This window comes from Hippoglossus stenolepis, chromosome 5 (assembly GCF_022539355.2).
Source record: "Hippoglossus stenolepis isolate QCI-W04-F060 chromosome 5, HSTE1.2, whole genome shotgun sequence".
Classification (NCBI taxonomy): domain Eukaryota; kingdom Metazoa; phylum Chordata; class Actinopteri; order Pleuronectiformes; family Pleuronectidae; genus Hippoglossus; species Hippoglossus stenolepis.
Window position 1 is genome coordinate 17,705,882 of NC_061487.1, and position 212,986 is coordinate 17,918,867.

Here is a 212,986-nt window from a genome sequence, read left to right on the forward strand (position 1 = left end):
CATGCATTGAAGAATTTAATTGGTTCTGCAAGAAAACTGAAGCACTGCATTAGCCTTGCAGAGCACACGTCATGCTGCTTCATTCATTCCCAGCCACTTGGCTAATGGCTAACCTGCTACTTTTCACCATTATTTTAAGATAAATACCCATTCCTATGGTGTTTGGTGCTGCAGCTCCCTCTACCACTACAACCACCTTATATTTTGGTATTGACATTTTTTGTTTATGCCTTTTTATTGAATACATGCATTTTCTCTCATGTAGAATTGTGTATGCACGGTGGAGAAACATTACAGTAGAATTGGCCAGACACTAAGGGGAATAAACTTTACTCAGTGGAAGTTGAACATAAAAGGACTCCATTTACACGGCGCTTTTCAACATTCACAGCACAAAATATCTGTCATTCACCCATTTGGAAAAACATTCATACACAATTCCACAATGATGACACCACATCAGGAGCAATTATGGGTTCAGTGTCTTGCTCAAGGACACTTAGTGGAGGAGAGTTTTCTGTAAACAAGCCTAACTTACTAAAGTAAGGCTGCTTTAACTTTGTGAAATAGCATACATTTTCACTCCTGTTTCTATATATACTATATATATATCAACAAACACTCAACAAAATCAAACCTATATGTATTTGTCTGGTGTCTATTCATAGTTTTAAAATGCCACTTTTTGACTTAGTGAGTGAGAGCATGCTCCATACACATGGGGCCACATTTAGATAGCTACATCATGTCATGTGTGCTACTGAGGTATTACCATGTGTGGCAGTGAATAAAAACTCATAGTTTTCACATTTCACATGTCAGATGTTGTTTACATCTGTGATTAACAATGTTACTGTGGCACCCCGTCTCCAGGCCACAGACAACAGGTTTAAGCGCTTTAAAAGCAAAGGACCAAGAAGCAATTTACAATGTATACAAATTATTTCATTTTATTTATCAACAAAATGGTTGTGACACTAAACCAACTCCGAGCTTACATACAGGTTGATTACCTTAAGATACACGCAAGAAACTATCCTAGTCACGGAGCCCCCTTACAGCTGCATGGGTGAAAAAAACAAAACCTACAAGGCAGTTTCTCACTAGCAACTACGCCGCAGCTCCCTGGTCGAATTTCCCCTACACTATACATCCAAGCTCCCACAGGATACTGGTAATAGCAGTCCACCAGCACATGTGGCTATATGTTAAGGCAAGACGCCTCCCCCGACACTTGGCTCTCCCCCAACACAGCAAGAGCGTCTGAAGCAACAGTCGGCTCGCCACTGGCAACTCTGTCCACCTGCCGCAGCAAATCCAGAGACAGATGCTGGAATAAATGCAGCCAAACTTCACACACAACGCCAAAACGACCACACTGCATACAGCGTCTCAGCCCCCCCGGCAGGAAGACAAAGCCCAGGAAAAAGTCACCACAAATGCCAGCAGGTACCTTTTTATCATCCAATCACCGCCCGTGCAATCACTTTCTCATCCAGCGAGATCATCACAGCATCAGTTCCACCTGTCTACATTACAACAGCCAACTTTGCCGAGAAATACCATCGAATTCTAAGTAATATAAATTCAGTCTTCCCTACACATGGTCATTGCTGGACAAATTAAACAACCAAAGCAGTTACACAGGAATATTATCATAACTAACATTTCAAATAAAGCTTGTGCTCCATCATATCATCATGCTTACTGCTATTGCACTAGAACTTAAACGGGAACTAGTAAGATAGACATAAAAATGCTTACCTTGCAAAAGAGCTAATCACATTTTACAACCAATGCTACTACTTCCAAATTCAATCCCCTACAGACACATTTCTTATCACATCGAAGCTCCATTAAAGAACAGCTAAGGTGGAGAAGCATAAACTGTCAACAGATGAAGCGGTGTATCTGTGGCAGCCTAGCAGACCAAATCACAGCAATGCGCCTGCCTCTGCAGAGCCAGGCAGAGCAGGTCTGGAACACAGGGCAGAGGAGGAGAATGCATCGCATACATATTCTGTTTGTGAGAAAACCTTAAGTTTGAATTGCTTTATCCATGAGATAAAGTATCAGAACAAATCGTCATTATGGAATCAGAATGACCACAGATGCACACTTATGTGGATGCACTTTATAAACAAGAGGATGTGTCCCCCAGCATACACATTATCTTCGAGATTAGCACTGGTTTAGTGACGTAAATAAATCATAGTTCACAGGCGCATGTGCTGAGTTGAGATTTAATAAGTGATGTAATCTGCCCTCTGTCAAACGCTGGCTTAGGGTGCTTTTACAATCCAGCTGTGCTGGACATTTCCTCTTGGTTCCCATTAACAAGCCTAAAATATCACACTGCTGTAACATCTGTGATCATGATCCTAAACAGAAAGGCCAGGCTCCAAGGAATATTTAAATATACTCACTTAAATTCATATATTTTATACCTACAACTAAAATTGTGTTGCATATATCTACTGAAAATGCAATATGATTGAAAATATATAGGCTCATTTCCTACACTGAGACTGTTGACAGTAGCATGCTAGAAAACCATCAATGATTTGCTGCATTGCTGTATATATATATATATATATATGTGTGTGTATGTGTGTGTGTGTGTGTGTGTGTGTGTGTGTGTGTGTGTGTGTGTGTTTCTGCTTGACTTAAGAAATCTGATGCTTGCAGTTTGACTGATAAGACGCTTTTTAGTCAGTTGTGGTTCAGTCAGGAATATAATAATCCTGTTTGTTCCCCACAGTAGTAAACAACGCCTCACCAGCATAGTGCATGGTGCTGATAAGCGTGTAAACCAATTAACCATTTAACCCTCCATTCCCTGTGATCTGATGCAAGCTCAGCCCCAAGCTCAGTTTTATAAGTTACATGGTTTTACAGTAAAGCTAAATCTCCAAGAGGGTCATTTATTTTTCTCTGTAAAAATGTAATGATGCCTCTGTTCATTACAGAATAGAATTCTGAAAATAGTTTATATAATGGTGCAGATTATTCTGTCCCAGAATTCAGCTTTTAACATTTGTCAAAGTTATTAAATCCCACACATCCTTCCACTTCTCTACCTCTGCCATGCTTGCAGGATGTAATCCCAGCTAACAAGGGGCTCCTGTGCATACAAATGATAATCTGCAAAATCAAGTCACTACCAAGGCCACTGACAAATGCTTATCACGTGTTATATTAGTAATCACATACTCCAGCGCTCGGTCCTTTTTCTAATCATCTCATATGCCCAGTGCAGCGGCCTTATCAGAGGCATCTCAAATGAAGTGATGCTATCTTTATAACTGTTAAAAGGAAAATAAATTAAATGTAAAAAAGATTGCCATATTGTAGGAAAGGGTGTTTAAAAATATATCCTTTCTTTGCATATAAAAATCCAAAGCTGGCATTACCATAACGTTTGGACAAAATGAAAACGGCACACATTTAAGATTATAATTCTTCAAAGTGATTGATGTTTAAACAAACATAACTCCAGTAGCATGTTTTAACATGTGCCATAAACCTTACTTTCCAAAACAGATTTTCAGCCATTGAAGATGGCACACGGAAATTAACATATAAAATATTCATGTTTACTTAAGTCATTAAACTGTGTGCTGCACTCCCCACTCTAATTCTGCTTTCCTCTGAGTGTTCAAGAGAATAAAGACTGATAGAGAACGATCAAACGACATTGTTCACAGATTGATGAGCCGTCCCAGTATATTCCTGAATGTTTTTACTGGTCTATTATACTCCCCCTCTCCTGCAATCTCATTATGGCCCTGCCCCTCACACCGCTCCAGTGGCTGGTAGAGCACAGGTCCTTGTCTCTGCAGGATAGCTGACCTTATTTCAACCCCAGCTATGAACAGATGGACAGAGGCAAAGTAGTATGGAAATGCATGTTGCATTTACAACTTTGTATCTGATAACTCATTCAATTTCTTCATTCTAAACCAAACTGTAGAAAGAAAAATCCCAGTCATCAAAAAGACCTAATCGCATCACAGTCTCTTTCAGCACTACCTCACAGCCACACAGTCCCAGAGCCATGCATCAGAGCCACAGGGTTTGGAGAATGGCCATCAACCTTTTGTCTAATTAAATCTGTTTTATGACTACAGAGCAGGAGTTCCAAGCAGAGAGCTGTGGGAGCGGCTGCTCCCCACGATTAGCCTGTGAGCTGGTTACTAGACCTTCACAATGACAGCAGTCATGAAAACGATGCTCTTGACACAGTCATTCTGCTTCTGCTAAGCTTCATGACAAAAAAATCCATGTTCTCTTTGGTCTTTGTTCACAGCTAAAGACATTCTTTAATTCATGCATCATTTATGCATTTGTGCAGGAAAGGAACCAACGCAGGGCACAGATTTCATTAAAACTTTTTATGATACCATAGTTCTTTTTTTTTTATTACTTCCATCGAAATTACACAAATGTGTATATTAGCATTTGTGTCCCACATTTGTTACACCTCACCATGCATTATGGATGACCGGTATGTGGTTCCAGAAATGGATCGATCCAGTAATTTGTCAAGTATTATTTGTACAGAACTTTGTGTTTTTAATGTGTTTTGACACCAGTCTCTGGGTTTCTGACTGGTCCTGTAATTTACATTTTATGATAGCTAGACTGAAGGGCTGACCTTTTGTCTGGGGCCTGCATCACAGTTTCTCAGCCCTTCTTCGTTGCTTCCCTGCTGTTGATACTGGAGCTAGTAAGTTTCTTATTGATTTTCTGGCAGATGCTTTTGGCACAAGCTGTAGCTGGCTAATCTACTTGGCTTTCAGCAGCCCCCACAGTGCAGAACCCTTCATAAATCAAGCCCCCTGATAATAGAGAATGTTGACCTACTAATTTGTAATAAGCAGAGTGCTCGGTTCTAAAGACAAGGAAATACAGCCCCTGCTTTTTCCAGTCTGACAAATGGTGCATCAGCAAACTTTCATTCGATGGCAGGGTGCTATGGGCAAAGATTGGGTAAGAAGAGAGAGTGGAGGGTGTGGTATTAATGGAAAGCAGACAGAATATGGAAAGACACAGGGAGGTACATAAACAAAGCTGAACCTCTTAAGGGAGGTCCTATTCCTTCTCCTCTGACAACAAACCACGCAATGTATTAAATAGCTACGTGGATCATTTTCTCATAAAGAGGGAGATCATTGGAGCTTGGAGGATAAGTGTCGTAGCCTTCAAAATGTCATGACACATGAAAACATCCTATATCCCATCAAGAGCTAAGTCGAGTAATGCAATAATATGTGCTGAGTAAGAACTGAGAGCAATGGAAATAAAAAAAATACAGGGATAATTCAATTATTCAGTCTGGTATGAGCATTTCAATATGTTTTAAACACAGCATCAAGACCAGAGCACATCATCAGTTTTACCACTGTTAGCCCATTAAATGAGGCTGTGAGAAGACGCAGCAGGCAAAGTGTGCTTGGTCTCAGAATGAGTATGTTTTACTGAACTAGGTGCACTAAGGGGTGTCTTCCTTAATCATGGATCAACAGTTCGTAGTCTCCTGATCTGCAGCAGAAAAGAGATGGAAACATCAAGGCTGATTACAATGTTTGAAATGAGTCATGTTGCTAGTTTAAGGAGAGTTTCTGCTTGTGATTCAGACATAATGCATCTTGTTAAGCATCAGTCTCTTGTGGAAGCTTTGCAAAATATCTTCAGTAGTTTGTTTCCTTTGATTGGTTTGCACAATGTATCCAATGGGGCTTACAACAGTCTAATATTCTAGGGCAAAATATGAGGAAATATAAACACACGATTATTGCTTTGTCACCGAAAGAGTAAGCAAAAAAAACTGAGGCAACGTCATTCATACTGTCTCGGAGGTCACACACAAAGCTTTAGCTGGCAAAGCACAAAACACGTGTGGCCTAGTTATCAGACAACAGTCACTCCCAGGCTTTTGATGGCATCAGCTGAAGCGGAGCAGGCAAAAGGAAAAATGGATAGAATTGCTGCAAGCAGTCACTTTGCCTAAAGTGGCCTCCTCTCCTTTCAAACCTTACAAGTCCTTTTAATATTTGAAAAGGAGTCATTTCTGCCATTTTGCAAAAAAATCTAAAAAACCCACATGCATTCATGGTAGAGAACTGGCAACCCACGGAAAATGAATGTTGTAGGACAGCAATAAGCAGAGTGGCTCATCCTATCCGGTTGCGCTAAGGCCGAGCTATTTCTGTTTGCTTCAGTTATTATGAGAAATGAATCCATGTTGTACACACAGCAGCAATCATCCATGTTTGTCCCTTCCCCCATCTAACATCTACCCTCGGGCTCTTCGCCTGTGTGGTGTCCACGAAAAGAAGAAAAATGTGAGAAGTGTCAATTACGTAAGTGTGACTGGGAAACTGGCATAAATAAGAAATGGGTGGTGGGGGAATAGTGCTCACATTCCCTTTCTAACAGTCAACTGAAATGCAAAAACGTTGTCCTCCATTATCATAAAAACAACTGTCAGGCACAAATACTTAGTCTTTCCCAGAATGCAAGACTTAAACACACGCATCTGTTGTGTCTTCCACTGATTAACAAAATAACTCTCTCTAGTGATAGGAAAGCATGGCCATCAAAATAACGTTATTTAAAGACATCAAGTGAAATGACTGACACTGTTGTCGGACATGATCCAATTACAATTGCATTTTAAATACTTGCAGCTCAGTGTTTGAAATAATTCTCTACTGATCTAAGAAAAAACTGTTAATATGACCCAAATGCAAATGTGAGCTGTTTGGGCAAAAGGCTGTTGGACGTATCAGTGCACCATACATACAGGATCTTAAATGACACACAGCTATTTCACCAATGACTCACGTAGGTAAAGCAAGTACACATGTGTTTTACTAACACCCACATAATATGTAGGGGAAATTGTTGAAGTACATGAAGCTGCACTGTTAGTTAGCAGATGGATTGGAAGGCAATGTCTGCTGCTCTAATGTTCTCCGACGTGTTGTGTTGGACATAATCCATTTCCCCTCCACTGTATTGGCATATCAAAGGGCTTTGCCATCTAAGACCTCTCACGGGGACTAGAGATTCCCTGGTCCCTGGCCTGCTACGGCAGCAGATCCCATTCCACTAATGCTGTTGCACAACGCTCAATCACTTTAATACATTTCCAGTGCTGCTGGTCGGCTGGAGCACCCCTCTAATGAGCTGTTATGTAACAATTCTGGCCATTTGAGTGGATAGATAGTCACAACAGTCAGCCACCATGTAGCCTGCATTGTATTATGTTTTTATTTCTTTTTATTTTAAACCCCTCAACGTAGGCCAATAATTAAAATACAGTACATTAACTAAAAACACACTAAACACTGTTTAAAGTCAAGGTCAAAGAAAAATCAATCAAGGTCTCCCATTCTGCGACACCATCATCTGGCATTCAACAACGAATATAATTCATATTCTTTTATCAAGAAAATCAAATCAACAACGGAACAACATTTTGCCTATTGAGAGCTGTGTTTTAAGTCAGAACAACAAGCTCAGTTTCACGTCCTTTACACTGCAGAGGAATATTCCAAAGTATTAAAAAGACAAGCAAAAAAGACAAAGAACTAAAAACAAATACTGAAGCCTGTATACTCCAGCTGAAAAGATGGTGTGTTTGATTGCATTGGAATTTTACAATTAACAGCTAGAATAATGACATTGCTCTTGATCTTGACCAGTTAAATGATCTTTTCCTCTAATGACCAAAACTAAATCTCCACACTTTCCATGTCAAAATGCTGCTGTATGCTCCCTGCATTGTAAACCTGAATATATTTGCCATATGATGTATAGTACAATGTAAATACCGTTATCCTCAATCTCTGGATGAAGTTGAAACACAAGCAGGACAGAAAGTATATGAAACTGACAGTTGCTCTTACCGCTGCTGTATGAGGCATGGGGTTAAATCCACAGAGGTTGCACACCGAGTTCTTGCATTCGGTGCAGGTGTTGTAATTCGGGGGATTGTTGGATCCTATGTTGAGTTCAACCTTACAGAGTGGACAGGTAGACGGTTCTTTCTTAGGAGCAACTTGGGTCACTTCCGTAGACTTTACCGGCGTTGGTGGAGCTTTTTCTACTTTAGGCTGTGCTGGTTGAGTGGGCTTGGTCTGCTGAGGTGGCTCTGATTTCTGTGCAGCAGGTGGCTTGGTCTCCTTTGCAGGGGGCATCTTCGGAGAAACTGGAGGTGTAGCCTTAGGAGTGACAGGCGCTGTAGTGGACATCTTACGTGGAGTAGGTGGTGTAGTTTTAGATTCCTCCTGACCAGCTGAGGTTATCAGTGTAGATGCAGAGCTGAAGATAGAGGAGCCAAAGCCAAACATCTTCCCAGTGACTGACTCAGCAGACTTTGCAGCAGCAGGTTGTGTCTTAGGACCGCCAAAGCCAAAGAAACCTCCTGACTCCTGTTTAGCAGGCGGGGCCGGTGGTGCTGCAGATTTCACAGGAGGCTTCACAGACTTTGATGGCTGTTGTGGTGGTTTCACAACTTCTTGCTTTGCAGAACCTGCCTTTGCTTCTGGTTTTGTAATTTGAGAAAGCTCTACTTGTGGGGCTTTCTCAACAGGCGGCTGTTGAACAGCTAAATCCTTGCCCCGTCCTTGTTCAGTACCTGAAACCACCTGTGGTTTTTGTATAGCACCTCGCTGTGATGCGTTTGTTTGGACTGCAGTTTGCAGGGGGGGCTCAGCTTTCGGGGCTTCTGTCTTGTGTGGAGTTGCTTGAGTGACCTCTTTTTTGACTGTTGTAGATTCTGTGGATTTATCCTTCTGGTCTAATGTTGGCACAGTCTTCTGTTCAGACAAAGGAGGTGTAGAAACCTTGCTTGGGGAGGGCTGTGGTTTAGCTACAGGAGGTCCAGTGGGCTCGGATATTGTTAGGGCCCTCTGCATCTGGCAGTTCAGACAAAGCCATTCCTTTACCTAAAAAGAAATGTATAGAAAACTGATGAAAAACACGTGACAACACACAGTTTTGATATACAAATCAAGGAGCAAATATCTTACAGGACAGAATTACAGTGATTTAATCACTGACAACTTTGAGTGTATGCTCACATAATATATTATCAAGCCTACTTTAAAAAATATTGTGAAATGTTATGATTTCAGATAGAAATACAGAATAAAACTGCTGTATGAAAACTATGGATTCTGTCAATATTACTGTTTTTGTTGTGAGAATGGTGCATTACCTCTGCCACATTTGGCATTGGATTGAATCCACATTGGTTGCAGGCTATCGTCTTGCATTCTGTGCAAGTGTTGTAGTTGGAAGGATCTTTGGAGCCCATGTTGAGTTCGACTTTACACAGTGGACATAAGGACTTATCTGCTTTTGGAGCACCTTGGGTGTCGGCTGGTGCCTTGGGGGGCACAGATTGAGCTTTATCCACTTTGACTTGAACCGTCTTGTCCTGCAGTGGTTTCTCTGGTTTCTTCTCATCAGTTTTCTGGACAGCAGGTGGCTTGGTGTCTTTTGCAGGTGGCATTTTAGGAGAAGGTGGTGGTGTAATTTTAGGAGAGACATGAGCTGCAGTCGACAACCTACGTGGAGTCGGTGGTGTAGTTTTAGGTTCATCCTGGACGGCCGATGTTATTAAAGTGGATGCAGAGCTTAAGAAAGATGACCCAAAACCAAACATTTTTCCTGTTACTGACTCAGCAGGTTTTGCTGCAGCAGGCTGTGTTTTAGGACCACCAAACCCAAAGAAGCCTCCTGACTCCTGTTTTGCAGGCTGAGGTGTTGGGGGTACAGATTTGGCTGGAGAGGTCCCGGCTTTTGGAGGCTGCTGTGGAGGTGGCTTTCCCGACCTTATATCTGGTGGAGGAGCAGATTTAGTGGTAGAAGTCACAGCCTTTGCAGGCTGCAGCTGGGGTTTACCAGGCTGCTCTGTTGGTGTCTCCCCAGTCTTTGTTATAGTTGGAGCAGCTTCAGGGGCAATTTTCTTTGCTGGACCACCAAGAGCCGGAGATTCAGTTTCTTTGGTGGTGACAACAGTAACAAGCTCACTTTTGGTTGTGGGAGGTTTAGGGATGTCTTCATGAGGAGCTGGCGTTGGGATTTCTGTCTTCTGGATGGTAGCAGGGAGATTTTTGCTTGGTGGAGGTTGTGGTTTTACCATGGGAAGCCCTGGAGGTTCAGAAGCTCCAAGTGCTCTCTGCATCTGGCAGTTGAGACAAAGCCATTCCTTCCCCTAGAACAAAGCAAAAAACATGAGCGATAATCATTGTATTTGTTGATGACATATTCCTTAACTATTGGTTCACAATAGATACTGGAAGTGACAACAACCGATATTATAAAGAAATAACTAGATTCCAACAAAGGACACCAGAACAAGGAAAATTAGTTCACAAATAAGCGAAATGATTGCAATGAATTATACATGAAGTAAAGTATTTAGTCAATTTACTTGCCTCTGTTACATTTGTCATAGGACTAAATCCACATTTGTTGCAAACATTGCTTTTGCATCCAGTGCAGATGTTGTAGTTGAGTAGATCCTTGGAGCCAATGTTAAGTTCTGCTTTACAGAGTGGACAGAACTGGCCCACGTTAGTGGAAGCTTGGGAGGCTTCTGGTTTTACAGGCTCTGATGGACCTTTGTCCACTTTGGTCGGTCCTGATGGTGGAGTCTTGGTCTGCTGAGCCTGCTCTGGTGTCTTTTCCAGAGGTTGTTCGGGAGCAACAGGAGGTTGGGCCTCTTTTTTTGAAGTCATCCTCGGAGAAACTGGCGGGCTGGACTTCGGAGATCCTGACATTTTGTCAGAGACTTGCCCAGGGACAGACATTTTGCGGGAAGTTTGCTGTGTTGTGTGGGAGTCCTCCTTAACTGCAGATGTTATCAAAGAGGATGCTGAGCTGAAAAGGGATGAACCAAATCCCATCACCTTCCCAGTCACTGCCTCAGTAGGTTTTGAGTCAGCACGCTGAGATTTAGGACTACCAAAGCCGAAGAACCGCCCTGATTCTTGCTGTGTTGGCTGTGCTGCTGCTGCTTGAGCAGCTTTGGCATGAGATGTTTCAACAAGGTTTGATTCTTTGTTTAGGGCTCGAAGGGACTGTGCTTCCTCAGATGACTTTAATATTTGATCACTTGATTTCTGAACTGTTTCAGCTTTCTCCTCTTTCTTTTCTGACTCGTCTTTAGTTACAGACGTTGCTAGAGTGAGTTCTTTTTTCTTCTGGGCACTAATTTCATCATCTGTGCTGACAGGGGACGCTTGAGCAGGCAGTGGTTTCTTGAGGTCTGAAACGACAGCATCTGTCACTTTGGTGGGAGGTGCAGATGTTGAATCAGGTTTCTCCTCTTTCTTTGGAGCTGAAACAGTACCTTCAGTCTCTTTTGCAACTGATGAGGCAGTGGTTGGTGTTTGGTCTATGTCCATTTTAATCAGGGGTTTGGTTTCTTCTTTTTGTGGTGCAGCCGGTGTTGGGATGTCTTTCTGTTTCTTGTCTAGCACTTCTGCTTTTTGTGTGGAAATACCATCAGTCTTTAGCTGAGCAATGGTGTCTGTTTGGGCAGCAGCAGGCATGGACACTTTGTTAGGTGATGCCTGGAGTTTCATCGGTGGAAGCTCAGCTGTTTCTGCTGCTGTGAGAGCTCTTTGCATCTGGCAAGTTAGACACAACCACTCTTTCATCTGTGAAGAAAAAACACATATTTATGAGTATGTATGTTAAACATTTATTGTACATTTGTTTGATAACATTTAAGTATAGTCCATACAACTGACAGCATGTTGTACTGTTTGTACGGAGTGAATTTCTATATTTGTATATGATGGAATACCATATGATCAGCTTATAAATGTATGTAATATATTTGTGTGGAAAGTAAATACAATACAAATGTGTATATATGGAATACACATTGTTGACAGAAATATCTTGAGTGAATCTCACTTACCTCTGAGACATTTGGCATAGGGTTGAATCCACACTGGTTGCAGACAGTATTCTTGCACTGGGTACAGTTGCTGTAGTTTGGCAGATCCTTAGACCCAATGTTGAGTTCAACCTTACAGAGTGGACAGGTAGACTGGCCTGGTTTGACAGTTACTTGGGAACCTGCTCCAGCCTTTGGAAGCTCTGATGGTGCTTTGTCCACTTTGGCCTGTGTTGATGGGGGTGTCATGGTCTGCTGGGGTTGTTCTGGCTTGTTCTGATCTTCTTTCCTCAGGGCAGCAGGGGATTTGAGCTCTTTTGAAGTCATCCTTGGAGAAACTGGCGGGCTGGACTTCGGAGATCCTGACATTTTGTCAGAGACTTGCCCAGGGACAGACATTTTGCGGGAAGTTTGCTGTGTTGTGTGGGAGTCCTCCTTAACTGCAGATGTTATCAAAGAGGATGCTGAGCTGAAAAGGGATGAACCAAATCCCATCACCTTCCCAGTCACTGCCTCAGCAGGTTTTGAGTCAGCACGCTGAGATTTAGGACTACCAAAGCCGAAGAACCGCCCTGATTCTTGCTGTGTTGGCTGTGCTGCTGCTGCTTGAGCAGCTTTGGCATGAGATGTTTCAACAAGGTTTGATTCTTTGTTTAGGGCTCGAAGGGACTGTGCTTCCTCAGATGACTTTAATATTTGATCACTTGATTTCTGAACTGTTTCAGCTTTCTCCTCTTTCTTTTCTGACACATCTTTAGTTACAGAAGTTGCAAGAGTGAGTTCTTTTTTCTTCTGGGCACTAATTTCATCATCTGTGCTGACAGGGGACGCTTGAGCAGGCAGTGGTTTCTTGAGGTCTGAAACGACAGCATCTGTCACTTTGGTGGGAGGTGCAGATGTTGAATCAGGTTTCTCCTCTTTCTTTGGAGCTGAAACAGTACCTTCAGTCTCTTTTGCAACTGATGAGGCAGTGGTTGATGTTTGGTCTATGTCCATTTTAATCAGGAGTTTGGTTTCTTCTTTTTGTGGTGCAGCCGGCGTTGGGCTGTCTTTCTGTTTCTTGTCTAGCACTTCTGCTTTTTGTGTGGAAATACCATCAGTCTTTAGCTGAGCAGTGCTGTCTGTTTGGGCAGCAGCAGCTGTGGACACTTTGTTAGGTGATGCCTGGAGTTTCATCGGTGGAAGTTCAGCGGTTTCTGCTGCTGTGAGAGCTCTTTGCATCTGGCAAGTTAGACACAACCACTCTTTCATCTGTGAAAAAAAAAACACATATGTATGAGTATGTCTGTAAACCTTTTACTGTAAATTTGTTTGATGAAATGTAAGTATAGCCCATACAACTGACAGCATGTTGTACTGTTTGTACAGAGTGCATTTCTATATTTTTATATGATGGAAAACCATATGATCAGCTTATAAATGTTTGCAATATATTTGTGTGTCAAGTAAATACAATAAAAATGTGTATATATGGAATACACATTGTTGACAGAAATATCTTGAGTGAATATCACTTACCTCTGAGACATTTGGCGTAGGGTTAAATCCACACTGGTTGCAGACAGTATTCTTGCACTGGGTACAGTTGCTGTAGTTTGGCAGATCCTTAGACCCGATGTTGAGTTCAACCTTACAGAGTGGACAGGTAGACTGGCCTGGTTTGACAGCTACTTGGGAACCTGCTCCAGCCTTTGGAAGCTCTGATGGTGCTTTGTCCACTTTGGCCTGTGTTGATGGGGGTGTCATGGTCTGCTGGGGTTGTTCTGGCTTGTTCTGATCTTCTTTCCTCAGGGCAGCAGGGGATTTGAGTTGTTTGGCTGGAGACATCTTTGGGGAAACTGGTGGAGTAGTCTTGGGCTGGTCCTGAACAGCTGACGTCATTAAAGTAGATGCAGAGCTGAAGATCGAAGAGCCAAAGCCAAACATCTTCCCACTTCCTGATTCTGCAGGCTTTGCAGCACTGACTTGAGTTTTCCCACCACCAAAACCAAAGAAGCCTCCTGATTCTTGTTTCACTGCTGTGGCATCACTCTGCTTACGTTCAGTTCGTCTTGCAGGGTCTGGTGATTTACTAAGACCTGTCGTTTTCTGGGGCTCCTGTGGCATTTTCTGAGAAGGAACTGGACTTGCCTGTTTCTGATTCTCTCTCTTGTTGGCACCCTCAGCTGCAGCTGGCTGTGCTGTTGCAGACGCTTTCCTTTGGGGTGACTGTGGTGCTGATGACTCTTTCTTTTCCCGTTCAGGTGGACTGATGCTATCTTTCTTTTGAGGTTTTGCAAGCATCTGACTGTTGACAGAACCATCTCCAGGGGGCTGTGCTGCTCCAAGAGCTCGTTTCATCTGACAAGTGAGACACAACCATTCCTTCACCTAACAAATGAAAAAAAAAGGTTCCATTAATAGGTAGTTTGTGTTCAGGTAACTATTGAGTAGGATTATTGTTTTATTGCAACAGCTGGTATAAAGTACCTCTTGCAGTGGAGATTAAATAGGATTTAAATGTTAAATATTCAAAGAAAATAACAAAAACATGCATAATTTAAACATGATAAATGATTCTAGTAAATGTTGTGTAACTCTCTACATCTTGTCAGCACTAAAATGATAAAGCTATAAAAATATGAATATTTGTTTCTATTCTTACCCCAGTTTCGTTTGGCGTAGGGTTAAATCCACACTGGTTGCAGACAGTATTCTTGCACTGGGTACAGTTGCTGTAGTTTGGCAGATCTTTAGACCCGATGTTCAGTTCAACCTTACAGAGTGGACAGGTAGACTGGCCTGGTTTGACAGCTACTTGGGAACCTGCTCCAGCCTTTGGAAGCTCTGATGGTGCTTTGTCCACTTTGGCCTGTGTTGATGGGGGTGTCATGGTCTGCTGGGGTTGTTCTGGCTTGTTCTGATCTTCTTTCCTCAGGGCAGCAGGGGATTTGAGTTGTTTGGCTGGAGACATCTTTGGGGAAACTGGTGGAGTAGTCTTCGGCTGGTCCTGAACAGCTGACGTCATCAAAGTAGATGCAGAGCTGAAGATTGAAGAGCCAAAGCCAAACATCTTCCCACTTGATGATTCTGCAGGCTTTGCAGCACTGACTTGAGTTTTCCCACCACCAAAACCAAAGAAGCCTCCTGATTCTTGTTTCACTGCTGTGGCATCACTCTGCTTACGTTCAGTTCGTCTTGCAGGGTCTGGTGATTTACTAAGACCTGTCATTTTCTGGGGCTCCTGTGGCATTTTCTGAGAAGGAACTGGGCTTGCCTGTTTCTGAATCTCTCTCTTGTTGGCACCCTCAGCTGCAGCTGGCTGTGCTGTTGCAGACGCTTTCCTTTGGGGTGACTGTGGTGCTGATGACTCTTTCTTTTCCCGTTCAGGTGGACTGATTATATCTTTCTTTTGAGGTTTTGCAAGCATCTGACTGTTGACAGAACCATCTCCAGGGGGCTGTGCTGCTCCAAGAGCTCGTTTCATCTGACAAGTGAGACACAACCATTCCTTCACCTAACAAATAAAATAAAAAAGGTTCCATTAATAGGTGGTTTGTGTTCAGGTGACTATGGAGTAGGATTAATGTTTTATTTCAACATCTGGAATAAAGTAACTCTTGCAATGGAGAGTAAATTGGATTTAAATGTTAAATATTCAAAGAAAATAACAAAAACATGCATAATAAATGATTTTAGTAAATGTATTGTAACTCTCTACATCTTGTCAGCACTAAAATAAAAAAGAAATACAAATATGTACAAAAAATAATATTCTTACCCCAGTTTCATTTGGCGTAGGGTTAAATCCACACTGGTTGCAGACATTATTCTTGCATTCAGTACAGTTGCTGTAGTTTGGCAGATCCTTAGACCCGATGTTGAGTTCAACCTTACAGAGTGGACAGGTTGACTGGCCTGGTTTGACAGCTACTTGGGAACCTGCTCCAGCCTTTGGAAGCTCTGATGGTGCTTTGTCCACTTTGGCCTGTACCGGTGGGGGTGCCTTTGTCTGCTGGGGTTGTTCTGTATTTTTCTGATCTTCTTTCCTCTGGGCAGCAGGGGATTTGATCCCCTTTGCAGGGGACATCTTTGGGGAAATTGGTGGAGTAGTCTTGGGCTGGTCGTGAACAGCTGACGTTATCAATGTAGATGCAGAGCTGAAGATTGAAGAACCAAAGCCAAACATCTTCCCACTTGATGACTCTGCAGGCTTTGCAGGATCAGGTTGAGATTTAGAACCGCCAAAGCCAAAGAAACCTCCTGACTCTTGCTGTGTTTCTGCAGTAACATTACTCTGCTTTCTTCCAGGTTGGCCTGTCTGATTTTGTGGCTTCTCTGGACCTTTATTTTGTCTTTCCTGTGTTGTTTTAGCCTGAGGTGCTGGGCTGGCTTGTTTTGACTGTGAAGTATGAGTTTCAGGTTTTCCTGACTGTGCTGATGGTGTCGATTCTTTCCTCTGTGGTGAGACTGATTCTGAGGTCTCTCTCTTTTGCACAGCAGGGCCTGGACTGTCCATCTGTGTAGGTGGATTGGAGGAATCCTTCAACTGGACTGCAGCAGGTGAAGGAGCTTTACCGGGTGAAGATTGGGATTTCATTGTTGGAAGCCCTGGGGGCTCAGATCCTCCAACTGCTCTCTTCATCTGACAGTTGAGACATAACCACTCTTTTCCCTGAAAATAACAGTAGACAGTTGGCTATGGATTAATTTACAATATTTACTTATAACACAAGTATTACATAGTAAATACAAATTTATATCATTCACTACGGGTTAATTATATCATTGTGAAAGCGTCACAGATCATACATCAATTGACAAATATCAATAGCATTTAAATGTGCTAACAGAAAATATATTTTACATGCATGTGAATAACTTTTTTTGTCCCAGAGGATGTCGATGTTTTCATTTGCTTACCTCACTTACAGGCATGGTGCTGAATCCACATTGGTTACAGACTGTGGTTTTGCACTCAGTGCAGGTGTTATAGTTTGGAGGATCCTTTGAGCTGATATTAAGCTCCGCCTTACACAGTGGACAGGTGGCCTTGTCTGCATTTGGAGGCATTTGTGGCACTGTTGCTGCCTTTCCTGGCTGTGATGAAGCTTTGTCCTCTTTGCCTGGGTGGGATACCTCTGGTTTCTTCTCCTGCTCTGGCTTCGGAGTAACAGTTTTAGCCTCTCTTGCTGGCGACATCTTGGGAGAAACTGCTGGTGTGCCTTTTGGAGAAATCTTGGGGAGAGCAGACATCTTGGGAGAGACTTGTGCTGGTGCAGACATCTTGCGTGAGCCTGGTGGTGTAGTCCGCGATTCTTCCTGAACAGATGATATCAAAGTGGATGCTGAGCTGAAAATGGAGGAGCCAAAGCCGAACATCTTCCCAGTCACGGACTCTGTTGTTTTTGAAGTATCGGGGCCTTTAACAGGACCACTTGCGCCAAACAGGCTTCCTGCTTTCTGCTGTGTATCAGGGGCCACTGTCGTCTGCTTTAGCACAGGTTGACTTGCCTGGTCACTTGATTTCTGAGAACCGGGTTTCTGGTCAGCGGTTGGACGAGCCTTTGTGTCACTCTCTGGTCCTTTAGTAGCCTTATCTGCCGGTGTTCCTGCTGTAGTTGGTGTCTTCTGAAGAGAACCTGGTGTGAACCCCTCCTTTTGAACTGTAACAGGCGTTGGAGGTTTGTCAGATTTCAATAATTCCTTCTTTGAAGTTTCCACTGGTATTTTTGGATGGTCAGCAGATGGAGGAATTTTGTTAGCTGCAGTGTGAGATTTCATAGGAGGTCCAGTGAGCTCAGATGCACTGAGAGCTCTCTGCATCTGACAGTTCAGGCAAAGCCATTCTTTAACCTGCAACAAGAAAAAACAAGTCAAATTAAAATGTGCATCAAAATATTGATTTATAGAGTTCATGATGTAATTTTGTTCATTGGTTGGTCATGTTTGACCATTTACAGTTTTGTGTTATGGTGTAAATGATATGTGTGGAATCCGTGCTATTATTACCTCTGTAACATTTGGCATTGGATTAAATCCACATTGGTTACAGACAGTGTTTTTGCATTCTGTGCATTTATTGTAGTTGGGAGGTTCCTTGGAGCCAAAGTTGAGTTCCACCTTACAGAGAGGACAGGTCGATTTCCCTACTCTGGGAATAGCTGGGGAAGCGGCTGAGCCCTTTGGAGGCTCAGGTGGAGCTTTCTCTACTTTGGCCTGTAGTGATGGAGAGGCCTTGGGCTGTTGGACTTGCTCAGATTTCTTCTCCTGCCCTTGTCTCTGAGCAAGAGGGGATTTGGTTGCCGACGCAGCAGGCATCTTGGGAGAAACTGGTGGTGTTGTTTTGGATTCATCAGCTGAGTTTATCAACGTTGATGCAGAACTGAAGATGGAAGAACCGAAGCCAAACATTTTCCCACCCAGTGATTCAGCAGGCTTCGCAGCATCGGGTTGAGCTTTAGAACCACCAAATCCAAAGAACCCCCCAGATTCCTCTTGTGTAGTTGACGCACTGCTACTCTGCTTACGACCAGCTTGGCTTGTCTGTTGTGACGGTTTCTGAGGACCTGTCTTCTGGCCATCTTGTGGAGTTTTCTGACCTGGAGCTGGGCTGACCGGTTTCTGACTTACTGGTCCTTTCACAACTTCCACCTTTGCTGCCTGCTCTGCTGGAGTTGATGGTTTCCTCTGAGGAGAGACTTGTGCAGAGACCTCATTTATTTTAGTTTCGGCAGGTTTTGGAATGTCTGTCTTCTGAGATTTGTCTACTTGGTGACTCTCCTTCTTTGGAGAATTGGCAGATGCAATAACTTTGTTTGGTGTGGTCTGATGTTTCATCATGGGGGTTCCTGGAGGCTCTGATGCTCCTAGTGCTCTTTGCATCTGACAGTTGAGACATAGCCACTCCTTCACCTATATCAGGGCAAACAATAAATAAGAAAAATGCAGATCAGTTGATTGAAACATATGATTCAAAATTATTAATAATATAAAAAATTATGTTTTAAGTCATTTCTACAGTATTCGTATAGTCTTACCTCCTTAACATTTAGCATGGGGTTGAATCCACATTGGTTGCATACAGCGTTTTTGCACTCTGTGCAGGTGTTATAGTTGGGAGGGTCTTTAGAGCCCACATTGAGTTCCAGTTTACAGAGAGGACAGGTAGACTGGTCTGCTTTGGAAATGAGTGGGGATGCTGATAATTGCTTTGATGGAGCTTTGTCGTCTTTCGGTTGTACTGATGGAGGAATCTTGGCCTGCTGGGGTTCTTTCTGTTTCTCTTGGTGATCTGGTTTCCTGGGGGATTTGGGGTCCTTTGAGGGTGTAATTTTGGGAGAGACTGGTGGTGTAAACTTGGGCTCATCTTGAACAGTTGTGGAAATCAAAGTGGATGCAGAACTAAAGATGGAGGATCCAAAACCAAACATCTTTCCGCCCACTGACTCGCCAGGTTTTGCAGCATCAGTTTGACTCTTTGAACCACCAAAACCAAAGAAGCCTCCTGAATCTTGTTGTTTAACTGCAGTGGCATTTCCTTGCTTTTGTGCAGTTTGGCCTGTCTGTTCTGGGGGTTTCTGAGGACCAGTTTTCCTGCTCTCCTGAGGTGTTTTCTGACCAGGAGCTGGGTTGGCCTCTTTACGGACATCTGGTACTTTAGCAACCTCAGCCTTGGCTGATTGTGTTGCTGGTGTCGACCCTTTTCTCTGAGGACTGCCTGGTGCTGACTTATTAAGAAGTGTTGGCTGTGTAGTTGTCTTTTTTAAAGATGAAGTGACCAAAGATGCGTCTTTCTGGGGTTCACTTGATCCAGTAGCTCGTTTGACCTGGCAGTTTAAACACAGCCACTCCTTCCCCTTTAAAAAACAAGAAATACACAAATTATACATATGCATGTTTTAGTTACCATACTTATAATCATAGCTAAAAAGCTAAAAAATGATGATACTTTTTTAGGGGTTTAGGTGCCCTGTTCTGAACAGAATAACACACCTACATATATACAGCAAAAACCACATGGTAATAGTGCATCATGCATATGGAAGACAGGGAGCACACTCTGTAAGCAGCGATACACAGCAATTTAGATTGGCAGGAATATTTACTTGCAGTAATGGGGCTGGTGGGACACATCTAATGTTGTCAATTTGTATGAAGACAAACACAACGCAAAAACACAACACAGCCTGGTCCTTGTTTTTGTTTTGGTTAGAATCAACTGTTTAGCACAGCATTTAAGAAAACTGCACATCAGATATCCGTATTTAATGGAATGTATTTCAATTTAAATTTAGTCAACTAATTGTCCAAATACAAAACTGTGAGAGTAAACACAACACCCCTGCACCCCCGCCACTTGTTTAACCTACAAATTATAAAGCCAACGTGACAGTAATGACAGTGTTTTAGTGGTTTATATCAAAACATCCACTCTCACAGAGAGTTTGCTAAAAGCACAGAATGATCCCATTATCCTGATCTTGGTTCACCACTGTTTTAGCCATAGGTTGCAGCAATATCAGCAGTAGCCTTGGGCTGCCCTTGGCCCCTAGCCTACTAACTGTAGTAACTAAGTGTGCATTGAATTTCAGAGTCAAGTGTCAAGTCCTTTGTGCATCAGATAACCTGGAAGATGCCATGTCCAGTTACCCTATATATGTGTGTGTGTGTGTGTGTGTGTGTGTGTGTGTGTGTGTGTGTGTGTGTGTGTGTGTGTGTGTGTGTTTCATAAAGCTTTATTAGCAAGTCTCTTTGACTAAACTCCTGAAACAGTGTTTAACAGTGTGTGTAGATCGAAAAATAAAGCTAAAACTATTTTCAATGCACCAATTGTCTCTTTGAGTTCTATAAAAACACTAATCTTATTTCAAAACAATAATCTCCTTTCATAGCGTATTTTAAGACTAAAGGGAAAGACACAAGTGCCACTCGAGATGTGCAGAGTTTCTTCTTTGTGTGAGTGCAGTGCTCATCTTCCAGGGTTTTGTCAAAGGGTTTGACACACAGTCTCCTCACTATTTAGAGACTAGAGGCTGTGTGAGTAGGATATGGAGTGAAGATGTCTTTGCGATTCTGCAAATTTAGCCCAAGGACTGGATGTCGTGATGGCTTGCACAGAAAAAAAAGGCAAACACCACTCTAATTTTGATGGAGATTAAATTGGCATGGTGCAATTTATTAGCTCCACTGAAGGGTTTAGGTTTTCACATGTGGGGATTTGTTTGTTTATTTTTTAGCAGGATTATGCAAAATGTACAGGATTGATTTGCATCATATTTAAAGCAGATCTGGTTAAAGTGGCAGATCCAGGTGTTTTAATCACTTTCCTCAACATTGCAAAATAGAAATTGCAAAGTAAATTAGAAATTTATCCGGCTATTTTCTTCTTATATTACTATATATTAGGATTATTTGGCCTTGGCGTAGGTAAATGCCATGTCATACTATTTTGGTCATACAATTTTATGAGAAAAAATGTTTCTAAATTATGCCACTGATATACAAACTGTAGTGGAACTCTGTCAATCCAGCTAATTGAACACATATTACCAGTCTTACCTCTTTAACATTTGGCATGGGGTTAAATCCACACTGGTTGCAGACACAGCTTTTGCAGTCAGTGCAGGTGTTGTAGTTGGGAAGATCCTTTGAGCCCACGTTGAGCACAACCTTACAGAGTGGACAAGTGGACTGGCCTGCTTTAGGAGCATTGTGGGAAGCCTGTGGAGTCTGAGATGGAACCTTTTCCACTTTGCCCTGCCCTGCTGGATTCGCCTTTTGCTGCTGGGCTGGCACTTTTCTCTTGTCTTGGTCTGACATTTGGACAGACGTTGGTTTGGTCTCCTTCGCAGGCTGCATTTTAGGAGAAACCGGTGGTGTGGATTTGGGCTCAGCTTGAACAGATGAGGCCATCAGAGTAGAAGCAGAACTGAAAATGGAACCAAAACCAAACATTTTCCCAGTCACTGACTCTTGAGTCTTTGCAGGTTCGGTTTTAGCACCACCAAAGCCAAATAAAGTTCCTGACTCCTGCTTGGGAGCCGGGGTGGCACTGCTTTGCTTACGTCCAGTTTGACTAGTCAGGTCCGGTTTTTGAGACCCAGCTGCTCTCTGGATCTCAGGTGTCATTTTCTGAGCAGGTGCTGGACTGGCCTGTTTTTGACTCTCTGGTCCCTTAGCAGCTTGAGCCTTGGCCGGAACATTAGACTGCATTTTCTGAGGTGAACCAGGTGAGGACATCTCTTTTTTGACAGGTGCAGCAGGAGATGGCATCTGCTTCTGAGCAGGAGGAACTTTGCTGGGTGTGGGCTTTTTCATGGGAGGTCCTGGTGGTTCAGAAGTCCCTTGAGCTCTCTGTATCTGGCAGGTAAGACAAAGCCACTCACGACCCTATAAAAAGGAAGAAATACATCGATTTTGACATTGAAAAACTGATGTCAATAAATTTCAAGAAAATGATAAATACATTTAATAATAACATTGCATCTCAAATAACATAAAATGCTTAATTTTAAATTTCTTTAAGACAGCCTAAGAGCAGTGTTGGAAGGTTTGCATAGAATTGTAGTGACTAATACTGTAGGTGTAGTGTGTAACAGTAAATCTAAATCATATTAGATAAGCAACGCTTCACATTGAATGACCTTTCACCAATTAGTCTGCACTGAATCGTTGTCAATCAAATAGATTACATCACGTTAGTAGCATAGGATTTGTGCTGTACTATCACATCACAGACATGAAATACATGCACATTTAGTTATCATAGTCACATGAAAATGTTAAAGTTATTTTATAAAAGCAAAATTTCAAACCACTACTTACATCGGAGTCTGGAGGGCTGAAGCCACAAAAGCTACACACTTGAGTTTTACACTGTGTGCAGGTTTTATGGTTAGGGGGTTCCTTGGTATGCATATTAAGTTCTGTTGTTTTACACACTGGGCAAAGGGACCTAGCTACTCCTTTTGACTGAGATCCGGCTTTGGTTGTTGCAGGTGATGAAGACCCTGCCCGGGACTGGCCAGGTGTACCAGGTCCCTTGGGGCCCTGTTGCTGAGGCCCAGGTTTATCAGAGGACGGCTGCTGGGTTGTAGTCCTGAGGCCCTGCTGCAGCTGTCCTGCCCTCGATGAGCCCTGTTGTTGCTGTGCAACTTTTGGGGAGCCCTGCTGTTGCTGTGAAAGTTTAGGTGAGCCCTGTGGTTGTGGTCCAGTTTTTAGTGACACCTGCTGTTGCTGTCCTACTTTAGGTGACCCTTGCTGCGAGCCAGGTTGTTGTGGCCCAACCTTTGAGGGGCCTTGCAGCCCAGTCTTTGCTGGTTCTTGCTGCTGTGCACCAGACTTTGCCGGCCCTTGTTGTTGCATCCCTGTCTTCAGTGGAACCTGTTGTTGAGATGGTGCCTTTGGAGATTCTGGTTGTGCTCCACTCTTAGGCAGAATCTGTTGATGAGCTCCAGGCTTAGGTGACCCTTGCTGCATTGGGCCCTTAGGTAGACCTTTTTGTGGCTCCCCTTTAAGCTGGCTTTCAGGCTGTCCCCCTGCCTTCGGAGCAGCTTGTTGCCCACCAGGCTTGTTTGGGAGTCCAGCCTTTCCATTCCCGTGCAGCTGTGGTGACCCTTGTTTAGGAATTTGCTGGTTCTTTTGCATAGGGGGCCCCTGGCCTGACTTTTGGGGTCCCTGCTGCTGTTGAGGGACTTTGCCAGGGCCTGCTCCTGGCTGCTGTTCTCCAGATGGCTTCACTCCCTGTTGGGGAGGTGCTTTCTTATTTTTATCCCCCTCCCCATCATCTCCAAATAGGCCAAACTTATTTACAGCGGAGGACACAGCATTGAGGGGATTGGCCCCACTGAGGAACTTTGAAGAGAACATAGTTGGGTCTTCCTCCTCCTCCTCCTCCTCCTCTTCTTCCTCCTCCTCGTTGTCCTCCTCCTCCTCCTCGCTGGAGCTGGACTCTACGGGACTGTCAGAGTCAGAGCAGGAGCTGTCTCCTCTCTGTCCTGGCTCTCCCACAGAGGCCTGTGGGGGGACTTGGGCAGGGGCTGTTGAGAGGGCATCTACAGCCCCTGTGCTGCTGCTGCTGCTGCTGCTCCCTGGGCTCTCCTCCGGCTCAGCATCTACACCAGACTTCCTGAATGCACGAGAAACACAGAGAGAGGAAGTGTGAGATAAGAGGGAACAAGACAAAAGAGTGTGATCATTTGTGAAGCACATTTACAGTACTGCGTGAGCCAGGGCTGTTAACTAAATGGCCTGTTTTTTGGATGAAGGAAAACAATACATGAAATCACGTACCCTCTGATTCACTATTTAAGTTTAGAATTGAGGTTTGATCATCCCTACCCAAAATAAGACAGATTATAATCAACTTAGGAGCATCAGTGTGTTACATAATGCCATGCTGCTGTTAGATGGTGCATCTGTATCTAAATCCGTAAACAGCGCATTTTACGATATAATTAACATGCGAATGCAGCGCAAATGTAAAGAAACGTCGTCTGAGCCACAGCACAGTGTCTGATAAATAGAATTGACTCTCATTCCAGCTGAAACGATCATCATTTGCATAGCAATGGTCGCCTTTGTACAGAGAAAGCCATTAATGATTCAGCCTCCTTCTGATTTACTCTGCTCCAGCTGTTGCTTTCAGGACCATGGACAGAGTCAGAGCATCGCAGCCTTTACAAACGTCTGTTCCTCTCAGAAAGCAACAACATGGACCAATGTGCAACAGACCTGGGTACTACACACACAATTAATAAAAAAAAGACTATTTAAGGTGGAATCACAGGTTTGAAATACTATATATTTGTTCTTCCACTGTGAAAGAATTTGACTCATCACACCCCCTGGTTTCCCTCACGTCCGTGCACTTAAATGGTGGACTGTCGGGGGGGGGGAGTGAGGGATCTCATGCAGGACATGTTTTACAGCAGCAAGAGGACGAGTAAACACAGGAAATCTAGCGCTCTCTCTGCAGAAACTGCAGGCACATCCGGGTAGGGGCCCATCGAAAACATGCAAGTTAATATGTTACTGATACCAAAAAATTTTTTAAAGCAGCATCAAGGGCAGAACCGGTCTGTGATGAGTATTTTTTCCTAGCCTATGCAGCCTTGTGTATGACAGCTGGATTTAAGGTTTTACTACGCTCAGTCCACCAGCGGTAATCGCTCATCCATCGCTGAATGAGTGGATGTGATGTATCCACAGCGTTTTATCCAAATGAAAAAGCAGCTCGACCCGACAACATCAGTCTGCAGAGGGTCGGAGGTGTTGACAGCTCTTAGCGCACGGGTGAGCGGAGCTTTAAAACACATTATCACCCATTTGTGTGTCCTTGACCTGCTCAGTTTTCGGGATAGTCTGCATAGTACAGGTTACAATGCTGACTTATTTCAAATCAGCTTAAATCAACGAGGAAACCCGGATAAAAAAAAATCTCTGCCATCGGTGGCATTTCCCGAAATACCATCTATAATCCCCTCCGTGTCCCCCCCGCTCCTCTCGAAGCATCCTGCAGCCGAGCATCCGTCACCCTCCACGGTCACAATGTCAAACACTGACATGGACTGTGCCAGTGGCACCGACGCAGCGCGTACCTTCATCCGCGGCGGATCTGCGTCCCCATACTCGCCACATATAAACCTCCTCGGATGTCCTCTCCCCCCCGGTTCGTGTGTGTCTGATCGCCCAAAGGATGGAGGGCACAAGGCAGCGGATAGAAAGCGATCAGCATCCACTCCGCCTCCCACACCCCAGTGCGCAGGCGCCGCGTCTGACAGGTGATCACAATATATATCACGCACGGAAATTGAAATTAAAGGGGACAAGGCGATTTATTTCCCCGGGAGCCACGCGTTATCAGCGACAAACGACTGGAGATTTACCCACATGCGGACATGTGCTGCACATTTTCTCTGCTAGCGTTGACATATATGAAATGTCACCGTGGTGATCAGAGAGGGATAATGTGCTAATGCTCCCAGTGTGCTGAGAAATGGGAACTACATCATATTAAGTATAAGCTCAGATCACCTTCACTTTCCTTTGTATTTTATTTGTGAGTTGTTTGTTATATGTTATGTTTACAAGTTATTTTGTATTATACCTGAAATGATGAAACAGTAAATATTGTTCATCATTCAATCCTAATCTTAAATCGTATATGTAAAGGGCCTATACAGCTCAACAGCTTGGTTCCGGAACGTAAAATACGCTTCATTTTCTGAATAGAGATTTTGATAATAACAGCCATAATATTGCAACCATCCAAGGTACTACACTACCCACAATCCTCGAGTGTAATAGCTGAATCCCTGATTAGTGGAACTCATGGTTACCGTTCAACGATGAAAATAATTTCGGCTATGATCGGCTAAAAAACACTATATACGTACATTCACGACACAAACTGTCATGCATTCCAACACTGTATCAACAACAACATTAAGGAAGCTCGCTGGAAGTAGTTGAAAATGAATAATTTGCAATGTTCTATGGGATGCATAGCTCCTTCACTCTTAAGATATTAAAATACATCGTCTTGTACCTTTGCCTTCTGACCTCGTAGTTGGTCGGCCTGGTCTCAGGCTTAAAACATAAAAGGGTTTTATGAAACATCAATGGATAAAATGAATGTGAAATTTACCTCCACAACCAGAGCCGTTCCAAAAGTGGGCGGTCACTGTTTCGCTCTATAGCACTCAGAGTTACACAACTTATTTTAGCAAAACATCACAGATCCACCATTAAAATTGCCTTTTCCTATTTCTTACTTTCTGTCAACCTAGCAAACTGTTCCATCCATACAGACATTCCTCCTACAGCGTGCACAAAATGCCAGAAGTAACACACACAGCTCCTGGTTTTGGAGTTCATAAGTTTATGTGTAAAGACAAAATGTCTGGACACAAAGGTAATGACATATAAGATAATTCATTGCGGAATTCTATGCTTCCATGGTCCATACACTGTCTAGACAATTCCTCTCGGGCCTGAATTAAAAAGTTGTTGCTGCTGTTTGCATTTTAGTTTTACAGAAAGCCTAATGGAGATGTATGTTACAGGAAGTGAACACCCACAGGCACAAAGCACCACTTCAGCCTGAGCAACCTGTCTTTTCTTTTGGCACAGGCCCTCTCAGTCTGGCATTACTCTGCAGAACAGATGTGATATGTGAAGAGACAATCCGGGCGATCTCATCCCGTGTCAGACTGATAAACAAAACGGGCTGCTGTTTTATTTTCTCCTTCCTGCTCAGGCCAGATGAATTGACATCCTAATGATTACCATAAACCTCCTCGAGAAGCATCAGTATCTTAATACAACTCTTTAAAATGTAAAATTCTATTGTAAGAACTCGCATATTACATAAGTAGCATGAATAGCAATTCCTGTGAATTGGTTTACAGATTATAATCTGGGTTTAGCAAACTTGATATAAAAGCAACAGGAGATTCCACCAGTAAAATTAGAAGAAAAAAAGCTCCTCACCTCTACGGATCACCCCTCTGCCAGAAAAACGACAATTCCCTCGCTATGATTATTTATCATCAGTCATTCACCACATTTGCATATTAATTTCCACACAATATACAGCGGACCAACTCCTCTTCGGTGCGTGGCAAGCTGGAATGTGATGTGTGGGAAGGATGGAGAGCAAGTGGTGTGTGGGCGTGTGGAACAGTTACGTCATGCGTGATGCGTGAGCGGCAGAATAGCTCCGGTCTCGGTTTGGAAAGCGGCGGATTTGGCTTGCAGACACACAGGAAACATTCATCAGCACAATCTCCATCTGGGGAAAGAGGCTGTAGCTCTGCACTCGGAAGGAAATCCTTTAAGTAGTCTCTGACTGCTGATGACTACCTCATCTGGTCATCAAACATCCACGTCCTGTTTTTTCCGAATAGAACTTGTCAATCAAGGATGATGTCCCGACATGTCATTGCTAATTATCTGTTGGGGAGATGTAACCGATGTTTTGTGTAAGCCGTGGACCACTTCATATTTTGAGAGGGATCCGTGACTGTTGTTTTTTTACGGTTGTCATTTTAAACAAAAAAAATCTGTTAATCATTGACGTTTCTGTGATGTTGTTAAACTGCTTTCATCCTGCTGTACGAGTGAGTGGTGTTTGTCAAGCTACACTGTTGCGTACGACTGTGGGACGGGCGGCAGTCACCAGATGCGGCACCATCATGTTCTTTTCTTTTGATCTCCCTCCGCTTGTCAGTTTAAATGCAATAAGGACACAATACCCACTGTCACAAATCGTGTTTTCTCCCACACACCCTCTGATAACGCCAGACCAGACGTAGACCCCGCAGTCGCACGTCAGCCGAAGCATCACAGAGTTAAACAGCATCACTCGGTCGTTCAGAGAGAAGAACCCCCGAAGTGATCATTTGCTCCTGTGTGCCGAGCAGTGAAATGAATTCAAGTCATGGGGAACAATTTGAAAAGGTTGGATGCTAAAACACGTTTCGCCTGCAGGTTTCTTTGTCTGCCTCACCACATGTGTTCGGAGTGAATTAACATGCGGGACAGAGATATCATTTCTCTCAAAGGCCTTTTTAGTATCATTTTATTTTTTTCATTTAAGCAGTTTCCTTGAGAAAACACCCAGAATTAAGGAGTTTCGGGAGATGGATATCGTCACTAACTCTGCTTCTTTGTCTGTAGTGCAATTTAGCAGTATACTAGTAAGAGACAGAAGGTAACCAGATGTAGCTTGTTTGGATTTATTTGATTAAGAGTCTTCTAGAACATATAAAATGTTTGACCTCTCCTCCCAAAACAATATCAGCGATACTTTTGGGTGTTCTAGGTTGGGACGAAAATTTTGGCTAATCTCTATAAACAGCTCTCTGCATATGAATGCAGATCAATTAAAAAAAGGCAGAGTTTCGCATCCTTTGCTCTACAAATGGACTGTTTATCTATGAGCAACCACAGCCTGCTCAAATGTGAATATGCACCCATATTCACCTACAGAATCTGTTCATAGAGATGAGGCACATACTGACAAATACATAAATACCTACAGGCCTTTAAATAGATGAATTTGCAGTGCAGCTAACCTGCACCATCGACTGTGGGAGGAAACCCACATGGGTTTGAACCCATCAGGAGCTTTTTGCTAAGAGGCATCAGCGCACGCCATCAAGCCCACCTTGCTGCCCTGGGACAAATCCAGATGCCATCGATGCTAACTGTGTGTGTACATCTCCCCGATTTCCATTTTCCAAACATCAATATAGACAGGAGGGCACGGCCCGTCTGACAGCTCACCAGACGCCTCTGTGGTGCTGCTCTCTGCAGCACTGTCTTTCTGCTCACTCAGGCATTCACCATTAGAAAGACATCGCATTCATACACTATCGGTATTCTTCTATGCACAGTTGAGCCTGAACCCAGCACCCACACACCCATCTCTCTCTCTCTCTCTCTCTCTCTCTCTCTCTCTCTCTCTCCTTTTTTCTAATCCAGCTCTATCATACACAAACACTCTCAAACAAACAGTGCTCAGAAGCAGTACTTATCTCACTCTCATTTTAATTAAGCCGACACACTGGAGCATAATGCTGCCGAGCAGTTTTCTAACTCCCGCAGCTGTAATTCTCAGGGTTGAGGTTACACTTTCCACCACAGTATAATCCAGACAGCTACTTCCAATCGTCTTTTTTCAAAAGTATCTTGGTACAGGAACTTTTTTTGCAAAAGCACACACCTCTGACGCTGGCCCTTGAGGAAGGCAAAGCAGTTTTTCCCCGGCATGGTTTTCTCTGGAGTGGAGCCGGAGCAGTGTCGTGCGGTAGCCTGCATGGAGGTGCAGTGCGGTTCTCTCTCTAGGTCTCTAGGTCTGTGTGCCTGTGTGTTTGGCAGGGTCACCATGTAATCTATACAGTAACCCGATCACACACACTTTGCCAGTGTCATTAAATTTACATATCTGCCCAGAGGAGGGGAAAAAATTGACTCACGAAACTCTCTAGATGGAACCAAAAGACCGGTGAGATGCGCCAACTAGAAAACGACAAATAGGAAATTCACATCAACAGTAGCAAAATGTATAGAATTTAAGATGAGCTTTAATTTATGTCACATAATACATCATATTGTTTTTACTATATTTGTTGCCAGAATATATTGGCTCACTGTCTGAGTGAGTGGCTCTTAAATTAAATTAAGTAAAGTGCACAGAAAATAACACCCCTTGAAACACCTGGTTATTCATGTGCAGATTCAAGCCAGTACTTTGTCACACATTCCAAGTGTTCCAACGATGTAATTGACTGATAACTTGATTGTATTAGAATGTGCATGACACACAGGTGGGGTAACCAGGCCTTGGCAGTCTGCTGTGTGTCACCTGGGAGCATGATTTGTGCTTTCCCTTCTCCCGCTCTCACTCAGCATCATGCAAGGGCCACTGCTCTAGTCTCCAAAGCCACCCAGTCTTTTTTTTTTATTCCTGACGAGTGACCACAGCTATCTGCCACACTAAAAATACTCTTAAAGAAACAGCGTCCAAGAGGCACAGGGTGCATCCTCATCGCGACATCTCCTATTCTTATTCCGCTTTTCCCAGCAGCCCCTCCCTCTGCTGCCGTGTCGTGGGAGAATTCTGAGGATAACTCAGCTCACGCCCCCCAAATCCTACAAATCAGTGAGCAGAAAATCACTGCTGATCAGTGTCAGACCGGCAAAGGAGAGAAGCATAGGAGGGAATGAAAATGAGACTGGACGGAATAAAAAAAATACATCTAGCCCAATAGAAATGAGGACACTTGATTGATAAAAATAGTGCAGATGGGATAAATAAGCCACTGGCAGATGTGAGGAAAGGGATGGAGAGGGAGGGTGAATTAATAATGTTTCAAATAGAAAAGGAGGGTGAACACATTCCGAATGTCCTTCACTGGTAGTATCAAGGTCATGAGTTAGACATTCTTACATCTCTTGCATCAGTCGCACTGTATCTCGTTGTCATTAGTGGCCTGTAGTATCGGAAGGTGATGGAAAGAGCGCAGACAAAATGTGTTCACGCTGCTGTTCGCCTGTTCTGCAGATAGATGGACATCATAATGTTTGCAGAGGTGCTGTGATAAGGTCTAGACAGCAGGCTGTTTATAATTGAAGAGGTGTAAAAGAAGATGGGGTTTTCCGAGTACCCGAGGACTGCGGCGTTGCCAGTGTACAGTGTCAGAGGAGGACGGTCCTGCACCCATAAAGCATGTGTTCCTTTCAAATGCATTCAATAGCATTGTTATTAAAGGTTCACAGTGTTGCAGTTTTGGAATATTCCAATGATATGATGAGTTAATCAATTTATTAATATCTAAAAGTCAATATACCATCAGGGTTTACTTATCATACACAATTGATAGCACTGTAAACCATTTTAAATAGAAACTATAGTGTTTCAGTGTTTATATTTATCTATCACCTTCGGCCTGGTTTACATTTATATTCACCACAGTCTGAAAAACAAGTTGCAGAGGCTTGAAATTGGCTGTAATCAATCAACACAAACATCGGGTCTGATTGTTTTGTAACGACAGATGTGTAAGCGGCGCTATGCTAAATTATGCTAATGCAGCTATAAGTGCGCATTCATTTAAAAAGTCTGCACTCCAGTCACATACAGCACAAAAAAGACTCGTTATGAAAGTGCTTCAATACTAAAAAACTCTGGTGTGATCCTCTTAGTGTTGAATGCCAGTGGTTAGAGCTGGATATGAACGAACGGTTCAGTGCATTTGTAACCGCTCAATCCCTCGACATCTTTGTTCTTCCCCCTTTTCTCTTAGTATTCCTCTCTTACCACTTGAAAGCTGCTAGTGAAAAAACAGAAGATCGACTTCTGTGTTTTGTAGAGTGTGTGTGTGTGTGTCATTAGTTTCTAAGTTGTGAACCATATAGAGTATAGAGGCATTCCTTTCTGATGTGTTTTTCACAGGGGAGTTAATGAAATATATTCTAATATCACTGTACCTGGCACCTGCCTGCCTGGCATAAGACCGTGGAACAACAGACTGAGTGTACCACCTGGTGTGTGTGTGTACATATGTGTGTGTCTGTGTGTGTGTTTGTGTGTGCGATTGAGTATGCACGCTGTACTCAACCTGCCTGGGGTGAGGATCCATTCTCTCATCAAATATTCACCAGCAACCACAGGCCCCCAGCTGCCTGCTGCTATAATGCACACACATTACAGTGTTATTGGCGCCTGATACATTCCCTGCAAGAAAAAAGATGTCTCATATAATCCTTGAACAGCCCTATTCGAGGATAGTTTGTTTCACGTTCATGCAGCTCAACTTGAAGTGTAAGTGCCATAAAAATACACCTGTTTCAGCAAATCTCCTGTTTCTCCAACACAGAAGGGCTGGGCTGCTAAATTATGAGTAAGAAATCAATTCCCAGGTTTAGCTCAACTCAAACACGTGTTCTCCGCTCGGGCACTTCCTGAGTATCATGCAGCTGTTTGTGTAACATCCCATTTTTTTTTCTCCTTTCCTACGCTCGAACATGAGAATAAATAACTGAAACCTGGGTTGGTGTGCTGGTATTGATCAACCCTCTTCTGATGTAGCGCCGAGTTTGATTTACGGACCTATAGAGGATAAAGAATTCATGCTCATCCAGGCATTTATACTCTGCCTCCCCCTCCACTCCACTGTCTTATGTATTTCCAGTGCTGGTAGCCAGTCAGACATCTAATGCATGCTTGCCACTGCCTTTGACAAAGAAATGAATGTGATTTGAAGCTGATGTGAAAAATGTATGAATCCATTAAATTGTGAATACCCAGAAGTCCATGAATCAAAATGGAACTTTGGGCTGAAGTGTAGCGATGGAACAAACGCGGCGTGACGGATCACAGAAAATCCGAAGTAACAAGTGACAGTAACAAACAATAGGTTAATAGATCATCTTACCTGCTGTACATGTTGCATAAACCTACACATGAAAGTACGGGTGTCAGCCATGCCTATGTGAACCAATCATAGATTATGTTTTAACTTGAAAATCATGAGGATATCCTCAAAATAAATGAGACAAAAAATGAAAAGTGTTAACCTTCCTTTCACATGCGTAATTGTGTGAGATGGCACGGACAAAGACACACAGTATAACAGTATCTGACACCTTTTGTAAAAGTGATACTCCGCTGGAAGAATTAATTTCATAGCTGACTTGTTTCGTGTTTTCATGTCTGCTCCAACCGGTGCTGTAAATTCAGTTCCTTTTTTAAGGGCCAGTGAGATAAATGAATTCGAGCAAATCTCCAACAAACGAATGAATACAAGCTGTTTTAAAGGACGGAATGTGAATATATGACGAAGGTTTTTGTGAAACAGCATTTGATGGACACTCATACCTGCTGTACGGCTCCATGTGGGATTAATCAGGGAGGTTTCACTCATGAGGCCACTCATTTTAAGTCATTTACAAAGTATTAGTGTTTTACAAGATGCTTTGGAGGATGTTTCTGAAAATGTCACAGAGGGTGAACAATCTGCTTAATACTTTTAATTAGCTCCGTCATATTCAGTAAATCCTCACCTTGCCCGTGTTGTCTTGGCAGCTGCAACATCTGTTGGTGCCTCGCCGCCTCGAGCAGCGTCTGTAAAAGCAGCTTTGAGTCTGGAGCCCCTGACTGATTCGCCGGTAGGCTGCCATGTGCATCTCTTATCTCATACTGTGGCGGGGAGGTTACACATGTTGTCTTAATCAAAATATTCCAGTTTAATAAAGGTTCTACTTTCCACATTCAAATAAAAACATTAGGTCCAATGCAGCTTATTAGACAGAGCCAGAGAGAGACAGATTAATTATCAGGGTGGGAATATTGATCTGACAAAGAGATGAGTTTCAGCTCAGCCTCCTCAGTCCAGTGGAATATAGATGATTTTACTGGTTGCTTACTTCATTAAATACAAGTCCTTGAATTCGGTATATCCATTTCTCTCAGCTATAAAAATCTCCCGGGATCTCCTGCATTACAACTGGTATAAAGGAATCCACGCTACTACCCCTGACACTGGAGCTCCATGCATTCATATTTCATCCTCCTCTATTTATAGTGAATCTGATCCTCGAGTGAAACCGCAGCCTCTCGCATGTATTCAGATACAGCTATTTGTGTCTAATGCCACTCTTTATGATTCCCGCTCCTCCTGGTTTCCCCGGCCTGGCAGAGCCAGGGCACTGCACCGGATGTGTTGCTCCTCCGCTAAGCGAGCCGCTTGTTGTTTCCCAGCCCCGGCCAGCTGCTGAGGCTGCCACTGCAGTGCAAAGGTCAGAGAGTGATGTAATGAGAGAGAGACGCAGGGATGTAGAAATGGATTAGAGGCGAGCGCAGCCCCCTCATGCAGGAACATAAATGTAGTGATTACACCCAGATTAATGACACAGCACTCGCTGCGTCACGCGCACGCTCACACGCCCGTGGCCTGTGCATCCCTTTAACTGGACATGAAGTTTTGAGCTAAATTGCATAGATTTTTAGACCCAGTTCAAAAAAGTGAAAATTCACGACACCTCATTACTCATTTAAACCTTTCGGACACGTTCGCTCTCATCATATCTTAGGGCATCTGTCTCGCTTGCATCGGGCACCTGCCTGTCCCACTTCTCCTGGGAGACTTTGCTGGATTATGCAGCAGCAACAGAATTCAAAGACCTGTCTGTCCCAAAGGAGGCAAAACGCACATCACACACACACACACACACACACACACACACACACACACACACACACACACACACACACACACACACACACACACACACACACCTCCTGTTCCTCTGTTCTTTCTCTCGTTCTTTCTCCTTTTTCAAATCACCTCACACATCCTTCTCTCTCTCTCTCTCTCTCTCTCTCTCTCTCTCTCTCTCTCACCGCCTCCCTCTGCCTCCCTTGCCTGTCAGTGGTGAGGGAAGCCAGACGATCTACGCCTCCCATCTTTCTCACCGTCCTCTCTAATCCTCTTGTGTGTTGTGAGGTATAAGCTTTGGAGAACCACATGGGATGATGGGTAGTCTGCGTCTTTTGTGCAGTGCAAACACCTCCCATCGATCATGGAGTGACACTCACTCCAGAATCATATCGAGTGAATTGATTTATTTCTAGTAGCTTCAGTCGGTGTCACACATGCTTTTGTTAACCATGCATAAGACCAAAAAGTGAAGCTCTTGCACGCTAACACATGGCTTAATAGACACATGCACACAAAATTACATTTCGCAGGGTTCAGTCCAACCTCTCCCGGTGCTGCTTATTTAATGTGCTGACTGCTGAGGGTGAATACTGTACCTCAGCCACAGCTGTGTCAGCGAGATAACACATAATACATGTTGACACGCCGCTTGTGTGAACAGTTTATTGACGTCTATATTATTCCGGGTTCCTTTATTTATTCAGGGTTTCATCTCTATCTGTGTACGTTGTCTTCATGTTTATTGGTGACGAATATACTGTTGACTTCCAAACTGCAGTCCCCTTTTGTCCTAACCTGCATGCGGGGCCGGTTTAGTGCCTGTGTCCGTACTGATAGTGCTTCCTCTGTGCTTATCGGGGCAGTTATCAGGTGGAAGGGATCATTTCTGATGTTTAACCTTCACATGGAGCACCTTTTTCTTTTTTTCTTTTTACAAAATCTAAAGATAAAAACAAAGATATTCTCTGTCTGACCATAAATAATAAATGAAATGAAATAATAGATTGAGCAAATCCAACAAAGTAATTGTTATTGAAAATGTTAGAGACGTGGCAGTGCAAACAGAGCTCTGTAATGAGGACCTAAATGAAGGCTGAGGAGCTGAATCCAGAATAATTCACTTCATAGGGGCTTTAATCTCCAGTTTACAGGTCAGGATGACGGAATATTAAAGAAGGTGTTCATATGGTGAATCTGAAATTAACAGTATGAAAGCGGGAGACATTTTGCCACGGGGCCGTGTATGAGGTGAGCTTTGCATTCCATTGATTACACTTAATTTAAAAAATGAGACAGTGACTGAAAGAGAGACGGGAGAGGAATCTTTTCAAACCTAATGGGCGTTCATCCCTCTTTACATAGACTTAGCCATTAATGCAAACACAAAGAAAAGTCGTAAAAAACATGTATACACACACACACACACACACTGTGCACACTAACATGGTGGAGTGTGAGTCTCTGTAGAAGCTTGCCTGTCCTCTAACGTTCATTTCCCTCTGCCTCTCTTCATCCCTCTCTGACATTCTCACTTGTTGTAATAAAGCGTTCTGGTGCACTGGCTCCTGATGGAAACGCCGCTGTATGGGGACAACAAAGGCGGCAGAGAAAAGGGAACTGGTGCAAATGGAGGGGAAGGATAAGCACTGTCATGTTCTGACAATTACAGAAGCGTGTAGAGCAGGCTATTTACTGCCGTGCCCTTTGACCTTTTGATCCCTTTGAAGAATGATGGGTTTTGAGGATCAAGCTCCGTTTCTGCGTCTGTTCCCGAAGCTGCTCAGATGGAATCTGTTGGTGGGGTCGGAAACTCAACCCAGCAGGCAAATGCCAGACTTCAGACCCAGAAGAAAACTCTTTTTGAGCATAAGTAAGAGGACAGTGTGTTAGCATACATTAGAGTGTGATATATGAGTGTCCACGGGGACCGAGGGCCGGAGAGTCCCAGGGGCCACGGTGACAGTGTTCAAACTTGACTGAGAGAGAGAGAGAGGGAGGGAGGGAGAGAGAGCTTTGATGAAGATGAAGCTGAGCTGGTTCAGAGCCTGTTGCTATGGTAGCCATGTGGAATAAATCAGCAGCGTGAATCCCATTCTCAAATGCCTTCAGCACCCCACTGACTCAGGTAGACCTCGACAGAATGTGAATGAGTGTGGCGTCCCCGTGAGCAGCTCACTGTGAGAAAAAAATATCTTCACAGGTTTTTATTCTGTATCTCAGTAACACCTCATTTAACATTTATATAAACACTGGATAAATGCCTTCTTACATATTATAATGTAATCTCTATGCTGATGGACCATGTGTTTGTTCAGGTATTTGTCAATTCCTCTAGTCGGCAACTGATTATGTGCTAGTTATCTGACCAGACAATCAGTTTGTTCAGACAGGGACAGACTGTATTTACCATTAACTCCTGTCTGACAATGTGCTACATCTCTTTAGTTTAACCTTTTATTTCTTTACTTCAGAAAGTCCTTAAATGCATATTTGCCCCATTTAGAGAACTGTAATGACTGTCCCAGATTACCCAAAGTCTGCTGTCCCACATTATAAATCATATTTGATAAAGTGGGACACCTAAACATTTTTTAAAAAAGAACAAAACTAAAACATATTTTAAACAGCTCAATGCATATTGAGTTGCTTGAATACATCACAAACATAATTTGATAACAATTAGGATCTTTGTCTTAGTTCTGACAGATTTGTATCCTTAACGTTAACCTTGTCATGCATTTCCAAGGGAGAGCTTCTGATCAGCGTTGCCGGATGGGAAATGTTGAAGTATCGTACCAGAAGCTAAAGATTATCGTATTTTGAGGAAAATTATCGTAGCCGACCAGAGTAGGGGTGGGATGCTCAATACCGACATTTTTAAGCTGTGTCGAGATTCGGAAGTGATTTAGTTTACAGAAACGATCCTTTTCAAGACACGTTAATCATCTCAACCATAACTGGCTGAAAAGACGTCATGTGAGAAGAGATGCGTAAAAACAGACGTTGAGGTTCATCTTCACGTCCATCATCATAACATGCATGATTTTCTGGAAAGACGTCATGTGAGAAGAGATACGTAAAAACACACATGATCCATTATTTACTATCTAGATTACAATTGATAATTCGTTATTCGTTATTGATCGTACATCGTACAGAGGACAAAGTGATCGAACAAATACGATAATTACAACACTGCTTCTGATTGACACTTACCCCACCCCTTTTCTGTGACATCACCCCCATGAAGTCATGTGATTTCAGTCACATGATATCCATGCTAACCTCTAGTAAAAGTCCTTTCACTAGATTTTGTTAGAACAGTAAATAAACAGACTGAGGCTTGGGCATCCCACATTACCCAAATGTGAAACATGAATAAAGAAACTTGGATTTACATATAAAGGTGACTTGACCAATACTCAAAGTGTCGCACACGCTCACTCTTTCCACACCCAACTGAAAATCTATAGCAAGGTGTGGAATGATAATGAGCTATAAATGTCAGACTCTTCCATAAAAGCTTATAAATGCCCAAAAAAAGGACACAATGGTCATGTTATCTGTATTTCATCAGCACGTGTCTCATTCCAAGACTTGAAGATCCAAACCTTTTTATTGTTTTCTCACCTGGAGTGAAAAAAAGAAAGTATGGAACACATCTCACTTTATATTTTTAAGTGACTTCTACATACTGCATATTATTGTTAGGTTGGGTTCTCGGGATCCAAAATGCAGAAATGACAGGCAGGCAGGTTCAGTGGAGAATATTTGATTTTAATTAACAGGCTTACTGAATCTCTGCGGCAGACTGGCAGGCAAACAGAAAGTCTGAATTCTAATAGTACAAAAATGGAAAAACTGCAGAAACGAGAAAGAAGACGATCAAAAGCACAACATAGTAAACATAGAGACAAACCAACAGAGGAAATCACAGCAAGGCAAAACATGTAAAGTAAAACATCCAGACACACAAGGTAAGAAATATCAAAATAAAAGAGAAATAATAATTTAAGTTTGGGGGGAAATGAAGGAAAAAGTCCCATTTAAAGTCCTGTGTAGGGGCAGATCATGACTTATAATGGTCCCTCTCTTTTTTACCCTACTCCACTTTATTGGCTCAGTCTCTTAATGTGTCTGTGTGTGTGCATTTACATGTGTGTGTGTGTGTGTGTGTCTGTAGGTGTGGTGTTCTATGTTATTATGTCAAGAGTATATGTTGCCGTTAGTTATGGCTAAACCACCGAGGTGACACCAGGAGAAGATGGTCCATCCTTTTTACTGCCATGTCAGACACAACAAGTCAATTCAGATCTTTGACATTCAAGGACATTGATGAGGGACGATACAAGGTCAAAAACCAAGCAGTTATTTTTTTACCATATAAGAATACAGTAAAGTCAATGTAATATAAAGTGACACAATTAAGAGATAAATAAGGCACAAAAACATGACAAGACGTGATCCTCCAGGTTATTATCGGCATAACCACAACTGCGTCATCATCTTGTCTGACGTTTTTTTCTGTCATCTCGACGTTGACTGAACGTTCGTGAGGCTGACTCATCAGTTTCGCTGATGACATGCTTCGATGGTCACCCTGGCATTTACTTCTCCTTCTTCCTCCGAGGGAAATGTGCTGTTCGCGGTGGTCATTATGAATCCCATCTGCAACACTGGTCCACACAAACAAAAGGGGGGCGGGAACGAAGGGAGAGCAAAGGGTGATGGATGGAAGAAGGAAGAGCCAGTGTGGAGAGATGACTTTCTGAACCCAGTTATTAGTCACCAGATGCGCAGGCAAAAACAACCCCTGAATTTTAGATAAATACAATATACAATACGCAAAGAAGTGTTTGGTACATTTGATCACAATTGTAGATGTAAATAAAATAGACCCAAAAAAATAAAAATAACAACAATATTATACACTTTTCATCTACTGTAACAGGTTTTACAAGTGCTTAAATAGTCATTATTTTTCATCGAAGGCATAATTATAAGTAAAACATGCCTATCACTTAATAGTGGCATTGCGACATCTTTCTGTGTGCATAGTTTACACACACCACACACGTTGCAGTATCATAAAGCTCAAAGCATTTTTCACTGTACAAAAAAAACCCAACACTATATTTTCCAGTTTATGACATTTAAACAGCTACAGAACTCAGTAAAAACAAAGAGAAATAAGTTATACCAAAATAAAAATAAAAAGATTAAAAGGCAATTGTTTTCAATACAGTTTTTCTCTCATAATAGATACAGTAAGAGTTTGTCATATTTCGCTGTTGACTGAGAGGTGGAGCGGGGGTGGAGCGGGGGTGGAGCGGAGGTGGAGCGGAGGTTTGGCGGAGCGATGTCGGGGGTTGGGACAGTCCACTGGAGCCGATGCATTATGTTCTGTCTCTTCAGATCAGACGCAACGCAGCTTTAACATTCATCCATAGCTGATGTCCATCTGTTTTTACTGAGCGAGTCAGTTCCCACCAAACAAAAAAGGCAATATTTTGTTTTAAATAAGTGGAAACAACCCACTCGAAGTATTGAAAGATAAATGAGGCCACGCGAGCTTGACAATGTGCTACTGTTGTTTTTTGTTTTTGCTTTTGTTGAAGCAAAGTGAAAATCTTTTACACGGTGTAAACAATGTGAGTCTGACCTTTAGACTGAGTGTGTGTTTGTGTGTGTGTGTGTGTGTATGCTTGTGTGTTTGTGTGTTTGTGTGTGTGTGTGTGTGTGTGTGTGTGCAGCCAGTCTCTGTTCTCCTCAGTTGTCCAAAGTGTGCCTGGGCGCTCGGTTGGAGTTCTCCTCCCCCCTCTCTTTCCGTCTCTTCTCGCCACCTGGAGCAGCATACTTCTTTTTGGTCTTTTTACGTTTTTTATCGGTGCACCACACTTTCTCACAGTACTCTGCGACTCTCTGGGCATCCCCGTAGCCAATCAGCTGGAGAAACTCCTTGTACCACTGCCTGGAGTGGCGGCCTGGAGCAGAGGCTGTAACCAGCACCTTGGGGCCGATGCTGGGGTCCAGTGGGGGGTCAGGGGAGGAGTGGCACGGTGCTGCAGCTTTCTCCCCCTCCTCGCCGCTCGCCCTGTGGATCGTCTGCTCGACCCTCTCCCCTCTGAGCACGTGCAGAGTGACACGTAATAAAGTGTTCACGTATCCGTGCTCCACGGTCTGGCAAACGTACACGCCGGCATCGGAGCTTCTCACGTGTAAGAACAGCAGCCCGTGGGAGATCACGATAACCCGCTCATCACCCCGAACCTACGTGGAGGAAAAATGAAAGTACGTTTTTTTTCCTACTCAATGATTGGAGCCATTTTTCAAGTCTAGTGATTCAGGCGGCCGCTGCATTTACTCTTCTCTCAGGAAGGAATTTTAATTAAAAAACCTGCAGAACTAGTTAAGGATAAATCAATGGACATGGTTGTCCATGAAGAGTGCACTCAATATATTGGCTTAAAGTTTGGCCGGGGTTTGTCTACGTGGATGCTGGATGTTCTCCCTGTGTCTGTGTGGGTAGATGATGGATGGATGGAACGATATCTCTTTCCAGAGACATTTTCCCCATATTAGTCACAAAAATGTCATTATGTAATTTAATTTTACTAATTAATTTGTGCATTGATCTTATTTTTCGAGTGATACAAATGAAATTTCCTTCAGCTCAATTGCACTGAGGTGTTGAAGATGAACCACAACACCGTATACACAGCTAAACATCAACAAGCGTTTTATACTCGTACCTATATTTCGTCATTAATATTTATTGTGATTGTCTTGTCTGTAAGTCTATTCTTGGCTGGAGCAACTAATGAATCCCAATTTCCCCCCCGGATCAATTAGCAATTTGTAATTTGTAATTTCTGATCACCTCACCTCTATTGTGTTGCTTTCTTTTACTGGTGTATTGTATCTTAACATGTCTGTTTATTGTGTAATGTAAATATATTTACTATGTTTACATGTGTTATTTGTGTTGCATGCATTGCTGCGTCTAACTCACCTCACGTCTCTCTTCTCCATTCTGGAAGAACCAGAGCACTTTGGCCTGAAGTGATCGAGGGACACACTCCAGTAAAGTGCTGTTGCTCTGGACACCATACACCAGCTTCTCCTCAGATCCTTCTCCTACACACACACACACACACACACACACACACACACACACACACACACACACACACACACACACACACACACACACACACACACACACACACACACACACACACACACACACACATTATATAAGGTAGGAAATGCCATGTGCTTCTATTAAACACAGTGCATTGTTGTACTGCCACAGTCGAGGGGTGCTAACCTCCATCCCCTGCAACAATCTTCACAGGCTATTAGGTCTAGTGCCTCTGGAGAATAGCATCATTTTGTTGCTTTTATACAGTATTCCTTTGACAATTTTGTGATACTAGTAAACACACAAGTGTACACCTGCACACACACACGCAAATACACACACACACACCGCACAGTCATTTTATACCCTCACCATCAATTTGCAGCCCATTGCACAGCTGGACGGCGTTTCCATGGCGAACATCCTGCCGCCTGAATCGTCTGCTGAGATGGGAGAGAGGGAGGCAAAGGGAGAGTGATTTTGAACACGTGATGAAAGAGATGGCTGAAAGGAAAGAGAGGAAGAAAGCAAATAGGGAGAAAGAGGATAAATACAGGAGGGGAAGGTGATCAAGTGCATACTGATACACAGCACTTGGCAGCCATGGCTACCAGGGCCGGTGATAATGACTTGATTAAGCAGCCTCAGAGCACCGTGACATCCGTCGGGGGGCGAGATGATGTGATGGAACTGCACCGTTTAACAGCTGATCGTCTCACACACACACACACACACACACACACACACACACACACACACACACACACACACACACACACACACACACACACACACACACACACACCACACACACACATCTGCAGGAAAAAAAAAAACTGTGTACTGTTACCTCTTGGTGTGGACTCCAGCGGGGTACAACCGGGAACAGGTGAGACCATCCCAGGCACAGTAGGGGTCTCTGGCCAGACAGCAGTCAGCACACTCAGAGCCATAGAGGTCACACTGATGCAGTCTGACCTGGGCCACACCGACCTCCGACCCCACGTACAGCTGTTGCTGTTAGTTATTGAATAAAAAGCGTCAGAAATGTATATATATTACAGTCACATGTAGGCTACAGTGCATCTAAATGAATTATAGATTAAAATAATGCAATATGCTGCAATGTTATCATCTTGTGGCTGAACAACAGAACTGCAGGAGTGAACAGTGGAGATTCAGACGCTCCTCTTACCCTTTTAGATGATATTATGATCTCTCGTATTGCTGCCGACTCCTGCGAATAGGAACGATTTTATGTCGTTAAAAAATGAAGTTTAATCAGTGGTTTTTCATACGGTATAAGAACACAGTTCTTTGTCTTTTCCAGCTTCCTCTCATGCTCCTATTCATCCCAAACCAGTACTTAATTAAAACGCAGATAAATGCAGCCACTGCGTGCAGACTAATTTTCAAAAGTGACTGATCTGTGAAGCATTGATATGTTCAAATCACGCTGAAGATCTCTCAGCAAGCCTGGCTGCACAATCACCCTCTGATGCTTGAACGGAAGCAAATCAGCAATCAGTATTCTGCAAAAGAGTCACTCAGGCTGTGTAGAACCAGCAGCAATGAATGTAATATGCATGCAATGAAATGCAGGGCTTGCTTGGCTGCAAAGTCGACTTTCCTTTCACAGTCGGTACCTAAAAATAGAGTTGCCTACCTTGAAAACTTGCAGCTCCTCCAGCAGCACCTCCTCCATAGTGTCTGTGTCTTTGTTGTAGATGGTGATAACTTTCAACACCACTGAGTCGTCTAACGGAAATAAGGCAGTAATGTCACGCTGATGCTTTCGACAAAAGTTTTACAGGGAAATCTGAAGAAGTATTCTTTATTTTCAACATAATCTATAAATTTCAAGTTCAAAAACTGACGTAGACGTGTTTCTCTGACACTCTTCTCTGTGTGGATCTTAGTGCAACATTGTGTAACATTCAGGTAAGTTTTAATATCTCATTTTGCAAAGAATTATCTACGGCATTCTTGTGTGTACCGGTGCCGATGTACAGAACGTGGTAGTTTCCATCCTGGGCCTGGACTCTGTCCACGGCGATCTGGGTCAGTTTCCTCCTGCCCGGCTCCGTCTGTAGCAGCACAGGCTGATGGTGCTGGGGCAGGACGGGACGATACATCACAGGATGAGAACGCACAAACCGCAAAACCTCATCAGGAAACTCCTTGGAGCTGGAGAAGCCACCGCCATTGACTTTACTGGCACACTGGTAAAAAGAGGGTATTGGAAGAGATAGAGAGGAAAAGGAGGAGTGGGGACAGAGACAGAGGTGGGTCATAAATTGTGTCAGCCTTATGTAGAGTGTAGAAAAAGATGCTTGGTCTGGCTCACAGATTCTGCACTAGCTGAAGTAGTAACAGTCCTGTCACTCTCCACAGCTGCTCTACATGCTCTCAGCTATGGCTGGAAAATGAGGCCAAAAATGTATATCAAGATTTTAATAAATTCACAAGAATCAATATCGATAATTATCAAGATAAATGTCACATTATCATTTCTTTTAAGTTTAAAGACTGATTCCTACTCCTGAGTGAAGGTCAAAAATGATATTGCCGTAATTATTGATATTGTTTTATTGCCCAGTCCCTTTGAAAGGTCATCTATTATCGACACAATGTAGTTTGCTGTGTTGCCTAATGCTGGTCCATCAGGGAATGAAGTCCCATATTAAAAGTAGCAAACTCACAGATCCAGGTCGAGGGTAGGGGACTCTGTCCTCGTAAGGGCTCCAGCGATGCTCAGGTCTCTCTCTGTAGGCGAAGGGGCCGTTGAAGGCTGCTCTGATGTCGTCCATGCTGTACACGCACACAGCGTAGCCCTTGAACACCGCACTGCAAGATAAGGTTTCATTTGGGATTTGATGGATGACAAAGTTGTGGCTGTGAAATGAAAAAACACTGATGTCATCTGCAGCTCACCTTGTTGTGCTGAAGAGGCCAAAGATTTCTGGGTTTTTCCCGTCCTTGTTCTTGAGAACAAACACGTCCTCTGAAAACACAACATGCGGAATTTAGCCTCATGTTATTACACGTTTTTTCACTCTAATCGTACTGGCTGTCCCGCTTGAGGAAACAACTTTTGAAATGAAAAATGTTTTGCTTTAACACAGGCTGCCACTGCTGCAGGTTCAGACACACAATGCAACGAAAAGCCTTAATGCCATATGTTGAGCATAACAAATTGAAAATTCAACATTCACTAAATACAAAAAACGTCCTCGTGGCCATACCGAGATCATCAAAGTGCGTGTCGATGCCATTTGGTCCAGCCACAGAGCAGATGAGACGTGTTTTCAGGAAGGAGCTCCATCTATTCACCAGCATCCTCTGTCCTCCCACGTCGTTCTGAGAGATGAAGGCAGAACCAGATTATGAGTGTTCTGTCAGTCCCTCGGCCGCATTATACCCTGAGATGTTTCTACAGCATCTGCACTCTCACCGCACAGACTCGCCCCACTCGGGTGTAAACCGCCTTGTTGTGTCCCTCGGCATCCGCCTCTCGCTCGGTGAAGAAGAAGTAAACTTTGTCATCGTTGCTGTCGTCGTTGTCGGGAATAACTGCTGAGCCCACAAATTTAGGTTCTGTAGCAGGAGCAAATTCAAACAAAAGGCCTGAGGTCAAACATCAAGTCAGTTTGAATGTACTCTCTTTGTATTTGTTTCATAGCAGGGATTTCTTGAGGAGAATTGAATGTGTGACAAAAATAAATAGATTAAATAGATTCGATTTATTCATGTGAACAAATTTTTGATCAAACTATGATTAAACTACTAGATTTGAACAAATGTAAAAAAAAATTGAAAGTGAACGGCACCACTATTTTGATGTTTGTCACCAGATCTACTGTATCTGTTTGCACTCCCTTGCATTTAAAGCGAGATGTGATCATTTGTCGTGTAATGCACACCGACCGCTGAGCTGCTGCCTGTCGTCCCTCTCAGTGCGTGTGTAGGTCTGGTTGTTCAGTCGACACAAGGCTCCATCGTTCTCCCAGTAGTCTGTGTACAGGCCAATATACAGCTCCCCTCCTAATGCACACACACACACAGACACACAACACAAACACAATCAAGAATAGACAAACAATCAAAAGTACAACCTACTTTATTTGTGATTAAAATACTACTATTAGAGATGGCCACAAGAGGGCAGTGCTGACTCGTTAGAGGTCAACAAAGTCTGCAAACCTCTTCATTGTTGGCAATCAGGTGTTTTTAGAGGAATGAAAACAGCTGTGAGGCATTTCAGCCTCACAGCTGTGCTTCTAGCTCTTACTGGAGAGTGTGGACGTGCAGGGACTTTTGGGGTCGTACGGGCAGCGTCCTCTGCCGCTCGTAACACTGTCCTCTTCAAGAGCAAACCGCCTGTCCTGAGAACAACACAGACACGCACAAGGTTATTGCATGCAAGTATGCATTAACATTATCTAAATGGCTTTTAACAATATCCGAACGAACCTGCAGGATGTGATTTGTGGGAAAGAGAGACAGGGAAATTAAAGAGGATCAGACAAGTGATGGATGAGAGGGAGGACAGGAGACAAATGAGAGGAGGAGGAGTGATAGATTACCGAAGGAGTCTGAGTGTGTTTTAACAGCTCCGCTCCGCTCTCATATCATACTGAGTTCACTACGTCCTCTGATCTCGCTGGCCCACAGCAATTGGCACAACAGACACCCACACACACACCCACACACACACACACACACTGTAGAACCACAACTCTTGTTGTGGGCCACCACAGTGTTTTTAACTGTCAGAGGATCAGAGAGGAGGTTGTGTGTTGATTTATGAGAAGCCATGGAACCATGCTGTGCTTTAACGGCAGCAGCTCGGTGTATGACTGCAGCAGACGTCTGTTTCTGGGTTAAACTCATCCATCATAAAATGCGGTCTATCAAAACTAAATGAAAAATAGGTCAAATTGACCAAATCATTTATTGTTGTAAACTGATATGTGGAATTTTCAGCGTATCACATAAAATCGAATAGTTCCTGTCATTCACTGATCTGGAGAAGGTTACGCACACATTTATCTCATCACGTCTTGGTGACTGCAACTTCCTGTATATAAAGTCTCTTTGTTCACTGCAACTCATACAAAATGCTGCAGCTGGATGGCAAACTGGTGCCAAAAAAAGAGACTCACTTCATTGGCAGTCTGTCCTTTAGTAAGGGTTTTTAGAATTAAGGCTCTGTCTGGTTTAGGCCCCTCCTTACATCCCACAACTGCTCAGACGTGTTGCCTGAGATCATGAGGCAAAACTCCAAAGTGACTGTGCAAGTCATCTTAAAGCCCCCAGACGTTGGAACGCCCTACCCATGGAGATAACATATGTTAAATCACTACCCCGGTTCAAATACCTGAAAATGTTCACAACATAAAGCTGCTTTTATTTTTATAATACTTTTATAATTGGCTTCTTTATTATATATATATATATATATATATATTAAGGACAATTAAAAAAGTGCTCCATTATTGTTTCTATTACTAAAATGTCTGGGCCATTGGTGCATAAATATTTGATCTGTTAGTCATTGGTGGCTGGGTAATGACATTAATATTGTATCACTGTGTAAATATTGTGAAGCTCAGGTTTCGTGGTAATTATAGGTTAGATGTAATCTCCTAACTAAGTATGAAAATTACGTGAGGAAATCTATTAGAGAGATTAGGCTGCATAAACATAATGCAAACAGCCACAGTATTGATCCAGCTTCTCTCACTCTATGAGCATTCCAATGATGTGAGTGATGGCTGAGTGTGGTTCTTGTTTGGAAGGTGTGACCGGCCTGGTCGCTCTACTGGACAAGTGTTGGAATGTGGAGTGGAAACCCTCTCTCCCCTGCTCTCACTGAGAAGGACACGCCCCCCAGACCCGACCAGGGGCCTGCAGCTCCGTGTGGCCGCTCCCTGGCCCCAGACAACTCCCTAGGTTTGTCAAAAAATATGAAAATGAATAAATGTGTAGTTTGCTTATCCTTTTAAAGGCAAGGGGGGCTGGAACCCATCTCAGCTGACACTTGCAGTGCTGAAATATGGAGACAAACCATTCACGCTCACACTCACACCTATGGGGGAGTGACGCCAATTAACGCGAATGAGTTTGGTCTGTGGGAGGAAGTACCCTAAGAAATCCCACCCAGACACAATGAGAACATGCAAACTCCACATAGAATGACTCCAGCCGTGGGATGTGAGGCGACAGTGCTACCCACTGCACCACCGTGCCACCCGCCCCCCAAAACTGAAATAGTGGAGAAAATGTATAAAATGTCTCGTAAAGACGGCCACAAACAACAAATTGAAGACAAACTCAACTCCAGTATAATCGACTGCCCAAAATGAGACATGGGATGTGAACAATAATGAGCAAACAATCCTGCTATAGGTCATTGGAATGGAAATACCAAGTGATAATAAATAGTTTACCTGCCGTAAGTTATGAACGCTCATTTGCTACGTTGTGTACGCATCTAGTGCTGTGGCTCAGCAGGTAGAGCTCAAGAGTTGCATCAGGAACAACACCTGGCGTGAAATACCTTTGCAATATCAAATATGCACATTGTCATTGGTCGCTAACCATCAAGGAGCAGCAGAGAAACAACAAGAGTAAAGTTGACAGGCTAAGTTAGACTAATAAGCACACACATTTTTTTTTTCTGGCCATAAAATGCACTTGAGATAGTAAAGGTTGCCGACCCCAGCCCCAGACACACAAACACCACACAAACACCTCGACAGTTCCGTATAAACCGCATTCCGAAGCACCCACAGCCAGCTGACACACACATTTGACTTGACCCCATGAAGCCCATTAGTCTTCACTGACATCACACTCCCCCCCCTGCACAGGAAGCAGCCCCTGGCCTGTTCCCTACCTGTTCACTAGTCAAGTCATGGATACAATTGTGTGTAACCATTCTTTCATCTGAGGAAAACAAAAACTCAGTGCTTTCTTTTTCACTTTCTGTCAGTATCTCCTCCTCACTTCAGTCCTTTTTGGTGTTTTACAAGGAGTCAAAGCTGTACTAACATGTCCAGGTCTTTATGACCAAAACGTCAAGAAAGCGTGAAGAAGGTTCTCGCTCTTTAAAAAGAGTGGAAGAGCACGATGTGAAATTTGGCTGACTGTGTATTTTTTGCATTTTAATATTTGTACAAGATAAACAAAAGTGACAGACAACCACCACAACATTAACACACACAGACGGGTACAGTAAATAAAGAGGAAGGTGGATTTCTCCCGTAGTTATTTGAGTTATTTATTCTATTATCAGTTGACCATAATTTCACAAAACTTGATCCCAGTTCATTTCAGAGTTGTATTTATCATCACGGATCAAATCAGCTATTCTTGTCTGTTTTTCAGTCCTTGATGCTCACAGAAAGAGCCACAAAACGTCTTTAAAGAAGGTAAAGTTGAAGGTAAAGAAAGAAACAAAAATGAGAATTCACCCCCAAAAGTACCACCTGCATATTTTGGTTATTGTTAAACTTTATTTCAGTCCTTGGGACGTACCTGTCCTGAGTGTCCCACCCTGACCAGGGTGCAGACGGGGTTAAACGCTCCTGTTCCGCAGACCAGCAGGTGGGTGTGGTTGTACCGCTGCAGGACCTTGATGTAGTTTGCACACTCGAGCTGTTGGAGGCGATGCAAGGATAAAACAGGGGGAGGGTAAAGTTGGGTGAGTAAAAGGCCGTGAGAGAGGATTTGAGGCTACACAGGGACAGACATCGGGCGGTTATTGCACCATTAATAACAATATTTCAGGTTAAAGAGAGGTTAATGTGTAGTCAGATATATAAATCAATCCATATTGACAGTATCTATCTTTACAATCTATAGTCTATGTATGACAAATGAATTATACAGTTTATACAAGTTCTAAGTCAATGGATATTATCATCTGGGAATTGTTGCCTTACCCTGCAGCCAAACTCACAATGCTCTATTGAAGTCAAATATAGAATATTAATAAAAAGTCTCTTACCTTTTCTCTGCCCTTCATCAAACACTCCTCTATCTGAGAGTCTGTGCTGGCCCACTGGATCTGAAAGACAAAACATGTTCACAATAACGTTTCAATCTAAATAAAGAAGTATTTTGGACGTGCTTAGTTAAAAGTTTGTGTCAAAGATTTGAGGAGAATATGAGGGAAATGACTGCATAGCTCAAATAATCTCACAGGGTTCTTATGCCACTACAAAACTGCTTTATACTCAGCACAGGCCCATAAACAAACACAAGCACGTCACGGGCCTACCTCTCTGTGCTGTGTGTTAACCTGGTCCAGACTGAGGGAGAACAGAGTATTCTTGGCCCCGACATACAGCCTCTCGTGGCCCTCGTCCAGCATCATGGTGTGGGGCTGAAGAGACGCCCCATGTGCCTGGAACACCCAGGTCCTGTTCAGCTGCCAGAGCTCTGCACAGACGACAACGACACACACACAGATATAAGATCACATATAAAGCAACACAAAGGCAGTTCTTGTTTGAGTATAGATAGACGGCCAAAAAGATAGATAGATAGATAGATAGATAGATAGATAGATAGATAGGTAGATAGATAGATAGATAGATAGGTAGATAGGTGGGTGAATGGATGGATGGATGGATGGATAGAGAGATCATTTAGACAGTCAACTTCTATTTTGCTGCATAAAGAAAGATTGTTATTGTTATTATTGAAAGTTGACAGCCAGATAACAAGAACAGAAAAATGCTTGGTCAGTGCTTAACTTAGATTTATCTGGCTCTCATTTCACATGCTGAATCTGAGTTTGCCTCTCGGCTGTACCGACCAGCAACGATCAAACCTGAACCAAACCCCTCCCTCAAGGGATTTCCGACTGCTCCAGGCAGTAACCTGTGTCTGCTTCCCGATTGCTTCCATTGCCAAGGGCACATTGCAACATGTTTTTGATCCCGAGCTTTCCCAAGAGAACAGAGAGGAACGACAGGTTATCCTTCCATCTCACCTCATGTGGCACCTACACCTCCTCTCCCCCGCTTCAGAGCTGCTTCTGTACGTCATTGGCTTCATCATAGACCCAGAATGCATCCTTTTTTCATCATCACTCAGAGTTTGTATTGTACAAAAGCTTGCTATCCCAGCTACCAGTACCAGTAAGCTGCTTGTCTGCTAACCCTGACCCAGCTTAACTGGGAAGACAATGACAAACCATGAAGGTTTTAGCAGATAGAAGAAGAAGGATACGAGTAACTAGGTACCACTTTCAGCTGTGAGGAAACAGAACAAGTCTCTTTATCAGCCATTAGTGTGAGATCAGCAGCCGCACCCTGTCAGTCTTGCTTTAGGTGATTTTACTTTTAAAAGAAAGCAGTGGACTGTGACAGAGCTGTCATTTTTAATATAAACTCCAACTCATCGATGCAATCACACGGCTTTGAAATTATCTTGTTCAAATCCACCGTAAAATCCATGATTTGCTCGCTCGCTCGCGCACACACACACACACACACACACACACACACACACACACACACACACACACACACACACACACACACACACACACACGTACAAACACCCCAAGTTTCACCCGCCTGATTGAACCTGACAGGCTGCTCCTCTGTACCTGCGCTCTGCGAGCTTCTGGGGAGCAGGGTTGAGGGTGAATGATTTAAGTGCAGCAACCCCAGCAGCGTGCACTTCCTCTGGGCTGCATCGGGCTAAAAGGCCTTCCATTAACACATGGCCGGGTCGGAGCCGGTGTCCTTGTAAAATAACAAAGGGGGCTCTGGTGTGTGTTCTTGAAACCTTTTGAAAGAGAGATTTAAACAGACAAGTCCCGGGGTTCATGATCAAATTTATAGCGCGGGCGGCACACGGGCTGTCTCCACTTTAGCCCGTACATGCACAAATCTTCAGAGAACCCCCTTTCTTCAGATTAATAGGGGGGGAAAACTGGTAACTCTCATCTATGTAATACTATGTCATCCTAACCTCAGATCGTGTTGAGGTGTCTCTTCATGCTGGGGGTTGCGAGGGGTAATCATGCGGTTTGTTTTTTCTAGATTCTGTGTATTCTTAGTGATACTTGAGCTCCCAAAGTGAAAGAGTTCGTCCCATTTTCCGAGATTACTCATAGCAACAGCATGCGCTGTGCGGAAGGTTTTATTTGTTTAAAATGGGATTAGGTATCCACAGAGGAGTGGGTGACATGTGTACATTTAGCTGCTATTAAGGTTTCTTTGCCGGGAGACAAGCGACTGTTTGTTTGAGAAGTGTTGGCTCACGAGCTGGTTTTGGGTGGCAGAGAGGGGATGTGGCACTGGTGCTCTGCCAGGGCTCAGACATACTTCCTGCAATTATCTAATCCACACACTCAACACGCTCTCTCTCTCTCACACACACACACACATACACTGTCTCGCTGCCTCCCCACAGTTCCCTCTGAGTTAAGCCGACATTAGATCAAGAACAGTCCTTTCAAACATTCCTTCTCCACATTTTCATCAAGTTGCTCCCGAACAATCAGTCAAATCTGCTCCCACTTATTTAAATGACAGACTCAGACGTCTTCTTAGAGTGGCCGAGTAACGAGCTTTTCACTCGTCTCTGTAAAAATGATGAGAGGCAGCTGATTTACTGTGGTGTGTTGTATGTACACACACACACACACGCTCCGTCACACACAAACACAGCTGTGTGTAGAAAACTCTACCATAATTAGCAATGGAGGAAGTGCACAAACATTTTACTGAAGTAAAAGTACAAATAAATACTCAAGTACATGTATTTAAGTACTGTATTAACTTTTCTACTTGAGTAAAATTAAGTACTTGCTTTTAAATATACTTAAAGTATTGAAAGTAAAAGTACTTAGTGAAAGCTGAGTGTAGCCTATTCCTCTAATGCATTGCTCTACTACATCATTATGGCTGAGTCTCCTCTGGATCCATTTTAGGAGTTTCTTCTTCACCAGTTATGATTAATGGACCAATTATTGCGATTGATTGATTGATTGACTTTAAAAAATATTAAAACAATGTGAACATGCAACACAATGCACTGTATCAATGTAGTACAGTAGAAAGTACAGATATCTGTTGATATATGTATAGGGGAGTAAAAGCGAAAGTATACCAGATACCCGATACATGGAAAATATACTTAAGTACAGTAACTGTAAGTAAAGGTACTTTAGTACATCCCACCACTGACCATAAACACCAGAAAGAAAGAAAGAAAGAAAGAAAGAAAGAAAGAAAGAAAGACAAACAGAAAGAAGTGATGAGAAACAATAATCAGGTTCATAATAAGGAACGTGTTGATTGCAGAGTTGGTGAGAAACACAGTTGGTGGATCTCCTGATAACACTGACACTCTGACAGATGCTTCAATGCTCTTTAAAAGGTTTGTCCTCTGTCATTACCAGTACCAGACAGATCCAACCACTGCTCAGACTGAAGAGGGGAAAGAGGGGATTTCCTTATTTCCCCTTCTCTCTCCAAGTTTTTTCCCCCCATCTGCAGCCAGCGAGGGATCCTTAGCCCCCAGCTACAGGGGGGTTTCTCCACCAGCCGACTGAGCCAGGGAGACACTCAGCCCTACTGTGATCCCACTTCAAATGGAAACTGGGAGGAAAAGGACTCCCTCTAGACAGACTTTTCATCGTCTGTCTGAGTTGTGATGAGATGCCTGAGATGATTTGGTGAAGTGAAATCCAAATGGACTTTGTGATCTCCTCTTTATGCACATATGGAAACACATTTTTTCTTATCCCAGGGAGAACAGTATGTGTTTATGGCATGTGTGTGTGTGTTTGTGCGTGTGAAGTAGCAAGCTACTTTTGATTATAGGTCTCTTTTCAGCGTGGGGGGGGGGTGTTCATGTTTAGTCAAAGAAACGGAGATGAATGCACCTTGGAGATCATAAAAACAATCCTCAGGAAACTGAAAAACACAAATTAAACTTGCTCCCATCATTTGAACTGCTGCCAGTTCCAAGCATGCATTTTATGTTAGGAATGAAACCCATGCCATACAGGCAGGCTCGTATTTCCAGAGACATAAGCCTTCACGTTCATTTGTTGAGTAATGGAATTTGTGTTGGAGCCGAAAGAAAGAATTATTGGAGTGAGTTAAAGAGGACAAGAAGAAGGAGGGAGGTTGTTCTTCCTCCCCGTGCTGCCGGGGCACTTAGTGCAGACCGGGGAGCTCTTGGGGGTGGGGTCGGGAGCTGGAGAATTGGGGTGTTATCCCATTGTCGGTGTATGGCCTTGTGGATTTGAGCCTTCTTGTGTGAGGGGGTATGATGTCACTGAGCAAAATGAAAGCCACATGGTGTATTTGAGGAGGATTAACGGAGAGAGAGGGAGAAACAGAGCAACAGAGAAAGCAAAGTGTGTTTCTCTGTTAGTATAAATCAGGAAGATACCCGAAAGGGGACAGCTTATGTTTTCTGTTCAAATCCGGTGATACACGGAGGACATAGTGCCCATGAGCAATTGCCACTATGTTCTCAGCCCTGGCTTTTAATTAAAAATGATATGAATTCTATTATACTCTATATCCTTTATTGTCATTGTTATTATTATTTGTTGTAGTTGTTGTATAGGGATTTTAATTTTTGATCAAATGTTTCTTTTTCGATTATTATGAGGAGCGACGTTAGTTTTGAGGGAGTTCAGGACTCACAGCTAAAACTTTCAATAAATGACACCTGAAACATACCCCAAACATTTGATACATTTCCCTACATTACATTTGGAATATTTGAATATGCTTTCCAAACATAACTGTGTATATAATCCTGATATTAAATCAAGGTCTGTCCCCATCAGTTCCAACATATACTCCCTCAACATCATATGAAAATCATATATGACACTGGAGCCTAAAATCATTGATGAGGCTCATTGTGTATCAATGCATAGCTTTACGTCTGGATGTCATGATTTCCCCTTGCACTTATATGTTATTTGGATGGAATATCTATAACAACTTCAGAAATTGAAATATAATGCTCGAAAAAGTTAACAAATAAACTTAATACTACATAACAATTTTATATACTTTTTGTAAATGTGTTATTCCATCTATTTCCTCTGAAGATTTATTCCAGATGAACGGATATCCTCCGAGTTCATTCTCTGTCCCCTATAGTGGAATAAAGGAAGACAAGCTTTGCTTTTAACTGCCAGCCCACAATAAACAAAATCCCCTTGGTATTTTTGTGTTTTGAAGTGCTCACTGCACTTGTCATCCTTCATCCTTCTCTTTCTCTCCCCCTCTTGTAATATCTTTTTGCGACATAGTCTCTAAAGACTGGAACAATCTTTTTTTTTTCCTTGGTGCCTGCTCTCCTTTTCCCGTCATGAAGTGAACTCATCTCCTCTCCCCGGTCTCTTTACTGGGAAAAGGTCAGAGAGGATATTAGACTTTCACCAGCTGCCTTCCCCTCTGGACATCTCATTAATGAACTCGAGAGCACAATCATAACACAATGGGAGAGAAAAGAACGCTGGGATGTACACGGATAAAATGAGAGAGAGAGAGAGAGAGAGAGAGAGAGAGAGAGAGAGAGAGGTGAGCGTAGCAGGAGGGGAGGGGGTTGAAATAATAATATTTATCTTTCCTTCGCTGGCCTAAAAGGTGTGATTTACCCAATCATCACCATAACAGTCCATTTTGCAGTGATTTAATAAAAGGCATACAAACCATCCTATGACCAGTGTGGTAAATGTTAATCATACGTCTCTGTACATGAAGACAGAGACGGAAACGTTTTTGTGACTCTTCACTTGGTGCATCAGCTTTAAAAAATCCTCTCATTTGATCCCAGACTGGCTCAACTTCAGGTCACAGCGGCCTCCCCGTCCCAACACTCAGAATAAAGTCTCCTACAGCCACATCGTTTCAAAGCTGTAAAATATATAGAGGGTTTCTTCCTGTCTGTAAAGGCAGGTCTGAAATTACAGCTCAAAAGGGGGGTTTCATACAACTCTAATTACTACCTGAGTAATCCCTGTGTTAACACGTGCATATACCTCACCTCCTTTTTTGCTTGAATCTCACAATTTCCCAGTGTGTGCTGAAAGAAAAGAAATGTCGACAGAATTGATCGACCGGTGTGTTTGCACAGCTTCATGTGGACACGTGTGTTCTCATTCATTAAGTCTTAGCGGAGGGTATGTGGCACATCAATAAGTAATGTATTTTGGCTCTTTTCTAAATGAGTACGGCTTTTAAGTAAACACGTCCTGGTCAGACGCAGAAAAAAAAGAAATTTCAATTTAAAGTCAATTTAATTACTGTGAAAGGGTCAAGTTATCTTCCAGCTGTTTGCACAATTTTAACACCTTTACTTCAATCGGACATGTCACGCCAATAATGACACGGACATGTCACGGCAATAATGACACGCCAACACGTGTAATTTACCAGGAATGTGAGAAACAGTTTTAGGACAGTTTTAAGAAAATGTTTTGCAAACAGAAGCAGAAGCACTTTAACTCTTAGATCTGTAAAGTCTTAAAAATGTTATGTGGCTGTTTTCTTCCCCTTTGGCGCAACTCTGCCAGGGCAGCTCTGAACAGGTTTTATGAGGGCAGGGTCAAAGTGTCCAAAACCAGAGTTGCTGAATTGAAATTAATTGACATGAACTGGAAGTCCCAGCGCATCCTCACCTTCAGAAATATCCACAAAGACAACTGAATTATCTCGGACTGTGCAGACATGCATGATGAAAGTGCCGCAGAGGAGTCAAAATAAGCCTAAGCCTGGCCACCTACCTGCAGCCTGCCGTGACTCTGACGCACACTCACAGCGCAACAGCTTCATTAGCAAGAGACTTGATGGTTGTCTTAAATGAAGTAGTGATTTCCCTCCACAGGCCTGAAGGTCTGAAAGAAGCTGCTGCCAAGAGCCCTGGACCATGCAGATCCAAATCTCACGGATCTGTTTCCTAGGGTACGGAACATTTCTGTGGTGAAATCATCTCCCTGCAGGACACTACTGCCTACAATAATCAAGGATTTAGGGATTGGCTCAAAGTCCAAGAAACTGAGGTGTATTATGGGCTGTGCATAGGCTTTGTGTCATTGGAAGCTGTTCAGGCAAAGATTAGCGTCATTTCTCTCCAAAGACGGTCGATTTAAGCAAAAAAAACTAAAACATTTTGGAACTGAGTTAATTGAGGGTTTAAGAAAAAGGATGACTGGGATGAAAGTGAGTCAAATGAGGAAAAAATATTCAGTGGTCCAGAAGTCTAGACAAGAAGATGGGGAATAGATGAAAGACCGAGTGAATGATAATTTCACACCATGTGTGGCTCACTTCAAAGCCTGCAGTGATCTATACTGCACTAAGGTCTTCATCGAACACATGACGTTGTGCCCAGAGGAATTCATTCCCAGAAACCAGGAGAAAGGTGATCTGTCTTTTTTTTTCTTTCTGTTTTGAGACCTTTATTGATCCCACACTTGGAATCTTCCCATCTGAGCAGAAGCAGGTTAAAAATACGTCAGGGCTGATATTATTTTCAGCCCCGCATTATCAATCTCTCGCTCAGATTAGAGGATCCAGTTTTTCCAACCTGTTTTGATACCAGATGTTATGGTAATATTTTTGTAGTCCTCAGGGTGAATAGTAGAAACCACATCCCACTCCACTCCAGCTCCCTGAACTGCATCCAAGTCATCGGCACGTGAAGAATTCACACGATTCCACCTGTGCATGCGTGTGCGTGTGTGTGTGTGTGTGTGTGTGTGTGTGTGTGTGTGTGTGTGTGTGTGTGTGTGTGTGTGTGTGTGTGTGTGTGTGTGTGTGTGTGTGTGTGTGTGTGTGTGTGTGTGTGTGTGTGTGTGTGTGTGTGTGCGTACTGTATGCATGACTCTGTGTGAATTTCAAGGAGTGTGCAAAAATCACTGGCAGAGCCCATGAGGCTTGTATTAGGAGCTAGATGGTTTTCATTCCATAATGATAGGATCCAACTGCAGTCTTTTCACAGTGCCGTGTGCTAGCCATAACATGTATCAGAGGAGAGAGAGCGAGAGAGCAAGAGAGACGTGGGATGTCAATCACAGCAACAGCTTCGCCCTCAGGCTCTAACTGAATTGCGTGATGTGTGGAAGTTTCGATCATGACAGATATTTTATGACAAAGCACATTAACACTGACCTGCTCATTTTAGCTGATGTGTGAGGTTTGATTTTTTATTACAGCCAGTAGTCCCCGTTCTTTTTGTTTTTCCTGAGCTCAACATTCAATTTCATTTGTTTTCCACTTCCCATTACTTTTCACTGGAGGCACATTTCTGTCTGACTGACAAATTTGACTGGCATAAATGGGACATTCATTAAAGCAGCAAACCTCCCTCGCAGATGCAACAGATGAACCAGACCTGTCAGCTCTCATAACAGACTCACACCTATTTATGAGTTATTGACCATCCAAATTCCACACCTATATTCAACCATGGCTAACAGGCTTATAAGGAATCGTTGCTGTAAGGACCAAAGAAACTGTGTAAGAATAAGAGTTTCACCTCCAAAGATAAAACCCTCATTATTGTCCGAGAGATACGCAGCATACCAGTGCCATCCATATCACACACTCCCACACATGTAAACAGGCATATTTTTATTTTCTCACGCAGACACATGCACAGTCTTTTTTAGGCCTCCATCATTCCACCACTATGGCCTGACAGTAAGCTGCATTGTGAAATCTCAGCCACCGTAGCCGGGGGACCAAAACAAACTACGAGGATGCTCCCTGGACGACAGCCAGTAAAAAAAAGACCTGACAAGCAGAAGTCGTGCCTCCTGAATTCCACCCTGCATGGTGACTTTTCTTGTTTTTATCTTATTTACATTATCTTATTGTATTATCTTTATTACATGGTGATGATGACCCACAACTTTATTTTACTCACTCATAGAGGATGCTTCTACCCTGACTTCACTAAATTTACAGATTGCCCATTTTTCATCACTGTGGATTTCCTTCTGCGCCGTTAAACCTCTGTTATTCTCAATCTGCACTGAAGCCACTCAACAGATTGTTTTGACTGAGGCTGCACTGATGGTTCCAGTCAGCTCAACAGAGCGTGCTGCATCAGCTGAAGGCTTCTTCGCCCCGGTGTAACACAATAGAGCATTTGGGTTGGTGCAACACAACCATCTGTTGCCAAAGTGGATTAAAGGTGATTACAAAAACACATTCTTACCTCTGTGGGAGAGCCGTATCCTTGGGTAGATGCTGTGGGCTGTGTGAGCCGTGCCCGGCAGAGCGACACACAGCAGCATCAGTGTCAGACACACGGTCCTTACGCACTCTTCCATCATTAGTGAGACACACACTCCACGCTCATCTACAGAGAAAACATGTAGGTCCACTCAGCGGGAGGCGCAAAGTCTATAGGAGGAGACAATCCCACAGGTCTATGTGAGTTCTTTGATGAGAGAGAGAGTCTCATGAGTCTACTTCGAGGCAACAATCCATTTGCTGATGATCACAACAGTGTGGCTCAACTATAGACGTGGCTCTGCAGCTCCTATACAGCCTCTGCCTTCCCCTATAGCAGTCTGCTGAGAGCTGCATCCACCCACCACCTCAGTGGACAGGCTACTGCTCTGGCTACTCTCCTTGTTTGGTCTCAGTAACCAGGGAGAAGAGAAGTCCAGTTGCTACATTCACGCCGCAGTGCCCACTGCTCTCTGTCCATATGTCAGTCCGTCTGCCTGACTGTCCGTCTGTATGCCCGAGCTCAGACGTAATAAAATATGAATAAAAAATTTAAAAAAGGAACTCAATGAATCCAGTAAAAATGTTGGAGGAGCTGATTTTCAAAACCTCAGTGTGGTTTGGTTATCGCAGGCAGGGCTGGAGCTGCTGTGTTCTTCAGGCTGCGTTCCTCCTCTTGTGTCCACTGGAACCAGTCACCCTCTGGACAGGAGCCCAGGAGAAGGCAGGAGGAGCGGGGAGAGGGGAGGAGCGGGGGGAGCCTCGTGCCTGGCGTGCAGTCTCTCTGCTCTGAGGAAGAAAGTGAAGCTCAGGCTCCCAAACTCTGCTCACGCTCCAACAGTCAGGGAGGATCCTAACCTCAGCTCAGACCTCAGTGAGTCAGTTAAGATGGTTTCTACCACAGCTACTGATCTGGGCAGAGGCCAACTGCCACAGTGTGTGTGTGTGTGTGTGTGTGTGTGTGTGTGTGTGTGTGTGTGTGTGTGTGTGAGGAAACGCCTGTGTGTGAGTGGTTGGTTAGTGTGGGGAGTGTGTATGAGCTTGATGAAAATTGCCTGCTCCTTCCTCTCAGATTGTCTTGAGGTGTCTCTCGCCCTCCCAGGCAGCTCGATTAGAGTGCTGCGTCTCTCAGACAGGCTCCGTGAGACTCTCCCTGGCTCTCCTCTAAGAAATACTGCCGCTCCTGTCACTCCACAGACCACCCCTCACTTCTCCTCCTCTCCCTTCACCCTCCTCCGTTTTTTTTCTCTTCTCTTTGCTCCTACCTCTGCTGCATTAACGTGGACCCCAGCCAAGGTTTTCAGCCTCTTCCACTTCTTTCATTTTCGGTCATTGCCCTCTCTTTATGTGTGTGTCTGTCTCCATGTGGATAGTCATTATCACTGTTACCATGGATTTTCACACAAGGTTTCTTTCATGGTGATTTTCTTCCCTCTGCTCATATAATCTCTCCTCCTATTTATCTGTCTCACCATCTTTCACACCTCAGCTCTGTAAAACCCAGTTATTAACTTGTCCTTGTCCGGCAATTTATCCTTTGAAGGTTCACGCCTGGCTTTTTGTCTGTCGGAGCAATGAGTTTGTATCTGGTCTATTTTTCCCAGTAGTTTACCTGCATTAGCATTAGCACACTTATTCAGGTATTACATTGTGTAACATGTTGCGCTCTTTGACACACACTCTTGTGCCGTGTCCCTGCAGTCCTTTGATCCGTCTCAAGGTCTGCAGCCTTCTGAATGTGACTGACAAACACACGTTCACATGGACACATTAGAATAAAATGTCATGCAACAGGATTCGTTATTGAATTTGCACGTATCCCTCAGGAAAGTCCCACAGGCATCCAGTTACTGATGCGCGGCTCTTTGCACGGCTCTTTGAAATACATCTGTTTCTCAGTCTCCTTCTCCTGGCAGTGTGGTGACACCAACATTATGTCACACTGAGAGAATTCCAAACAATTGGATTTTTATTGTTCTCCAAATTTGTGTCTGCGCAATGGAATATTTATATTTTAAATTTGTAATTTGTAATTAATAAGAATGTTACATATTGGTCCCTATATTGTGATCAACAGCAAAAATAAAAAAACATATTCCAACATGACTAACTCATCCAAAGGCGAGGCAAACAAGTAGAGCAGAATAAAAAGGATGAACAAATGAAGGTGGGACTAAAACAAGTGAAAGGGATATGCATAGTGTGAATATCAATCTAAATATATACCCATCGACAAATGTCAAGCCTATGAATTAAGATATATTCAGAATTGGAAAGTGATTGCATTAAGCTGTAGCAGCTGCATCCCCCCCCATCCCCCTGCACCACCCCGGCATCTGATGACTCCAACTCCCACGTTGCACCTGTTCCCCCGCCTGAACAGAAGGACTTTGTGTGTGCGGAGGTCTCGTAACATACACTATCTGTGTTATCCCAGCGCCACGGTGCAATTATAGACCCTCATCTGTTGTTGAGAGTGAAACAACTGTCAGCTTCCTGGGCGCTGACGCTATCTGGTTTGACGGTGACACACATTTCCATCAGTCTGAACCTCGGCAATTAATGTGAGAGCGGATGCTGGAAGATTTTCTTAATCCACCGGCTCAGATTAATAGGTGTTTAAAAAGAGGCTAATGCACTCGGGCCTGTGGGGGCGCGGCATCCACTCACTCACGCTGGCTCCTCTGTGACCGACAGCAACTCCACTTCCTTCACCCGCTTTTAATGGCAGTAATCAGTCAGAAATCTGCCTCATACCACAAACAGCAAGAGGAACAACTCTCCACCTCTCCACTCCTCCCTCCCCGACAACCCCCTCTCTCACTCTGTCACCGCTTCCCTCCCCTTGTCTTGATTTGTGTTACACTCTCAGCCCCTGATGTCTCCATTAGTATGATTCCCCTTTGTGCTCTGGCTCGTGCCAAGGCCCCTCCCATGCAGCATTTCTTCACACGGCAACTCCAGCAGCCGTCCAGCCACCGTTCCTGCCCTTCCATTTAAATTCTGCCATCTTACGTGCGTTCCTGGGATTCCACCTATTCCCTGGAATTTTTATTCGACACGAAGAGCACTGAGAAGAAACAAGCACAATATCGTGCTCGGATTTCAAGGCAACACTCATGGTCACATTGCCTGTCATACAATCCTAAATGGCTCCTTTCTTCAGCAGCTGCTTGAGGAAGCCGAGAAAAGACCGTTTGATTGAGTGCTGATGTCTCGTGTTTGTTTGAATAGGCCATGTCCAAACGTCTGGCGGCATATCGTCCATGCTCTCTGAACACCGAAAATATTTTCATTCATGTTAATGCTGTGTCAATATTGGCAGGAGCCTCTCTCTCCTTCCTGCTCGACCCGCACACTCCTCCTCCCCCAATACACACACTGTTTATGTCCATGCAAGTATCTGGAACTGTGTGCATTCAACTGCATTGTGTTACTGTGTAAAAGACAGAAGGAAGAAAAGGGGATAAAGACTTTAAGACAAACTGTGCTGTATGTGTTAATATGCATGGAAGTGTGTGTATGTTAGTGTGTATATGCACCTCTGACTGCCTGCAGGGTTTCCCTCTGCTAGAGAGAGAGGTCAGGCCTCTGGTGTCCCGCGGCAACAGAAACGGTGCTCTGAGGATCCAGTGTTTCGGAGCCATGAGATACTCCAACCGTTTACACAGGTGGCTATCATATGGCGACTGAAGATTGTCCCCCCGGCACACACTCACACACACAGACACACACACACACACAGAGAGACATCAGTCAGAATTTGAAGGCAGGTAGCAGTACTTGTGTCCTTGCTATTGACCCGTGATTATAGTTCATCACATGTGTTTTTGCAAAAAAACTCACCAAGACACATAGAATGATCCTATTTCTGAAATTCACAGCCTCTGTCAGACAGCTCATGTTGCATTGTGTGGGATAGCACGCAGCGAGAGATTGGATGATTACCACAGATAAACAAACCAGGAGAGAGGCAGGCGGCGGCGTCGGCGGCGGCGGAGATGTAGACCTGCTCTGACCGAGATGCCAGGTGTGTTATGGTTGGCTTAGCTGCGTCTGCTGAGTGTGAACATTATGGTATAAACCCACTGTGCTCACCTTAGCACATAAGAATTCATACTTAACGCAGCGACTTCTCACATATGTCTGCAGTTGCTGTAAGTGTAAAGCCGTCTGTATATATTCAGTTGCGCTCCATTTGCTGGCATCTCTCCTATCGAGTGCTGCGAACCCTCAGGTGAGACCCTAAGTGGGTGAACGTCTCACATGAGTGTCCGGGGCACCAAAGCGTGGTAAATACATTTTCCCTCCGCCGAATACAAAAGACCACGATGTGTCATTCAATCTCGGTCGGCCTCAGAACGGCTATGTGGTCACCATTTTGGCTTCCTGTGATGGAGCTTCCAGGACATATTTCTTAGTTATAGGGTAAGTAATGGGAAACCCAGGCTCTGCAGTCACAGATGGTGAAGAGGAGGAATGGGTTACACCTCTGGGGTGATATGTGGAGGTGACCATCTGGCCTCCTGTGTTCCTGTCCATCATCATGGCAACCATCACACAATCTACAGGTGTGTGTTCGTGGGGGCGTATCCTGCATGATGCATGTCCTGTTTTAGCTTACAGGTGAATACTGGCATGTGTTCGCACATGTGCAGAAGAAGAAAAAAGCGCGCTGAGGTGGAATCCCCCAAAGCGTTGTCATTTGTCATGTTCACTCAGTGACATGTCCGACTTTACGTTGCAAAAACAAGACCACCTGAAAAAGCTTTTTCTTTCTTTTAAATGCAGTGTGTGACTCTGTCTCCACCATTTTGTCTCAATGCTCGTTGATCAATGTTAACAGAAAAAATTGAGAGAACGTTGACAAACAAAGACTAAACATCTGCCTATATCATCATTACTGCTTATCCTAACTGCCACCCTGTGATTTACGTTGGGTAAGATACATTTCGTTTAGCAGTAAAACTTAGACATGAGGATGGATATTCGGAAAAGCTGAGTTTAAAGCACTGAGGGGAAAAAGCGAAGCTGAAGATTTTATCAGTTTATACGATACTTTTAGTTACAAGTAAAATTTCTCCCAGTTAAAAAATACATTTTCTCTGTGTCATTGTGGATGTAAAAGTATCCGGTGCTCCTCAGTGTGTGTGACTGTATGAAGTTCACATGTTTCTCACGGCACCTCTGTGTTTATAAAATATGAAGAGTATGAATACCAAATGTAAATTGAATCAGATTACTGCTGTGCTACTTCAAGGTAGGCCCACCATGAGCTGCAAGTCCTCTGGGATCAGATTAACAAAATGGTTCTGGTTTGAATCTTGACATTGATTTGCTCAAATAATCACGGAGCCACCATAAAGAAACCTGAGGGACACTTATACCTCCACCAAGGCAGATTGGCTACTTAACCACCTTATTGCATATACATGTGTTGCATCAGACATAGGCCACCACGCACAGAAATGTTCTGCAAACTGTTTACATTAAACACAGGCAAAATATCCATTCCCTGATACAGTTAAATAGAATGTTTGTTACCGTACAGTAACTTAATAAAGATCAACTTTAAGAGTTGTAAGTTATCTACAGATGTCTGATTATTTGGGGGATAAAATTCCCTATTTTGTTTCTTGGGAAATTCACAAAAATATTTTAGTAAGTAATAAGTACATTTTTATTCCCTTCTGGCCCATCCTTCCACCAGGTTCTGTGGTAATCTGTTCAGAAATATAACCTCTTCGATAGAGGTAAAGACGAGATGTGTAGGGAAGTCATAAACTAGAAAAAAGATGTACATGCACATCCATCAATTAAGACTGTGAGTCATACGATGGGTGTGTCTGTAGCCTGGTACATGTGTCTCTGAGGAAATTACAGGTTATGATATAGTGCATGTTGTTTCCCACACTCCTCAAATCAATAGCATGTCTTTGTCTGAACTCAGTGTTTGTTTATCAAGAGGACAGAGGAGTGGGACGACATTTCAGCACCAACCAACCCAGTCTCACTGCTGCAGTGGCAGAATGTCTTCGACGTTGTCAAGGGGATGAGGGTGAGTGGGAAGTTGAGAATCGGGTGGAAGGTATATGAAGGCTGATGCCTGCACCAGATGTTTTGTTCCTTCTGGCACAGCTATCAGTTGACCTGTTAACCTAGACTGCATCACACTCACTGCTCTGCATGGTGTTATCAGTGACCCGCGTTAACACTCCTTCTAATTCATCTGCAGAGGTCACTAAGTTTACGTTTCTCCCCCCGGGCTCTGATTAATTACCTCTCAGTCTTCTAAATGAGAATGAGAGGTGTTCCAGAGGTTTCCTAACACAAGCTCCCTGACATGCTGTACATGCACACGCATGCTGTATGCCCAAGAATGTTGTAAGTAATACCATAACCTTTAAAAAACAAAGATAGCCTTTACATATTTGCCCAGCAAGGCCAAATACATTATACCTTGGAGGACATATCTTTGATCTGGAAATGTTCTTTGACTCTAACATAGAACAAATATATACAAACTTAAGAGAGTGTGTTTTTTTTTTACATTAAACTAGTGTTTTATTTTGTAGCTGGATTATAGGAATTCATAATTATCAGCAACACATTGCGACAGACACACTGGTTGGTCCAAAATGCTGCAACATGATGTCCAATGTTAGTCTCTCTGATTTGGCTCCCTGTACAGTCCAGAACAGCAGGAATCCCTTTTGTGTTCTGATGTTTTTCCATCAAATTATGAATTTCTTGCAACGTTTTTCTCAATATCTTGTGTCATATCGGTCATAACCTCTGTGACGAATCTTTGAGACACTTGGGAATTTCACATTCCTACTTGACAGTCACCATGATGCTTCTCAGTGGTTTTACTTCTCCCTGCCCGTGAGCTGACAGACATTCCAGCAGAATTTTCTTTTATTACAGAATTATCATTTTTTTATATTTTGGAGTTTCGTTTCTCATGGTGTGGATGCAGTTGTGTCACAGGGGGGCTGGACATTCCCCAACCCTGCCTCTATAACTTTTTTAATAATGTTTAGAGTTAGGGCTGGTTCATGCTTGTCTGAACCATCCCCTAGTTATGCTGCTATGGCGTGGGATGCTGGGGGACTTCCCATGATGCATCTGTATGCATTCATATCCTATAAGCGCATAACTTGGCATCGTTAATCATTTGTGCGTCTTTTGTGCTTTTGCGTCTCTCCCACCTCTCATCCTGTTGCTGTCTGCAGGTATTTCTGCCTCCACAGCTGCAGAGTCTGGATCTTTGACGTCACACTTCCACACCTACTGTTCAATTCCATGTGCTGTCATTGTCTTCTTCTCATTATTATTTAAATCATTCGTATAATACCTCCTTCGTTGTGGAATGGTCTCCTCCCTCCTCGTTTCTTTGTCTTTGTATTTAAAGTAAAAACATCAGAGTGAATCAATATGCTACTATAAGAGTTTGAATAAGACTATTTCACATAATGTCACACTATGTCTGTTAATTTCATCATGTGCCCCAACCCCAACTTTTTCGCAGTGCCATAAAATGTTCCGCACAAATTAATTCTTACGAATAAAAATGAATCTTACATAAGACAAAACCCTGGTAATAAGTTACAGTTTCAGACTGACGCCAGTGTGGCAGCAATGGAAGCAGCGCCAGTTCGGCATCTGCCTTGTCTGACTCTTTCATGCCTCCATAAACTCCACCGGCTTTGTTTGTGACTTCATGCATCCATAATTACTGGACTTGCAATTCCACAAAAGCCACGCCAAGATCCACTTTGACTCTCTGTGGAGAGCTGGGGCAAAACACTGGGCTTTTCTCTAAAGTCAATAAAATCAACACTTCATTTCAACCGACAAAACACTTTTCCTGGAACAAAACACACTTGTTTTGGGTCGCACGTTTTGAGTCACCATGTGTGCACTCGTCAGCGCAAACCAGCGTGAACTGCAAAATGTGGACTGTGTGGTAACTGAGAGAATTTCTCTCCTGGACCACTAATTGGATAATGTGGCGACAGCACAAAACAGATGCAGTGTTTTCATGTGTTCGCCTCATTGAAGGGTTAGTTAATGGCTAAATTTAGACCAGAAAACACCTTGAAACTAGCACCTGCAATTAAAGCTGCAGTAAAGCAGGTGAAAAAAACATTTGTGTTCTCACAGCTGTCAATAAATAAAAAATTTCCCAGTTTCCCATATGTCTATCTATCTATCAATCTATCTATCTATCTATCTATCTAATCTATCTATCTATCTATCTATCTATCTATCTATCTTTTTGGCCGTCTATCTGTCCATTCGTCCATCTAAAGAACGTGTGGATGTGAATATAAACATGCATTTATTTGTGTGCACTTCCAGATTCTTGCAAAGTTTTCACAATTTTAAAAAATGTGATTAAGTTACGCCAAGCCTTTGCCCATTAAACCAACCAAAAAGGAATTTGAATCAGATCTCTCCGATGAAGTTTGGCCATGCTCTGTTGCTTTCGAGTCAAGGATTCCTTATATCCTCTAACGTTCAGCGAGCAGAGGGCTGAGCCAGAACGTCACAGAGCTAAGCCTTCCACTGGGTGATGAGTTCCAGGAGCTGCAGCTCCAGCCTCACTTTAACAATCAGTTACAGAGGATGTAAGGGAGCAGCCAGGCTACATGACACGTCTCTGTGATAAACCGACCTCCGCTCTTTGGTGTCCCGACCTTTGACCCCTCTGAGGGTCACACCTGAGGCCAGATCCATCCATTGTCTGATCCTATCTCACCAGCTCCTTTCAGCAGTGATGCTTGTTATCTTTGACCCCCCACCCTCCCCCTGTGTCTTTTGTCTAATTAGCCAAAAGTGTTTCTGTTGAAGGCTTATGTGCCATCTTCTTTTCTCCTCCTCTTTCTTTCATTCTACTTGGTTTCTTTGTCACCGTTCTACATCAGTCTGATCCTAATGTGTTGGATAAACATGCACTTTTAAACTCACCCACACTCAGAATCTTGCCAGGTCCAATATTGGACTGTCTAGACGACACCATTATTTGTGAAGGTGCTTACAAACACACTTAAAAATAATGGGACCAATCATGGCAAAGTTTATTCAGATGTAATTGAATGTTTTTAGCTGCATGAGATGAGTCAAGTGTGAAAGCTAAAGCGAGAATAAGACTTCACTTGTCTTTTTGTAGATTGGATCTGTAATCCGTTCCAAAACAAACTGAAATTATCAAATTACTGCAGGGAGAAAAACAGATTTATACTATACCAGTTTGTATTCAGAAACCAATAAGTCTCTTATAATTCATGCATATATTCACAGTTATATGATATGTCACATAGAGTGCTGAAATTCTTCTTATTATTATATCAGGGCTAGCTTAGCCGCTACAAGTGCTCAGCTTGTTTCTCTTTAGGAAAAGAAGAATTCCCCATTTATTTAGCATTAATACAAAAAAATGCTAATCATCCATCCACCCATTATATATAACATGCTTATCCTTGGTGGGTCGCAGGAGGAGATGTTGGAGCGAATCATAGGGACATACCTGGTCACCAGCATATCATGTGGGCCACATACAAACTACCATTCACACTTATAATCACACCTACAGACAATTAACCTAACCCCATGTCTTTGGACTGTGGGAGGAAGCCAGAGTAGCCACGCAGACACAGGGAGACCGTGCAAACTCCACAGAGAGACACCCCGGCCAAGAGGGGATTCAAACAGGTACCTTACTGCTGTGATAGTGCTAACCACTGCACCACAGATTATATTGTGTAATGAGTTGTAATACTATGTGGTAAAACGTATGTAAACACAACATCAACCCATGTTTGTTCTGTAACAATAACAACATTGGATCATGTCTGCTCCACAGAGGAAATGAGCTCAAGGTCTTGTCATACCTCGAGTCTAAACCTCTTGTGTTATGCTGTCAGTCAGAGCGGAGAGGCATGTGAGGCTCCTGCCAACAGTGCAAAACAAGCACGACCACTGCCAAGCTGCCACGGCTAAACACTCAGGCCTCTGTTCTTACCCCAGGAGAGGAGAGTGTCCCTGCATACAAACACAAAACGCCAACAACGTCCGATGGAGAGCAGAAAACACAGATACACGCAAACTGAGCTTGAAAGCATTATCCATCGATAATTTATAGTAAACCAACGCCCAGTTTCTAAAATTAGATTTTCAAGGGAATGATTTTATATCCTCCCACTCAGACTCAACTGTACATACACACACCTCCACCAGCAGTTTTTAACTTCATGACGCAGGCACAGACACTGCCAGAAATCTGCAAGCCTTTCATAAGTGACAGCTGGGGAGGAGAGAATAGACCGTTCCCTCTCTGTAGACAGTGCTGTGATATACCATACTCTGCTATAAGGTGGCAGGGCTGAGGTCTGACGTGCACATGTTACTCCTCGCCTGGTTAATGGACTGGATGCTGTCAGGGGTCACGTCAGACACGTTGTGGCTGAGTGAGTCATGCCGGCCTCTCAGGGTGATGCATTTCTCTCCACTTCTCACTTCTTCTTACTGTCTTACTGAATTTCTGTGGTTTGCGTCAGGATCCAGACTTCAACGATTATGTGGATGTGTATATACTGAACTAAAACTCTGCGCGGATTCTTCTACTTTTGGAATTTCAACATCCATCTTGCACATAAAACCAGCGTGTTGTCTCACCGCGTGACCCGGAACAGACCGGTTAGCAGGCACCGGTGATGTGTGCTTGTGTCTCCAGCAGAACCCCGCTGTGACTGGTGAAGCATCGACCGCAGTGTATTATCACTGGTGTAAAATAAATGACTCTATCTCTGCTCCATTTCACTTTTTCCACGTCTCCCAATAGGAGGGAGTACACTCATGCCTCTTCCTCGCCGCTGCAGTAAAAAGATGATGAGTGTCTGAGGAGCAGAGTTTGACACACGGCTCAGGCCAAACTTGTGTTCTTATGAATCCACTCAGCTGCAAGCCAGATGACTCTGTATCGCTGAGACTCCCCACAGTATGAGTTTAACATGGTGAAAAAGACACTGTGACTTATCACACTTATCTCACTCCATTTCTACATTGTTCAGTCTTTTATTAAAGCTTTTTTTTTTTAAATCTAAAGAAACACACAAATACATATTAATAGGCTACACATGTGCACAAAACATAGAAATTATACAAAAGACAAAAACATTGCTAAAGGGAAATAAAGGGGGACCCCTCCCAGCCCATCCCTGTCTCCAGTCCACCGGTCTCTACAGAGCAGCACTGCAAAAGGTCCTTGAGGTCATCTAAAGTGAATGCTGAGCCTCGAGGAGAATACAATGTCCACAACATGCGTCAGAACCCAAGCATGAAAAGTAAGGGAGTTTCGGGGGTTTTGGTGGGGCTGCTGTAAATAAAAGCTCTAATCTAATTGGTCATTGAGAAGTTTGTGGTCTACTATATGAAGGTCATTTAAAGTCTCATATGTCACAATTTTAGGTTTTGGGCCTTTTTCAACATTTAAGTTCAAAATTGAAAATTGAATTGAACATGAATTACTGACAGAGGAAAGCACGAAGCTGAACTTATGATGAAAGTAACTCGCCTAACCATTAATTCTAAACTTGACTCAAAGTAGCAGAGCAGTTTCAGTGCAATGAAAACAGCAGCAAAAAAAGCCATTCGCCCTCCCTGATTTCTGGATTCTCGCCCTCTCTCGCTCTGTCACTCATGTGTCAGTTTTTCCACTGTGTGTAGTGGCCCTTTGTGCGTGTCAGGGCGGTCCTCCTCACTCACCCATGGCCTTGGCTGGGAGTCACAGGGGGGAGCTGTTTTTTTTTCCATCAGGCTGAGTGGCATGTTGGAGCTGAACCGTAGTGATGAGGTCCTCTCAGCCACTGGAGGGCAGTCACACTCTGCTGCAGAGAACAAAGTGTGTAACAGTCGTTTGTCTCTTATTGTGGTTTAAACTGGGTTTAAACTGCTACTTCTGAAATCTGATTTATTGTCAGAATTTAATATTGTAATAATTCTACACTATACTTGTAAACCAAAGTTTAGTAATGTCAGACAATTGTCAAGAGAAGGGTCAGAAATCCAGGTTATGACCCTGAGACTTGAGATTATTTTGTAAATCTGGACTTTTTCCATCTGAGCCAAACACAGATACCAACAAACGCAGTCAGCTAGTGAACATAGTGAATAACAACAGTGACACACACAGTGTGAGGGTCTTCATACAAACATATCTATCACATTACATTACTCACCACAATGTGTCCCTTTGTCCATGGTCCGAAGGTATTCTCAAAGTGTGTGGCTTTGATTTACAGTAATATCTAATATACCGCTATATATATACTGTATATGAAAGTGTGTTGCCTTAATTCCATATATTCTTGACTACTTTAATCTATACTTGCGGGGTCTGACAACTTTGTCCGGGCCAAAATGTTGGACTCCACATGTTTAATTTACTGTTTAAAAGACGATACTTGGTATTATGGTTTGGGATAGAATTGGTGTGTGTGTGTGTGTGTGTGTGTGTGTGTGTGTGTGTGTGTGTGTGTGTGTGTGTGCGCGCGCGTGTGTGTGCGTGTGTGTGCGTGTGCGTGTGTATATATACTCTCTACGCTGAAATGAAGCCTGCAGGAAACACTAAGTAATGTTCTCTTTGAAGCTCCTGGACTGAAATTAATGATCTCCCACAGCAGCAGTTGAACTGACTACAGAGGTCAAGGTCAAAACCCAGGTGAGACATGTGCTGACTGACCTTTGACCTCAGATCAAAAGCGTCCACAAATAAAGTTATTTTGTAAAGCAATATGTCTGGTGTGTTACAAAGCTTCATGGTTGTAATGTATATAGCTGTCATAGGCCCTAGTGATAATAAATGCTTTCTTTGGTATACATATGTGTTTATGTATTGAAACCACCAGATGGCAGTAGTAGAACAAAATACAACACAATTCATATTAAAGTTCTGTCAAATCCTTGAGAACTGATTGTTTTGATTGGTGTTTTGTTTTCTTCTTGAGTTGCAGAGACTAAAAACCAAAGCTGTAGTGCATGTTTCACTCAACAACTCCTGTCGATATGCAAATAGAACAGTTGGGTTTCAGTTGAAAAACTGTGGAGAACCTCATGCATCATTCACAATCTACATTAACGTCCTAATAACAACTTACAGTAATTTCTCTGCTGCCTGAGGCACGCTCACAATCATGCTCTTTTCAATTCACATTACAGAAATATGACACACTTGAGCTGCTAAGCCACAGATTTCCGATATATAATTATAGTACTTACATTAACTACCTATACTAATTAAATCATTAATCTGCCATTTTGTCTATAATAGTATACTGTACTTGTAATCAAATTATATAATTTAATAATTAGGAGGTAAATTATACTAGGATGGCACTCACACCTCTGCCAATGGCCCTGTCTTACAATGTAAAAGAAAGTGATAAAAGAAAATTACTGGATTTGCTCCTTTGTCCAGATCCATGTCAAAATGTATTATAGTGCGGCAGCTTCAATAACCCTGCCCCCTATGAAACCACATTCAAATCCACTTGATTCTCATAGATATATATTGGTCCATGCCTTATGTCTTGGGAAACTTGTGAAATCGTCAAAAAAGGCAATGTTAAAGAAAGTGAAAATTAACTGCTAGATCTGAATCTGCACCAAAATTGAATGGGTTCTTTCCTGACCCATATCCCATCCTTCCACCAAGTTTTGTGATGGTCCAGTAGTTTTTTGTGCAATGCTGCTAACTAACAGACACGCTATATATATATATATACATACAATATAAAGGCTAAATCACATTAGTTTATGTGTTTTATGAGTTTTTCTCATCAGTCTTGGAAATGTACGCAAGATGTTCTGACACACAATCTGATCCTCTTTGCTAAAAGAACACAACACCGACCACTTTGAAAAAGATAAAATGAGACCAGGACTTTATGAAGAGACATTTATTAGTTCAGTAGAATACATCACCATCATAATCATCACCACCATCATCATGCCTAAAAGCAGCAGCAGCAGCAGCAGCACTTCATTTCCTCACCTCCGCTGTAAGTCAGATGCAGTGAGGCGCCCTATAGTTTCTCTTAATAATGATGACCTTATCTTGTCAAACTCATCTCCACTGAAAAGTTCCTCAGCTCCGGTTCCACAGCCTGGAAACCTCTCCCTGGCTCCGGCTGTTTCTTAAGTCCAAAGGTCACAGCTCCCAAAAGCAGATGAAGTGTTGCAAACGCTCACAAGACGAGGTCACGTGACGCATCGACGTGCTGCTGCAACGCTCCACCGGCATTGTTCATTGTTAGGAACTGGTCTGTGGACAATGCGATCCACAGCGAGGATCCTGTTCCGATCTCGTGAATACCTTTACCTCGGGAACTATCAGTTATACAGAGTCCTAACAGAATCTAGTATTTACATCTTTGAAATAGTTAATATTGTGTACTGCATTAGCAAACAAGAGAAGAACGATGACAACATCAGACTAGTATACAAATAGTACTACAATAGTATTCACATGCACTAGTACACAGTGTCATACTTGTCAAACATAGACCATAGAATTTATATTTACAAAATGTTCACAGCTACATTCTAGTTTTGTGTGTGTGTATATGTGTATTGTGTAATGGATAGATGATTGTTATATCCAGAAAAGTATTTTTTATGGTACATACAGTAAAATGAAGTTGACACTGCACAACCTGTGAGGATTATGGATATGAAACCATAAAAGTGGAGGAAAAAAATACATTATGGATACTGGGTTATTGCTCAGTGCATTTGATGTATAATGCCTGTAATATTGATCAGCATTGATAAATAACCAGTCAGTCTTTACTTACTCTTTGATAACACAGTAACTTAAAGTGATTGGTCCAGTAAATCAAATCCATCAAATCAAATGATAAATTGCGAAAAAATAAAAGCCCGGAAATCAAAAAACAATATTTTCCCAATGTACATTATTGTATATCAATAAATACACATGTAGTGGAAACAAAGTGTGTACAAATCATACTTAAACAAACATGTTGTGCATTGACACGATGCAGTTGGCGGACGATGGCGGTCTGTAAATGACACTGGAAGAAGTTTCGATGGTTCAAAAAACAGAACAGAATCACGAACACCCGTCTCGTTCGGTGAAGCTTATCTCGGGTGTACACACGCAGACTGGTACAAAATCTCCCTGCTTACAACTGCTGCTGAAAGAAAAGACTTTCTCTTAAATACATTTCTATCTGGGGAAACGATACGAAGAGTCACAACAACCGCAAGCCATTCCCTTTAGTTTGAGGAGACGTAATAGATTACAGTATTTACACATCTTAGCTACATAATAATATTCGTCAACAAACAGTGACGGTTGCTCCCAGTTCCTTTGCAGTGCTCGGGCAAATGTCTTCTCTTGTGTCGACTGATTTAACCATGAATAATACCAGAAATGACCAAGTATCCCATCTTGTGCTTTTTTTCTTTTTTTTTTGTCCGTTCACTCTCCAGACCCGTCTTTAATACAATCCCGTTTTCCTCTTCGTTCATATTTGTGAAGTAGAAAAGCAGTTATCGGGGTATGTGTGGGTATCTATTTAGTTTTCACACCCACAAAGACACCTATAGCATGCCATGCGACGGTGCCATCGACACAGCCACCTGGACGTGGAGTCAGTCGTGCCTATACTGTGTGTACCCAGTTTGTGTTGCAGGTTGACACCGACCCTCTGCAGTGCTCGGTCCACAGAGGCCAGCTGAGATAATATGCTCCAACGGTTCTGATGTGATATAACATCCTGTTTCCTGCAGTCCTCTGTCCAGGCACACCATAAATATGGCTGCCCACGCATTAAAACACACCAGCCAGCACATGGGGGAATTACATTACCTTTTTTTTCCAGTTTAACTTTTCTATCCAGTCTTTGTGGGAAAAGTCTGTATCTTAATATGAAGATAGAAGCTGGGTAAGTTAATCGGGGTTACAGAATGAGAACTGGGTGCGGTTTCAGGTTTTGGGCGTTAAAAGTTAAGGTTTATGGGTCAGACACTGCGGGGGGCCCTCTCCAGTTCATGGGTCCTGCGGTTACGGCCCTTCTGCCTCTCTTGCAGGTGTTTCCACTTGGCTGCCAGCCCCTGGGCGTGCATGTGGGTGTGAGGGTTCACCAGCACCTTCTGCTGCTGCTGCTGCTGCTGGTGCATTTGTCCCTGCTGCACCAGTTGGGCTTTCTGCCTCCTGTGCTTCCTCTCCCTCTTCCAAACCTGCTCGCAGAACTCGTCCACGGTGTTCAGGGTTGGGTGATTCACCAAAGATAAGAAGTCTCGGTACCACAGCTTTTGATTTGGAGTTTCTCGAGGTGAGGAAAATTCCAGGGCGGGGGCACTGGCTGCGGCCTCCTCGTCGCGATGCAGCAAATCCTCCAGGCGCTCGGTGTCAATGACCTCCAAGGTCACCTTCAGAAGTGTCTGCATGAAGCCGTGCTCCACTGCCTGGCACAGATAGATGCCGGAGTCCCTCTTGTTGAGTGTGCGAATCAGCAGCCCCTGGTCGGTGTGGACGAAGCGCTCCTCTGATTGGATCTGTAGAGTGATAAAATTGTGTGCGATAGAAACAGAGTGAAGGACAAGGAGATAAAAGAAATTGAATTAAACATTTCAAAATAAGCTCTCATGACACAATTCTTCATTAAACTCTAATCTGTTATGACTCATGCTGTTTTAATTTGACAAAATGTATTTCAGTTGAGTCATCTGTGGTATTAAATATTAATTAAATATTACTGTGTTTTCTATAATACTCCTACTTACATATATCATTATTCATTCAGATTGTATCTGAGCATATTTCAGTCACACAACTCATGGTTGAAATTTTTATTGCAGCAGAACATAGTCAGTGTTTGGTGTTTAGCCTCCGTCTTCATCACTCCCTCAGATGTGATTATATAGATATAATATTTTGACTAGATATCATTTTTTAATGCAAAAATGTATAATGTCCCAGTCAGAGGATGCTGGGGTGGTGGAGGGGCAGCTTAGCCAATGCAGTAGCAGCAGAGGCTAAGCAAGGGAGCGATGGGAAAGTTGTCGCACCATAAATGAAAATATTATAGAGGATTGTGAGGCAGATCACATGATTAAGGCAGCGCCGCTCAAGTTGGCTGCCTGAACTAGCAAGCGATGATTTTGTGACGTGATGGTTTTGTGATGTGATGGTTTTGTGATGTGATGATTTTGTGATGTGATGATTGTGTGATGTGATGATTGTGTGTGAGTTGAGGAGTTTACCAACCTCTTGTTTGCGGTCATCAGTTGAACGCTGATACTGCCAATAAGTCAGGGCTCTCTGAGACTTGGGACTGCATTCGAGAAAGGTGCTGCTGTTCTCCACTCCATACACAGTTTTATTCAGAGTCGACTGCCCGCTCAGTTCATCTAGATAAAAAAAGAGAAAAGGGTTTGTTTGGGTAAAGGTTTCCTCTTGTTTCTTGCTGATATTGTTGGTTGTGGTCATGGCTGAGTGTCCTGTGTTTCCTTTTTTAAGCAAAAACAATGGAAACAGCTCTGAAGAGCCACATGTTGTGAGTTGTGAGTGTTTCTCTGATGGAAAAGTACTGTCTGTTCCTTCAACAATGACTGCATTTCACATCATTTCACATTACCCTGTCTCTTTTCTTATCACACGTCATCATGAGCACAGAGGCAGTCGCTGCAGGAAATGGGCTGAAACTATAATCTGGGTTTTATTCTGGGAGGTATTTAAAAGTATTCTATCCAGTCAGGGACGTTCTGCACTGTGAGGTCAGTGGTACTCTGATTGATCCGCTGCTGTAATTGTCCTGTGTCTTATGTCCTGTGGTAAATTCAACCATTCATATTCCACTGGCACATATTATTATCTCCTCATCATTTCGAATTACAACTTTTTTCATGTATCTGTTTCTTTATAGAACATTAACTCTGAGATTTTGACCACACAATCAGAAGTGTCGCTGGTTAGCAAATAAGTATTTTTTTGGGGGGGCTTTTGGGGGGCTTAACTCCTCCACCTCAACTTTCAATAGATTCTGATTTGTTTTTATTCTTCTCCAATTAAAGAAACGTGACGTTAAGAAAGAAAGACTGTGTATCGGACCACTGAGCCCATAAACGGCGCAGTAGAGTGGAGGGCTCGGCGACACAGAGGAGGCCCGGAGGAATTCTGACCATGTTAATTATAATCTTCACGCGGACCAACTCTAATCTTCAGAAACACATAAAACACACTCAGACACACCACAGCACATTCAGCTGGATTCATTCCCCAGCCGCTTCTTTGAAACCATTGCTACGATCAAAACACAACCTCAAGACAATGGCTCCTTTTGTTATTTGGCAAGAAAACTGGCCTGACACGTTGGGTTTGTTATCTGTTTCACTGGGTCATCTGGACTGTTTATTATGATTCTTATCAGAGTTTGTAAAAACACCTTTGTGTTCTTACAAAAATATCCATGAATATATTAACGAATATGGTATTCATGTACCGTTGTGTTGCAGATCCGAGCATTGTGTGAGTGGGTCTCCGTTCCTGATATCCTGTCTCCGTGTTCTCCTGCAGAAACACAAATATAAACACTGTCATGACTCAGCAGTTCTGTTGCGTGTATGGGTTTGTGGGAATATATGCGTGTGTGTGTGTGTGTGTAGGTGTTTATTTGAATGTGGTGTTGGATGTGCGGCAGCAGCGGAGGCCAACTCCAATAGATAAACTAACAGCAGCAACTCTTTGCGCCACCATAAGCATTTATAGAATAGCTTTAATTACAGGGTGTGTTCAACAGAGGAATTCAGATCTAATCAATCACTCCAGCCTCTGGTTGGCAGATGCAAAGGAGACAGAGTTTCATGTACAGTATCAAACACAAACCTCCAGGTATTTTCTGGAAACAACAATTGAAGAAACTATGGAAACACCAAAGCAAACAGGTAACTTCACCCTCCCTGTCTCCCATTGTTCTGACCGAGCGCTGGTGTGCTGGTAATTGGAGGACTGAGGAGTTTGCTGCTTGAATTCTTGAATGCAGGACTCTGGAGTCCAACTAACAGCCGGAACAGGATACTCTGCAGCGAGCACTCGAATCAATAAGCCCCATGGAGCTGTGAGTGGGAGGCTCCACACACATGTGCACATCCACAAAGATCAGTACGCTACTACAACCACACAAGCGCCGAACCTCTAACACCTACCTCACCCCAGGTTCACCCAGACAGCCTGCAGACATCGCTGACATGAATTCTCATTTACAGTAAACAAATGAGGTTATATTTCCAGCTTTCTGGTCGAAATACGACCTCATGCCTTTGGGGGATTTTGGCAAATATACAAAGCCTGCACTATAAGTGTATTCTAGCTCCAGTCCTGCATCACAGTCTGCACAGGCTGCACATGTCCTCAATCTGAACATGAAACCACTTCTATATATATAGTTTGGTTTTACTTCTATAAAGTTCAATCTATATCTTAAACAAATTCAACCCTTAAACAACTAAACAAGTACTCACACATGTGTTCTAAATTTGGCGTGTTTAAATCTAAAGCAGGTTGCTCTTATTCTCCGGTTACATGTGTCCACTGAACTTTTACAGTGAATTAATTGACTTTTTCTGATGAGACATAGAAAATCCTTACTGTGCTACTAGCAACTTGTTTTTAACTTCAACAATTCAAGGTCTTCACCTGAACACACGTTAAAATATCTGCGGTCGGATGCATCGTATTTTTAAAACATGCTCAGTGATTATAGAGCTCATTCTTCATGATGTACGAGGTGTCAAGCAGCTTATGAAATGCGACGGCAGGGTGGCAACATGATAATCATGAATGTGGAGTATGCATTCAGTACCTCTTGGCCATGGGAAAGTATCTGGAGCACTCAGTGCCGTCCCATGCACAGTACGGGTCCCTCGCCAGGCAGCATTCGGCACAGGCCTTCCCGTAAACCTCACACCGATGCAAAGGCATCTGGGAAACGCCGATGTCTGAGCCCAGGTACAGTTGTTGCTGTGCAGGCAGAAGAGACAAAGACTCAGACCGGCTTGGGTCATGGACGGCCCGTGTTCAGGAATGTGGAAAGATCGTCTCTGTGCGATGAGATTTGGTTTATCTCAAAGTGTTTAAAATCTGCAGACAGGAGTCTCCTTGCTCTGTCTTTCAGCGCCACAGCAAGATGCGTCAATACGAGGAAAAGCTTTTCACTCTCTAAGAGACAGGTTTTACAGACACATTGGTCACTTGCAACATTTTTCATATTTCATCATTTCCCGTGCAGCAACTCAGTGGAATTATCTATTACTTTCACTCAACTCATAACTGAGGAAATATTATCTTGCAGAATAACCCTCATGTTTTGTTCTACTAAACATGTCCCTATAGTTAGATATGATTTTATTTACATTTATTTTTCATTGAGTTTTAATTTAAAGATGACTTTAAATTTAATTTCATTTAATTTCAGAACTACGGTCAATACCTGTTTGGTTGAAAGTTCCATGGCTGTAATGGCTGTTGGCTCCTGTAAGAAATAAAAACATAATAGAAAATAATTATCAGGCAACATTCAATGATCATACAGTCATAATTAACCCTGGTACATCATGTATAGCATCTGACGTATGACTTACTCTAAACACAGTCATTTCCTCCAACAGCACCTCCTCCAGGTCATGCCAGGAGCCTCGGGGGATTGATACCACTTTCAGAATCGTCCCGATGTCTGGCACACAATGGAAGCACACAACCTGAGTTAATATCTGCTCTGTCGGGTATGTTTATCCATATACTTCTGTCAATCACTTGATGGTTGTGTACCTGTGCCTATGAACATAACATCATATTGGCCATCTTCAGCTTCTACTTTATCCACCACTATCTGGGTGAACTGGTAGTCCACATCCGTTTTGACTATGATTGGTCGGTTGTTAATGGGGTAGACGGGGTTGAACATGGCAGGGTGGCTCCTGGCAAAGGTCACCACCTCATCAGGGAGGTCCTTAGTTGTATCAAAGCCTCCGAATGTCTTGCTTGGACACTGTGGAAGGAGATCATTGTTAAAACACTTAGGATGTGAAGAAGAATCAGCTTTAAGATCCAGTTAAGAGCATAGGACTCACTGTGCCAGGCCGGGGGTAGGGAACACGTCCCTGGAAGGGCACCCACTGATAGTTGGGTCCGTCTCTGTGAGCGTAAGGACCCAGAAACACTCTCCTGATGTCTGTCATGCTGTACATACAGACAGCCGAACCTTTGAAGATGTTGCTAATGGGCAGAAAGAACGAGTCAAGAGAAAGAAAGGTGAGGTCTTTGTTCAAAACACAGATCATGCACTCGGCAAAAACTATTCCATTGTCAGCCAAAGTACCTGGAAGTGGTAAAAGCTGCGTAGATGATTGGGCTCTTGGGATCCTTTGTGCTCATGAGGAAAACGTCCTCTGAAAGAGAAGGTAATACACATTACAGATTTATCCTCCACTGAGAAGGTGGAAATTCATCTCCGTGAGATGATGTGTGAGACAAGTTTCCAGGTGCCGGAGCAATCACTCACGTAGTTCATCGAAGTGGGTGTCTATTCCGTTACTGCCAGGCACCGAGCAAATGAGCCGAGCTTTCAAGAAGGTGGTCCACTTGTTGACGAGACTCCTGTGACCTCCCAAGTCATTCTGTTGGACAGATCACAGGCACAGGTTCAGCAGGGAGGTTCAATTATCTGGAAGCTACAGGATTATCGTTCATTTTCAATCACTTTCCATTTCCTTTAACGGCCACATAAAAAACGATTCTCTTCAATTTTCACAGTTGCATTTCCTTTACAAAACTTTAGCTGTAGATGTTATATGTAGCTATGAAGACTTGTCATTCCATTACTGCTGAAGGGAGAGGATATACCTCATTAGCCTCTGGTTAAGTGAGGTGAGAGTCTGTCTTGTTGGCTGGATACAGAGCACGAGAACTGCCCATAACCTATAACACTGATGCTGTCGTTTAATTTAAAGTTTACTACTGACACAAGCTTGTCACTAATTCAACAGCAGATATGGAAAAAGTGAGGAAACCCGTCATACTCTGGTAAGGGTTTGAACGTGTAGTTTATGTAGAGACATGGATTATCAAAGCCTCTTGATAACTTCTTACATGTGCATACATTTTCTCGACAAGGGTAAAGTAGAGAGCTTTTAAGATCAGGTCATGAAGTATCTCATGGTTTCTATAGTAAATAAAACATTTGTTGATTCTATTACTTTTTACATTCAAATAATGGTCAATGGTCATTCTTTGCATTATATATACTTTAAACTTACATATTTAACAGCTCACTGTATAAAATATAGCTTGTGTAAAACACATAAGGCAAACTATTTTTTTTTTTGTTGAAGGTGATCTAAAAAAATTTGCACAGGAGTTATTTTCTCTCTATATATACTATATATATGTAGAAATAATTGATTTTAAGGTGGAGTGAACAAAAACAAAATACTCTGATGGACTAAAATCTTCAACCAAGCAGCCTAACAATCTGTGTCTGTGTACCTTACAGTGTAGTGGTTGTTTTCCAAATAGCACACAAACACAAGCACAAAATGCTAACTCATAAAAACTTGTCCCTCTTGGTGTTGATTTATGACTGCAAGTCCACAGGCCCCAATTAATACCACATCTTGCATAACGGATGGTTTGTCTTGTGATGAGGACAGCAGATTCCTGGCATTCTGGTTAATCAGGCCTTTATGAAGGAGGCATGATATGCAGCTACATAGATGGAGGGGCTGAGGTTCACTCTACAGATCTGAAGTCAGTTTGGTGTTTTCCAGCTCAATGGATACGAATGGGATTCGGAGCATAAAACCTGATACAGGTCCAGTGATTTGACAAACATCCCCAGGAGCTGGAGGGTGTGGAGGACCCAATCAGTGCCAAAGCTTGACATTAGGATAACAGTGCTGCCATTGACAGGTTCTTTTCCTCTCAGGTTCCAGTGACATTTAACGTTTCTCTCAGGTTTCTGTCTTTGGGGGTGATTGCACCGAGCACAACAAAGCCCACTCTTCTCCAGGCTAAAAATAATCCCAGATAACAGCCCCTGAAAGCTGCCATTATAAAAGCCACTCAGACACCGGTCAAGTGTTTTTCCAGATACAGCGGCTATTTGGCATAATGCTGGTGTGAAAGCGTCTGTGTGCCATTGTCTCTCTCCTTTTGTGTGTGTTCTTTTGTGGGAGCCAGCCTGTGTGACTGTGTGTTGGTGTTAGCGTGCGTGTCGTACTTTGCAGAGCTGTCCGATGCGAGCGTGTGTGGCCTTCCCAGCGTGCTCTCCATCCATGGCATTCTCCCTGAAGAACAGGTAGATTTTATCGTCTTCCGGGTTGTCACTCTCTGGAATCGGATGAATGCCCACAAACCTGGGATCTGCAACACATCCAGAGACACATATAAAGATACATAAATCAAGGTGGTAAGCAATTAAATGCAAACTTTTGAGTCGCGAGATAAGCTCTAGATGTTTTGACTGAATTAAGAGTAAAAAAGGAATTACAATAATGTATGTGGCTTAAAAATAGGGACTATCTCATCCTGATTTGAGAAAAGTTTGGGATACTATATATGGCAGACAAGCACAGAGTGTCATCTGCATAGAAGTAAAAAGTTGTCTTATAGCTACTGATAATATATCAAATGGTAGAAAATGAATATAAAACAAAGTCAGAGCAGATTCTTGAGTTAGTCTACTAAATACATTCTGTTTGATAAATATAATACATTTTCAATTTGATAAATAGGAAACATGCCAAACTAAGTCGACCCCGTCAAGTGTACGGAAAGCTAAGCTCAGATCCAACAAAAATAAAAGTGAGATTTGAGAGTCAACTTGCTATTTCAACTCTACAACAATATTTTTTTAAACCCATCATGAATATGGTCCAGATGAGCAATGATCTCCCTTGTTTTCTCTCACCATTGAGCCACCGGGAGTCGTGTTGCTCCGTCCTGATTGGGTGATGATTGCCAAGAGTGCGAAAAATGGCAAAGTCCCGCCCCATGAAGTCAGCTGACGTTCCAGCGTACAATTCCCCATCTGAGAGAACAAGGAATTAATAGTGTTAGCAAGAGAACACAGGTTGTGGGTAGTGATGCAGGAGTTAAACTCTTGGGCCTTGTTCAGGGGCTCAGCAGCACAGGTAAGAATTGGAGTCCTGAGAGACAACAGACAGTGACAGCCGTGATGAACATCAGGGGTGTGAAATTGACATTACCACAGTGGGCAGGGCCGAGAGGGAGAGGCGAGGGAAGGAGGAACGGCTGGAGGGACCGACGAGGAGGGAGAGGACAGAGGTGTGATAAAGGGGGAGTACATAATCATACTGTGAGGGGGGGAGAGAGAAAGCGGAGAGGAGATGAGGGGAGACAGGCTAGAAAATGGCCATCTGCTGGGTTAAATGGCGAGCTGTAACACAATGTGACTGGTGAGGATTGGGGGTAAAGAGGGAAGGCATGTTCACAAAGTCCTGCTTTATTTGGTGGGAAAAAAATCGAGGATTCAGTGTGAAGAAAACTCACAATATAAAGTTAAGTGTCATCGGCAATTCACACCCACCACTTGAAAGAGGTATATCCAGATTGGAAATAGAGTTTACAGGGCTGTCAATGAGGGGGTTCCCAGTGCGTAAATACAAACTACAGAGCATATCCGCTTGTAATGAATGACAGGAATCCCCCTGTTCTGTCATTCACATTTACTTTACACACGTTACATCAGCTGAAATGAAAGAGCGGAGGTGCAGAGGGGTGTTTCCGTGACTCCCAGGTTTTTATATGACCTTGCTGTAAGATGCACCGTGCATCTGTTCTTTAAACTCACCGAGCAGCATGGAGGCAGTGAGCAACTTGGGATCATAGGGACTCTTCCCCCGGCCATTTTCAACGTGAGGCTCCAGTCTGAACACACTGTCCTGAACATAGAAACAGAGGAGGAACATCAGGAGCTGGTTTCTCTGGGAAACCCCAGAACTTTGGCACATTCAGTTAGTGAGACAATTGCGGGGATTTAGCAAAATAAGCACAATTGTCCATAAAATAATTTCTAAACCATGATTGTTGCTAAATGCTTCACACATGAATCACAGAAAAAAAGTGCAGTTATCCCCCCCCAAAAAACAAGTAGCTGTTTTAACAACCATTTAAACAACAGACAAATAAAAGTTTTAACCCGCAGATAAATAACACTGTATAATTAAAAGCATTAGGAGAAATCTGAGAGACCAGTGCAGATGTTTACAATCATGTTTCCACCAGCACACACTGTAAACGAGTAAATTGCATTACTCACTTATGACTTGATGACCTCAACACTGATACGAAAACCCATCAGATGAATTACAACTCAAGGTTCTGATCTATATACAGCAAGTAGCTTTCCTCTGAGATACTTCCTGCCTCTAATTATCCGTAAATAGCCATCTAATGAATAGGAAATGCACATTTATGTGTCTGACTCAGTGACATTTGAAGGAGGAGAAGAGCAATTTCCTTCGCTCATACTCGAATGAACCCACACATAAGTTCCATGTTATGAGTGGTGCATTGGAAATCCTGCAGTCTGTGAAACCCTGAGTTTAATTTTCCACCTCAGTTTGCTAAATGGAACCATTTTTATGTACTTAGCACATTATTTGTTAGGAGGAGAATGAGCTCACACCCAAATTTCAAATGCTCGAACTTTCCAAAACCCAGTTTACTTTTTATAGCTCAAAACCAAAATGATGCATAATTGCTTTTTGACAGAAAGTGGAGGCAGTAATAGATACAGTTTGCAGCGTGTGTCTTTACCTCTGGTTTCTTGCCCACCTCCAGGTAGGAGCACACAGGGTGGAAGGCTCCGGTCCCACACACGTACAGGTGGGTTTGGTTGAACGGCTGCAACACTTTGACGAAATTTGAGCACTCCCTCTGAGACAGAAAAGAAAAAGCATCAGGATTGATTCACATTGATGCAAAACCCTTTTAAAGCCACAGTTTCACAGTCTACTCGTCACTTTGTACCAAACATGGCTCACACACGTGCTCGACTTGTTCTCTATGAACTCAGCGACATGGGCGATGTAATTTCCCATGGAGTTATGGGAAAATACGAATGACATCATAATAACAAACAACACAGTAAACAAAGCTTAACCATAATAATCCCATACCAGCCAGAATAATATTACCTTACATTGATTTAATGTTGGTCTGTCAGTGCAACAGTGATGTAACAGATTCTAGTTATGTTTCATAATGTTACAGTATATATAATGTGCTTTATTTAGTAGTTTTGTCTCTTCTTGTGTTTATGTGTGTGTGTGTATGTGTGTCTGAAGCACAACCGGCATCTTTATAAGTCGTATGCATTGCTCGGGGCCATATGGCGCATTTCCTTGTGCCCTGGCAGCACGTGTTTGAGCAAACCTGACCTCGAATAAAACTGGATATGTCATTGCATAGAGTTGGAAAAAAAAAAAAACGCTGAAAAAAATAAGAATACCGCCACAAATTATGCATGACTAAGTACATCTGGCTTTACTGGGTCATCGGCAGGCAGCAATCTCTCTTTGTGTAAGCCTCTGTTGTCATTTAGGCAGCTGTCTTTCCGAGGATTTACGTAAGTATTACATATTTATTGCAAGCTGTGTCCCAGTATATATATCTACCTATTGTCTTTGCACTGTGATACCTAAAGATTTAGCGTAGCAACCTATCTAACTTTTCCCTCCTTACATTTGTGTGTCATCACACCTTTCACACCATTTCTCTTTCTCTTTCCTCTCTGCTTCCCAGTCTCTCTGCACCTCCCTTTCATTCTCACTCTCCTCCAGCTCCACAGCGAAAAGGATCACCCCTCAGGGAATTATATTCATCCAATCCCATGATGTTTATAGGAAAACACAGCTCTTAAAATCAGCCATACAGAACGGTAAAAGGACAGAGCTCGCCCTGCTCTGGCCAATGTCCACGCTGTGAAGTCAAGGCATAAACAGTAGAGCCATGATTTGACATTCTAGCCTTTTGCCTTGGGCTGTATTGAAGATAGAATTCATAACACCGCTTTTTAGGGAGAAGAGACAGCCTCTCAGTGTGTTTACACAGAGTTTCACCACACCACACAGGCCGTCTCTAAAACTGCACTTGGCCAGATACAGGGAGATGTGATGCTTGGCTTGTCATGCAAGGGTTGAGTAAGGTAAGGAGGCTGAAAAGGCCCTGGATCCTAAAATGCAACCACACAAGATGTTTTGGATGAAATTTTAACTTCAACCCATCAAAGTTAATGAAATATTCTTACACTGAACAAATAAATACACTGCACAACTTTAGAAATCCCAGATGTGTCAGTACGTCTGGTTTGTTCTCATTTACATTACTGCAGGGATCAGTATAAGACTGATGGCTTTCATAATTGTAAAGCCACAAAAAAAAGTAGATTGACTCCTTTCCCATTGCCAGTAGAGGCCAGTAAGTCACGTTTGTGTCGGGAATTGAGAAGCTCCCTCATCTCGCTGACTTGCCAGTGTTGCATTTTGAACGATATGAATATAGTTCCGAAGATGTAAAAGACAATAAGTTCACAAACGTTGATGGCTATTTACGTGCAACAACCTGGGTGTTCAATGTGCGTCACAAGGTTGCATCGAAAAGGCTCATCAACGTCTGGACTGCAACAATGAAGAGGAAGAAGAAATGAACTTGTTCACCCAGGTGTCGTGTTTCTGTCACTGCTGATTGTAAAAACCTGTTTCTACTGAAGAGTCATTTGACCAAGGAGTGAATGTAGATTTAAGAGATTAACATAGAACAACTGAAGTCTAATTACATGGGAACACTGATCCCTGAATACCGTATATGTATTTTATTCCTGCAGTTCGGTTCTACCCTCAGGTCTGACAGAAAGCAGCATCATGATTTCCCTGGCTTCATTCTACAGAGTGCCCAGAGGCTTGATAAGTGATTAAGGTCACATGATGTTCAATCTTGGCTCTGAGATTACGATCAGACCTATGGTTCGCTACGTGATGTTTTGTCCATATGACAGATTAGATGTGTCAACACACTGGAATAAACGAGCTGAAACGTTGGAACAAATCTTATACTGTCTGTGATTAAAATGCCCTATAGATGTAGCACATACATCCAGTTTAATCCCAGTGAAACTACGACATGAGTTTTACTATTGGACCTGCAGAATTGAACATTGTTTATAATAGCGTTATAACATTTCCCAAACATCTGTGGGAGTGGAGGGGCAACCTGCTAACACCCACACTCGCAGGATGGATGGTTTTAGCTCTTACCGAGAGATCTTTTCCTGCCCATTTGCATTCGTCTCTTCTGGTGGGAGACGCTGGCCAGGGGATCTGCAACACAAACACATTCCCTGTGCATGTTAGAAAAGAATCACCTGCCTCGGAATGCATTTTTATCAGATGTGAGTCGATGCAGCCGCGGCTCGTGAGCATGCATGTGTAGACATGAGGGTTGAAGGGGTCACAGTGCGATTTGTTATCCACTTTGTTTCAGTTTGCTCCATTATTTATCCAGGTGTGCAGAGAGCAGCTAACATGCCTGGCACAGTGTGTGATCGTGTGCGGCAGCTCTGGTCTGAAATATTCATGGGGCACTTTTCTGTAGAAACAGAAAAGAGAGTCCCGAGACACCTGAGCCCCTGACCGGCACTCTGGGTGGAGACGCAAGCAGACCTGGAGCCGTGAAAGGATGAAGCTACCAGACTGAATCAAACAGTGATTTTTTACCTGTGCATAGTCTTTGCTGATATTGAGGAGGTTGAAGGAGAAGATGTGGTCCTTGGCCCCGACGATGAGTCTTCCTTTCTCCTCGTCCAAGAGGAAGGTGTGATAGGATGAACTGTTGGCCAGACCTTCAAACGTCACAAGGTTGTTCGACTCCAACATTTCTATAACGAAAAAAGGAAAGATCAGCACAATATAATCTTCACTTTACGAAAATCCCACGATGACAGCTGAAGAAAACCCATCAGGTTGGTATTTATTTAGATTATTTTATTGAATCCACAGAGTCTACTATGACATAGAAAACCTACAAGTTGAAAACTTTCAATATTTCCAACCATTTTTCCAACAGCCTACAATTCCTGCGACCACAGTTTCACCCCTATATTCACCAGTCTGCTTGTTCAGTGGTAATGTGCCACATACATTTGAGGATCACTGCTCTTTGCCTCCAGCACATGATAAATAAATCAAGGGACGTACATTTGGTTGTCTCGCCCCGACACACAGATGTTCCTCTTTTTACCCATTCCTCCTCCACATTTTTAATGTTTGCTGGAAATGGTACAGCTTGGCCAGGCGAGGCAACCGACAGATGACGAAGAGCCACTGCCAAGATCAAACTGGACTGGGCAGGTAATGCCAGCACTGGGAGCCAACGATCAAACTGCCTGCGAGGAGAAGCGACCTTCACCAGAGCAGCCGAGCAGACCTCGCTAACACTCACTGTGGAAAACTGGGAGAATAATGTCATATTGCTCCACTAACATTAGGATTACTCCACACCACATCGGCTATTAGGGAACGTTACTATGGGCTACAGCTCACATTTTGCAGTGTAATGCGACAGACGTCTGCCAAGTCTCACAAAACAGCGACATTTGCTTGCACAGCGGAAAGCCAAACATTTCATTGAGGCTCTCATTACCGTAATGACCTCTAAAGGGGGGCACTACGACTATGACATTATAACACCTTTTGTGGAACATGTGAAGACACACACACTTTCATAGCTTGTCCTCTCTCACATTTTGTTCTCACCCGCAAAAGTCTAACCACACAATGACCCCCCCCTCCCACGGACCACCCACACAAAAAGGGTGGAGCGCTATGGGACAGATAGCAACTGATTCCGCTGGTGTTGTCTTTCTCTGCCTCCTTTTATCTCTCTCTATCTCTCTCTCTCTCTGTCTATCTCTTTCTCAGCAAGTAAATAACAACAAAAGCTCATGAATGTTTTAGCAGGGAGAATGCCCCCCCTCTCTGAAGTGTGTCAGAGCCCGAGAGAGTGAGAAGACGAGCTGAGGCAAAACTGGTCTGAAAGAAGAGAAAGCTGGAGGAGAGAGGGCAGCGCACTGAAGGTTTTTACAGAAGAATCTCCAGGTTAAAACTGGGGTCATGACAAATGGTTCAAGGGCTACTGCTTCAACTCTGACAGCAAATGAAAAAAGTTAAAAAAGTTTGTAAATCTATGTATTTATTTTATGATATCCAGGCATAGCTAGCTGTAGTCTCTTATATGAAAGTCACAGCAAGCAGATAACAATACTTGAGAAGATCATTTATGGTTGTAGCATATACGCAAAACAGCAATAGTTGCATTGGACGTTTTTCTACCATTCACAGTTTACCATTAAACTATGATAAAAGCTTCATAATAAAAGCATAATGAGTAAATATGGTAAAGCCTTACTTTAAAAAGAAAATAGTTATGTATTAATTATACCATTAATACTTATTCTCCATATAACTTCTAGATTTTTTTTCTTACATTAAGTTCAAATCAATATTTGGTTTATCATAATTTATTTCAGTTGTTTTAAACATTTTAATTTGAGTTCATGGATATACTCTTATTGGATCCATGTTGGTAATAATAACAGGAAGTTTTAAATATAAAGAGTGATAAGTATAATAATAAAAAATACATATATTTGTTGAAAAGAAATGTATAAAGCTCAGAAAATACAGATGTGGAAGATAATGGAGAAAAAGAGAAACATCTTGGGTCTGGTTACAAACTTCTACACTTTCACGTAAACACTTTTACTTTTCAAGTAAATACACACGTGCCTCACTCTCATGTACACACACATGCACAGCCCTGTACACACAGGATGATGATGTACAACTGGTTGACACCCTGTCTTTATTGTTATTGTCTTGGTGATTTAGTTGGTTTCCTGTGGCTCAGTGCTGATGGGAGGAGGAGATTTAGACAGTCTCCTAAATATAAACTCCTGTCTCTGTGTGACCAAGACCTCAGGCTCCATGACTTCCCACTCCAAAGACTTCTGAGAACTTGACATATAAACCTGACTTAATAAGTCCACCACGATTTAAAAGGACTCTTGAAGTCGTAGATCTAGTCTGTAGTAGATCTAGTCTGTAGTCTGCCACTCTGATGCATAATGGACACACTCCCAAACCAAGAAAATCGACTTTCATTTCAATTCATTCATTGAATGCTTCTAGATAGTTAACTGCAATCAAGTCTTTATGTGATTTACAAACACATAAAGACTTTGATTTGGGTTGAATCATTTAATTCAGGGATTATTGGACCCCTCATAACACAATCACTGTCTTAAGAATAGAAAGAAGGTCTTAAAAAAACGAAAGTTGCTGTAAAATTATTGCTCAGCCGAGTCCGGAGCTGTGTCCCAGATTTATGTTCCACTGTATCCATGGTGATCAATCATTAGCGGATCCACTGTAAGCCCTTCACTGACAGCACAGTAACACATGCCTGCAACCTCTGACCCTCTTTCACCTGCGCCAAGGCTGCGTTTGTGTGTGGGAGAGGAAGACAGAAAGAGAGAGAGAGAGAGCGGAGGGATCATTTCTCCACATGGATTATTTTAATTTTTGGCTCCAAAGAACAAGCAGATGTGTTTATTTCTACGTATTGGACACGATTCCTTCCTATTACCTGACATTCAGCGAGGTAATAATACAAAAAACAGATGCAGGCTGATGATTGAAAGGAAAAATCCCTTCTTCTTTAAAGTAAACGACCAACAATGCAGAGTGAGTGCGTGTGCAATCTGCATATGATCCATTTATCTGAATGAAATGAGCAATTCATGACGGAATAAAAACACTTGTTCTATAAACAGGAAGGTGTCAAGGAGCCGTAGGGAAACTTGCTTCCTCTCAAACCACACCCCTGTATGAGAGCAGACACACACACACACACACACACACACACACACACACACACACACACACACACACACACACGCACACACAAAATTGTCTCTGGGAGTAGTGTCCATGGTAACAGGCCATTCAACAGAGACTACTGTAGAGACTAGTTATCAAAAGCTAATCACCTGGAGACTGATACTCTATGGGTGTTGTGTGTGTGTGTGTGTATGTGTGGCATGTTCTTATGTGTGTTATTGGAAAGAAACAGGAAGTTTCCAGGCCTGACCAGAGGTCTGTACATGTCTGAACTGGTGTCCCCTCTGGTTAAATATAACAGGTGTGTATGCTCGCATACATGAAGCACCACTTGTTTTTCCCCTGTATAATCTTCATCTTCCTACCAAAACTCCTCCCTCCAATAAACTGTCAAGCAGTTGACCATGTTTCATTGTGATAAATATATCATCTTTAAAGGCTGTTGCGATGTTCGTCTGAATTTGGGGTCCAGGGCATATACGGACACTTTGACACAGACAGATAGACAGAAGGGCAGACAGACAGACAGACAGACAGACAGACAGACAGACAGACAGACAGACAGACAGACAGACAGACAGGTGGATGGGCTAATGTGTGGCAGGTAACAGGTGTCAGCTGCTGTCCTGCCATCTTTGACCAATTTTCACTCTTTCCCCACAGTTGTTATGGTGCTAGCCTGTCAAGAGTCCTGCAAATGTCACTTTTTAACAGCTGCCTCCACTTTCTCTTTCACTGTCTCTCTTCACTCTCCCACTTGTTTTAATAAAAACTGTTTTACCGCCTGTCCTCCTTGTTCCGTTCTCTCTATTTCATCCCCTCTTTCATGTTGTAATGAATTTGCGAGCGGGAGACAGAGAGAGAAGAGTAGTGCGACGTGATGTAGAAATGGGAGAGAAAGAGAGAGAGAGATATAAGGGGGCAGATGGAATATGGATGCAAAGAATCAACAGTCCCTTGTGAGACTGATAAAAATAAACTCTTTTACCCTACATTCTCTCCGTCTTCCTCTCTTTGTCTTTCTCAACTGGAGGGCACAGAGAGCGATATCTAAGTGCTTCCGCAGAAAGAAGCAGAAACACATCTCAACAATAACCCGGGTGAGGTATATACTGTACATACAGGAACACTGACGCCCCGGCTCCTGCGTCAGTAGCTTCATCGTTCACATGGCTGACTTTATAATTGCACACTGACAAAACACTGCGTCACTGAGTGTACACAGACGTTGATTCAGTCAAGCTTGAGGGGGAATTGACTTCATGAGGCTGATAATTTGTTCAGTGTCAATCAGAAACACCTCCTTACGCTCTGTCACGTACTGTTTAACAAGTTGTTCTGCAAATAGGACTGATTTGCTGTGATTATTGCTGAGGTAAGACAGAGAATTAAATGGCATTCATGGATTTCCACTTCTTGGTTACATTCTTGGTTCCTGATCTCTCTCCCCCTCCCACTCTCCAAACCCCCACCCCCATCTCTCTCTCTTTTCTACTCCCTCTTTGCCACCCACCTCCTCTCTTCCCCATTTTCCTATGCTCACCCCAACCGGTCGAGGCAGATGGCCGCCCACACCGAGTCTGGTTCTGCCAAAGGTTTCTCCCAGTTATTGAGGGAGTTTTTTCTCTCCACAGTTGCTTCTCATTGTGGGAACTGTTGGGTTTTCTCTTTAAACTTAAGGTCTTGACCTTATTATGTTGTGATTTGGCTCTTGAGTTGAACTGAACTGAATATCTTTTATTACAATCCATTCTTCATTTTGCCATGGACTTTTGTGTGAAGCACTTTGTAACCCCGTTTAGATAAGTGCTATCCAAGTAAAGTTATTATTATTATTATTATTATTAATATTAACTTTGTGGTTTAACAGATGCCAAAAGTTGTTGGAGTAATAAAGTTTAATGTAATGCATCACTGTGACACACCACTTTGATCTTGCATATGTGATAAGTAATATTGATTCAACCATTTGGCACAACCCTACATGACACTATGTCTGTTTGTCCGCCAACAGCCATGAGCAGCGGAGATTACGTAGGCAGACGCACTGTGAATTTCTTCTTACCTTGCAGCTGGTACGGATGATGACTAAGTCAAATGACTACAAAGGTTCCTCTGAGAGAAACACCAGCAATACAACCCTGATCCAGCCTCCAGTCAAGGGTGGAGCAGACTATTCAGATTTCGACGAGGCCTTTGAACATCCAGCGCTCTGAGTTTACAGAAGTCCGTGCCCTGGCCATTCAGTGCCATTCAGGATTCACACTGTACACACCCCAAGAAACCCAACTCCGCTCTGAAGATTCTTCACGTTCTTATGGATTACAGGTCTTAAATAGAAGTTCTCCAACCTCCAACTCTGATTAAAAGTCTTTTCACATCATGCTTAACACAAGGAAATATGTGTGACTTCTAGAATGAATATTAGTAACTGGCAAACCATTTTTCCTATTGTATTTAAATTTTTAATTCTTTTCTCTTTTTAAGTATTCAAGAAATTAATGAATGCAAGTGTGTGGACATGTATGGACTTGTGTGTGTGTGCACGTCCCTGGCACTGCTCAGGAAAGGGGTGGACAGTTCAAAGAGAAAGAGTACTTTTGGCAGTACACCCGCATCCTATAAAACCGAAGTACCCTCTTTTTCCTTTTTGGGATGGTAAACAACATGTGTCATACCTCTTGTGGCCCATAAACTCACAAACCATATGGACCTCTTACTCACCAGAGCATCCACTCGGGGAGTGAATTAATCTCTTGTCAATTTATGTCAATATATATGTATATAGAGCTGCTGTCCACTGTAAATCCACGGCCGCCTACTACATCATCAACACCCCATCTTTAAGTTGTTGATACAGTTGGACCTTAGCTCGTGTTTGCGTAGCCATGGGGTACCATTGTTATCCTTCCCCCTACTCCACTGCCCTTCTGCCCCTCGACCCTCACTTTCAAAGATGTGGTGGAATCTCCTGGGGTTAAGCAAGGAGGCTGGGGGTGTGTGTGTTCGTGTGTGTGTGTGTGTGTTGGTTATCAAGGGAAGCTGGTATGTACGCTTCAGAGAGTTTAACGCCATCCATTGAGGAGATCACACTGCGGAGGAGCAGGCTGCTGCTCAGGTTCGTGCTTTCGGAATAAACACTTCCCCGCTGCGTTCAGTTGAGTCAAGTCTTCAATAGAGTTAAAAACATGTGTGTGGAGGCCTGCACCCACACACACACGTTGGTCTGGACACACAGATTTTTCAAGTATTCCCAGTGACCTGTAGGGGTCAGAGTTCCTTCACCTCCCTGATACCATGTGTCACTGATCAGACGTTACTTCCTCAGGACTGCGCAGCGTCTCAGGCTGTCTAGGTACTATTCTGTAATTCAGGACAATAGATCATCTGATTTCTTCCTCTCCAGGAGTAAATCTGAGTCAGCCTCACCTGTCAGCGGGGCAATAAATAATTTATACGACGATATAAATGATTCATGAAGCAATAATGCCGTGTCACTTACCTAATGGGTCCTACAGTGGATAATGTTTAATGAAATCCCCCAGTATGATGTGAATAATATCTCCACCACGTTGCTGCCATGAAAATTATACCTGCTCACTGGAAGCTCTCTGCCAAGGATGGTGCCAGATATTGTCCCCGCCAGCCAAAATGTAAATGATGATGTCTAATGGAAATATCGAATGTGGAGCCGTCAGCCAAATAACCAGGCTCGCGAGGCTGCTACCTGAAAGCCTGACTTGTAATAGAGATATCACTGAATGGGCGTGTTTCACCAAACTAACAGCATGTGGTTTTAAATGACTGATACGCTCACAGGTATCATTAGCTATCTACAGATGGCCATGTATTTGGGTGCATGTGAGTAAGTGTGTGTGTGTGTGTGTGTGTGTGCTCGCGCATGCTTGTGTGTATAATTATGGATCTCCCAGTGCTGAGCGAGAAGCATTTCTCTTTGGGAAAAGCCATCTGCTGAAACAGACCTGCACCATTCATCCTGAGTATAATTACCATGCAGGGAAGAACAGAGTGGAAAAATGACATCCAGGAGAAAAAAAGAAAGGGAGCGAGGGAAATGATTCTAAACTGCCAGGGAGTCTATGTCTGGCACCACTTTTCATCGCAAAACTGACAACAGCGCTTGATCAAAACTGGGACAGAGAGACAGGAAGAAAGAGTGAATCAGCGACTTGAGTAATAAACAGTCCAGTTGTGCCAACACAGAATTTCTTCTGATTTGGAAAGTGAAGTTGCTCTCAAACGTCACTGAGCTACTTTCCTAATGGGGTGACAGTAAATGTATTTAATTCCTCCAATTACATCCTTTTTACAACACCACACTATTTAAACACTGCCACAAGCTTTCCATGATAATTACACTTTTGGGCTTTTCTTAACAGCTAAATTAAATGTAGTTGGATATAGAAGCCGTGTTATCTGCATGAGCTTTGAATGCAAACTTTCTTTAGAGGTCTGCATGTAATGTTGAAAAGTGGACTTCGAGTATATCAGATGAAAATGTGTCACACAACCAGCACATACAAACTCAGGAAGCTTAAAAAGCCTTGTAAAAAATGTATTTACTTATTTCAACTTGGTTTACTTTGTTGGTATTTTTACAAGTAAAGAGAGCAGAAGCATCTCTCTGCCTCACAGGGACAAACAATGTCACAGCAACAACTTCACTCACTTCACCAGCTCAACATATGTGGATCAGGGATTTAAATCTACAAGAGTAAGACATAAGGTTCTACGACATAGCTGCATCATTTAGAGATTTGGCATGTATAACTCACCTTTATAGAAGAGTTTTAGCCGGGGGATGTTGTTCTTGGTCTTGGCCTGCTGGGCTCCGCTGCCCTCCATCCTGAGCAGAACCATCCCAAACAGCAGCATAATGCTGCCCCAGGGAAAGCCCATGGTCTTGGGGCAATAGAGGTCGGACAGGTCCTTTAAATACTCGACTCCAGTGTCGGTTTCAGATCTGGTGTAGCAGGATATATGCTGTTACTGTTGTCCTGTGGTTATGAATAAATGCTGGTGCATCAATCCAGACTTGTTCTCACCAGGTATCTCCCTCCTTGCAAAAGTGAGAAACTCTTTCCTGTTCCAGGGGTCAAAAGCTAAAATTAGAGTCCAACTCCAGGGGAGACGGAACCTGCGAAGCAGAGTTGGGGGTTATGGGTCAATGTCACTGCAAGAGAGACTCCCACAGCAGTCCACAAGTCCAAGGTAAACCGTACAAAACTAAGCACAAATAAGAGTTTGTCATTGTGCTAATACATTACACGACGGAGGAGAGAGTCTGGGTACATCTGCCATAGTTTTCTGTCCTGGTTCCTGACCAGCATGAAGCTCAGAGCGAACAGCGATCCACGTTAATGCTGAGCTTCTACCTTCAGCTAAAGAAAGAAAGACAGGTCCAGTGTGTTTCAGCTGTTAATCCCGTCTGCTTGGTGAGCAAAAGCTCCACTGACTCTGCCTCTGCTCCGCTTTCACCTATCTGTCTCTCTCTCTCTCTCTCTGTACTCAACATTGGTTTGGATTAGCACAGCACCACTCAGCGCAGATCTGGTCTGTCCCCACTGCACAAGGCACAGAGAGCAACTGAGAACAGCTGAGGCAGACAGCACAGTCAGAGAGAGAGAGAGAGAGAGAGAGAGAGAGAGAGAGAGAGAGAGAGAGAGAGAGAGAGAGAGAGACAGAGTGGAGGGGGGGTTGAGAAAGGAAGAAGAGTGCAGTGTAGGCGGGAGAAAGGGTGAGAGAGAGCATAGAAAGCATGAGAGAAAAGAAAACTGTGAAAGCAAAAGTAGTAGGAGAGGAAAGGTTAGGGCAAGGGAAGAGGTTAGGAAGAGAGTGAAAACAGGAAAAAAAACAGCGGTACATGAAAGTGGAACATTTGGAAGAAAGTGAGGATTTTATGATGTAGATGAGACTTCAAACAGCTGAAAGTTTGTTTATTCTCTCGCATTGTTCTGTTTCTTCTTCTGCATAATGAATGGTACCCCTTTTATAATGATCTCTAAATGTTATTATAAATATGCACTTGTGCTCAAATGTATTGTGCGGTGAAGTCAAGGGAGTCTGTGCTTTATGTGGTTAAAAGTCCATCACTTTGAGCGGTCTATTATTTAATGTATCACAAAAGAATATCAGTTATTCCATTACAAATTACACTAGATATAGTTTGTCTCCTCTGGGTGAAGAAGCCAGACAAAGAGACTATACCAAGTGCACACTATTTAAGTTTCTCCCTCTCAATGTAAAATACCTGAGTCTGATGGATTAGTGGCAAAGCTGCCGTAACAGCGTGGTAGCTCGTGGTTTATATACAGCGATATGCACCACGGACTAACGCGGCTTGTCAGACTCATCTGTCTGGTGATGGCGCCGCTTCACAATCTCATGGAAGAGCCCAGAAGTTCCGAGAATGAGGTTGATTTTAAGCTTAATTCAATTTTCATGCTAAACAATCTACGCCATCTGTTAAACTGTGACAAATGACATTTTGTGGGATAACAAGGACGTCGTTGACCAAAGGACGTCATTACCAGCTGGAAATTCTGTAAGTTTATCTAACTTGAGGTTGGACGTGAACAAGTGTAAAGCTTCTTACACCATGCACAAAACAACAGCACGTGTCCAGCTGACATAACCCGCATTTTACGTAGATACAGAGTCCCAAAAACATTACAAACCGGATGAATGATAATAGCAGCTTGAGTGGGCATTTATTGGCATCATAGTCTAAAGGGGAGTTCCCTGTATTTTCATCCCAAATGAGATGTCAATCTAACCCTAAACAGTGGACCCTCAGTGAGCTGATTCCTTCTCGTGGTGAATGATAATGACTTTGGTGGCAATGGTGTGGTTAAGACCTCTGACTGGCTATAGATGGATCTGGATAAAGAGCCGTCAGACAGAAGGAGGAGAGCTTAACTAATCTCGCAGTGAGAGGATGGGCCTCACGGTTATGCTAATGTAAACTGGCGCTGGGAGGTTCAAGGGAGAACACTGGAGACTACGGGGGAACAAGTGTCACGCCACAGTCTCTGCTTCCCAAACAGACTGGATTAGGGCCTGGAACAGACAGATCCTGTTGTTTGCGATGTGGAATTGGCAGTGTTGACGCACCAGTTCATTATTCGAGGGATCATGTAACACAATCTGCCATAACTAAAGCCAGACGGAGTGATTGTTTGAGGTGATTATTAGCAGTGAATGGCCCACTTGAGAATGTCACTTCATACTCCCTGCCATACTCCTTTGCATGTTGATAACTGCAGTGTTGTCATGCGTTTGATGTCCATGTGGACAAGTGGATAACAGGAACCGTAGCTTCCTGTACTCTATGCCACATCACTAATGCTGTCCAAACCCTGAAGTACTGTCACTTAGGACTCTGTTTGATGCTTATTAAAAGTGCTTATGCAGACTTTGACTGTTAAATCCTTTAGGCCCCTCTTCAAAATAGACAGTGGTGAGAATGCAGGAGGTTAATCAGAGCTTCCAACTCGAGTTTTCCATTTCTCCACTAAATCCCAATTTCCCTAACCCTTTTTTTTTTTATTTATCTACTTTAAGGGAAAGTTCACCCAAAAATTTTAATTCACTCATCATCTACTCGCCACTGTGCCGATGGAGGGGTGGGTGAAGTGTTTGAGTCCGCAAAACACTTTCGGAGTTTCAGGGGTAAACAGTGTTCCAGTCAAATCCAACTGGATACATTTTAGTAACTGGTGACCGATTCTTCAAACGTAAAAAAACTAAACATGAAATGCCTCCATACTGCTCCTGTGTTGTCAGCCAAGCCCCAATATTCAAATATGACTCGAAACAGCATCATTGACACCATGTTTTTAGTCTAAATGTCCGCTGATATCCTCCCCTTCCTTTTTAGTATCACGAGAACTGCAGCAGTAACTTATCTTCCCCGAGGAGTTTGTTTGTTTACAGGATTACAAAAAAGCTACTAAACTGATTGCCATGAATTTTTTGGAGAGGGACCCTTAGGCAAAAGACATTATATTTAGATTCGGATCTGCAACGAAATTTCATGGGTTCTTTCTTGACCCATATCACATCCTCAACCAATTTCTCATGGTAATCCGTCCAGTAATTTTTGCATAAACCTGCTAACTACCTAACCAGTTGACAGACAAACAAAATGAAAACAAAACCTTCTCGGCTGAGGTAATAATTCATGGATCTTGTATGTATACACTGAGTTTCATTTCTGATGATCTCAAGACTCTTTTTCTGCAGATAAATTGCAAATTCTGAACTTTCTTCCTTTTTACAGCCTTGTGAAATTGTTGAATCCTCTTCCGCCCCTCACCTCTCAGCCAAGCCAGGGTTCTGAAGTGGACTGATCAACATCGGCCCATTGAAAGGAGGGACACGTCCTTGACTGTTTTTACAGAGGCCAAAGGGACTTGTTTGTTTCAAGGAGAATGCCAGTTTTTGAAGCACCAATTCAGCCTCATGTTCTAACCTCCTCCATTCACTAAGACAGTGGGCCTGGAGTGCTCTGTCCATTTCAGACTTCATCAACTCATATGTGTGAATGCCGCAGGCGAGGGGGGGGGGGCTTCTTTACCTTGTGGAGCGCTGTGGTATGTTTGGAAGTGGGGTTGATAAGGGATGTGGAGTAGTGGCAGCAGCGGAGATCTGTCGTTACCCACTGAGAGTCGGGGGCCCCCCCCATCAGAGATCACTCAGGCCTCCTTAAACAATACCCTCCCCACCTCACCACACCTCCTGCCCACACAAGTACACCCCCAACCCTCTGATCTTCCCACAAGCGAGCTGCTTTCCTCTTCTGCCTCTCTGAGCATCACCTCCCCCCACTCCACACAGGCCCATACATTAACCCCCATCTGCTTCCACGCCGCCCCATCTCTCTGCACCTATACCCCCCGAAACCAAAAACTCTCTCCATCACTTTCTCCATTCCTCTGTCCATTCTCTGCCTCATCCTGTCTGACCTCCACCTACTCTCGACAAGCCTGGGAACATAATCCCCTAAATGAGAGGATTTGGCTCAGCAAAATGAACCACAAGCCAAAGACAAGCAAATTAACCACATTTGCCGCCCACCTACCATTTACAATACCAGCCTGCATAGTTGAGCCCCACATCCACCCACCCAGGCGTAGTTAAGATTAGCTTCATGACAGCCAGAAGTGAGTGATTAGAGCAGGCAGTGTGCAAGAAAAAAAGACAGCCTCAAACCAAAAGTGCATGAATAAAAACTATCAAGAGTAATATTACAGGTTCCAGCTTTCTAAATGGTTTTTAAAATGATTTGTCAAGGTATTCATATTCCATCTGCCTTTCAGTACCTCTTAGTGGAGTGGATAAGAAATTTAAGAATACCACTGCGTGAGATTTAATCCTCGTCCCTGAGAAAAGAAGAAATAAAGGATTCAGTGACGCAGTTTGCCCCGCTGCCATGGATATAAGGTTACTTCCTATGACAGGCATAAAAGACACACACACACACACACACACAAACATGCGGTGATGGGAGCCAGCTGGGTGAGATGCCAGGTCTCGGTATGAAGGGAAAAGGGAAGGCCATTCTTCACCGTAGGAGCTATAGAGATCAGCTGAAGTCCTCGACAACTTACCCCAGGGGCTTCTGGGACACAATGTAAAGGAAAAACACATCTAATCCAACCAATGCTAGACGATAGCAGCGCTATTAAGCACCCTAGCTGGGAGAGAGTAAAATCATAATTTGGCATATCTGTCATCGCTGTCATCAAAAGGAGTGTAGAAAAAACTCAGTTCCACTCTGACTGTTCTATGTAAGCAGACTCATGGGAGAGTGGCATAAATAGACAGAGTATGCCATGCAGTATTCATGACTGAATAAACCACATGCTGTTGGTGATTTACTCTTTCTAAATGAAAAATGGATGAAAAATACAGCAAAAACCTCAGAGCTACGAATAAATTACTGAGAACAGTGTATCGTCCTTATAAAACTGAAGGAACCACACCCTTATTGTGGCCTTGGCAAAAATCAAAAGTGTGCGTTTTACAAGTTCAAGTTCAGACATGTACACGCTGTAAATACGCCAAAGTCTGAATAGCCTAGCGTAGCCATACAACAATCGCGAATGTCATTACGTATTAACGAGTTTCTCTAGAGGACAATACCAGTCGGCCACAGATGGGCATTAACTCCGGGATCCGAAGCTGCAGCGTCTGTTTGGATGTGCTTCACTTTTTACAACACCTACATGAATTTATCATCATCCATCAATATTTCAACCTTCAGGCTACCTGCTTCTCACCTCCGCAGGGAACAACAAAAACACACTGCCTCTCTCTGACTCGCATGTAGCTGTGACAGCACCAGTGCTCATAAACTGGTCCCGGTTTACGGCTCATTTATACTCCGAACAAATACAGTCTCACAGTACGGACAATTCTGCAAGTCATCCAAGACGTACTGGTTCATCCATGTGATACACGAAGAGCCTTGTGACATTTCCGGGCAGAACTTTTGATGATTAATGAAAACCCTCCGAGCCAAACAGTGTTAATATGATACGTCGTCTTTGCCCTCCCTCTTGGAGGTGAGAGTGTGGGGTCAGCTGCAGTACACTGCCCCTGGAGCTGGTGGTGTTTCATGGTTTTGGTTAATACTCTGGCAGGATTGGTGCCCAAAGTTTCAGCCTTTCTCAGATATATTAATCACATTTCGAGATAGGAAGAGGTGCTCAAAACCAAAACTGTTCCACATTTGGTAGCAAGTTCCTCTGTGAGGTTGTGCAGCACCAGTGAGGAGACGCATTTAATCTCTTTGACAGTCTTTCCCATAATTGGGCTTCCACAGGCGTTCATTTGATAAAGATCTGCTATCACGGTGAATCAGCTTCTGTTATAAACTGTGTTTGTACCAACTGAGCTTTTATTGTGGGGAGATACAAACCAGACATTCAGTGCGGTGAAGTCAAAGTCATGCACCATTTCTGTCTGAGCTTTCTATCAATGAATTAACTTGAAAATAATAATATTTTTGTGTTTGCCTTCTCTGAAAGAAACAATCACACGCTCTGCGACCCTGGACGACTTCTCAGAATAAATAAAATATACATAAACTGAGTTTGGGAACTGTAAACTATTCCTCTTCTTTTATGTCTTGCTGATAATTATCTGCACTGACAGCACATTCTGATACATTGAAAACCCATGCAGACACATTTTAGACATGTGTGACTTTGGAATCAAAATAATCAGAAATTCAATGTTATTATTTAGTTTGTGGATTCCATTTTTCTCATTTTTATTTTTAAGAAGTTACAGAATTTCCCAATGCTCTTGCTTTACCCACAGCACTAAAGTACATTCTAGTTAAGGCTTTAGAAGGAAAAGCCTTATATTTTAACAGTAGTTTAATAGTTTGGTTAGAATTGTAGAACAAATATACTTTATGTCCACAAAGCAACAACACTTGCCTGCGCAACTTAATCTGAACTGTCTGTAAACTTTCTTACTGTGACTCATTGTGTTTAAGTTGTTTTAATCCATCATCTGCCACATAAATTGTATATTTCACATGGTTTTTAAAACTGCTGCAGTTTTGCACATTTTCTGTGCAAACGTAATAAATCACTGGAGAATAAAAGACCTCCGTTTGCAAAGCTGATGTGTCAGAGCTGAGTCTCGCTTTCCACTTTCCTTCAGCATGAGGAAGGCCAGGTATAATGAGAGGGTAGAGAGGGAACAGGAGAATGAGTTACAATGTGCTTCGGTCACTGGTAGTGTGTGTGTGTGTGTGTGTGTGTGTGTGTGTGTGTGTGTGTGTGTGTGTGTGTGTGTGTGTGTGTGTGTGTGTGTGTGTGTGTGCGCGCGCGGCACAGACAGACAAGCTGAAACTCATCACTGATGCTGTTTATTGACTCGGCTCAGAGTGACAGCAGTCTAGACATCATACAGCTCACTTGCTTCACACTATAACAAACTGAATCGACATAAATACACACTTCACTTTCTTTCCCTCCCGCCGCACTCCAGGTGGTTAACACAGCGAGCCCTGAGCGGCTCAAGGTGTGAAGAGAGGAAGAAAAGACTGGGAAAGAGTCAAACAGAGAAAGAACCATAAGGCATCAAAACCACAGCCCAGCATGTAATGGAATACCTTTTGGAAGTAGACATAACAATAACTTCTTATGGGCAAACATGTGACTGACTCAGACGTCTTTTTTCCCTCTTGTTGCGGGCAGTGCCAATGGCAAAGTGGTTAGCAAGACACACAGGGGCCACTGTTCCTACAGTTACAAAAAGTTCCAGCCTGCTGATACACTATTCTTAGATCAGAGGCATCAGTCCCTGCTTGCTCGACTCTGCCAACTCACACAGAGTCTTGCAATAATAATCAACATTTAATATTTTCTAATGGTTTTGCTCCATGAGGAACAGAAAACGTGAGGGAGCTGCATTCACTCTGTAATTTCACTCAAAAGCCAGCAGGACGGTCCAATTCAGCTGCTACTAAGTGACTATGGTCATGTTATTCTAGGGCTTATTGGGGGGCGGGGTCACAGGTTAGACTTCATTAAAAATCAATGCAGAAGTCTCAGGATTATACCCCTGCTGAGTCTTTGATCAGAAAACAAGAGGGTCAGTTTACAGCCTATGCCACTGTGGGTTAAGCCCAACCTCTTAGCACATAGCTCGGGTATAAAAACGACTTCTGTCATGAGCACAGTCAAAAACCGAACAGAAGGAGCAAAGTGGTCAAAATAAACCGCAGAAATGATTCTATGTCATCATGCCTGAACTATCAGACTAGTACAACAGACATTTATGTGTTTGTTCCCTGATAATCCCCATTTCAATCTGATTCAGGTTTGTTTCTGATTTCTAAAATGTGTTCAAATGTAGGCAACCATAAAATGTTCTATTTATATCAACACAAAATCAACTTTGATTGTTAAGCACTTTTTCAGAAATAAACTAAAAAATAGAAAATGTCTGCACAATTGGGTCCGGGACTTTCTGCGGAGTTTGCCTTTCACAGGTCAGTCATGTTCACAACAACATAAAAATCTGTGGAGCATTCAGGCGAGGGGGGGCGCAGGATGCAGGACGTAGATCACGGAGATCACGTTTTTTCATTTACAGTACATCGACACCGGCACCAGCCCCTGTTGCTGAAAGCTCTCGAGTCATGTAGTCTTTCCAAGTTGACAACTTTGTCAGGGTCTAACATGTGCATGGCACCTCTTTTTCATCATCATCAGTCTTTTTCTGTTTTGCGTCTGTCGTCTGCTCACGTGGGTTCACTGGGACATTACTCAGAGTTTATAGGGGACTGTCTGGAGAACGTCCACAGCAACTGACCTGGACATTTGTGTTCTCAAATACAGCCCCTTTAGATAATGTCATGTCTGAAAGCAGCTTTCGGGTCCAAATCAGATATCCTTGTGTCTGTAGTTATATCATTACACAAACTTAATAATCATGGGAGCAAGCATTTTATGCATATGACTACACATTTCCAACGTCCTTGTGATGTTCATTTCTGCTTTTTCATCAAATCTCTTGCCACATCTGACCCCTGAATGGGCACATCAGCAGTGTCAGGTGAGCCTATAAACATTGTGTGTTCTGACATTTACTATTGGATTAACTGACCTTGTCAATAGCAGGGGTGAGCGCGGCGGGGGGTGGCGGGGGGGGTCTTGATCGATCGAACCGGAGCGTCTCTTTTAATGGGGCCTCTGGTGTTAAGCTGAGGTCAAACAGAGAGGGATCCGTGAGCCTCCACCTTCAACCCAGATTTATACCATCGAGTTGAACCTTGACTCTGACACAAGCCCAATAATCCTTATTCAGCCTTGTACTGTTCTGTCCTTGGTGAATACAACCTATCCACTGTAAATCACTGAGATGAAGAGAGAGGCCGGGGGAAGCGTGAAGCGAGAGTAAGAAGGGAAAAAAAGGGGCAAAAAGTGAGAACTAGTTGGTACAACCATTTAGTTGATGGTTGTACCAACTAGTTGAAAAGACAAGAAAACACATTCATACTGGATATATTTGAAGCGAGAGGACAATCAGTGTCCACAGGTGAACGGCTGGTCAAAAAACTCTCTAAAAACCTCTAACATCTGTCTTTTGTCTGCAAAGGAAATGGAGACAATCAGCATTTAGTCCCAGGTCAAATGACTCTGCTATAAACACAAGTTTTTATCGGTTCTGGCTCCGATCGGCAGTGATAGAAACACAATACCCAGGTGAACGTGCTAATATCTTCCTCCTTATTTTGGCCGTCTAGACAATATGACAAGCATTGAACTTCGGGGCATTTGCACATAAAGAGCCATGATTTATTTTGTTCTAATTGTTTTTTACATCTTGGGAATAACTTGGGAATAACGTGCAGCAGTGATTTTATTCCTCGTGTCGCGGAAGATGCACCACTGGCAACACAGTGCGGTGCGTTTGTGACATTGAAGTTGACTCACAGAAGAATCAAAACCCAAAAAAGGAAAGCAAACTCCTCTACTGGCAATGGGAAAGGAGTCAACCTTTAAAACAACTCGTGCATAACAGCTAATTTGAGTGTAGAAGAGGTATCAGAGAGGGGTCACCATGGGTCTGCTGTATGGAACAGAAGGGGTTTGTGTTTCTGCCCCACATCACCCGACACAAAACCCACCAGATTCCACCTCTGGCCGGTGTCTTCTGTCATCCCTCCCTTTCTTGTTCACACTTCTCTTCCCCTGTCTTGTCTATGTCTGCCTCCACTCATCCTGACAACCTCCAGTGCTCAGTAGCTCCGGCTGTAGGAGCCCACTTCGCCGAGGCCCCGGGGAGGTTGATAAAACAGCAGCAATTCCACGCTAATTAGTCAAGAGGAAATTGCACCTCATTTTAGCTCATTGCTGGACACACAGCAGAAATGTGACCCAACTTGTCTTTCATCCTGCGCACTCAGCCAAGGTGTTCACTCCAAGTCTACCGTGGCATGTTCCCCTATACATTTTTTGTTGTTTAAGAATAAACAAATATGTACGATTAGAATTTATATGTTTCCTTTTTTTGCATGAACTGCTCCAACTGTCATTCCCTTTGCCGACATCCCATATTTACCCCCATCCACAGGTGTTTTAATGTGCACGTACTTGAATTTCTGCGGCCGTCTACCAGGTGCAGCCATATAATTTTAACAAGAGTTTTAACATCCCGGCTCATAAACTATCTTTATGATGGGGAGAGAAGCATTTTGGATTCATGTGCCATTCGTATAGTGGCTCACTACAATCACAGCCTTGCTTTGACCCTCGTCTTTCATTCATGTAAACACTACAAACATGTTTTCAACCGATCAAATTTCATGTCACATAAAAAAGCATTCATCAGAATGAGTGGCCCGGCAGACAAAAACAAGTCATCATGAAAGGACAGTGTGTTTCGTTTCACTTCTAAGCAGAAAGCCTGCATTCCTGTAAGTTAATACAGGGCGCTCACCGACGACCGAGAGTTTCTGCTCTAAATTAGGTGGAGAGAGAACCCCTACAACTCACAGAGAGAGAAGGGGGTATTATTGTATGACCCCCCTCAGCTCAAGTATCAATAACTACTGGGTTTGTCATGGTTGAGTAAAGAAAGACCTGGAGGAAAGAGTGAGACAACACATAACTATCTCTCAATCTGCGATCGCGGCTCCGATAGGAAGTACTCTCACTGCCAAAGAGAGGAGAGGAGAGAAGGGAAGAGAAGAGAAGAGAAGAGAAGAGAAGAGAAGAGAAGAGAAGAGAAGAGAAGAGAAGAGAAGAGAAGAGAAGCTTACAGAGCTTTGTCAATAATCCACCCCTCCTCTCCCTGTAATTCCTTTATCTCATCCTCTTCCAACCTTATGTTCTTCTGCTTGGTCCTCTCATTATGGTGCCCATGGCTGTATACACTTAAGTGACCCGTGGGTGAACGAGAATGAAGGCAACCACTGTTACCGTGAGCGAACACATTCTGGTTAATGCTGCTCGTTGCATACAACGACAAACAAAGGAACCCAGCAAACCACCCAGACGTGCACAGTCATTCTATTCCTGCCTGTGCCCCTTTAGCCTCTATGTTCAATAATGGCTCTGGCCGGCCGCCTGTGATCACAGCGCGCTAGAGTGTCCAACCTGTCATCTCCAATCACACCGCCGCGCTCCGCATCATTCATGTGTCTGTCCAAATGGGAAAATGCATAATTGTGTTTTCATCATTATGGCCATTGGGCATAGTGTAGTAAACATGAGTTTAATGAGGGCTTAGTTTTCTAATCTGGTCCTGTACAGTTCACTATAGCTGCTTTCAGACATGCGCTGGTCTCTGCAATGACCTCTCAGTATAAAGTCTGTAGAAATCCAGGAGAAGTCGACCTGCTGGATTCACTGCGAGCGAGTTGTGGGTTGATGACGCTTCTAACGCGCGAAAGAGGCAAAAATGACAAATAATGAAAACAAATCAAACATCTCCCGGTTCAAAAAGCGGTGGCACACAGGTAGAAGACACCGAGTCCTTACTTTGTGGTGATAAAGCCGACAACGGTGCCTGTGTGCTGTAAACAAAATCACGTGTTAATACGTCACTTCCTGTCTCTGTCTGCTGCACCCGGCTGCTCCGCCTCTCGTCTGGATAATGCAGAGGATTTGTTGCTGTTGTGAACGCATCTGAGCAGAGAACCTCCCGCTGTGTTGTGCACGTGTGAAAGGCAAATTCTGGGTAAACTCTGTCGCCAATTCTTCTTATTTTCCTAGGAGGTCATGTCTGAAAACGGTTTATTTTAAATTTTAAGCCAATTGTGTATTAAATAGGAGTCAATCTAGTGTTAATAATACACGTGACTTTGGAGATGCATTATAAAATAGCCCGGGGTCAAACCTCCTACCACGAAGTTATTATTTTGCCTTGTGCGTTGAGAATAATTGAATTCAAGGAAAAGGACACGCTGAACCTCCGCCCCTTCTAATTATGCAGCAAATCATAATTGAGAACACAATGTTAGCTACACAGTAAAATGGGTAATTAACTAAACCAGCAGCAGTATATTATTATACTTGGCTCCGTCTCTCTTTGGTATGTGCTCTGGGTGCTGCTGCAGAATATACTGTTGTGTTTGAGCGAGCAGTAAATGAAAAGAAGTGTCTCGACTCCGACTCTATATTATATCAAAGCTCACGGGACAGGCCTATATCAGCACAATAATAATGTTACGATCAAACTCGGATAGAAGCTTGTTTAAGATCTGGATTTATGATTTGCAATATTTTTGCCACCGCCTTCCCATGACGTTTCTATTATTATACTCATTTTATATTTCCCTCGTGACGACTGTTCCCTACCTGTCGTCTCCTAACACTTGCACTGACATGATCACAGCCCCGCCCCACCCCTGCACCCTGCAACTCCGAGGGAAGGAACTTCGGCACCACAACTGGGGGAAGCGAGAGTTAATGGCACGCTTAAAGAGTTTTCTCAAAACAAAGTGAAACTCACCTCAGGATAGCAGGGTCATTATAACACTCTGCTCCACAAAGTCTGCCACGCCCACTTCCCAAACAAGACAGGGGGAGAAGAATCATCCCTCAGGCTCTGGTTTCCACAGCGTTTATTTAAGGCATATTTACAATCTCTCACAGGCCGATGAATGTGATCATTTGATCATGTTATATTGCAAGGTAATTGCCACGATTTGGGCTGACTGCAGTTGTTCTGGGCAATAAATAGAAAGTAAACTTGCACATTTCACATATTCCATTCGTGGACTTATTGCCAATGACATTGTGCATTGTGTTGGAAAAACCAATTATCTTTTATTTTGGAGAACCAAAACCAAAATAATCAACTTAATAAGAAGGCTGTAGTTTTAAGTGCTGTTTGGTCTGAATTTGGCCTTTTATAACTGTAGCTACAGACTCTGCTCGGTAAGGGAAAGTTGTAAAAGTGCGACTGAGACAACAGGGATCCGCGCATTTGTTCTGACATCAGCAGTTTCTGCAGAATAGAGGCTGCGGTCAGTCTGTAACTGAGTGAAATGGCCTGGAAGTATCTCATTGGCAGTGTTTATAAGAGCTAATCCTCTAAATGCTAAGACAGGCTGCCTCTCTTACTGAGCTATCCTTTACAAAAGCTAAGGAGGTAAGGCTGTCACACAATAACTTGCAGCAGCTACATTAAGAGCAACGCACCAGTGTAGTTTCATCAGGGCAGACTCATGTAAATATAGAAACAACATAACCAGTTTCTTTTTGTGTGTGGCACAATCTGGAACATGGAAATGATTGACTGAGCTCAGAATCCATGAATATAGACATTATCTCTACATATCTATTCAGTTAGTAATCTTAAACAAGAAGCATTTTGAAGTTCTCGTTCATAATATCATCCTCGTAACAATTCCTACATAACCCCTAGCATTTTTTCTATGTATTTTCATCAATATTCAATTCAATTTTATTTGTATATGGCCAAATGAAAGCATACATTGTCTCACAGCACTTTACTGTACATGTAAGGTCAAGACCCTAATGAGTTTGTCACCGTACTTATTTTCCATTTGTTGTGAAAGCTGGTTTAAATGAGTCTTTTCTCCCATGAATCCTCCTTCACATCTTTTCCTCGCCTCATGGAGTTTTCCATCAAAGTCAAGGAAAAGTAATCAGAAAGGCAGATATTTTTGACTGTTCCACCGCAGCCTATTTTAGCTGCATAATGTGGCTAAAAGAAACTGCACACTAATATTTCTACAGGCCTGTAAGACATTGTATGAGAATAATGATGTTGATCTGTAAAAAGTACTGACGTATGCAAAAGAAAACTAACTTCCTGCTAATGTCACTCTCAAAGATAAACCAGTTGGGTGACACTTTAATGTCTAATTTCCAGGCGGCGTTCTGCAGTAAAGGCTGATAAGTGTGATAAGAGAGACGCAGTAGATAATGTGTTAATGGGTGTTACAGACAAGTCGATTCATCACGTCTTAATTAGTCTTACCTTCATTAACTTTATCTTAATAACGCTCTGCGAAAACTTAATGACTCGTTTAGCTAATTAAGATGTCTGTGTGTCTACAACAGGCCACGCTTTACAATCCTGTGCCTCAGAGCAGCTTTAGCTAATGCCAAATAATCATTTAAGTTAATTTAATAAGGTTTTTGTCCTTCAATGACATAAGCTGACTTTTATTCAGAGCAGAGCCGCAATCAAACCGCAAAGGGTTTCACTCCCCAGGTTCTCCCGGAATGTGTGTGTGCGTCTGCATGTGAGGGAGCACGGCGCAGGCGTGTCCGCATGTGTCAGTGAATGTGTGCGCTGGAGGGTGGGGTGGGGGTGTGAGGGATAATATGGAGGAACATGCCCAGATGCCCTGTTCCTCCACGCTGCCTGCACCTACAGAAAGGGGTGAATCTGATACTTTGTCACAGTTTGCAAACAGAAGCGTCCGGTGGAGCCGAGGGGTTCACCTAACGGGTCAGCTAGCATGAACGAGCAGAGCACCCAGCTGTGTCAGCAGCGGGGGGGGGGCTTCGGGTGGGGCTGATGGCAGAGATGAGATGAGGGAGAGTGAGAGCTGGAACGAGATGATGATGAGGGAATCTAATAATGAGTGTCTGGATTGAAGAAGGGAGCAAATAATTGTAGAAAGGTGGAGATGGCGTGGATGGATGGAGGAAATGAAGAGAACGAAAACACGTAATTGGGGTTCTAAGCAATTTTCCAGTTTCGTGAGGAATTGCACAAGAACTTGTTGACACAAAAACCTTCTGCCGTGATTTTCAACATGAAAGGCTGTTGTAAAAGAAACGACAATTTGAAGCAGATCCCTGAGTTGTGGAGGGACTTAAAGGAAATCTGAGCTCCTGTGAACGGGGGTTAGTTTTTCTAAGATAACCTTGGAGATAGCAGGTGACATTGGGTCAGAGATTTAGACACAGTTAAGATACATTAGCACTTTGATGTGAGCGAAAGGCGCATCAGGTTTCAACAGTAACTGAGAGATCCATCAATCAGTGTCAAGGAAACACATGGGATGTATTTGAATAAAGAAAATAGTAGAATTAAAACTTCTAGCTCCACTCATGCTGCTTTATGACCCTTATGGCTTTTTCAATATGAAGAGTGCTGACTCCCTGTGTTAAGACAGATAATTATTACCCTACAACACTATTTTCTCCATGGACACTGTCAAACAAGTGTAATAGGTCCCATTTGACCAATTTCCTTCCACTCAGTAAATCCCCTCGTTGCATTGCCAGCCTGTAATTGGTCCCCAATATGTATCAGGACAATTGTATTTTTGTGTCCTTGGAAATATTGCCAGCTGTGATATTTCCTAGAAAGTCTTCATCCCACCAAAGCCTCTAATGTCAGCCTTCATGACGACAGTATTCTATCATGTGAAAAACTTTGCCTGCTTACACAACAATGTTAAATCTGTTGTTTCTGCAACAGCTTACACTTCTCTGTATGGGATCCAAAACATCAAATTCCCACAGTTCCACCAATGAGTCGTAATGTTTGTCCAACCAAATGTAGAAGAAAATGTTCAACCACTTACAGCTGACCGTCAGGAAATGAATGGAATGAAATGTTATTCTGGGGACGTTTCTTCATACTTTATAGGCTATAACCACATACTGAAATATGTAACAATAAAATGCAGAGGGCATGTAATCGCCCTGGTGTTATTGAACTATCTGTTTTCAATCTCTGGGAATTATTAAGGATTTTTACTTACATTGTATGTAAAGTGTGGTAAAACCCCCAAAAGCATTCATTGGGAATTTCTCTGTTTATTTCATCTATAATGACTATTGACAGAGGAGTGATTCTGTCTTGATCCTTAACAAAGAGTCTCTGGTGAGAGAAGTTTTTAGCTGCCAGCAAACACTCAACAGGAATGTCTGTTTCATAACGAAACCATAACAGCTACTTAGGATTTGCAGTTGGTGCCAGTGACAGTCTGTGGTGTGAGTAAAGTACTTGCACATTTGGTGTGAGCTATCTTAAGGCTCAATTAGCCCTCTGCTCGCTGACCCTGTGTGAAGAGGTTGTAATGAGAGGAAATGGTATAAGTGACTCCATGCTTTCTGACACTATGTGATGACACTGGGGGGAGCACATATACCCTACCCACGTTTCCAATGGAGGTGTTATTAGCCATCGGACTTTTGTATTTGCACTGGGCTCTAATACATTTCACTGCCCTGACTTAATCCAAAGCTGTTTTTTTTTTCTCGCTGCAGTTGTGTTTTCACAAATTTCATATTCAAACATTCAGCTCCTGGAAACCAGTGGGATTTCGCAGGATCTGGCCGCAGCAGTAGCAGAAAGAGTTATGCTAACCCCTCTTGACCTCACTTCCATGTGTTAATGGTCAGCTCCACTTAATGCGAGGAATTCTGTTGCATTGTGCCCAGAGAAACAAAAACCATGTGCATGGTCCTGGGTTTTACAACAGCTGACCCAAGTGTGAGGGAGGGAATTTAGACTAAATGCCAGGAGACAATGCATTTTCAGTTCAAGCTGGTCCAAATTTAAGAGAGAGATTCAGGAAAGCAGGCTGCAACTTTGCACGAGGTGGGACACTGACAATTGGCATTTGCTCTGTTTGTTAAATAAAGTAATGCACATATAAAATCTGCCATTCTCTCTTTTCTTTCTTTCTTTTACTCTTGTTGTTAGTCTGTGCCTAAGGTGAGGGAGGGGTCTTGTATAGTGTAGAGTCTCTTCTGCCTCTCTCTCCTGAGACAGGGCAGCTGTGCGCTATCTATCTCGTCCTAATGCTTAATGCTGTGTGTTTGTGTGTGTGTGTGTGTGTGTGTGACAGTATTTGGACCAGCATGAGCCTCTGTCAGCACCTTTAACTAGTCCCCATGCTCAGTGCAGCAGCGTGGCAGTAAATAAGCCTTCACGCCTTTCAGCCGCTCACTTAGGAGAACACATCCCTGTACATAGCTTTTAATTAGAGACTTAAAAGATCAGTGCAAACACATGCAGACACAAGGAATTACAACACTTTTCACACAAATTATTCGTACCATCCTGTGGAGAAATTGTATTCCCCTGACTAACATTTGACGGCTCACGTTGCTCCACGAGAGCTGATTTTAATTAGTTTTGCAATCACATATCATGAAGTCTGTGTCTCAGAGAGGCAAATATTTAGGAGCCTGTGTAACCTATTCCATCATGCAGTCGCTAAAGAGAAACAGTATGTTGGGGAGTCGCAGATGTGTGTGTGTGTGTGTGGTTGGGTGGGGTGTACACATTAACTAACTAAGGCCAGATCCACTCGACTACGTTTTGTTCGATCTCTGTCCACACATGCATTTTTAATCCGAATCAGTTTTAATCTCTGTCCATACTAACACTCACATGATGTCACATGATCATTCAAGTACATTAGACACGCGTGTGCCGGTGTACACAGGAATTGTTGCAGATTGCTTGAATAATTGTTCATCTCAGTTTTCAGAATTTAACTGCAAAACAGCTGTTAGCAAAGACAACAGGGTCAGCAACGCTTGTAATTGATTATCCATGTTGCGTTCTACACTGGTAGCCGAGGCTAATGCAGGTTGTTTAGGTCTTCTTACAAAAAGGGGCAATGTGATAGGAGCCTCACCAATCAGCAGAGGCTACGTCATGACCGAACAGAGCCAATCAGAAAGCAGTTGTGAGTGTCTACGTCATCTTTTCCGAACATCTCCGTTTCTGCCCGTCCAGACAAAAAAGCAGCCCTAGAGTTTTCAAACTGAAACGGTGTCAGCAGCGTTTCTAAACTTCCATTCTCTGTTTTAGCTGCTTCTAAAACTCCAGAGTAGTGGGGGCGGCAGGCGTATCTGTTGCAGAGTTGAGGCAATTTCAAACAAAAACGTAGTAGCATGGATGTAGCCTTTGCGAAAACTTTAGAACGCAAATTTAAAACATAGCTCAACAGAAACTAGCAAAGAAGCAAATGGCACGTGAAACACAAAAGTTTCAGGCTGCGGAGATGAAATACAAAAGCTGCGAGCAGTTTTTCTTCTGCTGAAAATCTCTCTCAGACCAATATGCCATTTATGAGACTCTGCAGACATCATAAAAAGCCTTGAGTTTATTATTGAAGACTGAACACTTCACGATTCCATAAACCCGGCCGGCCGCCATAAATTACACACAAGCACATGCACCGAGTCGCTCTCCTGGTAACAATACTGATGTGATGTATACACGCATGCAAGAACATCAGGTTGTGTTATGAGATCACGTGACACGTTTGCTTCCCCCCGGGGGGGAATTTGCAGGCTCACTCTCCATATCTGTTATTCAGCCCGGCCCGAGCCAATCAGCTGTAAATGAGTACAATTGTATTGCTATGACAAAAATAAAACAGGTAGAGGAGGTACAGCATTCTATCAGCAAGGAAATGACAATACACCTCTCTATGGACGTAACACCTCTCCCCTTTCTTACCCAACACAGACATATTACATTTCCTGAAATAATCCCGGAAGAATGCAGCTGAAACAAACAAAAAGGTGTAGACTTACAATTATTCATCCAGATTGATGTTTGCAGAGTCCTGTGTGTCTGACATTGTGTGTGAGAGCGAGCGCCTCTGTGTGCATCAGAGCATGTGGTTGGTGTATTGAGTCCAGCCTGTGAGTAGTGTTAGGGGTTGGAGTAGCAACGGATGAGTTGAAGTGGGCAGTGATATCAGTCCTCGCTCCATCACTACCATCTGCCAGGGTCTGATTATCAGCATCTCTCCATCCTTATCCCTGCTTCTCTCTCCGTCTGTCTTCTAAACGTAAACACAGTTGTGTTTTTGTGTCCATACACACACACACACACACACACACACACAGCTCAACAACACTGGTGTATAAAAGTGTTGATGCCTCTCCCAGAGTCACCTGGGAGCCGAGCTGGTGACGTCAGCTGCTCTCCGAGGAGCGAGGCTGGCAGTGGGCATGCCCGCCCGATGCCTGCCTCTGTGGGGCACCTGGGAGGGTGCAGATGTAATTGGAAAACTGTGTGTAGAAAGCAAAGCCGGGGTACAAATAACACGCCAAGGACATCCAGCTAATGAAGAAAGTCTCATCCATGACCCATTCATGGAGAGTTTCTGATCGACTGTGTGTTCCAGATGCCACACACAAATAGAAAAAGCTACACTCTATACAGCCTGTGGTTTACAACTCTCCAAAGTGCTGTATGCAGTAGAAACAGCCAGAATATTCCAGCACAGAAGCAAATCTTTCCTTTACAAGAGTCCAACACATGATTCATATGATCCATTTTCTGTATTCCTCAATGAGAAAACACACACAAACACACACACACACACACACACATGGAATAACAGTGATTATCAAATTGGAGACACGGGTCATCACGTCAAATGAATGCAGTTTATAGCCAGAGCGTATTAATGGGACGTCCACTGAGATATGACCACAATCCACTTAGCTGCGATAAAACCACACACACACACACACAGGCACACGGAGACAGAGAACCACATACAGTCGTGGTATTGGATGTGGTTTTCATCAACACACACTGTCATCGCCGTGCGGCAATGGAACAGCCACATATCCAGCACCTACTGAGTAATTACTGTCAAAACTATACACACATCCCGACAAGGTCTCCCCGAGGCCCTATTTACCCCCATCATTTATTTATTGTCACATTAAGAATCATTAAGCAAAGTGCGGGGACCACGCCCTGTGAATCAGGAATATCTGTTCATATACAAATGTATGGTTTTTGTGTGTGTCACCCAAGTGCCTGCAAGCCCAGACATTCATATTCAACTCGAAACAAGGTCATTTACACCATGTTTTTAGCCTAAATGTCCACGGCTATCTTCCTATGAGGTGCATTCATGGATCCTCAGACACATTACGTCCACTAGTTTAGCCAGTGGACATTTAGGCTTAAAACATGGTGTAAATGACCTTGTTTCGTGTCGGGGCTTGGGTGAGTATGGAGGCATGTTGTGTTTTTTCTGTTGTTTTATTACAAAGCATCCAGAAGTGTTTTGTGGACTCAAACACTTCACCCGCCCCTCCATCGGTATAGCGGTAAGTAGATGATGAGTGCATTTTCATTTTTCTGCAAACTATCCCTTTAAGCTCACAGTCCCAAGGTCACACTGAGTACGGCCAAATGGGAGGCGGACGCTTGACAGCATGTCAATATTGTCAAACTCAGGACAGGCTTTATCCAATCATTAGTAAAGACACTAAGCCACAAGCTTCCACTGAGCAGAGACAGAGTCAGATCTGTTTCCATCACTCAGCAACTAGTAATGGAACTGTGGTAATCTGATCCGTCAGACGCTTCCTTAACCAGAAATTCTTCACATACATGTCTTCCCTTCATCAGGTTTGAAAAATGGTTCACAACGAGCCAACAATTGAATTAATGCAAAGTACCCAAGTCAAATACTGCAGTCAGCACTATGACTGGCAATCATTACAATGGCTGAGTGCCAACAAACACTGTACATACAACCACTCAGTATGTGTGTGGCTGGTATTAGACTGTACAGGAGAGTTGGTGGTTCTAAAGCAGGCAATTACACAAACACAGCATCCATCCCAACGAGGTACATTGTGTGTGTGTGTGTGTAACTGTTAATATTTTTTCATTCTTGACAATATTATCATTTACTACAGAAATGTTTTCATTACATGGTCAATGGCTGGATTGTGTCCTCAAATGAAATGATTGATCAAGTTGTGAACATCTGCAGTAGAAATTCACTTCCATTTGTGAAGTGTGTGTGTGTGTGTGTGTGTGTGTGTGTGTGTGTGTGTGTGGGGGGTTGGTGTATAAGTGGGTGTCTCTCCTGGTCCCTGTCCCAGGCTGGGCTCACCAGGGTCGTAAAGTTATCCAATGTCACCGCAGGACTATTGGATGGCTGTCAGCAAACTAAATTAAAAACCACAAGCACACACTGTTTTAATTTCTGTGTTTTTACCCCGTATGGAGCGAGACTGCCTGCAGCCTCAGTGCTAGGGATTTATGAATGTGCGTGTGTGTGTGTGTGTGTGTGTGTGTGTGTGTGTGTGTGTGTGTGTGTGTGTGTGTGTGTGTGTGTGTGTGTGTGTGTGTGTGTTTCTGGTTACCTTTACAAAGCCCATCTGTACCAAATGTTCTATGCTCCTCTCCCTCCTGTCTTTCTATGAGGAGAGAACCAGACAGACTGACCCAATCTAATAGCATTGCATAAACAACATGGTTGAATAATTTGTCTGTTATGAAAGGGATTTTTTTAATCATTGTAATAGAATAAAAGTATGCGATGAATGGTTGAACCGATGCATGACCCGGTCCATCAGCAAAACCTCATTTTAATTAAATTAGTCCAAATGACTAGAATATTTAGGCTGACCAAAAAAGTTGTGAATCCAATGAAATCCAGAGAACAGAAGAGCCAAGACACAGTGAAAAGTCTTTAGAGATAATTATGTGTCTGCACAGATTAACATACTGTTGGTGGACTTAGTAAACAACAATTATTCAAGGCTCCAGTGTGATTAGTGGCCCAACAACAGAAGAGCAGTAGACCAAGTTGTACTATTTACAAGCTTGAAATTAAACTTAATTGCCTTAATTGGACACTGTTGAGCAACCAAAGTTGTAAGTACAGTTTTCATTAAACCCACGATGAAAGAACCAGAACTTTTGTAAAGTCACATGTGATTGAACCAGCACATATAGGGATGTAAATATGAACTTCAGTGAACCCTGTGGTATCCACATTCATCAACCAGAACAGACCTTTCACCGCTAATCAAGCATATTAGAGTTCAGCCATCGCTGATACGTGACATTTCTCTGACCTCCACTGTACAGAGCACGGCACAATGGAGATGCTGCAGATGCCCTTTACCTGCCTGCACCATGGTAATACAGAGGTGAAGAGAGAAGTGGATGTGACCAGACAGAGGAAGAGCGAATTAAAGAAAGAGAGGGACTAAAAGTCTGATGACAAAAACCTTTAACCTCCTATGACAGAAGGAAAGAAAGAAAGAAAGAAAGAAAGAAGACTATAGTAAGTGTGCTTTACAGTGTAATAATGTTTACATTTTTCCATAATTATTCTGTTGTTGTGATGCTGTCATGCATATGCTTATTAGTCTATTGTTGTTGCCATAAGCTGTGTCTCAATTCGTGGGTCGCATCCTTTGGAGGATGCATTTGAAGACTGATTGCGTCACAGCGGAGCGACTAGACTGTCCCAATTCAAAGGCTCCGACAAATGTGTCCTTCCACCTCAAAGCAACGGAGGTTCAGACGAGTGGGGTGATAGAGACCCTTTGGCTTCACTTTTGGGGAGCCGTCTTGTTGTGCATCTTATCGTTCCATAAAGTTTTTATAGTTTTCAACTATCCTCCATATTGCACCTTGATCATAACGTCCAGCCATAGATTTTGACACAGTCTTTTTCGGATGTAACGTTAGATTGTTGGGGCACCAACATTAGAGGTCTGCATGAATAAAATAATCCAAAATGCTTAAAGGCTTCGGCATAGCTCTTAACTCACTTGGCTAAATACTTCCTGAGATGAACGGTTGGAAATAGGAACTGCTTCAATTTGTATGGATCACAAGTAAAAAGGTTCAGAACCACTGAGTATAATCGCTAATGCAGATGTTTTGAATTTATTCAAAGTAAATTGAGCTGGTTTTTGAATATTTTAATTTGGCCCTTTGGTCACAGAAATAACATCCGTTCCTAACATGAAGCTTATTTGATTGAAAAGTTGAGCTAAAACACAGTCTTATATATGAAAGAGCAGAGACTTCAGAACTCATAGACCTACAACTATTCTATACTTTCAAAGCTGCTAAATACTTTATCACCAAGGTGATGATAATATCTAAAAACAGTGAAGACTTTATAGAGATGGTTCCTTACATTGTCTATTAACAGTAGTTGTATCATCGTATACTATTCTGTAGAGACGACTGATGGTTTTAGCAGGAATGTTTGGATAGGTTTTGGACGTCCTCTCTTCATTTCCTGAAGGTCAAATGTTTTCAACCACCAGCAGCACTCGAAAGTCAAATATTGTAAACATACAGGAAAAACTCTGTTTATCTTTTCTTGGCCCATCATTTGGTTCCTCACATGGCTTAACATTGGATATAAGTGTTAGAAATACAAAACCAAGAGCAATTTGTAGTATTTATGTGCTTAAGTGTAAGCTGACTTGCAGTAGCAAGGTGGGTGGCAATTAAATCAAACTTGGCAATTTGCTTTTTTCTTACAGCTAGAGCCAGTGAGCACAGTGTGTGCACAGTGTAGACTATGACAGGCAGATTATTATTTGACACCGTAAATCCATGACGAATTTCTGTATAAAGTATCTTCTCCAAGAATGTGGACCCGACCAATACTGTCTCTTCAGGCTTCAGCGTATCAGATGGTCGAGATAGAGCAAATGTTCATACAATCGCAGGTCGTCCTGTTTAAATGGAAATCCAGCTCCAAACAGACTGGGCTCTTAACAATACTCCACTGCAGTATGAGACTTAATAATCATTTTTTTAGTTATGTGTTGGGTGTTTCTTCTGTAACTATATATGGTGCTGAACAATATGTCCCAACCTCCTCCATTCGCCTCTGCTTTATTTCACCTAATGATTTTCCACGTTTTCAAAAAAAAAATTTGGGGGGATAAATCCCACAAGAGAACCGGACTGGTTGCAGCTGTTGGTTTTACAGGAGCTTAGACGGCGCAGGTCATACTCATGGAACGAGAGGATGTTTATTTTGGATGGATTTCTGTCTCTGTGACTGTTGAGTGTCAACAGTCAGTCTGGAAAGAAAATCATTTTCTTGTCGCGTTTGCTTGCAATAATGATGTGTGTGACTCCTGGGTGACTTTTGTTGCCCGGAAAATATCTTGAGACCATTATTTTTTTTAATAACTCTGAACTTCTCATTGAACGTTACCCAACGAGGGTCAGCAGCTCAACAACCTGAGTGAGAAATGCCGATTTCGCGCTGCAGACTATGACAGGCAGATTATTATCTGACACGGTAAATCGCTGGCAAATTCCTGTACAGAGTCGATCCTCCCACTGAGTCTACACAGACATATCAAAGGTCCGGTCAAGCTTGAGCATATCAAATGGCCAGGATGCAGAGAGGGTACGTCCTGTAGTTGACTGCGGTGAGTGGAACCATCTGCGGAGCATTAGAGCTTTAGTGTGCAGCCCTTGTCTTCAGCTGTATGAAAATACAAACGGTCTCTCAAAATTGACCTGCCCAGGTCTGACTATTTATTATTTCAACCTGAGGCGGAAATGTTTGGTAACTGGACCTGCGCCGGACTGACGACTGTGTGGCTGACTGTAGAAGATGAGGAGCTTTGGATAGGTGTGTCCCTGAACGCTGTTAGCAATTATATGGATCCCTTGAAACCAGCGCATTTCGTTCCCCGAGCAGGCGTTCAGACAGAAAACAGCCGTGTGATGTTGCTTCAGCTACTGGCAAGAGAGGAAATGTGATCCAGGAAATCCAGAGTGAGAATCACATCCATGAGTCTGAGAATATGAAGGTTTATTAAATTCCAAAATACTTTGTACAAATTGATGTACAGTAGAATCATGATGAATTCATGTGATCAAAATCATCTGCTTTCTATGTTGGCATCTCCACCGTGTCAACAGGGGGGCTGTGTTTTTTAAAACAAGTTTTAAATAAGCCTGAATCCCTCAGTCAATAAGTGTTTCTCCCAATTTCTTTCCAGGAAATGATGTAGAGATGAACGCCGATGTGTCACTTCTGAAAAACTGTGATCCATAAAGACTAAATCCGTTTTAATACAGGAATTCTGGAAAATGTTCGGACTATGGGGTTCATACCTTGTTGGGACTTTGCCTTTCACATTTGAAAAACATAGGATATATACGTTTACAACAGAAAAATCTCTGGATCATTCAGGTGAGGGGAGGAGCAGGAGGCTGGAAACGATGTATTTATTCTACTGTGGAGATCAAGTGTTTTTTGGGGGTTTTTTTGCACATCACCAGCGTCGGCCTGTTTCAATAAAAGCTCTAATATTTGTATATAAGTTTTGCTTCCATCGCATCTTACGAACCTCATCAACGCCCCTACACCATCCTCCTGATTATCTCCTGCTGTATTCTCACATGGGAGTTTATACTGTGTGCGTTCTCACTTGCAGCCCCTCAGGATAATTTCAGGAGGAGTAGGTGCATTTCTGAAATAATCTTCAATGTGATTGATCAGGTGAGTGTGTGTGGCTGGCACATAAAGGAAAAACTGTCTGATAGATTGTCATTTGATTTCTCACATCGATTCCGAGGTCAAATCCACATCAAGCCTGTCACTTGTTTTCTTCTTCCGCATCAAACCTCAGCTTCTGAAAATCCTTCCAAACTTGATAACCTGAGAGCGCTGGTCCATCATTCCCACGTCAGGTTTTTTCAACCCTCTTCACTTTTGTTGTTTCATGGGTGGTGGAGTAGCAGCTGTTTGTGACGCCGCAGACACACACTTCGCAGACTAGTGTCTGCGAGGTGTGCGTTTGTCAGTACGTCTCAGGGATATGGAAAGTGTGTGAGTGGAAATTGTCTCCTGGTGCTGTTGTTGTTATTCAGTCGCTGATGAGTCACGTGAGGAGCGAACAACAAAAAGGAAGAACAAGGGAGATCCACAGACGTCTGTAGTCTCTCTCTCCCTCCCTCTCCTGCTTTCCTTACAGTTTTAATTTTACTCCACCAGCTCCTTTTCTCATTTTGTCACAGGTGGCTGTGTGTGTGTGTGTGTGAGACACAGTGTTGATTTACACACACAGCAGGAGCTCAATGTGGAAACCTGGACCAACCAAGACAGACCAATAAAAACAGCACCTTGTGAGCTGTGGAGAAAGTGAGGGAAAGAGAAGGGGAGGGTCATGAACTCAATAAAGATTGAAAGTTAAATAGCATAAACATTTTCTCATGACTTCTGGGGGAGTCAGTGGGAATCTTAGGGCAGACAAACACACTCTGGCACCTGTCTCGCCCTTTCATACACGGTGAAATATTAATGGCAAGTAAAGGTGTTGTTTTAATGCAATTCGACCACATTACCGCCATTATTACCAAAGTACTCTAGAAACTAAATAACTTCTGCTAACGTCTAACCTGTTAAGAGTAAAATGATTTTTAATGGTAAAAGGAACATGTGTGAAAGTGCCTACACACAACACACACACACGCACACAACACACACATGCACACGGAGTCATTCCAGGTCACGCCGGCTCCTGGTCGGTCATTTGTCCAGACTTAGCACCTGGTCAGTGAGAGGAAATAAGTGGACAGCTCCTCTCAGAACAATGGCCGCAGTGTTCGTCCAGCCCTGACCTCTCACACACGCTCACAGCCAGAACACGGAAAACACTCACCACGCCATGGGAGGCCTCCACCAGTTGCGTATAGTGCACGGGCCTCCGCGACACTGTCCATGCATCCTGTTGCTGTCAGCACTCTCTCTCCCTCTCTCGTTCACACTCTCTCTTTCTCTCTCCCTCTTTCTCTCTCCTCCACTCTTGGTCTCTCCCTCTCATTCCTCCATTCTGTCGAACCTCAACCCTCAAAATCTTTCTACTGTCTCTACTTTCTCTCCATTTAACTTCATTTGACCAACCAAACAAGCCAGAACAATGAAAATCCTTCCTGGAGTAATTCAGTCTGAGGCTCAGTCTTTGTTCACCGCAGCAGAACTCGCTTCATGGATGCAGAGATACGTGCAGCCACTTTATGATGGAATCAAAAAAAACATTCTGAGTTAAAGCTGACCTTGTGTGGGACTGCTATCGGCATCATTCAGTAAAGTTTCACAATAAAGTGTGTCTAGTATTTTGAGTTGTGGACCAGATATATGTAAATTATTACTGTATCCCCATATACCATAGTACAGGGGATAAAGTCACATGTGTTAACTGTAACCCTAACCCTCTAGTATACTGTTAAAACAATTTTAAGGTCTCAACGTTACTGTGTAAAGTCCCTGGAGATAATTTATGTTATAATTTGCTGCTATACAAATACAATTAAAATGAATTGAATTGAACTGTCAGTATTAAAATGTCTACTGTAGAATATCCAGTGCATGTGTGATTCTGATGTATGCTGGGTGTGAAAGTTTCTGCTAAAACTATAAATCACCACTACGAGGGAAATTGTACACTTGTGCACACATGAATACAAATTGAGGCAACAATCACGTCAGGGAGTGAACTGATATGTTACACAAGCAGCTCTCCCACTACACCGCTGTGTGATTTCTATATTTTATCCTGAACCGTACGGCTCTAATCTGCCAAACCACAAACTAAAAAACAATTGATGTAAAAGCAGGGAAAATGGTCAGAGGAGAGAAAAGCAGAAGTGGGGAGTTGGGTGTGAAAACAGGTCATGTAAGCTTTAGGATGTTTGCGTCTACAGTCCATTCACCTCCAGAGCAGGGCGGGGGTGAACACGCTCTATATATAACTGCAGTGAGGGCGCTTTGGTGTGGCTGCTCATCTCCCTGCCCTGTAACTGAGTGCGTCTATATACGACAAAGGAACTGAAGTCCGACCGCAGCTTTCATTAAAGCCCAACTTAAACATAGACAGAAAGCTCCTCTCAGTTTACAGATAATCATCAGTTGAATATTCTTTTTTCCTCTATAAGCAATCAAGATAGATTTAGATATATGACATTTTCTACTGAACTTAAAAGTCATATTAAGTGAACAATTCAAGCCCAAAACCTTATATATTCCATAGCTGCACCTTTATATTAAATGGACATAATTGTTGTGCAAAAATTAATGGCAGACTTCTGGCCTGGATGATATTGATCCTTGAAGGTTGAACCACAACCTCAGCTTGTCTGGATGGGGGAAAATGGCAGAGAAGCAGAGGCAGTGCTTCAACGTGGAGCCTTGCCTGTGATTAATGGGTGTGAATGTGACCCTAAGACTGATGGCGGACCTTTGTACACTGGGGGCCACATCCAGGAACCGGCACACACACCACACACACACACACTGTCTGGAATATTGAGCTAATGTATGCCGGTGACGAGTGTTTACAGCCTGTGCTGGAAAAACTTAAGACAAAATTTATAGAAAATTCATCATCACCAGTTCAGTTTAGGTTTTGTATTAAGGGCGATACTTCCTGTATCAGCAGTGGATACCAAAGTCCAATAGTCAGACTTCACCTGTTGATAAGCCCGTCTCTGAGCAGGAGCCACACTGGCTGCAGGGTTTACGTCATCATGTCCCACACCACAATCCCTGTCCCTGTCTTTACCTTTTTACCCTTGTCAAATTCTTTTTCCTCCCTATCTGTTATCAATGCATCACTCCTCCGTTCTTCAATCCTGCTAACTCTCCACCTATCCTTCCTCCAGCCTTATCTCGGCCTCACTCTGGGCTGCTGTACTTCTCTCCCCCCAGGCGCCATCACTCTTTCCCTCCCTCCCACAGGCTGGGCAGTAAAACAGGAGCGGGCTCATGGGAGGCCATTAACCACCAGAAACGTGGCATTAGACTTTGGCTGCAGAGTGAACGGCTGCAGACTCTTTTACACAACCACTGAACCAAAGTAACAGATCAGCACAGCGCCGCAAACTGAGCTTTTGGGTCTGCGGCTGTGAACTGTGATCAGCTATTGATTAAGTACATATTTGAAAAAAAATGTACTTTGTTGTTGATCTAGAATAAACCCAACACACATTGGTTTAACATTTGCAGTTAGTATAGTTGAGATAGAAAACAGGATATTCCAACATGTGAATAAGAGTAATCAATGAAAATAATGACAAGAAAATAAAACGGCTAAAATAACAGTAAATATCAATAATTAAAAACCATCCACTATGTCCTTCTGTTCCTGCTGAACACTGTCGAGTAATGAGCCACTGAATCTGCAAATCTGGGATGTTATTCACGCCCTGGGGTTTTTGGACGATACGAAGGAGGGGATCAGGAGATGGGTGGACAATCACAGCCCCTAATGTTGTAATCCAGTGCATCCTACATTACCAAACACCCAGGGAACTGGTTATTTCCTGGTGTTCTCCGGAGCAGTGACTTTGAAATCAGACCTCCAAAGGACAGTGCTGGTGTACGGTTAAATCTGCACAGATTTATTAGAAAAACCTTCCATAATTTACAAATACCTAATGGCCAGAGAAAGTCTGACTAGGCATTCTAGGCGATAAAATCCTCAGTGAAACCTTTGGCAAATCAGATTTGTCCCAGTTGCTCCCTCTGTAATAAAACACGAGCAAACCCCAACTAATGGGAAACTTAGATTTTCAGGTAAATACAGAAGTTGAGTTACAAATGATCAGTTCCTTTTAGATTCCTTTGATCTAACCGAGACAGTTTGAAAACTCTTTCATCCAGACCTGTGGCCCAGAAAGTCCAGTATTTGTGTCAGGGTGGTCATGTGTGTGAAGTTGTCTGGTTGGGTGCAGAACTGCTCGGCCCTCACCCCGTCCAGGACAGCTGCGTTGACGGCTAAAGCAGAACTCGTGTCCTCTCCCTGCCACAGACACATTGACGGGATTTTCTACCCTCAGCGAGGCTTTAGTTGGGGGCCGGCCCTGCGTGTGGTCTGTAAGGCAATGCCCTTGTTATGAAGTGCTACGTGCTCGAGACACTTACCTCGGGATTTACATGAGAGAGACGTCTCAACTGCTGTCTTGATGCAGCCGTGTGTACCCACACGCGCACTCCCACAACTGCCAGCGATAGTGCCAGGTGGTACGGTCTCACTAACTGACACAGCAAGGCTCATTCTCACGTTGTTTGTGATGGGACTAATACATTTGTCGTGGAAATATATTAGAGCCACACACATGGTGGCTAAAATCTGGATCGAGTTACCAGCAGTAAGCTATCGGGGGGGAGGCTCGAGTTATCATGACTGTAAGGAAGTTTTTATGTTAATGTGCCACAATGCAGTGATCAGTAACAAATGCTACTTGTAATGAAATAAACTGAAACTCTGAAATATTTCATTATCTACAAAAATATAGTCCTATATCTAATATTGCCACTAAGAATACTGAGTAATTCAAATAAAATGGTGGAGGGGCCCTCTAGAGCACATTCCTCTGCCAAGGACCCACAGTCTCTTGATAAAACCACTTTTAAATTTACTACAACCAGATTTTTATTTGGATCTGCAGCAAATTGCACACACTCACAAATATTAGTCCCTTAACATGTCTGATTGCTGATTGAGATCCATGAATTATTATCTGAGAAATTGAAATATATATACCATGTTTCACAGCAAATTTTTCCTTGGGTCATGACCTAACATTTCATGGAAATTGGTTCAGTAGACTTTGCGCAAAACAAACAAACAAAAAAACAGAACGCAGACAAAAATGTAACCGTCTTAGCGGAGGTTAAGACTGTCTGCGTCCCTGTATGGAAAATCATGCATGTGGGATTTAGAATAGAGTGAACAAACACAGTGCGTTTCTCTGGTTCGTATCGGGGGGGGGGGACTCAGCAGCAACATGTCAACTGCAGGCAACCCAATCTGCATGCAACTCAATTAATTGAGTTTTCACTTGCGGTGGAACATGATCTCATACTTAGAGGGCTGAACTTTAAATTGCTTTTAGAGTTTCAGCGCTTAATAGGGATCAAATAGAGATGTCTCAAGACACCTGTGTGTGTGTGTGTGTGTGTGTGTGTGTGTGTGTGTGTGTGTGTGTGTGTGTGTGTGTGTAACAAAGACCCCCCGACTGCTCCCCAGAGACAGGCTTGACACAGAAGCTAAGAATAGCCCTGGGTGTATTACCACCAGTTGGGGGGCTGAGGGGGAGTGACTGGGGCAGAAGAGGCAAGACGAGGGGGGCAGGTGACACTTTGCCACTCAGGAGATGACGAGTCGACACAGGAGCCTTTGTCCTTCGTTGGACATCTCTTTTACCTGGCATAGATATACACACATGACCTGACCGATGACCCCCTGCAACCTCCCAAAGTGAATCCACACACACACAAATACTCCGCTGCTGCTTCTTACACGTCAGGCATGCACGGGGTTATGGGCTTTGGAGCCTAACCTCTTATTTTTAGACAGGGTAAACACTGGTCTGTGCTTGAGATGTCCATCACCACTGGGTGTGATGCCACGAATTGTGGGAGGTGGGTGGAGGAGATGAAGAGGAGGGGAAGAGGAAGAGCAGGCGGCAGGAGGAGGGAATAGAAGGAGGAGACGGATAATCATCAGGAAGTAGGATTGCCGGAGTGCTTAGGCACATTCTTGGCTTTGGATTCATGGAGACCTGGGGCTATTGCCACTGATTAAAGGACACGGATGCAATCTGTAGAACTGTTTGGTTACTGCTGTCAATTGAAAAGGATTCTGATTCGTCGGACGGCCGAACAGAGCTCCATTCACTGAATCTGAGGACGTGTGCATGAAGAGTTAAAGAGGAGCTACAAAAACAACATATCGGTTGATGTGGAACAGCGTGACGTGCGCCCCACATATCCCACAGACACGCAGTCTTCTCACATAACAGGTGAGAGGTGGTGACCCCGCACTAACAGCTCCATTTCCTCTGCCATCCAACACGAGAGCCTCGTCCAGGATCCCTGAATGGTTCGGAAAAGAAAACACTGCGCTGAATAATCTGTCAGAATAACAGCAGGCCGGCCGCTAAGTGTGTGTGTGTGTGTGTTAGCGCGTGGTGCTTGAATAGCTATATTCAGGCCAGCGAAATAACCACCCTGGAGGTGACGCTGTACAGCAAGTATCGGTGATGATGTCTGATAATGACCTATCATTTGAGATAATTGGGTAATAGGGTTAATGGGTTTCACTGTGGTGCTCTGGGCTCATCATTTCAAACAGGTATAGACGGCTATATTTGTGCCATCAACACCAGCTGTCCAAACTCCCTAATAGGATGAGCGGTAGATAATGGGCTGCTGGCTGTATTTTTATTTTGGGTTTGAATACAAGACTAATGAAGGGAGTCAATCCTGTGGCACAACCAGGATATCGAAAAGACAATAAAAAATTAAAAAACGTATTGTGTTAGGAAAGTACTGTTGTAATATCAACATAAATTATTATCTTGTAATTATTTGTATACATCCACAAGTGTTATTGTTTGGTGACTAATCAATAACACTTATTATTGAGTGGATGTTTGTCAGTGCATGTCTGTGTCTTGTTTTGTTCTTTTAATTGCCAATAATCAAATGACGTCAGGATTACAGTAATACATTGTATTGTATTGAATTGTATAATATTGCGAGAATACAATTTGGAATATTATGAGAATAAAGTCATGATTGAAAGGGAGAGAGTCGTGAATTTATTGAGAATAAAGTCATAGTGTAACGAGAAAGTCAAAAAGTCATAATATTACTATGTGTGTATTTATGTATATATCTGTGTGTGTGTGTGTGTGTGTGTGTGTGTGTGTGTGTGTGTGTGTGTGTGTGTGTGTGTGTGTGTGTGTGTGTGTGTGTGTGTGTGTGTGTGCATAACAGAGTGACCAAGTGTACAATAGAAAGACGGAGCACATTACAATCGTAACAGCCCAACATTAAGGTCCCACTTCCATTATAGATTTAATGACATGCTGGGTGGTGTCCAACTACATTTAACCTGTTCATCTGCATAATAGTACTTCCCTTCCAGCCGCAGGGGAGTAATACATCTCTGTGATCAGTCTCTCTCTCTCTTATCTCTCTCCTGCACTGGCTCACACACACTCACACACTCATACACAAGAACAAATACGCATTAGCATACACTTTGCATAAATGAAGCTCACAGAAAAAGGGTACAGAGGACGTTTGTGTGTGTAAAATATGATCCAGCCAAATTACAGGTTGTTAAGAATTATCCCCCTCAACATTAAACAGTTTGTCTTTCATGGAGCACATTAATGTTATGGGCATTTATGCTATGATATTTCTTTACACTTTTGGTGACAATAATCGATAGCATCTTAATTTTAATTCTAAAATCATGCAAAATCTTTTAGACAATTGTCCACATAAATAGTACAAATTTGAATAGTACATGGTTTTGTATTGACGAGACAGAAAAGTACAGGGAAACAAGGTTCAAGTTCATGATCTTTGAAAGCGTCTATCACTCCCCAGATAGACATGAGACAACATTGACAGTGAGAGTTGAGTCTTCAATCCAGTGAGCCGACCCGAACAGCTGGAAGGGACTGAGCCCCGTGAATCTTACAAAATGACACTTTCCACTGCGATCGTCCAACCATTCATCAAGTTGATCGTGACTTTTATTTCATCTCTCTCTCTCCCTTTCTCCCTCAATAAAACACACACACACACATGCGCACACACTCATATACGCTGTGAGGTGGAATCCGAGCCACCATAAAATTCATTGCAGGTTGGATGTGACCTCCATGTCTGGTGTGAAATATATTCTCTGCTTATTCTGTCACATATTTCAACTTTAAGCATGGCTGAAGGAGCCATAAAATGGCATTCAGTGCGGTGATCTGTCACTTGCAGAAGGCTACCGAACATCCTCTGCCCTGATGACAGCGGTGCCCTTCATACTTGCCAAAACTGGTGTCTTCGTATTTCTCACTGCCAGCACCTCTGCTGCAGACAGTACAAATACAATAGTTGTGTATATTAAGTTAGAATCAGGATAAGCTTCGAGGTACTTTCTGCCGTCTGATTTTGTCTTGAGTGAAACACAATGAATGGTACTGGACTGAAATAGTTCAAACATTAATAAAGGTAGTAGTTAGGGTTGGGTACCGGTCACATTGGAATCGTTTCGGTACCCTTGCCGGAGTAAAACACGTATTGAAAAAACAGGTATGCACCTTACAGTAGTTTGCATCCCACCACTAAACCGAGACAAGAAGAAGAAGAAGTTGTCAAAGGAATTGTGATGCAGCAAGTGGCACAACTTACGCTTGTAAAAATGCAAATCAAAGAACAAGCGAATGAACCGTGAACAAAAACTTTTTCTCCGGCCATAACTTTCCCAACTGGCAAATTAACCACCTTTAATCTATGTTGATGAAGAAGTCGATGCCTCACGTAAAGTTTTATCATCCATGGAAGGTTCAACTGTGCTGCTACCTCAGCAGTAACATTAGCTGCGACTGCTGCGGGAGACTTGACTTTTAGACTGTGGAATTCAGTAAACTGTTCTGTTTATTGATATATGTTGTGTTTGATCAGGTGTCTATAAAACTTCTGAAAGGTGTAAGCACACTTGAGACCGCTCACTGTTGCCTCCACACCGTGACACATTCCCAGCGAGGTAGCGTAGCTTGTTACGCAGATGTGCACAAGTATAAATGCTCAAGCCACATGTAAATGGTCTGTATTTATATGGCGCTTTTCTAGTCTTGATGACTCAAAGCACTTTACAGAACAGCTTTACATTCACCCATTCACACAGACATTGCAGCACTTTTCTCTATGAGAAGGGGCAATAAGGGATCAGTATCTTGCCCAAGGACACTTCGGAATGGGGAAGACTGGGATAGAACTGCCAACCCTTTGGTTAGAGGATGACCTCTCTACCCCCTGACCGTGTGTAGGCTCTCTATAGATCATTGCTCTCTGACCCAGATGATTTAACTTGCTGGCTAACAGACTGATTTGTGCTTGGTTTCTCTTATGTAATTCATTTGGTAAACCCTTAAAAGTACAGAGTTCGGCACCCAACCCAACCTCATATTTTTTGCAAATCTCAAAAATCACTTATCTTATGAAGACATAATACTGTACCATGCATCTATCAAATACCATGTAAGTGACACATGGCACACTCCATTTTGATTTGAAACTGAGTGTGTCTGTGTGTCTGTGGGATGGGAGATCTTTACCCTGGAAGACAGGAATGTTCCTGCCATGAAACAACATGACAACCAACATGCACGTGGATTTTTTGGAAAGACATCAAAGCCTGAGCCATATGGGTAAAGTTACCTACACCACAGGGCGGACGAAGGAAGGACGACAGCAAGAAAGCAAGAAAGAAGCTGGATGAATATTAAAAATGGGGTAAAAACTGTCCATTTGACATTCTAGCATAAATACTATTCACAATAGACCGCCATGTGTCTGGTGACGATTAAGGAAAGTAATTAGTCGGCAATGGATGTAGAATGAGCTCATTAAGACACATGCGAGGAGATGGAGGCTTATCACAGTCAAAGAAGCACAGGCGGCTTCTCCTTTATTGAAAAGGACTGAATCATCCATCATGCAAATCTTGTTTAAAATACAAGGAAGCTATGTGAAGGCCTGCTGCGATCACCAGGCCATGACATCAGTTTGATGAAAGATGAAGCAACGTATGCGACGTAGAGCCGCGGATGTCATTTTTCATTTCCAGCTGTACACAACAACCGGACCGTTTCTCCTCTGGTGGCTGGTATTCATTACGGGGACGTATATGAATGGCCCCCAAATCTGAAAAAAAGGGATTTCACTCAATAGAAGCATGGCTGTTCCATTTATCCTCACAACCGAAGCTGATTAATACTGAGAGTGCCAACACTCACTGCTTTTGCGCTGTTGTGTCTTTCTGGGGGTGCCAGCGCCGAATCTCATTAGCAATCGTAAATAGAAATGTGACACGTCGAATGGACAGTCTATATATATCTCAGTGCGGTGATGATACTTTTCATGCAGTGCGGTTAGCAGCACTTAAGGTCACTACAAATCAGCCTGAGTTTTAACGGTCTGGGCTGTGTTGTTATTCACCCTGTCACTGGAGCTTCCCCTTTTATGGTTTCTTCTGGATTTAAAACTTTGTGCACATTTTGTAATGTTGTTGCGGATTTGGCCGGGCAACTGGGGGACTTCAATCAAACTCCCCTTGGTCTCAATAAAACAGTTTTGCTTGGAACTTGTCCACAGTGAAAACAGAGAGCCACATTATATGTGTTATTGCAAAAGAACAACAGCTTGTTTGCGAAACAGCTCGCGTGGACCTTGTAAAATGGAAGTGACGAACCAAACGAAGCATGCAGAAATGTCTTAACAAGTCCGCCCACGAATGTTTTCGGTTAAAGAAAACAAACTCTGGTAAATGCTCGTTCATGCAGCGGAGACGTGGGAATAGATGTGGCTGCAGCTGCAGGCGTGACAGTGTCTGAACAGTGTCGAGTTGGAATCCACAGCTCTGCAGCTGTTACAGTGACAAACTTTTCATCTAAGCTTTTGATCTCCCGATGCTGGCAACTCATCACCGTTCACACCTCTGGAAAATACTTAGAGTGCATCCAGCACGCACACACATGGTTACACACATACAGACTTAAAAGCACACACACACACACACACACATGAGTCTCTTCACCACCATGTTTGTTAATGTGTTAAACTGGTCTATGAAACCTTTCCTCAAGCTTATGAGATAAAGTCCCTGTTCTGTGAGCCAGCCGCTAACATTTGCTTTTTAGGCGATTTGTTATTTTCTCTCTATCTTATTACCACTGTCATAACTTGACATTTGTGAAGGTTAAATCAAAAATAGATTTAACTTAACGTTCTGTGAGCCAGCCGCTAACATTTGCTTTTTAGGCGATTCGTTATTTTCTCTCTATCTTATTACCACTGTCATAACTTGACATTTGTGAAGGTTAAATCAAAAATAGATTTAACTTGGACTGTTCAAAAAGGAAATATTTGCACTGGCCACAAGGCCCATCCAGGGTCATTCAACTGGAAGGGTGTTACACAAAACCAGTATCACAGTATCCATACACTTACATAAAACAACATTAGATCTAAAAAGAATGTGGACAAGTCAAAGGGAAAATGTACAACTGTGATGCACCAGAAATTAAATTATAAAATCGTGTTCTGGCTAAATGGCTGTATGAAACTTATTTGTATTATTGTTCCCAGCGCATCACTTCATTCATAACACTGCCGCCTGTATTGACGTGGTATCACACAGACTTTCATATTATGGACAAACACAGGAGTAGCTTATTAAGTGATATTCAAACATGTGTATGAAGTTGAAGAACTGCAATCAATCATATAGCTAGAACAGGAAAAACACAAAATTCCCACAGATAAGTTTCCCAAATGTCTCAGTGAACGAGTGAATTAGTGACCTCAACAGGTGGAAAACACAACTTTTGAAACTCCTGCTTTGGTTTCTCTTGAGTATGACCAACAGGAATCCAAAAGGACAAGGATTTGATTTCTTACCTTTGAGTTGAACATAAGGAGTCAGGACTGAAGCCAGTGTTGCACAGGGTTTGGTTTCAGCTGCCAAATCCTCCGTGGTATGACGAGATGTGATGTATGACTGAAGAAGGAGGAGATGCCACAGCATGCCATCAGGCTGGAGATGGATACTAATCCCATTCAAGTGTATAGTAACCTCTCTCTGCTGCTCTTCCGTCTGCTTCCTCACCCGCTCATCTGATAGCCGGAACGCTTGCCAAGTATCTAATTCAGTGTCTAAGCTGAATATGATGAAAACCTTTCACTCTTTATCTTCTTGTTCTGTTAGTGGCCCCTGCCATTGACAGACAGTGGCCCCAAAAATTACTTTAACACTGAAAATCACTGTAAATGTGGCTGGTAAAGGGGATGAGAGATGAGGGGACGGATTAATGCCATGATGGGTTCATCTCCTGACTCCCAACAGGTCCATCAGTGTTAAATTAAAAGTAAAAATGAAAATCAGATAGTGATAACAGGATGGTGCTCGTTTTAAACATTACAGTCTATAAATAGACTGAAACACTATGAGCACCAGCCTGCGCCTCCTTTGCTTACACCTGATATCCATCGCATAAATCAGGGGAATATTTTCCAAATGACATTAGCCAATATAGTCCATGTGTCCACAGACCAAGGCAAGGATAAAGTAAAGATATGTGACCAATTGGAAAAACCGATTGGAAGGCTAAAGGTCAATGAGGTGTGGCATCAAACTGTACTGAAAGACGTATCCATTTCATGGATATGTGCACCGTGTTCAACCCCCGGGCTGTGGGGATGCTGGCAGCAATATGAGACGCACACAGACACGCAAATACACACATACATGCATGCACACATAGGAATGTGGTTCTGTTCTGGTGCTGGATATACACACACACACCCAGCTTTACCAACACAATGCACTCCCTAATGCAATGATATTAATGCTGATGCACACGTTCAACTTGATATGCCAATTCATTTAGTGTATTAAATTAACTGTGAAATATGAAAGTGGCAGCTGCAGATCTACAGGAGGTCTGTATAGGACATTTCTTATTCTTATTAAGTTGCTCCAACTATTTTTTTTGTAGTGTATCTAAAATGTGAGGCAACATCGGCGGACACTATCAGACTCTTTCAAAGTTTCTCAGACATCTCCAGACTGGATCCTCTGATATCGTATAACTTAATTTCTGCAAAGTGTGGAAATTATATAGTTGTGTAATAAGCTTCAAATGATAACTGAGCTGTCATCAGGTAAATCACGACAGTCTACAAAAGCTATTATTACTGCAAGTGCTGCATCATTACTGTAATTAAAGGGTGCGACTATTGTGGTTGTATGACTGTGTGATGCAGGAGAAGATATGGTGTTAATTTGTTGAGGTAAATGTAATCCTGAACGTATCTTTGTGGTTGTATAAATAAAGTTTAGTTAGTGTAATCAGTCAAGATGTTTTGCTGCCTTAGAAATCGAGTTAGACATCTGTGAAAAGAAAATTATAACCTTTCAGCCTCACTTTAACTCTGCATATTCCAAATATTTTTACTGTATTTGTTTGTATTGTTTTATCATTCATTACTGCATTTGTTTAAACTTTATATTTAATGAGATTGGACATTTATTATTTTTTTATTGTAATTTACATTTCTAATTATTAAATATGGTTACATTCTTGTTCATGACTCAAATATTTATACATATATTGTGTCAGAATAAGATACAAATTTTAGGGCAAAATCTCACATGGAAGGATAAACATTATATATTATTAAATGGTTTGTCTGTATGAAATAGTTCAAGTTTAACAGGGGTTTTGTGACTTAGCTGCACCAACATGTACACATACCTGTATGTCCTCTGTCTGAGTGTGAAAACTGAAAACCGATACTTAATAAATAGACAAAGCACCAACTCTGTGGAACGATTCCTCCGTATCCAGCGGGTGATTCTCATCCACTTCAAGATCCAGAACATTCCAACATCCACCAAACACAATCCCTTCGATTATTTTCAGACTCGTACATGAAATGACCGTTCGCTTTCATTTAATCCTCTGTATTTTTACACCTTGAACCCGGTGGGTCAAAGTTAGGCCACCGCTGTATCAACATACGCTAAAACATAATGCAGGAATGTGCTGTATGTATATACATGTAAATATGGTGAAATTGCCAAGAATCTGACTCAGTATATAACAAAGCTGAAGTCATTACCACTGACAACATCCCTGGGAGCCCAGCAAACCCAATGCTGTTTGAATGGGATGTTTTGAAAAAAATAACACATGTATGTTAATCTATAAAATTGAGCTTGAAATTTGAGTGCTTTCTTCACACCGACGCCTGGAAAATAGCTGAAATTCATCACCGTGCCACAATGTTCTGGAAGATTTCCATGTTTGCTCAGCTCATTAACCTTCATGGCTGAAGGTACTCCCTCGTGGGTTTGGATTTCCACACTACGGGGCAGACAGGGGACAGGCCCACGGGTTGTTGTTACGAATCATGAACTGCACGTTATCCACTGTGTCGCTTTCTTTTTTTTCTGTTTCCCTATTTCTCTCCTCTAGCTCTGCCTTTTCGACCCCCCCCCCCGAAAATATCAAAGCATTTACGACACTCCCGGGCCAAGATGCATGGAGTCAAGATAACTAAGAGAGGTGGAGGAGAGGGAAAGGCCAAAGGGCTCATTGAGGAAAGGTCAAAGTTCATCTGTGGAACATTAGTGGTCAGCAGACCTTCCATAAACTACCAGGGAGTCGAAGATAAAAGGTGTGAGAGGAGACTTGCTCCTTCTTGCATGACAGTGACACTGCACCTTCACCCATTAGTCAAACCTTCGTTGTGCATCATAACTCACCGTACATCGTTGTGGAGGGGTAGCAGCCCCTGTCAGCACAAAGCCTGGTGCAGAGGGGGGATCTCTGCACATTAAGATCTGTAGATTAACTATTAAAGACTGTTTGTTCAGCGTTGAATCAAGCTGAGCATGAGCAGAAACAAATAAGGCAACCATGTTCTCAGATCCTGTAATGTGAGACTGGCCTCTCCTCATAGGAGCCCATTTTAATTAACTTTTTTGAAAAGGCCTTATATTTATTTATTTATTTATTCTCTGACATATACAGTACCACAAACTCTGGATCTTCATACTACAATCACAAAGCTATTATGATTAATTAACTGGACTGGAAACTTGATCACAGCATGTGGAAGCTCCTGTATAATCATTTTTATTTTTTATTTATTTTCAAAATATGGGGACAAATTATCAATACTTTTCATTTTGAAAGAAGAAGAAGAAACCACATTATTTTTCATCACAGATAATAGAATGATGTAATATGTGATACTTGATCCCTCAGATAATTAGGATACGTCTCACAGAGACAAACATCCCGGCTGTAACCGACTCGCTGACATCAGCAGCAGTTGTGGCCTCGTGGTGGTTAAACAATCAGAACGTTTTCTTGTGTCTCAGAAGGTTTTGTGTGCAGCGTTTCCCTGCCGTGCAAAAATAAAATACTTTCCCATGTCCCAGCAGGCAGAGACTAAACTGGATTCTACGACCACAGGCCAGACAACAACATTAAACTGCACCACAGACGTGTATTTGCATATCTTCTATATATCTGAATTTACTCAAGACATTTGTAAGTAGAGCCAGGACGCCTGTTGCATAGATTTTCAAACCTGCCAGAACTATTGAATAAATCTTAAAGGTTCAGAGTGTAAGATTTAGGTGAAAGGGATCTATTGGCAAACATTTAATATAAAATAATCCTAGTGATGTTCTTACTTGTGTGTTTCATCTGTGTGTTGTTGTTTTCTTTACCCTCGAATGGAGCCTTTATATATAAATACTTTATATTTACATCATGAGGGGGTCCTCTCTACGGAGGCCGCCATGTTGTTTACAGTAGCCTAGACCGGACAAACTAAACACCTTTTGAGTTTTTATGACAACTGAAGGCTAACACAGGTTCTCTGTCATGTTTGGAAGGGAAGGGTGAGGTGAGGGGTATCCAGCTGCAACATGCAACTTCACCACTAGATGTCGCTAAATCTTACACACTGAACCTTTAAGGAGTATATCCGTAACTCTGACATTTTTATACCAGAGACGTATGAGACCACATTCAAACTACGTTTTTGTTTGAAAAAAATCAACTCCGTTACAGATCTGCCTTGCATCCACACCACCGCTGAAAAGTTTTAGTTTGAAAAGTCCAGAGCTGCATTTTAGTCTGGTTTGGAAACAATGACATAGACCTTTACTATCACTTGCTGATTGGGTCTTTTTCGGTCACAACATAGCCTTTGCTGATTTGTCAGACTCCTATCACATGACTTGGATGTTATTATTGAAATTTTGAAAACACCATTTTCAAACACAAACATAGCGATATGGATGTAGTCCAAGCCTTTTATCACCTCTTGTGACACTAACAAAAAGAACACAGGTGAGATGAAAGCCTCTTTCAAAGCAAAAACTCATTGACACAATGCCGAATGACACCAGGTATCCAATCAGCAGGATAATGAGAACCTGCCTCTTCATTCAGACTCCATCCCATTGTCGTCAGAGGTCAGAGTGAATGTTTCTATGTAAACCACATCCCAATCTTTCCCTATAATTAACTAAGCTATGTAAGCGCCGAAAACAAAACCGTAACAATAAGTAAACAATGTTTTTGTGTAGCCTGCAGGTAAGAGGTGAACAGTGACGTCTCTGACAAGTCATGAGTGAGAACGATAGGTCCTTCCTGCACATCCTCAACTAAGGAGGGATCACGAACTTCCGTAAATTGGGCCGAGGCAGAGCACAGGTAGTCATTACTCTGGGAACAACTGTTTCTTGCTCATACACACATACCTCTATCCCTTCCAATTCCCCCGAGGCGGCAATCAATACCACCCAGCCTGACAGCTCCCATACAACACTCGGCTGTGTCCCCGCCCAGGCCCAGAAGTTCACTGTCAACACCTGACAAACACACACATCTGCACAGCTGTAAATACCCTGTAATATAGAGGCAGACACGCCTCCGTGGTCTGACATCTCTTTCTCTCCCTCTACTCTTTCTGTCACCGTGTTTGATATCTTGATTCTGCCGTGCCGCTCGCTCTGGGACTGTTTATCAGAAACACACCTTTGCTTTGAAACTCTTGCACCTGGGAGCACTTGCATACACTGATACAGCTATGTGCTCCGGCATCAAGAGAATGGACGCAGACAGAATGATGGATTCAGGTCATCAGATATTGCACCGTATGGTCATTTGTACGTTTTCTAACGAATACTGGGTGAGAAACAGAAATATACTTTTCTGCTGATTCACTGAAGTAGAAACAAATTCTTCTGTTGTATCCAAAGAGGAAACATTACAGAAAAATAAAGCAATGATTTAAAACATGTTGTTGTATAAAAGTTGATGGTTAATTAATAATCTATAACCTAATGTTCAATCTGTGAAGAGAATAACCATAATCTCATGGTTTATGGGATATAAGTATATATATAGTACTATTTTCTCATAGTTCTTCTTTCTTGTATCTACTTTTTTTTGTTATTGGCGCTTCATTCCAAAAAAAACAACTAAACTCTTTGACTTTATAATAAATTGTTACCGTAATTAAATGATACATTTCTTATGTTCAATAAAATAAAATAAACCACTTTTAAACCCTTTCTAAATTAGCCAATTTGACCATGAACAATTTTCTTTCTTCTTTAATCCAACCTTTGCCAAACAGTGGTTGAACTCCAGTCCCGTGCACTGTACCTGATGGTGGTACGAGCTGTCCATGTGGGTCACTGGACACAGGGAAGCCCTTTCTACAAATGTCTGCCTGATGTGCTTTTGTGTGCGAGTGAGGCCACAACAGGAGTCCTCACTCATTACACCGATCACGTCAAGTTAAGCACTTCCTTCCGCAAAACCTCTCCCTGGATTCTGTTTTCTTGCTCAACCCCCCCGCTGCTTCTGTCTGCCTGTCTATCGCAGCAAGTCGTCTTCACTCATAGGTTCCTCTTCTGGCCAAATGAGAAGGTCAAGTTAACCGTGTGCACAGGCAGTGTACTGAGCAGCAGCCTGACGCACAACTCTGTACACGCTGTGCGGAGCGTCCTACGAGGAGAGATAACATCAGACAAGAGATCTTTTATGCAGGAAAGGGCAGTTACATCAGAGCAGACATGTTAACATGAGATCGCCGGAGGCAGAATCATTTGTAATATTCTAACGTCACTGACTTGCTGTTGGCACCGTTCAAATTCAAACAAACAACACTGGAAAGTCAATCGGTCCTGTCTTCCTCTCATATAACCTTTGCATTGCAACACAGTGCTGCAATGGGACAAACATATATATATATATACAGGATCTCTGCAGGATACACAGCAGAGAAGTCTCTCAATCTCCTGTCAGTTTGATCACTTTTCTCTCCCCTTTGTTTGCAAAATCATGATAGAAGAATCAGTGGAATAAGCAACCACACAGGAAGCAGCACAGAAGATTATAAAAAAGCAGCTTTTGCTTCTAAAAAATATATGAATTATGATTATAATGTACAAAAGTGTGTTTACGTGCTTGTTTTTTTATTTTTATCATTGAACTCTGTTTTAAAGCCTGTTCTCTTCGCTTCTCCCAGTCCCTTCACTGTTTCCATTTTTGGGGAGATGTTTGTTCTTAGTAGCCGACTGATAAATAAACTATAGACGAGGAGGAAGTGTTTGAAATATTTATTGTCTTTGTTACAAGAAATCACTGAGGAGAAAGAGACAAACTGGGAGACTTGAATGTTGTGCGTGTGTACAGTCTGTATGAGTGTAAAGGGCAAGTAAACATGTTAAATTCAAAGTTCCTCTGCCAATCATTTCACCAAAGACACACCAATCATGTGTGTTGACACAGACACACGAGACAATAATAGAATCAGAAATATAGAAAGTTATATAAAGTGTTGAATATCTCATACATCAGCTTGGTGTACAAGTCTCTCACTGTGTCACCTGCAGTATTTGAGCAGCTCGTCCAAAATCGAATTAAAGACGATAGTAACTATTAAGTCAGTTAAAACTGAGGAACTCCCATGACTTTGATAACATCAGGCACAGAACGATCCCTGTCATGTTCCTATCAGCATCAGATCCCTGCACTCTATGATAGTATCTACATTACTGTATAAGTCTAACTATGCAGTATTTTTCAGGTCGTGCACATTAGCTTGTATAATGCCTCCCTTTCATGCCACTGATGTCTGTCTTTAGAGCTTCACCAGCTCATTCTAGGAAACCTGTAACTCACGTAGCTGGCTCACATGCTGTCCTATGGCTTACCCGAAAGACATCCTCTCTCTTCCCCCCCCCTGTCTCTCTTTCAGACACTGACTTCCATTAAACAGGAGAGCAGCTGCCCCTGCATCATTATGACATCTGCATACGGCGTCCTGGTGCTGCTGTATCAGGAGAGGCTCAGCTGAACTGCCCCGGAGCCAATCTCAACCTGTCTGCTACATGAGACTGCACCTATAATAGATTTCCTGCACACTGATTTTTGTCTCTTCGCAGAATTGAAGCGAGCAAGAATCCAGAAAACAACAGCCCCCCACAACAAGTTCATTTAAATACCTGGAAAAAACAGAAACAGCGAGAACATCTATTGAACCTACAGTACTTATGTTAAAAGTTTGTACAAAAATATGTTATTTGTTTCAGCCAAAACATAAAACAGGATTATTATTAACGTTATACAGATTACACTAAAATGAGCGCGCCGTATCTCCTGTACATGTTATACAAATATTTACAGTCATTCAACATGAATGCATTGTCATCGCCATTAACAAACTCTTATTCCTTTTACACTACTACAGAGATTTTCCTCTGAAACAACTGAAATGTTCCTACACAGTTAACACCTGAAGAAATGACCTACTCTCACAATAACACTACGTTAAATTGCTAGTTGAAATTAATATATTCATTCGGAACTATTTCAGCATTAGTCTTCCGTGCCACTGAGTAACCCTGGGTTAGTTTTTGCTTGCCCGCAGATTTGTCAATTTGTCAACTTTACAGTTCTGTCACGTCTGGGGAGCATACACAACTAATCCTGATTTTTTTTGTATGTTTTACCTCATCCCTCATTATTCTGCTGTCCTCACCCTCCTGCCTCGTCCTCCCCCTTCCTCCCTCTCCCTGTTGTGTCTCCTGTTCCTGCTCTTCTTCATTTCCTGGATGTGCTTCCACTTGGCAGCTCCCGGGCCCCGTCCCCGCGCCCTCGACGGCCTCTTCTCCAGCCACAGCGAGTCGCAGTACTCCTCGAGAGTGCCGAAGGGAGAGCTCATCACCCGCAGGTAGTCTTTGTACCGCTGACGGGTCTCTCCGCCGTGTCGCGGCTCCACCCCGGGGTCCTCGCCGGGCTTGGGCTTTCCGTCCAGGTGGCCGTGTGTAACGAGTTGCAGCGTGAGACGGAGAAGTGTGTGGGCGAAGTGCGTGTGCTCCTGAGCTACGCACATGTACACACCGGCGTCAGAGGCGTGGAGGGAGCGAATCAGAAGGCCTCGATCGGTGTGAACGACACGATCATCCAACCTGACCTGGAGGATGGAAAGAGCATAGAGTAAGGTCATTTTCCCACAGCTGTCTGCAGGTGTGGTTCACCAGCTAGTGCACAACACAAAAAAGATTTACTACAAAATAAGACATTTCGTGTCTCTGTATCCGCACGTTACAAACCCACGCTCGACACCTCCCACCCTGTTTACACACACACATCTTCATGCCTGATTTGTGCCCAAGCTGCATTAAACCTGGTAATGACCCTGAAACAGGAAGCATATTGACTTGGGTGTGGTGAGTGTCACCCACAGCTTGTTGGTGAGAGGTCATCATGTGGTGTGGAGAGAGTTTTAGATGCATGATGAGTGTCAGCAAAGACAAAGAAAGGTTTTCAGATAATGGTGTGTGTCTGTGTGTGTGAGGATTTGAGCTTTAGACCGTCGGAGTGAGGACATTTCCATCTCTATTCACAATGAACGGAAGTCGATGCAATCTCCAAAGATGAAATCTGTTTGCGTGTGTGTGTATGTGTGTCTGTGTGCGTGATTCCATGTGCTTGTTGTAAAGGTGCAAGGGGTAAGTAGTGTGCTAAATGTTTACAGTCCACCGTGATTCATCTGGTGGCACGGCCGCTGTCAGGACCTAAAACAACACAGCTGTGTTCAGAAGACAGTCAAAGAGCACCAGAATGTGTGTGTCCAGGGTGGGCGTACGTGTGTGTCCCTGCATGTGTGGATGCTTCAAAAGCATACCACACACAACCCTGCTCCAACCGCCAGAAGGTGCAACTGATAAGACGGCTACAGAAAGAGGCCGAGGTGTGAACTTAATGTGGCCAACCATGTGTGTGTTTTGTGGCTTTGTTTTCCCATTTTCTTCGACACAAAAGCATCTGTATATGTGTGTATCTGTGCCTGTGGGTGTGTGTGTGTGTGTAAAGCTCTGTGGTGCTTTCCAGGTCTGACAGTGATGATGTGTTGTCCCGGCAGAAGACAGGCCTCTTTGCACCGTGACCCTTTCTCACATTAGACTCAATAGTTTGTCTTCTATCACATTCTTGTTTGAGGACATTGGGAAATATTATGAAAATGTAAAATCAAATATTTGTCACAGGGTAAAAAAAAATCATCTTTCAGTCAGTATCAATGTGTTTGTTTGTGTTCATGTGAAGCTGTCTCAACTATGTCATCCAAAAGAGAGGCGACTGTGACTAAACAGCAATGTCAAACATTTTAACTCACCCAGATTGTCTGTCTGTCTGAGTGTCTGCGTGGGCGTGTGTCTGTGTGAACCTGGGCATCTGATTAAGCCATCGATCCCGAACCCGAATCTTAAATAACAGCAATGCAGTGGGCTCTGACGCTTTGATCCATTTTTGTACGTATATGAGCGAGCATGCACCTGGAGTAATGTGAACTTAAATGGTTTCTTGAAAGAATCACAACTGTGAGTAGGTGCTTGCTGTGCCTATGTCACCACAAGTTTTCCGGAAGGCCATGCATCATCCATGCTTTTCTTATTACTAATTTTCTAATTGGCCAAGATTCCAGGCTCCAGGAGGTGAAGTCACACACACACACACACACACACACACACACACACACACACACACACACACACACACACACACACACACACACACACACACACACACACACACACACACACACACACACACACATCTTTATTAGCTGATTTTTACAACGGGATAAGAGGGGGGGGAGTGTGTGCGTATGTGGAGATTCGTATTTGAGTAAGCTGCAGGTGCTGTGAGCAGCTGGTCGCCGAGGACTCCTCTTTCAAGAACCCATCGGGAGGCGGCGTGCGGCGAGCGAGGGGAGAGAAACATTGAAGGGAAGAGACTGTGGGAAGTCACGGAGGCGGCGTAGAAAAGTATGAGCAAACAAAGCGGACAGAGTGAGGAGTGTGAGGGCAGGAAGTGAGGAGAGATTAAGGTGGCGCTGGTGAGGAGGGGGGTGAAGGACAGGAGAGGAGATGGGATGACAGACAGGGGGAAACGGGGGGGGAAGAAGCACGGGGGAGTGAGAGGTTGAAATGAGCCAGACACTTCCGACATCAACCGCTCCGATATCACCCGCCCAGCTGTGAGAGCAGGTAGATAAAACGTTGAATCCCCCAAAACAGCTAAATGAACAGAGGGACCAGTTCATACGATGCAAGTATTTGGGCTGAAGTGTTTTTGTGCTTGACACAGCTGCCGGTAAACACAGCATTAACAGTGGGTGGCGAGGAGAGGGGAAAACAACACTACAAGCCAGAACTATAACTGAAAAGAAAAAAAGTGACAGTGAAGTCATGTTGGACTATAGAGGCGAGGAAATGATCAAACAGCCTCGATTACAAGGAAAACTGGAGCATTCTTAAAGCAACAAGGACGCAAACACAACTTCCATCAGCCAAAATACACAAACAAGGAGATGTTGCTCCGCATGGCTAAGAGGCAAACGGAGAAAAATTTGACTTACACTACTTCTAGGATCACAAAAGAATCTCACAATATTAACAGAGTTTAAAAATGACTTATTTGTGTCCTGAAATGTTAATTGAATGTTAATTTATGAAAGAATTACAAGGAACAATTCATCTTTTATCCACGTATAATTACTTAAAAACATTTTTTGTGTTGCAGTTCCCCTTTGTCTTGGGTATTCAAACATCCGTAATGTTCACTGGCTGCCGGGCCACAGAATTATGTTCATTTATTTAATTATTTATTCGTTCATCCATTCAATGCAAAGTTTCTTGTACTATAAAGCTGCATCCTCTCATTCTCTCATTTGAATATATTCACCATGAATCATAACGAGCCATCAGGGGTTTTTAAGGCTTCAGCCATGATATAAGGACGTTAGACTACACATCATCATTCAGTCTGACAAACTTTTACAACTTTTATACTTTGCTACAAAGCCTTTGTCTGAATGAATACATCAGAAAGATGATGACTAAAAACAGTCATAAGCTTGATGCTGCCAGTAGGTCCAGGTGGGAGCTCTCTCTACTTTTTCATTGGCAGACAATGAGTCACCTAAAAATGACTCCTGGACATGTTGTTCTTATTAAAATCCCTGAACTTTAACTGTTAACATTAATCCTTTATGTTGTTTATATATATATATATATATTTTTTTTTTTAATTAAAGTTTCCCTGCCTATCACATGACAATCCTGTGGGAGGAAGACCTCCTGCACTCACTCCCTCATCACTTTGTCTAGAGTACAATAGGTCACATTGCATCGCATGCCTACACACACAAACACAGAAAACACCCCATTGTCTTCATTACCTCAGAACACATGGCCGTCCCTAGGGAGCGCTCTGTTATGATTTCCGCTGTAGGGGATCATAAAGAAACACACACACACACACACACACACACACACACACACACACACACACACACACACACACACACACACACACACACACACACACACACACACACACACACACACACACACACACACACATCCCCACACCAAACTAAAAAACACGGGGCTTTCTGCTGCGCGGGCCTATAAAGGACCACATGGGTCTTTAGTGGCCTCTGCACCTGTCAATGTGTTTACATTCACCCCTGAGAGCGGGGACAGGCGGCCATTTGTGGGAGTAAATAAGTGCAGTGGGAAGCAGAGAGAGAAGGAGGAGTGGTGATCGGGACGCTCACAATGGCCGCAGGAAGCTTTGAGTGTTTGGATAGCGCAGGGAAGGGCACCTGGGTGCTGAGTAAGCAGGTCTCGGTTGTCTTCTTCAGGAGACAAGTGTCATCGTCAACGAGTTTCTCTCCACACCTTCAATATAAACACATTAGCTCTCGCACACTTCTCTCTGCACGCCATCCTCTCTCCCAGGAACCGTGCGTAAAGTTACTTTCATCCTTTGCAAAACACAATTAGTCAAACAAATACTAAGCTTGTACCAAGATAAGATTTGGATTCACTACCTAGTTGTTCACTAACTCAGGTGTTAGTATCGATAACTATGTTTTACATGGATAGAAATATTCCAACTACCTTAATCTGAATAAGACATTACTCAGATTACGTGATTGTTTCCAGGAGATGGTGATAGAATAGACGGTTCATCTTACAGGGCTTAATTTTACTATGACTCATGTTAACATTATGTCCACTACAACATTTGTCCAACGTCCAACTCAAACCCAGGGCATGTGTCATCATGCACGAAACTGCTCAGTCCGAGAGAAAACGAATCAAGTCCGACCCGAACCCAACTGGTACTTAATATTTAATGTCCAAGCCTGGGGAGCCTGATGTTTTTCCCAATTGCAGACACGTGCAGTGTACAATGTCAAGTAGCCCTAAAATGCCTAAAGTTTATGTAAACATGTTGAATTCTACCAAATCACCAACTAGTCATTGTTTGAGTTTTTTAATTGTTTTTGTCCTAGTTTTAGTTTAAGATTCGTACAGCATATTACACAAGCTCTGTGTGTACTTACTTTGAATAAATAAGTGGTGTCCAACAAAGACAAGCAGTTGCATTCCAGCATGACTACTTAGGCCACTCAGTAAGAAATGAGTAAGAAATGAAAAACAAAGTTTGAATGCAGGGTAAGGTGTAACTCTAATCTTCTTTTTTTTCAGTTTTTCAATTTGTCACTGGAGACAGATGACGTCCCATCGCCATCTCCTCGGATGTGTCTGGTTTAAGTCATCCCTCACCCTCCTCAGAAACCGAGAATGTGCAGCAAATTTCCAAAAGCCCTCGATGCTCATAAACAACTATAATGACTTTATTCCGGGAATCAGCCAGGCCCTGAGTTGCTCCCTTATTAGCTATAATTCCATAACGTATGTGACTTTGGGGTATTCAACACTGCATATGAGCTGTGAGTGGTATCGCCATGATCCATGTGCATTGCTTTTTATCTTCCCCAGGATAAGCAGGATCTGCAGCGAAGTGATTTGCGACACAAACAGTGGTGAACGGGTTCAACGCTCAGGAGTCACTAAGGAAGCTTTGAAGGGCTTATGCAAGAAACTCCCCTGCTTTCTGACCTGGTATCACAAAAATGTGACCCCTCAGGTACAGTAAAGTGAGGCAAAGCAAAAACAAGAAACAGGAGGGTGACAATGATTTGTGTCGGTGTTTGGGTGATGCGTGTGTACATGCGCGTCCATGCGTGCACTCACTCACCTCCTCCCTGCGTTCGGATCCAGGTCTCTGGACGTACCACCGGATCTGGGCCTGCTGGGATTTGGGGATACACTCCAGGAATGTGGAGTTGCTTTGCACCCCGAAGAGAAGCTTCTCCTGCACGTGTCCTCCACCAAGACCTAAAGAAAACATTGAGTGTTAATGAACCAAGAGTCGTGTGTGGGGTTCTAATAAAAGGGCGAAGTCATGCAGGTTTCCACGAAGCGCTAATTAATTTATCTGTTGACAAAGAAGAAAGAGAGATACGGTATAGGATGACATTTTAAGAGAACAGTCCACATACTGTCTTCTGTGTCCCAGCACTGACTGGCAGGGTCGCCATGTTTGATGTCCTGTCTCCTGGCTCGCCTGCAGAACAGACACATGAAAAATTGTTTTTTTAAATATGACTGTATTTTAATCTATAAACTCAAAGTGGCAAAGCACAGAAAACTGAACACATCAGCCTTGTACCATATAATACTTTCCTGCACAGTATAACAGTTTCACAAAATTAAAAAATCCACATTTAGATATAAAATGAGTTGCGTAAAGTTGCTAACAAAGATCTAGGATACCTCGCGTACGTGTGCATGTAATAGAAAACAAACAGGTGAGCATTTGAAGAATTTGTCTCACTTTTACTTCTGGCAATAATGTTTCACAACCGCTTAAAATGTGATTTATTTGGTGGCCGAGGGAGCTGAACGCACTGCAACTTAAGAAAACACAAGCTAAAAGACAAAATACGGGCAAATTAATCATTCTGACAACACATGCGCTGCAAATACCAACAACTCAACCTAAAAAACAAAGCTTTTGCAGCTCGTTTGTCTGGATTTAAGATGACCTCCGATTACTGGTGACAATCAGCGTTTTATTTTTAAAGTTCTATGTGCGAGGCCTAAAGAGCACGATGCCTTTAGGGTGAGTCCAGATCCACTTCTGCTAGTGTACTGCAGAAAAAGGCACCATCTGGTAAAAAAGTGCAGAAGAGGTGAAGAGAAAATATAAAACACCAACAAACTGCAGAAGCTGTGAACTCCCTCTGACAGGCCCAGAATAAAGAGACAGCCATGGGAAAACACACACACAGAGAAGTGGGGCAACAAAGGGTCAGTTGAAAGCGTTTTTGTCCAAGTTTATTGCTACAAATAATACGAGAGCATATCAAAATATTTCAAAATCCTCATGGCACGGACACACTTGTGTTTCTATGTATCTGACAGAGTGAGTAAATTGAAAAGTTGCATTGTGTTCACATGTTTATATCCAGGTCAATATTGGTATATTTTTATTTTTTTAACTTCTCAAGCTATGTGCTTTGATGTCCTTTGATTTGATTTGATGCTATTTGTGTAAAATGTGTGACTTGCAGTGGTAAAGCAGAAGATTTGAAGCTGTGTACAGCTCATAAAACTCTATATTGGGTGGGCATGGTATTAATATTGTACATTTTAAAAATAACATTTACTAATTTAATGATGCATGGTTTTAAATTATTATTAATATTGTATTGGCTAGTATGTCTGACTTTGGTCTTTCTGGTTAAAGCATTAAGTATGTGGTAAGCATGTCCATCAAAAGGATTGTTCTATAGGGGACCCTAAGAATATCTATATACAGATTGTATATTCCTATATGAAATAAAGGAATATAGTGTTGTGTGTGTACAGTACCTCTTAGATGTAGGGATGTATCGGGAGCATGTGCGTCCGTCCCAGGCACAGTAGGGATCTCGTGCCAGGCAGCACTCAGCGCAGGCTTGACCATACAGGTGACATCTACTGAGAGAAACCTGAGCGAGCCCCTCGCTTGAACCCACGTAGAGCTTTTGCTGTAGTAAAGAAAAACACATTGCGATCCTCTTTAGGGAAGGTAACGATAGAAGACAGGCAAAGATATAAAAACTAATTATTGTTATTTATTTATTTATATGCAAAAGTATTCGAAGAAATATCAAGAGACGCCTGAAAGTGATCAGTTTTTGCAAATTGTGACTCTAGAATCTAGAACCACTGAAAACACTAACCGGCACACACACAAACACACACACACACACACAGGTCAAACACTGCTGGAGATTAATGGAGGATGTGATTGGGCTTGAAGCGTCTACTGACACCACTGACCCTCAGATAATGAGGGGGGGGGGCTAGCAAGAAACAGTGAAGTCTTAAGAGAGAGAGAGAGGTAAAGGCGATACAGGACCGATTTGGGGATTAAAAACTGTACGTCAGTGTGCCACATCAGGCATGTGCACATAAGGGCATAGAGCCGAGGGGACATGCAGAAATAGTAAAGAGCATTGGAGGAACATGGATGAAAATGAGACCGGACCTGTTTAGAAGACATCTTCATACTCAGGATGGGAGTGGGAACCTGCAAAAAGTTTAACAAATAAACTTTAAAACCACTTTAAAACCTCAATAAACATACACTGCTGCAGGACTGTACATGGAAAAACAATCGCTCAGAAAAATCCTTGGGCGTTGCAGAGTTTGTGGATTTGTGTGTGTTAAGATGTGTTAGTTCAGAAAACCTGGAAAACTTGAAGTTCTTCGAGCACGACTTCCTCTGTTGACCAGTTGTCCTGAGTGATGCTCACCACCTTCAGAACTGAGCCGGCATCTATGACGCAGAGAGTGAGACATGTGAAAGATGTGAATAATGTAAATCAGTGAGGTATCAATACTTTTAATCACTTTCTTCTATCAGCCAATAAGAAAAAAATGTTAAGACCGTTTTTAAGATTTAAGTTTGTTATAGAGAACATGATAAAAGGTACAAGAGTGAGTCAGTGCTAAGATTTGACATAAGACACTGGATCCAAGAGCAACTTTACATTTATTCAATAAGAGCAACAGCAAAACCTGCTTCAGGCTGAGGACCCGATTGGCAGGATTGTTATCTAGTGCCCTCTGGTGGTGAGATATATAAACGCAATAGACAACTTGGAGTTGGTGTGTGTGTGTGTGTGTGTGTGTGTGTGTGTGTGTGTGTGTGTGTGTGTGTGTGTGTGTGTGTGTGTGTGTGTGTGTCTGTGTGTGTCTGTGACTCACCTGTTCCCAGGAACATGACCTCATAATGTCCATCCTCTGCTGAAACTCTGTCCACCACAACCTTGGTCAGGGTGTAGTCCACTCGGACACGTGTGAACACGGGCCGTCCGGTCAGAGGGTGGACGGCCTTATACATCAGAGGGTGGAACCGGATGAAACTGACGACCTCATCTGGGAAGTCTTTAGTGGTCTTGATCCTCGGATCATATGTTTTGCTGGGACACTGAAGGCAAAAAAACAAGATAATTCTAATGTTTTCTTTTCCATTGAGAGGTTCTCTTTACTGATTTACAGTTACTCGTCTCCCTCTGGTGGTTGCATAAAATACTGCAGGAGGCTAAAATAATCCGGAACATCTGTGAAACTCCTGCTCCCTCCACTCTTCTATAAACACGCCCACACCACCCAGCCCCCTGCCCATTCCCCTTTTTAGCCTCAATGACGCAAGACATATCAGGTGTAGATGTGATCATCATTAAAAAGTAATGTTGTAATTATCAAGAAAGCTCAGGATTTTAATATATGCGTGAAAAGAAATCTACAACTAGGAATGATAAACTATGAGATTCCCATTTGTCTCTGTGGTCATGAGTTTCGGCAACGCACCGTTCCAGGACGTGGATACGGTATCCTCCCCTCATATTCTATCCATCGGTGGTCAGGCCCCTCCTTGTGGGCGTAAGGTCCATTGAACGCGGCCCTTATGTCCGCCATGCTGTACACACACACTGCTGACCCACGGAAAATGGAGCTGAAAGAGAAGGGGACAACAAGAAACTCTTTTAGAGGGAGAGTCCACAGGTGGATAAAAGTTGCTTTCAGTCACGCACTGAGGTCCGGACATTTACAAAAACAAAGAAAAATGAAGTGTCATACACGCAGAAGATGCAGACAAAGATTGTCGACTTGGAAAGACGAGACTCAAGAGCTTTTCACGATAAAGACCAACGCTGGTGTCAATGTGTATCAACAAAAACAGCTGAATTTATACATCATGCCCTGCCTCCTGCGAGCTCTTCCGAGGCAAGATCACTCGCCGGAATGTTCCTACGATTTTCCTCCTGTTGTGGACGTGAGTTCATGTGTAAAGAACTGATCAATACTGAACTTACCTGGAGGTGGTGAAGACTGCATACACTATGGGGTTTTTGTCATCTCTGGTCGGGAGCAGAAAGATGTCCTCTAGAAGAAAGAGAGAGGGAAGCAACACAGACTTTATTACTCTTTACTGCACCGAAACGATTTAGCTGCATCTCCATCTCTATTTTTATTCACAGACTCTAGCCTGGCCTCAGAAAAACTCAGCTGCTGGTACATTTAGAATGGAGGATAAACCCCAGCTCATTGGTCTAGATTTTTCCGTCTCCTGTGTCACTTACGGAGCTCATCGAAGTGTGTGTCCACTCCGTCAGGTCCGGGGATTGAACACACGAGCCTGGCTTTGAGGAAGGTGGTCCATTTATTGGTAAGACTCCTCAGCCCACCCACGTCATTCTGAAACGCAACCATATACAGAGAGTAAGCAAACCGTAGTCAGCGCGGTGCAGCTGTCCAACATGGCCGAAAGACATACTGCAATCAAAGTTACACACTGTACTTAACCACAATCAATGAGTGAAATCTATCTAACGGGCTCACACACACGGAGGCAACACACAGAATCTCAGCCCGACTCCGATTTCCTGCGCTAATTAGGAAAATAAACATGCTAACTTGAGCGTTAGCATGGATCTGCTCATTCGACTCACACAAAGGAGACCTTCCTGTTAGTGTAATGACAGTCAGGAGTAATTACAAAGAGAAAGGGAAACAAAAAGAGAAGGAGAAACATAAAAGAAGAAGAAGAGAAACAAATGAAAATGCTGCACATTTATGGAAAGTAAAGCAAGAGGCAGCTGATTAATGATGCAGATTTGAACTTAGCATATGAACTGCTGTATTACGTAGCCATCTCTGGCTGAGCTATGATGAGAGCGTTCAAGTTCACCTCTTTGCGATGCATCGGAAACTTAACAGAACCTCCCTATTAAAGGTAGTCGGAGCACTGACTAAGTGCTATAGAAAAGACCGTTATGTTTAAACACACTCAAAAACACTTTTGTTTAAGAGACCAAAAAAAAATGAAGAAATGTAAGCACTTAATGAGGATTTCACAAAGGGGATAATCTTCAAAGAGGATTGGAGTGAAGTGCTCTCATTGCTTTTACATGGAGGGGAAGAAAAAAAAACCACTTAAAGATAATGAACGAGAGGGACAAGAGAAGACAGAGAGAGAGAAGACAGAGAGAGAAGACAGAGAGACAGAGAGAGAGAGAGAGAGAGAGAGAGAGAGAGAGAGAGAGAGAGAGAGATATCCCCGAGAGGGAAAGCAAAGCGAGAGAGGGCTGTAATCCAGAGGAATCTCCTTCCAGTCTGCCTTACAGCTTACTCTCAAGTCATAAATGCTCTCAGAGCTTTTCTCCGAGAATGTGGCAATAGAGCTCTGAATACAAACAGCAAACTGCTGCGTGGGCTGGTCCCATTTTTAATGACTGCTGGCAACACTACGGCACAAAATGAGTTTCCCAATCATGAATCCAGTCGGGCCCGGCCCCTCTGTCAGCTGTGCAGTGTCCATCCAAGCTTACAGTTGTTTTGACATGCTGTCAAATATAAGTTAATGGGCACTGGAACACGATACGCCTCTCAAATGTCCCGCGGCATTCTGACAACTGAACACAAAGGGAGATTGTGTTGCTACATTTGTTCGGTTTAGATATGAATTTGAGGTTTGCATGCAAATTACATTTCTCTGAAGATAAATCATGCATCCCGGTCTTTTTTAAAATACGTTTTTATATTGCCCCATAAAGGTAGTGCTGGTAAGTCGTTTCTGAAATACATTTTATCATATTTGCTGAAACAGGTTTTTGATGTTCATTCTGTTTGAAATAATTGAATAGTGTACCTGAGTACAAGCCGGGGAGGTGGAGAGACACACACCACTGAAGCAGAGACGATAGTCAAAGGTTAGCGAGCAAGTCACGGAAATAACGCCCCCTAGCTGTCAACAGGCAGTGCACATTCATGTGGTGTGTGGAGCGTAGACTTAACGAGAGGAAGGAGGTATGATGTATCGATTGTATTTTTTCAAAGTGTAGCCTGCGCTTGCTAGCTTTTCCAGGATTACCAACCCTAGCTTTAATAGGAATACATGCAAATCGGTTTAGGTAGAAAATTATGATAAGAAAATGAATTATTTTAGCTGAATCGATCTCAGGGACGATCTACGTAGCAGCACTGTTGACTGACGTGTCAGCAGAGCACAGAGGGGTTAACAACATGATTTACTGCCCCTAACATCAGCGCCCAACGACTCTTTCGCCTACAAAGGAAGAATTTCTCAGCACGACCTGCTCCTCGGGGACATAAACACGTCTCTTTGTAGCAGCTGACACAAAGATCCTTATCCAGTCAGATCAATGCAGGAGAAAAGACGACCAAAAACATTGTGAGACATCCTGCTTTTTTTACTTGTCCCACTTCGTTGTACCAACTCTTGTTCTACCTTCCAAACACCATTTCTCTCGTTGCAAGATCCACATCTAGTTTCTCGTTTGGGACTTTTCCATCTCCCTCCCCTCTCCTCTGCTGCCTTTCCGCCCATATGTCACGTCCTCACCTCACCTCACCTCCTCGCCTCCGAATACCTTCCCCTCTCCTCACCTCTCCTGTGCAATATCTCACCTTGCACACACGAGCCACTCGGGTCAGGATGCTCTTGTCGTTGCCCTCCCACGACACCTCGCGGAAGAAAAAGTATATCTTGTCATCATCTGGGTTGTAGGTGTCTGCAATGGGATGAGCAGCTACAAACCTGGCCTCTGAAGACACGGAGGGGAAAAGAGAGAGAGGGGAGAGTGTTGAAAACGTCAGGTAATGGCTTTGCCACGCTACACCGTCATGACAGTGACATTAACGCTACACTTAGAGCAGGTTTATTTACGGTCTCGCTCTACTTCTGCAGAGAGATCTGATTTATTTTGGGTTTCTGTTTACTGAGCTGAGGCTGGAGCTGTACATTAATCCAGGCTCAGACATCTTCTCTAATCACATGTCCACAATGGTTTAAACAGTTTCAGATCCTTATGGAAGTGTCACAATGTAAATATTTATAGAAAAATCTCCTGCATCCATAAGCTTATTTAAAGAGGTACTAATTGATTATTTGCTAGTGTCAATGTTAGGGGAAGCAGAATAAACTTTAAACACAACATTGACAAATTATCACCTTAATTGCACAGTTGTACATAAACACTTTGCCTGGACATAGAGCAACATTAACATCCATTTGGATTTGTGTTAGTTGGAACGACTTGAATGTAAGAGCATTACTCAGTCTCCTTTCTGCTCTATTTTGGTCTCCACCAACTGCTTAAAGAGAAATGTTGCTCTTTAACTGTTAGATGCTCCACCATGTTCACCAGCTCGTTGCTAATTTCATCTGTCGGTTGCTTTGTGTTGGTAAGCGTAACGTATTATATATATATATTATGTGTAATTTGTATTATAATATTATATGCAAGTATCATATGTCATAAGATGACAATATATTTGCATTTAAAACCTTAATTTGTCAATAAATAATTAAATATACTGCAGTATATAGAACAATAGTTGAAATGTTATATAGCAGAGGTATAGGATTTAGTGTTATCATCAAGGTTTCAGGACTAATTGTAACATACAAAATATGTCAAGAATGATCAGCGATTAACAATGTATGATTCTGTATTGAAATAAAGTGTTGTTACCAGGGCATTAAAGCTATAAACGGTGTAGGAAATAGTAGTGTGTGTGGGGAGAGGAGACAACAGCAGGTTGACATCATTGTCCTGATTCAGGGGGAACTAGTCCAAAGTGTTGCAGCAACATTACATCAACATTAGCTCAGCCCCTGGAAGCGGAGCCAGCCACCAGAGGGTGATTTCCCCACTGGAGCAGCTTAATGTTCGACTGCTAACACACTCCACAGAAGGGCATTGTTATTCCTGCCACACTGGAAAGATGTTCCACAGACTCACAAGTATGGAAACAATGTAAGAAAATGATGTGCTCTCTCTCTCTCTCTCTGCATGTCCGGCGCCAACACAACAGTACACACACTGAGCGAGGGAGGGAGGGGAGAGAGAGAGAGAGAGAGAGAGAGAGAGAGAGAGAGAGAGAGAGAGAGAGAGAGACATCATCTCTGACTGTGTGGTTGTGAAATGTGGAGACCATGTGTAAGGATTTAGATCCATGGTGATACACAACAGCCCATCAGTTGATGTAACACACACAAGACAGAGAGAGAGGACTCCCTCCTCAAGGGATGACTGTGCATCGTGTGTGTGTGTGTGTGTGTGTGTGTGTGTGTGTGTGTGTGTGTGTGGTTTTGCGGCAGTGTGACTAAGGCTGTGAACTTTGTGGCACACTGTAAATTCCCCTGTAGGTGTGGTCCCTGTCCAGCTATGGTATTCATATAAAGGTCCCAGCTTAATGAATACGTGTGTTGTTTCCTCTGTGCTGGAATGCCAATAACCATCCTGAAGGCACAGAGAAGCTCTTTGTGTCAGCGGAGAGGCTGGAAGTTTGGAGAAAAAGCAATACAAAGTTTTGAGTTGCGATCGGCGCTGCAATGTGGATCCGTGCACATGTGCGCGTGTGTACCATTGATCCAGTAGTCCTCGGAGATGTCTGTGCGTATGTAGTGCTGGTCGGGTGGAGGGCCAAGGGAGCGCGTGAATGTCGTGTCTTTGCCCAGGAAGTCCGAAGATGTGCCTGCGTACAGGTACTGATCTGCACAGAGTAAACAGACGGGTCAGTCAAAGAAGAAAAAACAATCACAAACTCATGAAAAACCACTTGAAAGGACATGTCACACATTTTTATTTAGCTTCTATCATTTCAATACCAAAAACTAGAGCCTGACCAATATGGATTTTATGGGGGATATTCAAATACTGCAATAGGGAGTAAATTCCAATCCCACACCAAATATATATATAGATATAACATTTGCAACGATTCCTTGACAAAGATTTGTAATTGAGGCTTGATTTTTCACAGTTCAATCATTAAAGTAATAATAAGTAAATTGGACTTGAATTAAGAGAAATTTTTTTTTACATAAAATGTAAATGCAAATTCTGTCTGCATTGCTCATATCGGGGCCAATTTCTATTAGCTCACCATTGAATCAGTGGGCAAAAACACAGTATGAGGATGAGGTTCAAAAACACATGTTGTTTACAACCCTCTGCCAAGTAAATTTGTTGCTGCCTGTGAAATGTCTGCTTGCATTTTTCTTGACTAAAATAATCTGGAGAAAAATGGTTGGAGCATGAATATAAATGTGCTTAAACGACTGAGTGGAGACGTGAAGGGAAACATAATTTATTCCTGGGTGTACAGGGCTGTGCAGTAGTAAAAGTCCTGGTGCATGAGAGATAAGGCTGCCACAGCTCAGTATTGTGTGATGTTACCTGTGAGGACGGAGGTGAACGGCTGCACTGGATCAAAAGGACACTTCAACCTGCCAGACTCCACTGTGCGAGGCAGCAGCTGGAACACACCATCCTGAGACGAGAGGGACGCTAATGTTACACTTTCGCAAAATGTTTCATCCGCATCCGGAACTCCTGCAAAACTTCTCGCTCAGCTTCACTCACTTAGATGTACTTTACCTCTCTGCGCCCGGTGACTTCAACGAAAGCACAGTTTGGGTGAAAGGCTCCGGTCCCGCAGGCATAGACGTGTGTTCGGTTGTAGTTGTGAAGCACCCTGACAAAATTCGCACACTCCAGCTGGATGAGCAGGGAACAGAACAGGAGCGATGATGGACCGAAAGCTTTAATTAACAGGTATATTCTACACAACCACACACGGTGATTTCCAGACTTTCTGCACTTACATTTGCATTTTTTCCGGCCAGTTTGCACATTTCCACGCTGTCCCGGGAAGCAGGCCAGTGAATCTAATAACGGATTAAAAAAAAAGAGAAAAGTATGTTGCCTCATCTCATAATGTACAGTGTAACCTCAGATCTCAAATCGGTGTTCATGCAGTTACTTTCCATTTATGAGATGCGATAATTCAAGATTTTAATGGTCGAACTTTTTTAATTTATATGAAAAAACTGGGAAAGCAGTGCTCTATATCACTTTGAGCCATTGGAATTAACTTTATATCATGTTTAGAAACAGTAGCCAGACAGTAGCCCGACTGCAGTTGGTTTTTTTATCTGCCGTTTGAAGTTATTACAGATTACAGTTATACAATAAGCGACACCTCTGGGTGCTGGTACGAGAGAGCGTTGGACGTATACGATTCAGTGTGTCCCTTCGCTATACCCCACCGTGTTCACACATGTGTTATAACAGGCTTATGTGCTTTGAGTGTTACTTCCCCTAAATCCTACCAAGGAGCGCTGTCGCCGAACTTGTTCATGTGCCGACAGAGCTTTGATACACATGCAAACACACAGGCACAAATATTAACACATCTCATGATTCCAAGTCGACGCATGCCGCCAAGGAATTCACACAGAAAACCAGCGTGACAAGGTGATGTTTTGACTGAGCGCAGAGTGTGGCCAGTATAGGAGCTTAAAGTGGTTTTGAAGCCCCGTATATGAAATGATTAGTGGCCTAGTTTTATCGCAGCTCTAATGGGAACATTTAAAGACTGTGGTGAAAGGTTTACAACATAGCAGCAGGGAAATGAGCAATCGGCCGATTACAACTGTTGATCTAAAATATGTCAAAAAAGTTTCTTTGCTCTGACTCATTGTGGTCAAGTAGCAAACCGCCGTGACGTCAGCCACTGGTTTGGTATTTGGTCCAGTGCAATCTTTGAATATTTGTGAAACCACCAGTAGATTTAGAGTGAGTGAGTTTGTCAGCCAGACGGAGACAGTGCACGCCCACCTGCAACCAGAACTAACATGGTATCCCTGGCCCAATACATACCATGCTTCATTGTCTATTTCACTCTTAATGGATCAATGATTTACACAATGAGCATCATACTGTATTGACAAAGACCTAAACCTACAGATTAAGACCATTAACTCTTCAAGAAAACGTTTACTGACGTTATAAATCAAGTGAGAACAATATTCGTTTAATTAAGTGATTTTATTTTGCCCTCTGCTGGTCATGTGAGAGAATACAGGTTTCAGGCACCTCAACATTGGCTTCACTTTCCAGATCCAGAGTTTACAGTCTATCGTTTCAGGTCTGCTTCATAACCACTGAAAATGCCCCCGGGAAATAAAAAATAAACATAGGATTTCCAGGCCCATTCATGAATGCGAATCGGTCTAAAAGCCATCTCCTGAAATTCCAGGTAGAAACAACTGGAATGTTTGCTAGCAAAACATTTTTGCTGTGTTTCAGTGCCCAGGGGTGCTTTCCAAGGTATGCTACCTAATGAACTGATAAACAAGCAAGTTTGTGTGTCCAGGTCACATGCGCGGCGAGGAGGCTGGTCCCCGAAGGCTCGGAGAATTAGGCTTATCTCCCATCAGTATCAGTTACTGGAGGGGCAACAAAAAAGGCAACACTCTGAGAGCACGACCAAGAGTTATAACAAATAGATAACCATCAAATAAACACACCGCCGTCCCACTTGTCATCAACCTCAGCTGCATAAACACACACTCACATCCACAAACTTTAACATGTGGCGTCCGTCCAAATGCATTCGTGTGTTTGTATAAATGTCTAAGTGTGACCGTGCATGCTCCGTAAACGTGTGCAGTCTGTGTGCGTGTGTGTGTGTGTGTGTGTGTGTGTGTGTGTGTGTGTGTGTGTGTGTGTGTGTGTGTGCGCCCTCCAACACGATGACCCTGACCTTAGCAGACAAACAGTTTCTGACTGCCACTAACCGAAAGTTGAGCTCTTCTTTAAAACAATATACGTCTGAGAGCATTCCAGCTAAGAAACACAGTAATGGAAAAATAATACCTCACCTCGCCCCTCTTAATCGCAAGACAGGTATAAGTGTCATGGGCTTAGGCTAAATGACTGTCTCCTGAATAATGAACCGCTCACTGCAAATAACAGAGGTTATTAGGGATGTCTCAAGTGACTCCAAGCAGGATTTTTGCATGTCTGGGGATTGGGTCAGTGTGCGGAGGCGATACTCCATCTCCTGTTCAAACTTGAATTTCTTCCAGCACTATCCCTCTGTCAGAGAGTGTGGGGACTCTTGACGCTGCTGTAAACACTTGGAGGTGAACCTAAACAACCGCTCAAGTTTAGCAAATGGCCTGAAAAGCTACACGAAACAAAAGCTGCTGTTTATTTGTGGCACTACTTTAATTCTGTACCGTTACATACATGATCTGCACATTGCTATGCTCCGCTCTGTGTCGGGTACCTTTCTGGGGGCTCTGGCCAGATTGTCAGGGTCAAGCAGATAGATGTGGTCTCTGGCTCCCAGCAGAAGACGACCCCGCTCCTCATCCAGCAGCAGCGAGTGGGAGTGGAGGCCGTCAGATGGGCCCAAAAACACAGATTCACTGCCAGTGTGCAGCAGCTCTGGCCCAGACAGAGAGAGACAGACATTAATAAATCCCTGTAAAAGTAACGTAAATGCAAAAACTGCAATATCTGGCATTGAAATACAGTACATTGATAAAAAATAAATAAAAAATAAGTAACAGGATTATGCTGTCAAGCTTAACTTTTCCCCTGCACCGAAATCCCAAAGACAAGCGCTGGATTACCTTTTACAAAATTGTTAAAAACATGTCTTGGCTTGATCTGAAACTGCGTAATCCTGTATGGTTCAACACCTTAGCTGCACGCGCTGACAGAGAAGACTTCCAGCAAGACAGTATTTCAGTTATGCATACTTTTATCAGGGTATTTTCATGGCTACATCATTTATCATGGAGACATCTCTGAAACAAGGGTCAGTGGATGGGGATTTCATTCATTTAAAAAAATTAATATTTGCACATGACTTGGTTTTTTCTATCGTCGCATTATCCATCATTATTATTTTTTGTTTTACTAAAATTTTAGTGTTGATAAATGTGATTATCTCTACTTTCTTTTAGTGTTGCCTTATATAAAAGCACTTTGAATTGTATTAAATTGGTTTAAAAGGTGCTCTATGAATAAAGTTTGACTGATTTATTGGAATATTGAATTTAAAACCCACACATTACTTGCCGGTTTATCTTTCGGTGGACTTATATATGATTTACATTGGTAACAATTTAAATATACTGTATATAAAGGGTTAAATATTCTGCATTTAGGCGGATAGAAATAGGCATTTAGTGCTTCAGTTACTACTGTTGGGTCTTTGGGCTTCCAAAGCCCATTAAGAGACTTGGAGCTGAAAACCGTATTCTCGGCTCAGTCCTGCGTCCTCGATCTCCTTGATCTGAGGAAATCTTTTCTATCACCAGGCTCTTTTCATTGCGCCAGTATAGCAACATGCCTTGAATAAACACTGGCTCAAAGCGGTGCAGTCCTGTGGGAGTCACTCTGAATGGATTGACATTGCGATTACCCTCTTGGTGTGAAGGACTGAAGAGGTTACCAACCTCCAATATTTGAACATCTAGGACCCCTTCACACCACGCAGTCCTGCTTATAGCTCCTAATACCTCCTCCTATACACTGGCTCACACACAGCGCACCCCCACACGCTCATATCTTTCACCCCCACATCATGCAACTGCAGCAACAAACTAAACCTCACAGAGAGATTAGGCCTGCTAGCCCTTGGCTAATGCTAATCTGTTCAACAAACACACATCACTGCGAGTGCACAGCAGCTGCCCGCTTGGCTGTTGCTGCTCAGCGTGGCGCTCCACACCTTTCTGCCCTCTGTCCTCTCAACAGTTCTTGATTAACTCCCCTGCGGGCGGTTTGGGAAGACATCCCCAAACTGGCTGGATGCAAACAGGTTCTTCTCTTCTCAGACTATATAATACTATTATATACATTGTACACATAGAGAACCCATAACTCCGGATAAGTTAGACTTTCCTACAACCACAGCCTTATGTCTGATCATTCGAGACGAGGGCCTGAAACGGGAAGGACACATTGCTGTAATTATGCTATATGAGTCAGCCATATGCGCTGGGACAAGAGTCACATAACTTCAGCATGAATAAGCACAGTATTCATTAGAAGTAACCTACTGATCATTGTTGCTGCATTTAAGTCAGCTGAAATGAGGCCGCTGTTTTCATGCTGCATGATCACAGCCTCAGCTCGGCCATTAATATGCAGCGTAGGATGTTCTGTCCGCGGTTTCAGAATACACAGATTAATGTCTCGTCAGACGCTGATAAATGTGAGCGGATGTTCTCATTTGCTGATATTAAGCAACTTTTTCTCAATTAGTTATTTAGTTGAAACTGTTATAAATATAGAAATGTTCTAAAAAATGTAGAGTATGACTAACAAACTGTAGCACGGTGATGTAACTTCATCCTTTTAGTCACACGTTAAGAACAAAGGCCCCACAACCGTGCATCAGATTAAAGACTTTGAAATCAAGACCATATGACTTTACTTTTCATTTGGCAGAAGGCCTTCAAGTTGTCGCCTCTCTGGATGAAACCTGAACTTCACGATGAGTTTTTCAGTGTCGGGGGGGGGTCAGAGTTGCTCAAGTTTAGAGACGAAGGCAGTTGTTTGGAGGTGTTCACTCAATCAGGGATGATTTCACTTTGATCGTTTCACCCTTCACTCATTGAAGCTGCGCTTTCACGGGGGGGAGGAGGGGCCGACGTGAGGTCTGAAGAGTGATCACCGCTGGGTGGTGTTGCCCTTGAGCGGTGTGCACTGATGAGACGATGACAAGCCACGTGCATGATGCGTGCGCTGGGTTTGAAGGTGATTTTACTTTTGATAGATTCTTCTCTGCCTCAGTGATTCTGACTTGGGGGAGCCATACATGGACATTGTTCTACTGTTTCCATGAGGTCCAAAGGCAAGAAGGTCTTTCTCTTGAATGAGCAGCATGGTTTAGTCAGCCGTGCTCGTAGTCAACACAGAGAAGCGGAGCCATTAAACACGTTCTGACTGGATATATAGAAAAGATCGGTTGTCTGAAATATCGGCGCCCAATAAAAACCAATCATATATGACAGCATGAGCTCCATTTTATCAACTGGTGAGTTTGGAACAAACATTAAATAATAACAAACTGTGGCGCTAAATTCGTGACTAACTGCTGAGTAAACACTGTCCATAGCAATCATTATTCCTGCAGCTACTTACATATATTTACTTTGGACATTCGTGTGTATCTATTTCCAGCCATACGGATTTTGGAAGCCTTTGACCAGGGGAGATTTTGGGAGCTGAAGTCAGAGCGAGTTTACTTTTAGGTCACAGTGGGGTTTAAGTTTTATGGAGCAGGACTGAAGTTCATTTGTGTGCAACCGATACGAAGCGTGAGGGATGGAGACTTTGAAGTCAAGTTTGCACTGAAGTTTAGGATGGATTTTAAGCGGAGCAATAATTTAGCTTTCCCTCGGTGGCACAAAGCAAACAGAGTTGGCTAATATACACAGAGCGGATTGAACGACTTTCTCCCATGGACCAGGAGCATCAACATGAGATGTATGTTCTCCACGTGACTCGGACTTATAGGACTGCACTGCAATAACAGTGTATTTCATTAAACACAAACATTAGCCATTGCGTCACCACCGTCATTAATATAAATCAGACTTCAGGATTTATGTTGATTAGAGGATTAAGAGACTGTGTAAGTGTTTCACCAAAAGTGGCCAGAAAAAGTTTCTGCGCTCACAAAAAATGACAAACAGGGAATGATGAAGTGGGCTGATGGATCAGTAAGTGGATCCTAAATCTTTCATTATACTTAAACAGTAGGACTTTGTGTAATATTTCTTTTCACTTTCCTTCTCGTCTGTGTGCAGAAAGTCACAAGAGAAATAGAGACGAGTGGAGGGAAACTGTTACGTAAAGAGACAGACAAAGCTACACATGGTCTGGATGATGTGCACTGAAAGGCTGAAGGGCTGACAGTAAAAAAAAGTTTTGAAAAAAAAAAAGGAAAATGAATGGAACCAAAGTTCTGATTCACAGTCATTTGCACTGTTTAACTTCTATAAAGTGCGCTGAAGATGAAGGCTGCAAACATCAGACAAAACATGCAGAATTACTGCAAATTAACCAAACTTTACTTTGTTCTCAAACAGGAAAATAAATAAAAAATGTATAAAAGTATAAAAGCAAATATAAATATGTAATAGCAGTAAAACTTCCAGACAAATCAACAATATCTCAGTTCTTACCTCTGTGGCTGAGTTTGACCCTGGGGACGCTCTGTTTGATGCCTGCTCCAAAAGGAAGGGTGGCCAAAAACATCAATCCCACTAATAGGACCCCAGGACGGGATCGTACCTTAATCCTCTTCCCTCTGCCGTCATAATTACTGCCAGACACGCAGAACAGGGTCCTAACTTCATTCAGACTCTGTGCGTCAGAGTCCTCTTTCTTCATGGTGTGTGGAATGGTCTTGCTCCGTTGTCACTCTGCCCTTCTCTCTGCAACCCTGGAGGGAGACCGGTGTAAAGAGTCAAGCTAGGGAGGAGCAATCATACGCGCGTGTGTGTGTGTGTGTGTGTGTGTGTGTGTGTGTGTGTGTGTGTGTGTGTGTGTGTGTGTGTGAGCAGTCTCATCTCAACTTCATGCAGGAAATGTACACATGTTTCTGTTGTGACTATTCAGCCGTCTCACCATGGAGCCCTCCAGGCATGTCCCCTCTCTTTACCCGTCCCCACATCAGCTGTTGCCTGTCCCTGACTTACCTTTTGTGTCTCCTTTAAATCTGTTTGCCCAAAACAAAGGTCAAGAGAACAAAGCAGTCACATTCTGCCATCTTTCACCCGACCATACCTCTTTCACCCACTCTCTCTCTCCTCCATCTCATTTATTCCTTCACCTAAATGATACTCCCCGATTTCTGTAGCGTTGGCTGATGACCCTGTCAGACCCTCCTTTATGTCCAGTAAAAAAAATGGTCCATGTGCTATCCAGGACTTCACAGTGCATTAAAGAGGCATGTAGCAAAGACATCCTTTCACACTGTGTAAAGTGAGCTGTATGATCGATCCGTCATGGGAACACTCACTGGCCTTTCTGCCGCTAACATGCAAGGAGAACATGAGCGATGTGCGGCAACAGAACATGGAACCAGATCCTAACATAGTAGCACAAACTGGATTTTTCTGGTTATGTTCAGGAAACATCGAACCAGTGGAAACATGCAAATGTCTCAACGTCTCACTCACACATATTTAATCTTGACTAATATGTGAAACACGGAACAGTTGTATAAAACTTGTAGTTTGAAGTTAATATATGTAGTTGTTAATCTTTTCTGTGATGTTCTTGCAGGTGATGTGCATACAACTACACTCTCTCACAGGAGCATCACAGGAGACAGGAAGGTTTGGAAGGACATGTACTATGTTTTTTGGCCAAATTAAGAGACATGTAAGAACAAAATAAAACAATATCTGCATTATTAAGGATCAAATCTGTGTTTTCAAAGAAAGAAACCCTTGAACTCAAGTTTCTACATTGAGGAAGCTGGACTCAATAATTTATAAAAATCTATTAATTTGCATTTTGATTACTTTCTCAATGAATCGTTCGCCATTTACTGTGAATCATTACAATTACATAATTACAAATAGTAGTATGTTACATGTAGTATATGTATCTAATATGTGTATGTACATATATGTGGTTTACCTCACAAACAGTGATGCCTTATATCAAGTTGTTACTTGGTCTGTATTTGTGCACCTTCCAAGCTAATAATTAGCCAGACAAAGGAGGGGACATAACTAATGAACACATCAGAAGAATGCCTCCCCCCTCGGACCTTATTGCTACATCTCCCTCTTTACTTTCCTTCCAACCGCATTTCAGATAACACACATCAACCTGACTTGTGACAACATAAACAATGTCCACCTAAATTAATAGATCCTCCTGTGGCAAACACACTCGCATATCACAAACACTGTTTGCTTCCATGTGGAAGATTTGGACACGAAGACACGAGAATGCCCCTCAGGGCAGAATATGATCTTTGCAGCGCCCCAGTTAATTATAAAAAGGTGTCATTCTGAGCACATACACTCAATCACGCCTGTGCACACACATCTGCATTGCACGATAAAATGCAGAATGGCATGTTGGCAGATAGCGACAAGCTTTGAAAAGCATTTCATTTCATATATCAGTTCTCTTCATTTATTTGTCCTGTCGAGTTTTGTCGTGAGGTGTTTCAAAACTTGAGTTCATTACGTCGATTCGGGGGCAGAGTGGCAGCCGTCCAAGAGCCCCGTGGCTTCGAACTGGAGAGGATCACACCCCGATAAAAAGACTGCTGTTTATCTAAGATGACAAATTGAGGCACCTTCACCTTCAGGGTTAGAAATACAGATATGGAGCTGTGTGTGATGGATGGGCGATCAGCAAAGACGGCAGGACTATGAGAAGGCTTCAATCTGTGCACGCTTTGTGAGCGACAGCGATAGTGCCGCTGGCGGGGCTCATCCTCCCAACACTAACAGGGGAGCAGTGACACGATTTCACCCACCATTCAAGTAATGTATCTCTATTCACCGCTTGAGTGCCCACATCTATCAGCGGTACAGGCCTGTTGGCACCTTTCGAGAAGAACGGCCCCCCCCCCCCAAACAAAAGGAGCAAGCTCAGGTGTTGAAAGAGGAGCATAAAACACTGTTTTCTTGAGGAGAGGATGACAACAGGAGATCGACTAGATGCTGTCAGACGGCAGAAAGAGTGAATAGCAGAGATGAAAAGAGGGATAGAGAGAAGGAGTGAGAGAGAGGTGAGGAGAAACAGAGAGCTTGTGCCATGTAGGTTAAGCTAACACCTCTGTTTCCTGCCCACAGCTCGAGTCCCTGTTGTCTTTGGCAGCATGGCCGGCACGCAGTGCAGGGGGTTATGGAAAACAATTCTGATGGCGATGGTGACAGATTTAGAGCTGCCGGCCACTATAGTGCAACTCCAAAAATATAGCATCCAACAAGTGTCACCTCCTCAAATAAACTGGCTTCTCCTGCTTTTCCTCAACATCAAACAAAAACTGTGTGGGGCCTATATCTGCCATAAAGCAAACAATCACCAGCAGACATCACTCAGTAATTGTCACACAAAAAAGGAAGTTTGAACAAAATGTAAGAAATGTTAGGTAGCTGATCTTATAAGAGTTTAAATATTCTCAGCCGGAACTGTCAGCGGACAGGAAGAAGGAGCAGATGGTGAAAAAGCGCTCTGGCCATGGGCATTTTCACACTGAGACCACCCCCAGTGAGGCATTTAGCAACACCCAGGTGCCCTGTAGAGTACACTATTATCAAACCCCTCCATCTCCACGGGACAGAGTGCATTAGCACAGCTATTTGTCTATTTTCCCAGACCACAGGCACTGCCCTGGCACAACAATATAGGTAATTGTTTCTAGCTCTCAAGACATTTGTTGTTTTTTTTGGCAACAGTCAATCATCTAGTTCTTTTTTTTTTTGCATTCGAGCACGCAAGTAACTCCCCTGTGAGTCTGTGCGAGTTCACGTCTCGCAGGGAAAATACGGGACTTCCACCAGGCCACACTGTTTGTGTTTTCACTGAACACAAACTGTAAAGCAGATATAAGGAGCACTACATTTCAAAGTTGTTCTTTTAGCCATAACTGTGGTTATAGATGAGGCTGTAAAGACATTAACACAACACAGTTCAAATACAGACAAGCACCACTTTTCACTCTTTATGTTTTGGCACTTAAACACACTATATATTTAAGGGGGAAGTACGCGTTGTACCACATTCTATAACAAGCTAAATGTCTTCTAGAGACAAAGTGAAAAAGCAGCGCCAGCTCTACGTCCAAATTCTGCCAATAAAAAGTCATAAATATTGATCTGAAGGGTCTAATATCTACAAACTCCTGTCAAAACCATTTTCACACCCACACATATTTGGTGTATTACAATATGCTAAGAATTAACTCTTGCCAGAAGACAAGTGAATATGAAAAAGTTGATCCTCGTGGTAACATAAGATTATTCTGGAATGAGATCAAAAACCTCAACCAACATGCTAATAAGCCTCTTTTTATTGTGTTGGCTAATTTCTCCGTAATTTGTCCGGGCAGCAAGCTGTGTTTCATTTTAGATTCTAACCAAAAACATTTACCACACCTTATCTAAGTGCAGCACAGCATGCCCATCTCTTGGGAAATTACCTATCACTCCAAAACAAAAGTGAATGGAAAATAAACAGGCAAAATATCCCCTTACACACAAAATCCAATCATCCAAACAGGGTGACCGGGACAGAGATCAGCTTTGAAGTTTAAAAATGCTGTGGTAAATTATCCCCTAAATAATGAATGCATGCATAGGACAACATGTTAGGTAAGGATATCTAATACCTCTCCGTGGGCCAGAGCAGGGACCATCTGATCCCCTTTCCATTAGCAAAGTCTGTATTTCCTGCAGCCGTTTACATTCTAATAAATCGTACGAACAGATATCCACAGGCAGCCTGATTACAGAATGCCCCTCTCACACGGTGCAGTCCTGACACTTAACTCCCCTGCCCTCGCATTAAAGAGTTTACATGAGGATTTCTCAGGGCGAACCACTCGGGCCCTGTTTTGAATCATATAGGTACATTAACAACACCACATTAAACATAACACGTTTCACATGACAATCACACTTCTTGCTTGAAACATGTGTGCATGAAATCGGTGAGTGGTATAATGCTCCGGCGAGAGGACATTCCAGGAGAATTCCTTCCGTTTTAGACATCTAGAGTTTGTCTGCAGGGGAAAAAAAACCCAAAGGAGATGGATAAAATTCCAGCCCCGAGGTCCTGTCTGTCCACATTTTGTCCCTCCCTAAACTGTTATCTGAAAACACCAGTAAGAGAATACTCTGGGCAACTGCTGGTATATGGTAACCGAATACACCACAGCAGGATCATAGCGCTTATGCTGCCCTTGTTTAAGACTCGCTTCACGGTAATGTTGCAGTTTAATCTTTGTAGAAGAGTAGGGCGAGCCCGCAGCTCCTCAGATCAGCCGTATACAACAGACCGGTGCCAGCTCACGTCTATACTGTCACACAGAGCGAGGGAGTGAATGGAAGGGTGGGAGAGCGGGGGTGAGAAGTGATACTGGATCTGTGGTTTCAACTCTTCTGTACCGACAGGATGGAAAAACATCAGGTGGAAACAAGAGGCCGCTAAAAACAAAAGAGCACACCTTGTAACCAAGACAACGCCATAAACAAGAACATTATGATTGGTTCGTTAATAAGAGACAACAAGAACGAGTAGTTCTACACGGGCTGAACAGGTCTGCATGTGTGTGTGTGTGTGTGTGTGTAACTAACCTGATGTAGAAGAGGTGAGAAACAGGCCATGGAAACAGTGACTGACAGTCATAAGTGCTCACACTTGTCTCCCAGGGCCTGAGGATACAAGGGTACACCCATGTGTGCTATGCAGCAGCTCTTCTCAAGAGCAACACTGTCTTCTACAGATGTGGGAAGTTAATCTGTTGTTCTTGCTCAATCCTGGGAAGGCTTTGCTCATGTGGTTGTCTCCACAACAGCCTCAGTACACTTCATTATAGACGAGGGAAACACAAAGGCCACAGAGCTGCAGGGCAGGCAGACCCCAGCCAGCCTGTCTGTCTGCGAGTCATTGGCACCTAGCTGCTGTAGACTCTCTAAACACACTAACATCACCGCTGCAGTGAAGGTGCCCTACAGCGGCCGTCTCTGTCTTCACTGAAGAATTCTAGAAACATGTCCTTATAAGGCCGCATCAGAGCACAGGCATGGCTACGAGTATGTTTTAATAACACTTTCCGCTCAAAATCCGTCGGGTTTTGAGAAAGCACCTCTTTCAGTTTTTGCGTTTTCATCGTGGTCCAGGAAAAAGCCTCAGCACGAACAGCATAACGGTGTCACGGAGCGCAGGAATGGTGCTGCGAGCCATTCAAAACACAGCCGCGATTTCTAAGGTAACGTTGGATCAATCCATGCACGCCACACAGAACAGGAGTGAATGAAAGAAAACAGGAGGCTCAGGGTTTATAATTTTTTTTGATTGATTGATATAGTACACTTAAGAACCTGCAAACCCAAACAAAATCCTTCACTTAGTCCCACACGATAACATATGATCAAATCTACTTCGCAATCGTACAAGAGTACAAACAGTCTCAGCCACAACGTGTGTTGTCACCTTGCAAAGCTCATTACCCGACTGTGATCTCAGCAGGAGTCCCCAGCCTGCCCCATGTCGTGTAAACCTGTAGCCGCCTGTGTATACAGCCGTCTGTATCCACTGTGCCTGGCAGACACCGTCTCACTGGCGTAACGACTGGACAGTGTTTAAAAAGAGAAAATCGGACAAGATTTTCAGACTTGTCTTTCTGTGTCCCGGAGCAGAAATCATTTATGTACCTCGGTCATGCTGATCGAAAAAGGCCTGAAACGCTGCCGGGGAAATCAATGTGCACACACAACTGTGACTCTCCCTCTCTGTGCCTTTCTTTGACAGTTCCTGTCGACCCGGGCTCCTCGTAGGGAGATAGATTTAAACCTTTAGAACTGCAGCGTGGGTGCTTGAGATGGAAAGATATACAGGCAGGAGAAAGATGGCTGGCTTTCTGTTACACATAAAAAAAACAACAGAAAGACAGTGTACACACATTCAATGAGCTCCATATGTAAAGGAAGTACGTTAACTAAAACATATTTAATGTAGAGCCGCAAAGTGCACATTTTAAGTGCACCTGGTCACATTCAATTTGAGGGTATTTGGAGCCCCCACACTGACCCCCTGCTCAGACACTGTCTCAATGCTACCCTCCAAACACAGTCTACATATTCTGACACTTAACCAACTCCAAACATACATAAAAATATATAAAATATATATATAAACCTCCAGAGCATACTGATGCATTATTTTGAGGCTGAGTAGACAAACTGCATTAAATGAGCCTCTAACTCCATCTTCTACTGTTAAAAAAATGAATCTACACATTACTGCTCTCTCGTGAACCACCTTTATTACCAGGGATATGATTCTTGAGAATAAAAAGGATGAGATGGCCCTAATGGGTTGATCAAATTATCTCCGGCTAATGGTCTTTTAAAAAAAAGCGATTGTGTTATGTGAAAAAGTTTTTGTCACCATGCATGCAACAGAGCTGTTTTTAAAAGTTGACATTTTTGAGATTTAAAAGTTAAAATTCTGTTTTTCTATGAGTTGAAGGTTGAAACATCTGTAAATCACTCTTCATAAGTTAGAGTTGTCAACAATATCTGATTAAAACGTAGACTATATATATTTTATACAGAGGAAAAGTGTGTGAATCTAGAAAAAATGTCTACTAAAGCATAACCCTTGTGTCTGCTATGTGAAATTCAGCAACATGAAGTTAAACTAAGCTCAAACCTGCACTAAACTGTGGTTAGAAAAAACAACAAAAAAAAAACTCAGTCATTTACATAAGAACTCTTGTTATTTGTGCGTCTTACCTGCGCGCTCTGCGTCTCCTGTCACACGCAACACGTGCCCGCGCAGTGAACAGAAGCGTCTCTCTCCTCAGTAAGAAGCAACAAAAGAAAAGCAACGCACCAGAAGTGAAGTGTGACACGTGCGCAGCGTCGTCCGGAGTGAAAACAAAGTGGATGGATGAACTGAAAACTTCCCCCCAGATATTTCCCCTCCCCTTAATTGTTTTTAAGCGCACACTGGCTCTCTCCAACTCCTGGCACAGCGCGCGTGTGTGTGTGTGTGTGTGTGTCTGTGTTATCCTGTGGTCGTTCACCCAAGGAAAGACAGACAGTACACTCCCAATTATGCTGCTGCTCCTGGAGGGGTGTGGCCCTCAGCATGCGTGTCGCTGCCAGGACTCAGTTCAGACCATGTGCTGGTCACTTTGCATCCTCTGGTCTGTGGAAAGTTTCTATGAAGACTGTGTTTAATGCTATTAAAGGAGCAAAAGTAGGTGGATGTGCATATTGCAGTAACATGGAGAACAGATTTGTAATAAAGTCTGCAGTTGTAAATGGTATTTAAAAGTTGGGTACTGTCACATTTGAATCAATGCGGTACCAGTGCCGGTGGCAAAAATTTGGTATAGAATTAAGCTACTTGTTTTCAGTACCTAGCTCCCTCTTGTAATGCCTCTCCAAGTCATACACATGTTGAAAAAACTGGTGCAGTAGGTGGTGGTATCCGCCTCAAAGTTCTGCCACTAAGCGGAAATTTGAGTCCGCCGGTGGCTCAACTCACTAGTAAAACTGTTATCCAGAGTACAAGCTTGATGAAGCTGTTGATGCCTCACATGAAATGTCGTCGTCCATGTACATTTCATCATCTTTGGTGCTGGCTGCAGACGTGTTGCTGACGTAAGCTGCTGCTGCTGTGGGAGACTTGGCTTGAAGACTATAAAATATGGCTCACTGTTTAGTTAATGTACTCTATTTTGTGTTTTACCAGGCGCCTCATCAGGTTAGATGTGTTGCCACAGCCAGCTTTGCAGTTCGCCTTACAACTAGCCTACTACAGAGAGCGCCTCAACTTTTGAAAAGTGTTTTTCGGCTCGCCATTTTCTCCAATGACCTACACAGTAGCCTGTTGCACGCCTTCCCACAAATGTAGCGTCACTTGCTAGCACACAAGTATAAATGCGTAGGCTACTTGCATCGGCTCTTCATTGATCCTACTTGCTCTCTCACCCAGATGATTTGACTTTCTTTCTTACCGATTGATTGAATGTCAACTGGTGCTCGACTGTAACAATATAATTTGGTTAGCACCCTTATAAGTTCTGTGGCGACTCTTTAGGGAAGGTAAGCCATTGACAGTTCCATTCCCGGGGTCCTTCCTGATGAAACTGGTGCCATGCAAACACAACCTGCCACCTCAAAGGTTGTCCTTATCAATGGTCTGCAACTGTCCTATAAATTATCAGTTAATGATTTACTGAAAATTATTAAAGCCAACAACCGCAGCATGTAAAGCCTAAAGGGAGCCTAATAAGAAAAGTGGTACCAAAATGTGATAGATGTCATGAGATAAAATGAGCTCACTGGATTGATTACAGTGTCAAGCGCCTGTGGATGTGATCATGAGAATGTGTGTCATGCCTGGTGTGAGGAATGAACCAGCAGCTGTATTTGGGTTCAGGCAGCAGATCCTGCCACGCGGTGGGTTGTTTGCAGCATGTCTGCTAGACAGGAGCATGCAGTCTCAATCCCCCTGGCTGGTTTTGAAGTAAACATAGATTTCTTTGGCTCTCTCCTTCGTGTACACACAGATGCGTGCCAGTTGAAATCCACATCTTTTTTTCTCCTTTCGCTGAAGTTGTGGAAGGGTCAGAGCCAAGTGCACACAGAGGTCACATTCATTCCGCATGAGAGCTCAGAGGTTGGACCCAGAAAAGAGAGTTGCTGCCGCACTCATAAAACAAGATGGGATAGGCTTATCGTGGCACATTGGTGCTAATAAATCTATTCTAACTCCGACTCTGTGTGTGTATCTGAGCAGATATGACTGGGTCCGTGTTACCTATAAGATTAGGTTATAGGTTAAATAGTGTCATCCCTCCCTGCTGTGAGATTCATTGTCAGGGTGGACACTTCCTCAGGACAACTCCCTCACACACAACGAATAAATCCGTTAGTGAAAGCATCAGTGATGACATAAATTGTGTTTAGGACTGATCCCTGCCCAATGTCTGTTCCATCCCTGCCCATTCTCCTGAGAGCTCTGCTGTACACTGGGTGGTTCTGTGCTTGTATTACTGTGATTTCTACTCAATCGAATGCATAAAAGATATATTCATTCTCTGATTCAAGCTGTGAGGCATTTGAATTCTCGAGCTCCAAACACATGCTCCACACAACCAGAGCATGTGTCTGCCACATTTAAGCCGGTTATATTTCCAGATTTTGATTAAAATCATCACCAGATGACACACACTTAAAAATCTTGTGTAAAAGCTGAAGAAAGTGAAATGAAATCCATGGATTCGCCCCTTTATCTGGATCTGTTCCAAAGATTATTGGGCTCTTTCATGGCCCATGTCCCATCCTTCCACCAAGTTCCGTAAAGTAGTTTTTGTGCAATCCCAATCACAAACAAACAAAGAAACAAACAAACCAACGTACAAAGGGAAAAACATAACTTCCTTGGTAGAGGTAACAGTTTGTATCGTAGCTGAGTTTTTGCCATTTCTCAAAACACCCAACAGATGTTATTTTTTTCTCTTTTTGTTGTACAGAGGTGACAGCCAACCGAAGCACTTTGGGACCCGTCAGGTCAGGCCAGGTTCAAATAAAAATTAGCCTTGGCTACCTACATCATTTTTTTTACACTGCAATGCTTGTAATCACCCAAAATGTCAGGCTCAGGTCAGGTTCAGACAAAAAAAAAAAACATAATGCCTGTCAGGTTCGCTTTAGGCTCTATTTTCTCTCAGGCTCAGTTGTGTTTGGACAGAAAATTACAGCCCTAGCCACACTGGATTAAAACTGTGGATGTTGCAGTTCACAGTCTGCTACCTTGACCCCGGGGTCACAGCGGTAGCCCAAAATACTCAAATATTATTAAGCAACTACTTGTGGCCCCTTTGTAGGATCTGGACATTTCTGACCTTGCCAACTCTCAGTCATAGTATTAAAAAAAAGTGATTCGGACAGCCATGTATGTCGCTGCCACCGGAACATTGTCTTCTTTTTGTTGCAAAAATCGAGGGACTGTTTATGGTGGATGGTTCAAGAGACTTTTGGCAACGTTCCCAGAACAGCTGCCAAGTTACTTAAAAACCAGGAACAAAGGCCGATGACAGCCCAGCGAGTGGTCCATTCGTCCAATTACGGGAAGGAGCAGTTCATCGACATCTGAGAGAAGAAATTGTTGATAATATATAGTCCAGCCTACTTGTAATGACATTTATCTCAAGAAAATGACAACTAAGCCTCGACATATTCAGCAAAAGAGTCATACAGCAAAGTGGAAACTGTGGTTTAGCAGTGGTTACAAATTTGATTATGGTTTCATTTTAATGTTTGGGATCACAAAATATGATTCAAGTGAATTTGTAGTCTATACATAGTTAGAAAGTGTGTGATCGTAGCCTGCAGTATATGTGTTGGTGTGCACAACATGCAGACACAAATCCACACATACGCTAAATGTGTTTTTCCACTTGTAAACCCGTGGCAGCTTGTTTTATGTTATTTTGTTCTCTATCTCTATCCATTGATATATGGAGTGTGAGTGAAATGAGAAGATTTGCCAACACAAGACACGATAAACCAAACCAAAGAATTGCCCCCTAATCCCCCGTCATTTCTGCAGTGTTGTTATCCAGTTGATCCTCCATTACGGCGGATCCTCCATTAAGGAGGATCAACCGTTCACTCTGGATGAGGTGGGAAGCTGCAGAAAAGTGAGATCAGCAGTTAGTGTTTTTCAGAGGAATATACCAAGTTGGATGGCGCTGACACTCTCTCTCTCTCTCCCAAAAGTGTGATGGTATCAATGAAATGTAAACAGGAGAAGATCTCAGACATCAGAGGAACAAGAATACGTTATCAGGAGACTTAGGGGGCGCAACTTTCCCTTCAAGGACGTAAACTTTTTTCCCACTCCGGGGGATTAACTCCTAACAAATTGAAAACACTTTCAATGGTACATTATGTGTTTAGGATATATAAGTGGCTAATGCATCATTTCATAGTGTTTGGTCCATATTCACTGTCTCCTCCTCTTAACGTTTTACCCAAGCATTTTGGCAGTTGGTAAAAGATTGAAGGTAAGTTATGGTCTGGAGTAGGCTGCAATTTTGATATGCTTTGGCCTGAAATGTTCCATTAGCAAGTCAGTGGTCGTCCGCTGTTTAGAGACGGAAACAGCTTTTCTTACATGTTTGTGGTGTTCGTGTGGGAGCAGGGGCTCGTCCACAGTCACACACAAAGGGGGGAATCTGTGAGCAATTTTTAACGGTAATCGCGAAGATCTCCAGTGAGAGGGCAGCCAGCCAGGCCTGGTCACCCAAGGAGCTTATACTCTCCATGAGACACACACACACACACACACACAGACACACAAACACAGACCCAAGCGGAGGCCTTCGAGCTTTAGTGCCAATAGACTTGAACTGATTAACTAATCTTGATTACTTGAGCTGCCATCGGGCTAGTAGTGCTCTAAAACAACCGGAGCCCAACTAATTATCAATTATTGTTACTTATTGACGATTAGGGATAAAGATCATTGATTAGATCTCAACGAGACACGAGAACAAGTATGGAGGGACCTCCCCAGGAAAGTCCAACGTGCAATATGCTGTGGGTATTGCGTGCTGGGATGCATCAGTTTTCCTTGTTTATTTTAGACGATTGATTTTTAAGTGCAAATATCCACGCTGTGCACCTCATTGTGTAAAGACACCTGAAAGATACACACACATACACCCCCTCACATATTTTCTACCTCAGCTTCTTCCCCCATCATTCATAGAGCGGTAACAATAAAACTCTGTAATATACCGTGAAAGTGATGGTTGATGGCGATAAAACTATATGACCAGCGTTCAAACAGTTGTCAGCACACTTCCAGGTTACGGCTGTGTTGGAATGACATTAACGGTACTCTATATATATCACATGGCTGTTTTTCACATTATGGGTGTCACTTTGTAACTTATAGGTGCAGCTGTAATTGCCTCTCTGCAGCAAGAAGCTGGTAAGATAGAAAACTGCACAACAGGGTTTTAAAGGTGCTCTGCTGATTCACTCATGTCCTCTGGTTGTGTCCACTGAGTTCACTATTACAGCACATGTTTTAACTTCACCTCAAAACTGTGATCCTTGCAGCACAGGAACCATGTACATCACAAAGTACATTCATTTCCCAATATTTGTATTCTCACATAGCTACACATAACTTTGATAGTGACTGCATGGTGGTAGGTTATTACTAGTTTTCATCAGTTAGTGTAAAAATATTAAACTACATTTTCAACCACTGTTGTGAATATGGCGCAACATTACAAATGGTAAATGGTTTTGTATTTATATAGTACGTTTCTAGTCTTGATGACCACTCAAAGCACTTTACAGTACAGTTTTACATTCACCCATTCACACAGTTTATTATTAGCAGCACTTTTTTGTTCTATGAGGGGCCATCCGGGGTTCAGCATCTTGCCTAAGGACACTTTGGCATGCAGATGGCGAATACTGGGGATCGAACTGCCGACCTTCAGATTGGAGAACGATCTCTCTACCCCTCAGCCACAGCCACTTCACCTCTTTATCTTATCTTCCTCCTTTCACTCTTCATTTTATTACATCTGCGTATTTCTGTATTATTAAAACCTCTTCAAATACACACACACACACACACACACACACACACACACACACACACACACACACACACACACACACACAAAGACCTAAAGAAAACCAGACTGCGTTTCTCTGACTAAGTGGGAGGAAAACAAATCACACTCACACAGTCTAAACAACAAACCCGCAGTGCAATTAAATTAATTTTCCATGCACACACTTCAGCACATGCATTTCACAATTCACAAAGCCCTACTGTCCAAGGTAAACAGTAAACATGTAGGCTCATTAGACCGCAACTGCAGAAAAAAAGAAAACTTGTAACCACAGTGGTGGACAGTGAGTATGCTGTTTATTTATGTTCGGAGTTTGTTATTGATTGGCAAGTGTCTGAGCGTGGGATTATTTATTTAGTTTCTGCAGGAACGTGCAGCTTGTGGCGGACTGAGCGACAAAGCTCTGCTGCGGGAGCGGGTGACCTGAAAGTGGAAACAGGTGGGACGGCAGCTGGGAGGAGAGAAGGATGGAGAAAGTGTGAGACACCATCAGGTATGTTACTGTGGGGAAAAGAAAGAAGTACAGATACACAGTAACAAAATAAGAAAAAAAAAGTTAAACATTTAAATCACTAGACTAAAGCCTGACTGATATAGATATTATAAAATAAAATATTTCTAATGAAGATGTAGTATCGGTAAGAGAAAGAAATGTAATTGATACTATTTTACAGTTAAACCATACACTTCATTATAGGTAAATAAAAACAACTGTAAGACACAAATACAACCAAATGTGTCGGACTTCAACTAAGAAAGTAAAGGTTTTTTCTTGTAAAATATGAATATGAATTTTGATCTTGTCATCATCGTTTATTATGTAGAAATCAAATGTTCCTAAACATTAATATCTCTGTGAAAGTGTCATATCAGCCATTATTTTAAATCAATGAAAGTACATTGTTTATTTATTTATTGATTGATTAATTTATTTAGTTTTCCTCTTGTTGTGTCTCTTCTCTCTGATAATATTCCGCCTCAGGTCTGTACCAATAACCAGCAGGTGAACTCTGTATTTCTATGTGAACAGCTCAAGAAGCATGTTGAAATTATTCTGTGCAGGATATAACCAAAGGAAACCATAAATGCCAAATATTTCCACATGATATTAATATCAGCATCACTCCCTCTCGAACATTTATCTTTCCTGTGCAGAAGAGAGAAGGAAAGTACCGATCACGAAGGAGGGAGTTATTCGTAGGAAATGGATGGCTGTTATCTTGCCATGACTTGTAAAAGTGAATGTTATTCCAAGGAAAATCATCAGCAGGGAATCATGCAACAGGAATTCAAACTGAAAGATTACGCATGATAACTTGAGTTTTACATTCTACAGAATAGATAGATTTTTTTTTAAACATTACCTCAACCACTCAGTCACTCCATGCTGTCAGAATATGAAATTTCCTGCGAGTCAAATACAGACACACTCTAAAAATGCAGTAAATAGTTGAGCTGACATCTGTCTGAGAACTTGATAGGCCTTCACATTCCTCTCCAGTGAAATAAACATTGGTGGATCCACCCCGACTCACCATTAGCTCTTCTTAGGAGCAGACAAAAAGAGAGACTGATAGAAGGATAGAGTGCAAATTAAACCTTCGGGGAGGAAGCTGACATGTCGCCTCAGATGGCCTGTGAGTCCTTGAGCAAAACACAGTTGGCAACATCCTCCCCAGTGTAGTTTGTGAGCGTATACGTGTGTGTCTGTCTGATACAGCACAGCTGTGTACTGTATTGTTTCACCAGGGGAGACCCTCTCCCTCTTGATCAGCTGTTCTCACTCTGTAAAATAAATCCAAATTCTGCCATCATGTCTCAGTCACAGGAGGTTTTTAGCTGCTGATCCCATTATCTTTCCCTGTTAAGTGTTTAAGAGGACGCCAATAAATGGAATCCACATCTCCTTACTTCTGTCTCCGTCAATGAGGTAGGAGCTGAAAAGAATAACAAACACGTGCGATATATCTTGGCAGACGTCAGACAAAGCAGACATCACAAAAGAGAACCCCCATAACGCTCTCAGCCAAACGGCCTGACACTGTTATATTATTCACCGGTCATGGTGGGGTTTCGACTTGGGTTGTCATTATGCAGGGTCAGATGTTGGCAGCAATTCACTGGGAGAGGAAGTTGAGACAGGAGGCATGTGCGCTCAACTTCCTACCAGAGGGCTTAATTGTTGTGTGCCAGTGGGGACGATTTGAGATTTCTTTTTTCGAGGTCGTTCTCTCTCTTCGCCATCTTCCCACTTTCCATCGCCACATTGTTTACATGAGATTCAAATCTAGATAGAGGGGAGCGAGAGGACTGCAGATAGGGACGTAGCAATGCCTGTGGCCCAGCTAGGCCCGGATTCACTGCGTCGTTCTCACAGCTTATCACGGTTCACTCAGTCAGGGCCGGAGCGGAGGGGGGGGTGGGGTTCAGGGGTTCTCGTCCCCTGGGGGGGTCCTACATTCACAAACACAGAGACAGGTTGTCTTCTAAAGATAGAATCCAGTGAGCACAAGGAGAAAAAATGGAATATGGTTACCTTACAAACTTTTTATGATAACTCAGGGGAAAGGACGTGCATATACCTAATACCGTCTTGATGTTTAAATTATTATGTCTAATTTTTGGAGTTGGAGTGGGATGTGGGGCTGCAGTGGGAGTATGTGTTTCAGCGTGTCAGCCCTCTACATTCTCCAAATGAATCATTTTAAATCACTGCCGCATCCTGTGCTGGCTTCGGCTTGTAATTGTGGTCACTGAAGCATAAAGACCGAGAAAGAACTGAACGAGGCAGAGAAAGAGGCAGACAGAGGAGGGAAAGCACAAAATAGAACGGGAGATGGATTTTAAGATAACCTCACTCAAGTACTGTAAACTTTCCAGGTTAAATACCAGAAGAAGCATAAGCGGCTCGCAGGATTGCTTGTAGTCTTCACCTAAAATCCTGAAACCAAAACTATCCATATCAAATTTAAACTTTGATTTGTCAAAACGCACATAGAAGAGACCTGGCAACAAACCACCATTTAAGTTGGGCTATATGATCAAGTTAGAGATACTCCAGTAACCCCGCTGTTATTTGTAATCTTCTTTACCGCACCACTGACTCCTCCCTTCAGCCAGTTATTATGAGGCATGTATTTCTGCACATATTCATTATAACAATGGAATGCATTTACATGACTTTCATTAGGTCCCCGAGGAACACGCTGACGATAATGTGTGTGCCAGCGAAGCGTGACTTTCAATCATAAAAGCCTACGTCAGGTGTGTTTTCAATCTACTGCTTCACTTTGGGGAACACTCAGTGTGGATGTCTGGGGCTGGTTGGCCTGTTGTGAGCTATAAATCACTCTATTACACTGTTTCGAACAATTGAAAACAATTAAAGGCAGTTAAGCACCCAATTACCAACACATCCCGGTTATTGTGGAACCCGAGCATCATTACAGAGAAGTTCAATGCTAATATGCATCCCAAATCATGCTGAGATGATTCAGTAAGTCACTTATTTCACTATAAACCTTAAATTCAACCAACCAATTCCGACTAATTGGAAACAATTCGCAGCAGTTAGAAGTTTCAATAAAAAGTGAGGCCTGCAGGGGCCCGCGATGGAGGCAGAAAAACAAAGCGCTATAGCACAAGGGTGCAAAAACCCCGGGGTCTCTGCTTGATGGGAGTCATGAGTAATTACAAGTTCGTGTGCACGTGTGTGTCTGCAAGGCCCTCAGAGAGAGTTTTGTGTGGCACCTGACAGTCTGAATGGGCCAGACTGAGCCATAAAAACACCTTCACCTCCATTAGGCCATAATGAGTGCTGTGTCAGGCTGCTGGATACTGCTCTCTTGCTGCTACCATACAGCTCAATCCTGCACTGGAGAGGAAATGAGGAGTGATTGGTACAATGACTCACTATGAAGTGGACGTGGCACTTGTACAAGCCAGGTATATATGCTCGGAGGGGTGGCAAGGTTTCCATCTACTGTGGTGCTTATTAAGATGCAGGGGTGTCGGTGCTGAAATAGGAGGCAACTTGTAGCCTTGTCTGCGTGTGTGTGTGTGTGTGTGTGTGTGTGTGTGTGTGTGTGTGGCTGCGTATGGGACCGATAAAAGTTGCTGACCAATTTTTTAAGTATGGAATTTCACTCCCTGGCACCATTCTTCCCTGCTTCTCCATGTTCACACACCACCCTCTTCCACACTGTCACAGGCTGGTAGCACCTAATTGTGTCATGCAACAATAATCTCCAATGGCTGACTGCATGAATACAGATGAAGTACTGTGTGAAGGTCCATGCAAATTCTGTGGTGTGAATGAACCTAAACAGTGAAAACCCCTCGCCACTGCTAACATGCTACCTGAGATATGGAATCAGACTGACTTTCAGACCCTTTAGTCCTGGTTATTTTCATGTCGGGGCAAACCACTATTTACCAGTTTGTAATCATATGATTAGGACTCTACAATGAATAAATTGTCATAATAAGTCATAATAATGAGAAAAAGTCACAAGATTACATGAATAGTCCTGATATTACAAGAAGAAAGACATAATTTTTCCACTAAAAACTGAGGAATGGATGAGATGAATGTGGAGCAACTTGTTAAGTTATGGTTTAGTATCAGTTTCAAAAATAACAAAATACTTCAGCAGCACCGAATCATCATAAGTATCAGGACTTTGAACATATTGTGCAAGAAACTGTGTATTCCGAGGAGAGAAGCACACAGACTTGGAGGAAGTTGTCTCTTTTGTGGAGGAGGAAGTGTTTTAATCTGCGGGTGTTATTTAATGGGATGACTTCATTTCTCAACAATGAGGATGGTTCGAGATTTCGGATCCTGAAGTGGCAAGTACGGGTTCTCCTTGCTTTTTCTTTAATCTTGTGATATGATGACTTTTTTTACTCAATACATTTTAACGTAATAATTTTAAATTTTATTACTTTCGTCTCATTTACAAAAGTAATCTTGCTATATTGCAACATTATTGTAGAAATATCCAATTTAATACTCCGTCAGAGACCCTGAGGTGTGGAGGAGTTTGCCGGAAATAAAAAGTGGTTGTGTGTTGGTAGCACTTCAGGAGACTCTGGCACTATGCTGCCTTTCTTTGACACTCATAACAAGAGAAATGGTTAATAAATAGGGGGAGGAGAGAAAGGGGTGAAGCAGTGATAAAAGTTGCCAAATGAAACCCTTTATCTGCTTTTCATCTGCAGTAATGGTCATTAGCCGAGCACGCAGTTAAATTTCTAACCTTTCAAATCACAGGGTCATTCCTTAGAATCACTAGAAGGAGCCGGTTATAAATCTAAAGTGTTTTATTTTTTCCCACATGGGATAGCTCATTAGATTGGAGCAATGCAACTGAAACCAATACCATATGGCTGTTAAGGGAAGAAACTCAATTAGCAAGCTAACAGGGTCATGTGAGGGCGTTAGGTTTCACCAGAGAGATGGACAGACAAAAAAACATGAAGCTACATATATGAAGGTGGACCAAAACATAAGAAGAGACAGTTTCCATCTGTGTGTTTATTTGAATGATTTAGAGTTTCTCACTTTCTCTGTTTCATGATAAATGAGATACATCACAGTCCAAGGGGTAACGTGATTATAGGATCAACAGATTTAGCTTAAAGGAGCAGATTGACCCTCTGGGAAAACGTATCTGTTTTCTGTACAAGAGTTAGATGATAAGATTAATGTCTGTCTGTTAATTATTAGGCTACAACCATTTGGTGTTAGCTTAGCACTGGAACCAGGAGAAAACAGCCAGTCGGAAATCATCTGCTCAGTTCACAATAGCTGTTTTCAGACAAGAACTCTGGAAAATGTCCCGAAAATTAGGTCTGGACATTTTCCGCCGTTTGCCATTCACAGATGAAGAACAGCAGGAGATTGTCCCGGTCAGACGTGTACACAACAATAGGAACATATCCAGAACATTCAGTTGAGGGGTGGTTGTTTATAGGGACTTTTTCTCCAGTATTCTTACATGGGCTCATTTTCATTACAGGGGCTGGCATGGAAAAACTCCGGAGAATGTCTTTCCCTCAAAATTTAGGAAAATTTTGTGCATGTCTGAAAGCAGTTAAATTAACACATATAATCAGATTTTATCATTATAATGATATAATTAAAACACATAATTTAATTTGTGTCACACATAATTCCAGGGAGGTAAATATTTTGACCAGTTCTTTGCTCTTTCACTCTGCTTTCAGACTTTATGGGAACCCACACTAACCATCTCCAGACTGTTGCTTTGTATTTAGCATAAATATATGAGAGTGGTATTGATTTCTTCCTTCTGCAGGAAAGCAATAACTGTTCTATTATATTTCTCCGAGATTGTTTTACAATCTATGGAGGTAAACTTTGTTTACAAAGTTGCATTATCTCATCTCAACAAGAAACGACTAAACATTAGGGCTCTACAGACTTAACTCTTTGCCAACTCAAGGGAAATGATTCCCCTTCAAGACAACCCATCATTTCTCTGGCCTCAACCCAGATCTTACAACCTTAAACCCCGAGAAACAACTGGTGTTGTTTCCTCCAGGCCCTCAGCCTCTAAGCCGGACCACCTGGGAACCTGTCTCTAGTCTCTGGCCTAACCTCTACCTGTTTGATGACCCCAGCATGAATCATGACCTCATTCCCGTGAGTTAATCACTTAAAAAAAGCAATGATCCTCACAGGAAGCAAGACTCTAACAACCAGGAAGTTCAGACAGAGGGATAGCCCGAGGCTAGTAATCAATCATGAGGTGTCTGGCGTGGGGTCACCTTTTCGTGAGTGTGTTTTTGTTAAGAATTCATTGTTTCCAGCATATTGTCGTAACAACCAATGTAATCCACTACCTAAGATATGGCCTTGTCCAACCTTTGTAAAATTACTAATGCAATGGGATAACACATTTGTGTTGCCACAGTAACTACCAGCACAGTTTTGGCCGCAGTGAACCTTGGACCCATCCTCACCGGAGACTTCATTGTGACTCACATGCAGGAACAGAAAAATACTTTTATGAAAGCCATGTTTTTAGTCACTCTTCTTGATTTTGAGATTATTGTCATTGCTGTAGTTAGTGAATTTAGTGTGGACCTTTATCTCCAAGCATACAACATGGCACAATCCAATGAGTGTTGATGTTCTGACTGACAGACACACTAAGAGCGTCTTCTGGCACTACTTTCTCTCAGTCTGAACAGGGACATGGGAAGCTGTATTATAGTATTATATATATCTTATTCTCTCCTTCCATTCATCAGCTTCTCTATCCCTCAAGTTTTGAATGTGTTGCTCTTTTCCTATATACATTTCAACTGTGATTCTTACATTGCTGATTTTAGAGTGGATTACATTATGTGGCCTCTTGATTCACATCTGATCTGACTGAGCCTCAAATATGTAAAGCTAGCATCCCCATCATGTTTGCTCTGACTTCTTAAACCCTTGCTTACTCTTTACCATTTTATTTTGTCGAGTAACTGCCTATTCAGGTGTATCACTTGCAGTAAAACGTCTCCTATCCTTCATTCTGTTAGGAAGGAGCAGGAGAACTCATGTTAGGAAGGAGGAGGAGAACTCACATCCCGGAGCCATGCGGCAGCTGATGGTAGTTAGAATTGAAATAGATTCATTCCCTCTGCTCACGGTCTGCAAGATCGGGTTTTGACTACGCACCAGCAATAAATCACATTAATATGGAATGCATTTAATTTGATTAGCTTCCTGCATTCGTTTGTGCACACACACAGAAACATGCAGATGCACACTCGCATGCACCGCTCACATGCTAGGAATGATGCTCTGGGTTTTCAGGGGACAGCTCTGGAAGTTATTATAATATTCAGGTTAAGTCATATGCAGCTGGATTCCCCACACCTGTTCCTCTGGGTCATTGACAGAATGGAAGAACAAGCCAGGTCTGTAAATGTACACTCTCCTGCTGTTTGTAACTATTCTCTCAAGTGACCAAAGCCCCAGTTTCTCTCTCTCTCGCTCTCTCGCTCTCGCTCTCTCGCTCTCGCTCTCTCTCTCTCAGCCCTTTTTGTAGGTCTCTACTAATGGATATAGCTGGTAGCTGTGGTTAATGTGCCGAATCATTGTGTGTGACACATCCTCCTTTCTTCATACCTCTATACGGTACCGCAAATGTGTGTACATTAACATGTTTTAGTGTAATAAAATCCAAGTCACAGGGCAGATTGTTTCCATAGCATCTACATTACTGTCAGCTCTTGTACAGGTCTGAAGAAGTGGAGATTTAATCCAAGCAAAGTAGGGTGAATGTATAAAATGTCAGACACTCACCCTTTTCATATGCCGATGGGTCCAGTGCCCTAAAAACATCTTGTGTAAACTTATCTCACTCTTATACAATATCATATTTTCCATGCTGTGCAACAAGGTCATGTTTTATCTATGCTGTATTGCGTAGTCCAAGATAAATCTTACACTTACGGGAAAGGTTTGACAATTTGGGAGCGGCACAACAAGTTGTTGTAGTTGTGTTTCCAGATCTTGGCCGGCTGTTGTCACGTCCCGTTCTCCATTTTCCATATGTATCAAACAAACAAGACGTAACATGTTAAACAACACTGAAGTTGTGTTACTTGGGGCAGGGCCAGCCAGAATGTTTTCCAGTCTTTATGTTAAACTAAGCTAATTCGCGGCGATGTCCTCGAGCTGTGTTGATCTTCTCATATCGCTCCTGGCAAGTAAGATGGAAAGAAAATGAGCAAAATAAAATGACAACAAATTTATGTTACACAGGTTCATATTTCCATGCAAGTCAGACATTGTATTTTTTGACAATTTGTTATTTCTTCACAAATCTTGTAATTTGAATGAATTTGAAATGAGTTTGCATTTAAATGATGGATTCACCGGTGTGCCGACTTGAATACATAAAAATGGTCAGCTTTTGTGACAGGATAGAGGTAGACACAGAGAAGCAGATCAGCAGAGGATTATTTTAGCTTCTATAACTGCATTGTGAAACCAACACCGACTAAAACAACTCCCTTCTAACTCGTGTCAGCTCCACCTTTGCAGCTGCAGCACCGTGTCTCCTGGACTGATTCCCTCTTCTTTTTGTCAAAGCTTTGAGGATATCAAAGAGCTCTTTGCTCTTTGTCTCTGCAGTATTAACTTTGAGCCACCTGGCTATCTACAGTAAATGGTCCATGTCTGTACATTCTATCTACTCTTCATGCTTAAAACTCAGCCATAAAAGTAAAATATTGCTTTCATCTGAAACGTGTTTGGTAATTATCTTCCCGATTGAAGATAATAGCTCAGCCATCAGGTGATGCTGTTGCACAAGCCAAATCTTGGTGTTTTACAGTACAAAGAAAAATGTGGTGACGGTGCATTGCAAACATTTGCTGTTGAGAAAGAGCCAAGAATAGTGAGGAGGCCCAGAGGTGGACACGCCAAGGATTACAGATCTCTGTTGTGTTCGAGCTGTCTTTGGGCCGTCTGAGCTGTATCCCTGCTGACTTTAGCTGCAGTGATTCTATAGACTCTGTCAATGAACGTCAGTGTTGTAAACCTACTTTCATAGTCTCTCTCTCTCTCTCTGTCTCTCTCTCATCTTTGATCCAGCGGATTTTATTATTAGCTTTAAAAGGAAATGGTATGTTGACTGCTAAAGAGCTGACATGGTCCCCGTGGGCCCCGGGGAGTCACTGTAAGGAATGAAAGGACAGATGGAGCCGGAGAGGACTGAGAGCTCTGATGTGTGGTTAGTGACAGAGCCTCTGGTTTGATGTGTTTGAAGTCTGCGAGCTGTCCTGAGCCTGGCAGGTCAAACAGTGAGACTCGGAGCATACACCTGGAACACTGTAAAATAGATGTGCTATCAAAAGGCTACTTCAAAGCCATACTCAATAAAGCCCACTTATTATAGTCAGTTTTACAGGAGGGTTTGTCTCCATACATCATAAAGTGATATTGTTTTGATTATTAGCACGATTCGCCTGTTACAAAAACTTGGTGAGGTGATGCAATAAACCGGATGACTGATTTTTATGACATTAGAAATGGTGTTTTCAAACAATCATGGCACTTTCACACCTACCTTGTTTGGCCTGGACCTTCAGACTTTTCAGTTTAATGTAACCCAAATAACGTGATTTGAAAGGTGCCTCGGACAATTATCCGGACCAACGAACTAAAATTGAGTCTGACCAAAAGAAGGTAGTTTCCGTCTGGATCAAACTGAACCACGCTTTGGTTCACTTGCAGTATATAAATGTTCTTTGGGATCGTTTGGACTTTTAGACCAACTGCAGGAAGTTGAGACAGCATTAAACAATAGAAAAAGAAAAAGAAGCAGACGCGGCTCGAGGGATTGATTGTAGTTTCTGCCTTTGGCGACATAATGTTTGAACGATGAGGATGTACATTTTTCTACTGTTTACCATTTAACAAAGTTACTATTGACAAAACATTTTAATTCACACTTTATACAAGAAAGTTAGCGAAAAAACAATAGTTGAATTGAAAACATGCCGACGTCAGACAAATGGCTGTCTACAAGCCGATCAGTAGACGGGACAGACAGGATGTACGTCATACAAAAGTCTTTAGTTTGCTCCCAAAATTACAATGTGTGACCAAAACTAACTGGATCAAATGAAAACAATGTAACAAAGACACAAACCTTGGTTTGGACTGTTATCAACACTTTCAATGAGGATTCATTTCCCATGTATTTGTATTCCTGGATTATCTGAAGTACACATGTTAATGGTGAATCCATCACACAAGTACATTCTTGAGTGTAAATACTGCGTTTTATGTTAACATATGTATTGTTATTGTTTGTTGTTTTTGATCATTTAATGGTGATTAAATTAGCTTTTATTCTTCATTTTGAGAGCTTGGGTCTGTGCCGAAAAACACAGTTGGATTCATGCTGTGATGTTGATTTTATTTCCAGATGTTTACTTCTTTATAGAGGTTTTCTGTTTTTAATATTTTCTAAAAAAAATCATTGATGTTGTGTTTTTAAGAGAGCTCCAAGTGTGCACACTGTGGGTAAAAGAACTGTAAAAAGCTGCTTTTGTGCCAGTCATAAACAGTGTCTTAGCAAAGCTTCACTGACAGTAAAACAGTGGGACACACACACACACACACACACAGACACAGACACACAGACACAGACACACACACACACACACACACACACACACACACACGCGCACACACACACACACGTGCGCGCTCTCTCCTATACATGCATACAAAGACATATAGATCCAACGACTCCCGTGATGATGCCCTAATTAAGCTCTAGCACATGGAAGCTATTGAGTGTGAAATTAAAAACAGGGACATCATTATATCATCAGCTCTAACTTTAAAATGGGAGCTGGGCATAAGATCAGATGATCCTCGTGCAGGCAGCCAGCTCCGAATCGAGATCTCACACACTCGTGAAGAGATTAATCAGTGTTGTCTCTGACTGCTGGTAGATGTGGCTTTCAGAAACGGCATGATGTGGTTTAAGATACAGCAGGAATAGAGATGTTTAGGACAGTTAATGTTGCTGTTAGAGAACTCGTTTTTTTGGCAATTCACTATGTGATGCATGAACAAAGAAGCAATTACCCCTGTAATGCTCCAAACAGTCCAGCCTCGAAGTTCAAGTGGTTGATATAAATAAGCAAAGGCAGCTGTTGCTGAGTCGGAGCTGCAGTCACATTTACCACGTATACACACCCAAAAAAAGGCAGCCTGAAATTAACCAAGACAAATTACTTAAGTCAAGAAGACGACTAAAGACGTTTTCTTTTTTTAATGAGCTCAGGAGAGGGATTACGAGGCACGGGCTCTGAGGGCAGGGAGGAAAATAAACAGAGCAGACGAGTGTGTCTCTTGGATTTCAATAGAGCCAGAAGGTCATATCTTAAAATGTAGCAGCGTGTCTGCACCCTGTGGACAACAACACGAACAAAACAATTCATCTTTTCTTCCCCGGTTTAATACTGAAGCTAAGCCCAGGCCTACAAGTTGATTGTCTGTGATCAAATAATAATACTGTACTAACATTGAGGTATACCAAATCTACATAATAACCCTGTACAGTAGATGATGCACAATGACTGAACAATTTAATCCTGTAAATTTCCTTTTTCTTCTGTTTTCTGTTGCTGATCCTATAGGCTCTTAAGAAATCTGCTATGAAAACAGAGCAGTGACAAATCTCCATCCTCTCCTCTTACCCCTATACACAGTTTACAATGGGAGGGGGGGGGTCGGAGGAATGGTTACAGCTCCAGGGGTCAGACCATCTCCTGGGGCCCTGGTCTTCAAAGAATACCCGAGAGAACCACAACTTCGTGCCTCTTTTTAACCCTCCTTCCCCTCGTTTGTCACGATGCCCCTCTGCTGACAGCCGACCTGCTGCACTGCTCACACTGTCAAGCTGCATGTGTGATCCTGCACCTTGTATGTTCACATCTCTGTGTTTCCCAGATGCTGCCTTTTCTTTTTTGTGTCTGACCTGAGTTCACACTGTCATCGTGTCACCGCGTCGCCACTTAGGTGCCAAAACTCGTACCTCTCCCGTATACTACCTTACAGAATCAAACCCGATGGAGGGGCAGAGAGATTCAGCGCTGTCCGCTGGGATTCACAAGACCTCAGAGGCCGGGGCTTTGATATACTGATCTGTCATCTCTTTCTGTCTCCTTCTATTCCTCCTGTCTGTCTGCTCGCTGCAGATGTTGACGTGCCCCTTAATGTGTATTTAACGTCTCGTCTGCCCTGTCACCACGTAGTTAGGATGATGTCTGCCCTGCCGTTCTGCAGGACACGCTGGGCTTTTGATGACAGTGGAACCACCGCTGTACGCTCCGCTGGGGCCCTGCAGAGCTCTGTGTCTGTCTGCCTTTTTATCCCTCCATCCATCCGGTCCGTCCATCCCACCATCCCTCGTCTCCTGGGGTTTATGTCTCCTCATCCACCCTCCCTCCTTTTGTCACAGCGTGTCCTGTCATTACTCACAGTGGCTATCCGATGACAGGAGCGCTCAGAGGACAGGAAAAAAATGTTTATGTGCATGTGTACACTCAGCATCTTCTTACATCCTAATCAGTGGTGTAGCTGCCAACAACAGGGAGCAAATCACATTAAGATAATTGGGAAACACTTCATGTTGGACAGCTGGAGCTGCGCAGGATTGATTAAATAAATTTGATGTCACGGCGGAAAATCAGCCCTCGCAGAGCTGTGCGTGTGTGCGTGTGTGTGTGTGTGTGTGTGTGTTAGTACTGTTGCATGAAGCGATAGAAGACACAAAAGAGACAGATTTAAAGAAACAAGGGTTTAGTGGCTTGAATTATGAACCTGGAATATGACACAGCAGACCAAACGTGCTCTGCAGCCTTCGGGAGCAACATTGTAAGCAGTGCTTGTCATGAACACAGGTTGAACACAGAACACACTCAGCACATGGGTCTCACATTTCTCCTGAGTGACCACTAGATGTCATTATTATCTATGCGTTCAATTTCACTTTCAATGCCCTCGCTGACATGCCTGGGTCAGACTGATAACATTTACTCAAGTTGCCGCATATCATTATCATATCACCCTGTTTTTGTTTCTCAACACATCCCCCTGAATATTTGGGGAAAACTGAGATAAACTGTCAAACGCTAAATTCTTTTAATGTGGTTAGGACGCAGCTGCTGAATTTGGCATGTCTGCAAACGCTCCTCAGAAAGACGCGAGGAATTCGTCGAAGGGATTAAAAGTTATAAATGTGCAACTCGTGCCTGCGAGGTTCATATTTCATAAGGTCACCTCAGCTCCGCTGACACAGAGGGCACTCTGGCTTGAACTAAGAGTATGCAAATGAGCAGCAAGTAATCAAAGTTCCAGCTGAACTGTTTAAGAGTTCATTGAACTGGAATAAAAACATGTGGAGGAAATTACTTCAGTTTGTCATCGCTGTGGCAAATTAGGCAAGGACTGAATAAATGGATTAGCGCGCAGGGTGGGTGTGTGTTGGAGGGAGAGTAAGCGTATGTGCATGTGTCATGTGTGTGTGTGTGTGTGTGTGTGTGTGTGTGTGTGTGTGTGTGTGTGTGTGTGTGTGTGTGAGCGCGCTTTATTTTATCTATACACACAAATGTACGTTTTTTGCATCTGCTCAGAGATGAGATACCAGGATACACAACATTGCTTCCATATTTTTAATGGCATACATCCTACTCCTCCCTGTGTTGTCATGGTGATGTGTCCCTTCCCAACCTTTTTTTAGATAGGTATGCGGGGTTTGTTCCTCCTTTGCAATCTGACACACATACAGCAGAGCTACCGTGAACATATACCCTATTATACACTCACTGGAGAAGAAGACAGCTTGCAGTGTTAAGGACCAACTTACTTATCCTCCTTTTTACGAGGGCAAGCTAAACTTGGCTCGTGATTGACCTGATGTTAAACCAAAACAGGCAGATTTGGATTTTAAAACAACATTCCCCTTTGAGTTATTTGAGTAATTTCCTCAATCAAATCTCCTTCAATTTTCCCTGTCTCCATTTATAAATCCATCACACCCGCTAAGTAGCCACTTCACTCAGCTAAACTACAGCCAGGCATTAGTTATCGATTAGGAGGCGAAATGAGGACTTCAAACTGATCTTATTTAGATGCAGTCAAGGGGAGGATAAGGTGTGGATAGACCGGCTTGTCTGTCTTATCTGCAGCCTGTGGACACATCCGCTTTTCACACCTTCTGCTCTATCAGCTGCCCACGCAGACAAGTTAACACACACACACACGCACACACACGCACACACACACACACACACACACACACACACACACACACACACACACACACACACACACACAGAGGCGCACAGGTACACAAGCGCACACGAACACTTGGAAACATGTTGGATAATAGAAACATTGCAGGAAGATCATTTATCACACGGAGATGATTTTGCGAACGTTTATACCGAGCAATGGGTTGTCATCCATGTGCAGCGCTGCGTACACGAGCGTTGCGTTGATTTCTTCATTACAGGTGCAGACCAAAGGAAAAGGTTTCAATGTTAGTATGTGCGAAATTTAACACACCTGTAGCAACTCTATTATCACCATCTGTAGCCTCTCTTCTATTCTCCAATTTCCCATTGTCTGCCGCTCCACAAAACCCTCGTTCCACACAAATACACACAGACACAAACCCTTTAACACATTATTATTAAGCCAGACAAAACAAACCATTTTCCCGTACGAGTGGTTTCCTTTTACAATTGAACAGGAAGCAAATTAGGGCGAGGAGACTGTCGCTGATGAGAAGAGTGTGTCTGGATGCCAGGTGCAGTGGAGAGCTTGTTTTGCATATCAGAGAAGTGCTATTATGAGTAGAGCCATGCGTACGCTGCATTAGTGGGTGTAATGACTGAATGAGGGTCGACTAAATGAGGGGTTACTGTACACATATGCACACGCAAAGGTACTCGCGCAGGTAGACAAAACCGGACCGAAACACACTCAGCCGTCTACTGTATGCACCGAGCGCAGGGTCATCCGTAATGGAGCAGACCACGGGAGTAAAAGGAGCAGCGATGAAACCGCATCTCCATAAAACCTGTTCTCTCCTCGCAGCCTCCATACATATTCAGACGTGCGCCGACTGAAGCCGTGCCACGTCGTTAGCGAATGAAAAGTAGTTTAGCATGAGAATGAGCCCAGGGGTCACGGGGGAAAAGAGCGGCACAGGGACCGAACAAATGCCTCAAGAGGAAAAAGGAGGTAAGGGACAACGAGGTAAAACAGGAGCATTTATTTCATTTGTTTTACAAGTATGACGTTTACAGTGCAGCTCGCATTTGGATGGATGTTTTCAGGGAACATCTGTTTGCATAATAGAGGTATTGTTAGTCGACCGAGCCATCTGATATTGAAATCACCGTGGCATTGGTGAGCAGGGTTTCATATTCAGGTGGGGCGACACATTTGCATCAGTGAGGGTTAGAAGCTCTGATCTGACACAATGCCACACAACAGTTGATTTGTATTTATTTTTTTGTGGAGGGTTGCAAAGCCAGCTAGTCTTTGCAAACTTTACAGAAAATATTCTGACAACAGTAACTTGGGGAGCAGCTGGCATCCTGTTGTTGGCAGAGATTCATTAAGGCTGGTTTGACATCTTTGCCCTGAGTCTTCCACATCCGCCCCACAACGCAGTGCATCCACAACATCTCCACATTACAATAAGACACTTGTTGACTGTGACCTGCTTCCTGTCTACAAAGTTTGGTGTAATCTAGTCCTCCGTGGTTTTCAGATCTCATCAGGAGAATCTCAAAGTTTGGTGAAGTTCAGGCAGCTGAGACCCCTTCGATAAGGGTTAGTGAAAGTAAAGGGTGATGCATAATAATAATAAAAACTTAATCAGGAAGAAACCACAGATGAAAAACTGAAACTCTTGAAGTCCAGACCAAGGTTCATGTCTTTGGTACATTGTTTACATTTGATCTTGTTACGTTTTGTTTGAAATTGCAATTTAAGGAGCGTAACAAAGACTTTTGTATGACATGTCATCATCACCAATGTGGGCTACTTCAATCAATCAATCAAATTTGATTTGATTGGCCCATATTCACAATCTCATAGGGCTTCACAAGGTCCAACATCCTCCGTCCTTAACTTTCAACAAGAGAAAGTAAAAACTATCAACAGAAGAAAAATATATATATAAGTATATCAAGCAGTCTTGTTGTAATCACAGTCCATCATCAGCTGCCCTCACAATCAGGATCGACAATCACGAACACGATCCTGATCTACCTTTACCTAACATTGATTGGTTTGTAGACGGGTGTGCGTTGACGTCGGCATGTCGTCAATTTCGGCCAGTAGTAGTCTTTCAGTTTGAAAATGAAAGAAACCACAACATTTATTCAATTTCGTCAGTTAGACACTGGTTCGAATGCCTCAATTGAACGTCCTCGTCAACCATTATATCGTCAGGGGCGAACACTGCAAGCTATCCTACAAGCCTGGGGTACCGCCGTCTCTGGAGAGACCAGTAAGCCTTGTGCTTCCTTTCTTCTTCTATTTTAAAAAGTTGTCCCATTCAACTTCCTGCAATTGGTCTGTTTTCCCACAGGAAACAGACCAAACCATGGTTCAGTTTGATCCAGACCGTGACCGCGTCTTTACGTTGGGCTAAATTTTGGTCCATTGTTCTGAGGAACCTTCCACACCTTATATTTTGGTTGGAACAAAACAAAAAATTCTGAAGTACCGGACCAAACAAGGTCGATGTGAAAGAGCCCTGAGGCTAAAACTGTTAATAACTGTTTTCACACCTTGCTCCACATGCAGTCCATATATATTTTAGCAATATTCTTGCTGAGATTACATCAGTCCTGAGGAACTCCTTTATGCTGCCAGCATCACTACAAACGTATTTTGTATCAAACGTTTCTATTGAAAAAATGCTGTAAATCAATAGTTTGACAGTTTGATGAAATACACTTGATCACTTCCTTCCTGAGAGTGAGATGAGACAGTAAAAACCAACATGTCCCTTAAACGTGAGTCTAGAGCCAGGAGACAGTTTGCTTAGGTAAGCATTAAAACTGAAAACAGAGAAAACAGCTGGCTTGGCTCCGTCTAAAGTCCAAATAAATCTGCCGACCAGGACCTCTAAAGCTTATTAACACATTATATCTTGTTTATTGAATCCACACAAAAGTCTCCTTAAAGTCACCTCCTTATTTCCAACACTGCCGGCCGTCAGGGTTGATTTGTGCATGGTGCTTATTTGTGTTGAATACCTTGAATTACCGATCCCTGATCTTTGGAGCACTTCTAGGAGATACTTGGTGAAAGGACATTTATGAGCCACCGCCACCGGAGGCTCAAGCCACTGCTGCCGTCTTTAAAACTCACCAGTGCAAAATATTGGTTTGCCGGCCAGATGAAATTAAACCCAGCTGTTCGGCTTGCTGTTGGCGAGGTAGCGCGTTGGGCAGAACAGGACCACGGCTGATCAGTAATAAAGATCAACACCAGCCTGAACCAATTTAAACAACCTTAGAGAACCTGGCATGCTTCACTGCTCACCTCCCATCTCCTTCTCTCACTCACTTCTTTGTCTTTTCTCTCTCTCTCTCTCTCTCTCTCTCTCTCTCTCTCTCTCTCTCTCTCTCTCTCTCTCTCTCTGACTCTCATTCTTTCTTATATGTAATCTCTCTGGCCCAAGTTGTCCACGGAGCAGAAAGTCATTAAGTGTTGGAGAGGCGACAGTGCGGCGATGGTTCAGCCTGAGAGAACACCGTCTCCCTGAGCAGGCCTGACCACGGCTGCACACGGATTAGCTCATTACAGGTTGTACACTTACCCTCGCCGTGCAGCGGCAGACAGGGAGTCCAGAGGGCAGCCAGGTGATGTTCCAAAAGAGACCTTTTTATTTGCAAATCACTTTCATTCTTTTTTCTTCAAAAATTATTTTCTTGTCTTTTCTTTGTTGCCCCGGCTTCTTTGTTGAGGCATAGACGGAGGTGCGATGCCTCGAAGAGTGCTGCTCTATGGCCCCATCGCTTACAACTCATGTACACACACACACACACACACAGAATTTCTTTACACCTCTCACAAATCAAGATGCAATCCCAGACGTGAATTTGCGAGAACATTTCCCTAAATCCCCGCAAACTCTACCCTGTCACTTTTTTATTGATTATACATAGCAGCACTTTTGCATGCTGAGGGCCACACAGCCATCGCAGTTGATGTGCAAAATGTCATGTTTGTGCGTGTGTGTGTGTGTGTGTGTGTGTGTATACCTCATTAGGCACACAGCAGAGGACAGTAGCCTGGCCAATTACACAAAACTCCTTTTCTTCCCTTTCCTTCCATCTCCTCTCTCTCCTCTCTCTCTCTCTCTCTCTCTCTCTCTCTCTCTCTCTCTCTCTACCGCCATCCTTCCCCAAAATCTCCAAATAAACACGGCCATTTGCATATTGCTTAATGGTTTGCAAATCCTCCGACCCCCCAAAATGAGTTTAATTGAGGTAATGCATCATATTGTCAGCTGATCTAAGCAGGATAATCATTTTTGATGTCATTTTCAAACATTTAGCTTTTCCTTAACCATTTGCTTGCGCTCAGCAAATGGTGTTTGAAGGAGAGGAGTGCCATGTACACGCGGAAATCCCACAGCGCTGTGTCCAATTAGGAAATACAAAATCATCGCGTCAAATCAAAACGCAACTTATTCTGCTAAACTGAGGGTTTTTGTAGACTCCTACAATGTAGCAGGGAATGATGAGCATTACTTTGAATTATGTATATTTTCTTTTTTTGTGTGATTTTTGCTGTGCTGCATCCGTGGACACAGATATATTTATATATAGAAAAAAGGTGTTGAAGACACCAGTATAGCTCAATGTGTGGGACCGGTGGCCCTCACCGAATACAGGTTAAGACATGTAGAGCTGTAAACTAATTGGCAAAAACAAGTGGTGCTACTCTGCTCTGGAGGATCTAGTGTTGATAGTGGGAAACAGAGCAACTGGGAGAAGCACCAGTGTCACAGCCTCCGATGTGTGTGTGTGTGTGTGTAGTGGGGGTGTGCAATGAGATGGCCAATGGAGACCCTGAGAGAGCAGGTTCCCATGACCCATGTAGTCCAATAGGAGGTCTCTTCAACTTGTATAGACACAACTATGCCAATGAATGCACACACAAAATCACACACACACACACACCACACACACACACACACACACACACACACACACACACACACACACACACACGGTGTGACCACACACAGACCAGTTTCAGTCAGTCCAATCTGATCTCAGGCTAATTTAGCAAACACCATCCTGTCCCCCCTTTTCATGCAGCTCCTGAAGATTTCATCTGTCTCTGTGAGTAAGACAGCAGTGCTCACATTTAACCACACATGCATGTGCACACACACACATGTTCACATAAAAGACATATACACAGGGATTTATCAAGCATCTAACAACAAAATTCTCCACCAGGTCTGTGGTAAGAGTCAAACGCAAACAAGTGTCTGACAAAATCGTAATAATCCATAATCCATAATCCTCATCGCGCAACGAAATAAAAGTTCAAAGAAACTTTTTAGGATCCGTTACACGTCTGGACGGCAGAATCTTTGACAGAGAATTTCTGTCTCGTCTGAAATCTTCTGAGGTTATCATCTGAAATGATGTGAATATTTATGAGCCGAGAGGAATGAGACAGTCATATCTAAAATATGAATTTCCTAATCAGAGCTAATAAATATTTGACTTGTGGAGTCTATCGAGCAGATTAATAGATATTCGGGGCTAAATTGTTAATGTGAAGCAGCCCATACAGTATGGTCCCCCATTAGGACCCACGTCATCTTTGACACCTACTGATGAAAGCTGTTGTCTCAATATATACATAAGGGATTTGTATTTCTGGAATGCATCTGTAAATATGCTCTTTATATTGAAACCCACCAAGGTTGTGCTTAATTATTGATGCATATATATATATATATATATATATATATATATTACTTTAGAGGCTTTTGCAGCAAGTTAAGATTATTGGGACAGATTATTTAGCTGCATTCTACCCCTGGTAAGTATTCACACACACACAACCCATCCTTCTCTGGTCACCTGACAATTAGAGAGAATAGATCATTTAAAAAAATACAAGGAATTTTCAATGGAATATCCTTAAATCAATAAAGATGGATCCATCCAGTCTAAATGTGACAAACCCCCGTAAAACTATCCCCTATCTGCACTGTTACTCTCAATTTGCGTCTTGAAATTGAAGGTTTTTGTTTTACAGCCCATAATTTAGCTCTGATGCATCCAGCACAAACATGCTACATCTGAGTGGCCAAGAATCACTAATTTAAGAGATTGTAATTGTAATGCATTTCAAATTCTTGGCAAAATTACGAGGGAGACTTAAACGTTCTAATCTTTCAAAAGCTATAATTTAACTGGAACATTGTTGATTTTGTTTTCTGGCCAAAACAAGTGCGCTTCAGCTACTTCACACCTATAAGCCGTATATTTTAACAGCTTTTTATGAGCCGCGAGGAGGGGGAGACTTAGAGGGGAGAGAATAGGAAAATGTAGTTTGGAGAACGAAGAATGCAAAAGAAAGGTACCCAATCTCCGCGGGTCTAACAATAGAAGCGCAGAGTCACAGCCGGAGAAGAGTCTATTTGAATTCCTTCACAGGATGCCTATAAACAGGACCACATGTTGAGAGTGATAAACCAGTGGGTTTATTCATGCACCTCATCCGCTCCACCGTGGCTGTCCACATCTTTACATGCAGCCAAGTGAAGGAGGCTACAATAACCAGTGAGCCTGTTAAAGTAACTCTATTCCTCCGTGTGTGTGTGTGTGTGTGTGTGTGTGCGTGCGTGCGTAGGCGTGCGGCGTGCGGGCGTGCGTGCGTGCGGTGCGCGCAAGTGCGTGCGTGCGTGCGCGCATGTCTATCTTTAGTTATGAGGGACAATTTTGGTTTAATACCATCATTGTGAGGACATTTTGGCTGGTCTTTACAAATTAAATTGTCTTTTTGAGGGTTAAGATTTGGTTTTAGAGTTAGAATTAGGTTAGGCATTTAGTTGTGATGGTTAAGGTTAGGGTAAGGGGCAACAGAATGAGTGTCCTCACAACTATAGAGATATGTGCATGTGTGTGTGTGTGTGTTTGTGTGTGTGTGTGTACCAGCCAGCACCACAGGTAATATCGGGCACACATAGGCCTGTATGTTGTACAGTTTCCTACATGGTAGTCACAATAAGGGGGCAGTAGTCACAATCTGAATTTTGCAGGTCACTCAGTAAATCTGGAAAAAATCTTTTGCTGTTTTTCGGTTACTATTCAACACACAAACAATGGATGGGAAGCTAGCTTAGTTTAGCACAAAGACTGGAAACAGTATTCAAAGACATTTGGAGGTTAAAAATCACAAGCGCTAATAACATGATAGTGAAAAGTAGCACAGCTAATCTGTGGAGCAGTAATGCATGAGAATCAGGTTAAATGTTGCATTAAATGTAGTCTATAGGTTCCACAGTGATTACCTAAGAACATACATCTCTGTGGCCTATATTGTTTGATCATGTCATTCATGTGTGTGTCATTTGTCATTAATCTTAATCCAATCCTTGTCACTACAAAACTCAAACTCTCATAAACAAGAACAAAATCGATAATATCAGGCTAATATTACTTAAAATAAGCAACGGAACAAATTTAAATAGCCAAAGTTATGTAAAAATAAGCTTAAAATGCCTTTAATTTAGGATTCCTTCCTTTGCTCTCTGCAGTGTTCCTGCTTTTCTTCACTCATCTCCATCACCTTCCTGTTTCCTTTGTTAAAGTTGCATGAGCTTAGATTGATGCACCAACTTCATATTCAGTGAAGAAAAACACTTAAGGGTAAATTGATATGCAAACGTTACCTCCCCTAAGGATAATCTTGCAATGAAAATAAAAACCTCTGGGGGCACCTCGGTTTAACAAGCATTTCAACCCTTTACACAAACTGAATTTGACAAAAAACAATTTAAACTTTTTGAACGTTTATCAGGGTAGGTTTCATTCCACTGAAACCAAATAGAAGACATTGGACGGACAATTTTTTTTCACAATAATGTAACCTGACATGAGCTGATCATTAGACGTCTTAATTGAACTACAACCAGCCCATGAATAAAATTATCGGATCACCCATGTTTCAATTCGGTGGAGCCTGTACAGACAGTCTGGTTTATTAACATGATCAAGGAACCATTATTTTGAGTACAGATTGGAAATGATCGATCTAGAAATTAAGCGTTGAGGTCCCATCGATGCAGACGCTTGTCGAATCGAGAGTCAATCACAGCTGTCGTCATCTCAACTCACTAACTAACATGGAGGAGGCGGGATTTATTACCTATACTGCCGCCAGCCACCAGGTGGTGATTGAGACACTTTGGCTTCACTTAAGGAGAGCAGTCACAACGTCCATCCTTATAGAGGTCATGGACTCCTTATAGAGTCCATGACCTCATAGTGATGAGGGGATCTTGGGACTGTAAAACATGTTTGCAGCACCGAAGTAGATTTATTATTTCCCTACTTTTATTTTTATGTACAATTTGTAAAACATAAAGAGGTCCGGAACTTATTGACCTCAGAGGAGACCACAGTGTTGTCGACCTGGAATCGTAGAATCAAAGCCCTGTCATGGTGGCCTCAGGTTACTTCTGACTTGCCACCGCTCGAGTGATAAGCAGAAGTTCAGGCAGTGACAATCAGGAAAGTTAAACTAAAGTGTGAGACACATGGGTTACCTAAGTTCAACTCTGTCTCTCAAATTCTCTAACTCTCCCTGATTCATGTGGCAACAAAGCCATCCAACGGTATGCAACAATTGGCTTGGTGCTTTTCTACTTCAAACACACATCACCTATTCCCTATTCGCACACACACACACACACACACACACACACACACACACACACACACACACACACACACACACACACACACACACACACACACAGAGAGACACACATTGCAGAAATACACTAAATCCTGTTGAGAAAAAGCGACACCTGTTTCGATGTCTGCCTTCCAGCGAGGCAGGAAATACATTGGTTATCTAATCCCCTACCAAACTGTGTGGATGGGAAGGATTTAAGTGAAACGTTGTGTTTGACAGGATGAAATGGTGAGTTGTGGCGAGTTGTGGTCAAACGGTCCGGTGATGGTCCCCTGGAAATATTATTTACAGCAGATCATGAGCTGGAAAGAGACTTTAGGGACATACTGTACCGTGACGGTTACACCATCAGCTCAGTGATGGTATAATTTTGTCACATTCTACATTTCATTTTAATAAAAACATCACACATCCTTTGAACATAGTACATCTTTATTTACTTGAGTTTATTTTCGGAGGTTGGGTGCACACAATTTGGCTAATATTCTGTCTTTATCTTTACATATTCTGTGTTTCTCTTTAATTTGCAAATGCACTTAGCCTTTGTGTAAACTGAGCTCCCCTGGCGAAAGGCCTTAATACTGCAGGAAGTGGCCTTTTGAGCCCAGCCTACAGGAAGTGGAGGAGGCCAAAGCATAATTCAAGGGGGTAGATTTAAAATGGGTTGAAACTTTTCTGTTTGACTTTGTTATCATTTGTTTAAAGTTAATCCTGTTCATTTGTGTATATATTTATTTTGATAGGTTGTTCATGTTTGTATGTTGATAGTTTATTTAGGTATATGGTTGTATGTTTGATTAGGTGTCCAATGTGTGCCTGTCTGAATTAGTCTACCTGTGTCATTTGTTAAGAAAGGTCTGTTAGTTGAAACTGTAGTCGTCTTATTGTTTAGTTGACCTCTTTAAGTTTGTGCCCTGATTTTGTAGGGATTTTTTTTCTTTTTTTTGTAAATTATATGGATATTTCCAATTTTATTAAAAAGGGAAAATTACTTTCTACACCTTTGTCCTTCGCCTTTCTGCTTGGTCCCTTACATGTACTCATACAAGAAATGCACAAATGGGTGTGCAAAAATGTGCGCACACACACACACACACACACACACACACACACACACACACACACACACACACACCTCTGTGAAGCCCTGGCATTCTGGCAGTGTATTCACAGGGAGCAGCAGGATGAGAGCTCTATTATGTGGACAGCAAAAGAAATGATTTTCTGACAAGACAAAATCAAGGCCAAACACTGGCTTTGATTTATCATGTCATCCACAGAAAAGGTGCCGCGACATTTGTAGAACACTTGGATCATTTGATTTATTCATCTTTCCAGCTCATCAATAGAAGCCAAACATTAAAGGTGTTCTTTCCAGAGCAGCAAAAAACAATACTGTTTAACAGCTTGCCCCATCCAACGGAAGCCCAGTGAAAATAAGAATAGTTTTCATTCCCTTTATATGAAGTTGCAATTAAAGATACAATATGTAAAAACCCATTTATAAAAATGTCTAAAAAACAACTAGACCAGTTAGACTAGACCGACTAGTCATACATGTTGTCATCATGTTTACTTTCGCCATCCAAAATGTTTTCCACAATGTTCAAATGCAGAGAAATCACAATTTTACTCAAGGTAATAGGAGGTTTCATTTTGATCGTCTTTTAATTGTGTCATGTCCACTTTGCTTAAATTCTTAGGTTAATGACGAATAATAAAGGAAAAACCCACTGCTAGCCAGTTAGACAGTTTTTTCATACCGGTGTTTGTATTGATAACTCGTAATGGATCATAATTACTCATTGCCGTTTGCTGTGTATGAATAAAACTTAAATATATTACCTCATCCTTAAACAAGATTTGCACCTGAGTTGGTAGATTTTCCTCTGCATTGGAGGTAAAGACAACAACTCCCGTGATCCCACGCTGCTTCATGATTGCATCAAACTTTGTTATTGAATTGATAGAGAGACACCTTGAGTTTGAACTCACATGTTGCACATTGGAATTTACAATTTTGCGTTGAGTTCTGTTTCTTTGTCATTTGCAGAACGAACCCCTTCAGTCCATTTTACAGCAAAACAAACAGCTTTTATCCCACAAACAAAACAAGGAGTATTACATTCTGTACAAAAGACATTTGTGGTTTGTGTTTGTCCACCTTTCTATTGATCAATGAATTTCAAAGGCCATCTACCTCAACAAGTTCCATTGTCTGCTTTCTGTCTTTATCTAATACAATGACAGATAGAGCTTCATGTGTGTGTATGTAAGCAGCTGATGACATTTCATATATAGGACATGTGTCTGTATTTTGGGGGAATTCTAAAGGCAAAGATGATGGAGTTCATGCTGCTGGAATTGTGAACAGTTCCTGTTGCTTTACTTAACAGAACTGAGCGATGTCAGGGTTAGGGCTTTTATCTTCATCAGGAATGTAAGGTAGACACACACGTGGGCGCACGTGCACACTCACACGCACACACGCAAACACACAAACACCACACAGATCCCTGAAGCACAGCACGACATGCTATCTAGATTCCACTTTCTGAAGATCAAACTCCTCACGTCTCAAAGACGAGACAGTTCTGCTACCCTGCCCTGTACTCAGCGAGGAGGAGGAAAGAGGTGGGAGTGAAGAATGAGAGCTGGGGCAGAGGCAGGAAGAGGTGAAGGAGACAGGGAGGGGAGGGATGGGAAGACAAGGTGAGGCTTTTGTGTGAGCACGCAAAATATATTTATTTATGGCCAAAAAGATTCAAGTCAGCCTTAAGATTCAGACTAAAAGTAAAGTCAGATCTGTGTATAGCAACTGGATTTAAGCATGTGGGTTGTGTGATTGTGTACCGGGAATAAAAAAACAAACAGAGGACTTCAGAGAAAGAGAGGAATGGACAGAGGTTTATTTATTGACACCCTTAGTTTCTGATTCCTGATATTTTAACATTTATCAGTGCATCAGACCTTGCCAGCTTTATCCTTGCCTCAGCACCGACAATGACTGATGCATCATGTGTTTTCTATCCAGTCTGCACATGAGCGTCAGATTTCCAACGTTCCCTCAAGCTATAAAGAAACACAAACACAAACACACACAGAACCCTCACAGGAAGGGTGGCCTGACAGCACGATGAGCAGCTCAGTGTGTACTTCCACGATAGTGTGTAGTGTGATGTTACAAAACAGATACAGATGGCAGCTTCTTGCAACCTATCGATTAGCGATACATGCAGAGATTGACACAGATGTGCTCACATGCACACACTCACAGTTGAACCATAGCAAAAATACATCACCTTCCCCCACCGGCAATCGTTTCAACAACACTTGGAGTCTACAGCTGTGATAGCGGCTTCCGTCAGGCTGCACCGGAGACGTTACAAAGGTGTACAAAATATCATGAAAATCTATTTAAGGATTATTGAGATGTTTCCATTCATACCTCTGCCAAGGGCCCTATCTCACAATGTTAAAGAAGTGATTAAAAAAAATTCCTGGATCCATCCGTCTTTCAGGATGTGTGCCAAAGTTTAATGGGTTCTTTCTTGGCCCACGTCCAGTCCTTATTCAGACTTTCATGGAAATGTGCTCTGTAGTTTATCTGTAATCCTGCTGAAAAAAACCCACCCACATACAAACAAACGGACAAGGGTGACAACATAACCACCTTGGCCCGAAGTAACAAACAAATATCAACCTCTTGGTGGCACTAGATGATTCAGGGGGTTACCAAAGTCAATAGGCTTATTCCTCTGGGGGATCGCAAATGCCTATCCCAGAATTAAACTGTGTTTTAGCCAAAGTACCTGGAACTTCTAGTCTTAGGAACATTTTTCAAGGAGCTAAAAAGTTACCGTCTGTGTGTTTTCACTATGGTCAAAAGACCAGGGGAGATGACGAACAACCGATAACTACAACAACAGAAACATGGAGGAGATTCAATTGCTTGTTGTTGCTGTTGTTTGTGATTCGCAAATGGTTGCAAATGGTTTTGTTCACGTAATGCCGGATATGAAACGAGCACTAGTAGCAAAGCAAATTCCAAACGCCTGAAACGCTTGACTTAAAGTAAGAACACGGATTCTGTGAGCTATTGGAGAGATTGACCATGAGATAACTGAGACGTATACCCTCCACATTAAAATACCTTGTCAATCATATTTGTTAATAAAGTTAATGTAGACCACATCGACCTATGATTGGGCACCTTTGTGTGTGTTTCAGATCTGTGAGAATTACAGACTCGTGTTTCAGCATCAATCTGGGCACAGAATAGAGAAACGGGAAAGGTTTGGAAAACGTGCTTCCGACTTACTGAGTGCAACATAAACGAGATCAAACCTATGGTGGTACGAATGGTGAAAGAAGAGCGGGCTCTTGACGATCAAACCAGTACAGTAGTTGGTCGTTCGGTGACAGGCAAACTAAAATTGCCATTCCAAGATTCACGCTGCTACTCTATAGCCAAAAAGTCCCATACAAAGTCCAGGAGAGGCTGAGGAAGAAGGAATGTGTGAGGCAAGGACAGATGGACCGACAGACTGAGGGAGAAAATACACACAGACGGATGGAGAGATGGACAAACTTTCAGAGTAAGATTCTTTGATGTATTTGTTTCTTCATCTTCCAGCTAAAAGCCATTCTTGTTGCTTGGCTTTTTTTTCCCCCCATAAGAAGATTAGCTGCGAGAGGTGACGCAACACCCCCAGATTACACTGCATGTCGTTGTTGTGATGCTCTATTCATCAGATCCTTAGCAGCCTTATTAGATTGGCACTCGTCCCTCGAATATTATACAACTGCAATCTATTCGTAGATCAGCTCCTGCCCTTATATAGACGAGCCGAAAAAGCGACAGCGAGATGAACCCTCTCGTTTCTACACTCAAAAGACAGAAAAACGTATCAGGAGAACAACATTGTCACACAGAAGCAATTAGAGCTGTCAGACAGACCCGCAGAAGACAACGTGACCTCTCGTTCTCAGGAGGGTTCTGGGTTAGGATCCCTCGCCTGTCGCCTACACACTCATGTCTCCCCAACACTTGTGGTACAATTCGTGTCTGACATCATCCATACTTTATGGCACATCATTTGGATGCATACCCCGTTCCACTTGTTTATGTAAATGCTGATATGAGTATCTGTCACTCCTCTCAATATCGTTATGATTAATGTATGCTGCCCCACATACACAGCCAACAGATCTCCAAGTCCTCGTGGCAGATGCTGCCAATGGTTTGATAAAAATGCAAAAAGGAGCGTGATTTTGTTTCGCAGCATACACAGGGATTTGAGGTGTTTTGCATGGAAGTCACAAAGAGAGATTTAGTATTCAGATGAGTCATGACATGATTATTGTTGCACACACACACACACACACACAACGCACACACTAAAATTTACGGTCTAATTTAACACGCGTGCATCTTCTTGAAAGAATATAACAGCATATGGTGTTTTATAATGCATTGTCATCAACATGTGCTGTGTTTGTCCCAGAGAAGAAACACAGATGGGTTTTAAATGACATGAGCTCAAGCTGAAAGTCAGCAAGGTGTTTATAATAAAGGTCATCCAATAATTTCCCAAAATGACTCTCTCCGGGTGCTGCTGACTTTCTCATCTAATCTAATGTCTGATCTATTTCATTTTCATTTTTATCTTTCAGGAGTAACATAATTTCTCACAGGCCAATTATAGTGGATCAATTTGATTATTACATGATGTTTGTTTATGATAAAAAGCCTTTTACCATTCCTAAGCTTAGCCAATTTCCTATATATCATTTAGAGCTTCCCTTTAGCAAAGATATTGGCAGTTCTTCAGCGATAGTAAACACAGGACACTGACCCCCTGTATAATTTTATTTTCATTGCAGGATTATACTGGCGGAGGCCACAGTAACATTTGCACGTAATTGCCAACTGACCCTGTATTTACTTTCTTCACTGACACACTCAGGAAAGGGAAGAGATACTGAACAAGATGAGAGAGGAAACGAGAGAGGGAAGGGGATGGAGGTGAGAGAGGAGGAGCAGGTACCCTCTGTTTCATGGCAACACACACCTATAGCTTTAGCATGGTGGTCATGATGGTAACATTTTATAAATACAGGTTATTATGACATATTTGATCATATTCATGTGCTGTTCACAAGACTTTTCTGAAATATTCTTTTCAGATCATGGTGTGGACCATTCATTGCATTTAACGCGATTTTTATACATAACTGCTGCACAGATCATTTTTGCTACTGCCCAATTACATGGATTTAAGGTTACCCCATTTTTGCCCCCCCAATCATTTAAAAATGCACACATGTAGATCAGGTAAACCACAATTTGATCTCCCACATAGTGAGCGAAGGTACCTCTGCATCTCTCCTGCCTACACAGCCATGAACACACACATGTAATGACACATACTCAGAATGTAGAGTTATAATTCATGTGTTGTCCTTCATCAACACTAACCCTCAGAGAGAACTATGTGTTTTTCAGCTTCGCCTTGTGTTGGATTCTCTCTCCTTCACACGCACACACACACTCACACACACAAATATGTACATATCCCTGGAGCATGCAATTACCTGTGTGTATGTGAATGACTGGTGGCGGTGTCATCACTGCGGTTGGAGGATATTAGCCCCAGCAGGAGCGGCTGACATCTTGGTGCTGCCACAGGGCTGTCTAACAGTGCAGAAAATAAAGGCTGGGAAACTCATTAAGACTCATTTACTATGTGTTGCTACAGAGTGCTCTAATTTAGACATGAAACCAGCTTCAGATCTGCCCCTGCAAACTGTGCGCCAGCATGCAAAACAGTTCCATGCCCCGGCCCTACTTGAACCACAAATCGTACACTTGATACTTTGATTGCAGAAGTTAGAAGGAGAGAAAAAGAACAAGAATACGAAGGTGTGTTACAGAATATTTCTGTTATTATTGGTGGATTTCTGTTTTTTCTTTCTTTACTCATAAGGAAATAACTTTTCCACCTATTTTCCTGTCATTATATTCCTTTTTTGTGGGATAGACACAAAACAGATGTTTGGGAGCATGGAGCCAGAACAGGTGAGTACATTTCACTTCCTTTAAAATAATCTTTTAAGCAAAGTCTTTAAAAAACGAACACATTGAATGTCACAAGTAAATAACAGCGGCTCTCTAGGTCATCGGTCCAAATATAGCCATAAGCGTTCAGGCCTCAATATCAATGCCTGGCGGCCAATAAATCACGATGTAATCTGTTCACATCGGCTCACCTGGTGCACCGCAGTCTCAGGCCTGTTTAACTTGATCAGAGCGGAGGCCACCTTAAGGCTGCGGTTTGAAATTGTACCCCCGGGGCTCAATGCCACAGCTCACACATATCCCTTCACCCCTCCTTCCCACACACACACACACAGACACACACATGCATACACAGAAAAAGAGAATCACACATACACCGGAAATGAAAAAAATCTGAGATGATCATGAGAAAGAAGTGTGTACTTGCCCACACACACACACACACACACACACAAACACATTTTCAAGAACAAATACTTTCTGAGCTATATGTGGTTTGTCATCATTGAGATTATGTGAGCAGGAAATGATTTATTACCTATGCAATTTTGGTTCACTTATCATAGCAGTGTGTTGTGTGTCTGTGTGTGTGTAGGCTACGTGTGTGTGTGTGTGTGTGTGTGTGTGTTCATGTTAAAGTCTTTCAGCACATACTTGTCTTGGTACTGATATAATGGACAGAATTCTTGACTTAGAGCGTTTTCACACCTGAAAGTCTGGACCACTTGGTCCAAACCAAGGTTCATGTCTTTGTCACGTTGTCTTTATTTGATCCTGTTTTGGTTTTACATCGTAATTTAAAAACAAAAGTATGAAGAATGTACGATAAACATATGTCCTGTTGTCATCACCTACGTTGGATGCGTCTACCTATACTTGACATTCATTGGTTTGTAGACAAGTATGTGTCGGACATCAGCGTGTTGTCAATTCAAATGTTTATTAAGTGTGTAGAAATAAAGTGGGCCTTCCGTTTGAATGGAGAAGATGAACGTCACTGTAATATCATTACTGTACAACAAACATAATGTCAGAGGCCAAGACTATAAGAGAACCTGCGAGCCCTTTGTTTTTGGTCCGAAAGTCCGAACTATCCAAAGAAAAAACAATGTTGACACTGGAAACGATCCGAATCAAGTATGAAAGAACTCAAGAACTAAATATTGATCCTCTCACACCTGTTATTTTATTGCTAAAAGTCTGAAGGTCTGGACCAAACAAGTACATTTTGAAAAAAAACTAAAACGCTGAAGACATCAGGACAGAATGAAAAAAGTTTTAAAGAAGCTGTTTGTTCCATTCATGGCATAATACTTTACTACAGGAAGAATTTGCTTATTCAACCTAAACTAACATCCAATGATGCCTTTTATTTTCCTTCCTCTGCTGCTACTGCCTCTCTCAGATAAATGGCTGCACTTTACTCGGTGGCATTAAAAGTTTTTTGTTGTAAAACCCATAGAAAATAGAGGATTTTATGGCGCAGGGAGGGATTTATTGTATTCTGTCTGAAAACAGCTTAGGATGTGTTATACTTGCCATAACTTCAAAAGGACTTTATCGACTCGAGGCTCGTCTAAAACGGAGGCTAAAAAAAGAGAGTCCAGTTCGATCAGTGGCTGAGCTCCTCTCCTCCCACAGAGCCACAGACAGAAAGACACTTGAGGGGGGGAAAAGACAAACTCGGAATTGCCCTGTGAGGAGGTAACGTCAGTCTGTCCTCTGCTCAGAGCAGATTTTGGAACTGCCGTGTATTTTGAGAGCACTGCAGAGGATCTGTCAAGTGACGAGTTCGCTTTTCGCCATTGCATCTCCACGGTGTTTTCAAATCGAGCAGCTCACATAATTAGACGCACATAATTACACACACACGCACACACACACACAGAGGCACATATGGCCTCATCTGTAGTCTGGCTCTGTTTTTTACTGATTAGAAGTGGGGAGGTGAACTTAAAGGAGGATGAGGAGAGGAAACACAAAGAGGTGGACCGAGAGTCGAGGTCCGGAGAGAAAAATAAACTGTTCGAGCACATGTTTTTTTTCTCTGTGTCTGAAATGGTACCAAGGGAAGGATTCATGCCAGAGCAATTGTCTTCCGCTTTTCTGTTTTGTCCAACTTGCTATTTTAATACGGGTTGTGACTGAGAGCGCGTACATGTGGACTTGTACTATGTGTGTACAATATGGCACGCGTATAAAGCTCTTGTGTGGGTGTGTGTGTGTGTGTGTGTGAGAGTTTTGTTACACACTACAGGGGCAATTTGGGTCCCTGAAGGCCACTCTGTTGTGAAAGAGCAGGAAAAGCTGTGCCATCGCCAAACCCTCACCTGGACAGCTCTTCAAAGCCCCGCTCTCAGAGCAGACATCCTGGAGCGACTGGCACGGGCAGAAATAGCAGCATAACGGCCCCGGATACAAAGCCAGCACCGGCCAAGGCATCTACTTTAAAAAAAAGAGAAAAAAGGTTGGGTGATAATGTGGGAGCTGAGATAGAGATTTTCCTCCAATGTCACAGTCTACTTTTGTCTGTAGATCTCTTATCTTTTTAATAAATAAACTTCCTCTTGATTAAAATGTCCCTGTCCAACTGTCTATCTATGTGGTATGTTGCATGATGCACAGTAGGTTGTCTATGTATTCTTTTTTTCCCCTATCTTTATTCTAGAGCAATTTCACGTTGAGTTTTTGTAATGTTCTGCCTCAAAACCCTGCACTCGTATTTAAATAGCTCATTCTTGTGTTTTGATTTGCTCAAGCGTGCTTGCACTCGCCTCGCACTCACACTGCTTCTGTGCGTGCATGACACGTCTGACAAATGAAGTTATCCCTCCCTGATTGCGGGTGCGTTAGCTTTACTTCATTAAGAGTCCCATGCAGGCGGTTTATTTTCACACTCCAACGGCAGAACGATTTCAATTGTCTAAACTACACCTGGCATCCTGTTTGTTGAGGAACAAGAAAGAGCGGAGGAGAAATCAGGGAGCAGATATTTCATGTTCGCACAGAAGCAGCCTGAGCGTGAGATGAAGAGTTTACGCTGGAGCAAAGGTAATCTGTCCAAGCAATAAAATATCTGAGTGCAAGCGCACAGTTTGAGCACAAGCAGAGCAAATCTAACCACAAGCAATTTGAGTGTAAGTGAAGGGTTTTGAGTGGAGGCTTTACTAAATCTGAATGTGAAACCAATTAGTTCTGCTCTCAAACTGAAATACCACACTCTGGAAGGAAAGGAAAAAAAACATACATGTTCTGAATGACAACATAGAGAAGGAGAAAAGGAATAAGGAAAATACAGGTTTGCAGCAGATGTGATAAAAAAAAAAAAAGAAGAAGATTAATGGACAGGGCGGCGAAGTTCTTTCGAGCTTTTTATGAAGTAAACATGCACGAGTAGATAACACAATATCATTCTAGGAAAAGATATAAGCTATAAATAAATATGGAGGCGTAGAACACAACATGATGAGCCTCAGAATAAACCAAGGCGTAATGCGGACAAAGCACAGAAGTTTGAATATCACAGCACTGCCCTGGTTTGGATGACTCTTGATATCCAGGGATGGATCACCTCATTAATGAAACATCATTTTTTATCAAATCGCAACATTAAATATTAAAATGTGTGATAATGAACTGGTCGTCCTGCTTAACTGCTCTGAGTGTCAGGAGCCATGACAGATGACACATGTACTGTATGAGCACAGGCGTACAAATACACACAAACATGCTTTCACACACACACACACACACACACACACACACACACACACACACACACACACACACACACACACCATTCGTTGATTTAAAGGAGCGAGACTGGCCCCCATTCATCATCGAGCACCTCTGTGACTGGCCCCTGCCAAGACCTGGTGAGTTTCATCAGCGCTGACGGAGGACAGATTTCACTCCATTCTCTCTCTGATGAGCTTGCACTCTCTCAGCCTGACTCCAGGAGACATCCAGCTCTTATTTTCTCTGCTAGATGACTGTCATTATCCTAATTTTCACTCTGTGAGTGTCAGCGTAAGTACTGTGCCAGTGTGCGTGTGTGTGTGTGCGCGTGTGTGTGTGATTCAGATCAAATTCTAACCCTCAACCCAGTGAGGATGTAGTTCCTCAGTGCTAAGCCGACGAATCACATTAAACAGTAACATTTTGAACATTACGATGTCTACAAATTGCAGACAATAATATAATATTAGCAGCTCCAGCTCCAGTGACTATTGAGCACTGTTTATTGCATGGTATATTAAATCTTTGTCTGCAGGGTGAAAACTTTATTTGTATGATCCTCACACTTTAAACTAGCTTTGTCTCGTTCATCCAATCAGCTTAATGATAGTCAACGTTAATGAAACTCTAGTCTAATCACTTTGAATGAGAGGTCCCCAGACTGAGGAGGCTTTTTACAGCCAAAACAATCAATGTCATTAGACTCAGACAATTTGATCCAGTAGTTAAACATAATGAATGTGCTGTATGTCTATATGTCTACTTCTAAAGTGGGTCCTGCCAAAATATAACCATACTTTAAAAGGTAGGATTTATTTCTGGGAGGAGTGATTTATGATTTCCATGTTACATTACAAACTCCAACATCACAGCTGCTTCATCATAAAAGAAAATTCATATAATCAACTAAAAGCCAATTTCACTAAATTTTGTAAAGGATTGAGTATATTTACTCTGTTTGCATTTAATGTCACATAGTCAGTGTCCTCCATAGTCTTGGGACAAACCAGAATCTGAAAACGAGGAGGCTTTCATCTTTGCAATAATTTTGGAAGGATATTGTAGAACTTGTTGCAGCAGATCAGAAAACATTCATATTTTTTAGGGCAAGGAGGACGGGTTTAAATTTTGGAGACTAGTTTTGTATTGACCCTCTCCTCCTTTTCTTCTTTTGTATTTTTTTTTTCTTTTATGCCGCAACCTTGCAATTTTAAAAATAATACAGCCACACACAAAAAAAAAAAATGCAGTAAATAGAAGAGCAATATTCTGGACCGCAATAATCACAAAACATTCCACGAGTCCTTTAGGAACAGAGGAGCTGTGGAGTGCTTGCTCTAAGAAATTGGGTTATGGCTCTGTCTAAAACGAGATACAGCAGCATCTGACGGACAGAGACCTGACAACGGATCTAAAAACTAAGATAGAAATCTTTAGGATCAGCAAGGTGAGTGAGTGAGTTAGTGAGCGTGTGTGTGTGTGTGTGTGTGTGTGTGTGTGTGTGTGTGTGTGTGTGTGTGTGTGTGTGTGTGTGTGTGTGTGTGTGTGCATATATCTGTGTCATGTGTCGGGGCCTCTGCTTTGCGTTGCATTTCTCCTTCCTCTCATCCATGCACTCTTATTGTCAGAATGCTGCTGCAGATCGCCTCATATCATTAATCAATTATTCACCAGCAGCCTGTTAATGTTTAATGAGTGAGGCTGCTGCGGTCAATTACTAATGAATTGTGGTCGTGGTGAGAAAGCTCAGAGTAGAGGCCAAATCAGATACTGTACACAGTCAGTTAGTGTGTGTGTACATGTGTACTTGTACATATTCTATAGACGCAAACCCCCCTTGAGGGTTTCTGTGTGAAGTGTAGTTTGATCACATGATACTGACTTTGATTTTCTTTTTATGTTGTTGATTTTCACAAAATAATGTCATTTTCAGTAACACAGTGAGGAACGTCTCACAAGGGAATCTGAAAACAAAAACAAGGCAAGTTAGCTCCTCCAAAAAAATATTTTAATCTTGTACAGAAT

General features: G+C 42.7%; 3 protein-coding genes and 1 long non-coding RNA gene across 13 annotated transcripts; 1 reads left to right on the forward strand and 3 right to left on the reverse strand.

Moving 5' to 3' along the window:
* Positions 1-38,391: 38,391 nt before the first annotated feature.
* Positions 38,392-60,170, reverse strand: sema3e (sema domain, immunoglobulin domain (Ig), short basic domain, secreted, (semaphorin) 3E). 2 transcript variants are annotated; one of them, XM_035157976.2, is made up of 17 exons: positions 59,003-60,170; positions 50,067-50,227; positions 49,794-49,853; positions 49,322-49,441; positions 46,071-46,164; positions 45,707-45,823; positions 45,234-45,376; positions 45,025-45,139; positions 44,714-44,783; positions 44,482-44,626; positions 43,776-44,001; positions 43,446-43,537; positions 42,975-43,016; positions 42,630-42,796; positions 42,152-42,219; positions 41,648-41,772; positions 38,392-40,905 (listed from the first exon to the last, which is right to left on the reverse strand). In XM_035157976.2, exons 1-17 carry the CDS (start codon positions 59,118-59,120, stop codon positions 40,405-40,407), a joined length of 2,364 nt encoding a protein of 787 aa, XP_035013867.1. In that variant the 5' UTR covers positions 59,121-60,170; the 3' UTR covers positions 38,392-40,404. The 2 variants fall into 2 exon arrangements, with proteins under 2 accessions (XP_035013867.1, XP_035013866.1); XM_035157975.2 differs by having other exon boundaries at positions 42,152-42,222; positions 59,003-59,965.
* A 12,795-nt stretch (positions 60,171-72,965) lies between these two features.
* On the reverse strand, positions 72,966-133,747 carry sema3ab (sema domain, immunoglobulin domain (Ig), short basic domain, secreted, (semaphorin) 3Ab). 6 transcript variants are annotated; one of them, XM_047339743.1, is made up of 19 exons: positions 133,277-133,747; positions 96,093-96,184; positions 95,823-96,010; positions 87,844-88,004; positions 87,385-87,447; positions 84,887-85,006; positions 83,919-84,009; positions 83,016-83,135; positions 82,326-82,468; positions 80,610-80,724; positions 80,427-80,496; positions 80,179-80,323; positions 79,877-80,096; positions 79,690-79,781; positions 79,539-79,580; positions 78,912-79,069; positions 77,553-77,620; positions 76,319-76,461; positions 72,966-75,606 (listed from the first exon to the last, which is right to left on the reverse strand). In XM_047339743.1, exons 3-19 carry the CDS (start codon positions 95,944-95,946, stop codon positions 75,070-75,072), a joined length of 2,412 nt encoding a protein of 803 aa, XP_047195699.1. In that variant the 5' UTR covers positions 95,947-96,010; positions 96,093-96,184; positions 133,277-133,747; the 3' UTR covers positions 72,966-75,069. The 6 variants fall into 6 exon arrangements, with proteins under 6 accessions (XP_047195699.1, XP_047195698.1, XP_047195697.1 ...); XM_047339742.1 differs by lacking the exon at positions 133,277-133,747 and adding an exon at positions 96,315-99,785; XM_047339741.1 differs by lacking the exon at positions 133,277-133,747 and adding an exon at positions 96,310-99,785.
* A 6,268-nt stretch (positions 133,748-140,015) lies between these two features.
* On the reverse strand, positions 140,016-171,016 carry sema3d (sema domain, immunoglobulin domain (Ig), short basic domain, secreted, (semaphorin) 3D). Of its 4 annotated transcripts, none has more exons than XM_035157228.2 (18): positions 170,825-171,016; positions 163,417-163,676; positions 159,498-159,658; positions 157,027-157,089; positions 156,800-156,919; positions 156,599-156,692; positions 155,784-155,912; positions 153,822-153,958; positions 151,475-151,589; positions 151,208-151,277; positions 150,702-150,846; positions 150,096-150,318; positions 149,576-149,664; positions 149,374-149,415; positions 148,713-148,870; positions 147,338-147,402; positions 147,034-147,173; positions 140,016-141,889 (listed from the first exon to the last, which is right to left on the reverse strand). In XM_035157228.2, exons 2-18 carry the CDS (start codon positions 163,622-163,624, stop codon positions 141,437-141,439), a joined length of 2,412 nt encoding a protein of 803 aa, XP_035013119.2. In that variant the 5' UTR covers positions 163,625-163,676; positions 170,825-171,016; the 3' UTR covers positions 140,016-141,436. The 4 variants fall into 4 exon arrangements, with proteins under 4 accessions (XP_035013119.2, XP_035013118.2, XP_035013120.2 ...); XM_035157227.2 differs by having other exon boundaries at positions 170,725-171,015; XM_035157229.2 differs by lacking the exon at positions 170,825-171,016 and adding an exon at positions 168,562-168,897.
* Positions 141,775-147,039, forward strand: LOC118109821. Its single transcript, XR_004696856.2, has 3 exons — positions 141,775-141,912; positions 146,481-146,687; positions 146,775-147,039. It is a non-coding gene; the product is annotated as an uncharacterized LOC118109821 (long non-coding RNA).
* Positions 171,017-212,986: the final 41,970 nt, after the last annotated feature.

Excerpts from the sequence above, each read along its gene's own strand:
- sema3e (XM_035157975.2), bottom strand. The coding sequence starts at position 59,120 with ATGATGGAAGAGTGCGTAAGGACCGTGTGTCTGACACTGATGCTGCTG. Across the intron at positions 45,824-46,070 it reads CTGCACGTCCACACTCTCCA|GAGGGGAGCTGTATATTGGC; the intron begins GTAAGAGCTAGA and ends TGTGTGCATTAG. Across the intron at positions 43,538-43,775 it reads CGTTCTGTACATCGGCACCG|ACGACTCAGTGGTGTTGAAA; the intron begins GTACACACAAGA and ends TATTTCCGTTAG.
- sema3d (XM_035157228.2), bottom strand. The coding sequence starts at position 163,624 with ATGAAGAAAGAGGACTCTGACGCACAGAGTCTGAATGAAGTTAGGACC. Across the intron at positions 156,920-157,026 it reads TGGCCGGAAAAAATGCAAAT|CTGGAGTGTGCGAATTTTGT; the intron begins GTAAGTGCAGAA and ends CTGCTCATCCAG. Across the intron at positions 149,416-149,575 it reads AAGAACTTCAAGTTTTCCAG|GTTCCCACTCCCATCCTGAG; the intron begins GTTTTCTGAACT and ends AACTTTTTGCAG.
- sema3ab (XM_047339743.1), bottom strand. The coding sequence starts at position 95,946 with ATGGGCTTTCCCTGGGGCAGCATTATGCTGCTGTTTGGGATGGTTCTG. Across the intron at positions 80,497-80,609 it reads CACCCACTTCGATGAACTAC|AGGACGTTTTCCTCATGAGC; the intron begins GTGAGTGATTGC and ends CTTCTCTTTCAG. Across the intron at positions 79,070-79,538 it reads TGGAACTTTCAACCAAACAG|CAACAACTGTACCTGGGCTC; the intron begins GTATTGACCGTA and ends CTGCCTGCACAG.